The 220,214-nt window shown below is 38.3% G+C and overlaps 3 protein-coding genes and 1 long non-coding RNA gene across 12 annotated transcripts; 1 reads left to right on the plus strand and 3 right to left on the minus strand.

The window, feature by feature from the left end:
- Positions 1–341: 341 nt before the first annotated feature.
- On the minus strand, positions 342–5,615 carry LOC120310437. Its single transcript, XR_005557357.1, has 2 exons — positions 5,270–5,615; positions 342–3,605 (listed from the first exon to the last, which is right to left on the minus strand). It is a non-coding gene; the product is annotated as an uncharacterized LOC120310437 (long non-coding RNA).
- A 25,166-nt stretch (positions 5,616–30,781) lies between these two features.
- On the minus strand, positions 30,782–60,492 carry FBXO8 (F-box protein 8). Its single transcript, XM_039348834.1, has 6 exons — positions 60,299–60,492; positions 44,680–45,016; positions 38,897–39,023; positions 36,538–36,656; positions 35,935–36,131; positions 30,782–33,168 (listed from the first exon to the last, which is right to left on the minus strand). The coding sequence occupies exons 2-6, from the start codon at positions 45,006–45,008 to the stop codon at positions 32,981–32,983; spliced, it is 960 nt and encodes a 319-aa protein (XP_039204768.1). The 5' UTR covers positions 45,009–45,016; positions 60,299–60,492; the 3' UTR covers positions 30,782–32,980.
- A 101-nt stretch (positions 60,493–60,593) lies between these two features.
- On the plus strand, positions 60,594–151,369 carry CEP44 (centrosomal protein 44). 6 transcript variants are annotated; one of them, XR_005557358.1, is made up of 13 exons: positions 60,595–60,959; positions 64,958–65,078; positions 66,699–66,846; positions 67,302–67,448; positions 68,106–68,213; positions 69,345–69,497; positions 75,236–75,445; positions 80,275–80,350; positions 81,840–81,961; positions 82,086–82,123; positions 82,889–82,966; positions 148,424–148,490; positions 149,817–151,369. XR_005557358.1 is itself a non-coding variant. In XM_039348831.1 (12 exons), exons 2-11 carry the CDS (start codon positions 64,990–64,992, stop codon positions 82,962–82,964), a joined length of 1,167 nt encoding a protein of 388 aa, XP_039204765.1. In that variant the 5' UTR covers positions 60,595–60,959; positions 64,958–64,989; the 3' UTR covers positions 82,965–82,966; positions 131,989–132,480. The 6 variants fall into 6 exon arrangements, 5 of the variants coding, with proteins under 5 accessions (XP_039204767.1, XP_039204765.1, XP_039204766.1 ...); XM_039348831.1 differs by lacking the exons at positions 148,424–148,490; positions 149,817–151,369 and adding an exon at positions 131,989–132,480; XM_039348832.1 differs by lacking the exons at positions 148,424–148,490; positions 149,817–151,369 and adding an exon at positions 93,196–93,214.
- On the minus strand, positions 133,351–159,639 carry HPGD (15-hydroxyprostaglandin dehydrogenase). 4 transcript variants are annotated; one of them, XM_039348837.1, is made up of 8 exons: positions 159,300–159,639; positions 158,110–158,233; positions 152,106–152,212; positions 148,096–148,192; positions 141,242–141,318; positions 136,591–136,754; positions 135,638–135,686; positions 133,351–133,862 (listed from the first exon to the last, which is right to left on the minus strand). In XM_039348837.1, the coding sequence occupies exons 1-8, from the start codon at positions 159,390–159,392 to the stop codon at positions 133,845–133,847; spliced, it is 729 nt and encodes a 242-aa protein (XP_039204771.1). In that variant the 5' UTR covers positions 159,393–159,639; the 3' UTR covers positions 133,351–133,844. The 4 variants fall into 4 exon arrangements, with proteins under 4 accessions (XP_039204771.1, XP_039204769.1, XP_039204772.1 ...); XM_039348835.1 differs by lacking the exon at positions 135,638–135,686 and having other exon boundaries at positions 159,300–159,632; XM_039348838.1 differs by lacking the exons at positions 135,638–135,686; positions 159,300–159,639 and adding an exon at positions 158,819–158,931.
- Positions 159,640–220,214: the final 60,575 nt, after the last annotated feature.

Below are 220,214 nucleotides of genomic sequence, written 5' to 3' on the forward strand. Positions count from 1 at the left end.
TCTTCTTCCTTTCAATTAGGTACTGAAGATTTATTTACTTTTGTGGTTCTATCATCCATGGATAGCATTTTAAGCTGAAGCTCATGTCAGTCTGCGGTCATGTTTGTTATTTATTTTTATTTCTGATGGAGCAAGCTTTAAGCATCGGGATGGAGGATAACATACAGAACTTGTATGTAATCTAGAGTAACAGCATCAAAATGGAGCTTGATTAAATGTTGAAGTATAGACATCTTCCATTTCACACCAAATAACCACTAGTTGCACAGAAAAGCTCCACTGTGAATAATAATTGTATTGCTGCTGTCAGTGCACATGAATAACCAAAGAGCATTTACAAATTATTTTAAGTCATTTTATTAATTTGTATGATTATCTTTTAAAGGCTGCAGCTGCTCAGGTAGTCTTTGAGTACAATTATCAGTTTCAATCTGCTACCAACTTAAAGACTAAATATAGAAGTTTAGAATAAAAGGTCCTTAAGTTTGGGTTAGTTTATCTGAAATGTCAGCTTTTTTCATTAGAGACCAAGTGTAATTTATCACCTTAATTCTGTTCCACAAGAGAAGATACCTGAGAGAAGGCCTTTTCTCTAGCAGCACTGCACAAATATGAGGCTACTTGTTCATAAATTGAAGCAGCTGTATTGTACCTTCAGGTATTTGATGTTGTGTCATAATTTACTATTCTCTAAATTTAATGTTGTATTTAAAATATACAAATGAGGTGTCATGTGTGCACACTGAGGCAACCCATCATTGCTAGTGTGGCCACATTCTGGATCCATTGAAGCTCGCCTTCATAGGGATAATTAAATGAACCTTCTCCAGTGAGCTGAGTTTTTAAGATGGAAGGTGAATATGAATTATAATTGTGAGAAAGGAACATTGTTATAGTATCTATTATATTCTATTTATAAAAGAATGTCCATACAATAAATATGAAAGAATGCAAGAAATAAATTTGTCAGCAAATATTCTACCTATAGAATGAATTCTTTGTATATTCGCTCTGCAAAATAAGTAATACAGAAGTGCATATAAAAATATAAAGTTACTTCTCTCCAAGAATACATGCTTTCTATCTCAACTGGTGTTGAAGATACTGCCAATATCAAAGGGGAAGAATTCAATTAACATGCAAAGCCACTACTTCTAAATATGGTTCTATAGACAAATTATAGTATCCTGACTCAAAGCCGTGAACTAAGTTTTGTAAACACAGTATTTGGGTTCAAATAATGTCTTAAACCCAAAACCAAATAAACCTTGTTGTGATTATGGGGCAAATACTATAAATCTAATATTGTATAGAAATAAAAAGGCAAAACACACTCTGAAAAAATATAGATACAAATGCATTGGGAGAAGCTGATTTCACATCATTATCATCGAAGCAGCATATCAGCATGATAAAAAGCTTACCTTAAGATGATCCTCAGGGGTATTATGGACTTGCTTTTTCATTTTTCTTTCAAAATAGCATTTGAAACTTGGTGATTCATAGTCCATGATTGCAACTGTTCAAGTTTATACTAAAACCATAAATGAAATTTGCAGGCTGAGGAAAAGGGATTAAATTAATGACCAACCAAAATGTTCAGCCTGAAAAAGCATTCAGTTCCTAAAGCATCTGAATGATGCTTCTAAAAAAACAAATGAAAACCTTGTTAGTATAGAAATGAAAATTAACCTTATTCCAGATTATTAATTATTTGTTTAGTCTGACACTGAAAGCATAGAATATCTCTTTCTGGGAAAGGAAAAACGGGGGAGGGAGCTATTACTTGCTTTCATTAGCATAGAAAGCTAAAACTGGTTTATTCTGCTAAGACTGACTGTCATCTGTGCCCAAAGAGGAGTGTGTCTAATATTGTAAAGACTTCCTATTGTCAAATCCAATCCCAAATATATTTATCCAGAATAATATTGAATCCAAGTAGGTAACATCTAGTCAGCCTTAACTGAAAATATAAGTAGGCGTGATTAGTACTTGGATAGAAGACTACAAGGAAATCTCAGAATTGTAGACTAGGCTGGAGGGGGAAATGATATTGCCAAGCCATTTCCAAGTCCTCGCTGAGAAGCCTTTACCAATGTGTGAATAAGGTTGACTTGAAGGAAAATTTATTTTATCTCCCTTGAGTTCAGTGAAGTGTGATGATTCTATAACCATTCTACATCAGGGAGTCAACTCAATGCAATTTTGTTTTGATTACATGTTCATTACATTAGTCTGTTAGACACAATTTATTTCATCTGGATTGTAATAGATTCTTGATTTGTATCTCTTTTGTTTATTACAACTTGATTCTGGTTTCCTCATAAAGAGGATGACCAAGAGAGGTAGCAGAGGAAGGAAAGGAAATAAAAAAAATGCTATGAAAGAATCCAGAATATAAATCTCCCTCTTTTCTGCATTACTGACTCTTTTGCAGAAATCACTATTCACAAAAGTGATCCAAATCATAACGCATGTGTCATCTGCAAGAACTAGAGAACAGAGAGCAGTGAAATAAATGTTTTAAAATAGTATCCTTAAATTTTGCTAGATGTGCAGATTTAACAATAGTAGTAGTATTATATAAAGGATAGAGAGAAGAAGAGTAATCTTCCAAAAGCCAACTGGATGGTTTTGGCCAGTCACTCTCTCTCAGCCTAGCCCTGTTGTTTTGGGGGAAAAAGAAGAAGAAAGGTACATTGGATATGTTTGCTGCCTTGAGTTATTTGAAAAAACAAAACAGGGAAGGAAGGAAGGAAGGAAGGAAGGAAGGAAGGAAGGAAGGAAGGAAGGAAGGAGCGAGCTTTATGTCTGGAATTTATTGTATAACGGATGGGTTCTGTCTTGAAGTAATTTTGTATTGTTTGCAAGTTAACAGCGGCAGTATATGCTTCGCCTCTTCAGATGAGGCATGTTCTGTTCCTTGAATCGATCTCTGGCTTTCAGAGAGTAGCAAGGAAAGCATGTGGGAAACACACAATAGCCTTTTTTTTTTCCAGGACCATCCAAAATCTCGCCCTGTGGGGCACTAATGTACTGCATCATGGTTTAATTTTTCAAGCAAAGACATGCACCGTCCCCAGATCACGATGCTCTTACTGTAATTCATACCTATTCTGTTTCCTGCAGAAATACAGTCGGGGAAATCGAGGAATGACCTTCCACGGGTCAAAAATCCCAGTATGGATTTCCTGCTACAAGGAACGGGGGCGGAAGGGAGAAGCAGAAGCGGGTCTTTTGCAGAAATCCCTTCGTCCCTTGCTCTGCAATTCTTGCCAACAGGGCGAAGAGGGAAGGCGGTTCCGCGGCGTAGGCTGACGGCTGTTTTTCCCGCTCTGAAGAAGATTGAATCGTCTCCTAGACTCGTTAAGGCTCATCATACCACTTCATGGAAACGGCTATCTCCGCCATTTTAGTAGAACTGGCTTCGTATATTTTAAGAAAATGAGATCACGTACATTGACATTTAAAATCGAGAGCAGGAGGGTAGCCTTAGTACAGGATCATTCCTCAGAGCCACGGCACCTCTGCGAAGGTTGGGTGGATGGCTCTGGAACCACGCCAGGATCACACCAATGCAGGTTATATTTGCAAAATAAATATCTCTGGATGTAAAAAAAAAAAAAAAACTAAGATTAATCAGGAAAAGAATTATCTGCTTTCAATATTTTCAGACAATCGATAATGCTTCTGGTCCATTTGAAAAATAATTTTAAAAAATAATTTATTTGATGAAAAACTAGCCTTTCTTTCAGACAAATGCAGTGTATTGCAAATCAACAGCAAGGATATTTATTTATTACAGTTATGCCCTCCTCATAGTTGAAACATGGCAAAAAGGTTTCTATTACACCTTTATTTCCATAACAACTCTAGCCCAGTTGATCTAGCTGAGATAAAATAACTGAGTTTTAGATGTCATAAGTCCAAAACTTAGTGGGAAATCTAAATTCAGTTCTTGCCCATCTTATTCTGATAGTTTAATCATAAGCATTTTTAATCAAAATCCAAACTAATAATTTATTGGCTTCCAAAATACAAATGAGGCAAATAACCCTGTGGTTAGTTTATAATATTAGCCTTGATCTCTCAGAGAGTTGAACATTCATATCTCCACTAAGCATCAGCAATGGATGATTTTGAGTTGGTTACTTTCTCTCAGAGTATTGTATCTTAGATTTTATTTATTTATAGATTTATAAGGCAGCCCACCTCAAATACATGCTACTGGGTAGCTAAACATGATAAAAACATATACAAAATTATTATGAGATGCTTCTATAAAAACAAAGGGAGAAGGAAATAAAAATATCCCCATTTTAAAAAATAGACAAAATATAAATAATAAATGAAAGATTAATTAATAGCTAATTTAATTTATATAGTCTCATAAATCTATTGTTAGTTTGTTAAAGTATTCCATTATAAAGTCCTCAAAGAATGTTCATTTCCATAGAAATAGCTGCCATTAAATTTTCACACAAGAGCACTTTAAATTTAAAGTGATATCTACCCATATTTATTTAGTAAAAAAAAACAATAACCCCACCCACAACAGAGTTGACATAATATTTGCTATCCTCATTGATTCCTACCTCTATCATTTCTCTTCCTGGTCTCTACTGAGCCATCTAACTTACTGTCAAAGTCATGAATGGCATGGCATAGTTTACCATATTTATAACATTGAGGCTCTTATTGGATGGGATCGGGATACAGTGGGGGGGAAGGCTTTTACTGATACAATAATATTGTAAACCCATTTTAGAGACTACATAAATGCAAAACCATTGAATCAAAGGGAAAGATAATCATTATCAGGGCATAAATGTGCCATGAATAAGTACAAGTGGAGACAGGTTTAAATTCTGAAAACAGAGCTGATCTGGAGTCACTGAAATCAATCTTGCTGCAAAAAATGTACTTAGAAATAGCTGGATAAGATACTCTGACTCATCATGAACACCTGAGCTAGCATGCATGCCAGGAGCCATTAAAAGTGACACTACCTACGGTACTTCTTTTCTTTATACTCAAGTGACATTTATCCACAAATAACACATCCGGCCATAACAAATAACAAGCTCTCCCTTCCGTCAAAGATCATGAAATCCAGGAGCACAAATACTTTGCTATAATCCCTACATTCAGCAGGAATATTCAGCCGTGTTTTATTCGGAAGGAACTTTCAAGAACTCAAAACACTGAAAGAAATCGCTTCCCTCCCCACCCTGCGCACTCCTTCCCCCAACTCAAAGGCGCTCAGGACCTTGCTCCAACCCGAGTTTCGTCCAGCAAGTAAAGTTAGACATTCTCTCTGCTGCTGTTGCCTTGTCGCTTGCGCCTGCAAACTGTAACACGTCTTGGAGATGGAACTGAGTCTTTCAGTCAAATTGACTGACTTCCGGAGATTCTGTTTTCCTCCAGTGAATATTGAAGACTGGTGCCAGTCATGGCAAGTTTTTAATCTGGCAGAGGTGGGCTGGCTCGTTTCAAATTAAAGCTGTCCTCCCTCTCAGCTCCGGGAGTTTAATTAAGAAAGCGAGCCCGAGAGAATGAGTTTGATTTCACAGATTCCCTTCTGGCCGCGGCGCGGTATATTAAAAACACGAAGGATGCCTTCAAAATGTGTGTTGAAGCTCTTCCCCCCCCCCCCCGGTGAACACCCACGCAGACGCGCACACATCGGCTGTCAATCCTGTCCAGACGCGAATGCTGCCCAGAGTACTGTAATCTGACCGGACTCTTTTCAGGCAAAGCCTTCTTCTCCAGGCTCTTGATCTCTCCTAATACAACCCGGATGTCAAAAGGGGAAGAATCGGGATCTCCCAGGGCCAAGGATGCTGTTTATGTGTGATTTGTTTGTTTCGCCGTTTTCACAAGAACGAAGCAGCAGATTAGTTAGGATGTAAAAAGGGGTCTCGACTGTTCCTTCGCCTGCCTGTTCCCGCTCCGTCGCTTTTTTTTTTTTTTTTAAAATTCAGCTGAGAAGCCTGCCTGTCGCTCTTTGCTTCCAGCTATTTAAATTCATTCCCTTCAACCTGCCTAGTCTGTATATTTACATCCCTATCCTAAATAGCAGCCGAGCCACTTCTGAGCGCAGAAGCGGAGGAAGTCCCTTTAAGCAAAAAGGGACAACCTCCGAGTAAGCCGCGAGACCCATTTCTACAGTTTGGGCGATCTGGCGACATCCCGGGCGACGCTGCTTCAGTTGGGGGGGGGGTTATCGTCTGGGTTCTTTTCCACCCCCTGAACTCAGTGGGCCTGAGGCTGGTACGAAAGACTTTTAAGCGAAACAGCGAAGGGTCTGTTTGGTCGAAAGAAATCCCACGAGTCTTATGCCAGGCAAACCTGTGTTCAAACTGAGGATCGAGATTCTATATCCTGGGTAAAAACCAACATTTGCTGATTGAATTAGAAATAAATTGCTAATAAAACTTGCCATTCACCGTCACTACCACACACACACACACACACACACCGCCCCCCCCCCCCCTCAGGCTCTTCTTGAGCTGGAAATTAATCACATTATCTGTTTTATTGGATACAAGTCAAACTAAGTTTATTTTAAAATGTTGAAAGGCCCAGAAGCATAAAGGCTTATTTTAATACTGTCACCTGTCCTATTTTATTTTTTAGAGCCACATTTTAAGTCAAATAATTTTGATTCATTTTACTCTGTTGTCTTTTTTATTGAAATATTATTGAAATCCACTGCAAAATATGTGGGGAGAATTAAAATAATAATTGATATTGTACCCTAGGATTAGTCTGCCACCTTGATTTTTGAATATTTGATCATTTCAAATGTTGATTACTCACCCTCTTAAAAATTCCTTTGGGCTTTTTAAAGCATCCAAAAATCTTGAACTCCTATTGGAGAGACTACATTGAGTCTTCAGGAAATTTGTTTTTAAAATTAGAACAACAGCTCAGTTTATTGAGGGGGAGCTATAAAGAGCTGAATGTGCTCCTGTTTAAATAGACAAAAAAAAAATATTATTTCAAGACTCACCAGATTCAGATACTGAACTATGTAGACTTGACGTAAGTTTTAAAAGACTAGAGCTCTGTTTTTTAATCTTTTTCCTCTTTTCCAACAAGAGAAATGAAGAGTAACCATACCCAGATCCTGCTTACCAAGAAGCTATTGGGCACTGTAAGATCTTTGCTATTGTGTGGAACTGGAGGTGATTGTGTGAGACCACAATCTGCTTCAAATAACTAGGATGGGTCAGGCAAAGATCTAACAGTTGTGACTACTCTAAGTGGTCAAGCTTGCTAGAAAAAACAGAGATTTTGAAATGGTGGCCATAAATAGCTAAAGACAAAAAGAAGCACTATTTGCCTAGATATCCATCTGAGGAATTTAAGAGGGTTCTGCTTTGGTCTGTTTCAGCAATCCTTTTTCCTTCTGTGAAAGTCACTAATCAATCTAATTCTGAATATTGGGCCTGGTAACTGGGCAAATTTAGTTTTTTCAGAAAATAGGTTTATTGTCATTATTGCATACTATCTGAGATAATAGCTTCCGCTATAAATGGATTTTTGTTTCCTTGCACTGGCCTGTTTAGCATCCACTGTGTTTCATAGTCCTAGTCTTCAGTCTCAGCTCTTTGTATGACTAGACTTTGTGCTCCCTGTAAGTGAAGAAGTGGGCTTTAGTTCAGAACATATATGCTATACTAACCTTTATTTTTAAGTAACATATGATATTAAAGTATATAGGATTTCTTTCCGGCTTACATTTATAACACTGTAAAAGTTGGATGAGATCTGAGCTATAATTTAATCCAATCTCTGCTCAGTGCCTCAGGAATCCACTCTCATTTGTCAATATTAGTGCATTTAAAATCCATGAAGGCTAATTAATATTAAGGAACAGTTTTAGAGTAAAGATTGAAACATGCCAGTTTTGGGCCTGTCATTCTAGAAAGGATAAATTATATCATAGGATAGGTGACATTTTCATACTGCCAATTTTATACCGCAAGTTGAATGACATGACGACTGGTTTCAACACTGTAAATCTGATAGATTACAGAAATATCCCACCAGATATTAGAGACAAACAATATAGAAAGACTGTCTTTAAATATTTATTGTGGATTGTTGAAAAATATTGCTAAACAGACTTCTTTTAGCCAGCAGTAATTTAAAACAATATTACCCATCTGCTGTGTTTGGAGAATAAATTTCATAACCCACAGCTATTCTAAAGAACACATAGAGTCTTTTAGGGTAAGTTGATTTTAAATCCTATCATAGGGAGCTACCTGCTGTCCTTCCTTCTGGTTTTAATCCAGTGAGTATCACTGTGTTTAGCAATTTCTCTATTGTATATCTAAGTATAGGTTGATGGCATTAGGCCTTTCTGTAAGACTGCCCAAGAGTTAAAATTCATTATTATCTAGAGGAAAGAAGATTTGGAGTGGGAAAAGTAATGCAGAATCATTTTTTTCTTGCTAATAGCATACTTTTGTATAAGTGTAACTTAAAATTGTTAATATAAGTGCTCAGTTTTGGGAGTTTATTCAGAGGCAGCAGTCCTTGTAAAATTATGTTCTTTACTGAGACAAAATATGAGAAATGTTCAGTTCTCATCAAATTATGCTCTTTATTGAGACGGAATATGAGAAATGTTTAGAAATATAAAGGGAATAATAATTCTGCTTCCAGAGATGATAAATCATTATTTCCAGAAAAGTCCTGATGCACGGTAGAAAAAAGGCCATTATAATCTTGATATAATTTATCCAAGTTAATGTATGACTCATATTTGAATTACAAGATAATACAGAGAGAGACAGAGACAGAGAGACAAAGAGGGAGGGAGAGGGAGTGGGAGACGGAGGGAGGGAGAGAGAGAGGGAGAGAGAGAGAGAGAGAGAGAGAGAGAGAGAGAGAGAGAGAGAGAGAGAGAGAGAGAGAGAGAGAGAAACCTCATGTATATTATTCAACTGGTCCACAGGATTCTGGATAACCAAGTCATCACGTTTATTCTATATAGCCCCTTTCTCCAGTTATTCAAATTGGGCAAACATAGTTATAATTCACATACAAATAGCACTTGTAAGATAGAAGTAAGAAATGCTTTTTAGAATATACACAGAGTATGGATAATATAAATTGTATACATTAAGACTTTTCTTGGCTGCCTATGAAACTAAGCTTCTGGGAATAGGAATTCTCTCCCTCTCTCCCTCCCTCCCTCCCTCCCTCCCTCCCTCTCTCGTTTGTTGCTTAAAGTCAGTGTTGATTCCAGACAACTGCTTGGATTAGTCCCTGCAATTTCCATTACAGGTAGTCCTCAATTTACAATAGTTTATTTGGTTACCATTCAAAGTTAAAACGGCACTAAAAAAAGTGACTTATGACCTTTTTTTCACACTTAAGACTGTTTCAGCATCTCCATGGTCACATGACTGAAATTCAGGCACTTGCCAACTGTCTCCTGTTTATGACAGTTGCAGTGTTCCATGGTCATCATCACCTTTTGCGATCTTCCGACAAGCAGTCAATGGGGAAGCCAGATTCACATTATAACAGTGTTACTACCATTTTTCCCCCCAAAATAAGACCCAACCAGATAATAATCCCTAACATGATTTTTAAGTGTGCGCCAAAATAAGCCCCAGCATTCTGGTTGCCCTGGGGGGGGGGGAATGTGGGGGCATGGCCAGCTCTACATTGTTCATTTTGGGGAGGTGCCTAGGGGAGCCTGAATGGGGCTGGGAGGATCCAGGGGTCTCTGGTGGAGGGGGTGGGATCAGGGCAGGTGCCAGGGGCTGATCCTCTAGAGGAGGCTTGCCGACCCTTTCGGGCTGTGTGGGGCAGCTCCAGGGCTGGGCTCAGGTGGGGTGGGGCAGAGAGTCCTGGCTGCCTCTTGGGGATATGGGCTCCCCACCCTTCCTATTCGATGGGGCCCTCGTGGGTGGGGCAGCGGGTGACAGGCTCGCTGGAGACTGAGGTGGGACGGCGAGGGCTGAGTGCACAGGGGCAGTGGTATGGCACCAATCCTGCCCCACCACCTGCCTCACCCATGGAGGTGCCACTGGCAGCAGGCAGAGGCAGGGAGGGAGGGCAAGGTACAAATTACAGAGTTCTACATGGTACAAACAAGGTAGAAGATACTATTACACACCAAAGCCATTTAGTCTGAGGTGACCAGTGAATATAGTTTCAGCTTTTACACTATCCCTTGACTAGAATATTAGCAGGTCTAATTCAGGGATCGCTCCCCTTTTCTTCCAGCATGGCCCAAGCTCCCCGTTCTTCTTTCCACTTCTGTCTCAAAGCTTCAGTGATTCGGTTCTTTTTCTGCCTTCCCAGCATGCAATCCTAACCTCACTACCTTCCTTTAACTACCACCTCCATATTTACTGAATTTCCACCCAAGAGGGGCAGGCTTTCTTTCTCATTGCTACAAACATGGTTTTGAGGCAGCAGATGTGGTATCTCAATGTTGCAGATTCACTGCACTGCAAAAGTTTTGCCTCTTTACTTTCTCAGCAGCAGAACACACCCCATTCTGAAAGGAGAAGGGAGCAACCGCCCATTGGTTTTTGGCTTATTGGAGGGCTTTGCCTGGTTTGGTGATCAGCTTATAAGAGGGCTCCTCCTCATCCTGGTGTATGCTGGGTGCTGAATTAGGGTTTTAGCAAAGTGAGGTTTAGAAGGGTTTTAGAGGGAGCCATGCCGTGGCCCCAGTGCACACCCAGCTGCTGCCTCAAAGTATGTTTGTAGACCCTCCACAAGAAAACAGTCAGGGGAGTGATCTCTGAATTAGGCCTCCTAATATTCTAGTCAAGGGATAGTGTAAAAGCAGAAACTACATTCACTGGTCATCTCGGACTAAATGGCTTAAGTGTGGTAACAGTATCTTCTACCTCATTTGTACCATGCAAAACTCCATAGTTCCTGTGCCTTCCCCCCGTGCCTCTGCCTGCTGCCAGTGCCATCACCATGGGTAAGGCAGGTGGTAGGGCAGAATTGGTGCCACACCACAGCCTCTGTGTGCTCACCCCCCTTCCAACTTGGTCCTCCAGCTCTGCTGCACACATAGGACGAGCCTACCGCCCACCACCCCACTCATGCCTCTGCCTCCACCTGCTGCTTGGAGGGTAAAAAAAAATCAGATAACCCCTGAAAATAAGCCCTAATGGGTCCTTTGGACCAAAATAAATATAAGACCCAGGCTTATTTTGGGGAAAACATGATAAATTAACTGCAGTAATTCACTTAACAACTGTGGCAAGAAAGGTTTAAAATGGGGCAAAACTCACTTAACAATTGTCTCATTTAGCAACAGAAATTTTGGGCTCAATTGTGGTATAAGTCAAAGATTACCTGTACACGAAATTGGTTCTTATATGAATATGTATGTACTAGTGATATCACATAAAGAATTTGTGAGCTGAGCTTAGGCAAGGGCCACAGCCATACAATTGGATTAATTAGACATAAAGTATAATTGACTTATGAGTGCCAAAGAATTGAGGCCTTTGAACTATGGTGCTGGAGAAGAATCCTGCGAGTCCCTTGGACTGCAAGGCGTTCAAACCGGTCAGTCCTAGAAGAGATCAACCCCGACTGCTCTTTAGAAGGCCAGATCCTGAAGTTGAAACTCAAATATTTTGGCCACCTAATGAGAAGGAAGGACTCCCTGGAGAAGGGCCTAATGCTGGGAAAGATTGAGGGCAATAGAAGCAGGGGACAACAGAGAATGAGATGGCTGGATGGAGTCACTGAAGCAGTAGGTGTGAACTTAAATGGACTCCAGAAGAAGGTAGAGGACAGGAAGGCCTGGAGGAACGTTGTCCATGGGGTCGCGATGGGTCGGACACGACTTCGCAATTAACAACAACAACAACATAATTGACTTAATTTTGACATTCCCTCTAACAAGATAGAAAATGTAATATGTTGTAGTACAATTTCCAATAATCAAGATCACACAATTGGATACAATTAGAAGGGTTTCCAAAATTTCTGAATATACCAGTTGGTGAATTCTTAAGAAGTTACATAAATTTTCTATATGAAGTTAAAAGTACCACAACTATATAAAAGAACAAGATTGGCATGTTCAGAATCACCACAAGTGTTATAGATGTACTTGTGGGGAAATCTAAAACAATTGGATAATTTCGAATTCTGAGTAACAACTGAAAGAGGAAGAAAAAAAGGGAAAAAAGGAGAAACTTTTCCCTTTCTGGAAAAGTCACAGACAACTGGCTCATTTCTGCCATTTTCTTCTGACATAATAACTATATTGGCATACAGCACATACACACCCTGACTGGGTGCTAAATTGTACATACCACAGGTAGGGAACTAAAGTATCCATTTGGATTAGATTTCCTATGTCCAATGCATGCTTGATGGTTTTATAATCATTCCTAATTGTGTTGGGGGCCAAAGGCTTCCTCTGTGTGTTGGACTGATCAAAACTTTAAAGTATCCGCTCCTTCCCACAGGTCTCCAGATAAGGAGTCTTCCTTTCTTCAGTAGGGAGCTTCTTAACTCAGAAGGCCCTTCCCAGGCTTAGAGTCTGTAGAACAGACAGAATGATTAATTTCCCTTGGCCGCAGAGTTGCAATTCCTAGAGGCTGCAGACCCTTAACTCTGTTTTATGGCAATGACTCATGCCCCTGATGCTCCTAGAGATAACTGGCAGCACTCTGAGAAAGGGAAGCAGACCAATGCCCCTTACCACTTTTTTTTAATGGAGACTTCAGAGCAAAAAAATCAGTCAGAAGACCAAGCATTTAAATAACATGAGAAGGAGGTAGGCAGATAAGAAAAACTGGATAGGCAATTTAATAATTATAAATGAATAAATCTAGCAGTTACTCTTCACAACTTGGCAAACTCATAAGGCTTAAGAAAATGGCATTGATTCTTATGGAACCATCGAAGTTTTGAATTTCAGGATGATATGCCATTGGTCACTGATGGCGAACCTTTTAGAATCCGAGTGCCCAAACTGCAACGCAAAACCCACTTATGTATCATCGGGTGCCGGGTGGGTGTGGCCCATTGCGGTGGTAACGGCAGACTGGGTAGGACTAAAAAGTTCAATCAATCAATTCCAACGTTGCGAGATCTTTTTTTCCCCCACGAGAAGTTGAAATTGACTGATTGAACCTTTTTTTTTTTGCACACGGCGGTGGAGGCCTAAAGCAAAAAGGTTTTATAAAACCCAGCTGAAGGCCTAGGACTGGGCGATGGCGCGTGTGCCCACAGAGAGGTCTCTGAGTGCCACCTCTGGCATCCGTGCCATAGGTTCGCCACCACTGCCATAGGTGATGCCTTACCTATTCCAGCTCTGTACTGGTGTCTCTCCATACTGCAACTCCAGTTGTACAATGACATGAAACGGCCAACAACCATGCAACAAAGCCTTGCATCACATCTAATAAAGGCTAACTTATTTTGGATGGGACAAGTTTGGAAGTTCCTCAAGATCCGGTTATATCACCAGGATTGGCGATCCCAGGGAACCGGAGGTATGTGTAGGTAGCTCCCCTATGGAGTGGACATGCTCATTCTCTCTGTCTGGGGTTTGTATATTTTATTTTTATAAATATTTAACCTTTAAGACTGTTTTACATTTTTATGATTATTTATAAATGTGTTATTTTTGTTTGATTCCTGTAAGCCACCCAATATAACTTTTTGTGAGATGAATGGCCATGTAAGTTTGATAAATAAATAAACAAATACTTTTCTTATACTCTAGTACATAAATAATTTTACTCCATTGGAATATATAAAGACATGTAAACAATGATATTTATTATGAAATATAAAAGTTCCATCTTTGACATTCATCTTAAGGCTGCCTTACAATCTATATATTTTTACTTAGTTCAAATATGTTGTTCTTATGAAATGTACACCTGATTTCAATCTTGGTATAAAGTACTTTGTAGCCCTGCCTTTTTATCTCACATCATGTTTGTGAGTTGGATCACTTCTGCTTTCTCCATTGTATGTTGCAATTTGGGCACTCATACAAATAATTTAAATAATAATAAAGAATACTGTCATGTTGCAGATACTGAACATTGTGTGAAAATTAGCAATGGAGTACATTTATATTTAGGTGTCCATATGAATCTATACTATCTCATGATATGTCTTAGATCATATTGTGGGAAGTCAGCCCCCCAGAGAAGGAAATATTAAAATGGCAGAAAAATATATTTCCTCAAAGGATCTTAAAGAGGCAGAAAAGCATGCCTAGTTTTCTTAATAGCCCCAAGTAGAAACCAGCTCTGTAGAAATGCAGATGTAAATAATCCAGGAAGGTTGGAAGCCCCCAGCTAGAAGATTAAGAAGACAAAGACACCTAAAATCTACATACCCCACCCAAAGTCTAAGACAGGACATAATAGGATTAACTCACAGATGCCAAAGGACTCACCCAGACTCAGGTCAGAATACATGACACAGGAAATACAAAGCCTCAAACAGGAACAGGAAACAACTCCAAACAAAAGGCCCCAGAGGGTATAAAAACCCACTCCCTACATGTGCTCGCTCTTTTTTCTTCCAGAGCCATTTTTCTGTCTGGCTCTCCTCTTCAATAAACTGCAATCTTCTTTCTAAAGCAGTTGCCATGTTGTTTATCCCCAGCTTGGACTGAACCATGATGAAGATTTTTCCTTCAACAATGTATTAGAAATTCTTGTAGATAAAAGTTTTAGCTTTAGCTTTATGGAGACTGGCAGATTTTGAAGTCATTGAGTTAATTAATGGATAATACCATGTATATGTTCTGGAGTATTGCACAGTAGAGGTCGTTATAAGGCAAGAATGTCCACATAGGAGTGTTTAATGTGGGCTAAAATCTGGAACAGACTGAGGCTTGTGCTTGATCCTGATTTGAACCAAGCTTCCCACAGCTTGCTTGTTCTGTTTATGGGCCTTAAGCTAGGGGTCCCAACCTTTTTGGCATCAGGGACTGGTTTCATGGAAGACAATTTTTCCATGGATGATGGGGGAAGGGGGAGGTTTCAGAATGATTCAAGTGCATTACATATATTGTAAATTTTCTAAATAAACAAACAAATAAATAATGCACTTTATTTCTATTATTGTACTAGATTAGACCAGTGATTTTCTGCTTCTAAGGCAGTGGGAAGGAAAAGAGACAATCCTAAACTCAGCCTTACAGCAAAACCCTCCCCCATTACAAGCCGGTTAAGAGCATGCTTGGCTTGCAACTTGGAGAGTTGCACAAGAAGGAAGGAACACACACACACACACCACACACAAACAAAAATACACCAAATTAAACCTCAGAAAGCAGGCAGTATGTTACTAAAATATGAGGCACCTAGAGCATCAAAATAAAAGCAAAAAACTCCAGTAAAAGTGCAACAGAGCCCAACGGTCTTAGAAAAGGTGCAGTAAAGAGAGAGAATACCTCAGAAATGCAGTGCTTAAGGTGAAAGGTACCTTCTCCTTGCCCCCATTTGCACTCTGAGAAAGACACCATCACACACACATACCTTGGGGAGGGTCCCCCTCCAATGAGGCTTTGGGGGAGCCCCTGGTTGCAAGCTGGGCTGGCGCACGTTTGTCTTGCAAACTTGGAGAGTTGCACGAAGAGAGCGCGAGCCCAGCTGGGGTGCCGGGACAGATAGAGGAGAAAAGTGAAGAAGAAGAAGAGGATGAGAAAGAATCAGCAGCAGGAAGAGGGAGCAGGGCCAGGAAGAGGAAGAGGCAGAAGGAGAGAAAGCAGAAGAAGCAGGAGGAGGGAGAGGAGGAAGGACACAGAGCTCAGATGTTGCAAACCAGTTGCAAACACAGCTGTCAAAGGACCTTGCACTGAGCAAGATGGCTTCTGTCCTGCCACTCTACCACCCCTGCCCAGACCCCTGCAGACTTGCCACATTCCTGGAGGTGGAAGACGTGCTTGCAGTGCACCTCCAGCTGCGCGGCCCAGTACCGGTCCACAGACCAGGGTTTAGGGACCCCTGTCTTAAGCATAACCAGCTAAGCAGTAAAAACATTTTCACTGACATTAATATTATGAGAAAAGAGACCAATTTGACAATTCTTCCTCTAAAAGCTTATGAACAGATTATGTAGGAAAGGATGGGGACAATAGAACTCTAAGGAAATCTGTTTTGCAAAGTTGCATATACATTCTTACATGTGTTAAAATCTACATTTATTTGTTTATAATAGAAGAATGAGATGAAGCCAATTAAAGATTCATAATGCTTTAGGGAGCAATTTGGAAAGAACATGGCCAAATTGGAAGTTATGAAATTAATCCATTTTCAAAAAGTCCCAAGGGAGACCATGAAAGAAGGAAATTAATGCATTTGAAATTCTGGGTGGAAGTTATATATGTGATTATATTAGTTCACTGTTGTCAAGTACAGGTAGTCCTCTACTATGACTATAATTGAGCCCAAATTTTCGATTTCTAAGCAAGGAGTTATTAAGTGAGTCATGCCCAATTTTATGCAATTATTGAGTGAACCATTGAGTCATTAAGCAAATTTGGCTTTCCCCATTGACTTTGCTTGTCAAAAGCAGGCTGGGAAGGTCACAAATGGTGACTGGTACACAAATGGTTACAACTGTCGTAAATACTTGCTGGTTGCAAAGCAACCAAATTTTGATCATATGACTGCAGGGATGCTGTGATGGTCATAAATGAGAGGAACAATAAGTCAGTTTTTACAGTGCTATTGTAACTTTGAACAGTCACTGAACAAATGATTGTAAATTGGGGACTACCTGTATTCATTTATTTCACTGAACAGAAGAAATACAGACTGTCCAGGTTGTTGGCTGGAAATGGCTTGTAGGGATTTGCAACTATGTTCCAGTATATCTTTTTATCCTCTCTTCCTTCCAGTTCTTCCCATTTCTTAATTTCTGCACTGACTGGAAAAAAAAAGGTCTTCCTCCTTAGCTTAGAACAACACACTGCAGGACAAAAGGGTTAATTTCTTTGTGCTCTAAATCAGATTTCTACAGCTGATATTTTTTTTTGGGGGGGGGCATGGAAAAGAGACTCTAGCTTCTCATTGGAGCAAATGGGAAGTTTTTTTTTCCTGCTGCAAAAAATGCATGCACAAGGTTTGTTTGGAGCCACAATGAGCAATAAATAAATTCAACATACCTAACTCCTTTAAGGCAGAATAAATAACAACAGAAACTCAATTTGTCTACTTCTTAGTATAATAGCTAGATATTTAAGTCCCCTGCCTCAAATTACTAAGCCTTTTTTTTCAGTGAATCAAAATATATTAAGAGGTATATGGATATTACTGCACAAATTGAGGCTGAATACATGGAGTAGTGAAGTAAGAACTGGCCTTTTAATTTAAAAGTAGAAGTTATGTCTGTTCTTTTCAGAAAAGACAGCAAGATTAACATCAGAACAGAGCATGAATCTGGCTAAAACACTATCCAAATGCCTTGAATAATTCTTAAAGACATTACTTTGGCCTTAAGCCCATGTCTGAATGCATATTTAAACAAGGACTATGTTTTCAACTCTTAATCCAATAAATGCACCCCACTATTTCCTTAGTTATATTCTTCTAGCACTTATATTTATACATACCATTAATAAAATCAGGATCTGTTATTTCTGTTTGTATGGAAATTGAAGTTCTAGTTATGTTTGTGAATATTTTTTAACTGAACTAGTGTTTGAGAGAAAAAAGATTTAAATTACAATTATCTCCAATTATGAAAAAGGGGATAGATATTGTAAACACAGAATAGTAAAATATAATCCAGTATGTTTGCAACAAGTCTGCATCATATGAGCATATTGTGAAAAATTGTATTTCATTTCTCCTGGAATTCTTATCCTTGCTTCCTATTTATCCTACAGTCTTCCTGGAATGGTTCCCAGAAAAGCCACAATAAGTCTCAGATATCTGCCAGCAACCCCCAATTGATGGAGTTGCCAACTAAAATGGAAGAAGCTACTATCCTAATAGCTGTTCAGCTGTTCACCTGATCACTGAATGAGACTGAGTTCTTTTTCAAATTCGGCTTAAATGATTGGTATTGAATAATATAATTAATAAGTTTCAAAGTGCACTTCCTTTTTTTTACTTTCATGACAGTCAATCCAAGTGCTATTAATAATTCCAATGCCTTTGCACTTAAATTAGAACATTTAATAAATTATGTTTGAAATTCTTACTGAACAGCTGAGTGCAACTTTATTCCATCTATAAACTGCTAAACCCTGATTCTCACAATCTTTAACTAGGTTAAATAAGGCAAACATTTTTGAACCAAGGTTTCTAAAATGGGCTAACTTTCAGAATGTGTGCAAAATCTGGGACACGTGATTACGAAGGGAATGAAATTTGGGGATGTTGTAGCTCTTCAGTGTACTGGCTGCTGCTGTCACTTTAACTTCATTTTCAACATTCTGTGACAATTTCTCAGCAATCTTGCAATCCCCCATTCCTTCCTACATCCAGCAGCAGTCATTTACCAGTCTGCTGGAAAGGGAAGATAAGGGAGGGAAGTAAGTAAGTAACGGAAGGAATAACAGACAAAGGAACCCCTGCATATCTTCCCTGGCACATACTGCCCCCCCTCACATTTCCTGATTCATGCTATCCTCTGCAAGCTTTCCCTGACTCACATGACATTTCTTGCACACCCCATACATCCTCCTTGATATGGAGCACAACCTCATGCTCCTTCCATAACTCATATGGCACCTCTTGTGCACACCACACACTTCTCCCATGCCTTCCCTGAGACATGCAGCATCTCTTGGTTCCACCTCATGCACTCTACCTGATCCATGCTATCCCCACACACCCTCCCTGACTTGTGTGGCAGCTGTCACATAACCCTCCATACCCTTCTTGACTTAAGCTGCCCCCAAGCCATACTCAACCCTCTTGGCATCTCTTAGGTACACCCATGCAGGCTTCCTAATCCATGCAGCACCTTTTGCATATTACCACACACAATTTCTGACCACACCCCAGCACACCTCCTCACTCCCTTCCCTACTCAGGAGCAAATACTTATGTTCCTGGTTGCCTTCTTGCTGCCTACCCACTGACTTTCTCCTTGCAAGCATACAACAAACAAATTAAATGGAGGAAACTGGAAAGAATTCAAGGGAGGGAGGAAAGGAGAGAGCGAGGAAGGAAGGAAGGAAGGAGTATCTATAAATATAAAAGATGCCTCCCAACCTGGTGCTCTGTGACTGCAGATGCCATTGCTTCTATATACCATTCATTTGATCAGAACATCACATTCTGAATATTGCAAACAGAGACCATCTACAAGGTCTCATACTTAGATTTATATTCTAGCCTAAAACTGGATAACAGACTCCTTCTTCATTCAAAAAGTTATACAAAGCTCACTTCAACCACTGGTTATTATCTTCTTCTGTATCATTAATTTAAAGCTGTGAACAGCGAGAATCTTATTTTTGCTGAAATATAAAATTTGATGAAATAAACAGATATAAAATACTACTTTATTATATTTTAAAAATTACTCAGCATTGATCATCAGTCCAGAACATGAATTAAGTCACTAATGTAGGTCCATTTGTTCTGACCACATAAATATTGTGATTGAGCATCTGTCAGCAACCCTTGACAAGTACCTGGCACTAGCTATTCAACTCTCTCTTTTCCTTTTTGAAAAAGCTGTCTGGGGCGACAGAATGGCGTCCTGGGTTTCCAAGGTTATTGGGATGACATACTGCAGTGGTAGTAGAGGGCAGGAGCCTGACAAAAATCTCATTAATCATTTTAAATTAACCCCAACATTCTTCACTCAGTAGGCCAAGGGGAGACTAACTTTTATAAATGAAAATGCTTTTGCAAAAAGATTCAGTATGAGTCTTGTGGCTTTCCAAATAAACAGATCTGAAAAGCACATATAAAGAGGAAATAATGTTATTTCTAACTGCACTAGTTAGAATTTTATCCCAAAATTTATTTAATTATTTTGTGTCCTTAATATATTCCACCCAAAGGGGTCAGGAAGGGAAAACAAACAAAACAAAAAAATAAGATAGGAAAACATTAACTACATTGACTTTGTACTGCTCATGTTTGCCTAATCTGAGCTTGCAGGACTGGCATTCTGCAGAAAATATTCAAATTTAAATTATTCTGATTCCCAGTGGGAAAGAATTTCATAGTTGTAAGAACATATTATATGTATTCCTATCTCATGAATTTTGAATATAATAGGGGGCAAGGGAAAGTTACTCTTTCCAAGACTGACATAGCATTTGTAGGATAAAACTGGTAGAAAGTTTCTTTAATAAAATTTACCAAAGATAGCCAGAAAATAGAAAAAAAGATTAAAAAATCTGTTGAGAATATAAAATGGTGTGTGTAATCTGGTAGAATAGTATTTATATATTTTTCTTTACTAATCATTATTTTTCTTTTTTCTATTTTTTATAATATTCCCATTGGTGACATCATTCAAAAGCTCAAAGTGTACTTAAACATAATCTAAAACAGTGGTTCTCAACCTTTCTAATGCCGCGACCCCATAATACAGTTCCCCATGTTGTGGTGACTCCCAACCACTTATACATCACCGGGTGCCAGGGGGGTGGCCAAAGAAAAGGGGGAAAAATGGCGGACAGCCTTGTTTGGCGACCCCTGTGAAATGGTCGTTCGACCCCAAATGGGGTCCCGACCCACAGGTTGAGAACCACTGATCTCAAAAGACAAGAAAATATTTTTCTTTGACATCCCTGATCAAAATGCAGGTACCAATATCTTTATCAACTATTGATTCTATTAACTAATGGTTACATAAGAAACAGAAAACAAATAAATAAAGTGCATCTGTCTTCACACAAATGGAAAAAATAGACCAACCTATCAAAAATAGTGCCATAAAAAACAAAATAGAAATACAAGTTAAGATAGGCAAGAAAATGGTAAGTGAACACCTGTCCAGCCTAGACGAGTTCAAATCACCAGGACCAGATGGATTACACTCCAAGATTCTCAAGGAACTGGCAGATGTGATCTCAGAACCACTGAACTATATTTTTCAAAGATCCTGGAGCACTGGGGAACTACCAGAGGACTGAAAAGAGCTGATGTAGTTCCCATCTTTAAAAAAAGACAAAAAAAAGACCCAGGAAATTACAGACCTATCAGCCTGACCTCAATACCTGGGAAGATTCTGGAAAAGATAATCAAACAATGAATCAGCGAACACCTAGAGGCAAACAAGTCTTACTAAAAGCCAACACGGGTTTGTCAAAACAGATCATGCCAGACAAATCTTATTGCATTCTTTGACCAAGTGACAAAATTAGTGGACCAGAGGAATGCTGTGGATATAATTTACTTGGACTTCAGTAAGGCATTTGATAAAGTACTTGGTAAGATAGAAAAATGTGGGTTAGACAGCATCACCACCAGATGGATCCGTAGCTGGCTGACTGGCCGTACTCAGCGCGTGGTCCTCAATGGAACCACATCTACATGGAGGAAAGTGTGTAGTGGAGTGCCCCAGGGCTCTGTTCTAGGCCCAGTGTTCTTCAACATCTTTATCAACGATTTGGACAGGGGATAGATGGGGAACTCATCAAATTTGCGGATGACACAAAGCTGGCAGGAAACACTCCAGAAGACAGGCTTAGGATACAGGAGGATCTGGACAGACTTGAACACTGGGTGCTATCTAACAAAATGAAATTCAATGGTGAAAAAAGTAAGGTTCTACATTTAGGCAAGAAAAACCAAATGTACAGGTATAGTATAGGGAGTATCTTGCTCAATAGTAGTAACTGTGAGAGGGATCTCGGAGTCCTAGTGGACAATTATTTTAATATGAGCCAGCAGTGTGCTGCAGCTGCCAAAAAAGCCAACACAGTGCTAGGCTGCATTAACAGAGGGATAGAATCAAGATCACGTGAAGTATTAATACCACTTTACAATGCCTTGGTAAGGCCACACTTGGAATACTGCATCCAGTTTTGGTCACCACAATGTAAAAAAGATGTTGAGACTCTAGAAAGAGTACAGAGAAGAGCAACAAAGATGATTAGGGGACTGGAGGCTAAAACATATAAGGAACGGTTGCTGGAATTGGGTATGTCTAGTTTAACGAAGAGAAGGACGAGGGGGGACATGATAGCAGTGTTCCAATATCTCAGGGGCTGCCACAAAGAAGAGGGAGTCAAGCTATTTTCCAAAGTGCCTGAAGGCAGGACAAGGAGTAACGGGTGGAAACTAACCAAAGAGAGAAGCAACCTAGAACTAAGGAGAAACTTCCTGACAGTTAGAACAATTAACCAGTGGAACAACCTGCTCCAGAAGCGGTGAATGCGCCAACACTGGAAGTTTTTAAGAAGAAACTGGACAGCCATTTGTCCAAAATGGTATAGGGTTTCCTGTCTGAGCAGGGGGTTGGATTAGATGACCTCCAAGGTCCCTCCCAACTTTATCATCATTATTATTATCACTGCAGCACCATTTATGTATAATCTGATAGTTAAATGTGCTAGATTGATCTTAAACACTCCATTAAATCTCCAAATGTCATAGCTGCCACTCTGCTATCCAAGCTTTGCAAGCTGACAGCCTGACATTAGCAAAGGGGATAAGGAAGAAAGGATTGGCATGTAGGGAGGAAGTGTGGGGTGTGTGGGGTGTGGTAAAACAAGGGGCCAGGAGTTTTGTAGAAGCCAAGCTATGCCCAGGCATGAGAAGCTCCAGCCAGCCAAGGTCTACTATCAGAATACAGAGCTGAAATGCCTGCAAACTGAGAGCCTATTTTTCAAACAAAATAGAAGCACCTAATTGGCCATTAACAGATAACAGGGGGATGGTCAGGGAACAGGGAAAATTACTTTGTATCATTTGCACATGAAAACCCCAGATTCAGCTTCGCTACTTCTGTAACCATTTAAGACTCAGTAAAGTATACTTGTCAGGTGCCCTGCCATTCTGGTGGAGAGGGGAAAAGACCTCTTTGGGGAAGCATTCTTTTCATACTTTTGCTTTTGCTGTAATGCTGTAGAAGATGCTTGGGAATTATGGAGGGGGATCGTCTTTGGAGACAGAATGAACTCCTTCCCAGTTGGTTCTAGCCTGATACCAAGGTCGCTGTGCCCCGAAGATGAACTGTTATCTGTCCTGTACTTTGGTGTTCTCAAAACAACCTTGTGGCACTGTATTGGCTGCCAGTGGACTGATCAAGGGGGTTGCGCTTTAAAGTGGGAAAATTAGCTTGTTGCTTTGCGTGGGAATGTTAAGATTCTGCTTGGCTTTACTGCATACACTACTTCTCAGTAAAAGTTCTTTTGATTAACTACATATTTTCAAGAGTCGTACTTTCCAGAGAGGGACAGCTGGGGCAGGTCCTTACAATACTTTTGGTAAAACAAGGGGCCAGGAGTTTTGTTTGCTTGATGACTAAGTGGGATGATTGACACCAAATTGCATGGAATCAAAAAGTCTACATGCCTGACAAAATTAATCTATTTATTTAAAACAGTTATATGGTCATTCTGCCTTAACCCTGGGCAGCTCACATAAACAGCAATAAGAAGATAAACCATCAAAATCTTCCAGCACCTCAAAAACACTTTTCTATACAGCAACATTTAGATTTACAGGGCTCCAGCATCACACTAACCTAATGCTCAGAGGAAGAGCCACCTCTTCAGAGCAAGAGTAGAAGATGGGAGTCCACCAGATCTTAGGAGAGAGGATATTCACTTGATGGGGCTGTTAAAGGCCTTAACCACCCAGGAAGAACACAGATCAAGAACATAGGTACCAGACTCTAATGGAATGTATGGGAATCTTGGGGAAATAACACAAAAGTTGCTGCCTAGGAAACAATCAGACAAGATCATATTCACCTAACGGTCAAAGAAAGAAACTTAGGAAGAACCCACCCTAAATAGTCGGGAAGATTGTGCCTTCAGACTTGCCAGATGTTGTTAATGTAACCTTACAATAAAGTAGAATTAGTTAATTTTGTCATGTTTCCTGTCTAGTTTACTTGGGAGAATTAACCCAGACTCATAGCCCCAAGAAACAGGTCCACTTTCTGAGGATCAAAATGGTTCAAAATGTTCCCAGATAACTGAATTCAGACAAATCTTGGTCACCTCCATGGCCTAACTAGTGTCCAATTCTGAGAAAGTTAAATGACTTTTATATCCTGCCTTTATTTTTACAAATAATTAAGGGCAGAGAACATATCCAACACACCTTCCCAATCCTATTTTCCCCACAACAGCCCTGTGAGATGAGTTGAGCTAAGAGAAACTGACTGGCACAAAGTTATTTGACATGTGTCAAGAATATTCCTTACAGACAAGATTGATGCCATTCAGATGGGAGATTCCGATGGGTATTGTTTTGAGCCATGCGGGGACACGTTACAGACTTAATACGGTTGCTAAAGTCAAAGAATTTTATAATGCGGTCCTGGGAGCAGGCTCATCTCCATCTATGATTCAGAAAGCTCTGGGTGGCAAAGAGGTCGAACAGCAGTCTGAAGGACTAGGTTTGATGGCTGCTGGAAAACCACAGGTGGAATGGCTACGCCAAACAGAGGTTAAAGAGCAGAGAATGACCCGCGCAGCACATAAACGTAAGGAAAAGGAACAACAGAAGAAAGAAGCTAAAGAATCTTCTCATGAGAGTGTTTCAATGCCGGTGGGAGGAGCAAGACCCAAGAGTTCTGCAACACATTCTTCAGTGGCAGATCTTCAGGCAGTTTTCTCCAGGCTCCTGGTCAAGGGAGATGGCAAAGTTCCTGACCTGGAATGTTAACGGCCTCAATTCCCCGCAGAAAAGAAAGAAAATCTTTTATTATTTAAAGCAACATAATAATGATATTATTTGCTTACAGGAAACTCATATCTTACTTAAAGATCAAAAATATTTGGCTAATGCTCGCTTGGGATCTTATTTTGCATCTCCTGCCCCTGGGAAAAAAGGGGATGTGGTTATTTATGTTAAGCAAAGTCTACCAGCCTGCCTGGTAGAATCAGATCCTCAAGGAAGATATGTTATGATTGAACTTGGTCTATATGGTAAGAAAATACTTATAGTGGGATTGTACGCACCAAATCAGCAACAGGAACAATTTTATAGATTGTTACATCAGAAAATAACTTTGCTGGACTATAGGTCTGTGATATTAATGGGAGATTGGAATGGTGTTTTAGATACACAAAAGGACAAAAAAGGTTCTTCTACTTTCTTCAAACAGGCTAAATTACCTAAAGCCTTTTTTGACTTGAAAGAGGACTGGGAGTTGAGGGATTATTGGCGTGAACGTAACCAAGAGGAGAGAGATTTTACCTTCTTCTCAGATAGACACCAATCTTTTTCAAGGATTGATTTTTTTTTTTATTACAACAGACCTATATAATAGGGTAAAGAATGTAAAAAAATTTCCTAGGTCACTGACGGATCATAGTCCAGTTTGGATGGAGTTGGTTGTCGAAAAAGAGGAGAGGAGATCCTGGAGGGTGAATGAGAATTTATTTAAACAAGAAAAAAATGTTCAAAAATTAAAGGAGTGCTTAAAGGATTACTTTGCTTTAAATATGTATAAGGGTACATCAATATCAATGGTATGGGATGCAGGTAAAGCCTTCATGCGTGGGATCTTGATAAAGATGAATAATGTTTATAGACAAAGGCAGATTCAGAAACGTAAAGAATTGGAAGATGAGATTAAACTAAAAGAGAAGTTTTTGATTTTAAATCCTTCAGATGAAAAGGTTAAAGAAGCTATAAAGCTGTTAAGAACACAATTTAATATGTTGATGGCTGATCAAGCCGCAACTAATCTAATGTTTATGAAACAAAATACATTTTGTAACGCTAATAAACCAGGGAGATGGTTGGCCTATCAATTAAGAAAGAAACAGAGACAGAGAATTATAGATAAAATAAATTATAACGGTAAATTAGTGTATCAGAAAGAGTTGATTAAGAAATCTTTTCTAGATTATTATCAGAAATTATATAAGTGTACTAATGTACAAACTTTAGATATAAATAATTATTTAAGTGAGGCTAACTTTCCTAAACTAACAGAAGATCAGAAACAAGAAATCAATGGTTTAATTACTAATGAGGAAATTGTGACAGTTATTAAGCAATTAAAATTAGGTAAAGCGCCAGGTACGGATGGTTTGACATCCATTTACTATAAAACCTTAGTAGAAGAGATGACTCAACCTTTATGTGAGCTTTTTAATAATATATTACAGGGTTCAGAGATTCCTCCGTCATGGCGCAGTGCTTTTATATCCTTAATTCCAAAAGAGGATCAAGATCTTACCTTACCAAAGAATTATAGGCCTATATCTCTCTTAAATGTGGATTATAAAATTTTTGCAAAAAATTTAGCTAATAGGTTTATGAGGGTTTTGCAGCAGCTCATACATAAGGATCAATCGGGTTTTATAACCGGAAGGTATATGAAAAATAATGTTAGACAAATTATTAACTTATTAGAATATTTAGATAAGAACAACCAAATCTCTGCAGGGCTGATATTTTTAGATGCTGAAAAAGCCTTTGACCAATTGAATTGGCAGTTTATGTTAAGATTAATTGAGGAGATGAATTTTGGAGAAAAAATATCACAAGCTCTAGGTGCTATATATCAAAAACAAATGGCACAACTTATTGTCAATGGGGGTTTGTCAGAGGTTTTTACAATAGAAAAAGGTACAAGACAGGGATGTCCATTGTCACCGTTATTGTTTGTCTTAACATTGGAAATTTTGTTGATTAAAATTCGAGAGTCGCAGGAAATAAAAGGAATAGAAGTTAACAAAAAAGAATATAAGTTAAGAGCTTTTGCAGATGACTTGGTGGTTACTCTGTCTCAACCTACTTATTCTGTAGTAAAGTTACTACAACTGCTTCATCAATATGGATGTGTTTCGGGTTTTAAAATTAATAATAATAAGACTAAAATATTACCTAAAAACATGACTAACCGGGACAAGCAGATTTTGGTTAATTTAACAGATTTTGAAGTTGTTGATAAGGTAAAATATTTGGGGGTTACTTTATCTGTTTCTAATGTAAAATTGTACAAGAATAATTATGAAAAGTTGTGGATCAGGGTACAGAAAGATTTGAAGAATTGGGATAAGTTACAGCTATCTCTTATGGGTAGAATTGCAGTGATTAAAATGAATGTCCTACCAAAATTTCTTTTTTTGTTTCAAATGCTACCTATTTTAAAGAATGAGCTTAACTTAAATGAATGGCAGAAAGGCATTAATAAATTTATTTGGGCAGGGAAAAAACCAAGGGTAAAGCTTAAAATTATGCAAGATTTTCGTGAGAGGGGTGGACTCAAGGTGCCGAATTTGAAATTATATTATGATGCTGTGGCCTTAACATTGATTAGTGATTGGGTAAACTTAACAAATGTAGAAATACTCCATCTGGAGGGTTGGGATTTACTTTTTGGATGGCATGCCTACTTAATTTTTAATAAAAAAGTGGATCGAGTTTTTAAATCACATATTATAAGGATCTCTTTACTTCGGGTTTGGAGGAAGTATTATAAGAGTGATTTTAAAATACCTTTATGGGCTATACCTTGGCATGCGATAGAGGGGATAAGGAGAGGAGTTAAAATGGATAGGGTTTCTTACACACAATTATTTAGATGGGATGGTCAAAATTGGCAGTTAAAATCTTTGGAAGATTTAGTATATGAAAATATTACCTATTCATGGTTTCAATATAGACAATTAGTGGACAGATGGAAGATGGATTGTAACATGGGCTGGCTTAGAGAAGATGAAAATCTTTTTAAACATGTAAAGGATCAAAGACAAACTCACATTAAGAGGATCTACGGGGTTCTAGTGGAATTGGATTCAGAATCTGAATTAATCAAAGATTGTATGATTAAATGGGCACAAAATTTTGGTGAACCAATCCCACTGGATACCTGGGAAATTATCTGGGTGAGGAATGTTAAATTTACACAAGCCCAGAACTTAAGGGAGAATTTTTATAAAATGTTTTATAGATGGCACCTTGATCCACAAAAAATGTCTCTTATGTACCCTGATTTACAGCCTAAATGTTGGAGATGTGGCTGTTTGGACGCCACCTATTATCATATTTGGTGGTCGTGCAAAAATATAAAAGCTTTTTGGATTAAGATATGGTGGAATATTCAAAGAATTTTTAGAAGGAGGGTAAAATTTATTCCGCAGTTATTTTTGTTAGGTATTGTTACTGATTGTGATGCTAAGGAGGTTATATTGATGTTAAATTTGATTACAGCCGTAAGGCTGTTAGTAGGGCAATATTGGAAGAAGGAATCTTTGCCTACCTTGCAAGAGTGGTTTTTTAAAGTTTCTTATCTGGCAGAAATGGCAAAGATTTCGGCTTTTTTAAAGGGGCAATCGCAAGAGAAATTTTTTGTTGTATGGGAAAAATGGATAAATTTTATACAACATAAATTGGATATAAAAAAATATCATTTAGCTTTTTTATAACTTGTATATAATTTTTGATATTTTATGGATTGTTTTCTCTTTTTTTTCTTTTTCCTATTTTTTTTCCTCTTTCTTTCTTTCTTTTCTTTTTTCCTTTTTAAGTATTTTTTCTTTTTAATGTTTATGTCACTTATATTTTATTATTAACTATTTTATAAGTTGTTAAAACTTGTTTAGGTTTCTTAAAATTTTAATTAAGCCTATATTCAGCTCTGGGAAGCTCGGTGGGGGGGATGGAGGGGGTGGTTTGGGAGGGGTTGGGTGAGGGTTGTTTTGTTTTTTTTTGTTTTTTATTGTTCTTTTTTTGTTATTTGTAAAAACTTTTAAAAATTCTCAATAAAAAAAAAAGAATATTCCTTACAGCAGTTCTACAACATCCAGGTTGCCTCCATTAAACAGTGCCATCCTGAAGTGTGTGCATTCTCTGTTGTGGTCCCTACCTAGTGGAACAGCATTCTCTCAAAGACTAGATGGTACCCTCTCTCCTGGGGTTCCAGAAAGCTTTGAAAACCTGGCTTTGGACCTAAGCCTGTGGTTGATGTTTATTATTTATTCAAGGGTCATTTTGTTTTGTTGTTTTTGATGTGTATTATATTCTTGTAATGTGAGCTGTCCATGTGATTCAAGGTTTTTGGCTGTTTTTATATTTTTCTTATTTTTATATGCAACTCAAGTCTCCTGGAGTTGAGTAGCCAATACATTTTAATCAATCAATCAATCAATCAATCAAGACTGCCAGATGCAGTAAGAACAGAGAATTAAGCCAGTGCTCTAAGGAATCCACAATGGCAGGACATCCATATAGAAATAATCATATCAAGAGCCTGGCAGTATGTTCATTTCAAGGCCTTGGCTGAACCATGTGCCACAGCTTCAGAAAAAAAAGAGTTCCATTTGAAACCCATTTGGGTCCATAAGTTACGTGGTGTGGGCTGAAGGAACAGGCTCTACCCCCTTGCAGTTGAGAGAAGTCACAAAAACTACAGAGCTGTCCATTGGAAGGAATTGTTAATTTCTTCCAATCCAGCTCACAATGCCACCATTCCAAAACAAAAATTAAATCTAATGTGTAACTTCTATTACGGTATGAGTGGGGCCCTTGGACCAGGCCCATGGTTGCCATAGTGGCCATGGACACTCAAGCCACCACTGATTTTGAGTCCAAAAGCAGATTAAAGGACCTTAAATCTGTGGAACTCCATTGCCAACTTGGTCAGAATCCAGGAGCTTGGATAGGAATGCTACTACACTTCAGGGAGAAAGGTAGGTAAGCAGGAAACTCAGCTGATCCTGCAATCCAACTTCACATTGTCTCATTTCTGGAGCAGAGCCTCAAAAGGCACCAAGACTCCTGGATGACAATAGCTGCTTCCCCACCTGTTTTTAAGTTGCAATTGGTGCTACAGCTAAAACATCAGAGGGCACATGTCTGAAAAGAGAACCCCTCTCTCTGTGCCCAATCAGGTCCTTTCATCCATCACCAAACCACATTCCACCCTATTCTACTGCCTAGCCACCCTGCTCTCACCTGGGCCACATCACATCTACAAAGCTGATGGATAAGTGGACTCAAATGAATGTGGCTCTTTCCAGTTGTCATAATGTCCACTTAAATATAATGGTTCATTATAAATTATACAGGGATACAGGCAAATTTCACAATCACATGTTGAGAATCTGATTCACTCAAATCTACAGAATGGCCAATCCATGCTCCATAGCTTCAGAAAAAAAATTCAAGCAGTTGAGACTTTGCTTTATGTCACATGCATAACACAGCTACTGTATGCTTTCAAAAGATGTGTCTAATTATCTCTAAATGTGAAAATTAATCCCTTTATTTTCATACTAAAAAACCATCCATTTAAAGAAGCAAACTTATGCATATCTACCCAGAAGGAAAGGTTTGGAAAAACTAACTTCTGAATAGATATTTATAAAATGGGGTTATAACTGATGATAGTTTATTATTTCCAAGTAGTAATGCCTTTCTTAATGATATTTAGAAAGAATAATGCTTTTTCCCAGAAATACATCCTGAAGTGTATTTCAGAGGTTGGTATAAATTTGGGCAGGAGGAACAGTGCACTTTATTAAACTGTTTAAATACAAGAACACAAATATGCATACGTATCTTAAAACAAGCACCTCATTATTCTAACTAAATATGAAACAAATAATATGGGACTAAAGCAAGTCACTGTGCACATTAATAATGCTTCAGGAGGGGTTTTTCAAAGACAATATAAAAACAAAAAGTTGATAACTGACTCTAAATTTTATTGAGTGAAATATTTATTTAAAGTAACAATAATATATAAGAAATGGGGGAGTTATAATTCATTAATCTGCATTTTAACCTTCATTTGCATTTCACAAGAAAGTTAACCAAAGAAACCCCCAATCCCCCAACCAATATTTGCAGTGCAATTTTGATTCTTTTTAAATATAATTATGTCAGCCAAAGAGTAATACCAATTTCAGATTTGTCAAGTCAACAGTCAACAAATAAACAGAATTCAAAATGGGAAACAAAATGTAGACATTCTAGTAATTGGAAAAATAATTGTGATAATTAAATAACATTATCAAGCACTGTTAACATTATCATTATTACATAGCATTTCAAATCCATCATTTAGAATACAAGTTCTTAACCACTTTCAAGTCAAAATATTAGTTATGAGATTTTCTTAAGTATTTTTTAAACTTTGAGCAATGTCCTAGTCAACCTTCTTCAAAACTATTATTAATTAAATCCAATTTGTTTGGAAAAATATATATGGTAGATTTGGACTTAGGAACTATGGCTGGAATCCAATTGTGCATTTCAACTTTGATTCACAGTTATAGAAAATTTTATTTAGTCCCCTGATATTATGAGAGCAGGTGCAGAAGAAACAGAGAAATCCTGGTGCCCAACACCAGATTCTATCACTAGCTTTACTTCGTTTCACTTTCAACACTGGCTATATTATACACCTCTTTGTGTCTGGAGTGCAAGATTTTTTTGACAGATAGTTGAAGCCAATGCAGAAAATCTATAGTTCACAATTACTTTACTCCTACCAGCTTTTAAATGATACTCCACCCTTCAAATAAAAGGTGTCTTAGTCTAATCATATACCAATTCAACAAATTTAAACAAGGACAATATTTATTTCAATTACATAGAAAAAATATCAGAAGGCATTCCATGGTCTTATAAATTACCACTCCTGTGGGTATATAGAAATGGACCCAAATATACCTGATAGTGAGAACAATGTTGGGGTCAGTGCTAAATTTTCCCCACTATTCATTCAAAAGGCTCTGCTTTAGCCATGTCTGCTCAGGTCACTTCTTGTATTGCAAGTACCGAATTAGAGCATAGCCAAGTTTCACTGCCTATTAGACAAAAAATTATAGGATTGGCAGGAGAAAATACTAATGGGAAAAGAAGGAAAACTATACCTACAATACACATTGGGGATATCATGGGACCAGGAAGAAAGGGCTGAAAAGTTGGGAAGGCTTGTGCAGATAGATCCTTTGGATCCCAGTTTCTTAAATTAATTCACAAATAATGTTTTCTGCTCTATATATGACAAAATGAGTATGACTGATGCAAGTAAATAAATCTTGTAAAACTTGATTGTTAGAAAGCATACCTAGACAGCAACAACAAAGCATCCAACCTTATTTTTAAAAAATATTTTTAGGCACTAGGTATTGAGGCACAAGGATAGACTGATACCCTGTCTTCCCGTTTGGTAGTTAGGAATTGGGGTGGGGAACCTGCAACTCTCTAAGTGCTGCTGTACTATAATGTCTAACAGGCCACTTGACCAATGGTGAAGACTGTGAGGATCATAGTTCAACAACATCAAAGAACCATAGTGTCCAAACCCACAGAATATTATAGTTTATAACTGATTATGTATCTGTGAAGTAAATTTTTATAGAACATGCACAGTCTCACTTTGTAAAGAAATAAATTATCCAATATATCTTCTAGTTCTAGTAGGAAGAAAAGAGGGGAAAAAACAACTTTATTTAAAATATTTTACAATAAAATAATTATGGTTATAAGTCTCTTTAGTCAAATACAGTATGTACATACTACATAATTTTTTTAAAAAAATTAACGGGTTAAAGTATTCAAGCAAATCAACTGCACAAGTCCACTAACTTGTCAGTTTAAAACTATAATGTCAGTTTAACATTCAGAAATGGTAATATGTCAGACTAATTGCAAAGTTCTGTGCAAACTGTAAGCAAAGTTTAAAAAAAATGCAAAAAATTCTTCAGCTTCCATGGTAAATTGCTAAAAAAGTTGTTTGTGTACATTTTGATTGCAGAAAGAGGTTAGTATAACCAGCACTAATTTAACTCCCATACAGTATCTACAACAGATAAAATCCTTCAGTTGCTGACTTCCTCTAACAACATATTGTAAGTCTTAACAAACTGTGCTTTTTAGGCAGCCACATGGCCTATAAGGTAGATATTGTCATATAGGTGCCCAACAAAATCTTCGCTAATGTTCTGAGCAGCACGGCGTGTGTTTCGGATAAATTCTCTCTTTGACATTTTATTCTTCACATGAGGGCTAGTAAGATCAATGGAAAGCAGGATCAAAGAGTAACATAATACATAAACAGCATCTAAGCATAAGAAAAAACAAGAAAATATTTTATGAAGCCTACTTACAATTTAAGAAACCTGCACAACATTTTACATTAAAAGGATTTAGATTCTTTAGGACAAGATTCTAAGAATCCATGTTATTTGTAAAATAAAAAAAGAATATTGTATTAGAGCAAAAGAACTTTGATTCAGAGCATTACTGCATCCTACAATACTGTCAAAATACTTATTAAAGCTGTATTACTATGATACTTCTCATCTTTCGTATTACATATCCTTATCTTCTTATGACTATAAATTTGCTGCTTGTATCTTACAATTATATATATATATATATTATATATAATATATATAATATATATTAGTATCCTAGTATGATTTATATTGTTTGCTTAGTTAGTACTCTATGACTATCACTAAGTGTTGCATCTTATGATTTATGATGAAGTGTTGTATTTCACGATTTTTGATGAATGTATTTTCATGTTGTATATGATCATAATTATCACTATTACTTGTATGTACACTAAGAGCTTATGCACCAGAGACAAATTCCTTGTGTGTCCAACCATACTTGGTCAATAAATAATTCTATTCTATTCTATTCTATTCTATTCTATTCTATTCTATTCTATTCTATTCTATTCTATTCTATTCTGTTCTGTTCTGTTCTGTTCTGTTCTGTTCTGTTCTGTTCTGTTTTGTTCTATGCTATTACTAGATAAGGTTAAAATGTATATAAATTTTAGCCATATTTCCTTAGGAAAATCACATGTAAGGATATAACATACTATTACTCTAATATACTATGTCAAAATACTGTCTGTCCATCTATCTGTTTATCTCTCTTCCCTTCTTTGTAGCAATACGGACACTGAATGAATTTTCTCTGAGTTTTAATAAGTATAAGACACACAAGTCAATTAATAATTCTTTCAAGCTTTACAACAAGAATGTACAATATAGATGCTTAAGGCTTTTGCTCAATTCAGTGCTATTAAATAATATCAGATTTAAACATGAAGATCACTTATGTTAAACTTGTTAGCATTTAAATTTTACAATACAACAAGACATGTCAACCCATCAATATATATATATATATATATATATATAAATATATAAATATATAAATATATAAATAAATATAAATAAAATTAGCTATATGGGTAAAAATCCGACTCTTGGGTATATCCATACTATAAAAACAAATAAATAACGATCACCAAGAGGATAAATAGAAAACTATTTAATAAACCTAGCTTTCGTCGGGCACTCCTGACATCGTCAGGGTTAAAAGCAGTCATTGGGAGAAAGCTTATATATAATCGCTAACTGCCTGCATCCGGCTTCCAGATCGTGTCACCAGTCCCAACTGATCGTGCTGTGTTCTAAGTGTATCTCTTACGTCAGCATGTGGTTCTTTCCTATCCCTTCTCCGTACTCCACTGCGCACACCTCGTTAACTCTGGGGCTGAGTAGGGTCCTTTCACCTCCCTTTCAGGTGGTAGTTATTTCCATCCCCCCACCTTTTTGTGTGCAATTCTCTTTACTAGGAGGGGGGTGCGGGTCGTTCAATTTTCTCCTAGCCCAATTGCATGTCCCAGCTAAGTTGTGACCGATCCTCCTCACCCTTAGCAATCACAACTTAGGTGTCTCGCCTCGTTCTATGTTATCCACCCTCTTATCTCCTTCTATGTGCGCTATCCCAGTTTGTCATCCTATCCGACGTCTCTCTCCTACGTTCGTGAGAGCTATTCCTTTTTGCCGTGCTGGTGGCGACACTTTGCCGCTCAGTTTGCTGCTGGTCAATATCTTGTCCGTTCCATTCAAAACCCTTGTCCTTATCCTCCGCAAGGAGATTCTTCTGCTGCAATAGTGGGTATTCACCGCTCGTAGCCCCGTTCCCCTATCAAATCGACCGGTGGAGAATCCCTCCCTCTTTTCTGGCGCAATCAGGTTACTATCGTATATCCGCCAGTTCCACTCGCCAGGAGACTACCCTGTTGTCGCCAATCGGGCGTTGAATGGATACGTGTGGGTCGCAGGGAGCTGTTTGGGACATTGGTTCGATCATGTGGGGGAATAGATGCAGCGCTCTTCCCTCGGCCGTACAACTCATGTTTCGGTTTTCTCCAGCAATTAGAATACAGGTTCATATGCCATATCCTTAGCATTTGTTGTGCTGGGCACATATCTATATGGCGGTTGACAGAGTCCTTTCCCAAGAACCAGGTGGCCCACAAGCCTAACCAGACATTGCGATCGAAGGTTATGTGCCCCAAAGACCCACTTCCCACCGCAGAAAGATCGGCAGTGGTGTACAAAATTGATTGCATGGATTGCCGGACCAACTATGTGGGTAAAACGTCAAAAAGGTTGAAAACCCGCCTACATGAGCATAAATTGGTGATTAGGAGGGGCGAGCAGTATTCGCAAATCTGGACACATATGGCTAAATACGACCATCGCTTTGATTTTGACCATACGCAAGTCTTAGCTAGCGATGCCACAAAAGGGGGCTGTTTGTTGAAAGAAGCCTGGTTCTCGGGAAAGGACTGTCAACCGCCATATAGATGTGTGTGTGTGTGTGTGTGTGTGTGTGTGTATGCCCGGATGCAGGCAGTTAGCGATCACATATAAGCTTTCTCCCAATGACTGCTTTTAACCTTAACAATGTCGGGAATGCCTGACGAAAGCTAGGTTTATTAAATATTTTTCTATTTATCCTCTTGGTGATTGTTATTTATACACACACACACACACACACACCTCCTTCTTACCTGGGCTAAGGCCAAGCTCCCTCATCAGGTCAGGGTTACAAGCACAAAATCGGTGTGAAAACTTTGTAATAAGAGTTTCAAGATATTCACCACGTTCCTCAGGGGCATGAATATGTTTGAAAAATTCTCTCAGTGCATTTGGCAAGAACTGATTTCTGAAGTTGTGTAGTGTCACAAGATCATCTAAAACATCTCGCCTAATTTAAAAGGGAAAAATACTTTAAACTGCTTATATATGCATATTTTAGATACATTATAAAATATTCATTCTTCTCTGGCTGTGCTTTTCAAAATATTTGCTTTCATTGTTATGTAAGAAACTATTGAACTAGACAAACTGTATGTAATCAGTCATCAATTTAATACAATTTAATATACAATTCAGATACAGGTGTCTCCCATTTCACTTCCTTTGGGGATTCAACAGACTATAGATTTATCCACAATGCAGAGTATGATAATTCTTGATTAATGAATGCTAGAAATGTTAAAATGCTGACAATGTAATACAGAAATAAGTATCCCATTATTTCATAATGTTTTAATAAAAAATCCCCATAAATACAAGAGAATATGATGTTTCTCATTTTATAATCACGTTACCTTTCATCAAGATAGATTCTCAGTTTCTTCCAATTTAAAGTTCTTGTACAGAAAATAAACTTAGCTATTTCCTTTGGTGAATCATCCAATATTCCCTTGGACATAAAGTAGTTAACTCCCTGGGAGAAAGAGAGATTTTGTATAAAACATTAATTTTTTAAACACCCAGAGTATTTCATATGAAACAAATCTGAACAATTACAGAGTATTTCTACCTTATGAGGTACATTTCAAGACGTTGAACTCGAATGTAAATAAAACATGTGTTAGTATATAGTTAAAAATTATATGTATTAAGGCAGTAGAGGAAAAGGCTCTCTCCACAAATGATTCTCTTTTTTTAAAAAATGTGACACAATATTTATGATGCCTATGGATCCATATATAATTTTCTAATTTGGCCTTCAGGAAAAGAAATTTCCAAAATAGGTATCTTTTCAATGTAATTTTAATGGTTTATTGTGTAAAGTCATTCTCTAATAAATGGATGATTTTGTATGCATATGTTCAAATTCTGTTATACGTACATGTACATGTCTTGAAACTACAAAACCTACTCCCAATGTAAAACCTATGTGCACAGAAATCACACATTAGAATGTGTTATTTGTCTAGTTTTTTTAGCATTTCCTTTTTATAGAAATAATCACTTTCTATAAACATTCATGTTTATTCAATTAACAAAAAAACCTTTAAATTTTCATGAACTTCATGATCCTTCCATTCAAAAGGTATATAATTTTGCCAATGAAAACTAGATTTGTTTTTAAATATATGTTTTGATATATAAATACCATATAAATAAATGTTCATATAGTTGCTTGCAATTTCTGTAACTGTTGCATTACTGTATTGTATATTTTTATATGTATGTATTTTATAATCTCTACAATTTGTTGAGCCTTAAAAGAGCAGATCTTAAATTCGTATACTGGCATATATCTACAATTCAAAGAGTAACTGATATTGTTGCAGTAGACTTTCCTTTCCTGTAACATTCAAGGTAATTATAACTGTGTGATGTTAACAAGAGTACTGTATTATCCAAATGATCATTTAGGACAGCGATGGCAAACCTTTTAGAGACCGAAGGCCCAAACTGCAATCCAAAACCCACTTATTTAGTGCCGGGTGCCAGGTGGGTGTGGCCCACTGGGTGGGCATGGCTGTGGTGGTCATGGCAGATTGGGTGGGTGTGGCCAAGGTGGGCGTGATTACCTCAATGTTGCTCATGGGGAGAGACGCCTGTGGGGGCCAGGCAGGGTTGGGGGAGATCCAGGGGGTCTCTGGCATGTAGGGCAGTGGGTAGGAGGCTTGTCCTGCTGGGTGAGGTGAGGCAAGGCAAGGCAGGGCGGGGGTGCCATTGTCATAGGGCAAGGTGAGACAAGGGCCAGGGCGGCTGCTGCCTGACACCATCAGCTGCTGCACATAGAGGCCAGTGAGTGCATGGATGCTGGAATGCATCTGGCCATGTGGGACCTCGGCGAGTTAGCGGGAGGCTAGTTGAAGAGGGATGGTTGCCACCTCTGGCACGCATGCCATAGGTTCACCACCACTGATTTAGGAGCTTAAGATTGTTCTATATGGCTCTGGTCCCTGAGCTAGAGTAAGGGATTCACATTTCAAATGTTTTACAATTTATTGGCTATATTCCATATGGAAATTATTTGACTCGTGTGTGTGTGTGTGTTTGTGTGTTTAAACATATACATTTTCAATAATTCAATCATTTATTTTTATGTTATATAGTATAAATTAAAGTCTTCAAACCATTATTTTCAGATTTTGCTTCACTTTCTTTTGATTTTTAGGTGCTCTTTTTCTTTTTCTATCAACATAATCACTCAGACATTTTCAAACTTTGCATTTCATTGTTTCAGCAATGATTTGTCACAAAATAACACTAATTAATTCGAAGTCTCAAGTGTCATAAACATAAAGATTACAATCTGTTCATGGGGAAAGAGGTAATCTTCTGTACTGATCCACTATGTGTGTGTGTGTGTGTGTGTGTGTGTGTGTGTGTGTATTGCACTTTATCACTATTAACAGTGATTTGGAGCTATGCTTTTTTTTAGCATAAACTATCCTGTTTTAAATTCTGTTACTAATTTATGCCAGCAAAATACATATATACATTATACACACATGGTATAAACCTGTTAAATTTCAGTTGTAAATATTTGTTTGGATTTTAACAGAATTTATTTAAAAAGTTATATGCCATTTTTGTTCTTCAAGTGATGTATTTTCCTTCGGTTATCACTTCTGGGATAATTTTGGGTCTGTAAAACAGTTGAAAAATAAATAACCACATATCTTTAGCTAATATTATTAATAATATATGAATTCTACTTACCTCTTCAGGATTGGCATTAAAAGTGAGGCTGCCTTCATCTAGTTGCATATATAGTTTTCTAAAAGAAAATCCAAGAGGTGGATTCTTATTGTATATGGAACAGTGACCCCAAGTGGATTTGCACAGTCTACAATATAAAAAAAGACTGTTAGCTATAAAAACGTAATGTAAGATTTTAGGATTCCATCCATTTCCTGAATATTACTATCAAGTAATTGCCTTATAAAGCACTGTAACATGCAGTATGTAAAATTCTCAACAATGTAACCAAAAGACTTTAATAGTACTTTTCTACAGTAGTAATGTGAGGAATGTGTTTTATGAGTTTTCTTTTCCCTGACAAGCAATGGGATTATATATAATGACTTCTCCAAGAGCCAGAAGAGGAAGTCTCCACAGTAGATTTGTGTGACAGAGAGAAAGAGGGGAATCCTACTGCAAACAAATATTAAGAGTTACACAGATCAAGATAATTTTAACAACTTACATTTGTACAGGAGTATAAAACTATGAAGTTTTACTTCAAATATCTTTTTCAGATTTCAGATTTCCAATTATAGGAAAAAAGCCAGCAGCCCAATATGCAAGAATTAAGAAATGCATTGCAAAATAAACTGCCTGAATGAATAAGTTGTAACAGTTTCATTATATATGCCAATCTCATCTCATTACTAACATATTCCATAAGGTACTTCTTTTTATTGCTGGGGTCTTCAAGTATTCATTAAATTAAAAAGAAAAGGACTAGAGTTTAAACTTTGTGAGATGGATCGATGAATGGACACATAGACACAGATGGGGCAATGGAAAAATCAACCGCTGTTGTCTTCAGGCTTGTCTGCCCAAAGTATTATAAAGTAGCTGAATTGTGTCTAATAGTCTTCTGCCAAGCCCAGCAAAGAGCTTAATATAGGGTTAAGTGCCCACAGAGTTGTGATTTAATGAAGAACCCTGTTGTGAAACCTGATCACACAGCAAAAGTAGGAACAGAAGGAAAAATAAAACCATAAGCTTTTTCAGAGATAGAATAGAATAGAATAACTTTATTGTCACTTTGAATGTACACTAATCGACATACATTAAAATGAAATTTCGTTGCATACAGCTCTCAAACTTAGTATAATGTGTAGAGCTTTAGTCAGTGCAAATTTTGGCACTTGTGTTTGCAAGGGGGGGGCAGTGGTACCTTGATATTCAACTGTTTTGAAATTCATCAAATTTGGTGTTCAACACATTTTGATGCGAAAATTTTGTCCAGGTACTCATCGTTTGTTTGGTACTCAACGCACAAGCTAGAATTACACAAATATTAGTACCACTTTATTAAACCCTAGTAAGACCACACCTGGAATACTGAAACCAATTTTGGTCATCATACTACAAAAAAAGATGTTGAGACTTTGGAAAAAGTTCAGAGAAGAGCAACTAAAATGATCAAAGGCCTGGAGGCTAAAACATATGAAAAACCACTGCAGGACTTGGGTTTGGCTAGTCTAAAGAAAAGAAGAAACAGGGGCGACATGAAAGCAGTATTCTAGGATTTGAGGGGCTGCCACAAAGAAGAGGGTGTCAAACAATTCTCCAAAGTACCAGAGGGCAAAGCAAGAAACAATGGTTTGAAATTGATCTTAGAGAGAAGCAACTTGGAATTAAGGAGAAACATCCTAACAGTGAGGACAATTAACCAGTGGAACAGCTTGCCTTCAGAAATGATGGGCCCTCCATCACTGGAAACTTTTAAGAAGAGACTGGACAGTCACTTGTCTGAAATGGTATAGGTTCTCCTGCTTGAGCAGGGGATTCTGTTCTATCCTATCCTATCCCATCATATCCTATCTTTGCCCGTTTTTGAGATGGGCTTTTCTGGGAAAGATAGAAACTGGGCAAGATACTGCCTTTTCTTGTGCCTCTCAAAGAAAGCCACAATGTCTACAGTTGTGGGTGGAGACACATTCTCAGGGCTTCTTAATTACTATTACTATTACTATATAATTACTATTAAGAGAATGGAATTAGAGGGTCAACCACATCAGAAAAGATACCAATTATCTAAACTTGACACCTATCTACTTTCAATTTACTTAATTTATTCTCATATAGATTATTAGAACATGCAGGTAGAATGTAAAACACCCAGGACAGTTTCATTTGATTCTGATGAAACAGAAATACAGATACAGAACACTTCAATCAGATATAATACTGTACTCACCTCTCCTACACAGAAGGTTGGGGATAAGATGCTAGTGTAGGAAAACCTATAATACAAATATTACGGGAAACCCTCCTTCATATAATGCTTATGGAGGCAGGTTTTTCCACTGATTGTTCTAACTGTTATGTATGTAATGTAATTACTATTATAAATCTCCCATATCCCCACTTCATAAATAGCAATATAGCTATCACATTTTGCTGCTTTTCTAAAAATGAGACAAAGCAGTTTAGATATACCTCAGAAGATATAAAACATAAGAGATAAGAAAATAATTAAGAGGATTTTATTATTCCTGTCTTACTTTCTTAGAGAAGGAATTTCCCTAATCAGAACAATAAAAGTTGAAATTCAGTTTACAACAATGCTGTTCTAATCCTCCAAAATTGTTCCAAACTATGAGCAGTAGTTTGCAGTATTGGCCAAAAAAGTCTTCTAAATATGCAATAACCCTAAATTCACATACAGAAGTCTAAATATGAAGATAAGCATTGGGAAAATCTGTGCTAGACACAAAGACAAATGAATGGTGCTATCTAGTGCTTGTATTTATATAATAATTCCATTAATATTTCAGACTACCTAAGTAAGTAATCTAAACGTCAGTTCACCCTAATCTGACTTGTAAAAATAATAAACCTACCAGGCATTAGAAAGCAGCTTTTATTTCAGGAAATCAATCATTGCATAGAGAAAGAATGTGATCCAGTGTGTGTTTCTAAGTAAATGTTGCATGGGAGGGAAATACAAGGTTACAAACAAAAGAACCATTTACTCTATAACCAAATAAGTACAAATATATGGAATATAATGCTTTAGGCTGCAAGTATAACATAAATTTACCTAGAAATAACAATCAATGAAGTCATTAGATTTCTATATCACATATAGTAGATATGTGTAGGAATGTGGTATTAGTGACTAGGATGATTTGGATTTATTTATTATATTGGGCATTGAATTCTATATATTTACTGTTTTTAATAACTAATAGCTTCTGGGCACTAACCCAACTGAACTTAATAGGCACTTTCCAACTACGTATTTTTATCTGGATCTGTGCTTTTCATTCTAACATGGGTTTTTACAGATTGATAAATTGACCAAAGTTTGTTATTTTTATATTGTTTCTAAAATTATTAAAACATGTTTCATTTTCAGCAACTGAATTTGACATTTGATTAAATTAAGGTGTTCAGCTAGAAACCAGGAGAATGGAAGCTTTAGTCTTCCTTTAGGCATAAAAAACTGGATGAGTGACTTTTAGCCACTCTTTCTCAGGCCACCCACCTGACAGGGTTGTTGTGAGGAAACTAAGAGAAAGAAGGATTATTAAGTATGTTTGCCACCTTAAGTTATTTATAAAAGCAATAAAAGTGAGATAAAATAAATGAATGTAAAGTACATTATATAATTATACTATATATTCAATAGAACAAAAGTATATTACAAGTAGTTCCTACATCATGGTATATAGACTTCAAAAATGCTTTTTAAAACATCTTACATTGAGCGAGTCAAAGAAACCTAATGGATTGTCAAATTGAAAAATAAGAATTTAGAGAAATTACTGTAATACGAATTGCCTTTTTGTTTTATAACAACTTGTGCCAAATCAAGATTTGAATCATGTAAGAACATATTGATGCACCTCTAGACATGGGGCTTGAGGACTGTGGTTAATAGACTGGTAATGTGAGGAGTCGTCTGATAAACAAATTTAGGAGTGGAATCGAAAGAGGGGTTGTGTCAGATTTTTGTGCTACCATTTGTTTTTAATAGTCGTAATCTGTGGTTAAAGTTTAACAGAAAGTGTTGTGATTGCCACAGCTATCTGTATTACAGCAACTACAATAATCAATTTTATGGGGTTTTATTGTGTTTTATGTATCCTTTAAAAAAGTTTTAGTAATAATTACAGGTTTTTGTATTTTACTGTTATGTTCTCTGCCCCAAAGGCCATAATAAGCAAGGTATATAAAATTTTACCTCCAAGCAATATAGTAGCATTAGAACAAAACTGAGTCACAATTGTACAGTATAGTGAAACACAATGATACAGATTAATCTTCAAACAATCAATTTGTTCTTTTACTAGTCATATAAGCTTTCAGTAAATTGCTGTTGATTTTTTTTTAAAAAAAAGCTCCATTATTAAAACTCACTTGGGCTACAAGTGTAAATACAAAACATCTCACTGATAAAAGACAGCTTTGTCTGGGCACCCACATGCACAAATTTAAATCCAAAAAGATATGCAAGAATGAATAGGGAAGTATATACCCCCTTCTATTTCCAGATATTTTTATTCTACAGTGCATGGAATTACTTGGAATCAAGGACTGTTGAGCATTGCTTATATGCACAAACATATTCCCATCAATCTCCTTTTTATCCGATATATTCAAGTGAGGGGTCCTTGATGCTCTCTGAGCTTGTTTTCTTGCAGATGCGAGAAATATAATGATAATAATGATGATGATGATGATGATGGAAGGGACCTTGGAGGTCATATTACCTAGTTTGGGTAATGAAATATCTGTAAGACGTCTACACAACCAAGCTCAGAGAGCACCAAAAACCCCTAATTTTGACCCTGAGCTATAAATATTCTCCTTTATTGGTATCTTCAAGTGGATGTTTGCATACAGTTGAAACAAATAGAATTCTACAAAATGCAGCACATATCCACATATAATTTAGAAACTGCATTTGCAAATCAAATTTCCTGTTTCTTCCTATTCATATCAAACAAAAACATAAAAGCTTATTGATTTCAAAGTTCACTGATTTATATAATCAATCAGTATCATTCTAACTGGAAATAGAATTTTCTTCTATTCCCCCCCCCCGAAAAGCTGATTTACACAATATTTGTACTACTTAAAGTCAGTAAGAATATACTCAAGGTAGTAACTCTTGTTTTGTTGAGTAACTGAATGGTACTTGTTAATATTATACTGAACTGTTTTGAAAGAAGCCATAATTAGGATACTGATGAAAGCATTAAGGTCTTGAGCAAACATCATTTTGTCATTCACAAACTACTATGTACATTATTTTAAACAAAACTTTTTGTAGTGGAAACAAAATTTTCTAATAGTGGAAAAGATCTGCAAGAAAATTGTATCTGAAAAGCCCCCTGCATTATAAGATAATTTGTTTTATGATTCAAGTTAATATTTTTATTAATGGTTACTGAATCCATAATTTTTAATATTTTTCATTACATTTTGAAATTTTCAAAGCTAAAATATTGGCATAATTCATGAACTACAGATGTGAAAAAGAAAGTACACCCTCTTTGACTTCTATGATTTAAGTATCAGGACATAGTAAAAATAATCTGGTCCTTAGCAGTTCTTAAAAGTAGGTAAATACAAGCTCAGGTGAACAACAACACAAGATATACCAGTCATCAGACATCATTACACCACAGAACTCTAAGAGGGTATGCCTTCTTTTTTACATTACCTTATATAGTAATTTTTCACCCTATATTATTTTTTTAAAAAAGCACACAAAAGAAAATTTGATTTTAATTGCTTTTTCTGTGTTATTACCTTACCCCTGCCACAGAAGCTCATCATTAGCAAGATCCTGCCATACGCATGAAGCCAGACAGAGGTCTGTTGCATTTAGGTATGACAAAATGGTAAAACTAAGTTCAGGAGGTAACATTTCTAAGTTGATGAATCCTTCTTGTTCTTTTGACTTCCGAGTTTTCAACAGGTGGTAAATGTCAATTCCTCCTTGGGCATGTTTCCGGTGATTAGTATTTGAAACATTATTAACAGTCATCCTTCTACCATTCTCCCTGGAAAGACAGCTTTGTCCTGCGTATTCCTGTTGTTGTAATTGCTGGTTCCTTGCCACTCTCCACAACCCTTGACCCATCTGCAAGCCTGTAAGTTGTAAACAAAAGGGAGAGAAACATATAAATTACTTCATTAAAAAGAACAGGCTTTGTTAATTATAACTGTAAAAAAAGTTTGCAGATGGACTTCCGGTGTTTAGCGCTACTGCGATGGCGGCTTTTCTTTGAGCCGCCCGTCTTAGTTTGCGTAAGAGCTCACAACAGTGACAATCAGCTGTTCTGCGGCTCGGAACTTTCCTCCCGGGCAAAGGGAGGAAAGGGAGCTTTCGCCAGATAGAAGTTGGGCTCCTCTGGTCTCCTAGATTTCTTTCTGGGAGATGAAGAGTGAGAGCTCCTTCGGAATCTGGGATTTCTACGCATCCTGGGACGCCTTTGTTCTCCGGAATGGGAGAATGGAGCAAGAAGCTGCCAACACCGCTGCTAAATCAAGAGGAATTGTGAGTAAACTCAGAAGCAGACGGAGCAATACAGGAGAAAGAGTACTTGATTTTGAATCTCAACCTTAACTCAAGAATTAATATCTTCTCTAATTTGTATTTTAACAAGAAAGGCGCGGAAGAAGAAGGGAAAGAAAAAAAGGAGAAAAAATGGCGGAGGAACTCTCTGTCTCTGTGTGAAGACTTTCATTTTCTCTGAGTTTTGCAACAAAGTTTTTTTCAGAGTAATGGACCTAGCCTATTGAAACTGTTACAGTTTGTATATAGAGGCAGAAATCCTAAGATTGTAAACTGATAAGGATGGCTTCAAAACGTTTGGCTGCTGCAGTTCCTAAAGCTTCTATTTCCTCTCCATTAACTCAGACTCAGACTGTCTCTCAGCCCAAGCCAAAGACACCTCCTCCTTCTCCCCCACCTGCAATTACATTCAAAGACTTAACAGGAAGCTTTAAAAAAGAATGCTTTGGACATTAAAGAGGAGGTGGCTGATCTTTTGGATTGTAAAATGGCATCAGAGAGGGCTGTTATGGCAGAATTATTGGAGGCAAAAAATAAAGAAATGAGGGAAGATATAATTTTAGCATTTCAAGGTTTAGCTATGCATATTGAGAGAATTGATGACAAATTGGAAGAGGTGACTGAAAATGCAGCAAGACTGGAAAGCAGGGTTGAAGAAGTTGAGGACAAGATAGATATGACACAAGATGAATTAATTATTTCATAGTATAGAGACATAAAATTTGCATTGCGTATTAGAGGGATGAAAGAAAATCAGCAAGAAGACCTGAAGGAGGTAATTTCTAAAGATATTGCTTTTAATCTGGGATGGAAATCGGAAGAAATTTGGAATGAGATAGAAAAAATTTTCAGAGTTAATTCATGGGTTGCCAGACAAAGAAATTTACCTAGAGATATGGTTATCTACTTTTCAAGATCTATATGTAATGAAATTTTACAGGCTTTTTATAAACAGAAGTTTCAAATTGCAGCTCAAGATGTTATGATTTTGAAAGAGATACCTCCAAAAATTTTAAGAAAAGATTTTGCTTTTCTATCTGATGAGTTAAAACGTTGTCAAATCCAGTTTAGATGGGAGATTCCAACTGGAATTGCAGTGATTTATGAAGGAAAGCGTTACAGATTAACTACAGCTTCAAAGGCAGAAGAATTTTACAACTCTGTTTTGAAGGCAAGTTCCTCCTTATCTTTACAAGCTAGTAAAATTGAAGAAGAGCAGATAATTGAAGGAGCAACTTCAGTGATTGTTAGAGAAGTACAAGGTCAATATGATGTACAGAATTTGGAGATAAAAGAATAAAGGATGACAAGAGCTGCACACAAACGTAGAGAGAAGCAGCAGAAGAATAGTGAAACAACAGTAGGTACTACTACTACAGAGCCTGTGGGAGGAGCAAGACCAAAAAGATCCTCAACTATAGATCTTCAAGCTATGCTTCAGGGGCTTTAGGTTGGTAAGGATGGCAAAGCTCCTGACATGGAATGTTAACGGATTGAACTCACCGCAGAAAAGGAAAAAAGTTTTTCATTATCTGAAGCAACATAATAATGACATAATATGTTTGCAAGAAACTCATATAACTTTAAAAGATTCTAAATATTTGACTAATTCTCGTTTGGGATCACATTTTATGGCTCCAGCTCCAGGGAAAAAGGGGAGTGTTGTAATTTATGTGAAGAAAAATTTATTGGCTGAATTAATAGAATCTGATCCTCAAGGAAGATATGTTTTTATAGATTTACTACTACGAGGCAAGAGATTTCTTATTGCCGGATTATATGCCACTAATCAACAACAGAAGCAATTTTACAAGTTTTTGCATGGAAAAATCACTCAGTTGGATTATAAATCTGTAATTATGATGGGAGACTGGAATGGGGTTCTGGATTCAAGAAAGGATAAAAAGGGTACTTTTAAAACTTTTACCCAATCTAAATTACCTAAAGCTTTTTTTGATATCAAAGATGAGTTGGAACTTATTGATGTTTGGCGTGAAAGGAATATAAATGACAGAGATTACACTTTTTATTCAGACAGACATCAATTATTTTCAAGGATTGACTTTATTTTAATTTCCAATGATCTTTTCTCCAGGGTCAAGAAGGTTAAGATTTTTCCTAGGACATTGTCGGATCATATTCCTGTGTAGTTGGAGTTATTTCTTGAAGATGGGAATAGAAGATCCTGGAGATTGAATGAGAATTTGTTCACTTGGGAGGAGTTTGTTCAAAAATGTAATTTTTGTTTTAAACATGAATAAGGGAACATCAATGTCTATGGTGTGGGATGCTAGTAAAGCTTATATGAGGGGAATTTTGATTCATATGAATAATGTTTTTAGGGGTAATTTGACACGAAAACATAAAGAATTAGAAGAAGAGATTAAATTAAAAGAAGAAGCTTTTGTTTTGAATCCGACGGATAATAGGTTAAAGGTTGCTATAAATACGCTTAGGGCACAATTCAACATGTTGATGTCAGATCAGGTGGCGACAAATTTGCGTTATATGAAATATAATACTTTTTGTAATGCAAATAAGCCTGGGAGATGGTTAGTTTATCAATTACGTAAGAAACAGAAAGCAAGAATTATAGAGAAAGTAAAATATAAAGGCACTGAGGTTTTTCAACATAATTTGATTAAAAAGAGTTTTTTAGATTTTTATACAAAATTATATGCTAGCGATAATATACATGTTGCAGAAGTAAAAAAGTATTTACAATCAGTGCATTTTCCTAAACTTTCTAATGATGAACAAATTATGATGAATTCTTCAATCACTTCGGAGGAAATTGGTTTAGCTATTAAGCAGTTAAAAGTGGGAAAGTCTCCAGGTACAGATGGATTGACAACAATGTATTATAAAATTTTATCTGAGGAAATGATGGAGCCATTAAAGGAGCTTTTTAATAGTATTTTGTTGGGAGCTCAAGTTCCCCCTTCATCATATATCATTATATCATTGATCCCGAAGGAGGATCAAGATCTTACTGAACCTAGGAATTATAGACCTATATCTCTTTTAAATGTGGATTATAAGATTTTTTCAAAAATTTGGGCAAATAGATTAATGGAGGTAATGAAGGACTTGATTCATTGTGATCAATCAGGATTTATAATAGGAAGATATATGAAATATAATGTAAGGCAGATTCTTAACTTAATAGAGTATTTGGATAAGAATAATCAGATCCCTGCGGCCTTTATATTTCTAGATGCTGAGAAAACTTTTGATCAACTAGATTGGAAATTTTTATTTTTATTGATAGAGAAAATGAATTTTGGAGATAAGTTTTTACATGTTATTAAGGCTATATATCAGCAACAGTCTGCTCAAATTATTATCAATGGGGGTCTGACTGAGACTTTTAAAATTGAAAAGGGAACAAGACAAGGATATCCATTATCTCCACTGTTATTTGTTTTAACAATGGAGATTTTGTTAATTCAGATTAGAGAGTCAATGGTAATTAAGGGAATAAAAGTAAACAGGAATGAGTATAAATTGAGAGCTTTTGCAGATGTTTTGGTTTTAACTTTAGCACAACCTACTCAAGTAGCTGGTCATTTGTTGGAAATTATATCTCAGTATTGAAAAGTTTCTGGTTTTAAAATAAATAATAATAAAATTAAAATGCTATCTAAAATATGTCTAATAAGGAAAATGAAATTTTAGTTAAACTTACAGGTTTTCAGATGGTGAAAAAGGTTAAATATTTGGGAGTATATATAACAGCTTCTAATGGTAAATTATATAAGAATAATTATGAATTATTATGGGCAAAAGTACAAAAGGATCTAAATGATTGGAAAAAGTTGCAATTGTCGTTGTTGGGGAGAATATCAGCGGAAAAAATGAATGTTCTACCAAAGTTTCTTTTTTTGTTTCAGATGTTACCTATTCTAAAAAAAGATGCAAATTTGGATGAGTGGCAAAAGGGTATTAATAAATTTATCTGGGCTGGGAAAAAACCAAGGGTAAAGTTTAAGATTTTGCAGGATGCCCGAGAAAGAGGTGGGCTTAAAGCTTCCAATTTGAAATTATATCATGATGCAGCCACCTTAACTTTGATAAGTGATTGGCTTAATTTAACAAATAAAGATGTTCTTTCTATTGAAGGGTGGGATTTATTGTATGATTAGCATGCATAATTGATTTTTAATAAGAAAGTTGATCGGGCTTTTAAATCACATATTTTAAGGAATGCTTTTCTTCGAGTTTGGAAGAAGTATTATTATAGGTTAAATTATAAAATACCTATTTGGGGGATTCCTGGACATGTAATTGAGGGTGTTTCTAAGAGGATGAATTTTGATAAAATTTTGTATAAGGAGTTATTAATTTGGTCAGGTAAAGATTGGCAGTTAAAATCTTTAGACATATTAAGACAAGAAAACATTTTATACTCATGGTTTCATTACGCACAAATTGTGGATAGGTGGACAGTAGATAAGAAAGTTGGAATAACATTAGGAAATGAAAATCTGATCGTTCAGATTAAAGATCAGAATCATGCTCATATTAAAAGAATCTATGATGAGTTAATAAAATTGGATTCGGAAACAGAGTTAATAAAAGATTGTATGATTAAATGGGCTCAGAATATCCAGGAACCGATCTTATTGGATCAATGGGAGAATATTTGGATTAGAAATGTTAAATTTACACAGGCCCAAAATCTGAGGGAAAATTTTTATAAAATGTTTTATAGGTGGCATTTGGATCCCCAAAAATTGGCTTGTATGTATCCTACCTTACAGCCCAAATGTTGGAGGTGTGGTAGTACTGATGCAACTTACTTTCATGTTTGGTGGACCTGTAAGAAGGTTAAAGCTTTCTGGATAATGATTTGGTAGAACATTCAAAAGATTTTTAAAAAGAAAATAAAGTTTACTCCTCAACTATTTTTATTGGGTATTTTTATGGATTTAGATGTTAATGAAACTATTTTAATGCTGAATTTAATAACTGCAGCAAGATTACTTGTAGGTTTATATTGGAAGAAGGGTTCGCTGCCTACCTTAGAAGAATGGACACTTTAGTGGAAATGGCAAAAATTTCTGCTTATTTAAAGGACCATACACAAGAAAAATTCATTATAGTGTGGAGAAGGTGGATAGATTATATTCAGAATAAATACGGAACTTTAAAGTTCCATTTATTTTATGATTAATTTTTTCTTGAGGTTATAATTACTATTTATAGATTTTTATAATACTTGATTTATAGTAGATTTGTTTATGTTATTATTATTATTATTTTAAGTTTAGAGAGAGTTAAGGGTAATGTATGAATTTGTTTATTGTAAAGAATTTTGTTGTTGTTGTTTTATTGTGTTTGTTTTGTTTATAATAACCCTGTATTTTGCTCTGGGGGGGTAGGGGTGGGGTGGGAAGTATGAAATAGATGGAGTAATTTAGAGGAAGGTGCCGCTCGGGTGTTTCCCCTGAACTGTATCCGAAGAGGGATAAGAGGGGAGGAGAAGGGAAGGAAGTTGGATGGGAGGAAGGGGTGAGGGGAGAGAGGAGAGGAGAGAGGGAGTAGGGAAGTAAGGTTGAGAGGGAGGATGCAGTCGGGGGGAGATAGACGAGCGACACCTAAGGTCTTATTTTAAAGGTATTTTTCTCTTTTTTCTAGTTTTATATATAATGTATGGAAAGTATTATATGTATTGAAAATTCAAATAATTTTTTTTTAAAAAAAGTTTGCAGATATATACTTAATTATACTGAATTCTATTAAACATACACCGATAAGACAGGATTTGTATGATTCTATGCAAAGTATTATAAAGCTAGAGAAATATGAGGTTGAGAAATTTAGTATTTTATCTATAGCTATGATCAACTGCAAACATCATTAAAGATAAAGAAAAAACCAAAACCTTTCATAATACGAAATAAATGTAAACTAATGTTTTAAAAACATGATTTATTGTTTCCTAAACAACTTGAAGTGATTCATAAAGATATCATCAAAATCCACTATAAGTGCATTTTGAATTCAATCAATTTCCTCAGTAAAACAATTCTTCTAGCCATGTACTAGGAGATGTTGGCAGGTTTCTCTCCAGTATGGATATAGCTATAAAAAAATTATTTGGTATATAGGCTCATAGAGAATATGAGATTTTAAGTGAAAAGATCCCGTGACAGTGTCTATGGAAATCTGGATGAAGCAAAACAAAATCAGATAAATTTCTATCAAGCTGGAATTGCTAATCATTAGTAAATGTTTGGGGACTTCAATAATAGCAGTCCCAGTAGTTACTCAGTACAAAGGTGGGAGTCTATGACTTCTGGATCTTTAACTATTGGCTCTTGTTTGGCTATTTTTTTGCCCAGCTTTAATCAATGTATCACTTCATGAATCACCTAGACATGGATGCCCTGAAATCTGTAACCCACGCTCTGCTTTTCACTCAAATGGATTACTCTAATAGGCCTTATGTGGGGATTTTGTTTTAAACTATTTAGAACTTAGGAGTAGCAAGACTTTTGGAAGAGTAACCTGACCTGGATAGAATTACAGCTATGTTAAAATGATGATATTGGCTACTGGTAGGTTTCTGAGCCCAATTCAACATACTGTTTATTACTGTTAAAGACCTACATAGCACAGCACTATATTAGGCAAAACCTTGCCAGAGTCATTTTTTGTTTGTTTGTTTAATTGTCTACAGAAGACTTGTTAAAAGTGGCAGGTAAATAAGGTATGAGCCATATGACAGCCCTTATTGTATAGAAAAGTATCCTGCCAAGAAGTACAGGTGGATCCCAGTGTCTAATGTTTTAAACATCTTAAAGTAGTTTTATTCCATGAGCCTTCATCTCTGATGAAAGTTGTAGACACTTATCTTGAATTTTATCTTTGATTTTTGAAGAATTTATTGTGTTATTGCTTTTCTGTTGCTTTTTTATTTTTTATTATATTATATTTTATTATCTTTTGTATTGGAGCAAACAAATGAAATTACTGAAGTTATTTTACCTATATTTTCTTTCAATACATCTTGTTTAATCCTGACATAACTTTATAAAGCTTATTTCAGAAACAATTATATATCTAAATAAATCTGCGTCTATATAGTCACTTTCTGTGAGGTAAGCAGCCACATGGATTATCAATATACTAAAAGTAAAAAATTATCAATTTCATGTTAATTTTCCTTTAAATTTTTTAAAATAAAAAGTCATAGGCAGTTCCTTTTTATAAAAAATATTATATTATGGGATCTACAAGTTTAAAAGTATCTGCCAAAAGTATATATTCCTAGCAGGGATATCCAGGGTGTGAAGGTCATTTCAGATGCCCAGCTAAAGCGAAAAAGCCCAGGCACTGGGTGGACAGCAGAGATTTAGGAAGATGTCAGAGGCAGATGATCACTTTCGTCACAATCATAAAGACATCAATTCATATTGTGTGAAAGAATGCAATATTAAACCATTCTTATATTTTTATAGAGAAAACCATATGGATAAAAAATACAAAATGATTGATGATCTAGTGCTGGATGATGGGTCCCTCAGGTCAGATGGCATTCAATTTACTATTGAGAAAAAGCTGAGTACTAATGGTCTTTATGACATGGCTAGATTTAAACCTTTGGGATGTCTAGTTACTGATGTTGCCATCAGGAAAAGAAAATCCAAAGCTTCAAAGATAGAATTATAGAACATAAGAAGCATGTACACACAAAAGCTCAGCACAATGAAAGATGAAATGAAATGACTACAGATTGCCATCATAGCCCTCCGTGAATTGAGATGGACTGGGATAGGACATTTTCATTCAGAATATCATACTGTTTATTATTTAGGACATGAAAAACAAAGAAATGGTATTGCTTTTATAATGGCGCAGCATGAACAATATTTGGCTACAAGAATATAATCAATAACCAAATAATACTGATTAGACATTCAAGTTTATGTTCCAATTACTGATGCAGAAGAGGAAGCTAATAATGGGTTTTATGATCAAGTCCAATTTGAAAATGACAGAACATACAAGTGGTGCTTGTGATTAAAGACTGGAATGTTGGAAACATGAACAACTAAAATGTAGCAGCAGTTAGAGTGCAGTACTGCAGGCCACTTTAACTGACTGTGTTCAGCAGGTCAGCGGTTCAAATCTCACCGGCTCAAGGTTGACTCAGCCTTCCATCCTTCCGGGGTAGGTAAAATGAGGACCCAGATTGTTGGGGGCAATGTAAATATATATATACATTGCTTACTGGTGTACACCGCTTAGAGAGTGCTTGCACTTAAAGCGGTATATAAGTCTCATAAATAAAATAATAAATAAATAAATAGAGCAGGAAACCGATTTATCAATATCTGCAGTCCAATAATTTATTTTTTTAAAAATAATTTCATTAAAGTTTTATAAAACACATAAAAACTAAAGCAAATGAACAAAAAAGAGCAGTAAAGAAAAAAGAAAAAGCATAGAAAGAATAAAAAAGAAGAAAAAAGCTTCTAATTTCTTTTGTAGCAAATATAAATCCAATTACAAAATTCTGTTACTCTATGACAGTGATGGCGAACCTATGGCATGCGTGCCAGAGGTGGCACTCAGAGCCCTCTATGTGGGCACGCACGCCGTGCCCTGTAGATGGCAACCATCCCTCTTCAAGCAGTTGCCCGCTAACTTGCCGAGGTCCCACAAGGACAGATGTACCCACACCCATGCGCTCACTCTGTGCGGGGGCCAATGGTTTCAGGCAACAGCCACCCCTGCCCCTAGCTCACCTTGCCCTGTGACAATGGCACCCCTGCCCTGCCTCATCCCACAGGACGAGCTTCCTGCCCACTGCCCCACCTGCCAGAGACTCCCTGGATCTCCCCCAACCCTGCCCGGCCCCCACAGGTGTCCCTCCCAAGAGCAACATCGAGGTGATCAGGCCCACCTTGGCCACACCCACCCAATCTGCCAAGACCACCGTAGCCACACTCACCCAGTGGGCCACATCCACCTGGCATCCAGCGATAAATAAGTGGGTTTTGGGTTGCAGTTTGGGCACTCGGGTCTCTAAAAGGTTCTCCATCACTGCTCTATGATTATAAAAACATCTCACTTTTTCATTATTCAGTTTATTTTATTCATCAACACCAAAAACCATAAGTGCATTTTTTCTGGTTTATGCAAAAAGTTTATAAGGGCTATCCAGTCAACCATTTCTCTAATCAAAGAGATTATAACTAAGGTCCTGCAGATAATGTCAAACAATTCAACTGTATAACTTGCTCCAGTCATTATACAGAAAACAAAGTTCCATGACTTATTTTCTAGTTGCTTGTCCATTGTCCCAAAAGAAATGTATATAGTTTGAGTTGTCCTTTTACTTTTAAAATATTTTGAATTAATGCATGTATTTGTATTCAAAATGTTTTGGCTTTTTTTACACGTCTATCAAAATGACAAAATGTCCCTTCATGTTGTTCACATTTCCAGCAAAGATTCTAAGCACCTTTATGCATTCTAGACAATTTCTCTGGACACTCATACCAATGATATATAATTTTATAAAAATTATCTTTAAAGCTAGGAATGTCAATCCTTTCCATCACATATTTTTCCATTGGTCCCTCTGTATATTATAGCTAATTTTTTTGTCCATTTCATCATACTTTCATTTATTCTTCTGACTTATTTTCAGCAAAGTTATACATTTTAGTAATAGCATGTTATCATTAGTACATAACTTTGTCTTACTTTGTTCAAAATTGTAACTTAACTATAAACATAACTTTTATACAGTTTAAACCTTTTCGTTAATCATATCTAAGAAAACTACTGACATGAATATACTTATGTTATCAAATTTTCTAATATGTTCAAACAACTAAAGCAGTATCTCTATATTGCTTATAGATGGGACGTACAAAAATCAAATTGACTATATTTTTGCCAAAAAAAGGTGGAGGAGTTTAATTACAGCATCAAAAACATGGTCAGGTGCTGACTGTAGAACCAATCTAAGTTCTCTTCCTCTGAGCAGTTAAATTATCAGCGTGTTCCCTCCCTAAATTAGCCGTCATATCTCACATTATCCAATTAGTGTGAAGGTCAAATGTTTTCTTCCTCTTTCTTTCCCAGGCTTTACCCCCAACGCCCCTTCTGCTCTTTATTAATCCCATATTTACCAGACAATTCTGCATATTGTCAAAAGCAAGAATATACAATATTTGCAGCACTGACAAACTGCTTATGAACAATCTTCAAGTTAAGCTCAAGAAGAAAAAGAAAGCCAGTCAGTTTCCATATCATCTTGAACATACTATATAGTGACTGGTTTCAAAGAAAACATCAGAAATCACTCAGAAATCCTAAACTTTATTGACAGAAGAAACAAGGAATTATGGAATGGACTTAAAGAAGATAAATGTGAAGAAACAGCAAAAAGGAAACAAGCCAAGGCAAAGAAAGGCAAAACTCTCAGAAAGGAACTTAGCAAATTGTTTTAGAGCAGTGGTGGCGAAACTATGGCACATGTTGCCCCACCTCCCCCCGTAGCCCCCTCCTCACCAGCAGCCCCCCCGGAGAATTGCCCCCGGGTGCAGCTGCGCACAGCAGCCCAGCCAAGGACACGGCAGCCAGATAGCAGGGACAAGACTCTGTCATGCGCAGATAATGTTGCGGGGCATGGTCGGAGGGCGTGGCCACCATGGTGCTACAGGACCACCTGGGCAATCTGCTGCGGTGGGCCGTGGAGGCGGTAGGTGGCCCTGCGGGCGGGCGGGAACAGGAGTAGAGCGGGTGGGGCGCAGAGCAGGGCAGTTTTTGGGCACTCAGTGTCTAAAAGATTCGCCATCACTGTTTTAGAGGCTATTAGAAGAGGCAAGAAACAGTATTACAAAAGCATCTGTAAAGAAATTGAAGATAAAAACAGGCATGGGAAAACAAGGAACATCTTTCAAACAATCTCTGAATTCAGAAACCTTGAATTGGTATGCTAAAGTAACCATTGCACAGATAGTAATCAATTCAATTGAGATAAAAGGAAAATCGAATAAGTAAACGCAATAGAGATGTCAGCATCCAGGATAATTTATAAAATATTCTTTACTTACAAGCACTTCTAGTACCAAAAAATGAAATTAGATCAGTGATTCATTCATTATCAAAATAATTAAGAAACAGAATAACTTCAACAACTAAAAATATAATGCATTCATGGGAAAGAAAATAAGCCTTTGTTCTTTTAATATTTTTCATGTTTCACAACTTGTGAATTCTATAACATCTAATATTCTCATGTACAGTTCTGAAGTAAACTTTGTTCAGGAAAGAGTGGACCTATATTTTAATGAAACTATGACAAACAAATTTCCTGTTTTGCATGTATCTCAAGTACTAAGTGAACTATGAAGTAGGTTTTCACTACTGTCATGGGAAACATTTTGAATGGAAAATAGCCCTTTTACAGGATGCGATGTTATGCTGCATTTAAAATGCTGCATTTAATCCTTTTGGAAATATTTTGAAGCTTGAAACATTCCAAAATGAGGGTGAGCTTGCAGGTTGGTTTCCAAATGTTTCCTTACAACGTTAGGTAACATCTTTAGCGGAGTTTAGGGGATGTCAGTGTTCTTCTGTTTATAAGGGCTTTGTGTGGTCAATAGGTCTTGTGATGGGTCAGGTGTGGGTGTGTCTTGTGGTGGGGAGGTTACATCAGGTGAGGGTCATACGGAGGTGTGCTGGGAGGGACCTGAATGGGTTGGTTGAGAGTTGGTGCTCTCTCTGGTTGGCTGTGCAGTTGATTTGGATTTTGAGGGGTTCGTAGGCTGGTTGTAGATCAATGTGTCTGTTGATGGAATTGCCTGATATTCTATAAACAACGCAATTCCTGGACAAAGCTCAAACACTTACATATTGATGAAGACGAAACAATATCATTCAAAGTTAACACATTATTCATATCAGTAGATCTAAAATTAGCAATTGATATCATCAAGAATTACTGGACAGCACACAACTACCAAGAGGACCACTCACAACAGAAAACACATGTGAATTCCTCCAGCCTATGTTTAACCACCTACTTCAAATTTGACAGAGAGATCTATGAACAACTGAAGGGATTGCTTATGGGAGCTCCTACATCTGGCCTGGTTGCAGAAGTCATCATGCAGAAAATTGAAGTTGTACTTCCACAAATAAACCCCAAGCTATGGGTATGTTATGTGGACAATACCTTTATGATAATCAAGCGTAACCAGGTTGACCAAACCTACTAAAGCAGTGTTTCTCAACCTTGACAGTTTTAAGGCATGTGGACTTCAACTCCCAGAATTCCACAGCCAACATTGCTGGCTGTGGAATTCTGGGAGCTGAAGTCCACATGCTTTAAAATTGTCAAGGTTGAAAAACACTGTACTAAAGAATCAACAACGTCTTTGCAAACATCTGGTTTACAATAGAAACCAAGAGTAACAATGAACTGCTATTCCTGGACATCCTTGTAACCAGAACCACCAATGGCCAACTTCTAATATCCATGTACAGGAAGGCAACTCATACAGATCAAATCCTCAACTTCCACAGCAGCCACCCCAAAGGTCACAAACAAAGCTGGGTCAGAACACTGTTCGGGGGATTGGAATCCCATTGCAATACCATGGAAGCCAGATCAGAAGAACGAAAACACTTATACAAAGTATTTGACAGAAACAGATACCCACGAAACTTCATCCGGAGATCACAACACACCAACAACACAAACACCCAAAGCAACAAAACAACTACAACAGAAACAACAACAACCTAACAAATCACAATTCCCTATGTACAAATTGTTTCAGAGATGATAGCAAGACTACTATGCCAACATGACCTCGCAGTAGCCCACAAACTAGCCTCAACTCTCAGACAGACCCTATCAAAACCTAAGGAGCAGACAGAAACAAACCAAAGATCAGGCATCATATTCTGAATCCAGTGCAGCAACTGTGAAAAGAACTATGTGAGCCAAACGGGAAGAAAGCTATCTACCAGACTGCACAAACACTTCTTGGCTATCAAAAGACACGACCTCATGTCCATCCACAAAGACTCAGAAGGACTCAAGTTTGATCTAACTAGGACTACAGTAGTAATCCAAGCAAAATCAAAGGGAGAAAGAGAAGTCCTTGAAGCCTAGTTCTCCACCAAGTCGATAAACAGATACATTGACCCAGTCTACCAACCGCTGAGAACGAAAGAACTACTTCAACCACAATCCCGAAGGCAGCACTGAAAATGAACAGGCAACAAAAATCACAACCCCCCACAAGAAACCGGACCACATCTCAACAACAGCCAGACAGCCAAACAACCTGAAACCAGACCATGACTCAGAGGCAACCAAATGAACAAACATCATTTGTATCACACAGATGATACTTAAACACCAAAGACTACAGCCCTGCAACAATAACAACCAATCAATCAGCCAGAAACCAGACCATGACAAATCCGAACAAATAATACCCACACCAATTTACATTACTCAAAAGGTATTTAAAGGCCAGTGCTCTGACTGATGAGCACAATTCAAAGCACACTAAAGATCTCTCCCAGAACGGAGACTAAACATTTGCAGCCAAATCGCCAGATTGACAATACTTCTTTCTAAAAACAAACCTGTCTTGTAGGCTTTGAAGACAGAATAGTTGGCCTAAAGTCATCAACTGATCTACATGATCTAGTCCAATCCATTTTTCTAACTATTTAAGTTCATAGGTCTCTTATATCTAAATGTACCATTTCAGAGAACAAAGGTAGTACACAAAATCCTAAGAGAAATATTTTGTGTGTGTACAATGCCAGCTAAGTACTATAATGGGAAAACAATACTGTTAGGAATTTTTCATCAGTTTTCTCACATAGTATTTCTTTCATTCAGAATTGTTACTTAAAATATATTTTATACTGTACATATTTTAGACTGCAGTATTTAATTATCCAAGAATGAATAACTGTTCAGATTTTATGAATTATCAGTAACACCAGAAAAACATTGCCTATGTGGTCTTAAATGTGTTGATGAATTTATGGGAATCACAAAAATGCATAATTACAGAAGCACATGAATCTCAAAGTAATCTTGATACACAGTATTAAAAACCTAGAAATCCAATTTGTAATAAATCCAATTTGTCTGCACTCTTAGAATTCTTTCAAAAACATCTGCTAGAGTGCCCCTTCAAATACTTTTGAAGTATTTGCTTTTTAAAAAATGGCCTTCAGAAACAATTTTTTTACAATAAAATGTCTGGAATAATTGATAACATGGCATATAACTGAAATAAAAAGCAAAGCAAATTAACAGCATGAAATAAAAGGAAACATAACTAAATATTGCTTATCCAAACTTCGTTGTTTCTATTGCCATCCTTTTTATCCTTGCAAGACAGTCTTGCTTTGAACATATTCATATACCGATTCTTAAATTTTTCTTTTTAATCACCGTTTCAAAGATGCAATATATTTTTCTTTCACTTCACCCATTTTATTTTCTATCCTTTATGCCTCTTACATTCCAAGCTGAAATTGCCATGGTCCACATCGATGAATGAGATACATCGTAGGTGAAATCTGTAATGTGGAAACTATTTTAAAAGCCAACAACATCTCACAATTAGGAAATGTCCCGTCAGGATTACTGACACACTCGTACTAGTGTTGAGATACAAACAGCATCTTACACCTGTTTCCAACTGCTCTTTAGTTTCCTACAGGAGTGGAAGAAAAAGGAACAGACAGTGCCACCTTTAGTTCAGGATTGGTCTCAAATATGATATAGCCGAGATCGACGGTTATAAAAAGCCCTCAAGGCCACTTCTCGCCTGGATATTGACCCACATTACCTGTACGAGCTGAGGTTCCAACCGCCGCCGCGACGACTCGGCGTCCAGTCGGGTGCGAGCCTTCGAAACGAGGGAGCGCGGAGTCACGCAGTTTCTGGCAGCCGTTGGAGCAAGCCAGCTTCCCAGAGGGCTTCCGGTTCCATGCGCACAAACGTGAGTCGTCACCTCATCCGCGCCCGCTCCCGCACACTCACTTTCGATCTGCTGGCGGCTACTAGAGCAACGGCCGCCGCATCTGTTTTTACCGGAAGTGACGCATCGGATCTTGCAGCGCGGGGAAGTTCTCTGTAGATCCGCCTCGACACTTTCGATCAGGGGAACCGAAGCAATCACTGAGGCGATATTGTTTTCCCCTTTTGAGATTCCCGCCCCAGAGAAGCCTCTGCTAGGGCGTGCGTTTCTAAACAGGGGCTGGAATAAAAGAGTCAGGAGTCTGTGGACCTGAAACAAAAACTAGCTTTGGCTGCCCGCGGGAGCGCTTAAACTGCCGCTCAGTGTGGAGGTGAAACCGCAGCCAGGCGCGCCAGGAAAAGGCGGGTCTAGCCTTCTGATCGAAGCAGTAGAAGCCACCCCTGAGCGCCTTCAAACGCCCTCCTTGGCCGGTCCTTGAGAAGTTCGCCAGTTTATCTGACTGTCCAGGAGACGCATCCTAGGCGCAAATGTAAGTACCGATAAAGGGTTGAAATTATGCCCCCTAAGTCTGATTGTTTTCTTGCAGACGTTTTATTACCCAAACTAGGTGACATCGTCAGTGCTTGTAGGGAGTGGGGTTTCCTTCAACTAGCTCTGATAATGTTACCTAGTTAGCGTAATGAAATGTCTTCAAGAAAACAAGTTCAGGGAGCACCAAGGGCCCCGCAAATTTAAGTGTTGGGAGAATGAAAAGTGATTGACGGTAGGTTGCTTTCCCTAGTCAAGTAAATGGAAACAAGCGGGTACAGTCTTCTTAACTTCTGCTCTCTCTTTCCTCTTCCTGCCCAGTGTGGGATCTCTTTCATGAAATTTGTTAGGAACAAGTTTGGCTGTCCAACTTTAATCTTTTTTCCTACCAACGAATGCATACAAGGTTTTCCCCTTTTTAAAACAAGCAGTGAAAACAGTCAACCCAGCATGGGATGAAAACAGCATTGCTGTAGCTGGAGGATTTGGAGAGGGGGAAAGGAGTGCTTCTTTTACCCATTTGATCTTTGCAGCAGTAGTACCATTGACAATGATGCCATACTGTAAGAATTGGAATCAACCACATGTTGCATTGTTTCTGCTCTTTCCTAACTGGGTGATTCTGTGTGATGTGGTGAGGAATAAGAGGACAGACTGGTTGGCTGTGTCTTGTGGGATACCATAGGACAGTGATAGCGAAACTTTTAGAGACCAAGTGCCCAAACTGCAACCCAAAACCCACTTATGCATCGTCGGGTGCCGGGTGGGTGTGGTCCATTGGCTGGGTGTGGCCAATTGGTGTGGCCCATTGGGTGGGCGTGGCTGTGGTAGTAATGGCAAACTGGGTGGGACTAAAAAGTTCAATCAATTCCAACTTTGTGAGATTTTTTTTCCTGCGAGAAGTTGAAATTGACTGATTGATTGAACCTTTTTTTTTTTTTTTTGCACATGGCAGTGGAAGCCTAAAGTGAAAAGGTTTTATAAAACCCAGCTGAAGGCCTAGGACTGGGGCGATGGTGTGTCTGCCCACAGAGAGGGCTCTGAGTGCAGCTCTGGCACCCGTGTCATAGGTTCGCCACCACTGCCATAGGATTCAGTCTGTTCTTCTCTGTTTACATAAGCCTGTTGGGAGAAGATGTACAGTATGCTGGTTTGGAGTTGGTTTTCTGATTTCCCTATTTTACATCTCTATCCATGGGCAGGCTGGGGAATACAATGGACCATCTATCTCTCTGTTAACTCTGGATGGGGTGGCATTTTCCCTGAAGAAGCAGGTCTGTGACTTGGAATACTCTTGGAGTCATGAGTGTGAAAGATGCACAAGTGGAAACCCTAGTTAGAGCACTTTCATTCTGAGGGGTGCTCAGTGCTTTCTGAACTTTGTTGTTTTCTTGCAGACATTTCTTTACCAAACTAGATAACATCATTAATGTCAGAAGAGAGTGGGATTTGCTCTCTGTTTATATCAGCGGTTCTCTACCTGTGGGTCGCAACCCTTTTGGGGGTCGAACGATGCTTTCACAGGGGTCGCCTAAGACCATCGGAAAACACATATTTCCGATGGTCTTAGGAACCAAGACACTAGTGAGAATTTCTGCTCAAGGCTAGCTCCGCCAGCCAGCTCGGGCAGACAGGAAAGCAGCCACCTCAGCAGCATGGTGGGGCTGCGCTACCCATCGCAGAGCAGCTACTGCCGCATCGCCATGGCTATGAACCTCCTGCTCGGCGTCTTTCAGGTCCTCTTGCCTGGCTTCTGTCTGGGAGAAGCTCAGGGCCAAGGTAAAAAAAAAAAAGCCTGGCAAAATACTCCCAAGGGGTAGTGTTGATCTGTAGTGGGAGGTGAAGGGGGCGGATGGGGTCGACCAGAAGGGAACCAGATCTGATAAGGGAGAAAGTTGAGTGAGGTTTTCCCCCTCGCCACTCTCTCCGCCTCCCCTTGTACAGCGGTGTCTCTGGCTGCTGCCTTCCCAGTTGCCGAGAAAGGGAAAAAAAAAGAGCCGTGAGTGAGTTCCCCTTTCTGCCTCGTTGCTTAAAGCTTTTTTTTTTTTAACGACCGCTCGTTCAGAACTACTCGGGGCTTATTTGCACGAGGTTGTGGCAGATCAGTAAATAAAGGGGTGGGAGAGCCAAACTGTCCAAGGCGTTTGCACCCTGAATGTGTAGACGCTGCTTTCATGACTTGCCACCACGGCCCCCTCTCTTCCCGCCCTGCTCTAGCAATGCGCTGCTGCTGCTGGCTGAGCTGAGCTGTGGTGCCGAGCCGGTTCCCACGCCTCCTGGTTGCCCGGCCGCGCTCTGCCTCCGGCCGCTCTCCGCACCGGAGCCTCCCCCGCGCCACCCGGCCCGCCTCCCTCGCCGTCGGAGGGCATCTGTGTGTATCTCCAAACTTTACTAGACTACCATCCCCAGGAGCCCTAAAAAGCACTGTGGAAGAGTGGGGAATGCTGGGAGTTGCAGTTCATCACCATCTGGAAAAACATGACTCTTCAAAGATCAATCCTTCCTTCCTTCCTTCCTTCCTTCCTTCCTTCCTTCCTTCCTTCCTTCCTTCCTTCCTTCCTTCCTTCCATCTCCTTCCCTTCCCCTTCAATCTCTCCTTGCTTGCTTGCTTGCTTGCTTGCTTGCTTCCTTCCTTCCTTTCCCCTTCAATCTTCCTTCCTTCCATCTCCATCCCTTCCCCTTCAATCTCTCCTTCCTTCCTTCCTTCCTTCCTTCCTTCCTTCCTTCCTTCCTTCCTTCCTCCCTCCCTCCCTCCCTCCCTCCCTCCCTCCCTTCCCCTTCAATCTCCTTCCTTCTCCATCTCCTTCCTTTCCCCTTCAATCTTCCTTCCATCTCCATCCCTTTCCCTTCAATCTCTCTCTCCTTCCTTCCTTCCTCCTTCAATCTCCTTCCTTCTCCTCCTTCCTTTCCCCTTCAATCTTCCTTCCTTCCATCTCCATCTGCATCCCTTCCCCTTCAATTTCCTTCCTTCCTTCCTTCCTTCCTTCCTTCCTTCCTTCCTTCCTTCCTTCCTTCCTTCCTTCCTTCCCCTTCAATCTCCTTCCTTCTCCATCTCCTTCCTTTCCCCTTCAGTCTTCCTTTTCCCTTCAATCTCCTTCCTTTTCCATCTCCTTCCTTTCCCCTTCAATCTTCCTTCCTTCCATCTCCATCTCCATCCCTTCCACTTCAATCTCTTTCTCCTTCCTTCAATCTCCTTCCTTCTCCATATCCTTCCTTCCCCCTTCAATCTTCCTCTTCCCTTCCTCCCAACATTTTTGAGCAAGGAAGAGTAAGCTTCTCCAGTGAGCATTGCTATATTGTTTTTGTGATTAATCACTATGCTTTAATTATGTTCAATTCGTAACAATGAAAATACACCCTGCATATCAGATATTTACATTACTATTCATAACAGTAGCAAAATTACAGTTATGAAGTAGCAACGAAAATAATTTTATGGTTGGGGGTCACCACAACATGAGGAACTGTATTAAAGGGTCGCGGCACTAGGAAGGTTGAGAACCACTGGTTTACATATTAGTGGCTTGCCTTGTCAATTACTTGGAATTTCTGCTTTATGTGGGCCTGCCTTTGAAGACAACTCAAAGCCCATTTAGTACTGTATTAAAATAGTCTTCATGCTGGAAGTGAGAACAGCTAAAATTGTACAATTCCAGTATTGGAGACACTGGGTGCAATTCAAAGTGATGCTTTTAATTTTTAAACTCTAACATGGTTTGACTTCAGAACTACCTTCTCTAGATAGAACTATCCTATCTGATTTGATTGTCTCTTATGCGAAAGTTTGTGAAGTAAAGTTGTGAGTTGAAAGAAATGGGAATTAGAACTATTTTCTGTAATGTCCCAATGTCATAGAACACTGCTTTGCAGAATTTTGGATTGTATTGTTATTTTACTTGTGTTGATTTTATGAATGTCTTGTACTTAGAGTTAGTTGAACCTGTTAGATGAATGAATGAGTAAATAAAATTTGTAATACAAAATTATTCTGCTTTTTAGGCATGTATTGTAATTAAAAGAATAATTATACCATGGCTACAGGAGACTTAAAAGGAAACTTGCATAAGATAGAACAAAAACTTCGGGTTATAAATTATCCTAGCGATGTGGATTATATGGGGTAAGTGGAAGCATATTAATAGCCAATTTGTGGTATAAATATAGCTTGTTGGTAAATCGCCGATTGAATTTTTTTGCTTAGCAAACCATTCTATTCGTTGTTTTTAAATAATGTACAGTATTATCTGAATATAGCAAAGCAGTCTCTTCTGATCAAAACAAACTAGAATGGAAACATGACTTGTTTAAGATTTGCCTCTTTGGAATTTTCTGGATGAAAGAAGTAACATTATGTGACATTGATGTAAAAATAAATGATTTCTGGGAAGATGGTTTGCTGCATCATTCTTAGGACAGGAAAAGGAACTTTTGGATACATTCATTGTTAAATGATAAATTGTTATATCATCTGTATTACTCTTTGTTTTACTTTGTTTCCAGAGAATCTGATTTAATGGAAACTTTGTGTAAGAAAAGTTGCTTGCCCACCCACTGCCACCACCCCGAAATGGCCCAAACACCGCCACTTCTGCCAAATGGCCCAGGGGTGTGTGAAAATGGGATGCATCCGGTCTCTGCCGCTTCCCTGCCGTCCCTGAATAATCCAAACTCTGAATGGCTTGGAGTTTGGCGCAGTACTGGTGTGTGTGTGTGAAAATAGGAAGCCCCCAGCTGCTGCTGCTCTGCACTCTGCCCACCTGCTCGTTCAGCCACCTGGCTCTCCCTGTCCCTGCAGCGAATTGGCCCTGTTGAGTTGTCCTGCCATGACTTGGCGATAATGAGTTGGCAGAAGTGACGGTAGTGAGCTGGCCATGCCAAGTTGGCCTCACTGAGTCATCCCATTCCAGTGAAGAAGAAAAGTCTATTTTTTTAAACAGAAATAATTTTACCAATAGGCAATTTTTCTGTCTGCTCTGGGGCTTATAATTAGAAAATTAAATAAGAAATAAACAACTATTGAGAAATAAATGCTGTATGTTAAAGTTGTTGGAGTCTAAGCAGGGTTGGACTTTGGTAGTTCCTTTGATCTCTGTGTTTTTGTAAGGTGAAAAAAATTGTTCTACCAGATTTATCATCCCATTTACTTATAAATGAATCATAATAAAATAAATAGGTAATTTGTTTCCATGCCATAGCATTTTTTTCAATAAATATTTAGCTAAGATTACATTAACTGCTAGATGATTTTTAAACTGGTGATTATTATTGTTTAAACAGATTCCTACTATTTTATTTATGACTCAAAAGTTCAATGAAATTCAGTATACGGTATTTAAAATAGGCTACAGCACATATCAAGTGCATAGTGATTTGTTGTTGCAACATCTCTCTTCTTATAAATACTACTTTTTCCATCCTTTTAATAAAACTTAGACTATATTATCTAGGCAGTGAATGTTTTGTCTAAAGTTAAGAAATAAATCCAGTCCTATTTTAGGAAAAGCTTAAGAAAACTACCCTGTTTCAATTTTGTTGTTTTTACATATTAAAGAGTAATATACACTTAGTCCCAAAAATGCAGATTAATGATTCTGGAAACACAATGTAATTATAAAATAGTTTTAATTAAATGTAGCCATGGTTTCCTGACAGTGTTTCAGAAGTATAGAAATAAAACTACTGTAATGCAAGGTTTTGAATTATCAGTAATTTCTTATCTAGTTTTTCCTCACTATTACAGATTGGCAAAGGGTGATCCATCTGTGTTTTTACCAATCATTAGCTACTGTTTCACATCATTCTCAACATATATTGCAGAACTTGTAATGGAATCAGGGATGGAACTTACAGCAAAGAATGATTCACGTTTTGTTGATGCCACGTATAAGGTATATATCTTAAATATGCTAACATGGCAATGTTACCATTAATAGTAATGAAGAACTAGAATTGTCATTATACCCTGAAATTTAAACATTGATTTAAATTTTACTGCATTACGACGTAGTATTACAAGACTGCTAACTTTAAATTTCTTATATAGTCTGTATTATGACTATCTGCTGTCCTGTAGCTAACATCTCTACAGAGAGGATGCTTTATTATCCAAAGTGTGGCCTAGGCTATTTGGTTATTTATTCTTTATGCTCAAAGAAAAGTGCTCAAATTTTTTTCTTCAGAGAAAGTGAGGGTTAGAAAAATTCCTTTGTACACAGAGAAGGAGTCACGGAAAGAAGCAAGCCTCTGGAATTTTATGAAAAGGAACTTTCCCATACCTACTGTAGCTGAACAGACATAAAAGTATTATGAAAACAAATTCCTTTTTTAAATCTGTTCTCTGCAGCTTCTTCGTGATCAATTTCAGTATAAACCAATCTTGTCAAAACAACAGTTCCTTCAATATGGCTTTGCAGAAAGAAAAATACAGATTGTTTGTGATATTATTAGTTACATTTATAAAAGGCACAAAGAATTCAGTAACGTGAATAAGGTATTTAAAATTAATTTTGTTAACATTTTAAAGAAAAAACTAGTTAATGTAAAAAATTTGCATTTTTGAGAAAAAGTTAATTAATATCAAAGTATTGTTTAATAACTCACATTTTTATTAATGTTTTTATTAATTAAATCTTTGCCTATCTTTTAATTTATATGCCACCTACTAAACACTATAAAGATTTTTTCTTTTTGATGTTTGAAACAATACAGTTTTATTTATTTCATTCTTTCATTTACTTTCTTCAATTTCCTATATCCATGTTGCAGTTAAAATTGCAATGGTTTTAATAAATACTAAATTAGTTGTAAATTTCATGAAATTTATGAGAAAGGTTTATTGCACCAATAGCTTTGTGTGTGAAAGTTTCCATTGTACATATAGGTTCCCCAAAAATTTCCTATCCCCAAATTGTCAGAATATCTCATTTTCCAGAATAGTTTTTGGAGAGATAGTTCTCCTTCCTCCCATACTATCTGCTGACGAGTGCTATTCCATTAGTGTATTGATATGACTGATATGAACTATGTATGATCCATCATGTACCTTAAGATCCTGAATTTCCCCAGTCTGATATAATAAACATACTCTGTTTTGCCTACAATGCACTTCTTAGCCTAACTCTGGATTTTGGCTTTCTATATTTTATAGATAAAATCCCAAACAGAAAAGAGAACCCATTTGGTTAAATCTCTATCCCACACAAGTTTTTCTAATCAGTCTGTTACTGTAGCTATCAATACTGTGGATTTGCAGCAGGTAGGAATATTCAATATTCTTTAGTATAGGAATTAAATATTTTTCTTAAGAAATGAGACATTTCATTTTTAAATATACTGTTATATATTTTATCTGTTTTCAGCATAAATAGCTTTATTGTTAATAATGTTCTGGGAGGATATGAACTGCATTATGCTATGTTACTGAACTGATCATATCTCTTTTTTAACTTTCCATCCTCGTACCATAAGATGACTCAAATATTCATAATATAATCAATCAATTTTATTACAGTCACAGACCAGCATTACAAATCAAAGCATTAAAAACAACAATAATAAAAAAATGAAAATAAAAGACAAAATAATATGTTAAGATTAGTGGTGGATTATCAGTGGCTGTTCATAATATAGATCTGTTCTATGTTGCATTTTAATTTGTTTAAGAAGTCTGTGTAAAGAATCCTTCAGTACATCAATCAATGATTGAGGTGATAGAATGAAGATCTATTGATTTTCTTTTTTCCCCAAAGCACTAAATCTGACAATTCTGTTGTCTCATCTTTTATATGAATAGTCTGCTAATGGATTATTTCTCACTGAATGAGGACAGTCATAGAAATATTTCTGCCTAGGAGTATTGACATTTCTATTCCATTTTACTCTGATTAATATATAACAGAGACAGAGATTAAAACAATTACGATTGATATTTTTAAAATGAACTCTCTTTTATTAGCGTATCATTTGATGGCTGCTTTTCAAACCCTAATATGAGCAGAATAAGATATTTGGCGGTAGTAGATTTCTCAATTATGAATGAGATTTTTTTTAAATAAAAGTACAAATAACATTTTTTAAGAAAGCATATTAAGAAATTATATCCATCACTATCCATATACTCTGTAAAACTGAATTATGAAACTGAAACTTAAACCGATTCTCATACAAATGGGACTGATGTTGAATCAAAAAGAGAAAATGGCCTATCTTGTCCTTTAGGCTTAAGATTACTCATCTGTGTAATATTAAGGAGAGCAAGTATTTGTAGCGAATGTTGGTGCAAATATTTTCCACAGATACATTAAATCAAAATGTTTTTTAATCAAATCAATAATTTTGTTTAATAAATTCTTACTATTACTTTGGGTGGGGTCTTTTACATGCAAAGAAACCTCAAATAGAACGTCATAAAAATGTAACTAACATGCATATCCCTGAAGATTTCATCAGTGAATCACTGCAGGAAGTGAAAGATTATGTTGTCAATAAGGTTGAGGTTTTGGACTATGACACTGATGTCTTGGATAATACAGATGTGCAGGTAAGACCATTCTTATTTTCTTAGGCCAATTCCTGCTTGTTAAAATAACATTTGAAAACCAATGTTTGTAGCAATACTAGAAGACAAATCATAATTGAATAAACATTAATATGAATAAAGGAATTTAGATAAAAAACTTTTGCATTACTACATTGAATTGAACAAATTGATTATGTCTAATGAATAAATATAAAGAATTGCTTCTATAGTTCTGTAAGTGTTGCCACTGTGACAAGGCAATCTTATGGTGCAGGAAAGAATGAAATATTGTTAGACACAAAAATAGTCACAAATTGAAATCCACTCTGAGTTACAAATAGAAAGGAAGTTTATTAGACTTCACATCCAAGTCTAAAAAAAATAACGGTTTGCGAAGCGTGGTGGATTCAGGAAGGCAATGCAATGTAGCCAAGCACTGAACCACACCCCAAATTCCAAAATCACATATTATTATACATCCTATCGCAACGCCCCATTCCCTCCCCCATGGCCCCATTGGTTTAGGCTTTAGAGGTTACAATCTATCAGAAGCGCCTAAACAGAATACATTATACTAATAAGATCCCTCCCCTGCTATCCTATATCAATTCTAGAGGAGAGATGTCTCCCATCTTCTACACCTGTTAGATCCAGTAGTGGTACCAGGCACCAAAAGGTACTTTAAAACAATTTCTAGATGGTGATTCACACTGGGCCCCATGGTAACTCCTGTTCTCCCCCTTCCTCCACCTGAGGCTTGTATGTTCCCTGTATACTCAAAGCATCTACTCAGGCAATTGATTATACAATGATAATTATAAAATATAAAATATGATTACATGATAATACTAAAAGCATATATATTTTTATTTTTAAATATTCTCCCACAAATCCACCCTTTTTCTTTTTACCCATTCTTTAAAAATAAAACATTAAAATTTTTACCAAATTTCTTTATATTTCTAATGTCTTTTCATATTCTGAAAAATTAGTTTCATTGATTTGTGTAAGGTTATACATTTTTCTCCCTAGTGATTCCTTCTGATTACTGTGTGTTATTCCTTCTACAGTATTCTGAACAATATTCTTAATGAGAGGGATGAGACAAGGTAAAAACATTAATCCCATAATGATTATTATAAGCATGAATAAAGCTTGCTTCCAGTTTCTAAAAATTCCCCCTAAAAATCCCCCTTCATCTAAAAGACCAGTCCAAGTCTGGACTGGAACATGTACAAGTTGTCTCATTTCAGTGGTTAATTGCTGTACCACTGTACCTGTTTCATCTATTTGTAAGCAACAATTAGTTAAATTAAACTTCCCACATACCCCTTCTTCTTTAGCTAATATATAAGCTAATGCTAATCTATTTTGATACACAACCACTCTAAGCTTATCAGTAGTTTTTGCCAAAATATTTAAAGCAGTATCTATTTTTCTTCCAACTAATTCTAACACAGCCTGTAATCTTATTATTCTGTTTAACATATAAATGGGTGTTCTATATCCCCAAGATCCATCTTCGGCCCAAGTAGCAGGCCCATAGACACACACGATCTTTTCTGGTGTCCACTCATTTCCTCTCATTGTTTCAACATTACATGGAATATCTATCCCAAATCCATAACTTACTACTTCAGCATGGTTCTTAGTGATTTCCAACTCCATCGTATTAGTTCCGTATATTCTGTTAAATTTGGTAATACCACTACATCCTGCATAACCCCCTGCAGTGTAATCACACACACAACTCCACCCTGAACATTTAACAGATCCCCCACAAGGTGACCATTGATTGGGGTTCCCATTTGCAAAGTTCAAATTAGTGGGACATATATATATTTATGATTTTGTTTATATGCAGAGATCCAACTAGAGTCCCCACACTTTGTGGCGAGAGGAGATAAACTTAATATTGTACAGGCATCAAACCGTATTAAAGCCTTTTCTGTCCCTTTTTCTAATATTTTTGTGGAATTAACATATATTAATCTTTCTTCACCTTCAGGTCTCTGTCTTGCTCCTGTTTTAGCTAGACCTACATATATACTAAAATTGAAATATGTTGGCATTGATGGATCATAACATTGTATCTTCTTGTCTTCTCCCTTACAAACTGAATATTGTGGGTTATTTAATTGACACATAGATTGAAATATACATCCCTTAGGTGCTTGGGTATGATATACCAAGGTTTTAATTACTGCGTTTCCTTTGGTGGCATTCGTAATGCAGGCTTCACATCCTTCTGTTTTTGTTGCTCTCCTATATCGTTCTCTAGAAAGAGAGAGATAGATAACCATGGACAAATATACAACACTAAGGATTTTCATTTTAGTCACTCTCGTTGTTCGTCCTGGAGTAGTTATCTTTTAAAGTATATAGTATATTCCTCAGAAGGTTTCAATTTCCAGAATATTCTTCACATCTGGTACATCTTAAACAGTCAATACAATGGAAACAGCAACAACAATCAGCATGACATGGGATTTTGGGCACAAGACAAAGGAAAACAGCAAACCCTAATTCCACCCAGTCATAGATCTGGTTTGGACATTCAATTACTGTCGCTTGAGAGTGATCTCTAAAGGTTCTGGATTTGGAACACAGGTCCACTGTTCTTTTGGTTCAGCTACTGGTCCCTTCACTCGTGTGTAGTGGGTCTACCCTTTTTCTTTCGTCCGGACTGCAGTTTCAGAGGTCAGCAACACTGGAATGGTCCTTCCCACTTAGGTTGCAGTTTTCCCTCCTTCCACGTTTGGATCAGGATCCACTGTCCCACCTCAAACTTGTGGACAGGAAATTTCAAAGGGGGTATTTGGATCAGCAAGCCTTGTTTCCTGATATAAGGCAAAGCAGAAAACAGCCCCAGTATCTAATTCTTTATAAACATGTCATTAATTTTCATATTGTGGAATTTCCCACTTGAGATAATTTAAAATCAACCTGAATGCATTGAAATAGCCTCGCCATTAGATGTTATAGAGCATTTTATATATTTGTCTACATATCATATAATCAACCACATATTAACCATAGAAAAGTATCAATTATTCCTCCCCTAGCCATTCCTTTTGTCCGTATTTACAAACACATTGCTTAGTAAAGAGCCAACAAAGGAGCGCTCACCAACTCTGATTGAGTTTGTTTGCATACAAATCTTTATTCAAAACAACATAGCTCATTTATAATCCCAAAATTTTTCTCAACTCCTTCGTTTTAAACAAGGGTTGAATTACAATTCCTTCAATTCTCTTAGATATTATGTTTTTATCAGTGTGTCCTGCACACAGACATAAAAACATAAAAATAAAACAACAGTATAGGTGTATTCAAGTTCTTCTCATATTTCATTACTATAAGAATAGGTATTAAATTTCACATCCACCCCACCTTCCTCCCAAAGCAGAATTCCAAGCGGAGAAAAAAAAGTTAAAACGAGCAGCCCCCCCCTTTTTCTTTCTGTTTCTCGCTCTTAAAGCAACACAGCCAGCTGAAAACGAAAGGGAGAGAATAGCTTTCTCTCCTTCACATGAATTTGCCATAAATTCTCTCACACATTCTCCATGGAACTCTTCTCATGCAAACACTTGCTAAAACAATAAAATCTGCAGTTTAGATGGGGGAGAAACTCACTCACACACACACACCACAGAGACAGGATCAGCATATCCACACATTTACTTCCATTCAAACTGCTTGTATAAACACTTTCACATAGAGATATTTCATTTCATACTTTCTCTTGACAAATCAATAACTATTATAATTTCAAGGAGCTGTTCAAAAGCCAATGAGCTCCTTTCCCTCCCTTAGTAAAAACTATCCTCTTCTTCCCACACTGAGTAAACTTGCTGTTCTCTCGCGTGTTTAGGGCAATCTTTTTTTAAAAGTGGCCCTTCATTCCACATCCAAAGCACGTTCTCTCCTTATTCTGGTATCCACCCCGAAATCCTCCAAATCCCCTTCCTCTACTCCCATTAACATACTGATTCCTTTCATCCCTCCTATATCTTGTCTCAAAGGGACTCTGCTTATCCCCAAACTCTCTTCTAGGAGGTTTTTCCTGCTTCATCACTTGCTGTATTGTTGCTACCATCCTCTTACTTTCTGCCTTAGTTTCTCTGTACTTCTCTGAACATACACTTTCTGAGCCTTTGGCTGTTGTTGGGGCCAGGTTCTAATTCCTCCCACCAAACAAAGCAACACAAATTCACCACATCTTCTTTAGTCAAATTTAATCTATCAATTATCTTATTATAAGGTGACTTACCCCAATTACTTAGTAGGAGTCCTAAAGGACTCCCTGTATCTATGCTCAACCTAGGATTCTTCCTAGTTTTCTTCACACATTTCCTTCTGGGAACACTCCGAGAATTGCCCATACTGGTTTACCGTACTATTATCTTATCCTTACCAACCTAATGAGACCAACTTTCGCTTCACCAAGCTCCTGCTTCTCCCTTTTTCTCCACCAATCCTCTCATGAGGGTATGGCAAAAAGGATCAGCTCCCACACCGTCTTGCTACCTCCTGTGGTACTTGGGACGTCTTATGCACTCCTCTCACAGATCTCAGATTCAAACAGTCCTACCCAGTCCACCGGCCACCCCAGATATTACTCACCTAGGTCCGTGCATGAAGTTACCCAGTTTTTCCTGAGTCCGGCAGGTTCCCTCACCCTTCGTTTCTATTTGCAACTTCTATTTAGGTTCGTAGGGCTCTAAGGTTCACTCAGTACCTACCATTCCTGGAGTTCGAAGCTGGACTGTTGAACTCGACAGGGCATGCCTTCCACATTGTCCTCCAAGTTAGGGAGTCCCAAACGAAATCCCATTGAGTCCCGGGTTTCGGCACCAAAATTGTTAGACACAAAAATAGTCACAAATTGAAATTCACTCTGAGTTACAAATAGAAAGGAAGTTTATTAGACTTCACATCCAAGTCTAAAAACAATAACGGTTTGCAAAGCGTGGTGGATTCAGGAAGGCAATGCAATATAGCCAAGCACTGAACCACACCCCAGATTCCAAAATCACATATTATTATACATCCTATCGCGATGCCCCATTCCCTCCCCCATGGCTCCATTGGTTTAGGCTTTAGAGGTTACAATCTATCAGAAGCGCCTAAACAGAATACATTATACTAATAAGATCCCTTCCCTACTATCCTATATCAATTCTAGAGAAGAGATGTCTCCCATCTTCTACACCTGTTAGATCCAGTCGCGGTACCAGGCAGCAAAAGGTACTTAAAAACAATTTCTAGATGATGACTCACACTGGGCCCCATGGTAACTCCTGTTCTCCCCCCTTCCTCCACCTGAGGCTTATATTTTCCCTATATACTCAAAGCATCTACTCAGGCAATTGATTATAAAATGATAATTATAAAATATAAAATTTGATTACATGATAATACTAAAAGCATATATATTTTTATTTTTAAATATTCTCCCACAATATGACAAAATCAGTCCCCTTTCCACCCTCGGTCCACTTTTGTGCTGTGGAAGTCCAACTGCACTCAAATGTAACTCAGCGATGAGATTAATGAAAAGATAATACTTTTGCTTCATTTATGTCTTTCAGGTAATGAATGTCAGGAAATGAATGTTTTGATAACTATCCTGCTTGCTTCTACAGAGCAGATCTAAAATATGCTTTCTGATTTCATGTGGAGGTCTTTATATGTTTCATGTAAGAATCTAACTACAGTGCTATAACTACAGTGAATGAAAATTGTCTTATTTTCAGGTTGTAAAGAAGGATAATGAATTAGAAGACTTAAAAAGTCAACTTGCTGAACTGCAGCAAAAGTTTCATTTATTGAGTAATGTGGACCAAAGGTTAGAGACTTTAGAGAAGAAACTACAAGGGAAAATTGTTATAGAAGAGAATGAGTGGAATAATCTTTTGAGCCGTGTCCTCCTTCTTGAAACACAACTGTTGCTTCATTCCAAAACAGTATGTTTTATTATGTACTTTCCTCTTTGTTAAAAATTGGAAATACAATAGTCTAATATTTAATATTACATTTTCTTTTTAGAGGTTATCTGGCTTAGCTATTAATTCAGATAGCGCAGACTCTCCCTATTTTATACTGTCATGAGGTTATCAAAACTAAAGAATGTTTCTTTTACAAAGACAACCTTCTAAAATATTTTTCAATTATAATGGAAAGCCTATAGAAAATACTGAAAATTGTAATTCTATTCCAACTGCTGCTCTTATTTGTACATTTATTATTACTTCATATTAATGAACATAATTGTTAATTGTTAATACAGTTTCCTGTATTACTTGAAATTTCTTTATTTTAAGTAATTTATTTTTAATACATTTCTAATGCTATACTAAAATGACATACAGGTTTCTGCTTCTCAAAACATTATTTTAAAATTGTAAATTTAAACCAGAGAATGTATAACAAGAGGCATTATTTTCATGTTCAACACAGGCAGGATCAGTATTGCTTTTCTTAGTGTTTGCCCTGCATGGTTTCAGGGTCTGATTGGTTTTGCAAGAGATAGTTTGTTTATCAGTTAGCTGGTCACAGAGTCTGATACTGTTAGAAGAGAATGAATCTCAGCTGGATTCTGAGGGAGAAATAGAAGCTGTGTCTCACTGCTCTTAGTCTACCATCTTAACCATTATACTCCCCTGGCTCTCTTAGTGTATGAAAGTACATTTGGGGATATTATTATTATAATAATAATAATAATAATAATAATAATAATAATAATAATAATAATAATAATAATAATAATACGAAATTAACTGTTCACAGAAACAGAATTGGACGAACTGCAAAGGTTTACCCAGGGCAAAGAAACCAAAGCCTTACCAGAAGTAATTCAGAATGTAGAGGCAAACCAGGGGGAATTGGCAGCGAAGGAATCCAGCAGAGATATACAACTGTTCTCATTTGGAAACCAGGCACCTCTTCCTAAGAAAGAACAAACCCCTCTAAATAAAGAAATAAAAGAATTGAAACAAAGAATAACTGAGCATCTAGAACAGCACAAAAACAACAGAATAAGGCTACCTGCATTGAAGCTTGTTCCAAAGAAACAGCTAGCACAAGCATTACAAGATGCAAATACTGCAATATCAAGTATAAGCACCAATTCACTGCAAGAAACAAACCAACTAATGTACAGCACAGCTGCAGTTATAACTGAATACCTGGGGTGCAAAATCAACAAAGAAGAAAAACAAACAAACAGTGTATCACAAAAATGGAAGGTTAGATTAGAAAATAAGATCAGCAAGTTAAGATCACATGCAAGCAAGCTAGAACGGATGAAAGAAAAGAAGCTGAAGAACAAGAAGACTAAAGAATACCTAATCAAGAAATACTACTTAGAAACAAGGAAGATCAAGAAAGCACTGGAAATAATAAAGCAACAAATAACAGCTATAGCCAGGAAAATCAGTAGATATGAAGCTCGAATTGCAAACTATAGGCAGAACCTCCAATTTCAATCCAATCAGAAACGTTTCTACCAATCCATCAATGGAGAAACTGCAAGGAATCAGTCAGTACCTGACAAGGAAGAAACAGTGCAGTTCTGGAAGCAGATATGGGATAACCCAAAGAAATACAACAAGGATGCGGCTTGGTTAAAAGAGGTGGATGCAAATAAAACAGTAGTTGAAATGAAAGAACTAGTAGGAGGAGGAGGAGAAATTGAAAAGTGGCTAACAACTGGGAAAACCTATCTAATAATGAAAAATCCAGCAAAAGGGGCAACACCAGGCAACTACAGGCCAATTACCTGCTTACCAACAACTTTCAAATTACTAACTGGTGTGGTAGCTGATGCAGTACAACAGCATCTAGTTGAAAACAATCTCTTTCCACCTGAGCAGAAAGGAAACCGCCCCAATAGCAGAGGAACAAAAGATCAACTCCTAATAGACAAAATGATCTTGGAAAACTGCAAGAGAAGGAAGACCAACCTGAATGTGGCATGGATTGACTACAAAAAGGCATTTGACTCTCTGCCACATGACTGGATAATCAAATGCCTAGAAATAACAGGAGTCAGTAGAAACATCAGAAAATTTGTGCAAAGATCGATGGCACAATGGAAGACACAGTTGCAGATCAATGGTGAGAGACTGGGAGAGGTTAATATCAAGAGAGGAATATTTCAAGGAGATTCATTGTCACCATTACTATTTGTTATTGCACTGTTTCCTCTGTCAACAATACTGAATAACTCAGGACATGGCTATCAAACATCAAAAACATCTGCCAGACTATCCCATCTCCTTTACATGGATGATCTGAAGCTGTATGGAAAAACATCATCTGAAATAGAATCGCTGCTCAACACTGTCCGTATATATAGCCAAGATATTGTAATGGAGTTTGGCTTGGACAAATGTGCCACACTTACTATCAAACAAGGAAAAATAGTGAAAATTGAAGGAATCAAGATGCCCCACGAAAATAACATTAAGAGTCTGGATGAGGAAGAGTACTACAAATACTTGGGTATCCTTCAAGCTGACAACATCAAGCACACTGAAGTCAAGAAAAAGATTAGAGGTGAATACATCAAGAGAGTGAAGAAGATCTTAAAGTCCAAACTCAATGGAGGAAATACCATAAAGGCAATCAACACCTGGGCAATTCCAGTCATTAGGTACACAGCTGGAATAGTGGACTGGACTCAAGCAGAACTAAAAGCAATGGATAGGAAGACCAGAAAAATAATGACAATGAATCATGCCCTTCATCCACGCAGTGACATTGACAGACTTTATCTACCAAGGCAAATAGGTGGGCGTGGAATGCTACAAGTACATCAGATGGTTGAAGAAGAAAAAATGGCTTTGGAAGAATATCTGAAGAACAATGATGAAGATGCACTGAAATTAGTATATCAGGAAGGCTTACTAACTACTGGAGAGACCAAACTGGCCTACAAGAAAGACCAAATGAAGAACAGAATAGAGGCATGGGAAGACAAAGCACTACATGGCCAATACATGAAAAAAATAGCTGGGAAAGCAGATAATAATAAAACCTGGCAATGGCTAAGAGCAGGAAAATTGAAGAAAGAGACCGAGGGACTAATTCTGGCTGCACAAGACCAAGCCTTAAGGACAAATGCATACAAAGTCAAAATTGAGAAGACAGCAACAGACAGTAAGTGCCGCCTATGCAAAGAAGCTGAAGAAACAGTGGACCACCTGGTAAGCTGTTGCAAGAAGATCGCACAGACTGACTACAAGCAGCGGCATGACAAAGTAGCAACAATGGTGCATTGGGAGATCTGCAAAAAATATCATTTGCCTGTAAGCAAAAACTGGTGGGATCATAAAATAGAGAAAGTCATAGAAAATGATAAAATTAAACTGCTCTGGGACTTCAGAATTCAAACAGACAAGCACCTGCAACATAACACCCCAGACTAACAATTATCGATAAGAAAGACAAAAATGTCTGGATAGTGGACGTGGCAGTGCCTGGAGACAGCAGAATAGACGAGAAAGAACTGGAGAAGATCACAAAATACAAAGACCTACAAATGGAAATAGAAAGACTGTGGCAAAAGCAAGCAAGGGTAGTACCAATAGTAATAGGCTCCTTGGGTGCAATCCCAAAACAAATTGAGCACCACTTGAACACCACTGGCATTGACAAATTCGCTATTAGTCAATTGCAAAAGGCGGCCTTACTAGGAACTGCTTCCATCCTGCGACGATATCTGTAATACCATCAAACATCCACATCTGCCTAGCCAAGGTCCTGGGTAAGGACTCAATAGGTAGACAAAATGCCAAATCCAGTGTGAACATCTGGCTGACTATGCGATGATCCATAATAATAATAAAGTTAGAAGGGACCTTGGATGTTATCGAGTCCAACCCCCTGCTCAGGCAGGAAACCCTACACCATTTCGGACAAATGGCTGTCCAGTGTCTTCTTAAAAACTTCCAGTGTTGGAGCATTTACCACTTCTGGAGGCAGGTTGTTCCACTGGTTAATTGTTCTAACTGTCAGGAAGTTTTTCCTTAATTCTAGGTTGCTTCTCTCCTTGATCAGTTTCCATCCGTTGCTTCTTGTGCTGCCTTCAGGCGCCTTGGAGAATAGCTTGACTCTCTCTTCTTTGTGACAGCCCCTGAGAAATTGGAACACTGCTATCATGTCACCCCTCGTCCTTCTCTTCGTTAAACTAGACATACCCAATTCCAGCAACCATTTCTTATATGTTTTAGCCTCCAGTCCTCTAATCATCTTTGTTGCTCTTCTCTGTACTCTTTTTATTTTTCTTTAATGCAAGAATTTTGTATTCAGATCAAAAAATCCCAGTAACTGTTTTAAATAGAAAAAAAGTAATAGATCTAGTCCATGAAAGTTACATGATCAAGTCAATGGTATAGTACTGAATTTCTGATAATGAGACATAAGCTATGCAGTTGTTACTATATTTGATGTACTCCGATTTGAAACATGATCTACAAAAATATCACTTTATTTCAGGTTACATAATGTTTCAATTCAGGGTTTGAAGATTATGTTAATCACATAGTGCCTATTCATGGATTCTGATACTGTAACTCCAGTAAAATAGGAAGATTGGATTTATATACCTAAGACTGTGATTCATGAATTAATGATAATTTTTGAAAATTAAGGCTATTTAGTATGTTACTAATGTGTTATAAAAATGATTATAATATAATTATTGCAGAAGTAGGACTGAAAAATTCAAAATAACTATTGTTTTACCACTACAGAGTTATTACCATAATGGTAAAATATTTTATAATTTCAGGCTGATTTATATACAGAATTAAATAATGTGAGTGAAGAAGATTCTTCTAGCAGAAACACGATTCCATCTTCTTGTGGTAAGTACTTGTTGCAACTTTCCTCAATCTGTGTTTTTTATTTTTTTTTTTGTAAAGCTATTCATTTAAATATGCTACATTGCATGGAAATTTAGTCAAACTGAATTTTAATTACTGTAACATATAGAGTAGTCACTTTTTAAATACTGCCTTATTGTTATTTAGCAAATTGACTTGGTATTTAGATTTTAGTTATTTCAATGTTTTTAATAAGATTTTCCGAGAAGAAAAATAAAAAATTGCTGACAAATATGTTCTGTTGTACTCTCAGAGAAAGAGTCTGAATCGGGAACAAATTTAATCTGTCTCTGTAGTTTCAACTCTATTGATTAGTATTTTTATTAAAATATCGATTTTTCCTATTCTCTAAAGCATTATATTTTGATAGTAAGCTACAGTACTTCTGTAGAAGTACTAACCTATAAATTAATGTTAATGTGTGGCAGTTGGAAAAGTTTTAAAGTATAATAAAATACAGATGCTGTTTCTAAGCTCTGAGATCAATCAGCAAGTTTCATATGTTTTCTCTCTTTACACACAATTAACTATTATTTTCTCAATATGAAAAGATTGGCATTTCCATAGAGGGTTTTGTTGTTTTATAAAAATAATCTATAGCTACATCAAACACTTTCTAACATAGTGGTTCTCAACCTGTGGGTCGGGACCCCATTTGGGGTTGAATGACCATTTCACGGGGGTCGCCAAACAACGCAGTCCGCCATTTTTTCCCCCGTTTTCTTAGCTGTGTTACTCCCTTTTATTCTATTGGCTTTTGAAAGCCAATAGAATAGACTCTCTTGAATAGAGTCTAATTCTATTGGCTTTCAAAAGCCAATAGGAATTGCCCAGGCTGTCTCTGCCCTGCTGAGCCCGCCAAAAGTCCCATTCTACAAACGGTGCTGCAAGTTATCTGCAGGGAAGGCGAGCTGTCTGGAAGTTTCCACCCCTCCCTGCTGAGCAACTACTAAAAATGTAAGTAAAAGAGGGCCAGGAGTGGGAAGTGGGAGGCTGGTGGCCCCAGCCGGTGGTCGGCCTGCGCTGTCTCTGCTGCTTGCCAGCTAAGCCTCGGCCGGCGCAGGGGCGGCACCACGCATGCGCGGCGCTCCCAGGCAGGGAAAGTCCTTGACTTACGACCGGTTTGGTAGTCCTTGACTTACGACCAGTTGGGGGTCGTGGCATTAAAAAGGTTGAGAACCACTGTTCTAACAGAAGCAGAGAAATTACAGATTCACATTATATTTCTTTGAACTCTGTAGAAAAGGTTTATGTTGGGAAAGATTGTACAAGTAATTTATCAGGTTGCATTGATTACAATACGGTAGTAATTTACATTATATTCACATCTGAATTCATCTGAGAACATTGCTTTATAAGTCCTTACCAGTTTCTTTTATGAATATATTCTGTAAATCAGACTATATGATAATTAGCCCAATTAAAGTGTGTAAAGGCAAAGCTGATCTTTAAAATGTGAATTTATTCCCAGATAAAGAGAAAGTAGAATTGCCAGACAGTCCTCATCAGTCATCTGGATATAGTTCATTGTTATCTGCAGATCCATCTCCCAAAGCCCTGGCTGTTAGTGATGATGTGTCAGAGGTTTCAAAAGTAAGTTAAAACTGGCACATATATATTTTGGCACAGCTGCAGAAAGTTTGTGATTTTATTTGTTGTTGATAATGTAAGTGTATAAAGTTAAAATTCTTGCTTTTAAATTGCTTTTAAATTGTAGGAAACAACAATCCAAAAAATGGAAAGAATAAACAAAATGTAAGTAAGAGGATTCAGTTTTATTTTTTAGCAAACAAGATTTCAAATGTAGATACAGAATACAGAAAACAATGTAATGGATATCAGATGAAGTGAACAGAATCTTTCATTACATGCAGCCATAAACTTCTATTTGCTATTTTAGATATGTATAAATGCATAAAAATGCACAAAGAAAATCTCATTTCAATTTCACTTGAACACACCACTCAGAGTTAGTGGACATTGTACTTTAACTGAAATTCCTCTTCCTCATTAAATTATGAGTGTACTGTACATGTGTTTTCCATACTCCTATGAGGTAGTATTTTCTTAAAATTGTACAATTGATCAATGGACAATGGATCAAACTAAAGTTCTTTATTATTAAAGCATCACATATTGTTTTCCAAAATAATTTTTGTTTTTGGAAGACAATATGAGATGCTTTAATAATAAAGTTTAAAGTATTTATTTGCTGAACTTTTTTTTTCTATTAGAAGTGCTTTACTGGATTAAGTAGTAATCTGGTTTGAAAAAGCAGTGATGTTTTGTTGGAAAGTATTTTTTTAAAGCTCATAATTTTTAATTTTCTGCTGTGAAATATTTAAACTATTATTGATTTTTAAAATTAAAAACTAATTTAACATAATGGAATATGTCTGTTCAATCATATCTCTATGAAGTTACATAAATTTACCAATTTTTAATATAGATACAAAATTGCTACTGTTTTTATATTTTGGAAGAGTCATTTAACTTTGTTTACGTATTTTATGTCTTAAGGGTTGAGGAAACTTCGGAATTGTTGAAGATTTCACGTAACACCTCTTCAGAGTATTCTGTTCAGCCAGAGCACTGAAAGTAATTATGTGTGTCCTTGAATTTTTTTAGAACTCTTTTGTTGTGTTTGGGATTGAAATTATTTAAACTATATATATACACACATACACACACATATACACATGTGTGTGTGTGCCATAGATATGTATCATTTCATTACAAATAACTCAATATGTGGCAACATTAATGTACTCAGTCTATTTTTGTAACAAAATTTGCTGGCATTAGGTTAAATGGTATATAGTTTTAAAGAACTGGCTCAATGACTATATTTTATATTTTGTTGGAAATTTTCTATCTGTGGCTTGCATATTATACCTAAGGAAAATATATGTGTGCCATCAATAAAGTGTGCAAGCCTTTTACACATATTGTATATATATTGTTTTTTAATGTATCTTAAATACATTTAGATATATTTTAATATTTATCTGTGAACAGAGCAGAATACATTTCAGATTTCAGCGTGCATGATAAAGTAAAGGCTATTTTGATAAAAGTTATTTAATACATAAATAAGATTTTGAGATTTTGACTGGCAAATATGATGAATATTTTAGTGCTTGATAACCTGACACATTTTAAGATCAGTAGGACAGATGGAGACCATTGGGTTGGTATATAAAAATGCGTACTTTTATGATTTGAAGCTGTATAAATGATTCTTTGGAGATTAAAGTCAGTGTAAAATAGTCATAAATATGATTTATTTGGTGAGAAATACCTAAGGAATTGGGGAAAGGAATAAACGTCTTTAAATTGTTTCATATTTATATGTTACATTGGGAAGTTTTTAATTATATTAATCATACTTCCATATGTTCATATCAAAAGATATTTATCACATTTATCATTCATATTTTTTTAATAACATGTTTCCTGAAAATAAGACCAAGTCTTAATTTTTTTTTTTTTGGCCTCCAAAAGAGGCACCAGGTCTTATTTTTGGGGTAGGCCTTACCTCACCTTTGGCACTGAAAGCCCCACCCAGCAGGTGTACTTCTTCTGGGGCTGAAGTTCTGCAGCTGCATTCAGGCCTGCATTTTGCAATTAGGCCTTTCCAGAAGGCCTAAACAGTCACGTACCAAGCAATGGATTCAAACCATAGCTTGGTGCTCGGCTGTTGAGGTCTTGCAGAACCGAGCTCTGGATTGAATCCATAGCTCGGTTCTTGGCTGCTCAGGCATTCCGGAAAGCCCTGTGACTGAGAAATGCAGGCCTGGCTGCAGAAGAGGCCTCAGAAGAAGAAGTGGGCCGGCAAGGAGAGGCCTGGCTGCAAGGTAAGTGGGTGCAGGCAGTGGGCAGCTCAACACCCCACCCCTGCCCTAGCTTGTGCCTCGCCCCAAAACTAGGGCTTATTTTTGGGATAGGGCTTATATTAAGCCCACCCCCAAAATCAAGCTAGGGCTTATTGTTGGTGTAGGTCTTACTTTGAGGAAAACACAAAAATGTGGGAAAGCAGTTTCTGTATAGTAATTGGGGGGGGGAAGGGAGGCAATAGCCCCTGTGTTAAACCAGCTTAAATAGATTAGTTTATCTGTTTAAGCTAGTTTATACTGTGTCTTAGCTGTTTCTTAAAAGGAAGTTTCTCAAAAGTTAATCATATTCCCAGTTTGTAAAAAGTAAAGCAGAAGTATAATCTTTCTAAGTAAATATATCTCTATTTAGCTAACCACATAATATTAATAGTATAGTCCTACTATACTAAGTAATATTTTAAGTAATTAAGTACTATTTTAAGTAATTAATTCAAATTGCTTTTCACAATATTGGGATATTATTAAGCAATGTGGAATTACATCATTATTTATATTTATTCAACTATGTATAATAGAATTGTTAATATTCTTTTTATTTCTGTTGGAAGTAAGAACAAATTGAGAAGACACATTTATTACATGAAAGATATTTTTCCCTAACCAAATTTTCAGTGGTAAGAATTATGACAGTAATTGACCCCGGAATTATGGTCCTAAGTCATGGAAGTCATTAAACAGGTCATCAAGCTACCGTACCTGATTTATCTTTTTTGCAGCAGCAATTAAGCGAATGCCATGGTCATTAAGAGAACCTATTTTCTTCAATGAGTGTTTTTTGCTGAGAGTAAATGCTATAAATCAGCAAAAACCCCACTGAAAATAAGTCATGTGACCATAGGATGCTGCAAATGGCCATATATGCGAGCGGGTTGCGAAGTGCTCAAAATGTGACTACAAGTGGATGGCTGTCCAAACTCTGGAACTGGTCATAAGGAGCTCTGAGGAGCTCTATTGTGAAATTGAATGCCTGTAAGCTGCCTAGAATTGCCTTCGTGAGATGGGCTGCATGGAAGTTTAATAAATAAAAACATTGAATGGTCACTAAACAATTGGTTGTTAAATGAGAGCTAGCTCTATAGCATTAAATAATTTTACTTACAACAAGAATAAAAGAGGAAATCAAGCATATAAAACAGTATAAAATTTCCAGTTTTTGAATAGTGATAAAGTTCTTCAGATTAATTAAATTAGTTAGAACAGATACTATACTTGATCTTAGCCAAAACTCATAGACTAACTGCACAATTGACAGCGATAAATTATTCAGGGATCAATCCTATAACTACATAAAATATCAGTTCCATTTCTAATAAGTTTGCTCAAAATTATGTGATTAAAAATTATAAGCATTACAAAATGCAGCACAATTTAATGATCAAGATATCCTTTAAAAGCACTTTTATACATAACAAATTAATTCTATATTTTGGGCATACCATTTCCAACTAAGAACAAAATCTATTTTTTTTCATTTCACATGCACGTTTATTATTTAGTGCATGGTGAGAACATGACAGAAGAGAAGTAAACATCTATACACTCCATGTAATTATAAGCAAAACCTCTAGGGATATGGCAGTGGCCTCATAACTGGATGTCCAATTTAGTTGTCCAGTGATCGCCTCTGGTGTTGTTTCATGCAGATCTTCTAGGGCAGGGGTAGGCAACCTCAGCTCTTTTATGACTCATGGATTTCAACTCCCAGAATTCCTGAGTCAGCATAGCCGACTCAGGAATTCTAGGAGTTGAAGTCCAAGAGACATAAAAGAGCCGAGGTTGCCTACCCCTGTTCTAGGGAATCAGAGAATGCATGTTGTAGGCAATCTTGCTCAATATGTTTAATCATTTGCATATCAGCACAATTGCAACAAGAGGACTCTCCATTCCCACTGATACAGGGCACCTATATCACACGTAATTCTGTTCAATTTTGATCAAACAGAGAAAAGCAGGTCAAAACCAGGTGGTTTGGTAGAGGGATCACTAATGGTCAAGCTCCAAGAAGATATCTTGGACCATTTCTCTTTCCAGGCATCTCAGGGTTAAACTGGGTAAATGTTAAGTGAACAGCTGTTTTCCAAGCTGTCCTATGGGATTTCAATCTTGTGATGAGCTGTGCATTGTCCTGGTGAATAGGGAGGACCTTGTTCTGTATCCTTGATCATAGCCGAACAAGATGTTATCTTCTAATGTGGGGCAGTATGATATTACTTAGTACTGGTAATCAGTGCATAAGAGTGGGATGCAACTTTATAACTAAAGTTACAATCTGAAAAATGTGTTCCCTAAAAAGAATACCAGTATAGTTATAATATAACTTCAAATTAATTAAACAAACTTATGCTGTGGTGGTGCAATGGTTAAAATACAATATCACAGGATAACTTTACATTCCACTGCCAGGCGTTTGATCCTGACTGGCTCTAGGTTGACTCATCCTTCCATCCTTCCGAGGTCTGTAAAATGAGGACTGAGACTGTTGGAGGTAAGATGCTGTCTAATAAAGGAGAATATTTGTAGCTCAGGGTTGACATGAAGGATCCTTGGTGCTCTCTGAGCTTGCTTGTTTTCTTTCAGACATTTTATTACCCAAATTACAATAGATAACATCATGAGTGCTAGTATGGAGTACTGTTTGCTGTCAGTTTATATTCTAGTGGCTTGCCTGTCAGTGTTGGTGGGACTGGTCTTAGACATTGTTTGATTGGACTGTTTGTTGTTGGCTTCTTTGGAAGTTTTTTCATTGGGGTATTGTTTACTTGATTGTTGGTCTGATGTTAACCATTAATCAGACCAATAATCAAGTAAACAATAAAGTGGAAACTGCCAAAGAAGCCAACAGCAAACTGCTCATTCTCCAGCATGATGGATAGAGAATCCACGAATGGGTTGTCTTAATCCTCCTGCTCAAATTAGACTAAGTCTGGAAAGTTGCCATGCCGCCTGCTGGGCTAGAGCACCCCAGTTTACGATTTAGTCTTTTGCTAAGCAGACGTGTAAATTGTGCTCCTTTCCGGATTTAACTGCAGGTTGTATTCTTTCCACTCGTGGATTTTCTTCCTTCATTACCTTAATTGAAAAATAATTGGAATTAATTTGGCTCACTTTCCCTCTAAAATTGAACTTATAAATTTCATCTTGCGCTGAGGGGAATTTCTATCAGCCTTCAGGGTTGCCCTGCAGGCTGCAGTCTCCTGCCCTTCAGGAGAGGCTTCCGAAGACTCAAAATTGCACCAGCTGTGGAGTCGTCCTTGAGGCTTCTTGCTGGAGCTGTCACAGTGATTTCGGCATTCTTCAGTGTTTTCCCTCGTCGTCAGACGATCCCTCACAGAATCGTTTGCCTCTCTTTGAACCGGCTGCCTGATTCGCAGTTCACAGCAGCGCTGAATTTCACCCCTTAAGCCCTTGGACGATCGGCCATTTCGGCCTCTAATCTGATAAGGCCATCACTGAAGGCAGCGTTCCTGCCAGGGCTCTAGATATCATAGTCGGAGGCCGTTAATTTGAGTGCGAAAATAGCATGGCCGCCATTTTGGGCGCGGCACATTTGGCCTGAGCTGCATTCAAGCCTCTAGCCAAGAATTGCTTGAAGGGGACTTCCGGTGGCGATCGCCGCGCTGATGACGGCTTTTTTCCTAGCCACCCGTCTCGGGAATGTGTAAGAGCTGGCAAGACAGCGACCATCAGCTGTTTTGCGGCTTGGAATCTTCATCCCGGGCAAAGGGAAGAAGGTGAGTCTTTTCCGGATAGAAGTTGAGCTCCTCTAGTCTCCCAAAGATTCTTTTTTGGGGAGACGAAGGGTGAGAGCTCCTTCGGAGTCTGGATTAACTCCACATCCCAGGATGCCTTTGTTCTCTGGAACGGGAGAACGAAGCCAGACGCTGCTTCCACATCTGCTGCTTAAGAAGAACTGTGAGTAAAATCTAAAGCAGACGGAGCGGTTCAGGAGGATAAGAACTGTGATGATTCTGAACTTTAACTCAAGAAAGAATTAATATCTTCTCCAGTTATTATTTTAACAAATGGAGTGAGGGAAAAAATGGCAGAGGAATCCTGTTTCTTTGTCTGAAGACTTTCACTTTTACTGGGCAACAAATTTTTAACAATGTAACAGATTTTGCCTATTTAAAGAGTTTTTCCTTTTTATGTAAGGGGGAGTTGTTTTTATTATCCCCTTATTTTATTTTGTTATAAGAAGTGGCTTTTTATTTTTTTCTTTCTTTATCTCTTTCTTTTTAAAATGGCTTCAAAACGTCCTGGAATTTCTTCTCTTCCTAAAGCTTCAATTTCTTCTCCAGTAACTCAGACTATAAAGCAACCTAAGCCTAAATCTCCTCCACCCTCTCCTCCATCTCAGGCACTCACATTTAAAGACTTACAGGATGCTTTACAGGATGCTTTGGAGAAAACTGCACAAAAGATCAAACTTGAGACAGCAGAGCTTTTGGAGCAGAAAAATAATGAGATGAGGGAAGATATTGTGTTGGCTCTCCAGGGGCTTGCTGCTCACGTAGAACGGCTTGATGACCATGTGGATGAAGTGGTTGGAAATGTTGAAAGATTAGAGGATAGAGTTGAAAAAGTTGAGAATAATGTTGATGCAGCACAGAATGAAATTATAATGACACAATATAGAGATATGGAATTTGCTTTGAGAAAAAGAGGATTGAAGGAGAATGTGCAAGAGAATTTGAAAGAAGAAATTGCAGCAGAATTAGCCTCCATTTTGGGATGTGATCCTAAAGAAATGTTGAGAGATATAGAACAATTTTTTAGAGTTAATTCATGGATTGCGAAGCAGAGAAATTTACCAAGAGGTGTGGTTGTTTATTTTTCTGGAAGATCACTTTGCAATGAAATTATACAGACTTTTTATAAGCAAAGATTTCAAATTGCAGCTCAAGATGTTATAATTTTAAAGAAATACCTCCAAAAATTCTTAGAAAAAGAAAGGACTTTGCTTTTTTGGCTGAGGAGCTTAAGAAACAACATATTCAATTCAGATGGGATGTACCTGTTGGCATAGTGGTGAATTATGTTGGCACACATTATAGACTTAACACAATTTTAAAAGCAAGATATTTTTATGTTTCTGTTCTGAAGGCAGGTGCATCACCATCTCCAAGATCTAGAAGAAATGAAAGCAAGTCTGAAGGCCAGTTGGCTGCAGGAGCAATGCCACTAGCAGGAGAAGAATTGCTGGTTGAATCTATGGAGCAGTGTTTGGAGATAAGAGAAGATCCAAGGGAACAGAGAATGACTCGTGCAGCCTATAAACGTAGAGAAAAAGAACAACAAAAGGTAGATGTTGGAGTTACAACACAAGCGGCTACCTCTGAGCCAGTGGGAGGAACAAGGCCGAAGAGGTCATCGACTGCAAACTTAAATGCAGTGTTCCAAAGGCTTCAGGCCACTAAAGATGGCAAAGTTCCTGACGTGGAATGTTAATGGTTTGAATTCACCACAGTAAAGAAAGAAAGTACTTCATTATTTGAAACAACATAAAAATGATGTTATATGTTTGCAAGAGACTCATATTGCGTTAAAGGATCAAAAGTATTTGATCAATTCCCGGCTGGGAGTACATTTTATAGCCTCTGCTCCGCAGAAAAAAGGAAGAGTAGTTATTTATCTGAGGAAAGATTTATCACCAAAGTTAATTGACTCTGATCCACAAGGAAGATATGTTATTATTGATTTATTAGTAAATGGTAAGAGTAGTCTTGTTATTGGACTATATGCTCCTAACAGCAACAAAAATATTTTTATAAGATGATACATCAGAAATTAATTCAATTGGATTATAAATCAGTAATTACGATGGGAGATTGAAATGGTGTTTTAGACTCAAGTAAAGACAAGAAGGGCTCTTTTAAATCTCCCAATCATGCAAAACTACCTAAAGTTTTTTTTGATTTGAAGGATGATCTGGAACTTAGAGACATTTGGCGAGAACGGAATACTGAAGAAAGAGACTTTACCTTTTTTTCAGACAGGCATCAATCTTACTCCAGAATTGACTTTTTAAAATTACTAATGATTTTTTTTCTAGGGTGAAGAATATCAAGATATTCCCCAGAATATTGTCAGATCATAGTCCTGTATGGTTGGAGCTATTTACTGAAGATGGGAATAGAAGGACTTCGAGACTGAATGTAAATTTATTTAGACGTGAGGGGAATATACAGAGATGTAGAGGTTATTTAAAGGATTTTTTTCTTTTGAATATGTATAAGGGTATTTCGATGCCATTGGTATGGGATGCCAGTAAAGCATATATGAGAGGGGTTTTGATTCATATGAATAATGCGCATAGACGCAAACAGATGCAGAAACATAAAGAGTTGGAAGAAGAGATTTAATGTAAGGAAAAGGCTCTTATATTAAATCCATTGGACAATAGCTTAAAGGTTTCTATAACTTTGCTTAAGGAGCAATTCAATATGTTAATAGCGGATCAGATTGCAACTAATTTGAGGTATATGAAACACAATACATTTTGTAATGCAAACAAACCTGATAGGTGGTTGGCTTACCAACTACGAAAGAAACAGAAATCAAGGATTATAGAAAAAATAAATTATAAAGGTAAAGAAGTATATCAACAAAATTTGATTAAAAGGAGTTTTTTAGATTTTTATTCTAAGTTATATGCTAGTGAAAATATACAAGTTTTAGATATAGAAAAGTATTTACAGGAAGCACATTTTCCTAGACTTACTACTGATCAACGAGATGAGATTAATGGTTTGATCACTTCTGATGAGATTATTTGGGCAATTAAGCAATTAAAGGTTGGTAAGGCTCCAGGTACTGATGGATTAACAGCAATTTATTATAAAATGCTATTTGAAGAAATGATAGAACCATTGAAGGAACTTTTTAATAACATTCTGCTGGGAGCAGAAGTACCTCCATCTTGGAAAAGGGCTTTTATATCACTGATTCCAAAGGAGGATCAAGACTTGACTCAACCCAAAATTTATAGGCCTATATCTCTTTTGAATGCAGATTATAAGATTTTTTTCAAAAATATTGGCAAATAGATTAATGTAAGTTTTGAAGCAATTGACCCATAGTGATCAATCTGGATTTATAACTGGAAGATATATGAAATATAATGTAAGACAAATTGTTAATCTAATTGAGTACTTGGACAAGAACAATCAAATCCCTGCGTCTTTAATTTTTTTAGATGCTGAAAAAGTTTTTGATCAATTAGATTGGCAATTTTTATTGAGAGTAGTAGAGGAAATGAATTTTGGGGATAAATTTTTGTATGCTCTTAAGGCTATATATCAGAAACAATCTGCACAAATTATAATTAATGGGGGATTAGCAGAAGCATTTAAAATTGAAAAGGATACAAGACAGGGATGTCCCTTATCCCCATTATTATTTGTTTTAACAATGGAGATTTTACTTATTAAAATTCGTGACTTACCTAGAATAAAGGGAATAAAAATAAATAAGAATGATTATAGGTTGAGAGCTTTTGCTGATGATTTGGTTGTGACATTATCTCAACCGATAGATTCGGCTAGGGATTTGGTTGAAATTTTAACTCAGTATGGGAAGGTTTCTGGTTTCAAGGTAAATAATAATAAGACTAAAATATTATCGAAAATTATGTCTATGAAGGAAAAGGATACTTTGGTTAAATTAACAGGTTTTGAAATAGTGAGAAAAGTTAAATATTTAGGAGTATATATTACAGCTTCTAATGTTAAATTGTATAAAAATAATTATGAGAAATTATGGGCAAAAGTGCAAAAGGACTTAAAGGACTGGAAAAAACTACAATTATCTCTGCTGGGGAGAATTTCAGCAGTTAAAATGAACATACTACCAAAGTTTCTTTTCTTGTTTCAAATGATACCTATTTTGAAAAAAGATGCTAATTTGGAGGAATGGCAGAAGGGGATTAATAAATTCATTTGGGCAGGGAAAAAGCCAAGAATTAAATTTAAGATTATACAAGACATGCGGGAAAGAGGAGGACTTAAGGTGCCTAATTTAAAATTGTACTATGATGCGACGGCTTTAATGTTGATTAGTGATTGGCTCAACTTAACAATTAAAACTATCCTTTCTCTTGAGGGATGGGATTTATTATATGGATGGCACACATATTTAATTTATGATAAAAAAGTTAATCAGGTTTTTAAAACCCATATCTTGAGAAGTGCCTTGTTGCGTGTCTGGAAGAAGTATTATTATAGGTTAAATTATAAAATTCCAATTTGGGGGATTCCTGGACAAGTGATAGAGAAAATATCTAGGGGAGTGAATTTGGATAAGATTTCTTATAAGGAATTACTAATTTGGTTGGGCAAGATTGGCAATTAAAGTCTTTGACTGAATTGAAGCAAGAAAATATTGTACACTCTTGGTTTCATTATAATCAATTGTTAGTGAGGTGGAGTTTAGATCAAAAGGTTAGTATTTAGAGGATGTGAATTTGGTAAAAGAGATTAAAGGTCAAAATCGAGCTCATATAAAGAGAATTTATAATGTTTTAATAGAATTGGATTCTGAAACGAAGTTTGGTTAAATGGGCTCAAAATATTCAAGAGCCAATTTTATTGGATACATGGGAGACAATTTGGGTTAGAAATGTAAAATTTACTCAAGCTCAAAATTTAAGAGAAAATTTTATAAAATGTTTTATAGATGGCATTTGGATCCCCAAAAGTTGTCCCGCATGTATCCGAATTTACAGCCCAAATGTTGGAGATGTGGAAGTTTAGATGCAACCTATTTTCACATTTGGTGGATCTGTAGAGTTATAAAAGCTTTTTGGATTAAAATTTGGTGGAAATTCAAAAGATTTTAAAGAGAAAGATAAAGTTTACTCCGCAGTTATTTTTGTGGGTATTATTGTAGATTTTGATGTTAAAGAAATCAATTTGATGTTGAATCTTACAACAGCTGAAAGATTATTAGTGGAGCAATATTGGAAGAAAAACTCTCTGCCTACTATGGAAGAATGGATACTCCAGGTGTCCAATTTAGCAGAAATGGCGAAAATCTCTGCTTATTTAAAGGACCATTCACAAGAAAAATATATTATGGTTTGGAGAAGATGGATTGATTACATTCCAAAGAGATATGAAACTGAAAAGTATTATCTTGCATATGAGTAGATTTTAGATAATTAATAGTTTTAATTATATCATTATTTTAGTTTATAATTTGTTAATATTTGTTTTGAAAAGGAGTTAAAGTGTGTTAGGGTTTTGATTGATAGTATAGTTGGTTAATGTTAGTTAGATTATGTTTGTTTATTTGTTACTGTGTAATCAGCTCTGGGAAGTGGGGGAGGGGTGGAAAGGGTTTATATTGTATTAAATTTGTAAAACTTTTAATAAAAAAAAGAATTGATAGAAGGAGGCCAGATTTGGTGCGCAGATCATGTGGCCGCCATTTTGAGTGCTGCGCTAAGGGCTGCATTAGATTTTCTGGCCTGTAGGCTTCAGTCAGTTGGGGCCCTTACTACCATTTTACCATCTTGCTGGCCATTGCGTTTTCAATTTGGGGAGGGCAATCTCGCCCCTGTGGGATCTTATTGCCTGGTCTTGTACCCCCATCCTCCCCACTCTAAGAGTCAGGCCTGCACATGCAGGGAGTTACCCCTGGGGGGGAATGAGTCAGGCGGTCATCTGTAGAGCGTGCGGGCACTGTGCCACCATGATTGGCCTCGCTGACAACAGCTAAGTCTTTGTCAGCCATTTATTAGAGTATTGGTTGGAGCTACCTGGGTCCAGGCTTGGACACATGGTTTTCCTTTATTTTTTTCTGCTCCACGTTGCGGGATTCCTCCCGACCTATCACCGGGATATCCCACTGAAATGGCAGATAATTTGGTTTCTCAGTCTGCACAGGGCGTTCCAGATTCCCCCGCCAGAAAGAAACATAAGTCTTCCACAATGGAAGCAGCGGGGAGGCTTAAGGCCAGGGCTCAGTCCAGTAGAAAACCCTCGAAAGCAGCTGATAAGGAGGCCAGTAGACGTCATCAGGTCTTGGAGAAGGAGTTCTCCAAGGCGCGGAAACTAACTCCAGGTGAGACAGACATTAACACTCCTGCTCCACCTGTGATGTCACTGTTCAAGCCGCAGCTAGTTCCCTCTAATCTAGCCCACGGGCTTGGTCTCCTCAAAGGGAGACTGTACAGATGGAATTCACTTTCCCTAGCCATGGTTTAGAACCATGGAGGGTTTCCCCTCCAGTCACGGTACAATCGGGCCGAGGCCACCTGTCAACACTGCAAATATTGTATATTCATGCTTTTGACAATATGTAGAATTGTCTGGTAATTATGGGGTTAATACAGAGCAGAAGGGGGGTTGGAGGTAAAGCCCGGGAAAGAAAGAGGAAGAAAACATTTGACCTTCACACTAATTGGATAATGTGAGATATGACGGCTAATTTAGGGAGGGAACATGCTGATAATTTAACTGTTCAGAGGAAGAGAACTTAGATCCTAGCATCCCTTCGTTGTTCCTGTGCCGACATTTTGTAACAATAAAAGACTTTTAGGAAAATAAATGCCTGGAAGTTTTTGGAATGTTTCATTAGCTGGAACCACAACATCATGCTAGGATCTCACATTCTTTTCAATGGGGTCCCGAGCCACATCCACTATCTCAATGCTTGAGAGGAGCTGGTAAAGATTCGGGGAAGATCTCATTATGGAGAAAGAAAGATTGCCTGAGGCCAGCCCCGTGGCTGCAACAGTTTCCCCGGGGGGGGGGGGAGCGACAGCCAGCAAGCCGGGGGAGAGAGGAATTTGGCAGATTTCCCAGCTGAGAGCAAAGACTTCCAAAGCAGAATGGACAGATAACACAGTTATGGGTGAGTCGTTGGAAAGATTTCAAAACTTAGAAATGAAAACCAGAAATCAGTTCCTACAAAGTGAAACCTACAGCCCTTCCATTGCAAATGTTCCTGCCAGGGACTCCAGTCCTGAAGAGAGAGAGAATCCCAGTCTGAATCCTCTGCAGCAATGATTGGATTTCCCAGCAGGTGGCTGATCCATGTTCTCTGAACTTACCACAGCTAATAGAGGCCTTGCAATGCCTTGGGGTGGTACAGAAGCCAGGAGATCAGCAGCTGTTGGGAGAACAGCCACAGCAAGGAGGTTGGCCACAGCCCCCAAATGTGCAACCCCTGGGCATAAATCTGCAGCCAGGTTGGGGCTACAGCAACTGGGGGGCCACAAGAGCAGTGGGGAGCCCAGCAGGAAGCCTGTCAGACCCTGCCTTCACCAGCCAGAGATCCCAAGCCTGAAGAGAGGGGAGTTCCAGTCTGAGGCATCTGCAGCAATGAGTAAATGGGTTTCCCCAGCAGATGAATGATCAGCAGCATCCCCTGCAGTCCAACAACAGAGAAAACCACTATAACCCCCACTTGTGCAGCCACCATTGGGAGGCCTACAGCAGCAGGGGGAACCATCAAACCCCGCTGGCCAGCAGCCGTGGAACCAGCCCCAGTGGGGGCCACAGCAGCCTGTGTTCGCACCACCTTTCAATGCAACCTTTGATGGGGACCCAGAGAAGCTGATTTTTTTTCCTCAACCAAGTGCATTCTCACTTGAAACGCTGGGCCTATCTGTACCCGGAACCAGGGCCCATGGTCAATGTCATTGCATCCAACCTAGAGGGAGAGGCATCTGAGTGGCTGAACAATTTATATAGCGAGCAAGCCCCCAAATTGGAAGATCCCCACCTCTTTCTCTTAAGTCTGAGAGAACGATTTGAGGACCCATCCATTGGCCTCAAAGCAGCAGGACAAATTCATAAAATAAAACAAGCCGGGAGGCCTGCCCTGGAGTATGTGCGAGAATTCCGCAAGATAGCAGGTCGAATAGAAGGATGGTCTGAGCAGTCCCTCATCCATTACTTCATCGAGAGATTAGACGATCACCTCTCTCAGGCCTGCATCTATCGAGAAGTACCTGATCGGCTGCAGGAGTGGTACCAGATGGCCGTGAAGCTAGATGTTAAGCTCTCTCGCTATAAGAAGCCTCATCCACATGAACCTGAACGGCAACCAGAGCTACCTGGACAGCAATCACTCCCATGAAAGCCTTTGACTACTGCAAGAGCTGAGAGACCCAGGCCACCTACACACCCTTCCTTCAAGTGTTTCCGGTGTGGACAAGGAGGACATTGAGCGGCCACCTGTCCAGTCCCCTACCCCCGACTGCAGAGCAGGCCAGAACCAGCAATGCGAAAGAAACCTGCTCAGCGGCCAACGAGAGAAAAATCCAACTGACTCACGCAGGAACCTGTCGCCCAGGTTATACCCCACACACAGGAGGACGCCGAGACTCCAGATGGACCCGCCCTTGCTGTACTCTTCTTTGACAGCGACGACAAAGGAGAAAACGACCTAATGGTGAGTCAACAAATCCTACCTTTTTCACTGGCCACCAAACTTATAATCCCTAAGTCTGGGGCACAAATAGACTTGAACGTACTAATTGATTCGGGATGCACCCGCTGCATTATTAGTCTGGCGTTTGCCATGAAAATGGGCATAAGGGCAAAACAGCTTTCCAAACCGAAAGATAACCCTTAACACATGCTTTTGTTTACTTTACAGGATCTGTCCTTGTAAAGGGGGGCGGATGTCAACGCTGCAAATATTGTATATTCTTGCTTTTGACAATATGTAGAATTGTCTGGTAATTATGGGGTTAATACAGAGCAGAACGGGGGTTGGGGGTAAAGCCCGGGAAAGAAAGAGGAAGAAAACATTTGACCTTCACACTAATTGGATAATGTGAGATATGACGGCTAATTTACCCCAGTAACTGAGGCAGAGAAGGAGCAGAGCCGCCTACCCGCTGAGGCAGAGAAGGAGCAGAGCTGCCTCTCCGCTGCGGAGGAGCCGTTGCCGCCATGAGCCCCGAGTGAAGACTCGGGGGTGGTTTTTCCGGAGGAAACCAGTCGATCTTTCCAGCTCCGAAGAGACCATTATCGTCTCCAGTGAAGCAGCTGGCGCGTCTTCAATTTACTCGTCTTCTTTCTGCTGAGTGCGGGTTAACCGTGCGGTCTTTAACTTCCCTTTAAGACTGGCTGACTTCAACTCCCAGAATTCCTTGGCCGGCGTGAGGGAACTAGGACCCTTTGATAACTTGTGGACTTTGATAACTGTGGACTTCAATTCCCAGAATTTCTCAATATTCATCTCCACCCTTTTTACAATTTTTGGATAAGAGGAGGAACCCGACAGGACGTGTGACGGGTCTCTGTGATTGCTCTGGCTTTCAGATGGTTGGAGGTTCTTGTTTCCATCTGGTAACCTGTCTTGTTCCATCTGGCAACCTAACTTGGTTGTCTAGCAGTTCTAGGGGTATGATGAGACTACGACAAGAACTAAACCACTATTTAACTCTGAGATTGAGACCGAGGCTGAATGGATGGTGCTATTTGTTTATGATTATTTATAGACCTGGCTTTGGACCTTGGACCTTGGTTTTATTTGGTTTTAATACACAGCCGCGGGCCCGGTCTTGTTTACAGTTGGCCAGCTGCCCTTAAATTTTGGGACTGTAAGTCCATAATATCTTCTGCCATTCTTGGAATGAGTATATCTGCAGGAGGCTTAACTCTTATGATGATGTATGATTGACTGTTTTTATTTTTTTAGTTTTATTGTATTAGGGTGTGTACGGTATGAGTGATGGAGCTGGGATTCAGAACTGGTGCCCCCTCTGCTGAGTCTGTAAACAGAAGTGGGGGGGGCGGGTGTACTTCCCGGCTCGATATGAATGTGAGATGTGGACTGCCGGGAGGGAGGGACGGTGGGAGGGAGACCTGCGGGGTGGGTGGGGAGTTTTCGGGGGTGGAGGTGGGCCGGTTATCATAGGGAGATGTAGATATGGTGGGAGCTAAGGGGTGGGCCATCCTCAGGGAACAAGGACTCGCTGCGTCAAAGCGATTACTTGTTCTGGCCCCTTGGACTCTTCTCCAATACCTGGAGAGGGGGGTGTTCAGGACCCTGGCCTCAGGTTGCTGCTTCTTAATGCCAGGTCAGTTATTAATAAAGCTCCCCTCATCCGGGACCTGATACTGGATGAGGAGGCCGATCTGGCATGTATTACTGAGACCTGGCTGGGCCAAGAGGGAGGTGTTCCTCTCTCAGAGATGTGCCCAGACGGGTTTCAGATAATGCACCAACCGCGATTCCAGGGAAGGGGTGGGGGAGTGGCAATTCTTGTCCGAGAATCCTTGAGACCTCACAGGATACCTGCCCCAGAGGTTGTTGGGTGTGAGTCCCTTCTCTTGAGGTTGGATTCAAGGGTTCAGTTGGGCTTGTTGCTGACATACCTGCCTCCCAGCTATGTGACAACAGCCCTGCCCAAGCTGCTGGAGGGGGTAGCCGGGTTGGCGGTGGAATTCCCCAGGCTTATGGTGCTGGGGGAGTTCAATCTGCCGTCACTCGACGAATCCTCCGGTGCGACTCAGGAGTTCATGGCTTCCATGACAACCATGGACCTGACCCAGATAATTCAGCGTCTGACCCATAGGGGAGGACACATGCTCGACTTGGTATTCCTCTCGGGGCAGTGGAGACGTGATTTTTGGTATAGTTACTTCTCCCTTGTCATGGTTGGATCACTTCCTGTTGAGGTTAGATTTCTCGGTCCTACTCCCCCACCGCAGGGAGGTGGAACTGATTAGGTGGTTCCGCCCCAGGCATTTAATGGACCCGGAGGGGTTCCGAATAGCGTTTGGGGGTTTTCCTGATTCCCTCCTCCATGAACCGGCTGAGTCCTTGGTTGCTGCTTGGAATAAGGCGGCATCAGGGGCGTTAGACCGGATCGCACCTTTGCGACCTCTCCGTGATTGTGGATCCCAGAGGGCACCTTGGTTTACCGAGGAGCTACGGGAGATGAAGCATCAGAAGAGACGCCTAGAGCGACGCTGGAGGGCTAGTAACTCCGAACCCGACCGGACACTTTTAAGAGCCTGTATTAGGACTTATTTAGTGGTGATACGAGCGGCAAAATGTTCGCATTTTTCCGCACTTATTGCGTCTGCAGAATCTCGCCCCGCCGCCCTGTTTAGGTTGACCTGTTCCCTACTTAACGTTCGGGAAGCTGGGGAGCCCTTACAGGGTAGGGCGGAAGAATTTGTGCAGTTTCTATCAGACAAAATCGCTTGGATTCTGACAGACCTAGACTCCGATTGGGCAGGGCCTTCTGAGATAACCGGGGCAGGTCTTAGCCCAGTTTTATGGGATGAATTTATGTTGGTGACCGCTGAGGATGTTGACAGAGCGGTGGAAGCGATGAGCGCCTCCACTTGTTTATTGGACCTGTGTCCTTTTGTTGGTCTCGGCCACCAAGGAGGTGACACGAGGCTGGCTCCAGGTGTTGATCAACGCTTCGTTGAGGGAGGGGTCTTTCCCACAACCCTTGAAGGAAGCGGTTGTGAGGCCCTTTCTCAAGAAGCCTACCCTGGACCCGGCTGATTTAAATAACTTCCGTCCAGTCTCCAATCTCCCCTTTTTGGGAAAGGTTGTAGAGAGAGTGGTGGTGCTCCAGCTCTGACGGTCTCTGGATGAAGTGGATTACCTAGACCCTTTTCAATCTGGCTTCAGGCCCGGCTTCAGCACAGAAACTGCTTTGGTCGCGCTGATGGATGATCTCTGGCAGGCCCGAGACAGGGGTTATTCCTCTGTCTTGGTGCTACTTGACCTCTCAGCGGCTTTTGATACCATCGATCATGGTATCCTTTTGCGACGACTTGGAGGGGTGGGAGTGGGAGGCACCGTTTTACGGTGGTTCTCCTCCTACCTCTGGCTGGTTGCAAACGGTACTGGTGGGGGGGCAGAGGTCAACCCTGAAGCCCCTTGAATGCGGGGTGCCACAGGGGTCGGTCCTCTCCCCCCTCCTATTTAACATTTACATGAAGCCGCTGGGTGAAGTCATCAGACAGCATGGGATGAGGTTTCATCAGTATGCTGATGATACCCAGCTATATATCTCTTCCCCGAGCTCTCTCAGTGAAGCGGCTGATGTGATGGGCCGTTGCCTTGAAACCGTTAGGGTCTGGATGGTGGTTAACAGACTCAGGCTCAATCCTGAGAAGACCGAGTGGCTTTGGATGTTGCCTCCCAAGGATCATGTTAACTGTCCAGTGTTGACTCTAGCAGGGGAAAATATACCCCCTTCGGAGCGGGTTCGCAACTTGGGTGTCCTCCTTGATCCACAGCTGAAATTGGAACATCATTTGATGGCTGTGGCTGGGAGGACCTTTGCACAGGTTCGTCTGTTGCACCAGTTGCGACCCTACCTGGACCGGGAGGCTCTCCTTACATTTACTCATGCCCTTGTCACCTCACGCCTGGACTACTGCAACGAGCTCTACATGGGGCTACCCTTGAAAAGTATTCGGAGACTACAGTTGGTCCAGAATGCAGCCGCGCGAGTGATAGCCGGTGTTCCTCGGTACTCCCACGTTACACCTATCCTCCGCGAGCTGCACTAGTTGCCTATTGGTCTCCAGGTCCAATTCAAGGTGTTGGTTATTACCTTTAAAGGTCTATATGGCTCAGGGCCAGGCTATTTGCGAGACCGCCTACTACCTCATAGTTCCCTTCGTCCGGTTAGATCCCACAGGCTGGGCCTCCTTCAGGTCCCGTCGTCCAAGCAGTGCCATTTGGCAGGGCCGTGGGGGAGAGCTTTCTCTGTGATGGCGCCCACGTCTTGGAACCAGCTCCCCCCAGAGATTAGGACCGCTCCCACCCTGTTGGTTTTCCGCAAGCTGCTTAAGACCTGTCTTTTCCGGCAGGCCTGGGGTTTATAAAATCTGACCCCTGGATGAATATTACTGTATTGTTTGTCTTGTTAAGTTATATTGTGTTTTTATTGTTAGCCGCCCGGAGTCCTGCGGGAGTGGGGCGGTCTATAAATTTTAATAAATAAATAAATTTAGGGAGGGAACATGCTGATAATTTAATTGCTCAGAGGAAGAGAACTTAGATCCTAGCATCCCTTCGTTGTGCCTGTGCCGACATTTTGTAACAATAAAAGACTTTTAGGAAAATAAATGCCTGGAGGTTCTTTGGAATGTTTCATTAGTCCGAACCACAACACCACCTTTACGCCCACCATAGCAGGGCTTCGTCCCACTGAGATGCAGGTAGCGTGGCCTAATCAATTTCAGGCAATGATGGCTCAGGCCTTCGCCCAGGTTATGGCCTCTTCTATTTACCAGAGGCCCCTGCATTTCCTCATTCGGCTTCTTTGATCAGATCCTCTCAGGACGAGGAATCAGATTCTGAGGACTTCAAGCCATCGGGCTTCTGTCAGACAATGAGGAGGCTTCTTCTGATCCATTGCCGCTTGTTGGCTTGTTGAACCAGTCACTGTTTGGTTGGCTGCTTCTCAAGGCGTGCACCTCAGCTAACATCGCCCCGGAGCAGGAGTCTCAACTGGCTCCTTCTACCTCCCAGGACCCGACTCCATTGTACTCTGAGCCAGTGGTTGCACAGAAACATATTCCCTGCTGGCCTTTCTTTCGCAACATGGTCCAGAAGCAGTGGGCAAACTTGGGCTCCCTCCCCACGCCAGGTGTATCGGAGAAAAAGCTCTTTAATGTGGCTCCTTCTCATCGTTACTAGAGGTTCCTCTAGTGGATGAACCGTTAAATTTTCTGTTTTCTAATCCCACTGTTCCAGGGGACATGGCTGAAGCTCTGAAGGTGGAGAACAGGAGATTTGAATCTGCCTTACGCAGGTCCCATCAGGCTTCGGTGTGGTCGGTGAAGGCGTCTACATCCCTAGCCTTTTTTGCCTGGGCATCCATATGGCTTCGCGAACTCCAGGATATGGTTCCCCCAGACCAGGTTCACGTGCATCAGAACCTGGGTTAGTTGGTGGCAACATCACAATACATGGCAGACTCTTCTCTTTATGCCACCAGGTATTCCTCACGAGCCATAGCCGCAGATGTCTCAGCCCGCAAACTTCTCTGGCTCAAACAGTGGCGAGCAGACTTGAAGTCTAAGTGGCGTTTGGCTACCGCTTCTTACAGTGGAGGTCAGCTTTTTGGTGAGACCCTCAACCCTTATCTGGTAGAGGGTAAAGACAAACGCAAAGTTATGATACATATGAATAGGAGAACGGATAGGCGGTCCCACCAATACTTTTGCAGACAGTCCTTTCGTTCGGCTTCCATTTGGAATTGGCCTCAACCCCCTCGTTCCTTTCCCCCCAGACCAGATCGTCCTCAGAACCGTCTTGCGCCCATGGCCAGAACGCAATTCCAGGCCATGCGGCCCTTTCGATGTTCAGGAGAACGTCCTTTTAGAAGGACCAAGTGACGCTTCTCCCATAGGTGGCTGACTGTCCCTCTTCACCAGTGTGTGGGAAGCCACCACCACAGACTCCTGGGTGTTAAACACCATCACTCACGGTCTAGCCCTGGAATTCTTGTCCAGTCCTCCAGAACGTTTCCGGTCTTGTCCTACTCCCAGTCAAGCAGTGGGTCTCATGTCAGAGTCTATTTCCCATTTGTTACAAATAAGGGCCATAGAGCCAGTTCCAGAGGATCAGAAGGGATGGGGGTTTTATTCCAATCTTTTTGTCGTTCCAAAGTCTTCAGGGGGCTGGAGAGCAATATTGGATTTAAAAAAGCTAAATTCCCACCTGACTTACAGGAAGTTCAAAATGCAAACGCTCCAGTCTATCCTAGCCAACATCAGGAGGGGAGACTTCCTGACATCCATAGACTTAATGGAGGCGTATTTGCATATTCCCATCTTTCCTGGACATCGAAGTTCCTCAGATTTTGCCATGCCTGTCAACATTTCCAATACAGAGCACTTCCATTCAGTCTCTCCTTGGCCCCTCGAGTATTCACGAAAGTCTTGGCAGTGCTGGCTGCCTACCCGAGACAAATTCTGATAGAAATTCAGTGCTATTTGGATGATATTCTAATCCAGTCTCCATCCTTTCAGTTGGCTCAATCGGACCTAACATTCACCATCAGGACCCTTCAGGCCCACGGGTTTTATGTAAATTTCCCAAAAAGTCAAACGGTCCGATCAACCCACCTCCTTCATTTGGGCGCGGTCATAGACACAAACCTTTGTATGGTCTACATGTCACAGGACCGGCAAGACAGCATACAGGCCGTAGTTGATAGGGTCCGAAGGGAGCAGGTGGTCACTCTGGCAATGCTGTCACAGCTCTTGGGGAAGATGGTGTCCTGTATAGCAATTGTGCCATGGGCACGACTTGATTTTGGGGATCTACAGTGGTTTTTGCTCTCGTTTCAGAGGATGGGCACCAGCCCTTCCAGCCAGAAAGTACGAGTTTCACGCCAGGTGTTGAACTCCCTTCGGTGGTGGGTCTCCCCAGCAATGACAAAGGGTGCTCTGTTCAAGGAACCAGTCAGACTTACCCTGACTACGGACACCAGCCTGTTCGGCTGGGGAGCACACCTTCAGTTGGAGTTGGCTCAGGGCCGGTGGTCCCAGGCAGACTTGAAACACAATATAAACTGGTTAGAGCTCAGGGCCATACATTTAGCCTTAGTCCACTTCAGCAGCAGGGTGGCGGGGCAGCATATCCTGGCGCTCACCGACAATGTCGCAGTGAAAGCTCGTGTGAGCAGACACGGGGGGACCCGGTCCAGGCCTCTCATGGAGGAGGCCCCATTGTTGGGTTCTTGGGCAGAGACCAACATTTGTTTCATCAAGGCGGTACACATCTCCGGAGAGGCGAATCAGCAGGCGGACTCCTTGAGCAGGTCAACAGTGGACTACTCCGAGTGGCACCTGGACCCCGGCTTGTTCAGGGAGATCGTGGACAGGTTTGGTCATCCGACATTAGACCTCTTTGCCTCTCCAGCCAATTCCCAACTTCCGAGATTTTTTTCCAGGTTCCCATCTCCGAGAGCAGAAGGGACAGATGCCCCTTCGCAGCCCCTGGCCCAGGGAACTGTTGTACGCCTTCCCCCCCCTTCCTCTGATTCCGGCAACAATCCGCAAGATCCTACACGAACGGGCGGAGGTCGTTCTAATTGCTCCACATTGGCTGAGACATCCGTGGTTCGCCGATCTGGTGGAGCTTTCCATCTCCCCTCCGTGGAGGATCCCTCCAGGTTGTATTGCCCTCAGCCAGGGATTCCTTCAACATCCAAATCCTCAGTGGTTCCAACTAACTGCTTGGCACTTGAGCAGCGGGCCCTGACCCGGGACTCTTATTCATCAAGGGTGATCGCCATGACTCAGTAATCCAGTGCTTTGTGACAATTCTGCCCCTTTGGCACACCACTCTACGGTGCATTCCTTCATCAAGGGAGTGACTAACGCCAAGCCACCAGCGGTCCGTCATTATCCCTCTTGGGACCTACCCCGGGTCTTACAGGCCCTTACCTTGCCACCGTTTGAACCCACTAAGACATGTACGCTGCGGCTACTGTCTATGAAGGTGGCTTTCCTCGTAGCGGTCACGTCAGCCAGGTGAATATGAGAGCTGGTTGCCCTCTCCGTTAGAGAGGACCTGTGCATTTTCCATGCGGACAGGGTGACTCTTCGCCTGGATCCTTCATTTGTCCCCAAGGTTAATTCCTTGTACCACAGGTCCCAGAAGGTGGTACTTTCTAATTTCTGCCCTCACCCATCTCATGAACTAGAAAAACGATGGCATACTCTGAACGTCCACAGGGCCCTGTGATGTTATATCAAACGGACTTCTGCCTTCCGTAAATCCGAGGCACTGTTTGTTTCCTTTCAACCCTCTTCCATGGGTCAGAAGGTTTCCTCCTCGACCATAGGCAGGTGGATTAGGGCTTGCATTGCGCAAGCATACCAGTCACATTCATTGCCCGTTCCTGGTCGCATCACTGCCCATTCCACCCACAGTGCTGCTACATCGGCGGCTTGGGCGACCCAAGCTTCTATTGGGGAGATCTGCAGGGCGGCGACTTGGTCCTCACCTTCCTCATTTGTCAAACATTACTAAATAGACAAATTTGCCTCAAGGAATGCCTCGTTTGGACGGAGGGTATTACAGCAAGTGGTATCAGCCAGTGGGACACAGGACCAGACTGGTTCCCCCCCCCTTAGGGAAAGCGGGGCTTTGGTATGTCCCACTCATGGATTCTCCACCCATCATGCTGGAGAAGGGGCGTTGTCTTACCTGAATGCCTTTTCTCAGCATGATGATGGAGAATCCATACCCTCCCTTTAGTGTCCGTCAGGTCCTATGTCCAGGGTAGGAGGAGCCTTTGTATCAGACTATCGTCTGTGCCTCACCTTCGTTGTAAACTGAGGTGCTCTACCCTAGCAGGAGGTGTGGCAACTTTCCAGACTTAGTCTAATTTGAGCAGGAGGATTAAGACAACCCACTCATGGATTCTCCATCATCATGCTGAGAAAAGGCGTTCAGGTAAGACAACGCCCCATCAAAGAATCTCTAAGACCACCCCCACCAATACTGACAAGCAAGCCACTAGAATATCAACTGAGAACAAACAGCACTCCTTACTAGCATTAATGATGTTATCTAGTTCTGGTAATGAAATGTCTGCAAGAAAACAAGCAAGCTCGGAGAGCACCAAGGACCCCTAATATGTTGTCTCTGTAAACAGCTTAGAGAGTGCTGTCAAGCACTATAAAATAGTATATAAGTCTAAGTACTAGTGCTAAGTGCTGCAGATCATTATGGTAAGAAAGAAGTGATGTGTCAAAAAAATAACAAGCTATGAAATTGTGGTTTTACGCAATATGTAGATTCATGTCAGGTAGTTTTAAGATGTCTGTATACATTTTTGGTCAGGCAAATGCCAAGGTTATTTGTTGTATTTGTGTAACAATTCTCATGAAAAATACTGTAACATTCTGTATGAACAGATACCTATAAACCTATCAATACCTTATGTTAGGATTGCTAACCTATATTCTTATTTAGGTTATGTTGTCTTTCTCATAAATTTCTTCAGTACATTAGTATTGCAATCACAAATTGAACAGATTAGACAGATCAACCTTTCTCTTCTATTGAACCATCAACTTTCCAACTGATCCAAATGGATAGTCATGTAATCTGACAGTCCTTTTACTGTGACAACACACTTGAAGGATGCTAAAATGGGAAGAAGGGTGATTTACATAGTTTGTCAAACCTGTCACTAAAGCTGAAATTTTGAAACAAGATAGTTGCCATCCTAGAAGCTCCGGATGGACAATATACACATTCCCAATACAGTCTTCATCATTGGCCATACTGCCTTGCAGTTATATTACGTAGATGAATAAATATTTGAAAATCTACACATTTTTGATTTCAACTGTATGCTAGCTCATAAAAAGTTTATAAATACATTTTCTTTCCTGTGCATATCAAATTTCCTCCGAAAATATCCCTGCCTAGGATATGACATATGATCTGGAACATATACTTTATTAATATGGTCCCCCGAGAAAATATTACTGTTTTTATTTTCCTACATGTTCATAAATCTTATATCTTATATAAATGTCATATAAAATTTATGAACATGTAGGGAAATAAAAACAGTAATATTTTCTCAGGGGCCTGAGAAATCTATAAATCTACATATCTGCATAAATGATGTTGAGAATCATCAGCAAACTGCTTTATGAGGCAGGCTATATCCTTTTTGTAAGGCAAATAAAATGATTTGAAATGTAATGATGAAACTACATATATATATATATATATTTCAGCAGTTGAAATTTAGTGTGCTTATTTAAAGTCACATTTCAGTCTGAGTCACTCACAATTTTATAACAATACAATAGAGTTTGCACAACATGTTATCATAGTTTTCAAAAGTCTTAATAGGTGAATCGATCAATATCCTTAAACCTAAATGAAATAACTAATACTATGCTGCAATATGTTGCATGATGCAAGCCAATGAGTGAAAGACTTCCTATTGTTACATCACAGTTTTTTCTCCATAGTTTGGAAATCAAGTCTTCTGAAATAATTTATCTTGGATATGTTGTTCCACCTCACCAGATGATATTCACAAAAAATCAAACTTACTGTATTATGGATTTAAAGAAATTGAAGAGCTCAGTTTTAAAGATGTGACCAGAAACTGAATATTGGAGCAGATTATCTCCAAGTTCCAAGTCAAACTAAAGCAGGACAAAGCCAACCAATTTCAATATTATGATCTTGAGCTCATACTACAATTTCCCAAAACAATAACAGGAATTGTTTTGAAGTCCTGCATCTCATTGATAGAGGAATTGTGAAATAAAATCTAGAGAAATATGACGAACAATAGAAGAAAAATCAATACATTCCAATAGATTTCTCTGTGCTAGAAAACCTGAAAAACAATATAGTGACCAATAGATTAGAAGAGGTCAATCTAAATATTAAATAAAGGAAGGTTAATAGGATGTGCAAAGTATTATAAAATATCCTTAATTCTTAGTATTTTGCAGGAAAATTATTAACACAGATTAGAGCTCTGCATGCTGAGGAACAACAGATATTATTGCAGAAGTGCACTTGATAATTGAGGAACGTAAAGAAAATAAACAAGTCAGTATGTGCTTTATTGATAATAGAAAGGCCTTTACTTGTGTTGATTTTATCTGTGAATTTCCTCTTAATTAACTAATTTGTATTGTTGAATATTTTACTTTCCTGGGAAAGAGTTTATCAAGTTAGTTATGTAATAATACGATAATTGGAGCCAGCATAATGAAGGTAAAGTGGGTAAACAATTTAGTGTTACAACTTTTGCATTCTAACCTACATTTCAGGGGCAGTGCTCAAAATATTCTTGTTTACTTTCTAATATTGGAGAGTTGAGAACATTCAAAATCAAGAAATAAAAAAGTAAAGCATGAATTATCAAAATAGACAGATTTGAAGACTTTCTGACAGTCACAAATTTCTACTTGAAGAAGCAATTCTGACTAGGTGTTTTTTTGTTTTTGTTTTGACTAGGTTATTTGTGAACAGGATGGGTATTTTGGCTTTCATTTTATCATTCTTGCATACTGTTCCTTTTTATATCTGTTTTTCCACTCTGATTATTCAAGTTATTTGAAATGCTTTCCCTAAGGTAAAATATATTTATTTTATCTTATTTACATTTTCATTCATTTATTACAAATGTACAACACTCAAATTTTTGCTAGGATTGGAAAAAGTATCATTTGCAAACTAAAAAATAGTAATTTAGAAGCATCTGGCTCCAAGATTTATATCAGTGCTTAAATCCTGAAAGTACTAGCAGCCTAGAGCTCTTTGGAGAAAAGGCAGGATCTACATTAGCACTTGTAGTGTACCCGTTAATGCATTGCTGAGCAAAATAGACATAAAGTACTAAAATAAATCTAAAACCTGAGAATAAAGATATTTGTGATCTACTAAGAAAGGAAAAGAAATGGGATGATTTTATACTTCTATTTTAAAGCAAACAAAGATGAAATTGCTTTGGGAAATATTTTGGTCATACTATTTACTTTCATTAAATACTGGTCTTTTTAAAAAAAATCTAGATTTTTCAGTCTTTTAGCTATGTATAATTTTACTCTTCTTATGAACATGATTCCACCTTCATCTTCATTTCATCTATTATATAACTGGACCTTAGATCTAGTGGAATTTAATTGACCATGCAGCCATAATTCTTAATGTTTATATAGTTTCTTAAGCCATACTTTTTATTTTTTTTACTAAAATGTAATAAATAAAACAGAATTCTTAGTTTGGTTTCCTCTGTCATCATCATCTTGTTGTGCCATATCCGTTATCGGATGTTGGCGATCATGTTTCTATCAGCAGCTGCACGAAAAAGTGCTGCTGAGTTTTGTCCAAACCAATCCCTTAGATTTTGAAGCCATGATGTTCTTCTTCTGCCTGGACCTCGTTTGCCTTCAATCTTTACCTGGAGGATTAAATAGAATATCCCGTATTTTTCTGGGTGTCGTATCACATGTCCGAAATATTCTAACTTTAGTTTTTTAATTGTTTTGATGATTTCCCTTGGCTTTCCCAGGCGGCTTATCACTTCCTCATTTCTGATCTTGTCAACCCAGCTTATACGTAACAGCCGCCTGTAAAGCCACATTTCAGATGCTTCTAGTCTCTTCAGGTGGCCTTCTGTCAGAGACCAACTCTCTACTCCATAGAGCAGGATAGAAAAAATATGGCATCTGACAAGCCTGATTTTCAGTCTTAGGTTTATGTCATGACTGCAGAAGATCTTTTTCATTTTGAAGAATGCTCTTCGAGCTTCCTCTATCCTTGTCTTTACTTCAGCGGTCATGTCCCAACTTTCATGTAGATTAGAACCGAGGTGTGTGATCCTTTCAACTTTTTCTAATGGTATTTCTTCTGAATTTATTGGTGGTAAATTAACGAGTTGTTTGCTGAACCATGATCTTGGTTTTTGAGGTGTTAAGCTTCAAGCCGTATTTTTCAGATATTTCTGTGACTCTGTTGATGAGGAGCTGAAGGTCTTCATGCTCACTGGCAAGCAGAACTGTATCATCAGCATATCTTTGTTGATCCAAACACCATTTACTTTGATGCCAGCATCAATGTTCTCCAGTGCCTTGTTGAAGGTTGACTCAGAGTAGATATTGAACAATAGTGGAGACAGAACACATCCCTGTCTGACCCTTCTTTGTATTTCTGCATCAGCTGAGTATTTTTGTCCTAGTCTCACATTTGCTACCTGATGCCAATATAGATTCTTTATGATTTGGATGTCTTTGTCATCTAGTCCCCCTTGTTTCAGGATTTCTAATAGTTTGCTCTGTCTTATTTTATACATTATGTTACAATTCCCTCATTATGAAGTCAGGAAAGCAAAGGCTCAGAATGAACACAGACTTGCAACAGAAATCAAGGTAATAAAAAAAAGTTTCTTTCAACATATTAATAACAAGAAAAAGTAAAGGAAACTGTAGGTCCACTAAAGAGACAAGATGGCAAGGAAGTAACAGGCAATAGGGAGAAAGCAGGGCCGCTTAACTCATTCCTTGCATCAGTCTTCACACAAAAAGAAATTATAGCCCAACATACCCAAAAAAGCTATTGCAAAAGACAAACTAGAAACAAAAATTAAAATAAGCAAGAAAGTGGTAAGAGAACACCTATCTGACCTTGATGAATATAAATTTCCGGGACCGACAGATTACATCCCAGAGTTTTGAAGGAGCTGGCAGATGTTATCTCAGAACCACTGCACCATAATCCTGGAGCATCGGGGAAGTACCTGAAGATTGGAAAAGGGCTGAGGTGGTTCCCATCTTCAAGAAAGGGGAAAAAAACAGACCCAAGAAACTACAGACCAATCAGTCTAACATCAATACCTGGGAAGATCTTGGAAAGGATATACAAAAAAAAAAAAAAAAACCAGATCTGCAAAGAACCAGAAGCAAACAAAGTTATAACTAGTAGCCAGCATGTGTTTGTTAAAAGCAGATCATGCCAAACTAATCTTATTTCATTCTTTGATAAAGTGACTAAATTAGTAGACCAACAAAATGCTCTGGACATAGTATACGTAGATTTCAGTAAGGCATTTGACAAAGTAGACCACAATCTGCTGCTTAGTAAGCTAGAAAAAGGTAGGGTAGAAAATATCACCATCAGATGGGTCTGTAGCTGGCTGACAAACTGTATTCAACGAGTAGTCCTCAATGGTACTATATCCACATGGACAGAAGTAAACAGTGGGGTATCACAGGGTTCCGTCTTAGGCCACGTAGGGTCAAGGATCCTTCAGCCCCTACCCTTGGCCATGCCTCCTTCTTGAGCCTCCTGCCTCCACCCATTTGCCTCTAGCACAGTGGTTCTCAACCTTTTTAATGCCGTGACCCCCAACCGGTCGTAAGTCGAGGACTACTTAACTGATGCAGCACCGTTTGCAGAATGGGACTTTTGGTGGGCTCAGCAGGGCAGAGACAGCCTGGGCAATTCCTATTGGCTCTTGAAAGCCAATAGAATTAGACTCTATTCAAGAGAGTCTATTCTATTGGCTTTCAAAAGCCAATAGAATAAAAGGGAGTAGCACAGCTAAGGAAAAGGGTAAAAAAATGGTGGACTGCGTTGTTTGGCGACCCCTGTGAAATGGTCGTTCGACCCCAACTGGGGTCCCGACCCACAGGTTGAGAACGACTGCTGTAGCATTTCTCCTTGGCTGGCCCACCCTCGCCCAGTCTCCCTGGCCAATGGGTCTCTGGCCCTCTGCCTTTCGCCAAGGCCCTCTTTGTCCCAAGCCTTTGGCCACATGGGACAGTTAGCTGCCAGTCAGTCAGATGGGTGGCAGGCAGCAGCCATGTTGCTCTCAAGGGCAGTGTGTGATGGGCAATTGCAGGGCTGTGCTGTGGGACAGCAGGCAAACAGCTGGACTGGTGCGGCATCTCTGATTGTGGGGAAGGGGAGGTTGGAATAGAGCAGCAGGCCAATTCCCTGTTCCGTGTGAGGCCAGAATCCAAGAGCAGCAGAGGCAATGGAGGGAAGGGTGGAAGAAAAAAAGGAAGCTGGTGCTCTGCAAGCTTTTTTTATTTAAGCTGCCAGAGGCAGAAAGGGTAACAGGCAGGCACTGGTGGGTGGGTGCTTTCCATTTTGACCCCTTCCACCTGTCTTTGTTTCTGCACCTGGACTCCAGCATGATGGGCTTCTGCTCTGAGCTCACCTCTCTCTTCCCCCTTTCCCCCTCTCTTCATCCAATCTGGGAAGGAAGGAAGGAAAGAAGGAGGGAAGGAAAGATAGCTGAGGGCCTGCGTGTGGTGTCTTGTGGCAGGGATCTCCAGTACTGGGTGGGACCTTGGGCAGCAGCTGGATCTTGACATGTAGGCTCTGTTCAAAAGGAAAATAAAAAATTGAAAAAAAAATCATAAAAGGCTGCAAGAGGGGCAGTGAGGAGGGAAAACATAGGCAAGCATAAACATTGGGGAGGAAAAGAATGGAAGAGACAAGAAAAGCTGGGATGGGATCTTCTTGCAGCCTTCCATGGGTCTGGGGACAGGAGCAGGGAGGGTAGCAGGGTGCATCAGGTTGGGGGGAGGTGCAGTCCACAGTCCCTTGAGTGTGCATACCATTGAGCTGGCGGCTAACTGTCCTGTGTGGCCAAAGGCCTGGGACAAAGGAGCCTTGGTCAAAGGGCAGGGCCAAAGGGCGTGAGGCAGAGGGCCAGGGCCCATTGGCCAGGGATAATGGATGGGGGCAGGCCAGCTGAGGAGGAACGCTGGAGGCAAATGGGTGGAGGCAGGAGGCTTGAGGAGAAGGAGGCATGGCCAAGGCTAGAGGCCTAAAGGTCCCATTCCAGGCCCAGTACTCTTCAATATCTTCATAAATGACTTAGATGAGGGAATAGAGGGGGAACTCATCAAATTTGCATATGACACTAAACTGGCTGTAGGAGTAGCCGACACCCCAGAAGACAAGCTCAGGATCCAAAAAGATCTTGACAAACTTGAACAATGGGCCCTATCCAACAAAATGAGTTTCAATGTGGAGAAAAGCAAAGTTTTACATTTAGACAGGAAAAATCAAAGTTTTAAGTAAAGATTAGGCGACACCTGGCTCAAAAACAGCAACTGTGAAAGGGACCTTGGAGTCCTAGTGGACGATCACTTAACCATGAACCAGCAGTGTGTAGCAGCAGCCAAAAAACCCGAATACAATCCTGGGTTATATAAACAGAGGCATAGAATCAAGATCATGCAAAGTATTAGTACTGCTTTATAAAATCCTAGTAAGACCACACCTCGAATACTGCAACCAGTTTTGGTGAACCTACTACAAAAAAAGATGTTGAGACTTTGGAAAAAGTTCAGAGAAGAATAACTAAAATGATCAAAGGCCTGGAGACTAAAACATGAAGAATGGCTGCAGGACCTGGGTTTGACTAGTCTAAAGAAAAGAAGAAATAGGGGTGACATGATAGCAGTATTCCAGTATTTGAGAGGCTGCTACAAAAAAGGGGGCATCAAACTATTCTCCAAAGCACCGGAGGGCAGGAGAAGAAACAATGATTGGAAACTACCAAAGAGAGAAGAAATCTGGAATTAAGGAAAAACTTTCTAACAGTAAGGACAATCAACCAGTGGAACAGCTTGCCTTGAGAAATCATGGACGCTCCATCACTGGAGGTTTTTAAGAAGAGACTAGACAGTCACTTGTCAGCAATGGTATAGGTTCTGCTCAAGCAGAGGGCTGGACTAGAAGACCTCCAAGGTCCTTTCCAATTCTATCCCTATCCTATCTTATCCCATCCCATCCCATCCTACCCTACCCCATCCTATCTTATTCATTGTGTGAGCATGTAACCCAATACTTTTCAAAGGAATCAGATGAAAGAAGGTTATCAGGAAATGGAGTAACTAACCAGAAGAATTCAGCTTGTGGACAGTAGCTATTACCAGTGTCTCCAGTGTTTTGTAACTCAAAAGTGATAGTCTGTTGCTTGAACAATATAGAAACAAACTATTCAAGCTACTCTTATATAAAATACTTCACTGTACCAGTTGTGGCTTATCTGAAGGCAATGATGTTATGAGGCAATAATCTTTTAATTTTGTTGGCCTTAATCTGGTCAGTAAAGCTAAACTTGAAGAAAAGTAAGTGCAAAAGATATGGTTCCTCATCACATTGACGTTGACTTAGAAGAATTTCAGCGCAGATATCATTGAGTTAGTATTGGAAATCAGAGAATGATAATAAACTATTGTGTTAATCCAGCCCACCTAAGTTCATATCCTTAAAGGATGTTGAGAGTATCACTCCCTAAATTTATGGCTAAAATTATGAAAATTGCTATACTAACTAACACATTGTAAAAGAATGAGGTTGGATAAGACTACAATAATATTATTAGGCACCACTCTTCCATACTGTATATGCTGTTTATATATTCTTATATATCATCCTTTGTTGATGACACTGTATAAAAGACTGCTATAGTAGTACAGTGTAGTATAAATATATATGCATAGAAAAAAATTGGGGGAGAGGAGGAAATTGTTTTTGATTTGTGTGAACTAACTGTAATTGAAACTGTCCAAATGTCAGTTCTGTGCAGATGTAATCAAAATACTATATGACTGAACTATTTCCTTTGCATGTGATTCCAGTTATTAATAGCCATAGTGCCATTTATCTTTATTATGATTTATTTTAAACTTAGAAGAAATGTTTAAACTCTTCATTTTAATATTGATTCCACCTTAGCTCAACTCCCTAACATGCATTTTATAGTTTTTTAAATTTTTCTTACCAATACCAATTTTTCCTCCCCCCCCATGTAATATTGTTGTTGTCTCAGTAATCACAACAAGAAATTGATTGAGTGAATGAATAATATCTATGCACAAGAGGCATATATACAATTGGAGTCATGGAAATTTCGCAGTCAGGAGAGGTATAAAATTATTTTGGGGATAATCTTTTTAAGAGGGAAGAGGCCAAAATAGGTCAGTGACAATGGATAAATTGAGTCAATATGGAATACCACGATGATATAAAAATCAAATTATGACCATTAATAGAATGGTCCAATGCTGTGATGTGTCTATATCTACAAAGATCAGAATCTTGCAAGCCACAGTATTTCGTCTATGGAAATGAAAGTTGGACTTTAAAAAAGCAGGATAGAAGAGTATTGACACCTTTGAACTTTTGTATTGGATGAAGACACCTAAGAATATCATGGATAGTCAAGAAAAACTGGATGGATCATTTAACAAATAAACCAAAGTTCTCACTTGAGATACAAATGACCAGGTTCAGATTGTCCTACTTCAGACACATTATGCAAATTCCCAACTCTCTGAAAAAGGCTCTAATGTTGGAAAAATGGAAAGAAAGAGAAAATGACCAGCAGAAACACGGTTAAGAGTGCCTTTTGGGGAGACTTGAAATAATAAGTCATGGTCTACTTATGTAGTTGGTAGAAGCTGTAAATGACTTGATACATAACCAATAGAATGGTCAGTAGAATGGTTCTACTGTTTGAGCAGTAACTCATGTTACAACATTTTTGTGGTAGACACGTTTGTTTTAATGTAATTAAAAAAAAAAAAACACCGCTGACTGCACATACTAAACCTCCCACTAGGTGGCAGTGAAGTAACGTTAACAACCGCTAAAAGTATTAGGCTCTGAAGGACAAGATCAAGTGAAACCGAAAGTCATTTAAATCCAAAGCTCTTGTTTAATTTATACCTTGGCAGTTAGTTAAAGCTGAATTTTTTTTATTATGTGCTTAGCAAATTCAATAGTTTGAGTAGCCTTTAAGATCAAACTGGAATCAATGAGATACAATGGCAAAGTGGAAAGGAACTTGATTTTGGGAATAAATCTTGTTAGAGAAGCCAGGAAAGCAAGATGAACCTGGCATTCTTGCCAATACAAAATCACTTGCACTGTAGTTCCAGAAGAAATACTGCAAATATTCTTTTTTTTCCTGGAGCATCATCTGAGATGATTAACACTTTAGCTCCATATCCTCCATAGCAGTGTAGGAGATGGAACTACGTCACAGATTGTGGATTGTAGTGCAGGATTTCAAGGGTTCCAAGTTAATCCAGTGGCATTTAGCTTTAAGCAAGAGCAAATTTTTAAGAATATACAGTATCTGTCGCAGGTAATACTTTTCCTAACAATTTACCATAATTTACATGGGAAATTTTTATTTGCATACTTTTTGCACTTTAATATTTACATGTAGTTCAATGTTACACTTCTTACATAAATAATGCTGGCATAACCAAGAACAGTTTGCTGAAATATGGAGAATTTTTGCAAGTAGCATAGATAGACCTGAGTAACATTTACCCATATTTGATATAAGAAAGCTGCTAATATTAAAAGCACAAACACAAGTTCAGTTAACAGAAGAAAACATTACTTATATAGTCTTTAATAAAGAGACCCAGTTTAGTGTAGTGGTTAAGGCATCAACTCCCTAGAAACTGGGAGTCCGTGAGTTCTAGTCCCCTTCTTAAGCAAAAAGCCAGGTGGGTGATCTTGGGCTATTCACTTTCTCTTAACCCTGGGAAGGAGGCAATGGAAAAGCACTTCTGAAAAACCTTGCCAAAAAAACTGCCAGGACTTGTCCAGACAGTCTCTGACAAATGGACACGATTGAACAAGAAAAATAAAAATCTTTAGAGTGGTCTGGCTTTTTGTTAGATGTGTGAGAGGTAGATCCAGAGTGTTATATTATTTTATTCAGCAAAACAGATTGTGCAAACTTTAGTCCAATATACCATGGAAGTCTTGTGTTTTATCTATCCCACTTTAAGAAAAAGACAAAAATATTTTATTGAATGAGTGCAGTTGTGAATTTTATGCAGATTTGCTGGTGAAATTGTTTATAATAGTTATTAAATATAAAGTAAAAAGGTAAAAAAAATGGAACCAAGCATGTCAGACTGTAGAGTGAGTTGTTAAAAAGGTTTTTAAAAGCACATTTGTGAAACTCAAGTGGGTCAGTGAAACCCAGCTTTGTATCCTATGATAAGCCAGTAGCAATAAAACTTTTATAGCTCCCACACTGGCACATTTTCAACTGTGAGCAACAGTCATACCTAATCAATATACTGTGTTTTGATACTTGTTTAAAAGTATCATTGGTACATATTATATGATGTGACTCATATTGTAAGAGTTTTAATTGGTTCTAATGGAATAAAACTGCCTATCAGAGGAAAGGCACAGATAGTTACTTTAAAAACGTATGCCTTAATTAAGTATGATAAATTAAAGAGGTGGCAAAAGATTTACTCATGCCCAAGCTAGTCTTGAGAAATATTTCAAAATCTTGAGAAAGTGTGATTTCAGCTAGTTGTGGATCTCCTTTTGGAAAAGTATGTTACTCAAATCACAGTGCAATCATGTTTACATCTTTAAAAACTCCAGGAGGAGGATGGAATATTAGGCATGTTTGCTGCCTTGAATTATTTATAAAAGTAATAAAGGTGGCATAAAAATATCTAATAAATGAAATCAATTAATCAGACAATAAATATATGTTCATTCTGTTTCCTTTCTTGCTTGAAGAAGGCTATGCACTCCCACTATAGACACTGATTATTGGTTTACTGGATTACTTCTTGCCATAAGTAATAAAAATCCACAGAATAAAAATAAAACAGTAAAATAAAAAATGAAATGAACAAACCAACTTGCAGTACACACAGAATCTGTGCTAGAACATTATGTTCCTGTTTGCTTGCATTTATTTAATTAGGATATCCATATACAGCTACTTCCCACAATACCACCTTATAGTAGAGGTTATCATCTAGCCAATTTAATCTAATTCTTGTGAAATAGTTTGTTGTTTTTTTGTAAGTACTAAATGGACAAGGACAATGATTTGGCATCCTCCATAGTCTGTGACTGGGAATCAGCTGGCCACAAAGGACAGGGTATCTCTCTGCTTGGTCTTTAACAGGATGTAGCAGGAATCATGTTTAGAAAGGGAAAGAGGTATTGGCATTAAAGACTGGCATATATTTGCTGAAGTTTTCTTTTCATGCAAGGGTAAACTATGTTATTTACTTTAACAGTGCACATTTTGATATTTTGGTCTTAATATTTGCTATAGTGAATCTGCTAAAGCTTGCTCTTATGTAGGAAGTCAATCAATAGACTTCAATTGATGCAATTCAGTCGATGGGTTTAGTTCCAACTAAATAGGCTAATGTCTTTAAATGGCACGAGACTTAAAGAAAGTTTGTTGCAACTCATTGAAATAATTATCCCTCTGGAATTCATTTAATCTGAATGTCCAGTTGACATTTACACCCAAATACTCAGGAGATTCAATTAAGATAAGTAAGTTTCCTGTTTGTGAAATACAAGTTACTTCATTTTCCTGAGTGATTTTAAAGAGAGAGAAAAGCAGTATTCTGTGCTTGGAAGATAAACACAGAGCAGGAAAGAACAAAGTTCAGTTCTTTGTAACAGGCCGTGGCCAGTATGTGATTTCATCTTATATATTAAATTGTTGGTGAATAGATTTTAACAGAAAGCTAAACCAGTAAGAAATGTGGGCAAAGATCCAATGAATTCAGAACCAGTTCCATGACGCCAACCTAGTTTAACCCTTGCTCTTTCTCAAACAAACAAACAAAAAAAAAAAACAGAAACAAAAACAAAACTACCATACTTATGTTGCATGGTAATTTTTTTTAAAAGATATTTTACTCTGAATTGCAAAGTAAGCAGTTATAATTGTCAAAATTACCATACTTATGTTGCATGGTAATTTTTTTAAAAAGATATTTTACTCTGAATTGCAAAGTAAGCAGTTATAATTGTCAAAATATGCATACAGAAAGGCAGTTTGGGAAATGCACAAGAGATTTTAAAAAATCAAATTTTAGTAGACTAGAATAAGGCTGTGTGTGAGCTCATGTTGCTTATTTGAGCTTTGTGGAAACTGAGGAAAAATATACTGTTGATTGTTGCATAAGCAATAATGTCTTTAGGCTTAGTAGATATGGGCACACAAGCTGAAGTTTGTTTAATTTCTGGCAAAGATTAAATTGACCTTAAGCAGACTTCAATGGTACTATTAAACTTATATTGGACTTCTAAATTATGAATGGCAGCTGGGAAAAGATGCTTGGCTCTCTCCCATCAGACTGAGATTATAATTGATTCTTAATATACTCAAATAGCTCTTAGAATGTCATGTGACTTTCTGGACTCATTCAACATAAGATTCAAATTCAACCCTTGTAGGATTACTTTTCCCCCCACATAAAAATGCTTGCTTTGGAAACAATTTTCCACTATGCCACTCTTCACTGTAGCACTGTACTACAAAATTAAAATGAAAACAATGACTTAAATATTTGACTGGAAAATTGTGGGTCTTTTGCAATTTGGCTAAGCTGTCTACATCATGTGGTTCATAAATCTGAAAAAAGCTCCAGGTTTCTGCTAGGTTTTTAATTTACCAAAGATTAATAGATTGTATGCAGAAAGCTACTGTTGTACACAATAAAGGACTTGTAAATATACTTTCCAAATGCATACTAGGTAATGACATTATTTGGTAGCAGAAAGACACTCCAAGCTTGCTTTGCAAACATAGAGCAACCTCTTGTCTGAGTAATTCATGACCTGTTGAAGTAATTCAATGATGGTACAAATATCAATTAAATGGATACAAATGTGTGATTGAAAAGAAAACTGTGAGGCTAAGCGTCTATGGAGATTCTCAATCATCCAGGTCATAGTTATCCCAAAGATGCTTTTTCAGGAGGCAACTGAACTTTCTTGTTTTTCTTTGAAGACATTTCGCTTCTCATCCAAGAAGCTTCTTCAGCTCTGACTGGGTGGTGGGGAATGGAAGGATTTAAATTCCTTGTAGACAGCTGTTCATTTGCATTCTTTTAGCGAGTAGTTAAAGCTACCTGGAGGCTTATCTGTGTCTTCAGGGTCACCTGAGTAGTGCAAATAGGTGTGAAGCCTTCTTGGAACTACTGAAAGGACTGTGTTGTAGACTGGTGATAGATAATGTTGTGTCCGTCCCCCTCTGTTGAGAGAGGACTGTTCAATTTTGACATAGATGGCCTCTTTGACCCCTCTTTCAAACCAGTGGACTTCTCTGTCCAAAATGTAGACTTTGCTGTCTTCAAAAGAGTGACCTTTGTCTTTTAAATGCAGATAAACTGCTGACTCTTGTCCTGATGGATTTGTTCTCCTATGTTGTACCATGCGTTTATGAAGTTGTTTTATTTCCCCAATGCACAGATCTGCACAGGGCTCACTGCATTGTACTGCATATACCAAGTTGCTGTTGAGCAAATGCAAATAAACAGCTGTCTGCAGGACTATAAATCTTTCCATTCCCCACCATCCAGTCAGAGTTGAAGAAGCTTCTTGGATGAGAAGTGAAACGTCTTCAAAGAAAAACAAGAAAGTCCAGTTGCCTTGTGAAAAAGCATCCTCGGGATAACTGAGACTAAGATTCCATATTATTTTAAATGTGATCTAAATAGGATTATGAAGAAGAGTATCACAAGAAAAGTATCTGCAAGAAGAAAATAGAATCCATATGAATCTCTCAGAATTAAAAATAATTGAATAAATGCCCATTTCCATATGTTTTCATTTTTAAAAAGTTCTTGAAGAACTTTGTAGAAGAAACATATGGTGTCAAATAGATGAAAAATTCCCTTATCTCATTTTAAAATGATAAAATACTAAACACTGACAATTTGAAGTGTCATATTCTCTGGATACTTCAAAGACTAGTTGGAGTTTAGCAGGAAAGACAGAAAAAATGAAAATGGTAAGGTCTGCTATAATTCATGAGCTGACTTAAACCAATGGTTTCAAACTATTTCAAACTTGTAGATGAAAGCATAGCGTAGCAGCTAAAGCCTTAGAGCATATACCTGGATTCCACATCCTACTCTGGTTCTAAATGATCTTCTAAAGCAACGTTTCTCAATCTTGGCAACTTTAAGATGTGTGGACTTCAATTCCTAGAACTCCCCAGTCAGCCCATGAATTGCCCATGTTGGATAGGGAATTCTGTAAATTGATGTTCATGCATCTTAAAGTTCTCAAAGTTGGAAACACTGTCTTAGAGTGTGACAAATGATGGAGGAGTGGATGAATTGACTTGGGTATGCTAAATTTCCATAAAAACGATAATGCTAATTGCAACCTTTTTAAAAAAGGGAAAAGTAATAGAGTGTACATGGAAGAAAGGGGAGAAATCCAAATATTAACATAACTATTAATGATTGTGTTATTTTTATTATTTTAGAAATAGACATTCTTCTCCATAACAAAATTCCATAACTAACATGTCTGATTATTTGAATGATAGTGATGACACTGGAGAAATATAAAGCCATTGTCCAACTACAAAATTATCTACCTGCAGTATGGGTAGTGGAATATTAGTTTTCTTTTAAGAACTGTGAATTGATACCATCTCTTTGTCATTGTTGTCTTCTGCTTCTGTCTGTAATTATCTCCCTTTTTTGTTGTTTTCAAAGAATGTAGCTAAATACTCTATATTGTATCTCGACAGAGTATTTTGGTTTTAGTGTTTCAGGCAGCATTTGAATTTTAGGGAAAGGTCAAGGCTTCATTGTGTGATATGTTAAATATATACTTAATTTGAGATACTATCAGATTGTTCTGTAAGTGACAACGCAAACTCAATTTCTTTTCACTTTGTTAACTGGATGCATGCCAGCCTATTTAGTTAGCAGAATTCTTGCTATTTATGAATCCCAGAAGGCATTTCTTTTTGTTATTGTTAAGGAATGAATTGTTAAGTAATTGGTAACTCACTCTATTTACAGAAGGCTACAAGGGTTTAAAACTCATTCCAGATCTTTGATATACAGTAACATCCTATAGATATTACGAGTACATAATAATCCTGCTAATTAAATTATTTTCCCATTTTGGGGTGAGTTGTAAAGAAAGCCCTTATGATTATAGTTTACTCTGTGACACCTATCTGTATACACAAATATAATGAGACAGAGAAAACCAACACAAGAGACAGAAAGGAAAATAAAGCAGCTCACAAATTATCCAGGATAGTTTCTGTTAGTAAGGCATTTGAGCAAGAATTCTGACCATCCAGATCAGTGGTTCTCAACCTGTGGGTCGGGACCCCATTTGGGGTCGGATGACCATTTCACGGGGGTCGCCAAACAACTCAGTCTGCCATTTTTTCCCCCTTTTCCTTAGCTGTGCTACTCCCTTTTATTCTATTGGCTTTTGAAAGCCAATAGAATAGACTCTCTTGAATAGAGTCTAATTCTATTGGCTTTCAAAAGCCAATAGGAATTGTCCAGGCTGTCTCTGCCCTGCTGAGCCCGCCAAAAGTCCCATTCTGCAAACGGTGCTGCACCAGTTGAGTAGTCCTCGACTTACGACCGGTTGAGTAGTCCTTGACTTACGACCGGTTGGGGGTCGCAGCATTAAAAGGTTGAGAACCACTGATCCAGATACTATTAGAAGGGCATCATTCAGTTTGCCTGTTAGGTAAGTATTGGGAGTAGATGCAATTATCACTAATGGTTTGAATCATTCTGGAGTTTCAATATTTCATTCCAGGATAGAACTACACTGGTATTTCCTATATCTTCTAAGGTGCTTTTGTTTTATGTGACACAGTGTGTTACTTATCACATCTAATCCCAGTACTGATATAATCATTAGCAATTTTCTTTCCTTGAGATCAACACAAGTATGCATTTAGAGAGAAGTAACTTTCATGTATGTCCTCTAATTTTAGTAATCTTAAGTTTTTTCAATCATTGCCTGATCTGTGATAAAGCTGATTTAAAGTTTCTCATGGGTGGGCAAATAAATAAATAGCAAGTGTGTTCATTTTCTCTAGTATTTGGCTTTTACTTTCTCCCCACATCTTTATCTATTTCTAGTGTAAATTTCCACCATGGGAAGGGCAGAGCTGGTCCCTCCCTAAAGATGAGATATAATTAGATATTTGCATAGTATGCTACAGGATCACCTGATTTCCCTTTAGGAGCCATGGTAAGTAGTCAAAGAATCTGATGCCTAAAATTGAAATGGTAATTACATTATGGGACATTATTAATTTAAAATGCAGAAGAGAGTTCATCATAAACATGTTTTAAATAGTAGTAAATATGAATTGTATGAGAGTGGCTTAGATTGTTTCAGGACTTTTTCAAAAATCAAGAGTTGCTCAAATAAAGTGCTGCTGTCTAATAGACCTGTTCCTAATCATTTATTGATTGGAAATTGATCAAAGAGAGAAGCAACCAGGAATTAAGGAGAAACTTCCTGAGGACAATCAACCAGTGGAATGGCTTGCCTCCAGAAATCATAGGCGCTCCATCATTGGAGGTTTTTAAGAAGAGATTAGACAATCACCTGTCTGAGATGGTATAGGTTCTCCTGCTTGAGCATGGGGCTGGACTAGAAGACCTCCCAAGTCCCTTCCAGCTCTATTCTGTTTTGTTCTATTCTGTTCTATTCTAAGATGAACTGATGCAGTGATCAAATGACATTGTAGCTGAAGGCTTGCAATTATCATACATTCCAAACTTTCTTTGATCTTTTTGACATATGGGAAAAAATATTTCAATGGAGAGGTTGCTGTTTTTTGAATCAAGAACATAGCATTCTCTTGCCTCCCATTATCAGCTTTTGGCTTGGTAAAGGAATACAAATGTAAGAATCTCACCTTACCAATAATTTTAAGAAACCAGAGGCTTTCTGCTAACCAACTGACTAAAAGAAACAGCACACTGATGGCAGAAAAAGAAAAAGAATGGAATGTGTCTGTCCTCATCACAGTGTAAACATCTTGTTTTAATCCTTGGATGAGTTTTGGATTCAGAAAAATTGGATGATGGAAAGCACTAAGCCCACTTCTTATAACTCTAAATTTATGCATAATTATCTCAATACAACTATGTAATATACAATGACATCCATTTCTTAACATAAATTAATAATTGATGTAAACAATTATCTAACAGTTACAGAAACACAAAGTAAAATCAATAACAATAACAGAATTGATTCCAGAGTATGGGAGCCAAATGGGAAAAAGCTTCAAAACTTGAGAGGTAAATTAATATGAGGGAAAAAAAATAATTAACCATGATTGTGTTATTGAATCAAGGATACAAAATATAGTTAAGGTTTTTAAATAACTCAGATGAACACCTGAGATTTAAACTGATAATATTTCTGAAAACCAAACCAATGTGATGATGAAATTACCTATTCAATTATATCTGATTCTAGGCAATTCTATAGACCAGTTCCCTCCACAGTTTTCAATCTAGTATACCGTAGCTTCTTTCAGTTGTTTTATGCTCTGACACCTTTGCTGTTGTCTAGCCACTGTGGTTTTTAGCAGCCTCATTTCCTTTTTCTGTTGACTATTCCAAGCATAAGTGCCTTTTCCAGGGAATTTGATCACATGACATGGCTCAAATAAGTAAGGTAGAATGTTGTGATTTTGTCTTCTAGTGATATGTCTGGTTTTACACAGTCCAGTACTTTCTTGTCATCTTTGCTGTCCAGGGAATGCACAGGAGTTCTAACATCACAACGTGAATGAATCAATTTTCCTTTCATCTAGTTTTTCATGGTCCAACTTTTGCAGCTAAGGATATCTATGAGAAACATGATAGAATATAGGAATCTATAAAAGAAGAATGGGAATATATTAAAAACAACCTAACACTACACAAGCTGTACTACTTTGGACCTAAATCTAATAACAAAGTGTACAAAATAATCATGGACTTAAATCTGAACTAAAAGAATGCTCACAGATAACTGAGAGAAGACATTTTCTCTTTAGCAAAAAATGTAAAACCTGACAAAAGGCATGGCGCCTAATGAACCGGGATAAGATAAAGGGGTGTCAAATACCACAAATCAGAAGCTCTAATATAAATGATTGGAGATTTGTTTTAGCCAGCAGCAAATCATTGGCCACAGCCAATTAAGTAAAATGACCCACATGAAAATCTGATTGAAATGGATTAATAAAATCTTGTGTGTGACCCTTTTGGAAAAATATATAGTATATTTTAATTTTGTTTTTGCATGAGAATGCAATATTGTTTGTAAATATTTAAGCTATGCACTGGCTAAAAGGCAAATATTACCTCAAGAGTTACCTTGAGGTAAGATAGGCAGCCTATACATTTTATAAATAAATAATAAACTAATTTCCATTTCAAAATAGCTACCCAAAGTGTTTCCTTCTGTGTCTGAATCAGTGCTTAAATATTGTATATAATAAGTAATATTAATATGCACACCAGCCTGCTTTCTCTTATTGACCATGATATATATTGTTGAAAATAATTGTTCTAGGCACCTAATCTATATTATTAGGGGGAAAATAATTATCTATTAGTCTTAACTTTTTATAATACCTTTTCTAGACCAACAGCTGAAAACAGTGGAAATTAATCTGTAGATTCTATAATCATAAACATTAGAGAAGGGGTCCAGTTTTCATCAATTAAACTTAATCACATCTTAGAGTAATTCACTATTCTCTATTTGATAAATCATCTACACCAGTATTCACTTTCCAGTATTCTATTAATGAATTTTTTAACCCAGCTATATTGTGTAAATAAAGATACAGCTATTGCTGGAGTACTTTGTATTGCTTTTTTTATGAGATACAGTTTAAAGTTAAAGTCCACACAAGAAAAAACATGCATATTCACTGAATGTTCAGTAGGGACAAAGTTGTTAATTTAATACTGTTACTATGTGCCACCTACTAGGGGAATATTCCTTTAATTAAATTCCATTGTATGTATTAGTCAGCATTACCAGTATCAGTCTTGCAAACATGTATTTTCCTAATCTTGTTACAACACAGTACGTAGAGAGTAGTTCTGATATATCTTCCAGGGAACAAACAATAGCATTGGATGTTGCTTAATCTCAGTAATGGACTGGATGACAGAAAACAAGATAAAGCTAAATCCAGGTGCAATAGAAATATTGTTTTAGAAAGCAAGTTTCTGTAATTGATATGAGGCTTCCTCTGGATGGGCTATACCAGGGGTAGGCAACCCAAAACACTCGAAGAGCCACTTGGACCCGTTTCCCACCCAAAACAAAACACTGGGAGCCGCAAAATCCTTTTGACATTTAAAATGAAGATAATACTGCATATATTCTTTTTTATCTTTTGTGTGTGTGTGTTTGTGTGTGTGTGTCTTTTAAAATATTAAAAATGCAAATCCTGGGCATTATGTTAACAAATAAAAGAAAAAAAATGAACACCAGGATATAATAAACCAGCCTGTTTAATATAAACAAGCCTGTGGTTAAGAATAGTCACTAAGCTTTCATTCGGCCAAAAACTGCTGGCATCATCAGAATTAGAATAGAAGGAGACCGGGAAGGCAGCTCATATAGCCTCCTGCCTCTGCGCCCGGCTCCTTGAGCGTGTCAAGGAGGGAGGGGGAAGACAGAGAGCAGGAATGCTGGAACAGCTGCTTGTTGCAGGACTGGAGTGCAGGAATTATGACAACGGCTTGATGGGGGAGGATAATGGCCCTGGGAGGGAGGGAGTCTGGGCTCAGGGACGCCCTCCAAGTGCTTGCACACGCTCTAAAAGAGCACTTGAGGATCGTAAAACAACCAGTGGAGCCAAGGACAGTTTGCCTGATGCGGAACAACTCTGTGCGATACGGATTAATACAATCAACGGGCCGATGACGTGCTCAAGGAGCCGGGCACAGAGGCAGGAGGCTATATGAGCTGCCTTCCCAATCTCCTTCTATTCTAACTCTGATGACACCAGCAGTTTTTGGCTGGACGAAAGTTTAGTGACTCTTCTTAACCACAGGCTTGTTTATATTAAACAGGTTGGTTTATTATATTCTGGTGTTCGTTTTTTTATGTGTGTGTGTATGTATGTGTGTGTGTGTGTGTGTATATATATATATATATATATATATATATATATATATATATATATAGTAAAAAAGGATATATGCAGTATTATCTTCATTTTAGATGTCAAAAGGTCTCTCTCCCTCCCTCTTTCTGTCCTTGGTCTGCCAGTCCTTTGCCCTCAGTGTGTTTGTTTGTTTGTGTGTGTGCGTGCGTGTGTATGTGTGTGTGTGTGTGAGAGAGAGAGAGGCACTTGCGCTTCCTCTCTCTCTTCCTCTCCCTCTCTTTCCTCTTTCCCTCCTTCTCTTTCCTCTCCCTCTTTCTCTTCTCTCCACCTCTCTCTTCTCTCTCTCTTTCCTCTCTCTTTCTCTTCTTTCTCTTCTATCTTTCTTCTCTGTCTTTCCTTCTGGAGAGGAAAGTTTATCCAGATCTCATTTAGACGTGACTCTCTCATAAACATAGTGTGAAATCCTTGCCTGAGAGAGAGACAGAGAGAGAGGGAAGGAGGGAGGGAGGCTGGGTCTCCACTGAGCATTATCTCTTCAACAGCATTACTGTGCCCTATCCACCTCTTTTCATCGGCTCCTGATAGATATGACAGACAGGTGGGTTTTGGGTTCCTGCCAAGGCCACACATGAGCCCCCCACTCCACCTCGGAGGCTGACAATGTTGGTTCTGTCTACCGGAGAAAATAGCTCTTGACAAGATCAGTTTTCAGCCGTTTGCGGGAGTTTCTTCCATTCTGCAGGTCCAGCCGAGCGAGCAGCTCTTTGACAGATAATCCACCTGCAACCAACAGCCTGGCAGCAGGATGGGGGTCTCTCTGTTTCCCCCCCACTCCCCAATTAGCATTCTCCCTGCTTAACCAGAAATGGACACAGGCGGTATCATCGGCTTAACAACCAAAGAAGCTTGGCCACCTCGGCTGCCCAGGGATGGCAGAGGAAGCAATGCCCCCACTGGCCCAGCCTGAACTGCCACCCAGCCTGGGGCAATGCATAGCCAGCTTAGCGGCCCAGGAACGATGCTCCCGCCGGCTGCCACCCGGCCCGAGACAACACGTAGCTGGCTTAGAGGCCCAAAAACTGATGCCCCCGCCGGCCGCTGGGACTGCCACCTGGCCCAGGGCCGGCCCAGGAACAATGCCCCCACCAGCAGGGAACAGCCCAAAAACCGATGCCCAGCTGGGACCGTCGCCTGGCCCAGGGCGACACATGGCTGGCTCAGCAGCCCGGGGATGGCCCAGGAATGATGCCCCCGCTGGCCGCCGGCCCAGCCAGGACTGTCACCTGGCCTGGGCAACATATGGCCGGCTCATTTACCTGGTACAGGTAAACTGGGAGGGGCCGCGCCACCTGCCCCACGGCTGTTTCACGGCGGTGCTCCACGGACTTGAAACCCCCTCCCTCCCCCTGCCACTCACCCTCCAACTCCGGCTCTGCTGCTGCTTGGCCAACCGGGGCCGCAGCTTGCGGGAGGGCTGGCCCACTCAGCTGGGCCACTCCCAGTGGGGATCCCGGGACTTTCCACGCGGCTCCCCAGCTATGTGCACCTTGGATGGGGCTAGCCTGGGAAAGGGACTTCCTGGCCACCCTTCTCCCAGGGAGCGGGGCGCAGGGTGAATCAGGAGCTCTGCAAGGGGGCAAGTCTGCATGAGAGAGAAAGAGAGAGAGAGAGAGAGAGAGAGAGAGAGAGAGAGAGAGAGAGAGAGAAGGAAAGCGCAAGTGCCTCTTCATCTCTGTCTCTGTCTCTCTCTGCAAATGGTGGAGGCTCCGGAGCTGCAGGAGATGGCTCAAAGAGCCATATGTGGCTCTGGAGTTGCCGACCCGTGCGCTATACCGATCCAGAAACAGTACATTACCAGTTTGGGAGTGCTCCTTGATCACTATATACTACTGGATTTGCAAATGGCAGATGAACCAGCTGCATTTAGCAGTTATCCACAACTTGGTTACAGCCATTTCTTGGCTATATTGTTAACTGGCCTAGTATCTGGGCTGTTAGGAATATCTATTCTGGATATCTCTATTGTTTTTTAATTGTTTCTATTGTTTTAAAATATTTTTAGTTATTTGATTGTGATATATATTTTTGAATTAAGCCACCCAGATTCATTGACTGAGAGGGTGGCTATGGAAATTGAATAAACAAACAAACAAATAAATAAATAAATAAATAAATAAAATCTACCTTAACAAATGCTTAATAAATGACAGCGTGAGCCTTCTGTTGTTGAAGAGCTTCTGAAAATCGTAATCAACACAAAATATACCATAGCAGTTACAACAGTATTTTTCAACCTTAGAAACTTTAAGATGGATGAACTTCAACTTCCAGAATTCCTTAGCCAGCTACAGTAGTTCTTCTGATGCTTCCAATGAAAGATCTGTTTCCAAAGTCCTGAGAAATACAGGTAGTCCTCAACTTACAACAGTTCATTTAGTAACCATACAAAGTCACAACAGCACTGAAAAAAGTGACTTATGATCATTTTTCACACTTATGACTGTTGCACCATCCCCATGGTCATGTGATTTATATTCAGATGTTTGACAATTGACTCACACTTATGACAGTTGCAGTGTCCCAGGGTCTTGCGATCGCCTTTTCCAACCTTCTGACAAGCAAAATCAATGAGGAAACCAGATTCACTTAACAACCATGTGACTAATTTAACATCTGTAGTAATTCACTTAACAACCATGTGACTAATTTAACATCTGTAGTAATTCAGTTAACAGATGTGGCAAAAAAGTCATAAAATGGGGCAAAATTCAGTTACCATCCCTGATGTTGTTAGAAGCACAACTTTTGACTATCCTACTCAGGTCTTCTCTTAGTGAATCTATAGCTGTGGAATGTGCTCCCTTTTAATCGCTCTAAACTGCCTTCATTGCTGAAAAACAAGTTGGAGTAGAACTCCAATAAATAAATGATGAAATAAATTTCTGAAGTATTTACAAGAAACATGAATGTTCTGGTTGATCTTTTTCAATGTGTAATGGGCAATTTATACAATTATTTGCTTTTGGATTATTTACCCTCCCTTAAATAATGTTTCACTTTGCATAAGCGTAGATATATCTCTATTAAATATGTGTTGATATGAGTTCTATAGGTCTCTGGATTAGTATCCTATTGTTTCTACCTATCGTTAGAAATACATATTTATAATACACATTTTATACCAAATTGTTTTATAAATGCAGTCATAGGGATTAATTTGTAGGAATGTATTTGATTAGAAAATAGGTCACATGGAAAGCAAAATTGGCAGTATTTTAGATCTGTTTCCAATTATACTGTTTTCTTTATTGTAGTTCAGTTTTGGATCTCTTAATCGTTTCTATAAACATTGGATATTTCAAATATGCTTGAATGCGTAGCATCTGTAGCTGTCAGTTTCTTTTCCTAATTTTTTGAATGTCATAAACTTATGGACTAAAACTTCTATATTTCTTGCCTTGCAACCATAAATTGTTTTCCTAGTGACTTTATATAGAAAGTAATCTAGGGCTTTTGTCATAGAGTTTATCACCAACATAATTGAAAACCCACTAGCCAACAAGTTAAAGTCAGTGTATTCCAATTAAAATGATCTGTTATTTTCATGTTATCTCTCATGGTTTTGCTCACTTGTTTTCAGATTCTATATTCCTGTTTGCTAGTTTTGTCTGATCATGTTACAAATTATGATTTAGTAATCTGATCTTCACCCTTTTCTTAGAAATCTTTTCACTGTTCGTATTATACAAGATATTCCTCACTTCCAAATAGTGTCATATAATGAGAATTCTACTCCTAGCAGATTTTTTAGCCAAAGCACTGATTCAGCTCACATCTTCGTATATTTTTTTAGTTGCCACAGGCATTCTATCTCTTTGTTTTAGACTTTGATGCATTTTTCCTTTTGCTATTTCAGTTCTTGAGACTTTTTTGAATTCCAAGCTGGTGCTGGGAGATTTATTTTTGGCACCATGATTAAATTCACACATGTTAAGCTAGATTTTCGCTAAACTGTAGCAGTCTGGTCTGTGTATAATCCTAAAACATGAAAACTAGATTAATACATCATACAAAGACAAAAAAGGTGGTGCAGTGGGTCAGCGGTTAAGACACTGGGCTTGTCGCCTGGAAAGCCAGCAGCCCAGGTTCAAGACCTGAGTACCACATGATGGGATGAGCTCCGCTCTTCACCCTAGTTCGTCCAACGTAGCAGTTTGAAAACATCAAATGTGAAGATAAATAGATACACTGTGGTGGGAAGGTAACAGCGCTCCATGATGTCATGCTGGCCACATGACTACAGAAATGTCTTCGGTCAGCACTGGCTCAATGGTCTTGAAACAGAGATGAGCACAGCTCTCTATAATTAGCAATGACTAGAGGCGTAAAATCCACAGGAACTCCTTTACCTTTTTTACAAGACAGTAACAAACAAATATTATAGAATAATATCCTGTATTAACTAGGCCTGTGACTGTTGACCATTGATGGTTTCATCTTATCTTTGTGTTTAATATATGTGTGAATCTGAGGAAGAGATTTCAGGATTTTTGTCAGAACTGATGATACCCAACCTTATCTCTTTTCTCCATTTCAATACAAGAAAGCTGTCCTCATTCTAATTTGGTAACTGAACCTGACAATTAGGAGTGTAATGAAAAAAAAGTCAAGACAATATCCACAATGGTAGAATTGAAGCTCTGCCAATTTTTTTTTTATATATAAGTGTGTGTCACATAAAACTGATGCATGCTCCAGTCCATGGTTGTCCAATGTTTTGGCTTACCTATGCTGCATTGACTAAGAGGAACAGTCTTGGGCAGCATATAAAATATATAATAAAATATATATAAATATATATTTAATGTATATAAATAACAAACTTTGTTCATTTTTTATTTTTTTATTAATTTGTGAGGCCATGATACTAGCTGTTTGGGGCCACATAACACCCATGAGCCATATGTGGACACTTGTACCCTAATCAATTTCCGATCAGCTAAAGAGAATAATTAGAAATCAGGGATTTACTCAAACTGGACTCATAGTTTGGGTGTATTTTTGAATTCAGACATGAATATGGATTCTGAGTTTTCCTACTGGTTTAAGGTATATTTCCTCTCTCTTATGTGCCAAACACTCCATTCTTGAAGATACCAGTAATTAACTCCATGAATAAATTACTTTCAAGGCTTAGCAGGTTAGGTGATGGTTTGGATATCAGGCAGGCATTTGCATATTTATGCTGTTCAATGGAAGCAACTCCCTTAATTTAATCAGTGGAATAAATATATAAACGGTTTCTCATCCCTCTACAGCCACCTGAAAGTTTCTCATACTTGGCAGCCTTCCAGTTATCTGGAAGACTTCTGGGTGTCTTTCATTGGATAATAAACACGTAACACAGCAGCACGTGTACAAGAGAGAAAGAGACAATCTGCAATTTTTTTAAAGGACATGTTTACAGAAAAATGGCACCCTGTATCTCAGCAGTCTCCAACCTTTCTGGGTTTGTGGATCAATGGGAGGGAGGGGATGATTTCACACACATATATGCTTTATTGTATATACTGGATTCTGAAGAATATTATTGTAATGCAAATAGCAATAAAATGTCACTTCTGAATATTAGCCTAAGCTTGATTTCTTTATGTATTATGAATTAATGCAAATGTGCTCTGTTAAAAATATAATTTTCAAATTATAGCCCTCTCTTATCAGAGGGGGAAGGATACAACATCATCTATCTCCACTCTACAACACAATCCTTTCAGCAGTTCCAAGAAGGCTCCACACCCATTTACACCACTCAGGTTATCCTGAGGATACAGATAAACTTCAAGTGGCCTCAACAATTCTCTAAAATGATGCAAATGACCAGACAGCTCCAGGAATATAAATCCTTCCATTCTCCACCATCCAGTCAGAGCTGAAGAAGCTTCTTGGACGAGAAGTGAAACATCTTCAAAGAAAAACAAGTAACTCTAGTTGCCTCTTGAAAAAGCACCTTTGGGACAACCATAACCTGGATGATTGAGAATCTCCACAGACATTTATAATTTTCAAAATATTTTCCAAACTGCTATTGGAGCTGACTATCTTGTTTCACAGTTCTTTAGATTTTGTCCATTATTAATCTGGAATTAATACTGTAAATATAACAGCCAGTTTGGCATAGTGGTTAAGGCATCAGGCTAGAAACTGGGAGACCATGAATTCTAGCCCCCCTTTAGGTATGAACCCGGCAGAGTAATCTAGAGCCAGTCAGTTCTTTCAGCCCTAGAAAGAAAGAAAATTGCCAAGAAAATTGCAGGGAATAGTCTAGATAGTGGTCAGGAGTAAAAACTAACTTGAAAGCACAAAAATAAGTAAAAATATTTGTAATTTAACATTGTATTCCAAATGTTTAAAGTTTTGTGTTGAGTCATGGTATTATATCTAAAAGTTTCATTCTGCCAGAAGAAATAACTCACACTCACAGAAAAAGCTAGTTTTGTTCATTTGTTTTTCTAGTGTATGTATATTTTGTGAGAAATGTGAAGCAAATTTTGATGTAAATGGATAACAACCCTACATTTAGCATAATGACTGAGCAAATATTATTTGCAGGTTCAAACTAAATAACTACAGTATATACTGTTAAATATGTCTGTACAAATTGAAAAAAAGACTTGGCAAAATGTACTACAAAGATAAAATTATTTAATTTGAACGAAATCTTAAATATGCAATCCTATACTATGTAAATCAGATCCTGAAATTCTGCCATGCAGCTTGGATTAATTTATGAGTAACAGAGTGTATAATGTTATTACTCTTATTCTAAATCTATAAAAATTCTAAATTGACTAAGCCATTACTTGCTAAACACATTTATAAACTGTTTTTCAAAATTAAAATTATATAGTATATTTCTACAGCATTTGAAATATTAATTGATGGCAATATAAGTAATTTATAATATCAAAAATCCTTCACATATTGACAGAAGATTTTGTATTGAAATGAAGTGTTACTATTACCAAGAAGGGAAGGAAGTATTATGAACTGTTCCAGGAAAAATAGTAAGGTTTATTATGGTGTTGGACAATATTCATGAAAATTAATTCCTTGCTTTGTAATCTTCATAATTTCTCCGTTTAATGAATCATCTTCTAGGATTTTTATCAGTCCTTCAGCAATTAGTGATGGGCTACAAATAAATTCATATGACAAAAATTAGACAAGGCTGACTATAAATATTAGAAATAATTTCATATTTCCTAAATTATTAAAAGAGAAAAGAAACAAATTTCTGTCTTTGCGAGATAAATATATTTGAGGACAATCAGGTAAATAATAGTTTGATCTAATTTATTTCTATTAATTTTCCTATCATCATGATAACAAAGCAGATATTTTATATGACAAATTATATAGTACTTTTAATATTAGATAAAATATTCTGATATTTGTCTCTGGGATCTTGCAAGAGTCGAAATAAAAATCAGTTATGAAGTTTATACAAACTCACTTATTCATCTGAAGTAATTACAGGTAGTCCTCTACTTACAATCATTGATTCAGCGACCATTCAAAGTTACAACGGCACTGAAAAATGTGACTTATAAAATTGTTGCAGCATACCCATGATCATGTGATCAAAATTTGGATGCTTGGCAACTGATTCATATTTATGATGGTTGCATTGCCCTGGGGTCATGTGATCCCCTTTTGCGAACCACTGACAAGCAAAGTCAGTGGGAAAGCCAGATTCACTTAGCAACTGTGTTACTAACTTAACAACTGCAGTGATTCACTTAACAACTATGGCAACAAAAATTGTAAAATGAGGCAAAACTTGCTTAGCAACAGAAATTTTGGACTCGATTTTTGGTTGTATGTCAAGTACTACCTATATATAAAATCCTATTCAAGGTATTGTAGAAAACAGATGATATTTGATACACCAGAAAACTTGTGATTATTTTAGACCTCCAACTTTTCCTATCTGAAGATGCATTTATTATATGTAGTGAAAACAATTCACTTTAGTGATGATATACTTTTGTGGATTCCCTAATTTTATCTAAGCTTGCAAATACAAGATTGCTAAATAAAGTAACCTTGTGATAAGCAATCTTATGTTGCTTAATATGTATTGTCTCCTCCTTGGGCCATTGTGGTTATTGAAGGAATCATATTTAAATATGCTAAGTACACTATTTTTAAGGATTTGTCAAAGCCCACACCTCCCAAGTATATAACCTGTTATCTACGAACATCTGAAATTGCAATCACTTAATCTAATCTGCAATTTAAAGATGTATTCCAAGCTTAAGTTCCGTATTTGTATTAATGTCCTCTTATTATTTTTAAAAACATGATACTTTTCAAATGAAGAATTTGAAAATAAAAATGGAAAATACCATTTGAACCAAGGACATTCCAAGAAAAAGCTAGTGTAGAAAATGCAATAGTTGAGCTCACACAAAATACTAAAATAAATAAACAAACAAAATATTTATGCTTGATTCAGATCTTATGGGCTGTGATTTAACCACTGGCTGGTAATGCAAAGCCCTTTAGTTAAGTTATGATTTGCATTATTCCACGTGCTGGTTTAGTTGCTTTAAAAAGATCCTGCCATGCATGTAAATACTTTGAAACATCCAAGCAAAAATGTAAAATAAAGATTTCCTTTGAATTAATATAGGTAGCCTGCAACTACCGATAGTCCTCGAGTTACGAATGTAATGGAGCCTGCCCATTCCATTTGTAACTCAAAAACTCATGGGAGTGAATCTCGTACCTTGAATGAGATCACTCCCTGCTCATTAAGCTCCATGCAGCTTGTTAAGTGAACATGAGGTATCTCAGGGTGGGGAAGGCCATGGAAGGCCTACTGATGGAACAGGCCCCCAAGGCTTCCCTGACCCACTAAGATACCTCATGCTTCCCCCTTCCTTCATGCTGTGCCAGACTCACCTTGAAAAGATCTATCTCCTCTCTGCCATGGTTCCTGCTGTGCCCGGATCTGAGGTAACACAAGATCATGCGAGATCATTGGTGTGATCATCCTATGATCTCGTGTGATCTCATGCTACTTTAGGCCTCTGTTCTCTGCAACAGAGAACAGAACTGTAGCCTGGAGACACTTCTGCGTGCTTCTGAGGGCTGGATCCAGACACTGGAGGCCTTTTCCAGGCCGCTGCCATCCGGATCTGAGGCCAAGGGACGTTTCCATGGCCATCCAGAGGCTAGTTTCTGGATGGCATCAACCTGGAAAAGACTTCCAATGCTCAGATCCAACCTACAGAAGCATGCAGAAGCGTACCCTGGCCTTAGCAGCCTGGAAAAGTCATCTGATGCCCGGATCCAGCCTCCATAGGCATGTAGAAGCATCTCCCACCTACAGTTCCATTCTCTGTTGCAGAGAACAGAGACCTAAAGTAGCAACAGAGGCCTAAAGTAGCAACAGAGGCCTAAAGTAGCATGGGATCTCACGCCACTGATCTTATGTGATCTTGCGTTACTTTAGGCTTCCATTCTCTGTGAATGCACCGAAGGCCTGGAGCAGCCAAGAAAGTAAAGAATTTCAATCATCGCAAGGTGAGTATTAAAGCTCTAGTCTAGTGCCTAGGGAAATCTGGGGCGGGGGTGGGGAGGGAGGGAATAACCAGGATGAATGTTGCAGTGCCACTGAGGTCGCTCATAAGGGTGAATGACTGCCTTGGTGCAGCAACGTTTGTAATTTCGGGATTTGCTCGTAAGCATTAGGGGGCGCTTATCGCATAACTTCGAACATTCACTAAGGGAACGCTCGCAGGGAATTATCTATATATGGATGTATGTCTATGTAGTTTTCTTGGCAGACTATGGAACTATATAATTCTTACTGAACTACAGGCATTAAGTAGAACTGCATAGTTTTTACTCACTCCAAAATGCCATAGAATTCCATCTTATGTTTGATTTCTTCTTTGAATGAATAATATGAACCCATATATTCTTCCTGGAAAGCACTCTGAAGAATTGGTGTGTTGACAAAACCAGGACAGATAGCATTTATTCGTACACCATAATTTTTTGCTCTAGCAGCCAGCTGCAAAACAGGAAACTATATTATGTACTATTGTTGAGATATGGTAAAAAAATATTCTTTGTATGGAAAAAATATCAGGTTCTATCTCTGGCATCTTTAATTCAAAGGAACATTAAACAAACGTGTAGGAAACCATGTGAGCACAGTAGGAAATATCAGGAGAATAAATAATCTGATATGAAATACAAAACAGTTCCTAGATTTGTATTGTCTACTGCATTTACAAATATTGTTTCATTCAATCAACATTAACATAACACTTTTTATCATATATATTTTTGTGCTATTACTATGTAGTGTTTCATATTATTATTACTATGTAGTGTTTCATATTATTATTAAAAGAACTCCTTGTTCTTTTAATAATAATAATAATGATGATGATGATGATGATGATGATGGAAGGGACCTTTCCTGCTCAGCATCAAGCATCTAGTCCAACCCCCTGCTCAGGCAGGAAACCCTACACCATTTCGAACAAATGGCTGTCCAGTTTCTCCTTAAAAACTTCCAGTGTTGGCGCATTCACTGTTTCTGGAGGCAGGTTGTTCCACTGGTTAATTGTTCTAACTGTCAGGAAGTTTCTCCTTAGTTCTAGGTTGCTTCTCTCTTTGGCTAGTTTCCACCCATTGCTCCTTGTCCTGCCTTCAGGTGCTTTGGAAAATAGCTTGACTCCCTCTTCTTTGTGGCAGCCCCTGAGATATTGGAACACTGCTATCATGTCCCCCCTTGTCCTTCTCTTTGTTAAACTAGACATACCCAATTCCAGCAACCGTTCCTTATATGTTTTAGCCTCCAGTCCCCTAATCATCTTTGTTGCTCTTCTCTATACTCTTTCTAGAGTCTTAACATCTTTTTTACACAGTGGTGACCAAAACTGGATGCAGTATTCCAAGTGTGGCCTTACCAAGGCATTGTAAAGTGGTATTAATACTTCACATGATCTTGATTCTATCCCTCTGTTAATGCAGCCTAGCACTGTGTTGGCTTTTTTGGCAGCTGCGGCACACTGCTGGCTCATATTTAAGTGATTGTCTACTAGGACTCCGAATCTCTCTCACAGTTACTACTATTGAGTAAGGTACCCCCTATACTATACATGTACATTTGGTTTTTCTTGCCTAAATGTAGAACCTTACTTTTTTCACCATTGAATTTCACTTTGTTAGATAGCACCCAGTGTTCAAGTCTGACCATATCCTCCTGTACCCTAAGCCTGTCTTCTGGAGTGTTGGCTATTCCTGCCAGCTTGATGTCGTCTGCAAATTTGATGAGTTCCCCATCTATCCCCTCATCCAGATCATTAATGAAGATGTTGAAGAGCACTGGGCCCACTATACACTTCTCTCCATGTAGATGCAGTTCCATTGAGGACCACACACTGAGTACGGTCAGTCAACCAGCTATGGATCCATCTGGTGGTGATGCTGTCTAACCCGCATTTTTCTATCTTCTCAAGTAGTAGGTTGTGGTCTACTTTGTCAAATGCCTTACTGACGTCCAAGTAAATTATATCCACAGCATTCCTCTGGTCCACTAATTTTGTCACTTGGTCAAAGAATGCAATAAGATTTGTCTGGCATGATCTGTTTTTGACAAACACGTGTTGGCTTTTAGTAATGACTTTGTTTGCCTCTAGGTGTTCACTGATTTGTTGTTTGATTATCTTTTCCAGAATCTTCCCAGGTATTGAGGTCAGGCTGATAGGTCTGTAATTTCCTGGGTCCATTTTTTGTCCTTTTTTGAAGATGGGAACTAAATCAGCTCTTTTCCAGTCCTCTGGTAGTTCCCCAGTGCTCCAGGATCTTTGAAAAATATAGTTCAGTGGTTCTGAGATCACATCTGCCAGTTCCTTGAGAACCTTGGGGTGTAATCCATCTGGTCCTGGTGATTTGAACTCATCTAGGCTGGACAGGTGTTCACTTACCATTTTCTTGCCTATCTTAACTTGTATTTCTATTTTGTTTTCTATGGCACTATTCTTGATAGGTTGGTCTGTTTTTTTCCCTTTGTGTAAAGACAGATGCAAAAAACAAGTTAAATAGTTCTGCTTTCTCCCTATTGCTTGTCACCTTCTTGCCACTTTTACCCACTAATGGACCAATCATTTCCTTCACTTTTTCTTGTTTTTTACACGTTGAAAGAAGCTTTTTTGTTATTTTTGACTTTGGTTGCAAGCCTTAGTTCATTTTGAGCCTTAGCTTTCCTCACTTTGTCTTTGCAGGCTCGGGCTATTTGCTGATATTCTGACTTAGTTATGTGTCCCTCTTTCCACTTTCTATACTTGTCCTTTTTATCTTTCAATTGATCAGAGAGTTCTTTATGCAGCCATGCTGGTTTCTTTTGAGAGCTGTTATTTTTCCTCTTTGTTGGTATTGTGTTAGACTGGGCCTTTATTGTCTCACTTTTCAAAATTTCCCAAGTCTCTTGAGTTGTTTTCCCCTGGAGGATTCTCATCCATGGAATCCTTCCCAAACCTTCTCTAAGTTTATTGAAATTAGCTCTCTTGAAGTCCAAGACTCTAGTTTGACTGTTTTCTATTGCTTGTGCTTCCATAATGTTGAATTCCAATATTGCATGATCACTTCCTCCCAAGGTTCCTATGGCTTCAACACCTTCTATCATTTCATCTCTGTTAGTGAGAATTAGGTCCAAAATGGCTAATCCCCTAGTTCCCTTCTCTACTTTTTGGGAGACAAAGTTGTTTGCTAGCTTTGTCAGGAGTCTGTTTGATCTTCCACTTCATGCAGAGTTTGTCTCCCAGTTGATGTCAGGGTAGTTAAAGTCCCCCATTACTATTGTGATGTGCTTCCTACATACCTTAGTTAGCTGACTAGCAAAAAGTTCATCTAATTCCTCTGTCTGGTTGGGTGGCCTATAGTATACACCTATGGCAATGTCACCCCCCCCTTTTTTATATTGACCCATATGCATTCAGGACAGTTTTCATCATTGTTGTGCTCTATTTCTGTAGAGATGTAGTTATTTCTTATATAGAGAGCAACTCCACCTCCTCTTTTATTTGGTCTGTTTCTTTTAAATAATTTAAATCCCTCTAGCTGTGTGTTCCATTTTGATCCAGTGTACTTCATTTCTCCAGGAGTGTCTATCAGTAACTTTCTTGTAAGCTCATATTTCTATCATCAGTGATAATATATATTCACATAGACTTCTGTGGCCTTTTTCCAATTGCTTTCAATTTTTACAAACATAATGTGAATGTAATGCAATTTTCATTGAGCCATACATATAAAATAGGTAAACCTTAGCTTCATTATTCCAGTAAGCAGTCTAGTTTTACTTCATCAAATACTGAAGATTTGTTTTTCTTTGTGGTCCAAGGTAATCCCAAAAATTCAAATTCTTTCTAAGGATACATCTTTCACAGCCACATATTACAACCAGGAAACCATGACTTTTGTTGTCAGCATGATATCCTTACACTTTAATACTTTGTTCAGTACTTTCATAGCTTTTCTTCTAACCAACACACATCTCTTTATTTCATAGCTACAGTAATCATACTTGTAAATGTTTTAGCCTAGGAAAATAAAGACTGTTACTGTTTTTATCTTTTTTTACCTATTTGCAATGGACTATTTGCACTACCATGTTTCCCAAAAGTAAGCCCTAGCTTGATTTTTGGGGGTAGGCTTAAAAATCAAGCTAGGGCTTGGGGGGTGGAGTCCCGCATCCGCTTATCACCTGCCCACTTCTGCAGCATTCCCTGGCCTGCATTTCACTGTCAGAGACCTTCAGGAAATGTCTCTGCAGCTGAGAATGGAACTCTGGATTCGCCCCTGCATGTATTTTGCCATCAGAGACCATCTGGAAAGGCCTCTGCAGTCAAGAACCAAGCTACAGAAATCCATAGCTCGGTTCTCAGCTGCAGAGGCCTTTCTAGAAGGTCTCTGACAGCAAAATGCAGTCCAGGGGGTGCCACGTGTGTCAATCCAGAGCTCCATTCTCAGCAGCAGAAGCAGAAGAAGTGGGCCGGCTGGGTGGGACTGTCAGTGCTGTCATCGCAAGGTGAGACTATGGAAAAGACATCCCCTGAAAATAAGACCTGGTACTTTTTTTGGAAGAAAAAAAAATAAACTGGGTTCTATTTTTTGGGAAACATGGTAGCACTGACTGTTGACATACTGTAATCCTACTTTTGATAGTGGGATTCTACTGATTCTTCTGGTTTTGAACTCTATTTTTACCTATATGCTGTCTCACACCCAAATCTATCATTTGTGAATTATGTTCCTGCCAAAGGAGAAGCTTTTCTTAACACTGATTTTAATCAAATCTGAAGGGTGTGTTTGTGTGTGTGTGTGTGTGTGTGTGTGTGTGTGAGAGAGAGAGAGAGAGAGAGAGAGACAGACAGACAGACAGACAGGCAGACAGACAGATACAGAGAGAGATAGAGACAGAGAGAAATAGAAAGATGGGGTTCATCAAGAAGAGAGCAAAAAATTTTTTCCACTGTTTATACTCACAGCCACTGAACGTGTAAATCCAATTACTCCATGCTTTGAAGCAGAATACACTGGTTGGTATGCAACTGGCCATAGCCCTTTAATAGTAAAAAAAAAAATCAGGAATTTAAAAAGAACTTTAATTTAACTACTTGTAAGAAATGAAAAAAAATGGTAAAACTATATGGTTTCTTTATATTATTCCATGGATTGACACTAAAAGGGTTTAAAATGGTTCATTTTTGTTAAAGCTAGTATTCTTCCATACTTTGGATTTGATCTCAATATTGTTTCTAAGTACATAGGGGTATGAAAGTGACACCTGTTTACAATATTTTAAAATGGATGGATTTTTTCCAATGCATTTTGGAGACTGAACCTAAATCTTAAGCTCTACTGACATTTTGGCTACCACTTCTTACTTGTTTTTCCTATATTATGATCACTCAAAAAAGCAATTATGAAAAACGTTTCAAAACTGTATCATTCATGTGAGAAGAAGTAGAGGAGAAACGCAGCTCTAAGGCTATGATTTTACTTTTATTTCACAAGAATTATTTTTCCAAAATACATGACAGTATTTTCTGCAAATTGTCTATAGATATTTAACTTTAATTGATTAATTTGTAAAAAACAGCCCTAAAAGGTCAATGAGTAGAAGAACAATATTATGATATAAAAGCAATCAAATAAATGCTAACCTTGTAGGATATGAAATCACAGAAGTAGAAAGAAATAAAATAGAAAGATAAGGTAAAATAATGAAAAAGAAAAATATTTCCTCTCTATATAGATTTTTCCTACCATAACAATTCATACATGTAAATTCACACAGATGGGAAGTGCATTTTGCTGCCTTCATCTAGAAGTATGGACAGTTTTAAATTAGTAGCTGTTAGATAAGAGCTTCCTGCTTTTCCTTGTAAAATCTGTCCTGAATTAGCTTGATCCCAACTACAGAATACACTTTAATCCTCCTGATATATTCCCCTCTGTCCATCATTAAATAGAAAACCATTGGTTCATTGGAAATAAAATGAAAACTGTTTCAAATTACAATAAGGCAAACCTTTCATTAATTAAACAAAATTAGAGCAAATTTTTTATTTCTAATGACTGGGGTTTGTAATACCATATATCCATTGGCTATAATGAGAAATATTGTTTCAGATCTGTCTCTGATACATGCAATATAATAGAGAGATATCATTTTATGACTTTTCCTAATTGTATCTTGCTCTGCAGCACATATTACAATATGTAAGGCCCTACTCTGAACATTATCTCAAAGGGACTTTGGCCTTAATGGGAGAAATGCTCAAGCTAAATTTGCTGTGCTGTGCCATGCCATGCCGTGCCATGCTAAATTCTATGCTACCTTTACTATTGTCCATCTTCTCACAATGGCAAAATCAAAAAGAGTTACATAAAGAAAGGAAGGTCTAACAAAAATGCAAGAGTCTGAGGAATTTCAGGACTCAGGTTAAGTTTGCTCATTGTTCATTGTCAATATAATGAAAACCTGTTGAGTTCAAGGAAATCTTATATTAAGCAATAGAAAGAACCTAAATTCTTCATAAAACAAAAGAAAAGTGACAGTTCTGGAATATCAGTTCTGGAAACTGATGTCATTGTAATCCAGTATGTTTATTCCAAATGTTCAACTTTCAGTAGAATCCTAGATCTGATGCTTCTTAATAATCTCATTAATCTGTAATGTCTCTCAAGGTTGTCTAGACAGTATATCCTTTCCTTAAAAACAATTCAAGATGCCCACAATATTGGAATAAGGGAGCAGGGAGCTAATTGCTAGATTGACTCTGGATTAAAAACAAAGAATGAAATCTTCCAGAACCTTTGGACTCAATACCCAATGATAGTTTTCTGTCCTTTTAAGGTTTTGACAAAAATCTGAGCAATAAAGTCCTTTTCTCTGACTAGAAAAAGGGTGATTTTCCAATGTATAAGATTCAACAATATTTATGAATATTTCCCCCAAATTTTATGATTAGAAGTTATTTTAAGTTCCATTAATTAATAGCAGACAGGATTCCAGAAAAATCACAGTATAAGTGACTATTATTTAATACTTATATTATTGTAACAAATATTCATCCTAAAACAGAGGTCTCTAAACTTGGCAACTTTAAGACTTGTGGATTTCAACTTCAGCATGGCTGGCTGAGGAATTCTGGGAGTTGAAGTCCACAAGTCTTAAAGTTACCAACTTTGGAGATCTAAAAGAACATTTCTTTGATACACTTACTGATTTTAAATAAATAGTTTATTTAGTTGATAGATTATAGGAAAAGCATTGGTATACAAATATTGGTGGCTACCTTGTAAAGTTTTCATTAGTAATCCACTCCAATATATTGGCAAAGTGATAACTGGCCATGAGTCTCCTTTTCTAAAAATAAAAGACTTCTATGGGATTATTTATTTATAGTACTTCTGTTTTTTCCTAAATAAACAATATGCTATTTCTTTTCTCTACTATTTAATAGTTATAGAATCATGACTTTGATGTATGCTGGCTATATGACAACTTTATTTTTGAGGAGAACTTAGGTTTAAAAACAATGTTGATCAGATTGTCAAACCACTCAAGTACAGAAACTCAGAGTATTAACTAGGGAAGAACAAAATATTTGGTAGCAGAAATATTAAATAAAAATAGATTATTCAATTTTGATCGATAGAGTAATGTTCTTCCTTGAAGTTTCTGGATTTTACATTCTGTAAGTCTTTATCCTGGTAGAGACACATTTGGAAATGGCTAATGAACAGTGAATCATGTTAAAAATTATCCTTGAAGAAAGGAGAATTAGAAAAAAAAATCCCAGTCCTTTTTCAGGCCAACATTTATTTTTCTTGACTTGTTGATTATCATTCTCATCTATAATTGTTTGACTAAACCATATCCTGTTCACTTGTCTGTGGCTGGTATTATTAGTTTTTTGGTATTTATGTACAGTTTTCCTTTAATGGTATAACTTCCCTTGTTTACTTGAACTGGAAATAATAATGTTTAATGGTCATACATTCTCAAACTTTAAATAATACCTCATTCAAAAGTCAGGAAGCATAATTATAAAAAAAGGTTTTTCAGTCCTTTTTTCACTTCTTATCTAAAGCAGAATCTTATTTATGTATATTCAAAAGAAAATTCCATTGATCTCAACAGAATTTATTCCAAGTGTATGGTTATTAGTTTGCAAGTGTCTAACTTATGTCAGGAAGACCAGACAGGAAACGTAACCAGCTAAACTAATTCTAATTTATTGTAAAGTTACTGTACATCAATAGAATCTTGCAAGTCTAAAAGTACAATTTTCTTGCAGCTCCTTTATAGGAGTAATCCCTTCTGATCACATTTTCCTGCCCATTTTGCAGCAAAGGGCTATTGCTGTCTCTTATCTAACTGTTCCATATCCAGCTTCTCTTACTCCTCATCTCCTGAAGTGTTTCACATTACCATTACAGCTATGTGAATGGCAGGAAATCTCATAATTCAAATGGAAATTTGTACATAATTTGGACAAAAACAAAAGCCTTTTATAATAGTATTCTTTTATTAAACTGTATATTCTGCTCTCACTATCTCTAAAACATTATAAATTTATGAAACAAAGCATACCTAACAATTAGACAGCTGGGAGATTTCATAATTTGGATATGGAAATCTATAGAAAAATTCTGAAGTATAACTTTACATTATTTTTATTATATGAACCTATATAGATATGAACATGTGTGTGTGTGTGTGTATTGGGTCATATCTATGTTTTAATATATGTATAAATATATATTATACTATATAATATATTACTTCCTTTTACGACCCTGTAATCCCTTAATTCAGAGATGGGGTGACTGGATGGAGCTGTACTACTAATATATGAAATGCAGAAACTATTATTACCTAAACTTCAAAGGAAGATCCAACAAGACCTCTTTATTTTAATTAACACTGAAAAACACAGTGCAATGACAAATAGAAGCTAAAATAAGAGATTCATATAGCCTATAAGATTCATGAGAAGTTGCTGACTTTTAACCCAGTGTTGTTGGGAACAGCAGTCTACAATACAATACATTATATAACAGCAAGTGTGCATGTTTAAGTCACATTTACATTTTCATTCTGTGTAAGAAAACCTGGAGTGTCCTAAAACCATAGAAAATTAAACAGAAGATGGTTTAATTTTAATGTTTAATCCTATTATGGGATCAACAGGTTATAGTTTAATTTGTCCGTTCTAGTTTAACATGGGCATTTGTAATTAAAGTGATTGCTAGAAGAGAGCTCACTAGGGACCTTTTGTCCAGCTGTAAAATATGATCACTGGCTCAACCAAATGGCAAAAACAAGTTTCTGCTTAGGGTATAAACTACAAAGCACAAGCAACAATTTATCAAAGAACTGAGAAATCAGGATTTTCTTGTGGATTTATATTTACGTGCAAGATGTAATGTTCTAGAAACTGTTACATCTTATGCATTAATTCCAAGAGTCCAATGGAAACATAAACTCGATCTGCAAATTTTAGCTATGTTTGTAAGCAGGTTCTCCCTAATACACAGTGCACATATACAGGTCAAGGGAAGGAAATTATTATTTTGAATAAGTTTGTTTTGATGTACAGTATATATTTAACATACTAATTGTTAAATATATTTTATCTAACTGAACTTCTTCAGATGGATAATCTGAACTGCAAATCAGCTTAACATACACTTTAGTGTTCTCAGAAATCCCCTACACCTCAAAGGGTTTAGGACTAGGATACTCGGACTTTCCATTCAAAAAATTGGATTTAGCCATTTTATTTTTTCTCTGTTTTTTATTATTTTGTATTATTAATATAATGGTACAACCTGAAGAGAAGTCTTAGATGAGGTCTTTCTTAGGCTCTAGATAACTGCACACAGGAGTTCAGGGATTTCAATATTAAAAGTACTACAGATTTAAATTCTACAGATTTAACGGAAGCAAGTGCAGATGGCAAAGTACTGGAAAAAGATCATTAGATCTGTCTGAGGCAGCTTGGATTAATTTTGATAAAGTCTTTGCATTGCCTCAACTAGCAGTTCCAATACTGAAAGCAAAGAAACAACACAAATTGCCTTAACAATGTGCTTTACAATGTGCTTTAATCTTTGATAATCAGTTTCTAGACAATAGTCATAGAAAAACACAGTTCGTTCCTTTGGTTGTTGTAACATTTGGAGTAGGCTTCACAAGACAGGCCAAGTGAAGCAGTAAAGCCATGTTATGTGCTACAGTGTGTGTCTCCTCAATTTTAATTCTGAAATTTTGTTGGGCCTTCAACTTGTCCAGGTTGTATGCACTAACCTCCAGATTCCCACATTCCTTTTCAACAGTGATTATGCCCATGTAGAGATGGCTATAGGAATCCCCCAGTCTCATGCTCCGGTGTGACTGTCTCTACAGAGAATCTCAGAAGACATTTAGATCTCATTTTAAAGAACTATCCTGGTAGAGAGACAAGGCTTATCTTTCACTGTTTCTGTCCAACCAGGCCCCGACATATCTTTCCCACTTTTGCCTAATTTTGTGCTTTCAGTCTATGAATGTAGTTTAGTACAAATGCTGGTGATTGTCACTGTATGATTGTTCCTTTTTACTTTATTTTATGTAATTTTATTGTAGAGTTTGCTGGCTTAAACATCTAATATTATAAAGATTTATTTTTTTTGGCCTTTTTATTGTAATTTCTTTTTTCTCAATATTTTATTAATTTTTATAGATTTTTGATTGAATTTGATTGTTAAACATAGGATAGGGAATTGCTTTAGAAGCAGTTTCAAAAGAATGTTTTTCTTAAAGCTTTTTAAAGCATTTTTTTCATTTGAAGCTCTGCATAAACCTAGAGATCAAAAAACCATATTTCCCCACTAAAATCTTTAATGCTCTGAAATGTTCTACTTTGTCATATCTTTAATCTCATAATTAATGCTGTAACTTCTCATTTATAAGCATATTTTCCATAACAATTATCTTTGGATATGCATAAGTAGGCTGAACCTAGCAGGCTTAAGAAGTCTTATCACTGTAGCAAAGGAAAGAACCAACTGATGTAGGTAGAGATATTGTTAAACTCTAACAGAAGTCAAGAGTCAGAGAACCAAAGAAGGACTAGTACATCAGAAAGAAATGGTTGACCAAGAGCAAGAAATGTTAATATTAACTGCGCAGGAGAAGATAAGAGAACAAGAATAGGCTATCTGAGGAACTATCTCACCCCAATAGGATTGGTTCACCCTATCATGCTGACAGTAAGGGCATCCTGTGGATGTTGGTCAGGGAACTTTAGCTGGTAGGGTCCAGGAGAAAAAAGTTTTTTTGCCAAGCCTCTTGCTCTTTGGAACACTGTACATCCCTGTCCCCACAAGGTGAGACCCACCCTCCTACTGTAAGGGTACTGAAGACCTGGTCGTACCAGTTGGCCTTAGGCCCCAACATGGGTGCCACATTCTGGAAATGGCTATCAGGTTAAGAAAAGCCTCCTAACTCCACCCACATACTTGGTGCTCTCTTCCCCTCCCTATCTTTCTGGGTATTAGACCAAATAATATTGTTTTTCCATGCTTCACAATTTCACAAATAAGGGCCAGCTAAATGCATGATGGTTGGTGATAGAACTTATCATCTGCTTAAACTATATTAGAAAAAGCTTCAGAAAAGAGGAAGAATTAGAGCCCCCCTCAAAATCTTAATTATTGCTAGTTTTAATGTTGCTGCTGTAGATGATTACAATGGTTTGGATGTGGATTTTACATTGTGTTTGGGAATTAAATGTTATGGAAAAGCTTATCCCTTAAAAATAAGGTATAAAGTATATTTTTACCTGCTAATGATGCAGTATTAATAATAGCCCCTCCACTGCCACCATTTTCAATTTTCATGTACTCTAGTCCAATATATGTTCCTCTAATCACTGAAATCTGATGTAGAAAATACAAATAAGTTATCAGGTATGTTTCATTCTCATAGCTGTTTTTTAAAAATAATGTTTCAGTGTACATCTTTTATCCAATGGTTTTTTTCCTTTTTGTGGCCCATGTAACATTATTTTCATTCTAAGTAGAATCTTTCTTTTGATCTGCTTCCAATTTTGTAATATATTTTTGTTTTAATACATACATGATTCTGAGTGTTCTTTGATTGCTTAATAGATTCCAGAGGCATTTTGATATCTGCCAACTAACTACAGATGAGCTCCGCACCTTTCAAACTGCCAAGGTATTGTAGCTAAGATGTAGGAGGTTTCAAGCTTTTTATCAATTTCCCCAATATCTCCACACTATCTGTTACCATATGTTGTTCTTTCATTTAAAGCAATGGTTCCTTGTGATGAGTAACTAAAATAGTCTTGAAGACTATTATCACTTTTTATGCTATAATATTTGTTTCAGTCAAAATTGAATGGTTCTGTGATTGGGGAGATAACACAGAAAAAAATCAACAGATGGACATGCAGTTAAAACTAAACATATATTGAAGAAGTTATTCTGAAAGTGTCAGTAACTCAATGTGTCATGTTTTGAATATTATTCTATGAATTAATTATTTAATTCATCATACTTTTTATTCCCTCTGCTGACATTCCTGAGCCAGTAGTGTAATGACTACTTCTGGGCCAGTTTGTTCTTAACATTGACAATAGACATGGAGAACTGTTTGTAGTTAGTCTTCAAACAGTATAACACTCTCTCACCAATCATTTTGGATGAATTGGATAATCCTTCTGATGCAGTTATAATTTGTCATAATTAATAGCAATAGCAATAATAGGCAAGCAAAAACAAGTATGTATTGGGAGGAGAACATATATATAAGTCAACTGTCAGCACTGGAAATAATTAACCTGAAAATTAATATCTTTTAAAAATAAAATTGTCTTCGTGGGACAACTATATCATAGCAGAAAACAAACATTGCATTCAGATGGCCTTAGTTTAATTCTGATTTCCTAGCTCAAAGGAATCTACAATCAACCAATCTATTTTTCAGAGTACTAAACTAACATTGTAAGATAGCTATATTCTTCACTTTTCATGAAATATATATATAAAGTAGTTCATTAATTTTACTTGGAATAGCAATATTGCAATTTTATACACACACAAACATAAGCACATCTATATCGTGTTTCCTCAAAAAGAAGACCTACCCTGATTTTTTTTGGGGGGGGCTGGGCCTAATATAAGCCCTACCCCCCAAATAAGCCCTAGTGGATGCCCACTCTATCCCACCTTGCTACCGTAATGGGGCAGGCGAGCATATGTCGCACTGCTACCACAACAAAGTGAGGCAGGTGGGGGAGGGGATGGAATTGCCCCACACGCCCCATACCCACTTACTTCAGGGCCCCTCCCAGTCAAGCCATTCCTTGCTCAGCGACCTTCCCTTTCACTCCCCTCCCAAGCCAGAGTGCCATACTATGGAGGATGGGTGGGGTAGGCCCGGTCTCCCTATGCTGTTTTGGAGCCAGGAGAGAGTGACAGCGAAAGGTTCCGCTACTGCTGTGCGCCACTGGATGGGCTTTCTTTGCGTTTTGCCCCACAGATCACCTGCCCAGTGACAGCTGCCTCCTTCTCTTCCACCAACTCTCCCATGCCTTTTGCCATGACTGGGCGGCACAAGCCTCTTCTGCCGCATCCCTCTACTAGCCCTCCGTCATCACCACTGGAGAGAATGGAGAACGCAGAGGGAAGCAGCTCAACACATTGATGCAGAGCAGAGAAGAGCACTTGCTTGCCACCCTACATCGCCCCACGTCTCCCTTCTCCGTTCTGGAAATGGCAGCCCTGTTTTCTGCTGGTTCTCCTCCTGGCACTGCTGTAGAGTTTGGTGCAGCTCCTCTCTCTTCCCGAAAGCATTTCTTCACTAACCTGCTTTCCAGTTCTGTTTTCCAGTATGAACTAAGACAGAGGCCTATTTATAATCACATCCTAATGCACAAGATTGTAAAATGGGGCAAAACTCACTCAACAACTGTCTTGCTTAGCAACAGAAATTTTGGGCTCAATTGTGGTTGTAAATCAAGGACTACCTGTATTTCCTCCTTAATATCTTCATTTAAGTATTATAAACATTATTACGATTGTTCTTAATAGTATTATTAACAATTGTTTTAAAATTATGATCTATGTATTTCCTTTTCATCTGCTTGCAGTTATTTATTTATCCAATTTATATAGCCACCTCTCCATCCCTAAAGGGAACTATATATTTATCTATAAATATATTTATAGATAAAAATGTAGATATATTTACAGCTTCCTGGTACAGCTTCCTCTAGTTTATTAAAAGGAAGAAGAAAGCAAATACTTCCACTAAACATGTTAGCCATATTTTGCAAGTAGTACTATATTGCAGGTCTTTGACTTGGAAAGGAAGTCTTAGACAAATAGGTGGCGTAGTGACATTTATCATGATTGTTGCTGATATGGTGTTTATCTAATGTAATGTTAATTATATTATTTACACTTTGAAGTTATTTCTGGTATTTATTCCTAGCACAAAAGAAGAAGATATGTATATTGGACTCTGAAGGAAAATTTAAAGCACTCATCATAACTAGATGTTGGGGGTGGTAGAAGAGGGAGGTCTTCTAGCTGCAGTCAGAAATTTAATAAAGCAAAAATAAAATAATGCCAGGTTAGCACCAACAGTTTTGTTAAAGAAATACTTTATCATTCATTTTAGTTTTAAAGAACATATTAAACTAAAGCAAGTGTGAACTTAGGATGAATGCTTTTGATTAGAATCCAGATGCATGGATTCTATTTTAATCATAAAATTAATTTTATGTTATGCTTATTGTATGTTCAATCAATCTTATTAAGCCAATTTGGTGTAAAACTTAAGGCACCAAGCAAGATACATGGACACAGTGAGTTCTAGACCCTTCTTAAACAAAAAGCCAGCTGAGTGACCTTGGGCTATTCACTCGGTGTCAGCTCTGTATAGAAAGAAGGAAATGCCAAACCACTTTTGAAAATGTTGCAAGAAACCTTCAGAGACATATCTAGGCACTTGCCAGGATCAAGACTGACACCGAGGCATTCTCTGTCTCTTCCTCAGTCTCCATTTTTCTCTCTCTTTCTCTCTCTCTCTCTCCCTCCCTCTCTCTCTCACACACACACACACTCACACACACACACACACACACACACACACAGACTTCAGTAAAGTTCAGCACTGTGATTGCTGCTCAGTGTTAAACTATCATCTGTTTGTTCTTTATCCAAGGATCAGCATAATCAGCTTAATCCATGACTCAGAAATAAATGAATTTATGACAATTGTAAAATTATCCTGTTTAGGTTCAGAAATGAGAAGTAAGATGTACTGGGTTTACTCATTCAGAAATACAGTCTTTTTTAGTTGGAACAAAAAGGACAAAAACATAGAAAAAGCTCAGGGGCTAGCTGAGCATGTTGGTTTAGAGACAGAACAACATAACCTGAGCAAATTTCTTAATTTGTTTTTTCTAGTGAAATAAAGTTAAACTGATATACCAGCATTTATTAATTTCGTATTAATAAAAAGTGATCACATTTATTATACAAACCAAGTCTAGAATAGTTTTCAATAGATTTCTACATGAAAACTAAGAGTTCAGGAAGCTTGATTAATATAAAAATCTTCAGTTGTTCTCAGACATCCAAATTCAAAAGTTGTTTAAGAAACATCTACTTGCAGAAAAAATAGCAAATCTAATTATTATTAATTTTATATATATTTGGAAGTAAAAAAAACCCACAAAATGTAATATTTTTCTCTAGTTTTTTAACTACACTTCTGTTTTTTCTTTTTTCCTTTTAAAAATATAGTATGTATTAGTCTTACCAAGTTGATTTGAACTGTGTTTTCCCAGTTCGCTTCATCATTTACTCCAGCATTATTGACCAGAATATCCAGATTTCCAAAATGTTGAATTGTATTCTTAAATGCATCTGTAAGGAAATTTGATAATTATTTCCATTATAATATTTAATGATTGATGACAATACCATCAGAACTATGATTTTGCTTTAACAAAGTGAATTCACAGTGATATAGATATAAGTATGACTTTTCAAATCATCCATCTTATATATTGGTTTAATTTTTATCAGTGGAATGCATACCCTAATTTATAGACACTTTATCCACATTGATGAACTGATGTGGTCAAAGCAAAAATGGTTTTCAAAGATAGAAAGTTATGAAAAAAACTGTAGTGAGTGATATTTGGATGTAAAGTAAGAACTAGAGTTCATTTTCCTTTCTCATATCACTTATCTTTAATTACCTTAGGTTACTATTTCTCACTCTTTTTCTATGGTTCTGTTGATTAGCCCCAAAAGAAACAGAGTGATGGGTATGTATCATGTGTGTGTATGTGTTTGTGTGTGTTTCCACATATAAGCCCCAGTGAATACAATGGACCTTGATCCAAACTATTTCTGTGTGGCAAAGATAGGGAACCCCCAGCTCCATATATTACCCTATCAGAACTCCTAGACAGTCTATAAAGACTCAAGTGACAAACTAATATATCCAGTTTAGCTAGTGGAAAAAGGATACTTGGAAGAAAGAAATGAAAGAAACTGTATGAACTGAAATAAGGGAATGCTAGGAGCAGGATTTTAGAAATACCAATTGAATATTTGGCGATATAGTGAAAATGATATAGAAGATGTTATAAATATTAGTAATCATTTTTCCACTAGCTAAACTTAGTTTGTCACTTGAGTCTTTATATGAAAATGTTGAAAAATGCTAATGCTGCATGTCTAACAATGTAACTGAAGAAATGCTAAAATGCTGGGGTGGTTTGCTTAAGGACAAACTTGTGCAAACTCCTTAAGTGTGAAGATCGCATTTACATCTAATGATAGAAGATTTCTGTAGCTGTTAAGGTAGCAAAGAGTAAACTACAAGAATGAATGCAGGGATTACAAGGGATTAGTTGAATAGTGTTAGGAAAGTGTGGCAGGATTAAAATGCTATTTCTTAGATACCAGGAAGCCAGTTTGGTTTAATGGTTAACTCACCATGCTAGAAAGTGGGACACTGTGAATTCTAGTCTTAGCCTTAGCCATGACCTTGGGCTAAGACTTCTCAGCCCTACTCACTTCACAGGGTTGTTGTTGGGAAAATAGGAGGAGGAAGATATGCTGAGTATGTTCACCATCTTGAGTTATTTGTAAAAATAATAAAGGTCAGATACAAATAAATAAATAAATATTGTACTATTTAATATAATAAATAAATATTACCTTGCTGAATTCATTTGGGAGAAAACTCATCAGTGTCTTTTATAATAGTGGAAAAGAAGTATTTTATTTTGCTCTAAGTTTGATTTAAAGGTAGAAAAGGAAGAAGTAAAAGAAGTTCCTATATATTCAGAAAGGGTATTAAAGGGTATTAAAATAATAAATAAAATAGACTTTCATTTCAGGGAGATAATGTTAATGTTAATGTAATGTTAATGGCTTAACTGTTCGTGATAACCGGAAGAGGGAATCGGGTACAGTAGTAAAAGCTCAGTGAAAATATTGGTTCATTGCGTAACTACTGGGGAAGGCAAATCCCAGACAGAAAATCATGAGGAAAATGTTAAAAAATATCAGTACCAAAATGTCTTCACACAAATACATACAGTAAACATCTAGATATTAGGGATAGTATAAAAATGTTTCTGTGTACTTAAACTGGAAAAATGAAAACTGAAGAAAACCTGGCTGAACAGATTGAACAATTCCTAGTTTCCAATATATTTAAAATTTAGGTGAAAAAGATCAGAAAAGGAACAGAATGATGAAGCTGAATGGGAACTGAAGGAAATAATGTTGAGGATATTTGACTTAGAAAACTGTGAGTAAAGAGGGATAAAGTAAAGCATGGATTGTGTTGAGAAAATGAGCTTCCTTTTTTTTCTCCATATGTCACAGGGCTGACATTAGGATCTCTCGTTGAAGTGGTAGTAAACTTGAGACTTAATTTTAAGCACTCACTGTCTCTGTTGAGAAAGCTTTTAAAATGTTTTTCTATTTTCACAATACTGTTATAAGCCAATAAAAATAAACTATTGTCTTTATACTAGAAATTTTATACAAAGAGTATCTCTTGTTTTTTCTGCAGCAGATTAACAGTTATTTATCTGGAAACTGTTCAAAAAGGTGTCTCAGAAAGATAAGAAGTACAAATGATAAAAGTTGTAATTTCTGAAAAGAAGATTCATTCTAAGTAGTTCAAGGAAAACTTCTTGGCTAAATGTATTTCAACTCTTGTCCTATTTTATCTTTGCTTTAAATAGTTTTTCATGGGAATACATTATTCTTATACATTAGTATCTAAAAAACCAATTGAAGCTAGTGGGCATTTCTACTATAAGTATAATAGGTTTAAAATCATACCAAGTCACTCAGTTGTCAGCAAAGCTGATTCCTCCCCTCCTCTGCAATTTACAGAGCTGCCTAATTAGCTTTAAACCATTTTTAAAACTTAAATAAGTTCAAATGTAGGCACAAAGGGATATGTAAAAGGGAAAATACAACTTTTTATGTTATATCTACCAAATCCTAAAAAAAAAAAAATGTTGAAAGAAATGGTCTCTTCTTTATGAATAAATATAATGCAACATAAAATTTAATGTCCATAGTAATACTAGATTTGGAAAAGACTGTATTTGAACAGTTTTAAATTTCTAAACAAATCCAAAATACAGAAATAACCTATATTTGTTTTTATTCATAACATGTCAACACTGCTATTACTTCACAAATCACATGTATAAATCCTGATTACATACAAACTTCTTTCTAGAAACTATAATTGCATATTGACGCAGAAAACATAATTTCAATTTTGATCAGTAAGTAAACTGCCTATTGATGCAGATATATCTGCACAATTAGTTTACATATTATTACAAAGAAACTTAATCACAAAGGCTATTTTCTTTGCTCTACAGGCTTTTATAGAACTTTTACATATAATGGCTCAGATTTCCTGGAAGCCTAGCTAATAGGAACAATAGTTTAGAATTTGAATAATACAGCAACTTGATTATCCAAATAGTGTGTTCCTTTGAATCTTCCATACTAAAGGACCGACTAGAAATTGATATTGTGATTAACTGGAAGCACTAACCTATTCATGAGAAGGTCTCCCCCATCCATCCTCAGCATGGTAGTCCCTCTTGGGAGGGGAGTGAAAGGGCTGAGGCAGGCTGGCAGCCGAGTCAGTCACTGAACGTGTGTGGGGAGGTTGCCAAGCCAGGAGTGGCCTGGCTGCGGGAACCCTGAGTAAGTGGGTATAGGGCACGTTGGGCAACTCCAATCCCCACCTGTCTCACCTCATCTCGTGGCGGTAGTACTGATGTGATGTGCGCTCTCCTGTCCCATTGTGGTTGTGAGCAACCATAAGACTTCCCCCAATATATACGTATACGTATATACATATATATATAGTACGTTTTTTCCGGACAGACCGGTCTGATTGATGTACCTTGTTTTTTGTAACTGCTATACTGCAATTCTATTATTATGATCACTTTTGCCTTGCAGCTCCAGCCTAGGAGCGTTAAGCAGGCTCAAGTCGCTATTGTGATACACTACAAATTCGAATTTCTTTTTTTGTTGATAAAAATAATTCTTTAACTCTTTGTCAACAAAAAAAGAAATTTGAACACACACACACACACACACACACACACACAGACATACATACACATACACACACATACATATACACAGGGTTTTTTTTCTCATAGAACGCCCAGAACGGAGTTCCGGCACCTTTTTTGGATGGAACCTTGTAGGGTAGGCAAGGCAGGTTGTATGACATGTGTGAGTTCCAGCACCCCCTTTTTTTTTTAAAGAAAAAAAGCACTGCCTATACATATACATATACTTCAATATCCTTGACCCTTTTAGGGAAGAATATAAATTTCAGTTGTCTGTCCATATATTTCATGAAGAAAATTATATGCTTTCATTCCAAGATGGATGCTGGGTGGATGGAATCTGTTGAGATAACAGAAGATACATCTTGTAGTCACAACGACAGTAGGGGATTTTTGAGCATATGGATCCCAATAGCATGTACAAAATTATGTTTGACATTAATTCTGTCACTTGTGCATAGAATTTTGGCCCTGCCTAGAAAAAAAAGCCAAAAAGAGTCTGATGCAATGGATCCATGCTGTACATAAAACATGCTTGAGAGGCAGTGAAATTCTTGATTTCTCAAAAATGTCCAGCCATGGAAGTGCAATAACTTCAGTTATGTCTCCAAATTGGAAAGATTGCTGAGAACGGGGTAAGAGTATATTTCAGAGGGCTTTGGAGAATATAAATGATCCGGATGTAGGGCAATCTGGATTCACTTTTGGAATGAAGCAGAAAATGCACTGGTAGCTATCGTGGATAAACTCCAACAGGAATTAGATGAAGAGGGCATCCAACTATCTTCTTCCTAGATTTCTCAGCAATTTTTGATACTGTTCATCATAGTATCTTTTTGGATGGATTGCAATGGTTGGAAGTTGGAAGCTGGACTGTGCAATACACATTAAGGAAGACAACCCTTAAAAGTGAAGTTTATAGAAAACTGCCCCACATAGATCAATATTTACATTTTTATTCTCACCACCCACTGCAGCACAAAATGGAAGTTATCAGAACTCTACACCATCAAGCTGAAGGCCTGCCTATCAGCAAAGATGGGAAAGAAAAGGAACTAAAACACATCAAGGAAGAACCTGTGGCTATCTCAAGTGGGCCTTTATCAAATCTCAAAAAAGACCCAGCAGGAGCTCCTCCATAACAGACAAAGAAGAAAACAAACCAAGCAACATAGTCATTCCACACGTTGTCAGGAATATCAGAAAAGCTCAGGAAGATCTTCAGCCAACACAATATACATGCACACTTCAGACCCAAGAATACACTAGTGCAGAAGCTTGTCCACCCCAAGGATAAAAAACCCAGACACAAACTGAGCAACATGGTATATGCAGTACAATGCAGTGAGCCATGTGCAGATCTGTACATTGGTGAAACAAAAGAACCACTTCATAAATGCATGGCACAATATAGGAGAACAAACCCATCAGGACAAGATTCAGCAGTCCATCTGCATTTAAAAGACAAAGGCCACTCTTTCAAAGGCAGCAAAGGCCACATTTTGGACAGAAAACTGCTGGTTTGAAAGAAGTCTCCACACCCATTTGCACTACTCAGGTGACCTTGATGACACAGATAAACCTCCAGGTGGCCTCAACAACTCTCTAAAAGAATGCAAATGAGCAGCTGTCTGCAAGGAGTATAAATCCATTCCCTACCATCTAATCAGAACTGAAGAAGCTTCTTGGATGAGAAGCGAAATATCTTCAAAGAAAAACACAGTCCAGTTGCCTACTGAAAAAGCATCTTTGGGACATTTAAGGCTACAAGTCTATATGATTTTCTTACTGTATAGAATTTGAATGCTGCCATGGAATAACTTCTTACTGTCTCTGTAACATACTCTAATGTTACCTCCATGTATAGTGGACATAAAATCGTACTCCTAATGTTTCAAGGTCCTTACCTGTTCAATTTGATTATCATCTATCAGCTGCATATAAATGTTGGACATTTTAGCAAAAATTATCATAAATAGGTTTTCTATATAATAAATGACAGGAGATTTCAGCATTTTTCCCAGGCTTATTAAGGTAGCAGAAAATATTAATACAGCTTTTGCATACTGAAGTAACAACGTTTATCTGTTTGGCTAGATGGAGATCAAGATGTTATTATTTCAGCTGCATGACATTTAAAATAGGGAATTAAAACACCTTTTAAAAAATCCTTCTAACCTTTAAATTTTTCTTCATTTGAAACATCACAAGGAATGAAGATAGTTCTCTGTGGGTCATATTGCTTATCAAAGTCACCTTTGCTGGCTTTGCCTGCATCTGCATTCAGATCCACAAGTGCCACCTAGGAAAAAGAAAAGTGTTCCACACAGATCTATAAAATTAGGTGCATATCCTGACATAGGAGACAGAAAAATTAGTTATACCTTTTATAGACATAAAACAGAGAAAGAAAGTAGGGCAGTTTTAGAGAGTGGTGATTAGCTGATATATTTACATTTATACAAATATGTAGCTTTATATGAAACAAATGTGGTAGAAATTGCAAGCATATTACCTAACAATTTTGGATTATATAACTTATTTGAGGACATAAATCCTAGGCATTTCAAAGGGAGGCTAAGTAAGTTTCAAATGTTTGAAATGTGTCATTCCCTAGAAATTTTAGATTTTACAACATAAAAAAATGAAGGAATATAAAATTTCCTGACAGCAATCCAGTTGAATTTCTCATCACATTAAGTGCACATGGAATACATTACCAGTCTAACTATATGGAACAGTAGTGTTTCCAAAGGTTTGGAGAAAAAATGCATGATTATTTTTATCAATGCATGTTAAAATAATTTTAAAATTAGAAACTGTGAATACAAACACCAAATCCTACTTCAAATAGACCCAGAAAAGTACAGTAATGTATTATACCGACCATTCTCGGAAGAGGATTAAACGAAGATTTTACCCATTATCTGCACGTATCAACAAATAAGCTGCACTTTGAAACTAGTACCATCCATTCTGTTGCTTCTAACCCGCTCCCCCACCTCTCTCTCTCTCTCTCTCTCTCTCTCTCTCTCTCTCTCTCTCTCACACACACACACACACACACACACACAGAGAGAGAGAGAGCTGCGAGCGCGCGCGCGCGCGGCGAAGCTCGCAGAACGGAGAGACAAAGCCAATAGCTCCGAGATACTTGCATGTTCAAGAAAAAGGAGGAGCCAGTTTGATCTTACGAACTCCGAGAGGAACTTCTATCATTGCTCCCCAGCGGGAGCGAGAAGGCAAGCAACGCAGGAACGTGGAGTGTCTGCTAGCAATAACTGCTCTTTTCTGCCCATACCTCTCCTTCCCCGCCGTCGCCACTCTCCTCTTCCCCCACCCCGTCCCCCGTGCTGGGGCAGCCTTACCTTACAACCTTTTTCCAGCAGAGCTTCGACGAAGGCTTTGCCTATGCCTTGAGCTGCCCCGGTGACCAGAGCCACTTTGCCCTTCAGGTGCATTTTGCTTTTCTTTGCACTTTCGCCCACGAGGATTATCACCGGTTCCCTGTCACTCAGAGCTGCGCGCCCGCTCCGGCGATTCCCTACGGCTGCTGGTATTAACCTCCCCACAGCCTCCAGGCGCGGAGATCTGAAGGAAAACTGAATCCGACCCGTGCAAGCCGAAGTTGGTGTCACCTGCACTGAAGTTGCCTCCCTTTGTCCCTCCCTCCTCCAACTCCACTCGCGGCTTCCCCTTCTGGTGACTGTCCGGCTGGCTGTCCCCAGTCTGAATTTCGTGTTTCAGCCTCTGCGTTTTGTTTCTTTCCGGAGATAAAGAAACCAGCTATCTTTGTCGTCCGGTCCCCTTCCCATTTCTTCTCGCTCTTTCTACGCCTCGGTTTGATGAGCCAACAAATACCTCAGGCTATTCCTGCCATTCAGTAAGGAATGACCAGGCTGGTTAGGACAAAGCTTTGAAAGAAGGCATTTGTATAAGATGAAGAGCCCTAAAAATGAAAGGGCATGCAGAAGGATCATTGACCTGGCTGAGACTTATCTCCAATTGTTATTTTAAAAAATGATAAATGATATGATAAAGCAAAGAATGGATCCTGTGAAAAAATTGAATAGTCCCAGCTCTTTGTGTTTTAAAAGTCATTCTGATATCAATGTCCAGTCACAGTCCATCAGGAATTATGTGCCTCACCATGGAAATTATGGCCACTAAAAGTAAAGTTATGCTACTGATTGATAGCAGTAGTACAGCTCTGGAACAGCATTTTGCCACCAGCAAAACTTATAAATATCTAGGATGCCACTTTTTAGGAACCTTATTTGGATCCTGAAACAGTGAAGACTGCTTGGATAATCTAATGAAAATGTAAGATTTCCTTCTTCCAGTTTTGATAATTCTGCCCCTTTTCTCCATTCATTTTCAAACATTAACCTAGAAAAGAAATAGGGCTATCTTTCAGCATGTTCCACTGGTAGCATGTTCTTCTGGTAATTCAAGTGAAAGCTTAATTTCTTAAATTTTATTTTAGCCGAGGTCACTGATAAATTCATAGACGTCTACCAAAGTCTCAGTGTTACCACGGAGTTGGGAACAGCATGCCTCCAAGTAGCATTAGATAAAACACATCTAATTAGCACTTTGAGAATGCTAAGCTAAAATGGGCCTTAGCCTTAAGCAGGGCTGTTTTTAGATTCACGTTCCCTTATGCATACTTTTTCAAAAGAACTGATCTCTTTGATCTCTTTCTGATCTCATGAAAAAAAGGACCTTTAGGAAAAAGAGCTGATCGTTAAGTCTCCTATATTCAGTTTCAAATAGTATAAAGTAAAGTAGGTTTTTCTTCCTTAAATAATTGTTTCAAGTGGGGGCAGTGTTTATTACTTAGGACCACTTCTTTGGATAAATATAAAATTTATATCTTTTGACTCTCAGATTTTTTTAAATTTCACAAATATTTACTTTATGAATTAAAGGGCTTGTTCCCATTATCAGAATCTCTGGATTTTACCAAGTAACAATCGTACTTATTGAAACTGTTACATCCTTCATGAGTTTTAATTGTAGGATTAACTGGGTATCACAAAGGTATTTTTCAATGGCTTTGATGCAGATGAGCATGGGTGTATGCTTTATACACATATACACTTCGGTTGAAAGGTTACTTGGAAAATCAACTCTTACAACATGAAAGAGTTACCTTCTTCAAATATAGCAATATTTCTTCTTGTATAAATAAAATCTTCCTACCGCATCTTAATAACTTGTACCCTGAATATATTATTGTGAATAGCAGGATAAACTTCCTTAACAACTACAAAATTAAAGTTTATTAATGGTGTAGGAATGTTCAGAAAATAAAAACAAACAAGTTTTGTCTTAGTTTAGAACAGCAGTTCTCAACCTGTGGGTCGTGACCCTTTTGGGGGTCGAACGACACTTTCACAGGGGTCGCCTAAGACCATCGGAAAACACATATTTCCGATGGTCTTAGGAACCGAGATACTGGTGAGAATTTCTGCTCAAGGCTAGCTCCGCCAGCCAACTTGGGCAGACAGGAAAGCAGCCGCCTCAGCAGCATGGCAGGGCTGCGCTACTCATCGCAGAGCAGCTACTGCCATGTCGCCACGGCTATGAACCTCCTGCTCGGCCTCTTTCAGGTCCTTTTGCCTGGCTTCCATCTGGGAGAAGCGCAGGGCCAAGGTAAAAAAAAAAAAAGCCTGGTGAAATACTCCCAAGAGGTAGCATCGATCTGTAGTGGGAGGTGAAGGGGGCGGATGGGGTCGACCAGAAGGGAACCAGGTCTGATAAGGGCGAAAGTTGAGTGAGGTTTTCCCCCTCGCCACTCTCTCCACCTCCCTTTGTGCAGCGGCGTCTCTGGCTGTTGCCTTCCCAGTTGCCGAGAAAGGGAAAAAAAAGAGCCGTGAGCGAGTTCCCCTTTCTGCCTCGTTGCTGAAAGCTTTTTTTTTTTAAATGACCGCTCGTTCAGAACTACTCGGGGCTTATTTGCACAAGCTTGTGGCAGATCAGTAAATAAAGGGGTGGGAGAGCCAAACTGTCCAAGGCATTTGCACCCTGAACGTGTGGACGCTGCTTTCATGACTTGCCACCACCACCCCCTCTTCCCTCCCTGCTCCGACAATGTGCTGCTGCTGCTGCTGGCTGGGCTGAGCTGAGCTGAGCTGAGCTGCGGTTCTGAGCCGATCCCCACGCATCCTGGTTGCCCGGCCGTGCCGGAGCCTCCCCCGCACCACCTGGCCTGCCTCCCTTGCCGTCGGAGGACATCTGTGTGTGTCTCCAGACCTTATTGGACTACCATCCCCAGCAGCCCTAAAAAGCACTGTGGAAGAGTGGGGAATGATGGGAGTTGCAATTCAACACCATCTGGAAAAACATGATTCTCCAAAGATCGATCAATCCTTCCTTCCTTCCTTCCTTCCTTCCTTCCTTCCTTCCTTCCTTCCTTCCTTCCTTCCTCCCTTCCATCTCCTTCCCTTCTTCCTTCTCCATCTCCTTCCTTTCCCCTTCAATCTTCCTTCCTTCCTTCCTTCCTTCCTTCCTTCCTTCCTTCCTTCCTTCCTTCCATCCATCTCTGTCTCTATCCCTTCCCCTTCAATCTCTCTCTCTCTCTCTCTCTCTCTCTCTCTCTCTCTCTCCTTCCTTCCTTCCTTCCATCGATCTCCTTCCCTTCCCCTTCAATCTCTCCTTCCTTCCTTCCTTCCTTCCTTCCTTCCTTCCTTCCTTCCTTTCACCCTCAATCTCCTTCCTTCTCCATCTCCTTCCTTTCCCCTTTAATCTTCCTTCATTCCTTCCTTCCATCTCCATCCCTTCCACTTCAATCTCTTTCTCCTTCCTTCCTTTCCCCTTCAATCTCCTTCCTTCTCCATTTCCTTCCTTTCCCCTTCAATCTTCCTTCATTCCTTCCTTCCATCTCCATCCCTTTCCCTTCAATCTCTCCTTCCTTCCTTTCTTTCTTCCTTCCCCCTTCAATCTCCTTCCTTCTCCATCTCCTTTCTTTCCCCTTCAATCTTCCTTCTTTCCTTCCATCTCCATCTCCATCCCTTCCCCTTCAATCTCTCTCCTTCCTTTCTTCCTTCCTTCCTTCCCCCTTCAATCTCCTTCCTCCCTTCCATCTCCATCTCCATCCCTTCCACTTCAATCTCTTTCTCCTTCCTTCCTTCCTTTCCCCTTCAGTCTCCTTCCTTCTCCATCTCCTTCCTTTCCCCTTCAATCTTCCTTCCTTCCTTCCCTTTCCCTCCCTCCCAACATTTTTGAGCAAGGAAGAGTAAGCTCCTCCAGCAAGCATTGCTATATTGTGATTAATCACTATGCTTTAATTATGTTCAATTCATAACAATGAAAATACACCCTGCATATCAGTTATTTACATTAATATTCATAACAGTAGCAAAATTACAGTTATGAAGTAGCAACAAAAATAATTTTATGGTTTGGGGTCACCACAATATGAGGAACTGTATTAAAGGGTCGCAGCATTAGGAAGGTTGAGAACCACTGGTTTAGAACAAAACAACTCCACTTAAATTTTCTATTGGAATGTTTCAAGTTGATTGTGTTTCAATGGAAGAAAACTTCAAATATTTCTATGTTCTGCTATAGGGAACAATAGCAATTTTTAGTAACCTCTTTGCCTTCTTATTTTTCGTTCCAATGTTATAAAAATAGATGACACAGCTGTCAAGAGAATAATTAACAATAATGCTTTGAAATGCCAATAGCAAACTTAGAAAAAACAGTTAAGTATGGTTTCCATAGTCTCCAAAAGCAACCAAAACCTGTGTTCAGCAAAGAACCATTAGCAATTGATTCACCTTAACAAAGTCTGTAACAAAATAAACCTTTCTGATATTTCTCCCCAATGATGGATTAATAGAGAAGATGCCACCTTGGTACCATCCTTGCCTTCAATGTTTACATTTTGTATTTATTCTTAGTATTTTAACATTTGTGTTTTTAATTGTAGACCACGCAGAATTGCTTTGTAGATGGGAGGCATATAAATTTCATACATACATACATGCATGCATGCATGCATACATACATACATACATAATTGGCTTGAAATGATACACAGGCACAAATGCATATTTTTGAATTCTGTGTTAAAGCTGGATAAGCAAAGCTGCATAGTATTTATATTCTGCAATGTAGAAACTTAGTACATAGAAACATAATATGTTATCACAAATGTACTGAATATAGGGAATGCATACAATACACTGGATAATATTGAATTATGTTGCATAAACTCTAACTTCTCCATAACAAAGAATTTAACATACATATTAATATTCTTAGAGCAGACAATACCAACATGATGGTTAGTCATTCTGAATTGCTTCTAATTTAGTATAATGTGGCCTTAAAGTAATATAAAATGTTTGGGCAGTAATTAACTTGCCTAGGTCAAAAAGGTTATTAGGTTCTAAGTGGATTCCAGTAGTAATTAAAAGTAGGAGATAACTTTCAATTTATCTCTGGTGGTAGTTCAAACCAGCACATACTATGTATGATTGTCTAGATGAGGCAGTCATATCTGGTGGGTGGAGATATAGAAATTCAAATAACTTAAGGACATTATGAAGAAGAAATGGAAATCTCACTACTTACTACTGCTTAATTAATCAATTAAAAATAGAGCTTAATTATTTTAGCAAATTGGATGAAGGAAGGGCTGTCTTGATAGGCAGCAATTGCCTCATCAAGAAATTTCAGGCTCCAAGCTTATCTTTGACCTCAATTAATGTCACTCCATAAAGCAATAGGGCACCCTTATGTTCAACCTCTGAATGTGCTTGATTCTCCTTTATTCTAACCTCCTTTAACAAGGAGCTCAAACCATTTGTAACAGAGATAGAATTGTGCCTAAAATGTTCTTAGCTAATGCACATCTCAAATCTAATGGCTGGCAGAAGAAACTACCAACAACAAAAGACCAATTGCAAAGTACCAGAATTTGAAACAATATGAACAAAACCCTCTTTTTCTCCAGACCCTCATGAAGGCAACTCTAATGTTATTATGGCACCTCATCTTTGAATTGGCAGGCAGGTCTCTTTTTGATTCTCCAGGAGGAAGAGCGATTTCAGTATGTAGCAAACTGTATGGTCAGAATGAGCTGCAGTAAGAGCTGAAACATATCTAAATTAATTATTAAGTTACTTATTCTCTATATCTCTGATCAGGAGATAAGGTCGTGAGTGGATTTATCCTCTAGGATTTTCTTTTTTCTCTTTTGCTTTTGCTTCGGTTTCTTGGCCAAAGGTGTAAAGTACCGAAGCAGCAGAGATGCAGAAAGCAATTTTTGATGCTTTGAATCATTGCAGAACTGTTGTAAGTTCCCAGTTCCAGAGGTGAAAAAACAGATAAAACAGTGAAGTCGAGGATCCTACAAAACTTAATTGTGTCATGCTTCTTAACATCCTCTTTCTCCATATGACCAGAAATAAAATATAAATTTTATATTTATCTTGACTACAGATTCAGTAGTCAAGATAAACAGTGGTCAAGATAAAAAATATCTGTGAAGTCAAGGATTTTGAGCTCAGATTCTCAGATAGATGGTGTAAAGAAATAGAAAATTATACCCTATCTCTCTAGAAGTCTTCCTGTGCTAATTTCCAAAGCACGTAGTAATATGGCAATTTAGAAGAGGAAGTAAATCCAGAATAATATTTTTGACAGGAGCCAAAATTAATTTCCTTGTCAGAAGCAAACTTCTCACTAGAAATTCTAGTTTCTCCTTTCTTCCTTGGAACTATCTTGCAATTGATTATTGCATATATGTTGAAATCATTAAATTTTTAAATTGTGCTCCTATAATATATTAAAACCGAACGTCCAAAGCACTGTGGAAGATTGTGGCTTTAAGATACTTTCTAAAATTTAAAAGAGTGACAGCTAGCTTGATCTCAGATGGTTATCTGCTTCAAGGTGAGGGATTGCTGCTGAAAATCCATTCCCTCCCCTTGTTCTAAGAGTGGGTATCTGCAAGATCATCTGGCCCACCACTTCTTGTTTTGCCCTCTGGGTGCCTTGGAGAATAAGTCAATCCCCTCTTGTTATCATGTCTTCCTAATCCTTCTTTTCTATAGGCTAGAAAAGAGGTGTCAAACTGCTGGCCCATGGGCTGGATGCATCATGTGGAAGCCGCGCCCACCCCATTGCCAGCAATGGCAAAACTCTCCCGATACGTTGCACGAGTCACATGATGTCGCGGGTTTGAAATGTCTTGGTTAGAATACCTAGCTCTAGATTCCTTTACCATCTTTTTTACTCTTCATTGCACCCAACATTTGTGGAACTAACACAGACAGTGGAAGCACATTGAAGCACAATTGATTTCTTTTGAAATTTGCTTATTTTCACCAGTATGTTGTAGGATAGAGTAATCCAACTTGCATTCCCCAAAAGCTAAACCTAATGGATAGGTTTTTTATGGAGATATTAAACAAAGTTTAACTGCAGAAGGTATGATCCAGGGCTCATATTAGCATGTGTTTCAATGTTTCAAAGGAAGGCCCTCTAGTTTTTCAGAGAGTAGAAGGACAGGAGGGGAATAATATTTTCAGTCTTGCAAAATTCTGTTATGTAACCTTACAATAAGGTAGTTAGTACTCCCAGTTATGGATCTTGTCTGGACTATTTGGGCTAACACATGGGACTGTTGGAAAACCACAGAATATACAGATATTAAAGTGATTAGCAAAAATTATCATACAACAGACTATTACTTAATACTGCAATTAAATAATTAAATGTTACAATCATAATTAATAAACTGCTATTTAAATAACATTAATTTTAGTAAGTATCGTTTAGTTGGCTTCTAATCAAAGCCAGGGTGTCTCAGAGAATTATTATCCTCTCTGTGTTACTTAGGACTTGTTGGTGTTGAGATACCTGAAACCTAGAAGGCAAATTTCATGCCATATTTCTGCCTCTCCCAATCAGGTTTAGGAAATACATTCCAGATCAGCTTGCTCATTCATGGCCAATTCATGAATGAGTATTGTCTCTCTAAAATCAATTGTTAACACAAATTGAGGTTTCTCACACTCAGGAAAGAGACAATTGGGCTAAAACTTAAAACTGCAATCAAATGACTAATCCTTCTTTGTCCTGGAATAACCAGTCCAAACACCTCTCACCATACCTTCCTCTGACTGTCATATTCACAATTCACCCTACATCTTCTGTGTGTTCCCCAATAAAAACATTGGCTTATCCCAGTGCCACTACCACCAGCAACTTTCCACATGGACAGATTTCTTCTTCTCCTTCTACTATAGGTATATAGGTGGCCTAGGTATCTGCTAAATGCCATTCCTACTAGCTAACTCTGCATCCCAACTTTATCCCTGTTAATCATCCTACTCATCATCACAAAACAGAACTGCATGAGAATATCCATAAAACCACTCAGCCTGACCACTCAACCCAATATAGCACAACCAACACAAGCTGTAAAAGAATAATAGTGCCATACATCAAAAACATCTCAGAAACCACTAATAGACTATTACAATCACATGGAATCCATGTAGCACACAATCAAAGTCCTCCAAAACATCCAAGGAAACCAAAAGACCCAGCAGCCCCAAAGAAAAAAAGGAGTCATCAACAACATACAGTGTAAGGACTGCAACAGCCCCCATCAGACAAATAGAAGGCTAGCAGAATGCATCTGTGAATACCAACTAGCAGTCAGAAGATATAATAAAAACTTTTCAACTGGGAAATTGTGACCATCTAGACCAAGTTAAATCCAAAAATGCTAGCAAATTTCTAGAAGCCTGGCACTCTGACAAATTAGCTATCAATAGACACAGACATAAACAATATATACATACTGTGCAAAAAAGATAACCAACAAGACAAAAAGGAAACAAAAAGATTAAAAGACCTCCTTATCAGCAATCAACATCCAGGGAAGCATAGATTAAGTCCAAGATTAACACTAGACCAACAATCAAGAAGTAAACAACATTTCAATCAAGGAACTGCCAAACAAGCTAACAATAAACATCCCAACCAAAGAAACTCCAAGACTAATCCCATAAACAATGACAGGGCAAGCCACTAGAATAGGGATCCCCAACCCCCATTGGAAATTGGGCCACACAAGCAGCAGGCAAGCAAGTGAAGCTTCATTTGCACATGTGGGGAATTAGGTTGTGCATGCGAAACCATCCTCTCCCCCTCCCCCGTCAGTCCGCAGAACCAGGTTGGGAACCACTGCACTGAAACGTACACTGAGAATAAATCCCATTCTTTACTAACAGTGATGATGTTCCTAATTTGGGTAATGAAATGTTTGCAAGAAAACAACCAAGTTCAGAGAGCACCAAAGACTCCTCCCCCAAACCACAATAAACTAAAACTACATCCACTCTCTATTATACACTCTCTGGCATACCCTTGCACCATCCAGGGGAACCACTTGCTTTTGTTTGTCTGACATCCAGAAAACAACTGATCGCCCAGTTTTGCCTACTTCCTGGTAAATCTGATTTCATGCTGTAGGCAATATCATGCAGCTCTGTTGATAGACATTTTCTCTGTCCATCCAAGAATGACATCCACAAAACTGCTAACTCTACTAGCTTCCTGGTTATGTCTGAACCAGCCCTTGAGCCACTGTGGAAGCCATCCCAGCTGCTGCTCCCCTAATGACACCATTGTTTCTTATAACCTTATTGGGAAAAAAAATGCCTGGTTTCCATCCCTTTTTATTGATTTTAAATAATAAATGCACAGCAAAATAAACTATTCCTTATGTATCTTTAGAAACCATCCCAGTTTTATTGCTTAGATAGTTAACATGGATTTCAGTGCAATTCAATTATATCAGTGTTCTTTTTTTTATCTCCCATTATTTTGTATTATATTTGAATATACTTTTTCCCACTGGACATTTTTGTCTTTCCTGTATTTTCTTTTCTAATCTTTCAATCCACCCCACCTAACCATAAAACTTTGGGCCAGATTAAGTTAATTGGATCTATTCTGACACAAACTTAAGTGATCTCTTTTAAATCCTGTCAGATAGTTAACTCAAAAGAAACGATCTTATAATAAACAAAATATATTTTAATGAGAAAGATTACTTGCGTTCACGTTGTGATTGTTGTTGCTGGAAATACATCTTTGTTCATCTTTTAGATCCTTCCTTTAGGTAAGAAAGTGTTATTGCTCTTCACACCATCTTTATGCTTATAGGGAGACCTTCCATGGCCCATGCTTCTTACAGACAAAGAGATTCCCATGTGGCTTGTCTCCAGGAAGTCTCCCAAAAGACCTTTGGAACTCCTCCCACTGACCCATCCATATACCTAGCATTTAACCCAATAACTGCCAGACCTTCCAACATAGAGCTGGGCCATAGAGCTATATGGGCCATAGAGCTATATGGGTCAGAACACTCCCACTACTAAAATAGTAAAAACATAGCATCAAGGCATGCAATACTCATTGTGGTTAACTTGTGACTAAATAGGTAAAAACTTGGTATCAAACATGCATAACTATAAGGTAAACATAAAACATGCACAATTATGAAAAAGGCAAGTGTTACATCAAACAATGCATAAGACAATACATAATTTGAGGTTTAATCTTGTGGTTCAGTCTTCATCAGCAATGGACCAAATTGGTGATCAGCCTGGTACAAGTGTCTTTGAGTCACGACCTGACTCACGTGGCTTCACGATCTGGATCTCAGCTGGGTAAACTAGTTCATCAAGTGGGTGGGCCCGGTGCGCAAGAACTGTGGGCCAATAGTTCTGGTATGCAGTCTTGTCTCCCAGTGAGACAAGGTCTTCTTCCTGTGAAGGAAACTGGAGCCAAATCTGGAACAGAAAAAACTGGAACCCAAGCTTCTCAGGAATGAGGGGAACTGGATTCACAGGATACTCAGGAACTGAAAAACCTGGAAAGACATAAACAGCTGGATCTGGAAACTCAGGAACAGCTGGGGCTGAAGAATCAAGATCAAGAACATCAGGAAACTCAGGAACAGCTGGAGCTGGAAACTCAGGATTAGGAACATCTGGAAACTCAGAAACAGCCGGAGCTGAAGAATCAGGAACAACAGCTGGAACTGAAGGGTCAGGAACAGCAGCTGGAAGTGAAGAATCAGGAACAACAGCTTGAGCAGAAGACTCAGGATACTCAAGAACCGAAGGGTCTGGAGCCACCGGTGGAGTACTGAAGAGGGCTGCTACTGTTGTCGTCAGGGTGAGGACTTCATGTGTGGGTGTCAGTGTATTTAATGACATGGAGTCCATGAAAGGCAGTAAGTCTTTGCAGGCTTCTATAAGGCTAATTCTTGGGGTGCTGAGACAAGTGATCAAGACAATCAAAACTATGCCTAACTTCAATTGTCTCCGCTTAGACAGGGTTTTGAAGCGGATTGGTTGACGTTTACCGGGTGTCTGAGGTTGAAGGTTGGCACTTTGATCTGAAGCTGGAAATGCATAACGTTTTGGTCTATGTGGCATCTGTCTATTTGGACAGGCCAAGAGCTGAAGACTTTCTAGCCAGATCAGTTCTGTTATCTGTGTGGCAAGGTTGGGCCATTTTACTTGGTTGACAAAGTTCTTATTTGTTGGCACATGTTGCCATTGTTCAGGGCTTAAGGATGTTTTAATCCTTTTCTCTCTATTGCTTACATGGACGTAGAAGTGTCCACTTTGTTTGCAGATGTAGCTTGACATCACCTTGCTGTCTGCGTAGAAGGTGGTGGACTGTAGTTCAAGGCACAACATCTTTGTTGTCAAGTTGGTCAGCTTTACAGCCAAAGTGGTGCCATATAGCTGTAACCTTGGTATGGTGTGGCCTTGTTGCATTGTTAGTCTTGCTTTTCCAAAGAAGACACCAAGACTGCAGCACTCCCTGCTGTAGACTCTGATGCATCTTATGGTCACAAACAAGATAACGTAAATGTGGCTCTCCCTGCTGTAGAGTGAGACGTATCTTAAGGCTGCAGACACCTTCGTAGACACATCTAAGGAAGTGTACAACTCTTTCTTCTGCACTGGGGCAGGTGAGCTGGAGACATACGTGTGCTGCACTTGCATGCTTTGGAGACATTTTGGGAGTACGCTCCATGACTCCCAGTCTTGGGGGCATTGTTTGTCTTGTTTGTCCTTTATGGACAAAGCTAAATTGTAGTAAGTCTTGCTTGTCTGGAACACGGTTGCTTCCAAAACAGGTTTGGTTGTCACAAGCATGCAGTGTTGTTCTAGGCGCGGTTGGAACACTGTTGCTACCAAAACAGGTTTGGTTGTCACAAGCATGCAGTGTTGTTCTAGGCGCGGTTGAAACACTGTTGCTACCAAAACAGGTTTGGTTTTCACAAGCGTGCAGTGTTGTTCTAGGCGCGGTTGGAACACTGGTGGAGGTGGCATGGCTGGCTGGTAACTTCCTTCGGTGTATTGTTGGCTGAAGGTATTTTGCCATGTCATGTGCAAGGGACCTTGTTGGCTTGGTCTGAACTCCTGTAGTAACTTAGTGTGGTTCGAGCTCTTTCAACCCACGGCTGGTTTGCTTTTGAATGGCAGGAGGTGCCTGTGACATGCGATTGTTGGGACATACTGGAATGTGTCTTGGATATGTGGCGGAAAGATGAGGCTGTTCCAGACACGTGGGATGGATCTGCGTGCGACCATTGGGATGGTGCATATGAATAGCGGGAGACTTCGGACTCGGCCCTGTCGACCAGTCTGCTTTTCTGGTGAGGCTTGGGCTGTGGGAAACCCTGTGAGCTCTCTAGAAACTTCTTGCATTCCTTGTTTAGTACCTTGAGGTTGTGCATCTTGCTATCGATTCTTGAGTCTCTTAATTGTTCCTGAATATCCTTTAGTTGCCGTTCAGAGTCCATCCATTTCAGATAGGCATCTTCCTTATCTCCTTCTACTGCGTGTGCGCGTTCTGGGGAGAGTTCCTCCTTCTGTTCATGGTAGAGTTTGTACAATCTCTCCCAGCCTCTTTCATGGCGCTTGTAGATTGACTCCCATCTTTCCATCAGATGTGAGTGCATGGCTGCAGTGGGCTGGTTGGTGTATCTCAACTAGACTGATAGGTTGAACCCCTTCTGCTAGACCAGTAGGACGCTCAGCTATGGCTAGGATAGGTTCAGTGTCCTTCTCAGCTATTTTGAAGAGAATTTGAAGAACTTCTCTCTTTGACCACTAGGAGTCGCTACTTGTAGATCAGCTTCTGAGGTGCTGTCTGTGGGTGGAGATGCCACTGGGTGCGTTTTCCTGTGTTTGTGGGTACTTCAGTGCAGTTCACCCTTTCACCACTAGGGGTCACTTGCTGTGGGTCAGCTACCAGGGTGCTCTGGCTTCGAGGTTCACCCTTTGTCCACTAGAGGGGCTTCTCTGGGTGCGGTTAAAGGCTTGCGTGTAGAGCTTCCTTTAACCACTAGGGGGCGTCTGGAGAAAGGCTAGCCAAATTCTTCCTGTTGCCACGTTACTGCTAGTGAGCCACTGAGAGAATGTAGAGGTGCAAACTCCCACCTGGCGAGTTGCAGGCTGGAACTCCGGGTCATCAGCTGTGATAATAGGCAAAGGCAATTGGCTCTTGCTTCCTGTCTCTCAAGCTGGAACAGCTTAGCCTTCAGCTTGAGTTGAGTGAGTACTTTTGGTAAGTTCACTCTGTGCCCTCTAGGGGGTGTTAAAAGGCTAGCCAAATTCTTCCTATTACCACGTTACTGCTAGTGAGCCACTGAGAGAATGTAGAGGTACAAACTCCCACCTGGCAAGTTGCAGGCTGGAACTCTGGGTCATCAGCTGTGATAATAAGTAAAGAGACTTGGCTTTGATTTCTTCTGCCTAAGTTCTCTCAAGCTGGAACAGCTTAGTGCTCAGCTTGGGTGAGTGAGTGAATGCTTCTGGTAAGATCACTCTGTGCCCTCTGGGGGGTGTTGGTAGCTTGGGATAACTTTAAGTAGCTTGCACTTTAACTAACAGATTTGCTCTGTTGTGTGCTGAATTAATTGTGGCTGTTGTGACTCAGCTAGAAAAAAAAATTGCATGACCACCAGGGGGTGCTTCTGTGATGATTCCTCCTTATAACATTGGCTGAAATTCCGAGCATACCTAGGGCTGTCACTATGGCAACAGATGAGTTTATTGAAAGGCAATAAACCTTCCTTTTGTCTGAACTTTAGAGGCAGTCATTAAACAGTTCTTTGTTTCAGGCTGCGTGGTTCACTGGCAAAGAGGGGAGGGGGAAAGGCCCAAGCTCCTTTTGGTGTTAAAATTCAAACTTTTCATGCAAGGAACAAAAGTGTAGATTTTTTGTTTTTCTTTCTCCTCGCTATAAACATTAATTTGAGAACAGGTCCAAGGTAATTTTGAATCAGATGCAAGGCACTTTTACTTTGAGGGTTAGCTAGCAAGCGAATTAGCATAACAAAACCTCTGAATCACTCCTTGAAAGCTGTTTTTTACACAGACACACTGGCTTTGCTTTGCAGGCTTTTAAAGGCATCAAGAGAATCTTTACTTCCTTGAAGGTTAATGTAGAGAAAAGGCTAACCAATTTGATTCTCTTTCTTCAAACTGTTGCAGCTTTGAGAGGAGAATTAATCTTTGCCAATTTACTATTTGCTTTCAAAAGATGGCACAAATTATGAAAACACTTTCTTACTATTCTGACACAAACTTAAGTGATCTCTTTTAAATCCTGTCAGATAGTTAACTCAAAAGAAATGATCTTATAATAAACAAAATATATTTTAATGAGAAAGATTACTTGCGTTCACGTTGTGATTGTTGTTGCTGGAAATACATCTTTGTTCATCTTTTAGATCCTTCCTTTAGGTAAGAAAGTGTTATTGCTCTTCACACCATCTTTATGCTTATAGGGAGACCTTCCATGGCCCATGCTTCTTACAGACAAAGAGATTCCCATGTGGCTTGTCTCCAGGAAGTCTCCCAAAAGACCTTTGGAACTCCTCCCACTGACCCATCCACATACCTAGCATTTAACCCAATAACTGCCAGACCTTCCAACATAGAGCTGGGCCATAGAGCTATATGGGCCATAGAGCTATATGGGCCAGAACAGCATCAGATTAAATAATGTAAGGAACTGAAACAAAATCATAATTGTAGGTATGGAGTAAGACAGTATGGAACAGTTTATTCTCTGACATTATCACTGTGCATGTGCATAGTCTCTTTGGCAGCCAGAGCAGAAATAACCATGAAGATACAACTCCTACGCCAAATTGAAGGGGACAGTCATACAGTGGACCAATTGAAGCATTGTAGGACACCAGCATTCATCCTTCATGTGACATAGAAAGTTTGCATAGGAGATATTGTTTTGTATTCTGATGGAAAGTACCACTTCCAGGCTTCAGCTTTTATCACTAGTAGGCTGTACCACAATGGAACTTTCACTGTGTAAGTAGGCCACCTTAAAGCCAAGGCAAGGAGGCTATGGGGATGATCCATAAATAAGAAATATATGATAAGACAGGGTGAGTTCATGTTAATCTTATTCCCTCTCATATATCATGTGTAAACAATGTTTGCAGGAAAAACATATTTTATCAATGGGATCCTAGATTCTAGTTTTCATAAATTCTTATCTGTATGAGAAGTGATTATAACAAAAGAGTAGAACAAGCATGTTATTTCCTTTCTTTTTAATGGAATTGCAACAATTTTCATATTCTTTCATCTGTTTTAGTTACTTGCTTTTATTGTTTGCAATTCCTGCCATTTACTTTTAACAACTTCTTTTTCTGTTATCATTTTAATGAATATAAATGACAGCATAATTTGCAGATGATTACTTGGTGGGGGAAAAACTAATCCTACTTTCAAATTGTATTGTACTGTAATTCTATTCTATTCTATTCTATTCTATTCTATTCTATTCTATTCTATTTTTGGTTGTTATTTCATGAACAACTCTTCTCTGATGATATATTAATTTATAGTCCATTTGAGGCTTCATCTATGATCAGAGAGCAATAATTTGAAAGCATGTGGGCACATATTTATGACAATTCACTGTGGCCAACTTGCCACGGGGCAACTCGTTGCGGGACAAGAGTTACACTAATATCAAAGAAATAGAATCATTAAAGAAAGGATGCAAAAGGAGGGACAGAATGAAATGTGAATGACAAAAATTAAAATAGTTTTTTATTTATTTTAAATAATGAAATTGAATTGTTAAATTGTCCCATGGCAAGTTGTCCCGTGGCAAGTTGGCCCTGGTGAGTTGACGGTGATGAGTTGGCCACAGCAAGATGGCTGTGGCAAGTTGTCCCATTCCGTGTGGGCATTATTTTGTTTGCCTTCGCTTCTTCCTTCTGATTTTAAATTTCAGGTTTGTAATTAGGATGTCAGAGAAGATTTTCCAATCTATTTGGCTCATAGAAAGATCATTGAGGCCATATACTCTAGCCATATATATGTTTTAAGCATTAATTACATTTATTTAAATAGCAGAAAGGAATATATATATTTCACTCCAAAACAAAACAAAACCCCAACCAAAGAAACTAGCATTGTTTGCAAGCAGGCCATTAAGAGTAGACTCCAGATTTGTAAAATTAAAGTTTTAAAAATAAGTTACAGTATTAAACCACATATTTGATACATTGATTCAATTGAATACTTTTATTAATTAGTGTAAGCAGAGAAAACTTTAGCTTGCTTTTGACTTAAAAAGAACATTATCTTTTCACAGTTCTCACCTTATGGAGAAAAAAAATTAATATGGAGAAAGCTTATAAGCTTATTTATTTGTGGAATATTTGTGGTAAATATGAAAACCTTTTCTCCTTATAGGAGAAGGAAGTTTATCATAAATCAGGAAGGGTGAAATGGAGAAGGACCAAATTAACCCTTTTGAACTTCCTTCCCCATTGCTGTTATTTCAGCTGCTGCTATTCCTTTACAGACTGTTTCAAGTAATCCTTGCTAAAATATATTCCTGATATTCTACCATCTGACTGTTTGGGTGAATATGAGACATGTTTTCCAACCCACTATTAATATGAGAATTATTTGTAAAATAGTCTTTTTAAGCTCTCAAATAATAATTGACAGTATACCTAGCTGAGAGTTTCTATATTTTATATATTTATTCCCACCCCTGTCTTATGTCTTATGATTCCTTAAGACAGGGTGTCAAACTCACAATCTCTCGTGACGTGTTGTGATGTATCACGACTTTTTTCCCCATTGCTGGCACTGGGGTGGGTGTGGTTTCGGCATGACGCATCCGGACCACGGGCCGGCAGTTTGACACCCCTGCCTTAAGATTTTCTTTCATATTTATACAATTTCCAGGTAATAAATCAAAAACAACAATTTCCATTCCATGTCTATATATTAATACAGAGTATCACAGGTCCAATTAATCCATATCCTCCAATATCCTCTATAATTTGTTGCCTACTGCCTTTTCAGTAACCTGCCCAAGAAGTGGAAATTATAAATATGCCAGTGGTTGCCTAATAACATTGGATCCAGAACTAGCCTTTGAGGAATAGGCAGTCAGCACCTGCTTTGAGGCAACCAGAACTCTCCCTCCTTTAGGTAAGTACTGATTACTACCTGAATTCATTTTCTCATTTCATTAGGGATGTCACTAGGGGTGCCATGATAGCAGTGTTCCAATATCTCAGGGGTTGCCACAAAGAAGAGGGGGTTTGTTATGTCCCGAGCCTTGCAAACGGCTCGGGCGTTTGCAGGCAGTCCCGGGCAGGTGCAAAGCTGCCCGGGACCAGACAGGCTGTCGCCAGCGCCGTGCGCATGCGCGGGTGCTGGCGCGGGAAAAGTAACCCATTTACCCGGGAGTTGCCTATATAAGAGGCTGCGAGGCGTTTGGGCGAGGCTGAAGCCATCTTCCTGTAAGCTGAACGCTGAATAAATGAAACTGAGAACTCCAGCTGCTTCTCGTGTCTGTTTTCCCGCCACGGACTCAACACTGGCGACGAGGTGGGATGCCTTGCACTACCTGGAAAGGAAGAAGTGTAAGCTTACCCAAGGAGTCCTGAGCGGCGAAAGAGGAACGGCGTCGACTCGGCAGCTGCCCGCCAATCCGGTGCGCATTCGGGGGTAGGCTGGCTGATAGACCCGTCTCCTGAAGATCCGAAGATGGCGAAAATCGGAAGGCTTTCGGAATTCGACGTCTCACATCCAGAGCGGTGGGAGTCCTACGTATCCAGAATGGAGAACTACTTCAAGGCAAACCAAGTGAGGGAAGATAGCTTGAAGGCGGCCACCCTGCTTTGCGTTTGCGGCCAAGACGCCTTCGAAATCGCAGAAAACCTTGCAGCACCTGTCCCAGTAGAGTCTGTAAGCTACGCAGACCTGAAGAAGCTGCTGAAGGAGCATTTCCATCCCAAGGTGTCCGTTATCTCATGGCGCCACACCTTCGAACAAAGGGATCAACGGTCCGGTGAGTCAGCCAAGGAATACATCGCCGCGTTACGGAAGGCCGCCAAGCCCTGCGAGTTCAAGGACCTCGAGGAACGACTGAGGGACCGATTCGTGTGCGGGTTAAGGCATCGCGAGCTACAACAGAGACTTTTCGCAAAGGAAGAATTGTCCTTCCAAGACGCCTTAAGGGAAGTCACCGCAGAAGAAGCAGCAGGCGGCGCCGTCAAAAACATGCGGCCGATCAGAAACAGTGCAGAGGGTGCGTCCGTGCACCAGGAAGACGTCCGACGAAACTCCGAGGAGGATCGACCGTCTACACCCCGCGACCAGAGGGAAGCTCTTCGGCTCCGCTCACGAGGATCGACCTTCTCGACAGCGAAGGAAGAGAACCAGCTCTTCGGCTCCGCTCAAGTGCATCGGCTGTGGAGGTCGCCACAGGAGAACCGACTGCAAGTTCCGCTCCGCTACCTGCCGGGCATGCGGTAAACAAGGGCACATTGCAGCTGTGTGCCTGGGCCGACGAAAGGCACAACCCCAAGAAGAACGCCTGAAGGGTACCAGATTCCCCAGCCAGAATAGGGTAGGTTTTTGCGCTTCGCGAAGAAGCATCTGTAGACAGGCACACACAAGCCCATGAAGAAAAAGCTGTCACTCAACGTGAAGCTACAAGGGGTTCCATTATCTATGGAACTAGACACAGGGTCTGCCCTTTCCATCATTTCATTGCATACATTTAGGAAGATTTGTTCCAGTAGTGGGACTAAGGCCAAGTTAAGGCCTTCTGATATTGTATTAACAGATTTTCAGAACTCAAGAGTGTGTGTTAAGGGGGAGGCCACCCTTAACGTGCAATACAAGAGTTTTGAAGGTCCACTAGACTTATTAGTAGTAGGGGGTGAACGAACGAGTCTCATAGGACTCGATTGGTTTGAGGCCCTGGGGATACACGTCACAGGACTCAATAGCTTACAAACACTCGACCTACAGGAAGTCTGCAAAGAATTTGCAGATGTTTTCAGCCCCCAGCTGGGCACATTCAAAGGACCACCTGTGTCCTTAAAGCTAGACCCCACTGTCACTCCCATTAGGATTAAAGCAAGAAGGGTCCCTTTTGCTTTAAAAAGTAAGATTGACACTGAACTAGACAAACTAATCCAACAGGGAATCCTAGAACCTGTTGATTCCAGCCCGTGGGAGACCCCCATTGTCACGCCTCTAAAGGCAAATGGGGACATTCGCATTTGTGCTGATTACAAATGCACACTCAATAAGGCATTGCAGCAACATGCCTATCCTGTTCCTGTGGTCAGTCACATCCTGGCCTCTCTCAAGGGGGGGCGTGTTTTTGCAAAGCTTGACCTAGCTCAAGCATATCAACAGCTGCCTGTTGATGATGATGCTGCCATAGCTCAGACCATTGTGACCCACAGGGGAGCCTTTAAAGTAAAAAGGCTACAGTTTGGAGTGAATGTCGCTCCTGGGATTTTCCAAAGCGTTATGGAAAACACACTACGAGGTATACCAGGGGTCTGCCCCTACTTTGACGATGTCTTGATTGCAGGAGACTCCACACACATTCTAGCTGAAAGGCTTAGGGCTGTCCTGTTAAGATTCAGGAAATCAGGCCTCAAGCTCAGAAAAGACAAATGCCAGATTGGGGTGCCTTCTACTGAATTTCTGGGATTCAAAATTGATGCTGCTGGGATTCATCCTGCTGAATCCAAACTAACTGCTATTTTAGATGCACCCAGGCCAAAGTCTAAGGCCGAACTTCAGGCCTTCCTAGGCCTCCTGAATTTCTACAATTCTTTTCTTCCACATAAAGCTAGTGTAGCTGAGCCTCTTCACAGGCTACTAGACAAACAGGCTGTGTGGCTGTGGTCACAAGCGCATGAGGCTTGCTTTAAAGAAGTCAAGGCCTTGCTCACTTCTAACAGTGTTCTTGCACATTTCAACGAGTCTCTCCCTGTGTGCATCGCTTGTGATGCGTCCCCCTACGGGGTTGGAGCTGTCCTGAGTCACCTCAGGTCTGATGGAACTCAGGTTCCTATTGCATACTACTCCAGAACACTGTCTTCTGCCGAGCGCAACTACGCTCAGATAGACAGGGAGGCTCTGGCTGTTGTTGCTGGAATTAAAAAATTCCACGATTTTCTATATGGCAGGCATTTCACGGTCTTCACTGACCATAAGCCTCTGCTGGGACTGTTTACCACACGTAAGCAGACTCCCCACATCATTTCCCCTAGAATGCTTAGGTGGTCTATTTTCTTGTCTGCATATGATTTTTCATTACTCCACAAGCCTGGGAAAGAAATGGGCCATGCTGATGGCCTCAGTAGATTGCCTCTGCCAGTAGTAGAAGCTGACCCCGCGCCAGCTGTCAACATTCTATCAATCCAAGCCTTGCCCGAGCTCCCTCTTAGTGCCAGGGATGTTACCGCTGAAACAGGTACAGATCACACACTTTCACGTGTCCGCTCCTGGGTCCTGTCCGGGTGGCCTGAGCACTGCCCTAGTCCTGAGTTTCAGAGTTTCTGGTCCAAAAGAACGAACTGTCCCTTTCTCAGGGTTGTCTGCTTTGGGGAAACAGAGTTGTCATTCCCACCTCAATGAGGACTAGGGTCTTAGAATCCCTCCACGAGGGTCATCCTGGCATTGTTCGTATGAAGGCTCTTGCACGCAGCCACTTGTGGTGGCCTGCTTTAGATAAAGATATTGAGGCTAAGGTGCACGCATGCCACCTGTGCCAACGATCTCGCCCAGAGATGCCCCAAGCTCCTGTGCATAGATGGGAGGAAACACAGTCCCCATGGTCTAGGGTGCACATTGACTACGCTGGGCCCTTTCAGGGCCAGTTCTTCTTGGTCCTTGTTGACAGCCATTCAAAATGGCTTGAGGTTGTGCCTGTCTCATCCACCACCACTGCAAAGACTATTCAGGTACTGAGGGGGATTTTTGCTGCACACGGGCTGCCAGATGTCATTGTGTCCGACAACGGCCCTCAATTCACCTCCTCCGAATTCCAAGCTTTCTTACAGGCAAACCTGATTCGTCATGCCACGTCTGCGCCTTTTCACCCGTCCACCAACGGTATGGCTGAACGCATGGTGCGCATCGCAAAGGACGCCTTGAAGAGACTCACCTACGGGGACTGGCATCACAGGTTGGCTGACTTTCTCCTTTCTTATCGCACCACACCGTCCACTTCTACAGGGAGAAGTCCAGCTGAACTTCGTTGGGGGCGCCAACTTACTACTAGACTTGACCGGTTGCATCCGGACAGACTGCCTTCATCTACCTCACATCCTAGGGCACCTAGACAACTACTTGTGGGTGCCCCGGTTTGGGCTCGCAATTACGGGCCTGGTCATACATGGGTCCCCGCTTCTGTGTCCAGGATCACAGGTCCTCTCTCCTACGAGGTTGCCCTGGACAACGGTCGTGTCCTGCGTCGGCACATCGACCAACTTCGCTCTAGGCGAGACTTTTCTGCTGAGACTCCTGGGTCTTTTCCAGGGGGGGAGGGGGACCCTTTGGAGCAAAGGGAAGGGCAAGAGCTACTGCCCATCTCCACTGAGGGAGCCACAAACGGCTCGTCCCAAGGTTCTGCAATTGCTCCGAAAAGAAAGTCATGGAGCTTACCCACACAACAGGCACTCACGCCTACTCCAGCCAGGGAGTCACCCCGGGGGCATACTCACTTTCCACACACATCACACAGCACTCCAGCAACGGAGGATACCCGGGGGCATCCCAACAAATCATTCCCCGCAAGAGAGCTGGCACACAATTCCCAAGGTTGGCCTGACCTTACCCCAAATCCTACAGGGGGTCAAACATACACAGAGCTAGTCGAGGAACCAAGTCCCGACTACAACAACCCTAGCACAAATCAGGGAACACCTGAGTTTTGGGAAAGTACAGAAACCCACACGAGCCCGAACACAGAATGGGGTTCAGGGAATGGACAGCCTCCTGACAGGTCTTGGACTGACCTAGGAGGTTCTACAGAGACGCCCAGCAGCGGCTATCACTTCAAGGGGCCTGAGGGTCTACAGCTAGGTAGGTCAACCAGGTCACAAAGTAACAGAAGCCCTGGCCTGACGAGCCCGGTGGGCAAGCAAGCAGGCCAGGCATCGGGGCACAGTCCTTGGAAGACACCAGGGCACAATAGAGAGAACAGGCTCACGCCTCCCTCCAGTCAGGGGACTTATGCCAGTAACCCAGAGCTAAGAAGGTCACAGAGAGCAAAGAAATCTCCTAAGTATCTAGAAGATTACATAACATTGCTGGCAAGGCAAAAGCCAGTAAACAGTGGGAGCACTGGGGAGCAAAATGTCATATAAAATAAATGTTGTATGTTGGTAGTAGTTTTAGCCCGGGGGAAAGGGGTGTTATGTCCCGAGCCTTGCAAACGGCTCGGGCGTTTGCAGGCAGTCCCGGGCAGGTGCAAAGCTGCCCGGGACCAGACAGGCTGTCGCCAGCGCCGTGCGCATGCGCGGGTGCTGGCGCGGGAAAAGTAACCCATTTACCCGGGAGTTGCCTATATAAGAGGCTGCGAGGCGTTTGGGCGAGGCTGAAGCCATCTTCCTGTAAGCTGAACACTGAATAAATGAAACTGAGAACTCCAGCTGCTTCTCGTGTCTGTTTTCCCGCCACGGACTCAACAGGGTTTATCAGTCGTTATACTTCAAGCTAACCAGCTAGTCTTAATCTTTTAAGACTACCCAAGTTCATCTGGAAGGAAAAGGCGGAAATCCTTCTCATGAGATTTGGCTAAATGGTTTCATGTGTTACATCAATCCATGACCTTGGCACAGGGATGGTAGAATAGCAGTTTTGTTTTTGGTTGTTGTGAGGAGCCTTACCCACAGAGAGTCCTATCTGTGAGATTAGTCCAGAAGAATAATTGGAACTATTGCTATATATTATCCTCCTAAAAATGTCTTTCCAGTGCTATTTGATCTCATTGCCAGATTGAAACGGATTTATCTAGGCTGTAATTCTAGGCAATTTTAACATCCTAACTCTGGGGCTAGAGACAGTTTGAAAATTCACGACCCCATAACAGCCTTGGTCTTAGAGGAGAGGAAATGTGAATGGATGCTTAATTTTTTTCTCCCATCAAACTTTGTCATCGATTGATCAGTTACTTGTGCTAATGGGCTTGATTTCAGAGAATTTGAACTATTTAAGATATAATAGTACAACCCAGAAATTCCAGAAAGCTGACACAGTTATGCTCCAGTCAATAGTGTACAATAGTTTTCATATGTGGGTATTGTTAACTCTTACATGTTTTTTAGAATGAGATAAGAACTGAACCAAGACATTTCCTTAATGAAAATGCAGAATGACACTTGGGCCTGCAAACTCAACATTGTTGCCCCAAACCAGGATGACCCTAGCCATAGAGCAATCTTATTTTTAAAACATACAGAAATAAAATATTTTTCTGTCCTAATTTGCTCTTACTTAAAAAAAAAGTGCACAAACTATGCAGCAGTTTTGTAACTACTGTGTCCAAAGTTCAAGTAATGTCCAAAGTTCACTTGATAAATCTAACATTTTGATCTGATATTGTTTGCATTTCGTAGGAGTACGTTGTGGTCTCTTTGATCTAATATAAAAGGATTGGATTGATTTTTTATCAGGCTTATAAATTAAATGTAAAGAACAACTTTATGATTATAAAGTATTTGAAATTGTATGTATTACAATTACATAAATTTAATTTTAACCTTTATAATAAATGCTAGAAAGTATATTTTATATACATATATGAAATGTATATATATCCATTCATACATGGAACCAGATGTTTGAATTCAAACTATAAGTAGTAACACAGAAATGACTCAGAAACATTCAAAACAAATAAACATGCACTTTTCTGTTAACAGAAATCATAATGAATTGCAGTTTATAATAATAATTGTTCTTGAATATGTAAGGATAAACCTTATTTTCTAAGCACTGAACAAAAGAATAACACTTTAAAAAAATCCTGCATTAAACAAAACCAATCTTAATAACATATGAACCTAGTAAGAAATATTGACAGGGTTTGGGGTTTTTTGGCATTGTTTTAATCCAAAATTTAGATAATTCCTTAGAGATGGGATGGAATTTCACTGGAACCCTTCAGAATAAAGAAAATAAAGGATTTCTCTAATCAAACATAAAAACAGAGGAACACTATTGAATCAGATCAAAGTTTATTTCATATAGCATTTTATTTCTAAGTAGCAACAAAAAACTTATGAATTCCTATGTCCTGTAGAAAATATGTATGGAATAATGCATTCTTATTACTATGTCTTGACGGACTATGCATTCAAGATTTCAGAAGCAATTAGAATAACACTGTGAATTCAACATATATTATATATAGACAAATATACATGCACACATAATAGTTGTTAAATTTAAATGTTTTTATATTTCTTGTACACACACACACAAAGACATTGTTATACAAGAAATACAAAAACATTCAAATTTAATAATCTTAATTGTACTATGTATATATGCGTCAGATACAGGTGGCCTGCCATTCTGGTGGAGGGGGGAAGTCGTCCTCTTTGGGTGAGGCATTCTTTGCATACTTTCACTTTTGCTGTAACACTGTACTTGTTTAGGAAATAGGAAGGGGGAACACCTTCAGAGATGGGACAGACTCTTTCCCAGCTGGTTTCAGCCTGCTACCAGGCTGTGCACCGAAGATGAACCGCTATCTATCCTGTGCTTTGGCCAATACAACCTTGTGGCACTATGTTGGCTGCTGGTGGACTAGTCAGGGAGGCTGGGTTTCATTGTGAGAAGAATAACGTTGTTTTGCATGGGAATGTTAAATTTCGCTTGGCCTTTACTGCAACCACTACCTCTCAGTAAAAGTTCTTTTGATTAACCACATGGAGTCAAGAGTTGTGCTTTCCTGAGGGGGCTGCTGGGGCAGCTCCTTATATTAAGCGGAATCTGCAATAGTGATCAACCCAGAAAAGCTTTTATCTCTACCATGGGGAATGTGCAAGAGATGTCAGCACAAGGTAGCGACCAAGATGAAGTTGAGTGCTGGGGGGAAGCCTTTGCTAAGGCAAACCCCGCAGCAGACCTCTCTGAATGGATGAAGGAGGCTGCCAGCCTAGGGGACTCATCAAAACCCAGGTGGTCCATTGGTGTCAAGAAGAAGGATGATTGGGAAGGGAGGACTAAGAAAATGACTCTCAATTGAGGTAACCAGCAACACAAATGGCAAGCAGACCTAGAAGAACTTGAGTTTGAGGAGGAAGAAAGTGGTGAGGTCGACCACACTATGTGCACCATGATGGAAGTGTTCCAGAGGCTTAAGGTACGCAGAACTCTGGCAAAGACGACCTCGGCAGAGGCTCATCAAGCTTGAGAAGAAGGTGATGGCATGAGAGCTTCTTCCTTAAACACCACCGTGGGGGTCCTGGCAACCCTGGCTGGTATGGCAGCAGTGGCAGTATCTGCACAAAGGGACCCTACCAATGCGGCAGGAGGTGGCAGAGGAGCAGGTGCTCACAGAAGAAAGGCCCTGTCATTGGGGGTGATGTTTGATGGAGACTCCCAGCAACTATGATTTTCCCTGGCCCACATCCTAACTTACATGCAGGAGTATGGGCCAGACATCTCCACTGAAGGTGCCAAAGTGAGGTGTGTCACACTGACGTTGGATGGAAAGCTACCTGCTGGATGATAACCTTCCATAATGCAAATGCACCCAAGCTGAGAAACTTTAATTGTTTTATGACTGCTTCTCCACTGGTTTGGGGACCCTGTGGGTGACTGGAAAGCTAGAGACCACATTAAGAGCATGAGGCAGGAATGTTGAGCTGTGGTGGAGTACATCGAGGAATTCTGTGATCTGGCTTGTCGCCTTGACTGGCCAAAAGACATCCTGTCAGCTGTTTCAAAGATGGGCTGAATGAAGATCTTTATAAGCCTTTAAGAGCCATGGTGGTGCAGTGATTATAATGCAGCACTGCAGGCCACTTCTGCTGGCTGCTTGCAGTTTGGCAGTTCAATTCTCACCAGCTCAAGGTTGACTCAGCCTTCCATCCTTCCGAGGTTGATAAAATGAGGACCCAGATTGTTGGGGACAACATGCTGATTCTATAAACTGCTTAGAGAGGGCTGTAAAACACTTTGAAGTGGTATAAAAAGTCTAAGTGCTATTGCTATAATGCTTGCATGGCTTGAGGAGCCCTGTGACCCTACACATCTGGTATGTGTGTACTGAAGAAGTGGAGATTGATTAATCTTGAAACAAGTACTGAACAGCAAAATTCTGGAAGAAGACCCCTCTGGAGAAAAAAGAAATCTCAAAACCCCAACTTTCACCACCCAGGTTGACCACCTGCTTCAAGTGTGTTCAAGAGGGGCATCGAGCTGCTGAATGCAAAACTGGACATCCAGCAAAGAAAGCCAGCCCAAAACCCCACAGGGAAAATGACAAAACTTCCAGCATAAGCTAAGGAGACAGCACTGAAAGGAGTGGAGGTTGTAGAGTTCATTCCAACACCAAAAGGGCTGAAGGAATTTTGATCCCACCAGATGATGACCAGAGGTTTAATGACATTGAGGATGATGATGGCCCCCGATAAGTGACTGTCCCCATAGAGCTTTATGTTCCAGAAAGCCAAAAACTTATTGTGTTAAGAACCTGCCACGACTCAAAGACACCAGATCATTTTGGATTTATAAAGATGCTGCACCTAGTCAAGAAACAATTTTGATGGCAGTCCCTTAAAAAGGACATTGAAAGCTATGTTGCTAGTTGTCCAGTGTCAGCGAAACATCAGCGAAATGCCAGCAAGGGAAAACCCCCAGGACTGCTTCAAACTGTTGATGAGCTGTCAGCACCCTGGAGAGAGATCTCTATGGATTTTATTGTTGAACATGCGGGAAATAGTGTAATCTGCGTGGTGTCTGACTTATTTTCTAAGCAAGTGCAATTTATCCTTTGCCAAAAGATTCCTACTGCACGAAGTCTTGCAAAGCTATTTTTGCATCACATTTATTGGCTACATGGAGCACCTCAACGTGTTATTTCTGATAGAGGGGTGCAGTTCACCTCCAAATTGTGGAGTTGCTGGGACAGGACCTTACAGTATGTATGTCTATGTGTAATATATGGTGAATTCAAAGTGTTATTCTAATTGCGTCTGAAATCTTGAATGCATAGTCCTTCAAGACAAAGTTATATATGTATAAGATAGCTGCCTTGAGTGCTCACGAGATATGGGATAGAAAAATCATTTAAAAATTGCATATTAGATCTAGGTTAAGTAATAGGTATAGTAAAATCAATGAAACTTAATTTGGTCATGAGTAATATAATCCCTATTGATTTTGTTTGCAGAAAGCTGGCAAAGAGCATTGGAAATCATGGCTGATGGCATGGTAGCATGATAAGTCAGCATGATGGTGCTGCAGTAGCCACAATTTTGTCAATACAACTAGTCTTTGAAATTTCAGTCCATAGCATAATGTGGTACCACATTTTAATCCACTGATGGTGCAGTGGTTAGAATGCAGTACTGCAGGCTTACCTCCCATAGCCAGGAATTCGATCCTGATGGGCTCAAGGTTGACTCAAACTTCCATCCTTCCAAGGTTGGTAAAATGAGGACATGAAATTGTTAATTCTATATAAAATTATTAAGATGTGTATTTTATATAGTAGAATACTGTACTGTATTACATAAAAACAGTATTGATCACATCCATGAATGCCTGAATATATTTGCATTTGAGTTTAAGCTTGAAAAGATAAGTACTAACATTCTGAATGTTAGACTGATAGCTGGAGCTCTTCTAATATTGGTATTCTACAGGTGAAATTTGTTTTTATTACATAAAATGGATCAAGACAATAATTTTGTGGGGGTTTTGCTGCTATTTTGTATAAAGAGTATATGAAAGATTATTGGACTGAGAAGAATACTTATTATTTCCCCTTACCACCAATACTTTAAAAAGCTAAGATATTTTGCTCATTTTTATATGACAACTGTATTTACTGCATCTACACCAGACATGTCAAACTCGCGATGTCACATGACGTTGTGCGACCTATTGGGACTATTTTGCCATTGCCGGCAATGGGGTGGATGCGGCTTCCATGTGACGCGTCTGGCCCGTGTGCCAGTTGTTTGACACCCCTGATCTACACTGATGCAATATGAAAGAGCAATCATTACAGGTCTATATCAGATCATGTAATACAAATAAGCTTCTTGTTAGGAGAAGTGATAAATCACATGCAAAATTATTTGCAGAACTTTCTTCTTCTAATATTAACTGGATAATGTGCAACATTCTTATTTCTAACATGCAGGTGTTTTGAAAATAATTAACCCAAAGTGTCTTTTTCATTTAATTTAACAAAATTAGGGACTAAGCCTATTATTTTTGTTATGGTAAAGTGATAATAAGTAATTTTTCACAATGAACCCAGAGTTCTGTTTGGATTTTGCAAAGGAGAAAGTGAGGTACTTCACAAGAGCCTGTAAACCAAAAACAGTCGTAAATCTGGCACTAGTTTATGAAAATTCAGCTGGGAATGTCGAACACTTCTAAAAGTAGTCTAACAACTGTACATTTTGCAAAAGAACCATAATTAAGGAATGACAGAGAAAGGCCATCTCACTTCAATTGAACTGATTAGAGTTATTCAAGAAAAACAGGATCTAAATTCCAAATAGGTTTTTTCATACCTGCACGGAGCCTTTTTTTTCCCCCGCTACCAACTGCCTTTCATCTGAGACATGTTGCCACATGCTATTGGAAAGCAATCTCCTGGAAAGGAAGCCACAGAGTGGTGTCTTATAATCTCAACCTATGTTTGTAAATTAAAACTAATAAAAACAGTATATAGTTCTCTTGTTCTATATTTCCTTCCTTGTCTCCTTTATTTCTAAGTGAAAGCAGCCTTTAGGCAGAATGCTGTATAACAGGGGTGTCAAACTGCTGGCCCGCGGGCCAGATGCATCATACAGAAGCCGTGCCTACCCCATTGCCGGCAATGGCAAAACTCTCTCAATACGTTGTGCGACGTCATGTAACATCGCAAGTTTGACATGTCTGCTGTATAAGATTAGCTTTCCTTAATCAAAAGCCCTTCAGATGTGTTTAACTTCGGCTGCCACAATTATTAATTGATTTGAAATTGGTTTACCACATAATGAAATAGGTGTTCTGAAAACTCAGGAACCAGCATTTTCTATCACAGCTTTGCATTGGATGGCATGTAGGGTTTAGCCATAGACATTCACAGTAGCAAGGGAAGGCAAATGAACCATAAACTTTGTCCCTTTTGTAGAGCAGAGCTTATATGGTGCCCTTGATTTTGGTCATTTTGCTAAAAGCCCCCAATATATTAGATTTTAAAATGCTTTATCTTCCTTTTAATTGATATTTGTTGAAAAAGTAATAGTAAAATACCAAGCAAATTAAGTTCAGAAAAAAAATAATGAGAGAATAATGAGAGCCTTTGATTGTGTGGATCACAACAAATTGTGGCAAGTTCTTAAAGAGATGGGAGTACCAGACCATCTTATTTGTCTCTTGGGAAACCTATATGTGGGTCAAGAAGCAACAGTGAGAACTGGACACGGAACCACTGATTGGTTCAAAATTGAGAAAGGAGTCCAGCAAGGCTGTATTCTGTTGCCCTGCCTATTTAACTTATATGCAGAGCACATCATGAGAAAGGCAGGGCTAGATGAATCAAAAATTGGAATTGAGATTGCCGGGAGAAATATCAACAACCTAAAATATGCAGCCATTATCTGAAATGATTTAGGGTCTCCTGCTTGAATAGGGAGTTGGTCTAGAAGACTTCCAAGGTCCCTTCCAACTTGGTTATTCTGTGTCTTCTAATTGTAGGTCAATTTTTTTATCAAAAATAATCTATTGTTTTAATAATCATTCATTACAATCCAAAAATGCATCTAAAATATCTGTGATCTATTATTAAGAGAGAAATTTCCTCCCAGTGAGAACAATTAACCAGGCTTGCCTTCAGAAATTAAATTTGGTTTCTTCCAACTCTGTTATCCTATATTATTCTATTCTTTATATTCTAATGTTTTTGCATCAGATGAGGTTTGTTTCAGCTCTTTATCCTGTAGGTCTTTCATTGTATTCTCTTTTATCTGTCAAATCTTCTTTAAAATCTGTCCATAAAAGCAGGCCTCTTTACTGATATTATAGCTGCTATTTTCAGATCCCATTAATCAAAGATCTCAAGTATTTCAATGTCATATGATTTTCTGTCATTTTGTCCCATTGCTGACGTAAAATAAAAGGGAAGCCTTTCTCTCTTTTTCTTTTTCTCTTTTTTCCATTTCTGCCTGGAATCTTTAGTCCCCTCTAGTGACCAACTTCTGAAATCATAAGCCTTGAATTTCTGTTATGACTTAAGATAGACTATAAACAGTTTATTTCCCATGAAGGTGCTATTTATTTACATAATTATTTCCAAAATCTTACAGCAAAAGTCCTATATTCCAAAAATGTCTGGTCTGCTGATTTATAATTTTCTTGAAGCTTTATTTATTTATTTATACTCTGGAAACTGCTTAGAGAGGGCTGTAAAGCACTGTGAAGCAGTTTATAAGTCTAAGCGTTATTGTTATTGCTATTTAGTTTTTTGCTGTCTTTTTCAAATTTTATAAATTCTTAGTCTTATAGTTGATTTTTCTTGTATTTTGTAATGAAGGCATACTAACCATATGGCTTTGCAAACCTGCCATTTGAAGACAGTCTTAAGGTAGATAAATAATTTATGAAGGTGATTAGAAAATGAGTTTAATGAAGCCAGTGTTCTCATAAAGGCTCTACCATGGTTGAGAGCCTGATGGCTTTTCTTTATCTCTCAGCTTTCAAACATGTGGGAAACAACTGTTCTGCAGTCTGTTGGTGATGAGCAGATGTTCAGAGCACAAGTGGATGATATCCCATCTTCTCCTTTTATGAAAAGATTCCATAGGACCAATCTGCTTCTCGGTCATTTGATGTTGTCTCACATGCTTGGAGGGGTGTTAGCTAGCTATTCCTCATCCAGAAACAGCATCTTTTGTCTTCTTATTGTGGCGCTCATTGTTGCCACATTTTCCTACCTCCCAGCTTACATTTCATGTTCAGAGACAAAGAAAATAAAACTGGATTTGCAATAAGTGGGGAATAGTTGGTGACATTACAGGGCTCAATTGAATTGAAACCCAGCATATCTAAAGTGCATGGTTTATTTATTTTATTTATTAAAGTTTTATGCACCTATCTAACTATAAGGTGACTCTGGGAGACTTATAGATTATAAAATAAAAAATAATTTAAATAATTTAAAATATTAAAACTATACAGATTAAAATTTTAAAAACCGGTTGAGAGAAAGGTGAGAAATTAATTTAGTTTATTGATTAGCCCATAGGCCATATCAAAATGAGTTCCAGACACAAATTATACAAGCAACAATTAAATAGTATGTGAGCCAAGTCTTCTATCTCTACTGCTCCGCAGATACGTCCATCATATGGTATAGAATGGAACCTCCTATATCTGACCATTGTATCAAGCTGTTCAAATCTCACTTATGTAAATATCTCCCTAAGATGTTTTGGCAATTGTAACTTTAAATAGCTGTCTGTTTGAAAAGTACATTTATGTTTACTTAGCCATTTCAAGTTACCAGCCTTACTAAGAGTAGCTATATCATTTTGTGCTTCTATGTCCATAATTCTTTGAGCAGCTTTTTTAAAAACTTGTTCTCCTGTTGCACAAGGAGAACAGAAAGACCACAGCTTCTTACAAAATGTGTCAGTTTAGTATCCAACAGGTTTGTAATTGTGATTTTATCTGCTCTAATAAACATAACTTAGAAAGTCTATCAGTTTCCATTTTATTGATTTTGTACCAGAAGTTATATGCTCTGATTTTAGACAGTGCATGAATTGTATAGATTCCCAATTCAGCTCTAACTGCTGCAGCAAATGTCCTTAGATCTACACCCAAAATACAACTCAGGTGCTGATACTGTGTTTGTTCTAATACTGTAGTAGAATGTAGACCCCAAACTTCTGCTCCATACAAGAGCATAGGACTAACCTTAGCTTTATATACTTTAATTAATGGGGCTATGGATCCTGGGTAACTATGATTCTTTAATTTAAGCAGTAAATTCAAATGAGCTTTTGCTCTAAGTTTACTTCATTGATGATAACAAACCCAAGATCCAGACTTGAAAAAAGTTATGCCTAAATATAAGAAGGCGTTAACCTGTTCAACTGGTTCACTGTCTAATTGCCATCTATATCTCTGATGGTGTTTTTCAAACACCATAATTTTTTATTTGGATTTACTAATAATTAGAGAGTTATCCTAATATTAGGAGCTAAATCTTCTTAATAGCCTATGCAATTCTACTTGTGTATATGATAATAAAATCGTATCATCTGCATAGAGTAAGATGTAAGGGCCATTGGCATATGTACCATAGGATTATTCATTAATACTGGCAAGTCATTGATGTATAAATTAAATAAAATGGAGCTGAGATGCACCCTTATCTTACTGCTTTGTGTAAATTCTGCTCCATTAACCCCATGCCGCATTTTCAAACAGGTGCTTGTGTAAAGGGCTTTAATCAAAGCCAGCAGTCTAGGTTCTATTTTAAGGGCTGTTGATTTACTCTAGAGTACTTTTCTGTTTACCATATCAAATGCAGCTGTGAGATCTATAAAAGTGGCAAACCGAGGTCTCTTCTTATAGGCAAATTTGGCAATTAGATATTCAAGACAAAGCAGTTATTGATGGTAGATCAGCTTCTAAAACCTGCTTGTTCTTCTACAAGGACATTATTTTCCTCTATCCAGGTTTCAATTCTATTCAAAAGAACCTAACATATATTTTTGCAACAATGTCAATCAGACTGATGGCCTATAATTACTAGGATCCCATTTATTCCCTTTTTTGTATATGAGGACAACTATTGTCATCTTCTGCTGGTAAAAAATCCTCACCTGGGGCTTTATTACTCTTTAGATTTTTAATGATGGATTGTATCTCTTTTGTCAAGACTGGTGGCCAAGGGGGAAGAGTTTCAGGGGATGCTAAACCACTGCTTACCAATAGTTTCTCTACAGTTTCTGTAGAAACAAAAAATATTGATAGTAATTTTCTCAGCCTTCAGCAGAGATTGGTATATTAAATGCAAATCTCTGTTCCTTTAGGACTCCTGCTACAGAGTGCCAGAATATTACTGAGTTATGACTTTTGGCAGCCAGCTCAAGCTCTGACCAGATTGAAATGGCAAACCTTTTTTTCTTAAATTTTATGAGTTTTTTGTATTCTGTTCTTATATGCAGTGTCTCAGCTTGTATATGAACAGAAGCAAGTCTCATGCCTGTCTTCAATTTCTTTTTCAGCAACTGGCATTTGAAATCAAACCAGTGAGATCTACCTGCTTGAAAACTTTTGATAGGAGGTTTAGTTATTAAATGTTTCTTCAGCATATTGCAGAGATTAAAGAATGCTTTGGAGATTGACAACCAGTTGGTAGTAGATGACTGGGTTGTTCTAGCCCAATTAGCAGCATTCTCTGTTTTAAGACTGTCTAATATTGCCTTTGTTTCAACTTTAGCCCAAATTAACCTTTTATTTTGGGTCACCTCTCTGTTTTTAGTGAGCATCTGTTGGCCGTATTATATGATCTTTAAACCGAGTGACCTTGTAATGTCACGCTCATAGGCTGATGATCACTTTCATCACCTAAATGTACACTAATCTCTGAAAAGAGATCAACTTTATCTCTTGATACACAGAAGAGGTGTAGCACACTATGAGTGGGCTGAGTAGTATGTGTAAGGATGTATATAGTTATTATCTTTCAAAATCAAAGAGACTAGGAACAGACTGGCAGTATTATTTTTGTTGTCTCTAGAAAGCCACTGTGGATGATTATCAAGACATTCCTTTGGGAATCCTTTCTTTTGAGCAAATTCATGCAAAGATGGACCTAATTTAGCATTAAAATCTACAAGCAATATAATTATGGATTTAGGATACAGTATGGATATATCATCTAGTATGACTTCTAAACATATCAAATAGTCAGAGTTATAATACAGGGATGTGTTTGGAGGAATGTATACATTTATCAATATTAATTCAAATTCCTCATATTTACATTTCACCACTAAAATATGAAAACTTATCTCCGTTATTTAGTTTCCCCCCCTGCCATTGCAATTCCTCCTTAATAAAAATACATAATCCACCAGAGGGTCACCCTTTGTTCTTTGTTTTTCAGGCAGGGGAAGCCCATCCCTGAAAACCCGGAAATTATATTAATTCATCATCTTCAGTTAGCCAGATTTCCTGGCTGGCTATTACATCAAATTTAGATAAAAAACTCACTAGTCCACTGTCAACCACTTCTTTTCAGCTAGCTATTTTCCAAGACACAATTTGTATAGGAGTCCAGAAAGCAAGGTATTCTGACTGGATTGGTTGACTAGGGAATAAGAGTACAGAATATGAACTTGTTTTTGGAGCTGGGTCAATATTGACTATACATCCTGTGTAAACACAATTATTGAAAATTCAATATTCCTCCTCATAAGTTGTAGTTGTTGCTCTTCTTCTTTATCTTGATTGCTAATATTCCCCTGATTTTGACCTGAGACTGGCATTTCTACTAATGAATGAGGACTCCGACCATCCTTCTCATTGTCTAGTTGTCATATTGGATGGTTAATTTGGACTTAGAGTGTTATATCCTGCTGAGTATCCTTTTACTTTTTGCTTTGGACTGACACACTTTCTCTTTTTAATTTTTGGGGATTTGGTGCTTTCAGAAACCAGGCTTGATAACAGTTCCACAGAAGAGAAGCTAGAGGGGAACAGAGTGTTCAGACTTTCTGTTGCATTAGTTACCGATTTCAACATTGAACTAATTATTTTGATTTTCTTTAAAATCAGCTGTTGATCTCCTGGGCAAAGGGTGGCAAACTGATGGATTAATTCTTCCTCATCATCCATAAATTGTAACTGTCTGTTAAGTAGATCTGAGTTCTCTTTTTTATTATCCTTATCTTGTTCTATCCTTGTTAATAGAGGGATTCTTTGCTTGGCCATTAATGTTTTAAAATTTTCAAGGTTGGAGTCATCCTCCCTTGCTGTCTTGGCTCTTTGCTCAGACTTTAGCAGAGGCTGGATTTGGGTGGTATAAAACAGGGCTTTTCAACCAGTGGTATGGGTACCACCTGTGGTACATTGGCACCTGGCAGGTGGTATGCGACCATCCTAGAAAAGTGATAGCGAGGGAGGAGAATGAGCTGAACCAGTGGCAGCACTGCACAAGCCTGAATGAGAGATGGCTGGAGCTGCAAGGCTGCCAGGGCTCAGCGGAAGCACCAGGGTCAGCGCCAGGCTCCAGCTGGAGCTTGGCACTGATCCTGGTGCTTCTGAGCCCAGAAGAAGCGCCGATCAGCTGGAATGTTGTAGCATCTCCAGGATCTTGTGATTTACATTCAGATGCTTGGCAACTGATTCATATTTATGACGGTCACAGTATCCCAGGGTCATGTGAAGTGACCAAAACTTGCTGCAACCACGCAGTAGACGGGGGTGGGGTTTTTTTGGTCATCAAGTTTTTGACACCTTGCTGGTGGTACTCAGATGTTGCCATATCCTAAAAGTGGTACAATGGGTAAAAAGGTTGAAAAGCCCTGGTATAAAACACCCATATTGGCCAAATACGATATTTCATTAGAAAGGTTTCAAGCCTGAATAACATTGAAGGAAGAACAATCTGCCCAAAGGTTAACAATATTTTTTTACAACCATGTCTGCTAAGAACCCAAGAAGTATCTGTTAATTCATTAGGATATACCCTGCAATATCAAAGTTGGGAAAGAGAGTTCAGTATTACTCATCTGTTATGCCACCTGCCCCTGTTCAAAGGAATATCAGCAACTTGGAGTAGAATCCTATGTCTCTGTAGAACTAGCCTCTCCTCCATGTCTTCTTCATCTTGAGGCCTCTGATCTACATAGACTGTCCCTGAATTAGAAGTAAGTTTTGGAGCATGGGTTTTGCTATTTACTTCCTTGTCTAATTTAGAGATATAGTTTTCCATTAGAGACTTTAATTCTTCAATCAGCTGATCAAATATAGCAATAACTGTTTGTGCTGTCAAGAGGCAATTCTTGGCAACCAAGTCCAAGTCTCCTTTAAAATTGTTCTTAATATTATCCTTGTTCTCCCCGTCTCCTAATGGAGCCTCATTTTCCACAGAAGAGCAATCATCCTCTTCCCAATTCAGTAAGGAATAGGGCTTGTTTACAGAGGTTACAAGGGGAGAAGACAGAAAAAAGGAGACTTACTTGCAGTGTCCATTATCTGAAATAAGTCTTTTATCTTTGGTTGTCTGGATGTCATTGCCACCATGTTGTGTTTAAGTTTTCCTCCTGACTGTATATCCAAATTTATGTCTCCTTTTAAACTTTCTTTTCACCTCCCTTTTGCTTTTATTGTTACCTTTTGTTTTGGCATCCTTGGGTGGTTTAAAGGATTTTAAAACATACTCACACTTCATCAGCAAATATTTGAAGCTGATAAGTTACGGAACTTGTAGTCTAAAAACTAATCCTATCTAATCCAAATCTAAAATCCTAAAATTACTACTCTTAGCAAAAGAAAACTAACTTTACTAATACTTAATATTAGGTAAAAATTAGATAAAAATGAACTATTTTACAACTATATAAAAATAACTAAAATAAGAGGATGAGGAGCTCACTAAAAGAGTTGTCACATGGCAAACATCTTGCCTCTGAGTTGGTGAGAACTGAAAAAAGAGGGAACATGCATCTTAATTTTCAGCTATTTGCTCAATCTTTCTAACAAGCTATTTGTCAGGCCTATCCCAGCTTGGGCCTTTAGGAAAGAAAAACCTTTGACTTTATTTGTAGAGAAAAAGTATGCTTTTACTCAGTGCTTTTTTTCTAAAAAAAAAAAAAAAAAGGTGCCAGAACTCACACACGTCATACAACCCGCCTTGCTTACCCTACAAGGTGCTGGAACTCCATTCTGGGCGTTCTATGAGAAAAAAGCCCTGCTTTTACTAAAGCCAAGTGGTTACAGCATAAGCAAAGCCAGATCTGAATATTCTTGCATAATCACCTTGATTTCCCCCTCTCCCAGGTCCTTTCCCTCCCCCCCTTGGTTATCTGGTCAATGTCCAATAGTATTCAAATTAGATGCTTTGGTAACTGTCCCAACAGTTGGCACAAAGTGAAGCTCAAGCAGGAGAATGGCAGATCTGACACTATTGCTTTTAACAACACAATTATTATTAATAGAGCACTCATACATTCTTTATTGTAAAGAATAATATTTAGGACACAACATTACAATGAAATCCTCAATTCTGGGCACTGCTTTGGGTTAAAATAAAACACATGTATTCTGAATATAACAAAGTTACCCAGGAAAGTTAGTCTTGCTAATATTAGACTGATTTATATTTTTATCTCACTTTTGCAACTGTATATTACAAACAACACTAGTGAAAATTCTCTAATCTCAAGGTATGCATGCTTAAAAGTTTATCAAATTTATTTTATCAATACATAATGGTAATACAAAATTTTTCTAGCAGATTATAATCTGCAAATATATATATAAAAACTGCACAGGCCTGTACCTGTCAAAGGTTTTGGGGGAGAGAGTAAAAAATGTGGGAGAGCTGTTGAGATACATTAACCAGGCTTCAGACAAGCTTTAAGTCATGGTATACTGATTGAAACCATACTTTTGCAAGTGTATTTAAATTTATGCTCACAAAACCAAAATTAATATTCTATAATAAATATTCAATTTTTCTAGATTGATGGCAATTGTCTGGTTGTCTAGCTGAGAGTTGAACTATGATATCAATTTATCTAAGGAAGTAAGCTTATATGTTAGAAATAGAAATAAAATAAAATATTTATTTCAAGTTGGTTGAAGATGTATAAGCATACTTTAGGTTCAATTGGATAATTTTAGATTATCAGGCCTTTACACTGTATACATCTGAACCAATCCACATTAAACTATTGCAATGCCACTTAGAATTGTTAATGCAGTTTCAGCTAAAAGGCTAATCTTAAAAAATGCAGATTCATAATTTGTAAAGTCATTTTAAGGCTACAGCAATAGTGATATTTTTATAAGATTTTATCCACTTAAACATATAAACGTGTGTGTTCAATTTTTTTACTAGTGTAAGAAACCATATTTAAGAGTGATTTGGTTCATATATTTAGCAAATAACTCAACATGAAAAAGTGGAACTATATTAATGTATGGTCCTTTTATGCTCACAATAAAGAAACAAATATCCCACTGATGTTTTTTCCATCAAAGAATATAGTTGATTAAAAATAGTTCCATTAGTATTTCCTGACTTATCATTTATCAAATTAACATGCTATCAATTTCATTATGACTAGTTGTCAGAACCCTGTCTTTCTATGGACTACGGAGTGTCAAGCAGCGTTTGAGAAATTAAAGAGACTTTTCTCAGCCGAGTTGGTTCTAAATCACCCAGACAAAGAAAAACCTTTTGTCATTCAGGCAAATGCTAGTGACATAGCAGTAGATGCACTACTGCTCCAAGAAAACCAAGAATTAAATAAGAAGAAAAATTAAGGATGGAAGAAAAATAATAATACAGAATGTTATTTATTTATTTTGATTATATACCAACTAAAAATTAATCAGAGTGCTTTATATTTCTTATTTCAGGAATATTTATGTATTCTTACTTATTGATTTTGTATGGTTTTCAAATAATAATAATAATAAGTCTGAGGTCATATTGACAGACTTTATCTACCAAAGCAAATAGGTGGGCTTGGAATGCTGCAAGTACATCAGATGGTTGAAGAAAGAAATGGCTTTGGAAGAATATCTGAAGGACAATGATGAAGACGCACTGAAATTAGTATATCAGGAAGGCTTACTGACTACTGGAGAGACCAAACTGGCCTACAAGAAAGACCAAATGAAGAACAGAATAGAGGCATGGGAAGACAAAGCACTACATGGCCAGTACATTAAAAAAATAGCTGGAAAATTGAAGAAAGAGACCGAGGGACTAATTCTGGCTGCACAAGACCAAGCTTTAAGGACAAACGCATATAAAGTCAAAATTGAGAAGACAGCAACAGACAGTAAGTGCCACCTATGCAAAGAAGCTGAAGAAACAGTGGACCACCTGGTAAACTGCTCCAAGAAGATCGCACAGACTGACTACAAGCAGCGGCATGACAAAGTAGCAACAATGGTGCATTGGAAGATCTGCAAAAAATATCATTTGCCTGTAAGCAAAAACTCGTGGGATCATAAAATAGAGAAAGTCATAGAAAATGATAAAATTAAACTGCTCTGGGACTTCAGAATTCAAACAGACAAGCACCTGCAACATAACACCCCGGACTTAACAATTGTCGATAAGAAAGATAAAAGGGTCTGGATAGTGGATGTGGCAGTGCCTGGAGACAGCAGAATAGACGAGAAAGAACTGGAGAAGATAACAAAATACAAAGACCTACAAATAGAAATAGAAAGACTGTGACAAAAGCAAGCAAGGGTAGTACCAATAATAATAGACGTCTTGGGTGAAATCCCAAAACAACTGGAGCACCACTTGAACACCATTGGCATTGACAAATTCGCTATTAGTCAATTGCAAAAGGCGGCCTTATTAGGAACTGCTTCCATCCTGCGACGATATCTGTAATACCATCAAACATCCACATCTGCCTATCCCAGGTCCTGGGTAAGGACTCGATAGGTAGACAAAATGCCAAATCCAGTCTGAACATCTGGCTGACTGTGCGATGATCCATAATAATAATAATAATAATAATAATAATAATAATAATAATAATAATAATAATAATAATAATAATAATCTGGATGAGAAAGAGTACTACAAATACTTGGGTATCCTTCAAGCTGACAACATCAAGCACACTGAAGTCAAGAAAAACATTAGAGGTGAATACATCAAGAGAGTGAAAAAGATCTTAAAGTCCAAACTCAATGGAGAAAATACCATAAAGGCAATCAACACCTGGGCAATTCCAGTCATTAGGTACACAGCTGGAATAGTGGACTGGACTCAAGCAGAACTAAAAGCAATGGATAGGCAGACCAGAAAATAATGACAATGAATCATGCCCTTCATCCACACAGTGACATTGATAGACTTTATCTACCAAGGCAAATAGGTGGGCGTGGAATGCTACAAGTACATCAGATGGGTGAAGAAGAAAAAATGGCTTTGGAAGAATATCTGAAGAACAATGATGAAGATGCACTGAAATTAGTATATCAGGAAGGCTTACTAACTACTGGAGAGACCAAACTGGCCTTCAAGAAAGACCAAATGAAGAACAGAATAGAGGCATGGGAAGACAAAGCACTACATGGACAATACATGAAAAAAATAGCTGGGAAAGCAGATAACAATAAAACCTGGCAATGTCTAAGAGCAGGAAAATTGAAGAAAGAGACCGAGGGACTAATTCTGGCTGCACAAGACCAAGCCTTAAGGACAAATGCATACAAAGTCAAAATTGAGAAGACAGCAACAGACAGTAAGTGCCGCCTAGGCAAAGAAGCTGAAGAAACAGTGGACCACTTGGTAAGCTGTTGCAAGAAGATTGCACAAACTGATTACAAGCAGTGGCATGACAAAGTAGCAACAATGGTGCATTGGAAGATCTGCAAAAAATATTATTTGCCTGTAAGCAAAAACTGGTGGGATCATAAAATAGAGAAAGTCATAGAAAATGATAAAATTAAACTACTCTGGGACTTCAGAATTCAAACAGACAAGCACCTGCAACATACCACCCCAGACTTAACAATTTTCGATAAGAAAGACAAAAAAGTCTGGATAGTGGACGTGGCAGTGCCTGGAGATAGCAGAATAGAAGAGAACGAACTGGAGAAGATAACAAAATACAAAGACCTACAAATAGAAATAGAAAGACTGTGGCAAAAGCAAGCAAGGGTAGTACCAATAGTCATAGGCTCCTTGGGTGCAATCCCAAAACAACTGGAGCACCACTTGAACACAATTGGCATTGACAAATTCGCTATTAGTCAATTGCAAAAGGCGGCCTTATTAGGAACTGATTCCATCCTGCGACGATACCTGTAATACCATCAAACATCCACATCTGCCTATCCCAGGTCCTGGGTAAGGACTCGATAGGTAGACAAAATGCCAAATCCAGTCTGAACATCTGGCTGACTGTGCGATGATCGATAATAATAATAATAATTAGTAGTAGTAGTCGTAGTAGTAGTAGTAGTAGTAGTAGTAGTCGTTGGAAGAGACCCTGGAGGTCATCTAGTCCAACCCTACTCAGACAGGAAACCCTATACCATTTCAGACAAATGGTTGTCCAATCTCTTCTTAAAAAATTCCAGTGTTGGAGCATTCGTAACCTCTGGAGGCAGGAAATTTCTCCTTAGTTCTAGTTTCTCTTTGATTAGTTTCCATCTGTTGCTTCTTGTCTTGCCTTCAGGTGCTTTGGAAGATAGCTTGACTCCCTCTTCTTTGTGGCAACCCCTGAGATATTGGAGCACTGCTATCATGTCACACCTAGTCCTTCTCTTTGTTAAACTAGACATACCCAATTCCAACAACCGTTCCTTATATGTTTTAGCCTCCAGTCCCCTAATCATCTTTGTTGCTCTTCTCTGTACCCTTTCTAGAGTCTCAACATCTTTTTGACATCATGGTGACCAAAACTGGATGCAGTAATCCAAGTGTGGCCTTACCAAGGCATTGTAAAGTGGTATTAACACTTGACTGTGAACAAAATTTTAAAAAGAAAAATAATTAATAAAAAATTAAAATAATTGGGCTGTTGGTTTGATCTCCAAGCTGCAAATGTTTCATCTCCATTCGGGGAGACATCATCAGTGCATTTTGGATTGTGCTCATCTGTCAGAGCACTGGCCTTTAAATACCTTTTTGTGTGATGTAAATTGGTGTGGGTGTTATTTGTCTGGATGTTTTTGAGGCATGGGCTGGCTTTTAAGGCCAGTGCTCTGACAGATGAGCACAATTCAAAGTGCACTGAAGACGGCCCCCTGAATGGAGATGAAATGTTTGTAGCCAAATTGCCAAGCTCAGAGATCAAGCCAATAGCCCAACTACCAACCAGAGTTACTAATATTCAAACACATCTCAATTAAAATAATTAGCAGCTAAGTATAATCTTAACAATTAAATTAACCAAAAATGATACCTGCACTCAATCTGGACCTTAGGGTTTGGGCACAAAGCCAGGGTTTTAAGGACTTACGAAAATAGGACTGGAGCCATCCTGATCTCTAAAGCCAGAATGTTGCATTCTAGACCCTGTTCACATTGCCAAGTGATATCCCTTAGCCAACAAGATATGAAGTGTGCCCATGCTGCTGACTGGAGTAGACTGGTAGAAACAACTGGGAAAAGACAGTTCCTTGAGTAATCTGGTCCTGAATGGTTTTAAGGTGACAAACAGTATCTGGAATTGCTCTCAGAAGCACACTGGCAACCATTGTAGCTCATGGGGTAAAAGTTGTTATATGCACTGAATAACTGGCACTATGTACTGCCCAGGCTGCCACAATCTACACCAGTTTCTGAATATTCTTCAAGAACAGTCCCATGTAGAGTGCATTGCAGTGGTTCAGTCAGAAGGTTGAGATAGAACATATGGTTAAAATACAATTATCAAACCAAATATCAACATATCTAAAGGCTTCCAGTTTGAATAAAGGTGGGATACACATTAATGGAATAAAGAAATAAATCATCTTATATATGCAGTTTCCTATGTTTATGTTTAAAAAGTTTTTCATCTAAATTGAGCAGCGGTAGATTTTAAGCTAATGATTATTATGGTTTTTATCTGCAACATTCCATACAAAGTTTTGTCTAAATGAGTTACATGCATGGGGATAGGGTTGAGACAGCAAATGAAGAAATGTTTATAATGGCATAATTTATTTATTTATTTATTTATGAGACTTATATGCCGCTTTAAGTACAAGCACTCTCTAAGCGGTGTACACCAGTATATATATATTTACATTGCCCCCAACAATCTGGGTCCTCATTTTACCTACCCCGGAAGGATGGAAGGCTGAGTCAACCTTGAGCCGGTGAGATTTGAACCGCTGACCTGCTGAACACAGTCAGTTAAAGTGGCCTGCAGTACTGCAGTCACTTGTATCAGATGTTGGTATAAAAGTACATAAAAATGGATTTTGCACCATGGCATCATTTAGATAGAATCCTGGTTTGATGATGACTATGATAAAATGCTGCTCAGCCTTGTAAAAGAAAATAGTTAACAGAATAAATATTGATACAGAGGAAAATTTTATTAACATTTTAAAATTTAGCAGTTATCAGGAAGAAATCAGATGTCAACAATAAAAAAAAAATCTATATTTAACTTTGCTGAAAATTGTTGGCAAGCAATAAAGACCCTGTTAGAAAATATATTGTTAAAAGTTGTGTTCCTCTGTTGCAGCAAAAATAGTTAAGGTATACTATAATCTTATTATACTAAGCAGCAGCACCATTATTACTATACATTACTACTACTACCTTAGTACTATAAGCAGAATTGTACATTACTGATGTAAGCAGAACTGCCTGCAAGAAACTTTATGTAAAAGACTACTTAGTTATCTCCACAGTGTTTTGTTGTAGTCTAATTGTGGAATAGCTGAGAACAGCCATTTTGATGATTTGCTACTGAGACTATTACATAATGGTTAAAACAGAAATAACAAAAATCGAAACAAAATCAGTTGGGATACATTTCTCAACATAGATTGGTTAATTCTTTTTTCTCCATTACTTATATTGGGTAGGACTATGTTTTTCTCAGTTTTCCTTTTGTATGGGTTGGCAACATCCTAGGTAGAATGTTTGGTTTCTATTGGCAAAGTTACTGTAAACACATTTGTCTTGCTTAGTAAGTCAAAAGTATAACAGAGGATCTTGAATTGCAAATGTTTATACTGTTATATTACAAGATACTAGGCAACACCCTTATATACACTGTTACAGCTTTTTAAGAGACTTAGCATAAAGCACAATGTATAGCCTTTGGTGAGCAACATACTGAATTTGTGTTGACATAAAAACATTGGATTGGGCCATAGACTCATTCTATATCATAGTATCCACAAATCCATCCACAAAGCCCAAAAGCAAGACATGAGAGCAATACTGTTTTTCAAAACATAACTCAAGCTGGCTTAGAATCAATTTCATCCACTTGTTCATTTACATACTATTTACCTGCTTAAACATTTAGAGTTTCCTATTATATACAGTATGTCAAAGCAGATTATAATAGGAATTCTGTTCTGGAATTATGTATTATGAATATAATTACATTTTAAATATTTTAAAAAATATTATTTGTTTCCTTTGTCAAGTAGATAAAAAAGTATTGTAAATAATTAAAATATGAATAAATGTTTCTTCTAAATTTCATTAATCATATGATATTCCCAAAGAGCAACAAAAGATTGTTTTTTTTTCAAAAGTTGACTTATTTACAATTCTCCATAATTTATCTTTGGATGAAAGAGAAGTAATATATAATTCTCCCTGTCAGAGAAATGCAGCCAGAAACCTTATTCTTGGTGCAGAATTTTTTTTGGGGGGGATACTGTGAGTGAATTTAAAATAATTTGCATTCTTTCTAAAAAAAAATGCAGAAATGAAACTAATAGAATTCATTTTTACTTCATGGAAAGGCATGGACAGGAACCCAAAAAACTCATAATCAGCAGAAGCTAATGCTTGTCATAATACAAGGCTGTATTTTCTGTTATTAATAGACATGTTGATTATTTCTTCTCAAGATATACATAAGGAAGAAGAAAATAAAATAAAAAAGGAAGAAATGTCACTTTTAATAGTAGTTTCCTATATCATCAAGTAAATGATAACATATTTGCTTTCTACAGAAAAAAAAAGGCATGGGGGAAAGTAATTTATACTCTTACACCTCATACTTAGAGTACTTCCAGCATACATGTGAGGCTGATTTTGAGGATGACTTGGTCAGTTATGGGTAATACGTAATGCAGCAGCCAGAGTGCGGGCAGGTAGATCCAGCCATTACAAAATAACATTATTTAGTTGTTGCCAATTGGCTGCCAGATCCACTTCAAAATGTTGAGTATTAAGTGATAAATTCTATATAGTTATCTTAGGCACCACCTGATTCACAATCAGTCTTTCGACTGGATTGTCCACAGGAATATCCACAGAGTATAGTTAAAATAGTCAAGATGGTGATCGTGATGGTGAAATGGGTGGATGGCCCATTTTTATACATAAAAGCCAGGCAGAGTTTCAGTCCACCATTGTGGATGCCACCTGATCTTTGATGACATGATGAAGTCTGCTGTATAATAATAATAATAATAATAATAATAATAATAATAATAATAATAATAATAATAATAATAATAATAATAATAATCCAGAATCAGAAATAACAGAACAGAGACTAGCAGATCAACGCCGACAGCAACAGACAGTAAGTGCCGCCTATGCAAAGAAGCTGAAGAAACAATGGACCACTTGGTAAGCTGTTGCAAGAAGATTGCACAAACTGATTACAAGCAGCGGCATGACAAAGTAGCAACAATGGTGCATTGGAAGATCTGCAAAAAATATCATTTGCCTGTAAGCAAAAACTGGTGGGATCATAAAATAGAGAAAGTCATAGAAAATGATAAAATTAAACTGCTCTGGGACTTCAGAATTCAAACAGACAAGCACCTGCAACATAACACCCCAGACTTAACAATTGTCGATAAGAAAGACAAAAAAGTCTGGATAGTGGACGTGGCAGTGCCTGGAGATAGCAGAATAGAAGAGAAAGAACTGGAGAAGATAACAAAATACAAAGACCTACAAATAGAAATAGAAAGACTGTGGCAAAAGCAAGCAAGGGTAGTACCAATAGTCATAGGCTCCTTGGGTGCAATCCCAAAACAACTGGAGCACCACTTGAACACCATTGGCATTGACAAATTCGCTATTAGTCAATTGCAAAAGGCGGCCTTATTAGGAACTGCTTCCATCCTGCGACGATACCTGTAATACCATCAAACATCCACATCTGCCTATCCCAGGTCCTGGGTAAGGACTCGATAGGTAGACAAAATGCCAAATCCAGTCTGAACATCTGGCTGACTGTGCGATGATCGATAATAAATAATAATAATAATAATAAATAAAATAATAACACAACAACAACAACAACAACAGGGTCCGCACTAGATATTGGAGTTCCTGGATATCTGGTGAAAAATGGATTACAGGACTCAGACTGTTGGCTGAGCAACCAGGGCCAGCAGCTGCAGAACTACTGGAAGAAAAGGTGTTTACCCGTCGCAGATACACAGTGATGGAAAACAAAGAAATAATGATCTGTTACTACAGATCAAGTCCAACAAGAAGAGGATATCTAAAACGAATGCACCAGTTCTGGAAAGAACAACATCCAGAATCAGAAATAACAGAACAGAGACTAGCAGATCAACGCCGATTTATAACACGAAATAAAGTATTCACAGAAACAGAATTGGACGAACTGCAAAGGTTTACCCAGGGCAAAGAAATCAAAGCCTTACCAGAAGTAATTCAGAATGTAGAGGCAAACCAGGGGGAGTTGGCAGTAAAGGAATCTAGCAGAGATATACAACTGTTCTCATTTGGAAACCAGGCACCTCTACCTCAGGAAGAACAAAACCCTCTAATTAAAGAAATAAAAGAATTGAAACAAAGAATAACTGAGCATCTAGAACAGCACAAAAACAACAGAATAAGGCTACCTGCATTGAAGCTTGTTCCAAAGAAACAGCTAGCACAAGCATTAAAAGATGCAAATACTGCAATATCAAGTATAAGCACCAATTCACTGCAAGAAACAAACCAACTAATGTACAGCACAGCTGCAGTTATAACAGAATACCTGGGATGCAAAATCAACAAAAAAGAAAAACAAACAAACAGTGCACCAGAAAAATGGAAGGTTAGACTAGAAAATAAGATCAGCAAGTTAAGATCACATGCAAGCAAGCTAGAACAGATGAAAGAAAAGAAGCTGAAGAACAAGAAGACCAAAGAATACCTAATCAAGAAATACCACTTAGAAACAAGGAAGATCAAGGAAGCACTGGAAATAATAAAGCAACAAATAACAGCTATAGCCAGGAAAATCAGTAGATATGAAGCTCGAATTGCAAACTATAGGCAGAACCTCCAATTTCAATCCAATCAGAAACGTTTCTACCAATCCATCAATGGAGAAACTGCAAGGAATCAGTCAGTACCTGACAAGGAAGAAACAGTGCAGTTCTGGAAGCAGATATGGGATAACCCAAAGAAATACAACAAGGATGCGGCTTGGTTAAAAGAGGTGGATGCAAATAAAACAGAAGTTGAAATGAAAGAACTAGTAATAACAACAAAAATGGTAGAAAAAAGAGCAAAGAAAATCAAAAATTGGTCAGCACCAGGTGAAGATGAACTGCATGGGTTTTGGTTGAAACATCTAACTGTTATACACCCACTCATTGCCAAACAGTTCAACAATATACTACAAGGAGGAGAAATTGAAAAGTGGCTAACAACTGGGAAAACCTACCTAATAATGAAAAATCCAGCAAAAGGGGCAACACCAGGTAACTACAGGCCAATTACCTGCTTACCAACAACTTTCAAATTACTAACTGGTGTAGTAGCTGATGCAGTGCAACAGCATCTAGTTGAAAACAATCTCTTTCCACCTGAGCAGAAAGGAAACCGCCCCAACAGCAGAGGAACAAAAGATCAACTCCTAATAGACAAAATGATCTTGGAAAACTGCAAGAGAAGGAAGACCAACCTGAATGTGGCATGGATTGACTACAAAAAGGCATTTGACTCTCTGCCACATGATTGGATAATCAAGTGCCTAGAAATAACAGGAGTCAGTAGAAACATCAGAAAATTTGTGCAAAGATCGATGGCACAATGGAAGACACAGTTGCAGATCAATGGTGAGAGGCTGGGAGAGGTTAATATCAAGAGAGGAATATTTCAAGGAGATTCATTATCACCATTACTATTTGTTATTGCACTGTTTCCTCTGTCAACAATACTGAATAACTCAGGACATGGCTATCAAACATCAAAAACATCTGCCAGACTATCCCACCTCCTTTATATGGATGATCTGAAGCTGTATGGAAAAACATCATCTGAAATAGAATCGCTGCTCAACACTGTCCGTATATATAGCCAAGATATTGTAATGGAGTTTGGCTTGGACAAATGTGCCACACTTACTATCAAACAAGGAAAAATAGTGAAAACTGAAGGAATCAAGATGCCCCACGAAAATAACATTAAGAGTCTGGATGAGGAAGAGTACTACAAATACTTGGGTATCCTTCAAGCTGACAACATCAAGCACACTGAAGTCAAGAAAAAGATTAGAGGTGAATACATCAAGAGAGTGAAGAAGATCTTAAAGTCCAAACTCAATGGAGGAAATACCATAAAGGCAATCAACACCTGGGCAATCCCAGTCATTAGGTACACAGCTGGAATAGTGGACTGGACTCAAGCAGAACTAAAAGCAATGGATAGGCAGACCAGAAAAATAATGACAATGAATCATGCCCTTCATCCACGCAGTGACATTGATAGACTTTATCTACCAAGGCAAATAGGTGGGCGTGGAATGCTACTAAAGTACATCAGATGGTTGAAGAAGAAAAAATGGCTTTGGAAGAATATCTGAAGAACAATGATGAAGATGCACTGAAATTAGTATATCAGGAAGGCTTACTAACTACTGGAGAGACCAAACTGGCCTACAAGAAAGACCAAATGAAGAACAGAATAGAGGCATGGGAAGACAAAGCACTACATGGCCAATACATGAAAAAAATAGCTGGGAAAGCAGATAATAATAAAACCTGGCAATGGCTAAGAGCAGGAAAATTGAAGAAAGAGACCGAGGGACTAATTCTGGCTGCACAAGACCAAGCCTTAAGGACAAATGCATACAAAGTCAAAATTGAGAAGACAGCAACAGACAGTAAGTGCCGCCTATGCAAAGAAGCTGAAGAAACAGTGGACCACTTGGTAAGCTGTTGCAAGAAGATTGCACAGACTGATTACAAGCAGCGGCATGACAAAGTAGCAACAATGGTGCATTGGAAGATCTGCAAAAAATATCATTTGCCTGTAAGCAAAAACTGGTGGGATCATAAAATAGAGAAAGTCATAGAAAATGATAAAATTAAACTGCTCTGGGACTTCAGAATTCAAACAGACAAGCACCTGCAACATAACACCCCAGACTTAACAATTGTCGATAAGAAAGACAAAAAAGTCTGGATAGTGGATGTGGCAGTGCCTGGAGATAGCAGAATAGAAGAGAAAGAACTGGAGAAGATAACAAAATACAAAGACCTACAAATAGAAATAGAAAGACTGTGGCAAAAGCAAGCAAGGGTAGTACCAATAGTCATAGGCTCCTTGGGTGCAATCCCAAAACAACTGGAGCACCACTTGAACACCATTGGCATTGACAAATTCGCTATTAGTCAATTGCAAAAGGCGGCCTTACTAGGAACTGCTTCCATCCTGCGACGATATCTGTAATACCATCAAACATCCACATCTGCCTATCCCAGGTCCTGGGTAAGGACTCGATAGGTAGACAAAATGCCAAATCCAGTCTGAACATCTGGCTGACTGTGCGATGATCGATAATAATAATAATAATAATAATAATAATAATAATAATAATAATAATAATAATAATAATAGCGGTATGACAAAGTAGCAACAATGGTGCATTGGAAGATCTGCAAAAAATATCATTTGCCTGTAAGCAAAAACTGGTGGGATCATAAAATAGAAAAAAGTCATAGAAAATGATAAAATTAAACTGCTCTGGGACTTCAGAATTCAAACAGACAAGCACCTGCAACATAACACCCCAGACTTAACAATTGTCGATTAGAAAGACAAAAAAGTCTGGATAGTGGACGTGGCAGTGCCTGGAGACAGCAGAATAGACGAGAAAGAACTGGAGAAGATAACAAAATACAAAGACCTACAAATAGAAATAGAAAGACTGTGGCAAAAGCAAGCAAGGGTAGTACCAATAGTCATAGGCGCCTTGGGTGCAATCCCAAAACAACTGGAGCACCACTTGAACACCATTGGCATTGACAAATTCGCTATTAGTCAATTGCAAAAGGCGGCCTTATTAGGAACTGCTGCCATCCTGCGACGATATCTGTAATACCATCAAACATCCACCTCTGCCTATCCCAGGTCCTGGGTAAGGACTCAATAAGTAGACAAAATGCCAAATCCAGTCTGAACATCTGTCTGACTGTGCAATGATCCAAAATAATAATAAACAACAACAACAACAACAACCCCGGACTTAACAATTGTAAATAATGGATGTGCCTGGAGACAACAGAATAGATGAGAAAGAACTGGAGAAGATAACAAAATACAAAGACCTACAAATAGAAATAGAAAGACTATGGCAAAGGCAAGGGTAATACCAATGGTATTTGGGTGCAATATCAAAACAACTGAAGCACCACTTGAACACCATTGGCACTGACAAATTTGCCATTAGTCAATTGCAAAAGGTGGCCTTACTAGGAACTGCTTCCATCCTGTGACGATATCTGTAATACCATCAAACATCCACATCTGCCTATCCCAGGTCCTGGGTAAGGACTCGATAGGTAGACAGAAATGTCAAATCCAGTCTGAACATCCAGTCTGAACATCTGAACATCTGTGTGATATTTAATAATAATAATAATAACAACAACAATAATAACAACAATAATAACAACAACAATATCAACAACAACAACAACAACAACAACAACAACAACAATAATAATAATAATAATAATAATAATAATAATAATAATAATAATAAAGTTGGAAAGTACCTTGGAAGTCATCTAGTCCAACCCCCTGCTCAGACAGGAAACCCTATACCATTTTAGACAAATGGCTGTCCAGTCTCTTCTTAAAAACTTCCAGTGTTGTAGCATTCACAGCTTTTAGAGGCAGGTTGATCCATTAATTAATTGTTCTAATTGTTAGGAAATTTCTCCTTAGTTCTAGATTGCTTCTCTTTTTGGTTAGTTTCTATCTGTTGCTTCTTGTCTTGCCTTCAGGTGCTTTGGAGATTAGCTTGACTCCCTCTTCTTTGTGGCAACTCCTGAGATATTGGAACACTGTTATCATGTCACCTCTCGTCCTTCTCTTCATTAAACTAGACATACCCAATTCTAGCAGCCGTTCCTTATATGTTTTAGCCTCCAGTCCCATAATCATCTTTGTTGCTCTTCTTGGTACTTTTTCTAGAGTCTCAACATCTTTTTTACATCGTGGTGACCAAAACTGGATGCAGTATTCCAAGTATGGCCTTACCAAGGCATTGTAAAATGGTATTAACACTTTACGTTATCTTGATTGTATCCCTCTGTTAATGCAGCGTAGCATTGTGTTGGCTTTTTTGGCAGCTGCAGCACACTGCTGGCTCATATTTAAGTGATTGTCAACTAGGACTCCGAGATCCCTCTCACAGTTACTACTATTGAGCAAGATAATCAACAGAGGTCTTCTCCAGGTACCACATAAAGTGTGGGAGATGTGGGCCAGTCTTCTCCAATTATGATCCTAATTCTATAGAACAAGCTGCTATTGGGATTATGTTTGTTCACTTCATAGCTTTTAGGTACAGTTTTTTTCAAGTATGTTTTAATGACTTTAAGGCCTAACTGGAAGGAAGGATAGCCATCTTTTTTTATTTTATTGATGTCAATGTTCATATGGTATGGTTCATGTCACAGTTACAAGATCTGCTGATATTCTTGAATACTACCCAGGACCATGAGATTGAGGTCTAGTAAATAAATAAAAACAAGGATGAGAATTTTTATTAGAAAACAACCTTTCCTTAATTTAAATGTATATTTCAATGTTGCTGCCATAAAAAAAATCGATATCACCCTTATTTTAGATACAGTAAGTTAGTGAAATAAGTTACTGAAATCAAATTATTATTATTTTATTATTGGTTGCAAGCCAACAATTTCATTGCTTGTATGAGATCTTGATGAGCAATTATACTGATAAGAAGAGCTTTCATGCTTCTGTTAGACATGGATAAAAGCCTCTTCTAGCACTTCCACCAGTTTTTGGAAGAATCAGGAGAGACTTTAGTTCATGAGCAGATTCCTCTTTCATTTACAAGAATATTGTATAAGCAAAGAGCTCAAGGAAATGCAAAGTAATGCTGCTACTTTATTTTTATAAAGAGGAGGAAGTTTTGTTGGATGAGTCCATAAGTCTTTTTAAAGTTTTGCACAACCATAGAATGTAATAAGAAAGAAAAAGGGTGGTTATGTCAACACTATAATGAGAGTTCATTAGTAAAGTGGCATGAGAAAGTGATATGAGTCTGGCTCCCAGCTTCAACTAGTGTTATCAGTGTTCTCATTTGCAAGATCTCCAAAATAAACTGAAGTTAGGAACAAGCAAAAGTACAAACATACACACCAGAACATAATGAAAAAGCAATTTATCAAGTGATTTTTTCCCCCTCAGGAACTGATAGTGCTCGGCTTGTTTTGAAATGAACTGTCCGATAAAGAGAATTGTATAATTTAAAGTCATTATTAGAATTGCATTTTGGGGGGAAACCTAAATATGACAGTTAGGTGAATAGTATCCCAAAGGAATATTCCAGCATCCTAGGAGTCAGGGAAGTAAACTTTAAAGGAAACTTATTTTTGCTTTAGTGAAATACAAAGTCTTCAAAGAAATGTGATAGAAAAAGTAAATTATGTGTTAGGTTAAAGCCATTCTAATAATTTACAAGTTACTAATAAGAATCTACTAATACTTGTAGAAGTAAGAGACCTAGATGCTATTTGGTAGAAACAGAGATTTGCCTATGCAGTTCAAATTATTGTCCAAGAAGAAATTTACAAAATCTGTAATTTATTCATTTCTCCATAACAAGAATGATTTGACGTCATTCTTTTAGAATGTGTTAATTGTAAATTTGATCCATGATGCTTTTGAAAATATATTTTTTTCCTGACCATGTAGTATTATTGACAAAGCTAGTTCTCATTTAAGACTTGACTCAATAGTCTTTTAGCACAGAACTGAATGCTAAATCATAAACTTTACCAGTTTGCCCAGTATAGTCATAATTATATAGTATTATCTACTTTATATTCTGCATGAAATTCTAAAACTCCTAAATTCATATTTTAAAATTAAGTCATTAAATTGTTCAACCTTAGAGCTACTGTAATTTTCCTAGAGATGCTGGTTTTAGAATTTTAACTTGGGTACACACTATCTGCCTTCTGGAGCTTATCATTTTTATTGTGCATTCAATTAGCAACAGCGGCTTATGTCTCAGACTTGGACTTTGTAACATCAGGGTTTCTACATAACTGTTGGAGTAAACATTTTAAAAACTAATTACACTTTTAGTTAAAAATCAGAAAATCTGAGGTCTACATACAGGAACAATTTTCTTGTTCTACATGTGATCTAATAGCAAAGGAAGCCGGAAAAAGGAAAGGTTATAAAAAATTTATCAAGATATTTGGGAGTCTTTATAACTGACTATTTATACTTTATAGTTTAGATATTGAGCTACATCAGCATTCTATTGGCATAGAAAGTTGAAGAAACACATTATATTTAGTCCTCTGGACTTAAATGAGGAATTGCTTTTTTTCTTCTGAACAAAATCTGTTTGTGGATCCATCTTTTCTCAGAATACAAGCTTTCTTATTGTTACTGTAACAAATTACAGTATAATAACCAATTATTATAATGCTCACTAACCTCAATAATCAACTTCACATTTCAGCTACGCCTAATCAACTGAGTACTATATTCAGTATTCTTTATTTGCTGAACTGCCATTTGTATTTTTTTTTTTTAAAAAAAAATGAACTAAAACTACCATAACATTTCACATGCAAAAGCAGGAACAACTTTTTAATTTTATAACCACTGTGGTTACATATACAGTAGCTTTGTTGTACAAAACAACCACCCACATTTTCATGAGCTACAGAAGATTTAGGTTGTGAGATTGAAGGTTTGTTCTCCAAGCTTGTGGGTTGGTTTCCGAACATTTCATTACCAGGCTAGGTAACATCTTCAATGGAGTTTAGGGGATGTCAGTGTCAGTGCTTTTCTGTTTATAAGGGCTTCAGGTGTGGATGTGTCAAGTGAGGGTCTTGTGATGGGTCAGGTGTGAGATATCAGAGAGACTCATGGATCTTGTGATGGGGAGATTACATAAGGTCAGGATCATTGGAAGCCATATTGAAATAATATTTCAAAATAAACATGCACAAGACTGCAGCATTAGTACTGAACTGTGATCTTAAAAATCAATGCTGCATTTAAATTATGTTCCATGTAAAACTAGCTGTAGAGAAACAGTTTTTTAAAGAATTTATTGGGGTAGAAAGATTCCCAAAGGTGTCAATACTGTAGTTTAAATGAAGTTTTACTTATTATGTTTTAAAATTGTTTTTCATATGCATTATTGGGCACAAAGAATCACAAGGAATAGGCAGCATACAATTGTAGATAAATAAATATTATTTATCATTATGCATTTTATTTCCCATTATGTGATATGGGAAACTAATACATTATACAATTTTATTATTGCTATTTCTGCATTCTGGTGCTTTTTATTGTTTTTTATCATTTGCCAGAATTTTTTCTTATATTTATAAAGCCAATGTTGAAAAACTATGTTTGTGTTACTTAGCTACAAGATGATTATAAAGGGACTTATTCTCACATAATGGCATTGATTCAAAAGGAAAAGTTAGCAGAAACCATGCACTGAGCAATATTTACTCCTCAAAATCTAACACTGATCCTGAACTATCACTTTTCCCTAGTACGATACTTGGCAACCTTAGTTTGTGAATCTCTCATCTGAACAAATATGAATGATAAGAACATGTGTTGAATCTCACACCTGTATTTTGTTCACTAATGGAAACAGCTGAGAAAATGAAATATTGCTTTTCATAAATGTTATTGGAAAGGAAGTTGTTTTGGCTCAAACAATATAACCATTAATTCTGGCACATTTAACACAGAGCTGGTTTGAACATGTCAGCAGTTCCAAATGGCCTTCTAATTGTGATATCTAAATACAGTTTGAAACATATGGTATCTATCACCGTTAAAATGTCAACAGAAAGTTTCCATTACTGACATTCCTGAAGATAGGGTTAGGACAACCTCATAGCAATGATTTAAATAGAAATGTGTGTGTGTTTTATATGGTATTCGAGACCAAATTTTATTTACTTAGAAATTGTTATAAATTCATTTCAGATATACTTTTCTCCACTAATAAATACATTTTATGCAGAGGCATAAAATGTAAAACTACAAAGAAAAGAGAAAGAATCTTTGGTAGTGGTATGGCGAGTTAGATTTCTCAGGATGATTTTGTTCCATTATGAACAAATCTTTTTCTCACCCATCCTAATAATAATAATAATAATAATAATAATAATAATAATAATAATAATAATAATAATAGAGTTGGAAGGGACCTTGGAGGTCATCGTGTCCAACCCCCTGCTCAGGCAGGAAACCCTACACCATTTCGGACAAATCCTCTCCAATTTGGACTCTGGCTATATTTACCGAGAAAAGCAGGATTTCATGTATCTGAGAAAATGCCAATTATGTTTCTAAAAGGTGAAACAAAAGACTCAGTTTGGATACCAATGTTTGTGGTTTCTCTAAATGTCCATCCCAAAAGTAGAAAATATGGACAACAAAAACTGTCTGTCTGTCTGTTTATCTGTCTGTCTGTCTATCATCTAGATTTTTATCTATAATGACATTGTGATTATTTCAAAGTAAACGTGCATGTGTATTACATTAAGAAAGAAATGCTTTTCTTCCTTTGATCATGTTAATATCATGAATTTTAAAAGTTTGTGGTGTGAGATTTCATGTGATCCAAAAAACAAATTGCCTTTTCTTGTGTTTATTTTAAAAAAAATCATTTAAATTGTAAAATGGAGGAAGGACCCATTGAAAAGAAATATTTGTTGTTTGTTTCATGACTGAAGTAATGTAATATGGTCATTTTTTTATTGAAAAGTTTTATACAAGTTTTTAACAATATCCCCCCCTAAAATAACCCCCTGCCTCCCTCCCCCCTCACTTCCCAGAGCTGGTTACAGGGTTACAAATAAACAAACAAATTCTAAATAAACTTATCCAACTATACAAATAACAAAATCAATAATGTACTTTAACTCGAATACAAAACAAATTTAAGCAAATAAAATATATATAAAAAACAAAAAAACAAAAATAACAATATAAGCAATTCCAAATTGAAAAACTAAAAATTATTCATAATCTAAATAATACTTTTTAAACCCATATCAACTCTATTTACTCTACATGTAATTTATCCATCTTCTCCACGCTGAGGTGTATATTTCTTTTAAACAACAATTCATCCATAATAAACACTAAATTTTCCTTCCAATATAACCCAACCAACAAACTTACATTCAATAAACTTGGCTATTTGCTTTTTTTCCCCACCTCTTAGTAAATCTATTAATACCCTCCTGCTTAAGAAGTTTCAACAAACCATTCATCTTAATCACTAAAATTCTCACCAACAGAGATCATTAGAATTTCTTTTACACATTTACCCATAATATCTCATAATTATTTTTATACACTTTAAATTAAAAATTTTATAATATATATACTCCGAAATATTTAAACTTTTCCACTAAATCGTCACCTTCTATTATTCTTTTTCTTTACATCTACATACTACACAAATCATTCACTATTCCTTTAAAACATACTATTTATTGTTCTTTTTCTTTACTTCTACATATTACACAAATCATTCAGTATTCCTTTAAAACATCTTCTATCTCAAAAAACTACTACAAAAGTTCATCATTTCCTTTTCTTTATTCCAACATCCGCCTTCTGCTGTTCTTTTACTTTATATCTATAGGCTGCACGAGTCATTCTCGGTTTCTTTAAAAATGTTCTGTCACAAGAGACTGCTGCAGAGGTTCAGCCTGTATGTCTCCTACATCCAATAATATAGCACCTTCAACTGGCTGCCCTTCCAACTTTTCTTCTGTAATCTCAGGTCGTAAAGATGATGGAGAGCCCGCCTTCAAAACAGAAGTGTAGAAATCTTTCGCCTTTGAAATTGTGTTAAGTCTATGATATATCCCCGCATAATTCACTGCTATTTCAGCCAGTATCTCCCATCTGAACCGGACCTGTCGTTTTTTGAGCTCATCAGCCAAAAAAGCAAAATCCTTTCTTTTTCTAAGAATTTTTGAAGGTATTTCTTTTAAAATTATAACATCTTGAGTTGCAATTTGAAATCTCTGCTTATAAAAAGCCTGTAAAATTTCATTATGAAGTGATCTTCTAGAAAAATAAATAACCACATCTTATGGCAAATTCCTCTGCCTCGCAACCCTTGAATTAACCCTAAAAACTTTTTCCGTCTCTCTCAGTATTTCTTCAGGCTCAGCCCCCAAAATGAAAGCTGTATCTTTTACCACCACTTGTCTCAAATCCTCTTGCGTGTTTTCCTTCATTCCCCTTATTCTTAAAGCAAATTCCATGTCTCTATATTGTAACATTGTAATTTCATCCAGTATTATTTCCGCCTTATTTTCTACTTTATCAATTCGATCTTCCAGTTTTTCAAAATTTTCCACAATATCATCAATACGATCATCCAGTTGATCTATATGATCAACAAACTTTTGAAACACAGACGCAATATCCTCTCTCAGTTCCCTAATTTTATTTTCAAGAAATTCCTCCATCTCTTCTTTAATCTGTCTTGCCTTATTTCCCAAGGCCTCCTGTAAATCTTTAAGTATAGATGCTGGTAACAATGGAGAAGTTGATGGTAACTCAAACTTAGCTTGCTGAGCTGTCTGCATTACCGGGAAGATCGAGGCTTTAGAAACAATAGAAGCTCTGAGACACTTTGAAGCCATTTTATTTTTAAGACCACTTGTTAAAAAGTCTGCTAAAATCTTATAAAATCAACAAATACCAAAAAAGGGGGAGGAAAAAAGACAAAAGCCCCCTTAAAAGAAAAAAGAAGATTCTTGCATTTTATATAAATATAAAATCTGTTACATTGTTTCAAATAGAAGTTCCGGTCTTTTCACTCAAAGAATCAACATCTCAGTGCCATTTTTCACCAATCTTAATTGAAAAAAAAAGGAAAAGATAAATTCTTTTCCAGAGTTAAAGTCTCGAAATAATCACCATTTTAATCTCTCCTGGTCAGCTCTGTCTGCTTTAAATTTTACTCACAAATTCATTTTAAGCGCAGATGTGGAAGCAGCGTCTAGCTTTGCCCTGGATGCAAAGGCATCCTGGAATGTGGAGGACACCTCAGACTCTGTGGGAGCTCTCACCCTCCAACCACCAAAAAAAAGCTTTGGGGTCTCGGGGAGCTCTACCACTATCTGAGGAAAGCTCACCTCCTCCCCTTCGCCCGGGGAGAGAGGTTCCAAGCCGCAAGACAGCTGTTGCTCGCTGTCTCAGCTGGCTTTGACACATCGCAGGGCGGACGGCTGAAAAAAGCTGCCATCGGCATGACCGTCGCCACTGGAAGTTCCTGGTCATTATCTATTCTAAACTATTAAGTAGGTTTATACTGGGTTTAGATGAATATAAAACCTGCTACATCCTGTCCATCAAATCTGCCTCTGAAATTGATATTATTATTAGCACAAAGGAGAAGGGGCAATAAGATAGTCCAAGTAATCATCTCTTTTTCATTTAAAGCTAAATATTCTAAGATTGAAAAGGGAGGAGAAAAACGAAAGATATAAAAATGCTGGGGAAGAATATTCAACATTTCTGCCAGTGTTGAGGTTCAAATATCACAGTTGACCCCTTCCCTGTAGCTGCATTAATTACAAAAACTTTAGGGATGCTAAATGATGATATTTATACTGCATCTGAAATATAAATTAAAGTGAAAGTCTCAGTATGGTTCACACAATAGAGAAATATACAAAATGTAAACAATTATTTATACTGTAAATGTGACGAGCAAAAGCCATTTTACATCTTGAGGACAAATACCAAGGCTAAGGCACAGTTAAACCCATTGGTTTTTGTGCCAAGCTATTTGTTGGACTGTGTCCCAACTTTAAATATTATAGACTTAAGAAAATGAAGTGCCTTGCAGATCGAGTGTGTTTATAACTGCAGGCATCCCTCCTTATGTTGGCAGTCATCCATAACTTGCCTTGAGTCACTCAAGATTTTCAAAGAGTCACAAAAGCTCTTATTATAGCTACTTGCTCAGAGGTGCTCAAAGTTCTCCTGTTTCATTTATAGTTTACTAGGCCCCACCTCTTGGTCCAAAATGTGATAAGAGCTTCTATAATGCATGTCAAAGCCTGAGGAAATGAGAAGCAAGATTTTCCTGTTGCATATCTGACTGGTGAACAGGAAGGAGGGAGACACTTTCCCCATCTTACCTCTGCAACATGACATAAATGTGGTATTTATGATTCTTCACTTCTTGTCACAGTGGCCAACTGAGTCATGTTGATGACTGTGTCCTCCTTATCTTATGCTATTATGCTCCCTTTAATGCGTATAGTTCCCAAGTGTTAGCATAGCATAGTAAATTTTTTACTTTTTGTTTGTCCTTTTTTGGGTGGAGTGCCTATTTCAACTTTTGTTTCTTATCTTTCAGTATATTTCTATGTATAAGTATCTTATTTCAATTTGGAGCAGAGGTTTGAATGTATTTTTGATAAAACAATATCATGTGACTCGATTTGCAAGTAAAAATCAAGAGAAAAATATAAATTTCTTTGTACTTTTGTCTTTAAATCTTTATTCACAGTTTATTTGAAGCACTCTTTAAGACAAGCACTAGAATGGAGTGTAATAATAAGTGTTTTCCTTTATCCAGTTGCAGTAGTAGAACCATCTCTGCTAACAAGGAGTCCTGTTCTTGAGAAGCTGTTGAAGATTTCTCCGTACTCTGGAGAAATTTAAAAAAAAAATGTTTCTCCAGTTTTCTTGCCCATAAATTGAAGAAGCCTTTGAAAGAACATTTGTGCCTATCAACTATCAGTTAATGCTGCAACATAACTACTTAGTTTGGCCTCAACATAAGCTTCCAAGCTTCAAATTGTTATACATCTGAACTACTCTTTCCCAAGTGCAATTCAAACACAGAAAGAATTGAGAAGCACCAGAACTCTGTTGGACTGTTCAAATTGGCAGGAAGATGAAACTGAAAGTTTTCCTTGAGTGCAGCTAAAAGGCACAGTAAATGTTGATGTTGATTAAATTTCTGCTGATACATTAAGGAGAAGTAGGCAGTTAGTATGTTTTGCCATGTTATGATTTCACAAGCAAAGGGCAAGTGAATCATCCAAGTTGAGTCATTTACAGAAACTAGAACAGCAGCATTTTTCTTGATCAGCATATGCTGTTCAGCCTTAGATGCTGCTAACATAATGAACATTAGGAGAAACATTGGTTAATTCTGTTAGTTTTTGCCTGGGCCTGTTTTTGCTGCCTTCCACAAATGTACTGATTCATACATGAAGCTAACAACAGGAGATTTTATAGTTGCAGAATTAGTC

Source organism: Crotalus tigris, unplaced genomic scaffold (genome assembly GCF_016545835.1).
Source record: "Crotalus tigris isolate CLP2741 ecotype Arizona unplaced genomic scaffold, ASM1654583v1 scf7180000018183.1131761, whole genome shotgun sequence".
In the NCBI taxonomy this organism is placed as follows: Eukaryota; Metazoa; Chordata; class Lepidosauria; order Squamata; family Viperidae; genus Crotalus; species Crotalus tigris.

Excerpts from the sequence above, each read along its gene's own strand:
- FBXO8 (XM_039348834.1), bottom strand. The coding sequence starts at position 45,008 with ATGGGTCAAGGGTTGTGGAGAGTGGCAAGGAACCAGCAATTACAACAA. Across the intron at positions 36,132-36,537 it reads AGAATCTATCTTGATGAAAG|GCGAGATGTTTTAGATGATC; the intron begins GTAACGTGATTA and ends CTTTTAAATTAG. Across the intron at positions 33,169-35,934 it reads GGAGCTTGGCCTTAGCCCAG|ATGCTGTTTATGTATTATGT; the intron begins GTAAGAAGGAGG and ends TCTTATGCTTAG.
- CEP44 (XM_039348831.1), top strand. The coding sequence starts at position 64,990 with ATGGCTACAGGAGACTTAAAAGGAAACTTGCATAAGATAGAACAAAAA. Across the intron at positions 66,847-67,301 it reads TTGTTGATGCCACGTATAAG|CTTCTTCGTGATCAATTTCA; the intron begins GTATATATCTTA and ends TGTTCTCTGCAG. Across the intron at positions 81,962-82,085 it reads ATGTGTCAGAGGTTTCAAAA|GAAACAACAATCCAAAAAAT; the intron begins GTAAGTTAAAAC and ends TTTAAATTGTAG.
- HPGD (XM_039348835.1), bottom strand. The coding sequence starts at position 159,392 with ATGCACCTGAAGGGCAAAGTGGCTCTGGTCACCGGGGCAGCTCAAGGC. Across the intron at positions 148,193-152,105 it reads ACACAGTTCAAATCAACTTG|ATTTCAGTGATTAGAGGAAC; the intron begins GTAAGACTAATA and ends TTTCTACATCAG. Across the intron at positions 141,319-148,095 it reads TAATACTGCATCATTAGCAG|GGCTATGGCCAGTTGCATAC; the intron begins GTAAAAATATAC and ends TTACTATTAAAG.